At 37.2% G+C, this 288,358-nt stretch overlaps 4 protein-coding genes and 1 long non-coding RNA gene across 7 annotated transcripts; 2 read left to right on the top strand and 3 right to left on the bottom strand.

The window, feature by feature from the left end:
* Positions 1-53,019: 53,019 nt before the first annotated feature.
* On the bottom strand, positions 53,020-54,069 carry LOC134649713 (uncharacterized). The gene is made up of 2 exons (XM_063504543.1): positions 53,805-54,069; positions 53,020-53,339 (listed from the first exon to the last, which is right to left on the bottom strand). Exons 1-2 carry the CDS (start codon positions 54,067-54,069, stop codon positions 53,020-53,022), a joined length of 585 nt encoding a protein of 194 aa, XP_063360613.1.
* A 6,549-nt stretch (positions 54,070-60,618) lies between these two features.
* Positions 60,619-63,024, top strand: LOC134649794 (uncharacterized). Its single transcript, XM_063504622.1, has one exon. The coding sequence runs from the start codon at positions 60,619-60,621 to the stop codon at positions 61,864-61,866; it is 1,248 nt and encodes a 415-aa protein (XP_063360692.1). The 3' UTR covers positions 61,867-63,024.
* Positions 63,025-76,582: 13,558 nt separating this feature from the next.
* On the bottom strand, positions 76,583-285,512 carry LOC134649685 (uncharacterized). Its single transcript, XR_010096986.1, has 2 exons — positions 285,408-285,512; positions 76,583-76,869 (listed from the first exon to the last, which is right to left on the bottom strand). It is a non-coding gene; the product is annotated as an uncharacterized LOC134649685 (long non-coding RNA).
* On the top strand, positions 86,344-195,397 carry LOC134649576 (EGFR adapter protein-like). 2 transcript variants are annotated; one of them, XM_063504381.1, is made up of 11 exons: positions 86,351-86,563; positions 106,577-106,642; positions 140,427-140,501; positions 141,473-141,652; positions 173,291-173,371; positions 188,690-188,775; positions 189,986-190,192; positions 193,535-193,696; positions 194,114-194,264; positions 194,737-194,904; positions 195,179-195,394. In XM_063504381.1, exons 1-11 carry the CDS (start codon positions 86,540-86,542, stop codon positions 195,359-195,361), a joined length of 1,383 nt encoding a protein of 460 aa, XP_063360451.1. In that variant the 5' UTR covers positions 86,351-86,539; the 3' UTR covers positions 195,362-195,394. The 2 variants fall into 2 exon arrangements, with proteins under 2 accessions (XP_063360452.1, XP_063360451.1); XM_063504382.1 differs by lacking the exon at positions 193,535-193,696 and having other exon boundaries at positions 86,344-86,563; positions 195,179-195,397.
* Positions 247,597-249,505, bottom strand: LOC134649901 (facilitated trehalose transporter Tret1-like). Of its 2 annotated transcripts, XM_063504733.1 has the most exons (3): positions 249,440-249,505; positions 249,127-249,262; positions 247,597-248,890 (listed from the first exon to the last, which is right to left on the bottom strand). In XM_063504733.1, exons 1-3 carry the CDS (start codon positions 249,458-249,460, stop codon positions 247,617-247,619), a joined length of 1,431 nt encoding a protein of 476 aa, XP_063360803.1. In that variant the 5' UTR covers positions 249,461-249,505; the 3' UTR covers positions 247,597-247,616. The 2 variants fall into 2 exon arrangements, with proteins under 2 accessions (XP_063360803.1, XP_063360804.1); XM_063504734.1 differs by lacking the exon at positions 249,440-249,505 and having other exon boundaries at positions 249,131-249,234.
* Positions 285,513-288,358: the final 2,846 nt, after the last annotated feature.

Genomic DNA, 288,358 nt, shown 5'->3' with positions numbered 1-288,358 from the left:
AAGATGTTACCTCCCCCCCTCTAAGCTACACCTCCCCTCCCCCCACTTGTCGTGTGTCCCCACAGAATGTGTCCCACTTTACCAGCCCATAATACTTATGTTTAAGTGATAAGGGACTGGAATAGGCAGTGTATTGCGAAAACCACAGTGTTCATTGTTGTTTTGTGTAAGCCATTAAATTCAATTGTATGTAAACATTTTTCTATTGTGTATGATATCAACAAAGGAAAAGACTTATATTAAACTAAGAACGACTGTAAAATCAGAGTAGAAACAGCAACACTCTGACCTGTCCATCGGTGGACCGTATTACAAAAGGCATAAGGTCCATCGATCGAGCCTGGGCGATGGTGCAGGCACCTGTGAGTCTTATTGATAAAAACGGGGTCATAATGTACAATTCAATAATGACAGCAGTGCGGTAACAGCAACAACTCTATTTATAATAATAATAATTTCAGCCTATCCCACTACGTCCCACTGCTGGGCACAGGCCTCCTCTCATGCGTGAGAGGGCTTGGGCTATAGTCCCGACGCTAGCCCAATGCGGATTGGGGACTTCACATACACCTTTGAATTTCTTCGCAGATATATGCAGGTTACCTCACGATGTTTTTCTTGGCCGAAAAGCTTAGTGACAAATATCAAATAATATTAACTCTATTAACTCTATTTATCAAGGAGATTGTCAGCGGCATTACCTGCCCGTTTCCCACAACAGCAGCGTAACTTTTTACAGTACCGTTGGGATTAAGACTGCAAAAATATTACTGCTGCAGTATTGCAGTACCCGAACAGTAGGTACCTTTATAGTTCCAAATAACTTTATTTCAAGTCTTTCACTAAAGTAACGTGACATTATGTAGCCTATTTCTCATGAGAAAATACGAACCATGTCATCCTCATAGCTGAGTCATCCCAAATGTCTCCGAGACAGCGCGTTGCGGTAGTGTCGGCGTATGCAATGTCCATGAGGTTTCCTGCCACGTATCCTGCATTTAGCTGAAACTCATAACTGAAATGCTAACGCGAGGAACCAGGAGCCCGATTCAGATTTAACAAATTGTTACGGTTTTCATCTTGGTTTGATACGATCCCTCTCATACCTTTTATGTTAGCGGTAAGTACTTAAATAAATTACTGATTTCTAAAATATTTAACGATCCTGTACTGAAAATTTTGTAAATTACTTCGTCTAATAAATATTTCGCTCGACGGCGCACTTCTAAATAATAAGAGGTAGGGTGGTAAAAGATGACCCAGATTTTAAAAATAACGTGTCTGGTTGTGCCTAAAAATAATATTGACGAAACATTTTGGGTTAAACCTATTGCTTGGCATGCTGAAAGTTGTTGCTTTTACTTCCCGGCATTGGCTCCCAGCATTTTAATTATAAAAATCTATTATTGTTTTTTTATATGAATATTGTATTTAAATGTTATGTAAATCCCTACTTTAATGTTATCTATGTAAAAGTAACTCTGTCCGTCTGTGTGATATCTCGTCACATTTAAACCACCAACCATTTGTATTGGTATGTAGGTAGATAATTTGATAGGTACCCGAGAAAGGACATAGTACGGCCCGATTCGAACAAATTTATAAGATGTCACACCGTGACATTTTTCTTCAACCAAAATGTAACTTTTAACACTGATCGTATCGTATCGTATTGGTGTGTCATTTTATAAGCTTTTTTCGAATCGGGCCGATATGATAGTTTTTATCAATCGTCATGATCAGCATCCCACGCAGTGGAGTGGCGGGCAGACCTATAATTCTATAGTACCTACATTTGAATGAAATACCTATAGGTATTTGTTTGTTTGTTAGTTACCATTGTTACCAATAGAAGGCAACATAATAATTGTATGAATAAAATGATACACGTGCCATTATTTTACTCAATTTATATCGGCTCGATTTCATAAAAAGGAAATTACATTTCATTACAAAACCCTCGAAACATCTGCGATCTTTTTAATTTCTGTACCGGTTCGATAAAGTTTGCAACCCAAAAGTTAAATTTTTTCAACATTAACTTAGGTAATTGGGCGAATGGACGCCGTTTCAATAAAGTACGAGAGTTACAATAATTTTATTCATGTAACTTTAGCTCTATAGCCATGGCTGCATTTTTTGAGAAAAATACATGTTCAATTCAAATGTACTTAGATATTGTTAGTAATACGTCCCTATTTAACCATAGCTACCATTTACTTATTTTCTCTGGAATGTGCTTTTGATGCAGATATTAAAATAACATTAGAAAGGAATTGGTGGCGATTGCAAAGGCTTGCTCTCATTTTGATCGTCATATGACCCCATTACGATATCATTCCCAGTAGATATTGCTGGTAGGTACCTAGTTAGGTACCTATACACAGGGCGTCCCACGGCGATGCCACATGGAGGGAAAGTACCTTAAATATCATAGATAGCATATTTTGCTGAAAGAAGACTTCATTTTATTTTTAAAACTTAGTTAAATTGCATTCATACTTTTTTTTATAAATTTTATGGAAAAAAAATATCGCGTCATTGCAGGAAAAGTACCTTAATTGTTGTAAATGAACATCTTACTGAAAGAAGACATTATTTCAATTTAAAAAAATAAGTTGAATTGCATTTTAAATAATTTCATGTTTAAACCGGGAATCGAACCCGCTACACGAGAAAAAAAATACCCTGTAGCTAACACTATGTTATTTGGCAAAAAAATAATTCTCACATTGAATCGATCGGTATGACAAAGCTACAAGGTATTTTTTTTTCTCGTGTAGCGGGTTCGATTCCCGGTTTAACCATGAAATTATTTAAAATGCAAATCAACTTGTTTTTTTAAATCGAAATAATGTCTTCTTTCAGTAAGATGTTCATTTACAATAATTAAGGTACCTACTTTTCCTCCAATGACGCGATAAATTTTTTTCCATAAATTTTTTTTTTCAAAAAATTTAAAAAAGTATGAATGCAACTTTACTAAGTTTTAAAAATAAAATGAAGTCTTCTTTCAGCAAAATATGCTATCTATGATATTTAAGGTACTTTCCCTCCATGTGGCATCGCCGTGGGACGCCCTGTATATTATACTTATGTGAGTGAGATGTTATCCTCTAGCCCATACGTCAAACCTTGCCAAGTAAAATTAAATTTTATTTTGACAACACAAAGTTCAAATTAGAATGGAACAGGAGACCTTTTTATAGATCTCTGGGCAGCTAGAGGTTATATTAAATGTACATGAGCAATTTGAAGTGATTCATTGAACTGGTTTATATTACCATTGAAATTTTATTTCCGAACAAAGCTATTCAATTTCCAACTTGATATTAACCATGCGAAAATAGAACCTCATAAATATATGCATCGTAGCCGTAGCAGCCCGTAGCGCTCGTAGCGGCTCGTAGCGCACGTAGTAGCTCGTAGCGCTACGAGTGACGCCAATTTGGGTCACTTACCGCGATTTAAAGTTAATTACGACTAACGACACTCTCGGCGTTGACTGCGGAGCTGTGAGAAACGGAGCGTGTTTACTCAAATCGCACTTATTTGATCATGCACTTAAATTGTAAATAAACTAGCGACCCGCCCCGGCTTCGCACGGGTAAACCTTAACAAACTATTATTTAAAATGCGGTTATATATTATTGCCTACATTCAGCGAATCGTTACACTCAATCATTAATTTTATTCACCTGATTCGGCATGGCGATGGTTTAAAATTCAATTATAGTGAGATTAATGCAATTAAAGCCCCAATCGCCGGCCTCGGCCGGTAATTCGGTGCCCGCCCGATATTCGTTTATACTGCCCATTATGATACGTTCATGTTTGTTGTACCTGACTGCAGAGGGAGGGTTATGTTTCTTAAATGCATCTTGGTGTCTATGTATCTTATTTCTTTTATACACTTCTTCATCTACCTAGCGTTATCCCGGTCTTGGTTAGGATCCGCTGTCCTACTTGCCTTTCTCCACTTTGCGCGATTCTGGGCGTCCTTTCGTGTTTTATATACACTTTGAAATAAATAGTAGTAGGTATTAAGCGCAAAATGATATCTTGTCGTATTGATTGTCGTTTTGAAGTGATAATGTGATCAATTTTATGATGGGTCGGTTATGATTGTCAATGTCAAGAGCTGTCAAAAACAGCGTCGAATCGATCCTTAGTTGGCACTATTATGACACTAATCCTCAGTTCAGTTTGGCACTTAATCCATTGCCAGTTGGAATAAAATCCATTTTTATACGCGACTCTCTATTGACATGTTGATAAAATCCAACGATGCGACATTTAGCACTCTCTGCTATAATTGGCAGATCATCTTATTTCGGTAACGTAAATAAAAGGGCTCCTTAAAATGTTAAACATGATATAAGTCGCATTATAAAGCCGGCCGCGTCTCCGCAAAGAATCCGCATAAATAATGGAAATTTCAAAAGCTCCATTAACTCGTCGTTATATAAATCAAACAGGACTTTCAAACTCGTATTCATCTTGGAAATACCATTGGAAAACGTGCCTTTAGTCTTAATACTATGGTTGGAATTTGAATGAACGTAGTATTAAGATACGTGCTTGCGAAGCTGGCTAATCTAAGCGTCCCGTGTGTATTCTTTGTGCATACACACACATAAGTAGGGTATGTACACTACACACGTAAGTGGACAAAAGCCTTATCCTTACGAATACTTATACAAAGAGTTGAAGTGAGCTTCTGGGATTCTGTGGAGAAGGGGCTAAACAAACAAATTAAACTTGTTTGATTTGCTTTGTAATAATGCTTATACTATTTTGCGTTTTAGTTTTACATTTAAGAGTGCGAAATATGACTAAAACCAACTTTCGTTTACTAAAATGTTCCTCTCGCAGCCTTTGATTTTATTTTGAGACGACCTGGAAGATCCCGCACACTAATTGATACTTACATGTGAAAATGAAGTGAAGGTCGCGCATGAGATGCGCGTCAATTACCAAGACGATCGTCAAGGTCAGTTCATCCCATCAAAACCATAACAATCCGAATTCATGAGTGCACAAAATGATGTCACGTTTCTCTTGGTGACTTGTTTTATTTTTTAGATTACACACTTGACATTTTAACCTAATATTGTATTGTTTCAGGTACAGAGTAACTTCAAGTTGCAAATGGAGCAGTTTCAACGGATTAATAGGTGAAGGTCTAAAATATAGGGTAAGGTACGAAAGTGATCACAATATGATCACGTGACGTGTTGTGACCACGACCAAGCAGTGTATGTAACTGTAAATTAATAGGTATACAAACAAAAACTATACAAATAAAAACACTGATGGGCACGTGAGGTGAGGTGAGGCTATTATCTTATTCGCGTGTCGCTCGAGAGTCGCAGGCGACAGTCAGCCGCGCGGGGACACAGTGAGCCAAACATAACTTGACGTTGCTTTGGTTCTGTCGTGAGATATTTGTCTACTAGATTATTGCAAATTGTTGCAAAACAACTTTTAGTAAGATAAAAAACATCTTTAACTGGGAACGGCAGGAAATTAGAAATGAATAAAATATCTGGCTCGCCGGCGCCGGGTGAAACTTGCGACGGAAGATTTGGCGATCGCGCGAGTTTCAACGTTTTATCTCATTAATATGAAAGGATTAAATTACCTATATAGATGCAACCCTCTTCTCTTTTCATTTACAAAGAATTCCGTCGAGTCCAACTAATTCACCGGTGATTGTCGATCTAGTCGACTATCGACAATTGGGAGCTCCCAATGCGGCCAATACCGGTATGATCAGTTACAGAGTGATCTTGCAGGTTTGCTGTAGGGTTACCAATTGCACAATCTTTATACGGACAATTCCGGAATTATACTACAGTCGGGATTGACAAACGTTAGGATACGTTCATGTCTTTTCTGTATTATTTTATACAAATCTGCCCTATTCCAATAGGTACCTTTTAAAATGAAATGAGTTGAAAATGTTGAGATGAAAATGAGTATAGAAAGAACTTTCAATTTCATCTAGTTTTGACATTCTTTGCCTTCTTTAAAATATTTTAAAAGCAAAATACATATGACATTAAAATCTTACTTCAAACTTTTAACGGTCTTTATGGAGTCCCTACTTCGGCTTCCAATAATTGAAAAGCACGAGCCGTCAGAAAGATTCCGGATACGGTTCCAATTAACTGCTGCCAGCTTAATATCGCGCTCAGATCGGACGCGAGACGCGACGCCCAGATATTAAACATGCACAAAAAATTGCGAAAACATTTTCATTACAGACAAGTTTTTTGTATAGACTGTTAGTTTTGATGAAATGTCGTGTTTTTAATCATCGTCGCAAGTGACATGATGATTTATAACGGAAGTCTTGGTTTATATTTATGCATTTTGACATCTATACTTGGTGTAGTAAAGGTTCGGTACTTTCGGATTGCAACTGCAGCACCGTTACTGCTGGTACTTCTACAGCATAGCTTACTGCTACTAAAATTGTTACTGTTACGTCAGATGTCACTGTCAATTTCCTTGTTAAATTGCGTTGCTATCTTTTTGCCTTGCTATAGCGATTAGAATGTTCAATCCGTCACTCAAGGAGAGGAATAAAGCCAAGGAGAGACAATGCTGCTGCTGCAATGTGATTCATTGTTACCTTCATGCCATTGGGCAGGATAAAATGAGTCACTTTAGGTCTACCGTAAAGTAGCCTTCTAAAGCATCGCGTCATTTCTTTATCATCCACTTGATAAGTGGTAGACTTATAAATACTTAAGGTGAGAAATTCAAAGCTAAATCAGAAAATATCTAAGAGTCAGAAACCTTGCCGAGTGCCCTCCCCCCCATACGGTATGGTACTGATTACCAGGAAAGCAACTTCAAATGGAGGTGAACAGTCCTTAACTATTTTGTCTGTGATTCTCAAACTTGTTTTCGAATCTGGAGCGCGCTGAATGAAACATTCTCCTATTGTTGGAGATCGCGATAATTACTTAATGAAACATGCAAGTCTTTGCCTTCGCCGTAATTTATAAGAATACGTTAATTAAATTGTGCAGCCGCGAGCGCGTCATTTAATTAAGAATTTCCGTAAACAGAACCTACAGTTGCTTTATGTTTGGTACGACAGCCTTTGCCGTCTCAGATTCTCGAGTCCTTTGCTGGTTAAGACACATTATGCAAGAACGCAATTGACTAAAAGCTACGATTCTTGTTGGCCTCAGAACCAATTACAGGAACTCACAGATAGATGTGGTATAAAAAACCTACACCTAATTATTTAAGCAACACGCAATTTTATTGCTAGAGTCGCGGCTGTTGTGGCTTGGTGCAATTTGTTTCGAAATTCATAAGTAATGCAGGTTACAACTATTTGATGAACTTGCCGTACCTACATGCTCTCGATGCATCAAAGTGCATTTCCTCGTCACGCTGTATTTTGGGAAGCGTCGATGCAGCAAACAGACTTAGATAGCAGAGGTGGCATTCAACTTTAAATAATATGCTATTGATTTGAGACTACTCTTAGTTTATCTCGCATTCACGACATTGTAAGTGTGAGAGGCTTAGCGAGGGATCTCAAATTAAAATCAAATCAAGATATGGTTTTTCGTGAGAAGACCGCTCCTGATGTTAAATCCTTGCGCTGTTTAAACGTGACGCTTGTAATTACCGTTTCAATCACCGAGGAGCGAGCGCAAAGGTTGTGATCCAATTGTAACGCTGCCTAGCTTCCTACAACAGAAGGGGAATACCTAACCAGCTAATAAGGGATCAAGTGATACACACTTTAGAGCAGGGTTTCTCAAACTTATCGCATTTCGTTTATTTAGCATTAGAATGAACTCCGCAGGAGTAAGCTTGAGGTTCTAAATCAGGCACATTTTGCAAGAAAACTTTGAAGCAAATTATTTGTGAGTATTGACCAATTGACCATGCTACATTAGATAATTCCATTTTTATTAACAATAAAAGAGCCTGATAAAAACTACATGCTTACTTCTGTGGAGTTCTTTCGGTCAAGTGCAAAATACGGTTGATGGTATGCAGGTTAAAGAAATATTAATTTTAAATAATTTAAGTAGGTATGTGCTATCGTTTTTGCCGGGCCCGGCAGCTGTAATTAGCAGCTACTGGATTAAAGTTGTGTATAGATAAAAAGTTACATTCACAACAAACGACATGCTTACTCTAAACAAAACTGAAATCCTTTGTACTAAAATAAAATATGAGGGTGATAAATAAGTAATTTAAGTTGTAAAAGTGGCCCTCTCGGGGCGCCGTAGACGTATTTGTTCTAACAATATTTATCTCACTACTTAGTTGTAAGTTCTCAGTCGCAACTTATCCGCGACTTGCCAAAGACTTATTGCTTTACTATTGCACTTTAGACAAGTTGACGTAACTTTTCTTATCGCAAATGTTGTGAAGTTAATGACTAATTTATTTTATGTTTAATTGACTGAATTAAATTTGTTTGTAACTATGTAGTAATGGCAGGTAGCTGTATTCTTATTAAACTACACACTAAGCCGGACAATTTTTTTTATTAAATTAATTTTACGGTTGAACGAAAATATTTGTATTCACTTGTGCGACATGTTTCGGAGAGCCTAAATCAAAATATTCAAGCACCAAAAGTTCTGAGAATAACTATATTTTGATTATAAGTATAGATTGATTCAAATTTAACATGTTTTTATGGATTTGAACTGGTTCTGATACTTATGAGCTTGACCTATCGTTTCGGTGGCTGACGAGCATATCACACATGACTGACATACTTAATTTCGCTGTCACATCAGTGAGCTATCGTCAATGTTGTATAAAAAGAATTTGTTAAATTTGGATCTGAGTTTCGATTGATTGCTGGATGACCGGTTATATTGACTTTACTGACACATATAAATAAATAATATAAAAAGTTGTATTTGCAAAGCGGAGCTGTTTTATTGACATGCATATTTAGATACCAAGCATTCAATGGCGGTAACTTGAATTTGTAAATGAAAATAAGTTTAATAATTTATATCGGTCACAAATAATGTGACAACATTTTATATATAGGTAGGTACTCGTAGCGTAGATCGGTTAGGATTAATCAAAAATTTTGCTTAACATAATAACGACATAATAACGGCACTGTAAAAAATTAGTTGGAGCAGGAACTCGATTCAGATTTAACAAATTGTCACCGTGGTCGATGGTATGTGATCGAGGTGTTTCTCACGCAAGACCTTAAAGGCCATTCACGCTGATTGGTGCATGCAAAATGAAGTAAAAGTCGTAGGTGAGATACGCGCCAATCACCAGGACACAGGAAGATCGTCACGGTCGTATCAAAATCATAACTACAATTATAATCGACCTCATTACTACTACCTACTGCGCGGTTAACAACAGTAAAGGTAATTTATGATTCATGGCCTGACGATTGCAATCAGAGTGGAATTAGCGAACCAGTACTCCATCCTAAACTGTAACAAGCTTATTCTGTTATGTCATAACAGAAAAACATCCTAACAGCCCACAGTAGCTAGATATAACTACATAATAATGCCCTTTAGTAACTCAGGGCACTTTAATGCTGCCTTTGTGCGGTAACAAGGCTAAACACCAAAGGCATTTTTGCACTGGGCTCAGAGGCTAGTGAATATAGAAGTCTGACAGTCTTCGTACAATGCCTAGTGCTTCATCATTTTTGTAAGTGGCTCTGCTACGCTGCTGTTGTGTTTAGTCATTTAAGCGCCATCTTGTGACCTTTCTGAAAAGATTAAAATATGTTTTTTTTTGGCGTTTATACCACATCGGTGGCAAACAAGCATACCGGCCGCCTGATGGTAAGCAGTCACTACGGTGACTGCTACGGCATAGGCTACGGCCTATGGACGCCTGCAACTCCAGAGGTGTTACATGCGCGTTGCCGACCGTTTAAAAACCTGTACATTCCTTTTTTGAAGAACTCTATACTGTAGACCCGTATAATGATTCTATTGGAATTTTGGTGCCTGTGACGTTAGGCAAGTTTTCAGTTTCGAAGTTATAAATAGCTGCCTGGTACTGTGCATACTCACAAAGCTACGAGGGCTGTTTGATAAGTACCCGTTTATGAAAAAAATTATCAGTTGTTTTTGTTTATATGCATTTATTTTTCTTCATAGTCTCCTTTTAACTCTATACACTTGTTCCACCTATATTCAAGCTTCAATAAACCATCCAAAAAGTATGATTTCGGAAAGTCATTAAAATAGGCCTCTGTGGCGGCAATGACTTCGTCATTTGATCCAAATCGCTTACCACCGAGCCATTTTTTCAGGTTGGGAAACAAAAATAAATCATGGGGTCAAATCTGGAGAATACGGGGGGTGAGGCAATAGGGCGTAGCGTAATTGTGTTAATTTAGCCATCACAACTCTAGACGAATGAGCTGGTGCGTTGTCGTGATGAAACAGTAGTTTTTTATTTTTTAAATGGGGTCGTTTGTCCTTCAACACAGCGTCAAATTCATCTAATAAATTGGCATAGTACTGCCCTGTTATCGTTTTCCCCTTTTCTAAGAACTCAATATATATAATACCCTGCGAATCCCAAAAAACGGTCGCCATGACCTTTCCAGCCGATGGAACGATTTTTGCTATCTTTCGCGCAGGTTCACCCGGTAAAATCCACTGCTTCGACTGCCCTTTCATTTCCGGAGGGTAGTGGTGACCCACGTTTCGTTTACGGTCACGAAACGACGCAGAAACTCCTTCGGGTTACGTTTGAACACGGCCAAACACTGCTCCGAAGTAGTCAGTCGGTTCCGTTTTTGCTCCTCCGTGAGTAAACGCGGCACCCACCTCGCCGATACTGTCTTCATACCCAATTTATCTTCTAATATGTTTTGTACCCGCTCGATTGGAACATTTACAGCATCAACGATTTCTCAAAGTTCAATTCGGCGGTCGGCTAAAACGATATTTTCAATTTTCTTAACCATATCGTCTGTAGTCACCTCAATTGGGCGGCCTGGGCGATCCTCGTCAAAGACGGTTGTTCTCCCCCGCTTAAACTCGTTAAACCAGTATCTGACGGTTGTCATAGAAGGAGCACATTCATGGTAAACCGCTTGCATTCTTACTTTTATTTCATCACATGTTTTTCCTTCCAAAAACAAGAATCTAATTACAGACCGATACTGCTCTTTCTCCATTTTCACAATTTTAAGTTCACGCTTTCACTAAATCGCTGTCAAATGAGAAAAAAACAAAAGAATGCTGTTTTTTTTTTAAATTTTCCCACCTCTGAAAAATGGCTTAAAACGATTGTATACATATTTTCGGCCCGTGATATTAATACATTTGGAAAACGGGTACTTATCAAACAGCCCTCGTAAAATGCTTTACCTTGTAAGGCCACTTTGGGTAACATTCCATTTCTGACCGCAGCTGCACTACTGGTACTGAACGCGCCGCTGTTACTGTCAATTTCCATAGTAAAATTAACAGTAGTGCAGCTGCGGTTGGAAATGGACTATCACCTTTTTATGCATAACAATGTACACTCCGTTTCAATCTAAATAATAAGAACCTTTCATTTATAAACCAACTAGAATTTCTTTTGCTTCATTGTTGTCGTAACCAAACGAAATGTATCCCAGTTAATACAAGGTTCAAAAATCAAAGGTTTTTGAATCTTATTTGAACCGTAAGGATACGAGGATAAATAACCTACAAAATCAGGTAACCTGCAAGAACAAGAGGCCCGCGGTATTGTATGGAGGTTAACACTCTTGATTAATTCTACTCTCTGCTTGTATAAAAAGGGGGTTAAATTGAAATTGTAATAGGAGGCAGCGTAGGGAGATTGCGGCACCCTCGAGGGCCTCGAGCCATATTAAAATGCCAAGGAATGTGTAATTGTGTTATAAAGGTCTATCTTGGGGCTAATCTGCGTTAAACTTGTAACGGTGTAGGTACGTCGTGTAAAACATTATTACAAATAGCTTTCATAGTTATTTGTTGCACAAGCGAGCAAAGTTGTAACCCCTCGTGCCCCCGATATTGATAACCGAGCAAACAATACACCAAGATTCAGTCATGTGGACCGTTTATTGCAAATCAAAAAGAGCTTCATCTGTACATATTCCGTAGCTTTTACCTGTAAAACGATTTCCAGCACGGAGATTGTTTTTATGAAGTATAACTAAACTATAAGTCCATAATTGATAGTCGACCTCGGCCTGTCTGACCCCTTCACCTGCCTTCGTATTAATCATCCTTAGCCCCCCCCCCCACCCCCCACCGTTTCCTCACTGAACCCACTAACTTCCGTTAAGACACATTAATCACCATGTCATATACACCTAAGTGGTTATATTTCACTAGTTTTTATAGGAGGATTATATCCTGAGAAGCTTAGCTTTATGAAACACTAGGAGTCTACAGGATGTAACAAAATAGTCGAAGCTGAGACGAGGAAGATAATGTTTTTTGACTCCATTTTTTTAGTTTTGCTTATTTGGACAATCTGCTTCGTTAAGTATTATTTTTTCTCTAGTATTTGCTAGTACATACAGCAACACTCTATCTGTACATCGGTGGACCTTATTACAGAAGGCATAAGGTCCACCGATGTACAGTTAATAGTGTGGGCGACGGTATGATAACGATGTTGATATGAACCAACAGTATTTTTGTTATATCTTATTACGTTATGGAAGTTTTTGTCCTTAAGGAGCCCACTGATTATCAGTCCGCCGGACGATATCAGCCTGCCAGTTGTTCGGAACTGTCAACTTTTTGTTCTAACTGACAGGCTGATGTGGGCCCATTTAACAAGTTCCTTGCAGTAGGTATGAGTATTATCATTGTTTTAAGACTAACGTTTCAGGCTTTAATCCAGACCTCGATGTCTCGGGTTGAAATCTAACAAGGCACAAAAAAACGTAACGAAGCTTATATAAAAAAGCGGCCAAGTGCGAGTCGGACTCGCCCATGAAGGGTTCCGTATTTAGGCGATTTATGACGTATAAAAAAAAACTACTTACTAGATCTCGTTCAAACCAATTTTCGGTGGAAGTTTACATGGTAATGTACATCATATATTTTTTTTAGTTTTATCTTTCTCTTATTTTAGAAGTTACAGGGGGGGGGACACACATTTTACCACTTTGGAAGTGTCTCTCGCGCAAACTATTCAGTTTAGAAAAAAATGATATTAGAAACCTCAATATCATTTTTGAAGACCTATCCATAGATACCCCACACGTATGGGTTTAATGAAAAAAAAAATTTTGAGTTTCAGTTCAAAGTATGGGGAACCCCAAAAATTTATTGTTTTTTTTCTATTTTTGTGTGAAAATCTTAATGCGGTTCACAGAATACATCTACTTACCAAGTTTCAACAGTATAGTTCTTATAGTTTCGGAGAAAAGTGGCTGTGACATACGGACGGACAGACAGACGGACAGACGGACAGACAGACAGACAGACATGACGAATCTATAAGGGTTCCGTTTTTTGCCATTTGGCTACGGAACCCTAAAAAAGATACTACACTACTAAATATTACTAGCTCGATCTTTCTCGAATGAAAAGGTTCCTTCTATTAACTTTACTAGTCCTAATGACATGTCTGGCGTGTGTGCTGGGGCAATTTACAATAATAATCATATTCACAGCCTGTCTGAGCCCTTGGCGTCTAACAAGACTTATGCAAGGTCGTAACGAAGGTTATAAATATTTTTGAATCAGTCATACTTTTTTTTTGGAATAAAATAAAGTAAAATTAAGTCACATCGTGATAAATTAATCTGGATTTGTTATGGGTATGATGTGTCAGGGTCAAAAGTGATTTTTCTGCTTGAAGAAATACAATCAGAATGCCTGCTCTTGGTGGCCAAGTTTAAACGGGGTAACAGGGTTATGATTTTATAAATAATGATTGATGAATTTATAAAAGTATCTAGGTATATGAGTGGCTACGGTGGACAACATACCTAGTCCACCGTAGTGTTAAAACAACTTGTAATTCAGCAAATTTTCTGGGGCCAGTTTTTAACTTTTATAATTTGTTAGATGAATGTTCTAAGCAATTGCTTTTAAACTGAAACTAACCACCTATTGTAAAACTGAAAATCCATAAAATAGTTTATCAATTACTCGTTACAATATTGAATGTTACCGAGTACACCTCAGTTCACAAAGGAATTGGTTCTGAGTCAGGCGTTCTCGCGGGCGTCGCCAGTCAGCGAGAAATTGTTTCAAAGCGCGAATACCTGCCTGCTATTATTACTCGTATTGAGTTTTAAACGAACAGTGCGTAGATACTTGCAAAAGTTGTTTTAAAGATAACACGTTGATATTTACCGAAAACAAAAGTTAAACAAACTAAAAAGTTAGGTACATCTATGAATATTGTCTCCCCTACAAATACACCTATGCAGTACGTTCCACAGTTCATTAAAATCTCCCGAAAGCTTATAGTGTTCGAGTAAAATGGCTGAAATAGGGCAGACGGGCATTTCAAAACTGTAAGGGTTTTGCTTTTGACATTTTGGCTGCGGAACCCAATACATTTACGTGGTCAGCTATCTTCCATTATAAGGAATTCGATATAGAATCACCACATTTTCAAGTCAGGCAATGTTTAGCATGGTTGGCAATGTTGGGCAAGTTTACATGCAGTACTGAGATAAACTGCCTATTAAAATACTTGGTTGGACCTAATAAGTACCCTAAGTTAAATAATTGAAAGTACAGCAATTTGTCAGAGAGGTCAGAGTTATAATTATTAGACTGGGAGGCTAGCAGCATAAACCTGTGCAGCTTTGTAAATACTTTTGCACATTATTCGGTACAAGTAGGACTTGCCGTCGCGACGAAATTAAATTTTTGAACAAGTTAAACGAGGTCACAAAGTGATAGTCTTATGGACTTGATGAGAGAATTTTAATTTTAAGGAGGGCTTTTAGATAAAAGAATATGAAATATAACTGCGGTGAAGACGACCGACTTGAAATAAAAAAAATATGTAAATTTTAGCTTATTGCAATTTGTCTGTGCTTTTTCCTTTTATTACGTATATACCCAAACGTCGAGCGAAATACTTTGCGAGTAACAAACATATCAATAATAGATCAGTTGGAATACCGCTCTAGTATACATTCGTAAGATAAAAATACTAACGCATTTATTAATTGCCTATGATATAAAAAAACATTTGGATATTACCCGCATTTGGCTAAAAATTTAGACTAAAAAACGTTTTGGACTATTATATTAACAAATAGACACCGACAACCTGTTTCATAAAAAGCGCCCCATTTTCATAGCTCCTACCTAGATGTCATCTCGACAATGGTGTAATTGGGGCACTTGTGATTACCCCATTCACTCCATCGCACAGATGCATCTTCAAAGGACGCTGAATGCTCCGGTTATGTCCTTGCCAGCCACTGCCAGCCTATACATAACATAATTACGTACATTTACACGGTTTATAATTGACGCACGAACAGCATACAAACGAGTTCAAGCTAACGTGGTTATTTACTTTATAGAATGATAAATAGTCAGGTGACAATCAAAACTTTTTTGCGCTGTTACGCATCGTCCCCCTGGCCAGGGATCGGAACCGGTTTTTTGCAAAAACTTAGAAAACAAAAAATACCGGTATCCGATCCCTGCCTGGCTCCGAGGTGGGCCCATTATGGGGGGTATGTGGGACTCTCACCAACCAGCTCTTTTCAATTGTGAAAAGAGGGGAGGAGCCTACCCACTAAACCCACACCGGCGTTTCCTACAATATGCCATTTGGGGAGGCGTCCTGGGATCACGAACATTCTACCAGGACACCCCCCCGAAATGTGACAATCAAAACTTACCTATTCATTGAAAAAAAAAAAAAACTTGATGGTTACAATTACAACACAGGTTCATTATGACTTTGAACTTGTGGTAGTTATTTTACCGTTTTATTTAGAACCTCATGACTATGACCAGGGACTTTAAACTTAAGCCAAATAACGAATGACGGCACGCTCGTTTAGGATCTTTTTTTCGGTCTTGTACCTCATATCGAAAAAAAAGGTCACGTGAATTCCATTGGTACATATAAGTAGGAACCATATTCAAATAATTATATTATGCGAAACGTATGTGTCATAAATTAACCAAGTAGCACAAACCGCTCATAAACTTAATTAAAGTTAACCCGCGTTCTGAGTAATAAGTATCCGCTGTTTGCGAGATTTAATGTAATTTGCATAGTTACGCGCTACCCAAACGCTGAGGTTCAAACTTAAGGCATTCTGATTATAGATTACCTCCAAACAATACAGCATACTTAACGTCAATTCAAATTCAAACTTGCATTTTGATATCAGAACAATGTAAAATTGTTATTATTTAGCTATAATTTAGATAATAAGTAAGCTATAAGAAGACTTAATATTTGTACACCTATTATATGGTACTTAGTCGGCGCACCTGAAGGTCTATTTGAAGTTCAAATTAAGTTAAGTGGTTACATGTGAGTAGTTCAAATTTTGAACTACTCACATGTGACCACCTTAATCGTTTAAAAAATACAATTATATTAAAAACAATTTCACAAAGAACAATTGGAACTTCACATTAAATAATTATTTAAATCTCATTTTGATATATTTCTTAGCACATTCCGCTCAAGTTACTTTGATATAGTACAAGCGAGATGCACTATAAGTAATAAAATCAAATTATTGCCAATTTGAAAATTTCAGACAGGCAAGAAAACCTTATAAATTGTATGTAGCATTTCTGTACTTACTCACTTGAGCAATCGCATTCAGGAGCATTCTACATCATTCAACCTTACATACTATTACATTACGTTACTTTAGAGCTAAAATATTTGCAAATATGTTGTTCAGACAGGAAATTCTGCCTCTTAGCGATAAAGCTGTCTATTCTTATATCCTGTACCTAATAAACTCTTGTTTATTTTTCCATGCTTGTTGAGTTTGAATGTATGAACTCTACAATATATATTTGTTACAGTGAATGTAGTGATGCGAGGCATATCATTTTTTTAATAACATTCAAACACAATGCGAGATCTTGTTGGAGGAAATCTGTCCCGAAAGTTCACAAGAGCGCGGAGGAAAGAATGCTGCGATAACTATACAAGAACTTGGGCTCGTAAATATAATGAAAGTCGTAACTCTTTGCTATCTTTATAAAATGTTAGCGAAATTATAAAATACAGTAAACCGCTGTCGTGGAACCTCGGTCCTGGAAGGGAAGTGCGGTTTCGCGGTCTCACCGCTGCTCGGCCACCTACAAAACCGGTTAGAAATGTTAATTTTGATGTAGTTTCTTTTTTTTCTCGTGAGCGTGATTTATATTGAAAAACATGTTAGGTGTACGCTTTTGATGTCACTTTGATACGACCTTGAAGATCGATCACGGTGAGTGGTGCTATGCACGCAGTGAAAGTTAAGTCGCACCAATCACAAAGACAATCATCAAGATTGTATCAGTACCAGTTCAGAACCATAACAAATTGTTAAATTGGTGTCGATCTCGAGGTCAGAAATATTGATTTTGAAATAGTACCTTTTTCCCCTGTCTCTGATAAGTCTTATGCTACAAGTTTGCGAAAGTGCAGCGGAAGGGAAGAAAGTTGGACGTGGCCGGCAAAGGAAATGCTCAACGGGATTTAACAGCTTTTTTCCCGTACACTGGACTTGTATCATTCTAGCAGGAATTAATCCAATCAGTTAGAAACTGATTGGATTAATTCCTGCTTTGCTGTTTCTTCGTATTAGGTTTGCTGTGTCGTAGGAGTTTTTTTAATTAGCAAAAAAAGAAACCTAATATTAATCTCTTAGCAACAAAAAACATATTAATCTGTTAAAGTTTGACGTGGGCCAGTGAAAACAGATCACATTCTACGTGTCGATATGCCACTTGAGAAAACTTTCAGAACACTAGTGAAAACATGTTAGCTCGAGGCTATACGTATGGGGTTAGATTTGGTCGTGCAGCCCCACGTACGCAACCGTTTACTGGGCCGACGTGGGCCGATGAAAACATAGATTACATGCTACTAGCAGATATACCACTCGCGAACAAACGCGCTCATGAACCACTATTAGCTACCATTTTGTCTGGGCTCGAATGTCACACCGTGATCAAAAATTTCTGTTCTTATTGTGACGATGAAGTGACAAAAATATTTTTTTGATTGTTTGTTTATAAGGACCAACTTGATATAAAAAGAGCAATTAAATTACGTTAAGAATTATACTCGTACTTGAGTCCTAAGACAAGTACGTTTTTTCTTTCCTTCATGGCCAGTTAAGTGTAGATGTAAGTTTATGTATGTACCTACTTATTGTACTAACAGGGCTTAAATGCCCGAGAGTTTAAAAAAAATGATATGAAAAGAACTAAAGTTTTAGTCCGACATTTTTGGACATTGTGGAACAGATATTAAATAAATAAACAATCAATATTGGGTGCAATAATAACTCACTGATATTTGTGTTTGAAGTGTTTGAACGTTGCGTATCTGTTACTGTCTTACATAACATAATCTATATCGAATTGCTCTCGTCGGCAAAAATAAATAACCTGGCCCACCGGAGTGTGTGCTCTTAGAGCTCTAGCGTCCGCTGTCCGGCGTCCCGTCCGGTCCCAGCGCCCAGGCACGGTTGTGTTTGCCGGTGCTTTTTTCGCTGAGTCAATAATACGAGTATATTATCTTCGAAATAGAATAGAATAGAATAGAAATCATTTATAAGATACCCCTTTCGAGTATTTTGCTCTGAAAAACAAAAGGTGATCACAACTGTTCAGCGGGCGCTCGGTGATTTTATTTATGTTTTCCAAAATATTAAGAATATGAATTAAATTAAAGTAAAATATTATTTATTCAAGCAGGCCTTGTAACAAGCACTTTTGAATAGCCTTTTACAAAGATTTCATCATAAGCTAATCACAGCAATTTATTTATGTTTTTATTATTATTCTTTAAAAATGTAAAATTATTATACAGATGTCAAATTAGACGCAGATTAAAGGTACCTATGTTAAAATGAGATCGCAGACAATAGCTACATTAGGATATTAGAAGACATTTATCTTTTACAACGACAACTCCCTACAGTTCTTTATCAAATTATTTCTGGCGAAACTCTACCCAGACACGCAAGATGGCGTCAACAATACAACGACCCAATTCCAACTCATGCTTATTAACTGGCACAATGGCTACAAGGCTTATAATTATACTAATGAGAAATCTTCAAATAAACATGGATCCTAATGCCCAGGGAATTACAGAATTCTTGTTGGTTGCGAATTTTATAGGCGGCGAGGAAAATTATAAAGGAAATTCAGTAATGTTATAACCAGGGGTCGGACAAAAAGTGCGCATGACGTAAAAATGACGTAATCTTGCACACAGGATGATGTTTGAGTTTGTATTTAAACTTCCGTGTGACATGTAGTAACAAAGTAGTATTAATGAAGTAACAAAATAATCGTAAATAAATCCATGGAATTAATAATACAGGTGGTAGGGTGATGTAGTGAATGAAATAAATTTCACGAAACTTGTTACCATAAGGTATAATTATTTGAAATTAGTTAGAACACTTAGAACAAGTCTGTGGGATCCTCAGATAAATAGGTTTAATAGTCAAAAGTGGGAACAGTAGGTAAGATTAGTAAAAATAAAAAAAGATAATTTGATGTTATTATACTTTTATAGCTAAATTTTAGCTAAATATAATCGTGAAGATACAATAGCTAAACAATAACGAAGTCAATTTATTGTTCATCTGATTGACAATGTGTCAGTGAAAAACGTACTTACTCATTTCAAGTGGCGATATCGTTTAATAAAGAGGTTGATAAATGATAAGTGATAATTGTTTATGAAAATCAAAAATACTATTTGAAATCATCCTATAAGTGGTTTGACGTCATCCGCACTTTTTGTCCGACCCCTGGTTATAACAACAATGTCAATTGTTTCGAACGCCTCCAAGGGCGTCCGCGGGCTCGCGCGGTTGCACGGAGCGGGTGAGCGGGTTAGCGAAAAACGGAACGAGCAAGGCTAACAGGCGCGGACGCGTGCGACGGATTTTACCTACAATATGGCACCCGCGTGCGTGCGGTCGCTCCGTGCACCCGCGCCAGCTAGTGGACGCCCTAATATCTTTGGTCACATTTTTGGGGCATTTATTTTGTGATGAGCACAGATATTTGTTTGTGTAGCTATGTATTTGTGTATTATAATATATCGTTGTCTGAGTACCCACAGCACAAGCCTTCTTGGGCTTACAGTGGGACTTAGTCAATCTGTGTAAGAATGTCCTATAATATTTATTTTATTTTTGACGAAGTGTCGGATCTTTATGTCTTGATAATAATGTTTCCGGCTTTGTTGAGACCTCTATAAATCAAAAAACCAACATTTCATCAAAATTTTGAAAAAATCCTGAGAAGTGTGGCAAAAGAAATTAGAGGGACTAAAACACTATGCCGTCCTGACACTGATCCTGAGGTCTATTCGGCTAGTAATTTCTGGTTGAAGAAATGTCACCGTTGACAGCTAGATTAAGTACATAACGGTTTGATAACAAGAAATTACTATCTGAATATGCTTCCCGGCTGTAGTCGCCATCCGAATAAAAACTTTATGGGTCATACATATTTTAAAGTATAACTAACTGGTTCACGTCCTTCCTGTAGACATTGCAAAGTTAAGGCAATTTAAAGTATTTTTTTACGCTGCGCCCTTACCGGCGGGATACATTTTTCCAGTACTCGAGACTCAAGAAAGACGAGATATATATTTACATATATTATGCACCTACTAGAGTCGTATATTTTTATTGTATTGTACACGGAAGTGACCTTATTCTAAAATAAGTTGGTCTCTTATACCGTCCAGTCTTCAACACAGTCGTAAACTGTATCCTTGTACAGAAAAATGGGGTAATTATATGCCTCGGGCGTTCTCGATTCGACTTTACTTTCATAATTAAACCCCTGGAGAGGCCACTGTAAAGATGACGGATATTCGGTCAGAGCTCTGAGGGGTTTTTAAGAGGCTTTACGATTAAGCCTGCTATTAATAACGTTGATTAGTATTTTCAGAAAGAGAAAAATTAAAACATTAACATCATAACATAAAAAATACACAAACAAGTGTAGTTAAATGTGGTTTTCTACTGAATAATATATAATTATATAATTAATCTATACTCTGTAGGTATGTCTGTTACCTCTTCACGCTTAAACCGCTGAACTGATTTCGATAAAATTTGGTACGGAGATAGTTTTTAGGCCATATAATTTTTAGGTTTAAACGCTGGTGGACCGAACCAGTTTATCTGTATCGTACAGTCACCTGCAATAATATGTTACTCTTCGAAGGCCGCAAAAATATGCGACACGTTCTTATGGCTCTACAAATAAGATCGCTTCAAAAAATTTTGCGGCCTTCGTTGTGTAACTTATTATTGCAGGTGACTACGATCATCATCATCCTCGCGTTGTCCCGGCATTTTGCCACGGCTCATGGTAGCCTGGGGTCCGCTTGGCAACTAATCCCAGGAATTGGCGTGGGCACTAGTCTTTACGAAAGCGACTGCCATCTGACCTTCCAACCCAGAGGGTAAACTAGGCCCGTATTGGGATTAGTCCGGTTTCCTCACGATGTTTTCCTTCACCGAAAAGCCACTGGTAAATATCAAATGATATTTCGTACATAAGTTCCGAAAAACTCATTGGTACGAGCCGGGGTTTGAACCCGCGACCTCCGGATTGCAAGTCGCACGCTCTTACCGCTAGGCCGCTACGACTACAGGCAGGCAGGTGACTACGATACAGATAAATATTCTAGATAGATCCAATGACCCTTAATTTTTTGACAAAATCAACTAGCGATGGCTGTAGGTACACGCCGGCATATAAAACCACTCACGTCGCACTCGCCTCGGGCCCAAACATTTGTCCACTCAGCGTCCAATCCTGGACGCACCGATAGAACCGATGTGTTCACTCGGTCCGGGACAATCTAGAATAGGCATTGTGTTTTAGTACGTACTCGTACATACTCGTCGCGAAAACGAGTTTTATTCTACTGTGGTGTGGATATTGGTAACCATATATTATATTATATACTTAGGTATAAGTACAAATAGGTCTTAATCTAGTACCTAATCAAGAGTGTTAATAAAATATTCAGAAGTACTAGTTTAATGTAAATACAAAATCATACCACAAAAATTAACAAGTATTTACCTGTACAAATATGCCTATAAGGCCGAGAGCGGCAAAATATTTATGTACAGTAAGCAAAAAAGTTCCAGACTATGTTTTATTTCAGGGCATCCCTTACATCGGCCGCTGTTTGACAAGGCCGCAGCTGTTTGATTGCCATTCGATTGGCCTGGCTCCGCAAAACGCTAAAAAACCTGCAGGTTTGCAGTTTGTACCGCCGCCGTTCACTGACGATTTGTAAACCCTATTGTACAGACATAAGATCTATGTATGATCAGTTCAGAGATTTGTTGTTAGCACCTGCCCGAACGCAGATATATTATATTGGTATTTGATGCCGAAATCGATTTGTAAAACGCCAAAAGTGAACAATGGATTTGTAAAATGAAAGTTCTTCATTCCCATTATTATGCAGCATTACAAACATTGCACGGTACGTAAGTAAAAGAACTTTTCCTCGTGTTTTCTTTGCTACTGATAAATTTTCTTATATCTAATGTGATTAATTATTATAAGTAAGTTACAACATTAACCTTAAAAAGTAACATCGTTACTAACTACCCCTGAATCCGAAAACAGCTAGCTTGAGTTTTTTCCAGACCTGAAATTCAGTGGAGTGAGTAAATTAACAACAACTAATTGATATGCTAATTAGCGTAACTAAACGGTTCCGGCTGCGTTTTAGTGGAACTAATTAATAGAGTACCTACCTAGCATGTTTTGAGCGCTGATGTTGACGAGACTCGAGATTGACAAACGCGAACATGGCCGTTGTAGCGGCTACATAGTATGGTAGGTATTAACCAAAATTGGTAATTGTGCTCAGAGGCACCTGATTTGTGTGCTCTAAAATAATTGCAATTAATATTCACTTTGCAAGTAGGTACCTACTCTTACAAATTTGTGTGCTAAATTTATAATAGCAAAGCTTCAAGATACTTCCGATCCTGAAATGAAAGACAAAATTAACATTCCAGCTTTAAAGTTCAGACGCTGACAAAAATTACATTTATTAGAGAAAAATACGACTTAAAGTTGGTTTTATCTTATTATAAATATGCCCAGAACACTGACAGGGAGGAAAGATTAGAAGCGCAAGTTATTTGCGTAAGTAAGGAGTACTACTGAAGCTACTTATGTAGGTGGTACTGAAGTTGTAGGTATATTACACTGTACATAATCTTGGAGCGTCTTTTTGTACTTTTTTTCTTATGACTGTATCGACCGTCCAGTGGCGCCCACATTAGGGGGATATAAACGCAAAAAGTTGCCGTTTAGGTGATACGTCGGGAAATCAGTAGGACTACAATATTAATGTATGCTGGATTATACAAAAACGGATTGGTTTATTAGAAAACACATTCCCCTAATGACCAGAATCATTGCTAATACTGAGCGCCGAGGAGGTTTGAACTCACGACCTTCTCTGTTTTTTGTCGATTTAAGGGTTAACTGGTCAGTAAGAGCCTTTCGCCAGTAGCCCTCCCCCCCCCTCCCCCACTGTGGACCCTCCAGACTCCATCGGAACTTTTAAGTGGAATTCTTACATTCTGCGCGGATGCTACGAATCGCTGTCAGTTCAACTCGCTAAGATTTCCTTTATTATCTTTCACGGGCTTTTTATTAACTTCATTTCTATTAGGAAAAGTTTTTAATTAAAATAATAATATTGCTTTGCTATTAATCACCGATATAATAACAAACCCGTTAACCCGTTATACTAATGCGCATTTTTGTATGCATTTAATCCAATTGTGGAGGGATTGAAACCATTTCGGGCAGAGGTGTGTAGGGTTCGAGCCGGCGTAGCATTAAATATTTGACGTTCATAAGCGCATTGTAATACGTCTACTTGAAAAATAAACTCTTTAAATATATTTATGGTCTCACCCTTCCACGCGACAAGAAATATTTAAATTATTTACCTGTTTTGCAACAACACTTTAAATGACAATTTTTTTTTTCAAATGTAGCAAACCGCCACGAAAAGTACCTAGGTAGATACAAAAGTAAGTAAATGCCTGATTCCTGATTAATTAAATAATAATATACACTATTTATCTTATAAAAAATAACACATTTGTGGATATATTTTATTTGTGATGAATTTTATTTGTTTTGTTTTGTTACATTTTCATGAAATTGATTACTTAATCGAGTTGTGATATTCATGTTATTATACTTATTTAATGTACAATGTATATTTATAAATTCCTGAAAAAAAAATCCTTTTCGGTAATCATCATCAATCATCTCAGCATAAAACTCTAGATATTTTTAATTTACCAACAATACTTTATTTATAGTAAGAGAAGTGGACGAATGCGGGGTCCAGCGGCAAGGGAAAAGAAAAGATTGATTCAGTCACGAGCCATGGCCAGGGACAAATACACCCCATCAATCCGAGGGCCGCTATGTATCAGAGTGCCCCTGGAGGGCGCGTTATGGCGAGCCTCGTTGGTTCCTTTGATGTACAAGTAGTTATTTCTGTCAATGGGGTCGTAGGTTAAGTCAACCGTAGGCTTTTTTCCTTGAATCTTTACATGTTACTGGATGGATTATAATAATATGACAATGGCTATTTAGCTAAACGTAATGATGAAAGGTATTGTACATACATGTAGTATAATATGAGTGTTTCGGTTTTGTTTTATGTTTTTTTCTACTCCCGTACTTTTATTTATCATTTACTTATATTTGTAATTTAAAGGGTCGTACACACACCTTTAAACCCCATCTTATAGTTGTCAAGACAAGTCTTTGGTCTATTCCCCAAAAAAGTATTTGTGCATACACGCAGTATCTTTTTGGCACTTTTACGATACTTCGTGTAATCACCACTTAAAAAATATTGTATGAAATACATTGTTGCCAACCTAATTTTAATTGTCATCTCTGACAGATCAGTGAACCATAGACATGTTTTTTTTTATTTCATTCATCCTTTTCCCGCCCGTACCCTTCATTCTTTGCTACTTCTTGAATGAAAAATATTTGTTAAATTTACAATTTTATTTCAAAGTAAGTGCTTGGTCGTAGAAAAAGTATTTTTTCTACTCCCGTACTTTTATTTGTCATTTAAAAGGTCGTACACACACCTTTAAACCCCTATGTTATAGTTGTCAAGACAAGTCTTTAGTCTATTCCCCAAAAAAGTATTTGTGCATACACGCAGTATCTTTTTGGTACTTTTACGATACTTCGTGTAATCACCACTTAAAAAATATTGTATGAAATACATTGTTGCCAACCTAATTTTAATTGTCATCTCTGACAGATGAGTACTAACTAGTAGAAACAATAAAATTGCTTCAGAAGTCAGAAACGCGCATGTGACACCCGTAATATAGCAAGATCCATAGACTACGAACACCGCTTAGCGTTGCTTGTTAGTCTCCATAGGCTACTGTGGCGAAAATCGAGAAAAAAACTGTCCAAAATTGTAATTTAACTAAGAGCAAGTACCAGGGCCTCATGAGTTACAAGAAGGTGTCGCTGACCAACCGGCCGTGGGGCGCGGGGCGCGGTGGCCGGGTCGCGTATCTTAGCTGTCCTATATGATTCCACTTGTTTAAAGTATTATTTTTGTTGAAAAAAAAATATTTGTTAAATTTACAATTTTTTTTTCAAAGTAAGTGCTTGGTCGTAGAAAAAGTATTGTATGCAACGTTGTTTAACTGAGTCAAAAAATACTCGTGGCGCCTTTATTAACAATTTTCGGCTTCGCCTCAAATTGTTACCCACGCCACTCGCCTTTTTTGACCCCTCTTAAACAACGGTTGCATAAAATACTAGTATGCAACGTTGTTTAACTGAGTCAAAAAATACTCGTGGCGTCTTTATTAACAATTTTCGGCTTCGCCTCAAATTGTTACTCACACCACTCGCTTTTTTTGACCTCTCTTAAACAACGGTTGCCTAAAATACTATAAAAAACTCCGTAGATCAAGTTCAAGTGATGGCTAGTATTATGTTTTTAAGCACTGTACAAGTCGTTTTCACCTCTCACAACTTGAAAAACGCCTATCAAAATCTTTACCCTCCTTCTGAAGCAGTCGCGTAACAATCTATCTACACATTGATGCATTCTTTTTCTCTTAAGACATACCCAGGACTCATTTATTATATTAGTTTGTAAAATATCATGCCACTCGTACTACTGAAAATGAATTTAAATTTGACTCAAATGTGCAAAGCTTTGAGCTCCAAATATGTAAATCAGACACTCGCCCAATAATTTCTGAGTAAGATTCGTATAACAAGCGAGCTGTGTTCGTGCAGCTTGCGCTGTGTATCGCTGACTGAAGCAAAGGCAAAGTAACTCAGAAGCTGCTAAATTTACTTGAAAACTAGTTTAGTCTTTCAACAATAGTTTGCGTAGTCTTAACTCCCAATTTTATGGCAGGCAGCCGGCTGACACAAACCGATCTAGTCCCACAATAAGCTCAATAAAGTTTGTGACAGATTTTAAACTTTATTACCTAAATAATAACCTACACAATAACTGATTAAATTATATGTACAGTCAACAAAAGAAGTTACTAAGAGGTGATGTGTTTATAATTTTCTGAGCACCATGTATTATTTATCGTATAACTTTAAACGAGCAATTCTTGTTTATTTGTGTATTTATATATATATTTTAAGGATCTCGGAAACGGCTCTAACTATTTCGATAAAATTTGCTATGTGGGGGTTTCGGGGGGAAATAATCGATCTAGCTAGGTCTTATCTCTGGGAAAACGCGCATTTTTGAGTTTTTATATGTTTTCCGAGCAAAGCTCGATCTCCCAGATATTATGTATTTATGCGTTTTCAATTAGACAAATGGCGTTATATCAATCTATTTTTGTTTACACAGTAAAAAAGGCGGAAATATATTGTCGTATGTTCGTTTAGTTCCAGCTTGATTTTTCAATGGATTTTTCCCCCACAATCGTGGCTAAGCTGCAAATGCATCCGATCTGCGAACAAATTCATGCCTCAGTGGACAAAGCCTGTTCGAGTAACGATTACACCACACATAATCCTTCGTACGTCCAAATCCTTTACGTGCCCAGAATAGATCTACTCTTCCAACCCACTTTCAACCTTACTCCATACACGGACAGTTCTTTTTTTCAGATTTTTTGGATTTTGAGACGGACAGGCAGCCCCGCTCAATTCTATTAAAGGAAATCTGTCTTTGTTTCAATAAGGTCAAGGTTTAGTTTCGCTTGAGTGGTTTAGGTATCAGTCACAGGGTCAGTCGGTATTCGTTTCAGCCGACGCACCGTGCACTAGATATAGCGCCGCGGAACGTGACTTGCAACGTGGCAGTGCACTTAATGTAAGTGCACTGTTGCACTGTTAAATTCTACACTGTACGAGGTAGGGGTTTAGAAATCAAGTCTCTGTAATATCTCCTCAAAAGTTGTCTAGAAGAGATCGCTCTGTGGGGAAAAGATTGCATATTATTATGGAACCTCTACCTAAGTTTAATAATTTGTCTGATTTTTCTTTGTACCTGTGCCCATTTGAACTATCTAAAAAGTGCCATGTAACAGTTAGGTACTTATGGATGTATAATAGCTTATTTAAATTATCAAAATAAACGTATTGCTTATTTCCAACACTTTTTTTGCCACATCCATGATATGGAAAGCAATAGGTTCACCTACTTAAACTACTAAAGTGTGTTGAACTGAGTATAAAAGTTATTTTTTCTACTCCAGCACTTAAATGTGTCAATTAAATGACTGACAGTGATATCTAAAGCAATGTCATTTGAATGCTTTGTCTATAGGCTCATAAGATGACTGCTAGCAGTCATCTTATGAGTATAATACAACTGCTTTATTTTTTTTAAAGATACAAGTTCCGATCATCTTGATTGAAAGAGGTATGTTTTCATTTACAATAATAACTGTTTTTTTTTTAAATAGTAACTCAATTTTTTTTAAATAATAACTCTTTTTTTTAATAATAACTCTATAATAACTAATTTTTTTTTTTTTTTGCTGCAGCTGTCATAGAAAAAGTAATGTATGCAACAGCTCATAATTGGTTCTTAAAATTCTCGGGTCTTTTTTTACAAAACTCGACTACGTCTCGTTTTGTAACTTCGACCCTTGAATTTTAAGAACCCTTATTATATCACTGTTGCATAAACTACTATTTAAAATTTGTTTTTATATTTTAGAAAGGTTATTCTAAAATCAATGCTAAAATTATTCAGTCTGAGAAAGTATACAAACAAGCCAATGACTACAACGATTTTATCTTGTCTTAACTATAATACCATCTGGTTGAAGAAAATGAGATTTTACATACTTAACATGATAAAAAGATCAGGGGCAAAGATAAAATAGATTGTGTTCGTAGAATAGAGTTTTATATCTCTTCAATCTAATTGCTAACCTATATCGACAAGTGATGTTTTAGTCTTCCCGGTTGCATCCTAAAGAGTTCGGGGTCACATGACAAAATACAGGCTGTATAGAATTTTGGCCCCCATTACGCGTAAAGTTTAGGTAAACTGGCCCGCTTGGGCTAAGCGTTGTACGGTGGGTGAACGTGAATAGCCTAGAGTTTGCCGACGCGATTACGCAAAGTACAAAGGGCAGTCAGGTGCGCGAACTTGGCTTGTATGAGAACTATTCCAGACTCGCTATCTTGGGATAAGGTCGAGATCTCTTTTAGGAACGTGAGTCAGATAGTTTGGCTGATAACGCTGGAGTTTTAACTGGCTGAGGAACAGGGAGAGTAATGTTTCTTGAGTTTATTTTACTTTTTTTTTATTAGGTAAGGCCACTGACTTAATATAAAAGAAATAGACACACAAAGCAGAACAAAAACGTCAAGAAATGTGGATCCCAATGACGTTTCGCACCATTTGCATTGATGATAAAAACGCTTACGTAAATTTTGAGTCAAGATAAATGTTTCGTACAGAAAAGAGCTTAATGTCGTAAGCATTAAGTGTCAAATTTGCATACATAAGTACCAACACTGTTAAAAAATTTAGTCCGTTGGCACTAAACGTAACGTATTTACGTCAAGCAACGTCAAACGAGAATAATGATCGAATAGAGTCACTTTGGTACACTTGAATAGGTATTACTGTACAGAAAAACCAATTGAAGTAATAAATAAAACAAATTTAATTTAATCGGGAGTTTAAATAAAATTAATTCGTGGTTCAAATTCAAACAAATTAAATTTTTAATAAGTAAGTATACGTCTTTAAATACTAATTTCCTTGAAATAAATTCAACTTATTAAATAAAATAACTGTGTATTTTAGATCTACATTTACTCATCGCACGGGTGCACGGGGACATTTAGGTACTGATTGAATTTTTTTTAAAGTCCATACTTTATAAAAAAAATCGGGTTGTTCCCACTAGTTACCACCAAGTTGATATCAGTGGTAACTACTAGGATTTTTTTTCCTATCTTTTACCACTGGTAACTACTGGGAAAAATAATTCCCACTATATAGTTACCACCAAAGCGAGTTGGTGGAAATAACCCAAAAAAATCCTGTGGTTGTCACTGTGTTCAGACAGGTTTAGCATTTACAGTTAGTCGATATAAGCCCTTATTGGTTGTCGGAAACAGGGAAATGGGCCGATCACACAAGTGCCGTTTTGCTTTGTTTAAAACTGCATCACCCCTATCTCTTGCTATAATTAAATAACAGTCCACTTTGCACGTCGCATAGGTTTTCTTGGAAATCTTGAATTTAAACATAATATTATTCCTTACGAATTCCATATAAAAATAAAAATAAATATTGACCTCACATCGACTCATTAGATTTTTGTTCCTTGACATCCCTTCTTTGGTACTAACAAATTAATTTATTCAAAACTATAAAATTACCACCAGATTACATAAATTATGTAATGCTATCCAAAGAACTAACCGAAAGAAATACATTCCATCCTTTTTCCTTGTTTTATCATTGTTATTTTTACATATTTTAACGCCACATTTCGTAATTGTTGACAACTTCACATTTGAGCGTTTCAAACAAGACTAAACGAAAAAGTAACGCGTGATCTGTTTCAACGTTACTTTTGTGGGGCCATTTTTTGCGGCTGATTGGGTATCCAGTTTTTTATTCTATATCAATGGGTAAGGCCCATATTACAAATACGTTACAGACTAACATACCTACATATTTTTATATGTAAACTTAAAATTAAATACTGATTTGGCGACATAATGGCCTACCTATCTTAAAAGCCGCACATGTAACCTTATTTGAAGGTGGGCGACGGTAATTGATTACCTTACTTGCTCGTTTGCGTATGTAAGTATGAGAAAAAAATAGTTACCATGGTAGGTATAAATCTATTTTTCCTCACGATAGGTCACGACCTGAACCCGGATATTTTATAAACCATAACGCATGGGGCGGCGGGCGCCCGCATACCAAGTCCGGCCGGGTCGTGTCGCAGCATCCGATATTAAATGTTGACGCCCAACATGCTATAGTTGTTACCTGCTAACTACTTCTCGTGAAAAGGGAAGGCGCATGATTATGCTCCTAAATTAAGCACGTGACCAAAAGGCTCTTGATTTATATTAGGGCCTGTTTCCACATTGATCTGAATCGGGCTACAACATTTACGTAGTGAATAACATGAGAATTTTATAGAATAAGAATGAATGCTAACCATCAAAGTTAATTATCGCCTAAGAGGTTCATTGACGGCTCAAGGAGCGGTAATTCGTTACTGTAAGCAGAATTGATGCGGACCTCTCATGGACCCCTAATCTGGCGAATGAATGAGATGGCGAACGAATGGGCGCCGCGGGACTGCGCGGGAAGAATGAACGAAAGAACAAACTGAGATAAATAACTTAAATTCATATTTCTGCATTTATTGGTAAGGACATTTATTGCTGTAAAACACTTTGCAAAATTACTGTAAAATGTAACATTCACACACTATTGAGACACACACAACACAATTCAGGACTATTTAGGTCGCAGAGTATGAAGTTGAATGCAACATTTCACAAAATGTAATAAGTCAGTGCACAACACACGTATTGAAATCCAATTGCTCCGGAATCAAAAGCTGAAAACTTGTTATTCTTATCTGCATATCCATTCTATTTTCGCCGCGAACAAAGCGTGTTGTGCGAATTTCCGAGCGCTGTAAGTGTTTGCCTTCACTCAGGTTTCCATCACCGATTTTTCACCACAATATAAACGGCCAGCTCACGGATGCACCTGCGACCTAGTTACGTGTTTAAGAGCGATATTCAGATTTTTTAAAAAGTGGCAAGGTTTTGGTATAGATATCATATATGATACGATTGCTTACGATATTTGGTGCGCCGTGAGATGCACTGTGATAAGTATCAATGTCGTGTATTTCGGGGGCAAAAACGCTAGGTATATCAACTCTATATCGCTAGCAAGCATTTTCTTAATAATTTCAACACAAAACTAGTTTGGTTTACAATTTATTATGTGCAAACTCTATAAGTATAATAAATGTCATACGTAGATTGTATTTATAGGTAACTGAAGTTGTCTCGTCTGGTAACACTAGAAATTGTTAGTTTCTTAAATCCCATCTCATGCTTCAGTTTATATTATGATCATGGCATTGTGCACTAAAGCTTCTATAGTGTGTTTTATTAGGGTGTTTGACTTAATAGTCACTTTTTATTATCGACGGCGCGTATCGCAAATTGAACCGTGCGTGTCTCGGGGCCGCCGTAAATATCGCCGCTCCAGATAGTCTGATACGGCCCGTCACGGAATCTGGAGGCGTATTCTGGTGATACACCGGTTTTAAACGAAAAATTGTCACTATAACCACTATCATAAAGTTCCCGATATTTCGGGACAGTTGTACATGCCACTTTTACGGCATAACTGACTGTGTACCGTGCATAGCTAGCGAATCTTTAAGTGTATCTACTCTCGTGGCGTGGTGTGCTGTGAGAGTAGACCATAATTAAAACTCACAGCACTTGAATTACTCTGAGTTACTCATACCATGGAAGATTATATCAGGAGCCTAAGTGGCTTTAACCATAAAATTTTGATAAAATGCAGAAACATATTATGCGGAGAAGCATACGATGTTATACTCATATTAGCAAAATAATAACCACAGAAAGGTTGTCCAGAACTCGTCTTAACTATCTTCGGGAATATTTGACCACATATATCACACACAAATATGTCTTCCACTTTCTTAAATTCAATAAAAAAAGAATGAAACAGAAACTGATACAGCAAGGTGCACTTATAGGAAAAAGCTCGTTTCCTGTGTGTGGCACAATACCGGCCAGGAAGGAGCCGTCCGCGGGAAACAAACTCAAACCAGGTCGTTTAGCTATTCCCAATGGCTGTGCCCACGTGGGCTGGTCGAATTATAGCTTAAACCAGTATAGATAATAATTCATTGCCAGCGTACGCGCTAAGAGCGTAGCAGATTGCCTGGTTTATCCACTTTTAGCAAAAAGCGCCTACGAACAGAGAACCCGCCTAGCTGGTCGCTGGAAGTCACTGTGTTAAGACACCTAATGACATAAACATCATAGTTCTAGGTCTGTAACTGTCGAACAAAACTGATGTTTGACAGAGGTATCTTTTTTGGCTGCTAGACTGTGCCTAAATAACGGCTCAGAGAAGTCATGACCCGAGCTCGAGTAATAATAGATATAATTTCTGTGATCAGTGATCAACCTACTGGAATCTCTGTCCCGTCACAGTATTACAAACGGTAGGATGAAGATGATGACGATCCACCTATTGAAATCTATGCCATCTATGTATAAATGTTATTATTGACATTCAAAATAAATCCTTGCCACAAAATTGTCATATTTTAAAAAGAACATATACTAAACAACGGAAGTTTGATTTTTCACAATGTCTAGATTTATATCAATGGGAAGAAACACTTAAACACTTAATGCAATTGTCATATTTTAAAAAGAACATATACTAAACAACGGAAGTTTGATTTTTCACAATGTCTAGATTTATTTATTTATTTATTTATTTAAACTTTATTGCACAAAAGAAAAACTTATCGTACAAAAGGCGGACTTAATGCCAAAAGCATTCTCTACCAGTCAACCTTAAGGCAAAGCAGAGATATTGTGGGCGGTGCAACTGCTACTACTACTAACAAAATTTAATATAAACCGCAAAGCTAATTTAAAAAAATTTACACACATAATATACACGATACATATAATATAAATACATATACCTAACAATTTAAATATATACAATAAAATATATAAATTATATAACTAAAACTAGGAATCCTTCATTCTAGCAGCAAAGAAAGCACGTACCGATTTCTTAAAAGCGAACTTGTTTGGGGCATTTTTAATACTAAGGGGGAGTCGGTTCCAAAGGCACGCTACCTGCACGCAGAACGAATCTGACATGAAGCCAGTACGATGTGGAGGGATGGATAAAGACATATTGCCAGAAGAGCGAAGCTGACGGTCGCGAGAAACGCCGTAGTATTGAAAGAGGGACTTGAGGTATACAGGAGAGAGTGGATCGTTTAGGACAGAGTATAGAGTATAGTATAGAGTATAGAGACAAAGCATGCGAACACTGCGTCGTTGACGGATGGGAAGCCAGCCAAGCTGGGAGCGGTACGCAGAGACATGATCGTACTTACGCAGGCAAAAAATGAAACGAATGCAGTTATTGAGAAGGCGATCCAACTTATTGAGAAGTTCTTCAGATAGGTCCGGATAACACACATCACCATAATCAATTATAGGTAGAATTAGAGTGTTTATAAGGAGAATTTTAGTCTTAATGGGCAAAAAGTGCTTTAGCTTGTTTAGTGAATGAAGAGAACCCATAACTTTTCGGCTGACCTCAGAAACCTGCGCTCTCCAATCCAACGAACTGTCGAGCATAATGCATAGGTTTATATCAATGGGAAGAAACACTTAAACACTTAATGCGTAGGTAATTGCAGATCACTTTAATCTTTCAAAACTTATAAAAGTCGAAGTACCTATGTGCCGTGCCTCCTTGGCGCTCAATTTTATTGTCCTGATATAATATTAATTAGAAAAAATATACGAAAAAAGTTACAAGTATGTTGTCCTAATCTACATCACGTACTTATTAAAATGGTTAATTATGGTTGTTTGAGCATTTTTGCTTGACTCGTGCGCGCCAAGCTAAGTATAAGAACGACGTCCGGTTGTCTACACTCCCTTTGTCGGCGTACTTGTGTGTGGATGGCGCTATTGTTGCAGGGCGGAAGAAAAACACCACGAGCACCTGTAATACTGTCCGTCACTTACTTTAGTGCCCATTTTACTGGGATATCTATGAATTAAAGAATATCATGTATATTGTACTGCGTTTTAACTCAAATTAAAGCAGGTGCTTAATACAAGAGTGCTTTAAGACGTATTAAGTAGTTTTCTTAGTAATATGCGATTTGATAGGTTCAACTATAAAGTGGTAAATTCACTGGCGCCACAGTAATGTAAAAGTTTTCGGTCATTATATCCTTACGAATATATGTATATATTGATACAAATGCGACTGAAATTCATATCAAATCAATATAATAGCTTTAAAATTCTTTAAAAGCCTTCAGGAACCAGGCAACCAGAGTCAGTAGACTGCACCAATTTCAAGAAATATGACGACCTGTTTATTTTTGTTGAAAACTGATGGACTTACGCTCAAATTCCAGTAAGGGCATTTTTGTATGAACGAATAAGTATTTCTTCCTGAGTCATGAATGTGTTTTTCTATGCACCTGTATAAATTAAAGTTTTATTAAATAACATGTTACCTGTCCTGTTTATACATAACTTTAATACCTACAAATCTTATTCAACTTATTAATATGTTTTTTTTGTAGATTTGTCTTAGAAATATCTTACCAAAATGTATAATATTTCTGATTTTATATATTGGACACAAATTAAATAATTTTGATACTCTTATAGTTCGTTTTTTTTAGCATTAGAAAAAAGGTAAACAATCTTGATGTGTCTTTTAATTGAAAAACATGTTTTAAAAATAAGTTACGGCAAATATGTAACAATTATCTAATACGATCATTTATATTGTTCTGCTTTCATAAGTATAAGTTACTGATTTTTAAAAAGCGTTTTTCAATTAAAATACATCTCAAGATCGCTTACCTTCTTTCTAATGCTAAAAAAACGAACTATATATCACTGGCTTTAGTGGCCTTTTTACACTGCTGCTGCGTATTTTTAAGGGTTTAAGGTGCTAGTTAAATACATTCAACGGCTCGAGCCATGCTCATGCTCACCGGCTCCGTTCTGATATTGTTATGGAGCCAACTAGCCCGCTCAAGCGCGAGGCCATCAAAGCTGGCGTGAACTTGAACTCGCAACGTCAGAACTGTGCTACTCGTATTATTAAACGACCTAACAACTTTCTACCTATATTGTAATTAGGCCAAATATCCCGCATTTTTCAAATTACTTTTTACAAAAAAAAACTTATTCTGTAGTATCAATTCAAAAAATAACGAAGCTGTCTAAGAAGTATTCGGATATTTTTTTACAGCTCGAAGTCGGTTCAGATTCCCTAAGAATTGTACATTTATAATGTATAGGTACCTACTCTTTTATAATTGTAATGGTAATCTAAAGTGATATATAATAAAATGAGTCTTCTTTTATTTACTTAGAGTAGTGTAGCCTTCCATTCAATGCATTTTCACGTCATATAGGCCTAAATATAGTGGCCAGAGTGAACAACCCTATACAAGTTTCTGTGTTACAACTGTGATCGCTACTCAAATGTCACTTGAAGCGTATGCCAACTTTCCCAGACAAAGGCTAAGTGATCGAGCCTGTGATAGACACAAACAATTGAAAATATTCGTCTGACTAGACTTGAAAATGTGACGTGTTCATTCATTTAGAGATGTGTTGTCTGATTTACTTAAATTACAAATGCCAGACAGACCTTTTTGCTTATTGAACTATAAACGTACAAAGGTTTCGAGTTTTTTATTGGCACGGTTATATCCGAGTCTGTTTTGACAGTTTGATATGGTTTTCATTTTCATTTTCATAGGGAGCACCAATCAGCGTTAGTTAGACACTAACGCTGATTTATGCTAAGGAATTGCAATGAGGCATCTCGCTCACACCAGTCACACTTATTGAGGTGAAAACCATAATCGATTTGGTAAAAATAATCAATTTTGTGGATAACATGTCAAGTGTAATAACACCGGATAGTTTACGAGTACAGTCCCTTTAGACAACGATAACAAGTAAATGTTGGTTGCCCCATATATTTTTAAATACAACGCGTTGTGCATACAAATAACGTTAGCTTGTAACCCCTTTTATTTTCCTCTTCTTTGGTCAATCACTTACTGCCCTATATATTCTTGCTCAATATTAAAAGCACGTATGTGTCCAGGAAAAACACCCACTAAATGTCCTTTTAGAATAAACACTTAGGTAAATATTGGAGTACGGATTGTTTATCCGTTTGTTCCGACCATCGATGAACAAGCCTTTGTCTGAATATATACACCTACTTGTACACAGTCACGTTGAGTAACTGTGGTGGACCTTGTACGTAAATACGTTTGCTATTTTAATTGTTTTGGGATTCTGCTCAGATTTACATTTATTCTTGAAACATTATCGTGTTTACATATACATTGCTGTATTAGCAACTTGCTCTTCACTATTAGAGAGCTTTATATAGATTGCTTATGCGAGAGAAATAGCAAAAATGTTTTAGTCAGTCTTTCATTTCTCCAGGTATATTCACGTTCGAAATATTTTCTCTTTCATTTCACGGTTCGCTCCTATTCTAAAAATATTTAAAAAAAGAGACAATTAATAGTGTATTTAAGGCATTTGCTTCTCTAGACAAATATATTATAAAAGTAGCTAAATACTGATCAGTCTGATCACCACTTTTTCACTTGTCCTCATCTTCTCGCTATCTCGCGACCATCATTAGAAAAAGTCATACAAATGGCGAAGTATAATGTTTTTTGTTTTAGAAACCTGTTTATTTGTTTCGTAACCGATTGAAAGAATTGTCTTATTTTAGAAGTTGAGTGAAGCTTAGATTTTAGTTGAAATTTAGCAAAAAGGATCCATCCACAAAAATCTGTCATCTAAATTAATGACTTTTTTTATAGATAGTTCACATTTTATTGGCATTTTTTGTGGCTTGAATTCTTTTCCCAAAATGACGTCCAACTGAGGTCCCAAAATGACGTTCAACATAGTCATCAATATTATGCAGTGCGGTAAGTTAGGTGAGTGGCATACCTCTTGTGATAATCTTGAGAAAAACAATTAGTTTATTTATTTAGGTGATATTTCTCTAAATTATTAAATTGTACAACGGGACTTGATCGCGTATCTATGTTTTAAGATTTACCTCCGACGTTTCGAGGACGGCGTTGTCCCCGTGGTCTCGGAGAAGACTGGCTTAAGTTGACATCAGCATCTTCTAACCGCGCGAGTTTTTCGAACTCGCGTTAATAATGTGTAAAAATCGTGAAAGTTTCTCTAAATGTTCAGCAAGCCCGTACCCATATAATAATAATGGATAATGATATGAAGTTTTAAGAAAATGAATCAATATACCAAACTTAAGTTTTAGTTTGAAACGGCAAAAGTACTAAAAGATTTATGATCCAATCTTCTGATCCTTGAAAGTAATTCTATTCTGCAGTAGTGCATTGTACATGGAATTGATACGGTTCGTGAAAGCGTTCTCGATACGCGAAGAGATTCATTTGGAGTCCACATAATAGTCGGTGGAAGAATAGCTATTCGTTGCTGAATCTGTGGCCGCAAACCCGTGAGGGGGACAATGCAGGCGCAAATACACTATTGTGTCCGGCAGCTGCGGCGTAGTGAACGAGTAGTACAACTGAAACAACACAAGTTACTAGAAATGAGTTCATCAAGAGGGGGTAACGATAAATTGGATTTTTATGTTGAAATTTTACACAAAGTGTAATATTTACAAAGCTACGAAAAAAATCACTCGGGAACAAGACTACGGGCCCGATTCGGATTTTGAAATAGACATCTTCTAGATATTTTTTAGACATCACCAAGACACGATAACGATATGTTTAAGATCTAACCTGTCAATTTGACATTTCTGCGATTCTGGAGATACTCTTGAACGATTTCCACAAGATATGACTTGGAGATCCAATTCACATCTAATAGATATCTAACTCGCACTAACGTAAAAGTGACATTGGTTGCCCGAATTGCGCTGCAAAAGAGAACTAGTTGAAATCTAAACTATAACGTATCTAGAATGGATCTAGTACGTGATACTAGTCTCTTGTGAATATCTTGAAGTTCGAATACGGCAGTACATTTACAAGAGCACACTTTAAGCAAAACCGTAACCGTATGTTAAAATTGGCCCGATAGAAAAAAAACCATTGTATATCGTACCCTGCATACTATAGCAGTATAATTTAAGTATAAAATAGCCAGTGATATAGCCCAAGGATATAACTAACGAATTTTGAATCAGAAGTATACTTTCAGAGTTACCTATTAAGGTAAAAGCGGGCGTCTCGCTCGCACTAATACATGTACGGAGAAGTCAGAACGACACTCTAAGAATTTCGGTTATAGTTTTTATATTTTATTTCGGTTTATGTCAGAGCGAAATGAATGCGTGAATGACAGCTAACTAATATGATTCCAATATTATTCAAATATCGGTTTGATGCTATGGTTTGATTTGATGTTATACTACTGTGCACGTTCGTATTGGACTGTTAACTTTATAGCAGGAGAAGATAATATTTATGTACAAGAAGTATTTAACAAGCAAAATATCGACCCCAGCACATCATAATTATAATATTGATTATATTTCTTGTATTTAAATATATACCTTTCTCTCGGAACCACACGTTCGAAGTGTGTGTTACCTGAAGTTGTACTACTTTCTTTACAATATTATGTGTACGAGCTACGGCGCTACGAGAGCGCTACGAGGCGTAGCTATTGCTACGGCGTAGCGTAGCGGGCGCTGACCGGAACGGCAGATTGTTTCCTTTTAATAGCTCGCGGGCGCTTTGTCTTGCGATAAAGTTTTATTAAAACTACGAGTTCATTATGAGTTTTCGTTGTACTGGAAAATAGTAAACGTTTCATTTAGCGATGTAAATTCCTTAATTCTTTAGCGACTGAGAAATTTTTGGTAATCGTTATTGTACGATACAGGCCTAGCCTAGTGTAGGGGTCACAGGTAATTATTGTGTTCCATTTTTTGTATTGCGCAGTGTCAGTAATCATGTATATAAATATAACAAGTTATATTCAGTTGTCACCTGTGATAAGCACTGTTTATAAATAAAACATTTTTGATTTTTTTGATTTTTTTTTTGAAATACTATAAATAAAACTATTTTAAGGCATATTAGCGTCATTCCGGCAGGTATTTAGGTAAAAAACAATACTTATAGGTAGATATATATTAAAAAGCAGCAATTAGCAATTGGCTATGAAATTTTATCCTAGATCACATACCTACACCTACAGCCAACGACTAGAGGAAACTGCAGCGGGGTGTTATAAACATAGCGACTTAATGTGATCAGGAGGCCAATTTAACTTACATTTAGATGTCAAAATTATATCTTTTTGTTATCATTTGCCTATGCGTCTCGCTCACGCCAACACATGTTGTACGAACAAGTGCGAGCAACATGCATGTGTAAATGATAGCAAAATGACATCATTTTGATATCAAAAGCATGTTCGAATTGGCTTCCAGTGAGTATTGCTTAGATTCGTCATTTTGTTGAATGTCAAAATTATATCGTGTAGGAACTAATTTTTATCATAATATTTTATATTGGGTTATTATTCACACTTTTTACTCGGTTGCAGCTGTCCAACAACAATGCACCCTTTGTTATTGTGTACAATTTAGACGCTCTTATTTTCAAAGGCACTATCAAATAAATCTTGTTATTCTTTACACTTTCAGCGTTTAACGTATACTCAAAGCTTAAGTTGTACAAAAGCTTATTTTATTTTATGAAATAAATTTTCCGAGGACGTCTTAAATTCTTAGCGCCGAACTAGGGGAAATCTCGAGTATACTTCCGGAATTCTCATTTAGAAATGGTTCTCAAAACGACAGGACGGGTTGCGTATAATGGGAGTACATGTACAATTTTATGAAATAATATCTTGCACAACGAAGCGCGAATAAAATATATGACACGCTTATGGCTCTGCAAATTCCATTGTAGTTAATAGATATAGACAACTCAGACAGAGTTTCTAGTGCATTTTTTTTCGATAGCATGACGTGACGTACGCGTTTCCGTTAAGTCTCATTTTGTATGGAATTTTGAACAGCGCGCCAAGCGGGACGTTTTGGGAACTCAAAATTCCATACAAAATGACACTTAAAAAGGTACACTTGACAAGGGTATTCGTTGACTTTACATTAACAAGACGTGTCTAAGCTAGAAGTTTAATAATTGTACTTGTCAGTGCCAAGACACCTAAGTTTCAGATCCCAAGGATAACTACAACTTAGGGCCCGATTCGGATTTTGTAATAGACATCTATTAGATATCTCTTAGATATCGCCAAGATACGATAACGATATGTTTAAGATCTAACCTGTCAAATTTGACATTTCCGCGATTCTGGAGATACTCTTGAACGATTGCCACAAGATATTACTTAGAGATCTAATTCACATCTAATAGATATCTAACACGATCTATCGTAAAAGTGACATTGGTTGCCCGAATTGCACTGCAAAAGAGAACTAGTTGAAATCTAAACTATAACGTATCTAGAATGGATCTAGTACGTGTCGTCTCTTGTGAATATCTTGAAGTTCGAATACGGCAGTTTTGTCCTCTTAAAATGATCCCCGCTAGTGTGTCTTGGACGCCTTGGTAAAGTTTTGCGGACATCGCTAAGAGCAGAACAATACTTCTTCTTGTAAACCGTGCTGTCTGAGATGAAAAACTTCTGAGCAAAGAAAAATAAAGCTTTGTTTCATACCCATAAGACTTACTCTCGCCTGCGTGCTTCAAGCAAGTAAGATAAATGATATGAAATAGCGTTTACATGATATCGAGCGTGCATTATTTGCCAGGAGGCCGGTTCTGTTACCAATTTTTTATGGTTTTCATCTCATTTTAATACAACCTTTTGTCGTATAATCAGGCATCTCACTCGCACCAATAAGCACGAGCGAAATGGCTTACGAGACAACTCATGATTGAATATCGGTAGCACCAATCAGCGCGAGGCGTTAATGCTGATTGGCGCTCAAGGTCATAAAAAATAAGATGCAAAACAGGAGCTCGATTCAGATTTAACAATTTGTTATGGTATCGAATTGGTTTTTATACGAACTTGACGATCGTCTTGGCGATTAGCGCGCATCTCACGCACGACTACTTCAATTCGCATGTACCAATTAGAGTAAGGTCCCATCAAAACCATTTTGAAAATTTTCAAACACAAACTGCCTCTTGAAGCCGCTATGTATCCATAATATGTGCGAGTAAATAGCATAAATAAACAGTATGAAACCAATTTACTGGCCGCGGGTATCGCCATTAAATCTGTTTAAGCGGAAAATGCTGATGCAAGTATTACTTATCATTGATTTATTCGTTTGAACTGCGTTCGATCGGAATGACAATAAAAACGAACATACTAAATAACAAAAGAAGCGACTGTACAAAAGTCTGCCATCGTTTTATGGTTTTTATCAACAGTTCCACTTCATAAATAAAACATCGTTTTACGAGAGAAAATGCACAAGTTCATAATTCATTAAGGTAAAAAAACTTCTCGAGGAATTAAGAACCTCTTCCGTCAAAATACTCAAAATTTATTAAAACACTATACACCTTTATCTTAGGTAACATGTTACAGTGAGCACAGTGTTGAACTGTTGATATTAATTTTCAGCTCCACACCTTCCTCGAGCAACACGCATATTTCTATATCGCAACTTTGCCCATTACACAACTTCCATTAAACTTCATATTGATTAATTAAACATTCTTACGGAATATAATTCAGAATATAATGCGTCTTATTTTATGTTGTAAGTACTCTCAAGGTATAAGGATATATTTTGGATAAGGTATGGTATTAGAACTTCAACATTTGTCTAATTTTGACAGCTCATAATATATGTAGAGTCAGACCGAGAAAAGTCTGCAGCGATTTTGATAGCCCACGCAGTGCAAGTGTCATTTTAAACGTCAAACTTCTATGAATTTATGACGTGTAAATAACACTTGCACTGCGTGGGCTATCAAAATCGCTGCAGACTTTTCTTGGTCTAACTCTACAAGATTGTCAAGTGGCATTGGAAGTATTGACTTCAGTCAGAAAGTTATGATTGAAATAAAATTGTGCAGTCTAAATCCCTATCAATTTAGACGTAATTTTTTCAGTTCTATTTCATGTAACGAATTTCAGTTACTAAGTAACTTGGCCGGTTTGATTTGTAATAATGATAAATTCATGAGTTTTTCGCAAAGTAGATAAATATGTCCAAGTAATTTAATTTGCAATAATCCTTCAGAAAATCGCGCTCTTTCACAAAATGAATTGTCCGTTCATTTTACTCAAGTAATCCTCTAAGTAGCTTATTGCAAAATTATTTTCACATTCTGTCCTTTCGGGCTTTTATCAACTTTGCTTTTAATTATTCACTATCGTCTATCAACTCGTCATTGCGCTTTAGAAATTTGTCCCCGAGTATTTAGTGAACTATATAGTGGTTTCCGAAATTATTATAAAATGAACGTATGTCATGCTCCAGAGTTTTGCTTAAAGGTGACTGATTGACGCTTAAACCGCTCTAATTAGTCCCTGGTGTACACGATAAAAAAGGGCGATTTACGGCAAATGATGATGATGGAATTTCCTTTTGCAGAGTTGCTCCTTTTGACTCACAGATTGATTTAGGAAGGGGAGCCAATCGAATTTTTGATTCAAAATTTTGACTTAAGGTAAGGTAAGTTTTGCTATGTGGTCAAGTTTGGTATCATTTTCGTGTAACCCAAGGATACTAAATTCATTTCTGATATTTAATTTATATAGTTTTATATCAATAATTTGAAATAAACGAAAAATAAAAAAAACTATTTTATTTTTTTCCAAATAAATGCCATTTTTATTTTATTTTTATGTATATACGCGAACAATAAAACTTTCATGAAAAAAACCCACTAATATTCGTCGTTTTAAAAAGTATACACATGTCATATTAATTTCTTTTACACATGTCATATTAGATTTTGTTATAAAATTCAACATAAGTCATCATATGCCTATTGTCAACGTTCCCATTAGTATTTAAGTAAATAAATTCTCATGAATTACCAGTTAACCGTGTCATCGATTTCATCTACCGGCCGATATTACAAAAATGACTGAAATTCAGCTCTAGCAGTACTTACCAAACAACGTTTGTTCCTCTATGTGTTTACAGCAACCACGTCACATTTCAATAACTCAAACTACTTAGGTATTGACGCAGTTCAGCTCTTAGGTAATATAGAACAAAATCCTTTGAACGTTTTTAATTTCTGATTGAAATCGTAATTTCCCGGCCGGCACGGATGATTGATTCAAGCAAAGCGGCTTACGACGGCATCGACGCGTTTTAATTTCCCCCGGGATCGAACCCGGGACCGCGCCACATTGTCTCCGACTACACTCGATGATTGTGTCTTTGTCTCCTTATCTATTTATTTGTATAGATAGTGAAATCTTTAAACTCAAACCTCTTTTTCTAAAATGAAGAATCAGTGCGATTTGCATTTCTCAATACACAATTACATCATGTTCTTCTGTTTAGTATTAGGTACAGAAACAGAATGTGCTAACCGTTCGCGACTCGATCAAAAAGCGCAATAATCTAGTTCAGTCCTCGGCCTTCCATGCATCGGATGTCAAAAACCACAAAACTCCGTATACAATAAGCCAAAATGGATAAGATGGCCTAGTTCAAAATACAATCACCTTGATAACTGATTGTATTTTATCCATAGCTTCTGTAATACTCAGTTTAAACAGGCAGAGAAAGCCAACGAGCCGTCGCGAGACCCGCCACTATAAACTGGCAAATAGATGGGCCGGTAAAATCTATCGCTGGGTGTCGTTCTCATTGCTTGTCGATAACTGACGAGACAAAGACTCAGATTAGAATAAAGGCGGCCAGAAACCTTCTAGCGATCGATCATTTTGAAGCTGCCATTCCACTGAGGTGGAGATGAGAGGAGACGCGTAAGAATCGACCAATAGCATTGGTTGTAATCCAGCGGAGCGGAGCGGAGAAGAGAGTAGATTACATCCAATGTTATTATATCTCCGCTTATCTTTGCCTCAGTGAAAAGGCACCTAAAATTGATTTGTCGGTTAAATCGCCAGTGTTCGCCAACCAATAACTACACACCCTCATGTTTCTGCCCCGGATATTGGACGCATTGTTTACGTTTACACGCGTAAGCCGGCAACGGCTAAACTGAGCACGGATTTACGCTTTGGCCTTCTCATTGTTACCAAGAACGGGACGTTTCTCGGCGACTTGACCCTGTTTAGTCCAGTTGATAAGTCCGCACGCCAAGTGCTGTAACGACAATGGAAGTAACAATGTCTAGTCGAATTAATACGAGTAGTGTAATACATTATCGTGGTCAGCGTGGTCGCTTGCATTAGAGAACTAAAAGGTGATGTGTTAGGATGCGTACGGAAGGATGTGTTTGTTATTAAGAACCATTGTATTGTACATTTTGAATACCTCGACCGCTTGACAACTTCTGCATCACTGAGTGTGAGTGTACTCACGTGAACTTTCCTATAAATTCGGTATTCACCAATATTCAGTACAACTGCGCACTTCGTCCACATATTCCCCGTTCCCATGAGAATGCATTCTAGTTTAAAGCGTCTTCTTCCAAACTACGAGTATGAACTGTTTCAAACTTTTAGAGCAAGTTTTAATCTTGTTTATCAAGCATTTATTGTGTTTATAAAGCAACACCAATTTTAGTGGAATTCGTTTAGTAACTTAGCCGTAATTTAAAGGAAAGACAGGAATGGCTTATAATTCTTAGTAGCTTTATTTTACGTTCATAGAATAGAATAGAATAGTTTATTTGTGTAAAAAAGGGTATAAATTGATGTTACATAATATTGTTTCCAGTCCTTAATTTACCATAATACACGGCGTACAAATATTCTTAAATTACAATCTAATATTAAACTTCCATTAAAATGTCACGTTGAAAAATAATAAATTACAATTAATAATAAAATCATAAATTGACAATATCATTTAGAATTAAGAATTACAGTTTGTCTAGTATAAAAATGTACGTACAATCATTATATATAATAATATAATAATAATTTTCTTTATTCAGACAATATACAGTCCACATTTGTTACTCAGCTACTTATAACTAGGTTAATTGTACTTACATACTACACTAGAAATATACAGGTAATTATTTGTACTTGTTTTTAACCCTTTACCGCATACGAAGCCAATTATGGCGGATATAATATTCAACTCTATTGACAGCTATTAAAGTTCAAAATTACTGAATTAGTTTTACTTGCAGTACGGGGTTAATTTAAATAATAAACTTCCCCAGAATGGGGGTTTATTAGTGCGGACATCCAATGTCTTTGCAAAAGACTGTCTGGCCTATCCGCTAACATATTTAGAATGCTGTTGGGACTACCCTGGATTCTGCTTCTAATAGACACAATCTTTTTGCGCATTACAGCGTGGAAGTCCTCTACGTGGGCGTCAGCGAACATTCCAGATGCGCTGCAGAATCTAGGGAGTCCCATCAGGACCCTAAACATGTTATTATAGAGGACTCGTAAGGCGTTGAGTGCTCTCTGAGTATAACTAACCCACAGGCCGCTGGTGTAAAACGATTGACAGAAGGACTTGAACAGGGTTCTCTTTACTTCCCCTGTACAATGCGCGAACCTGCGAGCCAGCATATTCCCCCGAACAGCCAACGCCCTACGCTCCCTCTCAATATCACTGTCGTCCTTTAGGTCACTCGTGATAATGTGACCAAGATATTTGAACTGGTCAACCTTCTCCAGCTCTCTATCATGCAATTTGATGGGCGGCACATAGTCTACAGACCTGCCCCGCACCGCGAAAACCATAACCTGCGTTTTGAGACAGTTGTATTTCAGTCCATGTGAATCGGCATAAGGTAAACGCATCTATTAACGACCCCTCGAAAAACTGCAGGTATTACCGATCTATTTAGGTAATTAGATGTATTTTCGATACCAGAACCATTTCAGCGGTAGGTAGGTAGACTTCTACAAGCGTTTGTTCCTTGGGTATCGGGTAGGTTAACGTTATTTTGAGTGGTGGTTCTAAAAAAAGATAAATTACGTCAATTACGGCGCGGGTAGCGTGGACGCAGGTTATGTAGTACTGGCGCTTGTACTTTCAAGTAAGTACGTGACTTTTCTGCTTAAGACATTTATTGAAATAATTGACTACTGTACTTTACCTTTTATTACTAAATGTATCAATTCAATTATAAATTCTTGTTTTAACATCACAATGTATCTAAAAAATTACATTGAAAATCATAAAACTTTAAATTAAAATAGAACGGTGATAGCATCACCACTTTTAGTTGTAGCAGCTATCAACGATCCGTAAGTCGGTAACGGCCACAACGTAATGTTTAATTTTTGCGTTATTTTATATTATCATAACATACCATTGTGTATTTTTATGGACCCGAATAAACTCAAACAATTAGTCTTTTTAAAAATCTATTACCGACATACACTTCATCATCTAGTTTTCTTATTTTAACGCTGTAAAATTACTTATTTTATCACCGATTCAAAGGAATCGGTAATAGTAGTAACTATAAGAAGCTATTACCGATGTAGATATATAATTTAATTTTATACTTACTCTTGTGACACGATAGGTACCCATTATTATAAATACACACACTCAAACTGACACAGATCAATCTCCCCAAACTAAGCAATGCGTGAAAATTCCTAGAAATTTTCGTTCATATTGGAAATATAAAATATTTACCTTATAAAGTGTTAGAAATTTTTAAAATAATTCACTATGGAAACTATCACCTATCCTATCCTATTCACCACACCTGCCTAGGTATATACATATATGTATAAATATATATGAGTTTCACTGCTGGGCACATACTTTCTCTTATCAGCTTATCACGATCGGAAATAGCTGCTTAAAAATCGTTAATAGCTTCACAGCCATTATTATGGGTCGGCAATAGTAACAATCGACTCAGTAACTTTATAAATTAATTTTTACATCATAATCCTTTATTTAGGTACAGGTAGCTTTGTAATTACCTTTTATAAACATAATATTAGCATATAAAAATTGAAAAGTATACTTGAGAGCAACCTGTATACTTAAAAACTATGGTCGATTCTAAAATAGCCTTAAGGGGGGCGTTAATACCTGCATTTACCTTAGGTCTCGCACTTGCGCAGCAGGTCCCCAAGTGCACTGACTGACGGACTCAGCAACACCATATCGTCCGCGTAACTAATGTTATTGACCATTTGGCCATCTATAGAACATCCCGCATACGTGCTGCTGAGTCCGGCAATCAGCTCGTCGACATACAGACAGAAAAGCTTAGGTGAGGTTAGCCCCCCCTGCCTCACTCCGCATTCCAGTCTATATGTGTCGGACACCGCTCCAGCCCACCTTACACAATTTTCCTGCCGCTCGTACCAGTAACTGAACAAGTCAACCAGCTCTTTAGGCATGCCAGTGGCCCGCAACTTTCCCCACAGTATCCGATAGGAAACCATATCGAAGGCTTTGGATAAGTCCATAAAGCATCCATAAACTGGTGTCTGTCTTTGAGTATAGTATTTGACGGTCTCCTTTAAGGTGAAGATGGCGCTCTCCGTCGAGAGACCCGCTCGAAACCCGAACTGAGCGTCATGTAAATGCAAATAGTTATCGAGCTGCTTATTAAGAAGACCGTCAAGCACCTTTGCAGTCACTGTAGCCAGCGATATGGGTCTATAGTTATTCCTATCAGATACGTCTCCGGTTCTATTTTTTACAATGGGTACCACTAGCGTACGCATGAGACTTGCAGGTAAATAACTATGCCGGATACAGAGGTTGAATAACATACTAAGAACCCGTGGGAGATGTACGCCGGCATGTTGGAGATGCTCGATGCTGAGCCCATCATGCCCCGGTGACTTTCCGCGCTTCATATTTTTGATTAAGTCAGCAACTTCACGAGTTGAGAAATAGATCAGCGGCGAGTCACTCCTTGCTTGCTCAGCATCGAGCAACCCCACCCCCTGCCCCCCGCACTGCCCCACACGAACGCGCTCAGTGGCAGTGGCATGCGCAGACTGTATTCTAAACTGACGCATGAAAAGATTGGCAATGTCACTAGGATCACTTATCCCATCCACACTCGTAGGTAGACAAGGCTTTGAGTTCAGGCTCTGAGTGCTTTTCCAAAATGACTTGAAATCCTTCTTATCATGCTGCTTAGCAATAATGTCCATTTTGATTTGATTTTGATTTTTTAAACACCACCTTAACTTGCTTTTAAATGTTGCCCGAGATTTACGCATTTGATCAAAATAGTACCCACCTGACTGTTTACCATACAAAACCCACAACTCAAAGCATCGCCTAGCCTGCCTATGTGCTTCACTAACATGGAGATTCCAACCTGTTACTACCTTTTTCCTCTTTTTGTTTACCCTGCCGCTGTAGGTCAAGGTCGCGGTACGTATCATTACTTGAGTAATTTTTGAGTATAATTCATTTATTATCTGTCTATGAGAGTCACAATTACACATTTGATCCGCACATTGACTCAACTCAGATGGAAAGTCAATTTCCCGTAATTGGTTATTACACAATTTTGTATATAGTTCTATTTGTTGCACGTCTCTAGTACCCCATTTAACTTTATTATTAGTGAATTCTTGGTGTTGCAATTTAGACCTTATGACATTTAGATTACATTCCACAATTAGCGGAAAGTGATCTGACGAATAAACATTATAATCAATGTAAACATTTGTTATTGTTTGCCAAGCGGAACACGTGACAAGGCAGTGGTCAAGCCACCTCCTACTGTTATGAGCATCTATACATATAATAAAGCTGAAGAGGGTCGAAAGTCTGTACATGGAAGATATTCGAAAAAAAGTTGGTTGGGGATACTTAGAATCGATAACAGAACACGTTCCAACAGTTTTTAGAATTTTTGTCTGTTTGTCTGTTTATCTGTTTATCTGTTTATCTGTTTGTCTGTTTATTTGACCGCGCATCACGTGAAAACGGCTGAACGGATTTTGATGCAAACTTTACTAATCTGTCAAGAAACTCTCTGGCCCTATTTTAGGCTAGAAAAATTCAACCCCTAAAAGGGGGGGTGGCCACTACACTCAATTAAGTTATGTTTGCACCTGAATCTTATGGCGCTAACTTAAGAAAGTGGTGCACACTTTTTTTTTGTGAATGTACTTTGTAAAAAAAACAACATTTTTCTTAGTCAATGTCAAACGTCTTTGCAAATACATATTAAATCACATTTATAGACGGGTCTATCGCGGGTTTATTGACAATAATTAACATTATGTGAAGTGGGTGGTTTGAAAATATGATGTCTACCCCAAACTTTTTCATACACTTTTCGTCGGGTAGTTGCACAAATCTCTGTTTTGACATTTTGTTGGGACATCAGTTAGCCGCGACCATGACCAGTGAAACCTGTGTCGAAACGTCGGTAAATAAAGGTAATAAAATAAATTTCGAGATAGGCCCGTCTATAAATGTGAGTTAATATGTGTTCGAAACGCGAAAGTTTTTAAATAGGTATTAAGTAATTGTAAATGTCGAACAATTTGGGACTTGCATTTTAAACGCGTTACCATACCTATCCGAAAAAAACGAATTTTTCGCGAAATTCTCGCAACGTATTGAGGTTACAAGGTAGCACGGTCTCAGGAATCTGAGGAAGAATCGGAGACGTTCACGCAGTGCGAAGAACGGTTGACCGCTCAGCGGATTCGCACGACAGACGCGCTCGACGGTAAGTACTGCGGTGCATCAGCGGGTACTGGAGAGCCCAGCACAAACATTAACCTACATTAATACTATTGTTCTGTGTTTAAGCACTGACAGCCGGGACGCTTCGGGCCTTCCTCCCTACGCGGAGCTCGGCCTTCGGCCTTCGCACTTAGACAGTTATACTATTGTTCTGTGATTAAGCACTGACATCCAGGACGCTTCGGGCCTTCGGCCCTACGCGGAGCTTGGCCTTCGGCTTTCGCATTAGATATCCACACCAAAATTCAACCATTGCGGCGGTGTCCCTGACATAGCCTCTCTCAAAAAATTCGCGCTCGCTACGCTCGCGTTTTTAACTTTTAAGGTTAAGCCTACTTTGATAAAGGTGGCATTCTGGGCACCCTACCGAGCGACTACTACTACGACGGACACTTCGGGCCTTCGGCTCTAAGCGGAGCTCGGCCTTCGGCTTTCGCATTTAGACACTGATACCATTGTTCTGTGATTAAGCACTGACATCCTGGACGCTTCGGGCCTTCGGCCCTACATGGAGCTCGGCCTTCGGCTTTCGCATTAGATATCCACACCAAAATTTCACGTAAACCACTGCGACTATGTCCCTGACATAGCCTCTCTAATTTTTTTTCTATCAAAAAAAATTCGCGCTCGCTACGCTCGCGTTTTTAATACAATTTTAAAGGTTAGGCCTAATCTGATAAAGATGGCATTCTGGGCACCCTACCGAGCGACTACTACTACGTCTTAAGCACTGATATCCTGGACGCTTCGGGCCTTTGGCCCTACGCGGAGCTCGGCCTTCGGCCTTCGCATTTAGACACTGATACTATTGTTCTGTGCTTAAGTACTGACAGCCTGGACGCTTCGGGCCTTCGGCCCTACATGGAGCTTGGCCTTTGGCTTTCGCATTAGATATCCACACCAACGTTTCACGTAAACCATTGCGGCTGTGTCCCTGACAACATTACTCCCATCTCTCAATTTTTTTTCTATCCAAAAAAATTCGCGCTCGCTGCGCTCGCGTTTTTAATACGATTTTAAGGGTTAAGCCCTACTTTAATAAAGATGGCATTCTGGGCACCCTACCAAGCGACTACGACTTAGGCCAATTTATAATTAAACATTTTTTTACACTGTTAAAAGTAATCCCCGGTACATACATATATGTAGATATTTAGTTGTGCATACATAAACATAACTGTAAATAAAGTGTAAATACTCGGCCTCAAGTTTTTGATATTTATAATATTCTCCTTTCCTGTAATCTTACTTCTAACTAATATAATATTAGACCTAAATTCGAAAGTTTGTTAGGAAGTATGGATTTCTATGTGTATAAATCTTAATTTTTCATGCTCAGAATGATTTGACTGGAGGACAGAATTGGATGATATTTGCTATGGACATGTTTTGGATAGGTACACTCAAGAACGTAAAAATACAAAAGTAGTACTGTATTGTCCGTTATACACCTTTTTTTTTTTTTTAAGAGGGGAAATGCTTTAAGCATACCACCCGGCGCGGGGACGGGCCGGGATGGTTATGTGGGACTCCCTGTTGTGAGCTAATGAGACCCCAGGTTTACCCACTAAAACCCCTCTGTTGCCGCCTCGCTGCTATAAGGCGAGGTCCCAGGAACGCCGAAGTACTCTTCCGCAACCTCGCCAGCGGCCGTCCGGACTCGGACCCGACTCTTGGGGAAATCACCCCTTCACCTCATTGGGCGCGTTGGCTACACATCGCGCCCGCCCACGCAGGGGTCCGTTATACACCTACTATAACTCTGTGTCGTTTAAATCACGTCTAATATTGGAATAAGGGCGAAAAAAACTATTGGTTTTGGAGTGTAGTTTTGTTTAGTGGTAAGTACCTACCTAATTGTAAAATATTTTATCTGGACTTCAGTCCGCTAATCGTATCAATCTGTCAACTTTACTTCAAGTTCCGCCTCCAGGGGAGAGAAAGAGAAATTAGGGATGAATTAGCTTACTGACACAGACCGAATTCCACGCGGGCGGAGCCGCGGGCACAGCTAGTCACTTATAAATGTAAAATGTTGAGAGTTCACATCTAAATACTCATAGTCCGCGCACATCCACATCTGTTCAACTGAGAATGATAACATTTCCTTACCAAAAGTCTCCGTGTAGTGGGCATTGTAATCTCCAAACATGTAAACACATTCCGCATTACAACTTTCCACTATAGCACTCAACGAACCTAAACACTGCGTGAATAACGGTAAGTTAACATCACAATTTGTGGGCATATAGACGTTTATCACTACAAAAACACTGTCGTTCGTTTGCACTTTTATTGCAACTACACGGTTATTATCCGACGAAATTACGGAGACTTTTGGAAATACGGACTTGCGCCATAAAATTGCTACACCTCCATACGGCCGCCCGCGCAGTACTCCAGTTGAGACGTCAACAGCTGATTTTCCCGTGTAGGCAAAGTCTGAGTGTATGTTTCCTAAGTATGGAATTTCCGCTGGTAAAAGCCAATGCTCTTGAAGACATATCATATCTACCTTATCACACAGCATTCTGATTTCATTTACAGACGTTTTAACGTTCTTGCAATTATATGTGACTAATTTACACTTAGGGACCGTACTTTCCATTATTTATTTATATTTGCTGAGTCACCGGTCACAGCGTTGCCCTTGAAATATTCGAAACGTCTAAAACAAATATCTTCAGGCCATAATTGTGCATTTAGGAACAGGTGTACTTTATCTCTTGGTACCCATAACTTAAAAGAATTATAGCCTTTGTCTCGTTTCATGTTTATTTTAATCAAGTTGACTTTTACCTGGGTATTTTCTAAAATATATTCTAGAATATCACTTTCAGTAGTGTCCTTGTGCACGTTGTATATAAACAAGGGAACCTTTGTTTCCGCAGCTCTGAACTTACTTGCGTTCACATTTTGGGCTCTTCCTGTACACACCTCCAATCTTTTCCTACGAGAGTGATTACGTTTGCCTCCGTTTGCCAGTATCCATCCATCATCCTTCGGCTCTTTCCACTCTCGCCCCGATTTAAGCATATCTGCCATGGTTTTTGGTTCCCCACTTCCCGGACTTTGGGACGGTCTATCCTGTCGTGTATCTCATACTTGCTCTGTTGGCACACTGTTTCGGTCACTAAGGCATGGAGACACCAGGTTTATGTCGTTAATATCATTGGAACCTGCTTCCGTTGCCGCTGGCAACTTCATTTTTAAAGTGCAGTTGAGGGAACCGGGCTTAGCTATCTGATTTACAGATTCATTAACCGTGTGAGATAACCCATACGGACCACTGTCCATCAAAAATGATTGCGTTGATGCTCCACGTTTATTGTTTACATTCGAGACCCCACGGGCCGAGTTCATTACGGGGGAATGGATTGGCGGCGAGTCACCTCTATGCAACCCATCGACCTTATACTTATTTTCTAGCATATCTCTGGTCACATAATTATCTTTGATATCTTCGACCTCTCGTTTCAATATCAAGAGATCTTTAAGCACTCGCGTCGCGTCTAGGTGATCAAAACTTATTGGAGGTAGTTTGTGAAGATCGCGGGCCACAAATATAGGAATATTCTCCGGATCAGTTCCTCTAAAAACACTTATTATATCCGTTAAATTTCTCTGTATCCTTCCTTCATTCTTACGATTTATCATCTTCTTGTCTGTCTTAACGGCATCGAATAATAACGACTTCGCATTTAAAATATCACTTTCACAAAAACCCGTTTCACATATTCGAATTAAACTAGGATCATCCATGACTTTAAGCTTATTTTGTATAAACGCTAATACTTCGTTTATAACAATATTGCAACCGGAACATTTCACTGTACTCGCCATTTCATTTACATTATAAAAGTATTTTTATCGCAAACACGCGCGCGCTCACCGTCAGATAACGCACTCGACTGACATTATAAAACATAGTCAATGTATCGATAATCATTATAATCAAACAATATATCTGTAGCCTATAGTTTACATAATGTCAAAAACTCATCAATTGAATAATAACAGCTCTCTGTCAAATGGTCAAACAAGTGCTTCTTGAATAATTTTATTGGAAGGGCCTTAAAATCGTCAGTAAAAGTATTGAATAACTAGCTGTGCCCGCGGCTCCGCCCGCGTGGAATTCGGTCTGTGTCAGTAAGCTAATTCATCCCTAATTTCTCTTTCTCTCCCCTGGAGGCGGAACTTGAAGTAAAGTTGACAGATGGATACGATTAGCGGACTGAAGTCCAGATAAAATATTTTACAATTAGGTAGGTACTTACCACTAAACAAAACTACACTCCAAAACCAATAGTTTTTTTCGCCCTTATTCCAATATTAGACGTGATTTAAACGACACAGAGTTATAGTAGGTGTATAACGGACCCCTGCGTGGGCGGGCGCGATGTGTAGCCAACGCGCCCAATGAGGTGAAGGGGTGATTTCCCCAAGAGTCGGGTCCGAGTCCGGACGGCCGCTGGCGAGGTTGCGGAAGAGTACTTCGGCGTTCCTGGGACCTCGCCTTATAGCAGCGAGGCGGCAACAGAGGGGTTTTAGTGGGTAAACCTGGGGTCTCATTAGCTCACAACAGGGAGTCCCACATAACCATCCCGGCCCGTCCCCGCGCCGGGTGGTATGCTTAAAGCATTTCCCCTCTTAAAAAAAAAAAAAAGGTGTATAACGGACAATACAGTACTACTTTTGTATTTTTACGTTCTTGAGTGTACCTATCCAAAACATGTCCATAGCAAATATCATCCAATTCTGTCCTCCAGTCAAATCATTCTGAGCATGAAAAATTAAGATTTATACACATAGAAATCCATACTTCCTAACAAACTTTCGAATTTAGGTCTAATATTATATTAGTTAGAAGTAAGATTACAGGAAAGGAGAATATTATAAATATCAAAAACTTGAGGCCGAGTATTTACACTTTATTTACAGTTATGTTTATGTATGCACAACTAAATATCTACATATATGTATGTACCGGGGATTACTTTTAACAGTGTAAAAAAATGTTTAATTATAAATTGGCCTAAGTCGTAGTCGCTTGGTAGGGTGCCCAGAATGCCATCTTTATTAAAGTAGGGCTTAACCCTTAAAATCGTATTAAAAACGCGAGCGCAGCGAGCGCGAATTTTTTTGGATAGAAAAAAAATTGAGAGATGGGAGTAATGTTGTCAGGGACACAGCCGCAATGGTTTACGTGAAACGTTGGTGTGGATATCTAATGCGAAAGCCAAAGGCCAAGCTCCATGTAGGGCCGAAGGCCCGAAGCGTCCAGGCTGTCAGTACTTAAGCACAGAACAATAGTATCAGTGTCTAAATGCGAAGGCCGAAGGCCGAGCTCCGCGTAGGGCCAAAGGCCCGAAGCGTCCAGGATGTAAGTGTTTAAGTCGTAGTAGTAGTCGCTCGATAGGGTGCCCAGAATGCCACCTTTATCAAATTAGGCTTAACCTTTAAAATCGTATTAAAAACGCGAGCGTAGCGAGCGCGAATTTTTTTTGATAGAAAAAAAATTAGAGAGGCTATGTCAGGGACATAGCCGCAGTGGTTTACGTGAAATTTTGGTGTGGATATCTAATGCGAAAGCCGAAGGCCGAGCTCCGCGTAGGGCCAAAGGCCCGAAGCGTCCAGGATATCAGTGCTTAAGACGTAGTAGTAGTCGCTCGGTAGGGTGCCCAGAATGCCATCTTTATCAGATTAGGCCTAACCTTTAAAATTGTATTAAAAACGCGAGCGTAGCGAGCGCGAATTTTTTTTGATAGAAAAAAAATTAGAGAGGCTATGTCAGGGACATAGTCGCAGTGGTTTACGTGAAATTTTGGTGTGGATATCTAATGCGAAAGCCGAAGGCCGAGCTCCATGTAGGGCCGAAGGCCCGAAGCGTCCAGGATGTCAGTGCTTAATCACAGAACAATGGTATCAGTGTCTAAATGCGAAAGCCGAAGGCCGAGCTCCGCTTAGAGCCGAAGGCCCGAAGTGTCCGTCGTAGTAGTAGTCGCTCGGTAGGGTGCCCAGAATGCCACCTTTATCAAAGTAGGCTTAACCTTAAAAGTTAAAAACGCGAGCGTAGCGAGCGCGAATTTTTTGAGAGAGGCTATGTCAGGGACACCGCCGCAATGGTTGAATTTTGGTGTGGATATCTAATGCGAAAGCCGAAGGCCAAGCTCCGCGTAGGGCCGAAGGCCCGAAGCGTCCTGGATGTCAGTGCTTAATCACAGAACAATAGTATAACTGTCTAAGTGCGAAGGCCGAAGGCCGAGCTCCGCGTAGGGAGGAAGGCCCGAAGCGTCCCGGCTGTCAGTGCTTAAACACAGAACAATAGTATTAATGTAGGTTAATGTTTGTGCTGGGCTCTCCAGTACCCGCTGATGCACCGCAGTACTTACCGTCGAGCGCGTCTGTCGTGCGAATCCGCTGAGCGGTCAACCGTTCTTCGCACTGCGTGAACGTCTCCGATTCTTCCTCAGATTCCTGAGACCGTGCTACCTTGTAACCTCAATACGTTGCGAGAATTTCGCGAAAAATTCGTTTTTTTCGGATAGGTATGGTAACGCGTTTAAAATGCAAGTCCCAAATTGTTCGACATTTACAATTACTTAATACCTATTTAAAAACTTTCGCGTTTCGAACACATATTAACTCACATTTATAGACGGGCCTATCTCGAAATTTATTTTATTACCTTTATTTACCGACGTTTCGACACAGGTTTCACTGGTCATGGTCGCGGCTAACTGATGTCCCAACAAAATGTCAAAACAGAGATTTGTGCAACTACCCGACGAAAAGTGTATGAAAAAGTTTGGGGTAGACATCATATTTTCAAACCACCCACTTCACATAATGTTAATTATTGTCAATAAACCCGCGATAGACCCGTCTATAAATGTGATTTAATATGTATTTGCAAAGACGTTTGACATTGACTAAGAAAAATGTTGTTTTTTTTACAAAGTACATTCACAAAAAAAAAGTGTGCACCACTTTCTTAAGTTAGCGCCATAAGATTCAGGTGCAAACATAACTTAATTGAGTGTAGTGGCCACCCCCCCTTTTAGGGGTTGAATTTTTCTAGCCTAAAATAGGGCCAGAGAGTTTCTTGACAGATTAGTAAAGTTTGCATCAAAATCCGTTCAGCCGTTTTCACGTGATGCGCGGTCAAATAAACAGACAAACAGATAAACAGATAAACAGATAAACAGACAAACAGACAAAAATTCTAAAAACTGTTGGAACGTGTTCTGTTATCGATTCTAAGTATCCCCAACCAACTTTTTTTCGAATATCTTCCATGTACAGACTTTCGACCCTCTTCAGCTTTATTATATGTATAGATAGATTGTATTGCCATGCAATATACGTTTTTCCTGCTCAGTGAAAGGTTTGTCCTGGGCATGTACAGATTAAATCGATGTGTACCTCTTTGAGACCTCATGGTGATTGTTTTAAAACACGTGGAGTGCTTTTTGACAAAAGTACATATTTCAAAGATGTACATTGCGGGTAGTGTCAATATTTTATTCTGCCTAAATAAAGGTCTGCAGTGGTCTAAATACCAAGCCCCTGATAGAGACCTTACACATTTTTTTTGTACTTTAAATATGATATCAGCATCGACTGAGTTCCCCCATATTATCAAACCATATCTCAATAGGGATGACACGTACCCGTGATATGCCGAAAGAGCGGCTTCTTCCGAAACCACATTGCGAATACGATAGAGTACATAAACAAATCGATCCAATTTAGTGCCTAGGCTATCAATGTGGCTCTTCCAATTACAGAAGTGGTCAATGTTTATTCCAAGGAAAGATGCAGAATCTACTTCTTCAATTATTGAACCGTTGTACTTAATTTCTAAATCAATATGTTTACTTCGGTATGTCTGGAATTGTATCATTTTTGTTTTACTTATGTTAATTTTTAAATTATTGTTTTCTAGCCAGTCTATTACATTTACTAGAGCTTGGTTGATTTTATCATCAAATGCCGTATCGTCGTCATTTTTAATGAGCAGCGTTGTGTCATCCGCAAAGAGGATAGAATCATGGCTTACTACGTTTGGGAGATCATTAATATAAAGTAAAAATAGCAAGGGCCCCAGGATGCTGCCCTGCGGCACGCCGGTCGTGTTAGGTTTGTAGTTGGATTTATAAGCTATTTTGTCATTACCATCGATGCTGGTGATTTCAACACACTGGTGACGGCTTCTAAGGTAGCTAGCGATCCAGTCCCACGCTGGACCTCTTATACCATATCTGTTCAATTTATGAAGCAGAATTTCGTGGTCTACAAAATCGAAAGCCTTGCTCATATCTAAGAACACGGCAACAATTGGTGTTTGTTTATCAAGGCTTTCAATTACTTCTCTCTATGTAGTAACATAGATGATAACACGCTAGAGATGTCGAGCTATTCTTTCTAAATCCGAATTGATTATCAGCTAAAATTTTATTTTTTGTTATAAACTTTATAATCTTATCATACATTATTCTCTCAAACACTTTCGATATGACAGGAATAAGGGTAATTGGCCTATAGTTGTTTAGTTCTGTCTTGGGACCTTTCTTATGAATTGGCTTTACCACAGAATATTTTAAGCGTTCCGGAAATACGCCTTGTAAGAATGACAAGTTCATAATATGAGCCAGAGGGATAGCTAAGGCTTTGTCATTTAATTTCAGAACCTTAGTACATATGCCATCATAACCTGTGGAATTAGTATTATTCAGTTGTTTTATTGCTTTTTGAATGTCTGCTGAGTTTACTGAAAATAGGTAAAGGCTGTTTATATTTTGTTGGATATTATGATATGAATTTACATTATACCCTTTTTTTGTGTTAGTCAATTCTATAAAAAAGTTGTTAAATTTATCTGCCAAAGTTTTAGGGTCCATTTTATTAGCTTCAATTATTTCATTATTATTGGTATTAACAGCGCAATTGTTTTTTATTAATTGCCAAGAAGCTCTAGATACATTTTTAGAGTTCTTAATGAAACGGCAGTTAGCAATCTGCCTAGATTTGTGTAGACATCGTTTAAGTAATCTTGTGTATGTCTTGTATTGATTCATAAGTTCTTTATTTTCGGGATACCTAGCTGCATCTCTATGTAATTTTCTTTTATTAGCACAACAAATCTTAATTCCTTTTGTGAGCCATCTATTCATAATAGGTTTATTTTGATTTGTTTTTTTAATCAAGGGAAAACATAAGTTATAAAACAAAATTACAAGGTCATGAAATTCACTGAACGCTTTGTCTGTATCTGTTTCGTTAAGTATATCAGTAAATGATTCATAAGCGCATTGTTACATGAACTTGAACAAACTATCTTTTATATTTTTTCTACTCCCGTACTTTTATTTATCATTTAAAGGGTCGTGCACACACCTTTAAATTCCTTCCTTATAGTTGTCAAGACAAGTCTTTAGTATCTTTTTGGCACTTTTTCGACACTTCGTGTAATGACCACTTAAAAAATATTGAATGAAATACAATGTTGCCAACTTTATTTTAAATGTCATCTCTGACAAATAAGTGAACCATAGACTTGTTTTTATTTAAATTCCATTCATCCTTTTCCCGCCCGTAGGTAGAAGTCCACTAGATGACATGAAAAATATTTGTTAAATTTACAATTTTATTTCAAAGTAAGTGCTTGGTCGTAGAAAAAGTATTGTATGCAACGTTGTTTAACTGAGTCAAAAAATACTCATACCGTCTTTATTAACAATTTTCGGCTTCGCCTCAAATTGTTACACACGCCAATCGCCTTTTATGACCTCTCTTTAACAACGGTTGCATAAAATACTATATTTTATCTTTTATTCCTTTAAGGCATCAGGTGTATTATGTATAACTAAAACTGCCCTATATGCTTCTCCGAACTTGAATCTATATCCATGTAAAATTTTATTCAATACATTAGTTTAAGAATGAAGAGATAACAGACAGAAAGGTCACTTTCGCATTTATAATACTTTATATTTATAATACTTTTTTTTTTTTTTTTTTTTTTTTTTTCGTCAATGAGCCGTCAATGAGATCGGACGTGTTTATTAAAATAATTAATTATTCACGTGCATAATTTCGTGATTGTCTGCATTTCAATCGTGCATTATCTGGGTCATTAGTCATCTACCCCGACCTACGGCTACAGTATAATGTATAAGTGGAGTAAACAGGTGTAAGCGAAAAATGTCGGAGAATAGTCCATTTAACCGGAGTGGACTAACACGCCGCAGCCCGCCCTCAACGCCCACGCCGCAGCCCGGCCCGCCCGGGCCCGCACCAGCAAACATGCAGCAGGAAGAAGAGCCCCCGAAGGTAATTCCCACGAGTGACATCCAGACCTGGCTGAAAAAGATCGAACTGAACCTCCACGACGTATGCTCTACATCTGCAGAAGGTAAACTCAACACTGACCAGAAGCTCAGAATCAACAACCTGTGTCGCAGCGTGAACCACTTAGCCTCACAAATGGCTATTGAATACCAATCTCTAAAAAGCCACGCAGTCCAAGCATATCAGTCTCGCCAAGCGCATCAGGAAAAGATGGACCTCGTAAAACGCATCCAAGAACTAAAGGAATCAATTGAGGAATCCAGCCGACAAGTTTCGGGACCTGTATCGTTTGCCGACGCCCTTAAGAAAAATGGAACGAGGTACGTTCAACCATCTAACATTAGCTCAGTCGCAATCTATCCGGTCGACAAGTTAAAATCGAGTGAGGAGACAAAATCTCTCGTTCAAAAGATTATCCGGCCCGAAGAAATGAAGCTGCACGTGAGAGGGTTGCGCAAGATCAAAAACGGCGGTGTAGTGATAAGCACTGACTCAAAAGAAGACGTCATAAAACTGAAGCAATCGGCGCAGCTTACGACCTCTGGACTCACCGTTGACGAGCCACAAAAACGCAAGCCCAGAATTGTAGTCATTGGAGTTCCCGCGGACATGCAGGAAACTGAAGTCCTCAAGTGCATTTTCAATCAAAACTTAGCCGATAAATTACAAGATTGGTCGCTCGAAAAATTTATGTCTTCCACTAAGCTCAGTCACAAATCCGGAAAAAAGGACGCCGAGACCTGTAATTATATAATTGAAGTTTCTGGAGCGATACGCAAGGCCTTAATTACGAACGACAGAGTTTTTGTGAATTGGTCATCCTGCCCTGTTAGGGATTTCACCTTGGTGACGCGCTGTTTCAAATGTCAGCTTTACAATCATGCAGCGAAGACCTGCAAAATGGAGACCAACATCTGCGGCCACTGCGGCGAAGCGGGTCACTCATTCAAGGAATGCACAAAAAAGGACGAAGCACCAAAATGTGCAACATGCTCGCACTACAAGAAACCATGCAACCACCAAACAGGCGAAGCCGACTGCCCAGCTAGAAAAATGGCCGAAAAAAGGTATTTAAACTCTATAGATTATGAAGGCGCCTAGGAGCGCTAACTTTCTACATACTTATATAGCACTTCTTATTTCATTAGTTTAACTACCTATGAACAATATCATATTTTCTGACCTAGATAGTTTCTCTGTATCAGAGTCTAAAGCCTGCGATGTCGAAACCTGCAAACAACATGTTCGTCGCTGTCGAAGTCCATTATCAATTTTAACACAAAACATACGGAGTATCTGCAAAAACTTCGATAATTTTAATGTATTTCAACAAAGACTAGATATTACTTGTGACATCATTGTCTTGACTGAATGCTGGCTTAGTACTCATACCAATCTACCAAATATGCCCGGTTACATTTCGTATAGCACTAAGTATAATTATAACCAAAATGACGGGGTAGTAGTTTATGTAAAAAATAATTTAAATATCACAGTTGTGGAACCCCATATACTAGATTGCAATCGGCTCTTAATTAAAATCGGATCAGATACTGCAGTATTAGCCTTATATAGACCCCCCTCCTTTAGAGATACCAATAATTTTATCAAGTCCCTGGATGAAAATCTAAGTAAACTAACATCCTTCAAAAATATAGTATTGATAGGAGATATTAATATTAACATTCTATCTGAAAACAGCGAATCCTCGCTGACAGCCCAAAGCTATCTTAACCTGTGTTCTTTCCATGGCTTACTCCCAGCGCACACGCTTCCTACACATCAAAGCGGGTCATGCTTAGATCATATTATGGTAAAATCTAATTCTTCGGCGTTAGCACTTGTTACTAACTCTACAGTGACCGACCACAGAGCTGCCCTACTAACCTTCTATCGTAAATCACGTAGTACATGCACGCGCACGCAATTTGTCAATAAATTAAATATAAACAAACTTGGAGATGATTTACGCAATATTGACTTTGGCCCCGTTTATAATTCTGCTGATGCAGAAAATAGTATGCTGTACTTGACCAAAAATGTCCAGCAAGCAATTTTACGTAACACTAATAAGACACGTTTAAATAGCAAGAATTTTAACAAAAAACCATGGATAACCACGGGACTTCTTCGATCTATGAGACACAGGGATAAACTACACTTGAAAGCTAAAGCAAATCCAGACAATCTTATATTGCAACTGACGTATAAAAGATATCGTAACTTTTGTACCAACTTACTGAAAAACATAAAAACAAACTACGACAAAAAACAACTGGAAATTGCTGGAAAAAACAGTAAATTAGTTTGGAAACATCTTAAAAACGTAACACACACAGCAAAACAACGTGAATCATCCGCAAGTTTGCTGCAAGCAGGTCCGTCCGAATTGTTGGCTGCAAATAACACAAATGAGTTTTTCGTTAACATAGGCAAAAACCTGGCTGAAAAAGTCCAGGGATTTTCATCGCCACTCCCTTCAAGATTGCTATCCGAACCAAACAAATCTTCCAAATCTTTTGTGTTATTGAATACGGATGAAACTGAGGTTGACAGAATTATCATGAACTTAAAAGAGGATTCCGCGGTTGGTTGGGATGGCATCTCGAACAAAATAATAAAGACCTTCAGACACATCCTAGTTCCACCGCTAACACACATATTTCAAAAATGCATCTCTGAAGGAATTTTTCCGAAATGTTTGAAAAAATCCGTTGTAGTCCCTATCCACAAATCTGGTAGCAAAGCTCAAGTAACAAATTATAGACCGATTTCTCTGTTACCAGCGACATCCAAAATCCTAGAAAAAATTATTAATAACAGACTTGTACAATATCTCGAGAAGAATGCCTTTTTGGCAAAGACACAGTTTGGTTTTAGGCCAAAATTATCAACCGCAGATGCTGTACACGAATTGACTGACTATCTAGTTCAGGAATTAGACAAGGGTAACAAGACAATTGGCATCTTCCTGGACCTCGCAAAAGCATTTGACACTGTTTCTACTCCCATTTTACTGCACAAGCTCGAAACACTAGGTATTAGAGGAACACAGCATAGATTAATCGCGAGCTACCTAGACGGACGTACTCAATGCGTAAAAATAGATAACATCATAAGTTCCGATTTAGAAAACACTCCTTTTGGCTTGCCCCAAGGCAGCGTTTTGGCCTCGACCCTATTTTTGATTTATATTAATGACCTATGCAACCTAAAAATAGATAGTGGCAAAATCATTTCCTACGCAGATGACACTGCCCTACTTTTTTCCGCAAAGTCAACAAACGAGGCCTACGAGTACGCTCAACGCGGATTTGATGCTGTAACTAACTGGCTAAAACTGCATCTACTAACACTGAACTCCGACAAAACGAATTTTATAAGATTTTCCATGCGGAAAACAGATCCGGTCGCACATAACCTCAAACTTTACGCACATAACTGTAAGGAAAACTCGAATAATCTCTGCTCATGTCAATCTCTAGCTATTACTGACAAAATCAAGTATTTGGGAGTCATGATAGACGAAACCCTCTCTTTTAAATATCACATTGAAGCATTGTGCAATAGAGTTCGAAAGTTAATGTTTATATTTAAAAAACTTCGTTCAATCGCTGATTCAAATTTAATCAAACAAGTATACTTTGCGCTATGTCAATCGATACTAACTTACTGCATCTCGTCTTGGGGTGGCACAGCTAAAACCACACTACTAACCCTAGAAAGAGCTCAAAGAGCCTTATTAAAGGTAGCCACTTCCCGCCCATTCCTATACCCTACTGACCTCCTTTATAAATCATGTGAAGTACTAACTGTTCGTCAATTATATATATTAAGCACAGTACTAAAGCAGCACGCCAGAACTCCTTTCAACACTGATTATAGAAATAAAAGGCGCAAAGATATTATATGCATGCAAACCGTACAAAGAAAATACGTATTTTCATCTAGATTCTTTGTCTTTTTGGGCCCATTTTTGTACAACAGGTTAAATGCAACACTAGACTTATACCCACTTAGCTATGCTTGTTGCAAGAATACTCTACGACGCGCCTTTCAAAAAATGACGTACGATGATACAGAGAACTTACTAATAGTCGTAAAATGATTACCTACTGCCTACTGTATTCTGATATTTAATACTTAAGAACCTACTTTTTTGTTTAGGTAATAAGACTTATATTGTGTACTACTTATAGTTTATAATTAAGTGAATAATTAATAAATAGTTAATATTGTCCTTCGCTGCCTGAAACACAGGGAATCCTAGTTCAGGCATTTGTAAATCACTTGTCTTTATAAATTCTTAGTCTTTAAGAGCAACCACTGTACTATACTTTTCTCAATAAATTATTTGTATTTGTATTTGTATTTGTATTTGTAATACCTACATGTTATAGTATACCATAAGGATGGTAAATAATGAATTAGTATTTTTTCAAATCCTTGGCACTGCTTCTATGCGTTTGTACTTGGGCAGTACCGTCATCTAACATGAACCGTAACGGGCACCCGAATTGTCAAACATTCTAAAAGAGGAGACCCTCTCCTAAAATCTAAGTTATTTTATCTACCTGTTTACCGTTAAACCTCTTCCTTTTGCCGTAGGCAAGTGTCCCGTAGTTTTTGCATTATAACGCTCTTATTATGTTAAACTAAGGTTCCTTTTTGCTTCGATGTTTGTGTACCTGCGTAGAACTGCCCTATAAAATTTGATGGCCAGTAAAACTCAAGCGGCGCTTATATTATTTGAAACGAGTGGCGACGGACAAATATAAACAGAACGGTTACTATTTTATTCCGGACCCGAAAATATTGATGCAGAGATTGGGCGGCTCGTGAATAAAGTAGGAGTTTAACTACGAGTATAAATAACTCATGGTACGAGCTAAAGGTTAAATCGTTTTAGATTCCGCAGACGCAAACAGTTTACCATTTGACTGAGGCGAACGGTAAGAAGTCATTATAGCCAGCTACGGATTGGTTGAAGGCCTGGCTGCATGACGCTAATTTGCATTAAGTAAGTAAAAATATAGAAACTAGTTTTAGTCTTAGAATTAAGCTACCTTCTGCTACAAAATCATCATTCATCACACGCAACTTCTATAAGTGGCTAGTGGTTGACCTACTTATAACATGATATAGCGCTTGTTCTGTCATACTCGGCAAGCACTCGGCTGCTACCAGAATAAACTTTCAGAATATGACATGTAGAATTTGATCGCTGAAAATAATATTATATTATATAATATCATATATTTATTGTTGTTCAATTTTGTATTGTAGGAATCCTCTAAAAAGTATCCTAATATCCACCCATTGTTGATGAAACAAATAAAGCAAAACACTCAAACACGTGTTAACTCATGTTCACAAAACGGCAAACTTGTTCCAGAAGACCGAAACAGACGCAAAAACGATGTGAAAAGAAAACAGATGTTCATCCCACTTCCTTCTGTCTCCCTCCATAATGCCTTTGTCTCCCTCTACTATAAACTCTTTAACGTGTCATCTTTATTGCCTCCCGTATATTGCGGGACGAGGGACACCATTACGCGGGCGTTAAAATCGTTTGTCTTTTTTATTTCGTGGTGGCATGTAGGCGTACTGCCTGCTGTAAATGTTAGGCTACGAACTCTTTGTGCAAGAGGGAAGCGAATGGAAGGAGTTAATTTTAGCCATATACCCTAACAGAAGGAAAAAAAAAATTAAGCCGTAAAAATGGTTTGATGGAAAGAATCTAAACTCGAAGAATTCAAACGAAGTTACAAAATATAATAGCGATATCGAAAACGTCACCGTCCAACACCTTTTCGAGTCTAATCAGACCTTTTTAATATAAGATGGATGCACTGTGTTGGCTAAGAGGGGTCTGCGTTCCTGTTATGCTTAAAGAGTTCTGTTACAGGAAGAGATTGATATTTTTTACAATCTTCACTAGACAGCACGTAGCTTTGTTCTAGTATTTATATAAACCTATATGTTTCCGCTGTCCACACAATTATATTTCCCCATCGAGAAGCACCAACAGCGGTTCCTAGATATTGCGGTAATCCTAGCCCTCAATAAAGATTTCTATCTTACGATACGACGTAACCTCGTTGCACGTTATGACTGTTCTGACCCGAGATCTTAGAGGCAATTTTAGATTTGCTGCAGTTGAGGTGTAGGTAAAATCACTCACGATAATTTGTTGTTATTGTAATAAACCTCAAAATAGCTGAAATTCGATTTGTTTTTTCTGTGTCTACACGGCCATAAGTTGTCTCTTTATTTGAAACTGCCCGTACTACAGTCTGTAATAGGCCCAAAAACCATTCACGTGTCTGTCTTTCATTGATGAGTAGTGTAGGTATACTTGATTTAAACAATTCACGGCTTAAGTATGAGAATGTTACTATATTATGAAAAACTTAGTTACAAACTAACATTTGACGACACCGAATGTCTATGAGTATAGCAACACTACACCCATAACGTCCTCGCTACATTAGATGGCATTCTTTACTTGTAATATATGGGCCTGTTAGGTAGCATTCTTCTCAACACCGTTTCGCCGTCCATGTAATCCTCCGACGGCTGCAATGAAGCGAAACGGGGTTTGTAAGCATTCTAGGTTTAGACATGAGTAGCTAGACTAGGCAATAGTTTAGACACGTGACCTTCGGTTTTCAACTCGCCCGAGTTAGCGGCTAGGTTAATAAAAGTAATAAAGCTTAAACGCGAGCGCGGACCTATGAGTTTAGTAGACACTTGTTGGTACGGGCTATACGCATGCGTGAACAGCGCATTCGGTCCGATTCCAATGGTCCATCTGCGTATTCTGTGATTTGGAGGTTCATATAACTGCTAAACCTTTAAAACCTCTATTAATCTGGTTAGATCTAAGAATTATTAGACGCTGCGCAGCGCATCCCTCCCGTCCCTCTACATCTGTAGCGCTTCAAAGAGTGTATTAGGCAAAATTACTTCAGTTACTCGCCAAGAACGACATAGCGATGTTCTTTAATTTTGTTTATTTCTTTCTACATTTCCATAGTTATTATATTAGTTACCAGTAAAGTGCTAGTGGGCTCCGGCAAGGCCGGCTCCCCGCGGTCTTCGCTCATCATGGCGGCTGCCTTCTCACGTAACTCTAGCAGGCCTGGTTTGAAACATAATTAACATTATTGCAATAGAATATAATATAATTATTTTATTGTACCTATAACCGTGTACAGGTCTGGAATGTAAGTTCAAATAGCAATACTTTTAACTGATGAGAGACCTCAAGTTCTTTACAATAAGTTTTAAGGGTGAGATGTAAACCTTTACTCTCTTGTAAACTCTGTTATATTAAATTAAAATGCGAAAGTCTCCATATTAACACATATGTGTATACTCACATACCCAAATAGGTTAGGTACCCTAGTAGTATAAGATACAAGCGCTGGTGGCCTAACGGTAAGAGCGTGCGACTTGCAATCCGGAGGTCGCGGGTTCGAACCCCGGCTCGTACCAATGAGTTTTTCGGAACTTACGTACGAAATATCATTTGATATTTACCAGTCGCTTTTCGGTGAAGGAAAACATCGTGAGGGACTAGGTAATCCCAATAAGGGCCTAGTTTACCCTCTGGGTTGGAAGGTCGGATGGCAGTCGCTTTCGTAAAAACTAGTGCCCACGCCAATTCCTGGGATTAGTTGCCAAGCAGACCCCAGGCTCCCATAAGTCGTGGCAAAATGCCGGGACAACGCGAGGAAGATGACTCTAGTAGTATAATATTTTAGGTACTTTATGACAAACGAACGAGTACCGGATAATGTTGTTGGTTGAACTTAGCAGGCCAGCCATATCTCGAGAGGTTTCAGACGTGATACCTACTGTATGGCTCGGCATATTACCTGGGTCCACCAAGATCATCAGGTATACGAACCCAACGAACAGGCCCAGCAAGAAACACATCGCAAGCACACAGTTTATAACACATTTCATCTTCACTTCACTTTGTCGGTATAAACGAAACCGTATAGTATAGTTCTTTATGCTCTATGTTGCAGTCTACCTTTAAAATGTACTTGTAATTATTAAATTTTATACGGAGCACTTTTCTTATAAGAAACGAAAAGTCACTGAAAAACGTCATCAATGTTGGCATGTAGCTGATAGTTTTTTTTTAATTTTTAAGGTTTTTTCGTAAGAAATGCAAGTTATAATTTTAGGTTTAATTCAGTTTAATTATTGAAAAAATACAAGACATAGTGTGTCAAAGGTCTGTTTGATTTCAAACATAGACAGAGAGAATCATACTATCTTTGTCTTACACTAATACTACTAGTACTAGCACCCAAAAGAAAAGGATGAGTATAGTTTTTTTGTTCCTATTTACTGACAAGATTTGGTTGACCCAGTAATACCATACCTAGCAAATACAGACTATTCTGTTTATTCACCAATGTGTATTGTGCAAAAGTTTAAGTGTGAACATTTTTAATTATGAATGTTTTTTATTTCGTGTTGTTTTGTGCGTGTGATGTGTTGTTTAGTGTGATTCTGATTGTGAACATTTTGACTAATATCCGACGCTAACAAATTCACAAAACCAAATTTTATGCACGCAAAAACTCATATTTCATACAGATCGGTAAGAATTTAGGATGTAAAACATGCCGAAGTAAATCTTATCTCATCATCAACATCGTTCGCGTTATTAAGGCTTTTTGCCGCGGATAATAGGAGCCTGGGGTCCGCTTGGTAACTAATCCCGAGAATTTGCGTAGGCACTAGTTTTTACGAAACCGACTGCCATTTGATCTGACTGAGAATTAAATCTTATCTTACTACATAGTATATGTTTTATTATTATTTTAACAGTCAAGTAAAACTAACAGCAGTATTTATAAAATATAGATAACAGCATCTTGAAACTTCACTTAGGCTTCCAAATAAGCCTAAGACCTATTTCCGCACCCACCCGTGCCTATTTTCTCCGTCGCCTGTTTATGAGAAAATCCTTTCCCGTAAGCCTTTCCTCGACACGACATCGGCGCGACACGGCGCAACACGCTAATATCCCGCCATATTTGACGAACAGATCCGTTCCTCGATATTCACACGTTTATCCTCAGCTGCGCTGCTGAAAACCAGAATGATGTGAATTTTCAAAGACACATGTCATAGATGTGAATATTATTATTTCTAATCGATATTTTCTACACCTAGGAGGAACCTCCTTTAATATTCTCGGTCTCGTCCTTTGGGCAATTGATCAAGAAACAGTCTCACCTCTACAGCCGTCTTACGGCTGTTCAATTCGTGTTTTCGAGTAGAGAGAGGTAGGCACCTACTCTGTTATTGTATATTATAACTTCCAAATACGATCTACCTAACCATTTGGCCGTGTTCAGAGTCATATGAACGCACTCGATTCATCAATATAACACCAAATATGTATGCACTCCATGGCCCACTGGTAAACCCCGAATTCAAACTTCTAAGCTTCCTTCGATGACCAAGTCTGAGCATCATTGGTGAGACTAGGAAGTAAGTAGGTACATAGAGGTCAATTTATGCTAGTTTTAGACTGATAGGCGAGAAGATACTAAGCTTAAGAATAAGGTTGTTGAGCAGCTTATGCACCGCCATATTTTACTTCAGGACTTTGCATTTTCTGCGATGAAATACTATATTCGGATTTTATTCACTGCATTTTTTATATTAAAAGGTAATTTAACTCGCACGGGTTTTAAAGAAAATCCATTTTGAAAGTACTTTTTAAATATTATAAAAGAATTTTTCCTATTCTTGGTGCTGGCGGGTAAAAGAAATATAAGAAGGTAAAGGAGATAAGAATTTAATCTCCTTCTTTACGTACATACGCAAGTATTTATTTGTGCAAGTGTTTATTTTAATGTAGCAATTCTTTATACAGTAAACTGCACGGAAGAAAGAATGAGAGCGCCGCGCCAATATAAACTGTATCCATTGTTTATGAGTAACACCAATTCAATCTAAATTCACCAAGTATATTTACCTTTATTGTGTTAATTGTAAGTTTTGTAAATATTAAAACGTTTAAAATAATATAACTATTGGAGAGAGGTTGTTATTTCAACGGTCATTGGATATTATTCAATATTATAAAAATGGGTTCACACGTTTTGATAATGAAACTTGCTAGAAATAAAGTGGGACCTTATTATCTTTTCGACTGAACACACGGTTGCTCATCATCTTCCTCGCGTTATCCCGGCATTTTGCCACGGCTCATGGGAGCCTGGGATCCGCTTGGCAACTAATCCCAATAATTGGCGTGGGCACTAGTTTTTACGAAAGCGACTGCCATCTGACCTTCCAACCCAGAGGGTAAACTAGGCCCGTATTGGGATTAGTCCGGTTTCCTCACGATGTTATCCTTCACCGAAAAGCGACTGGTAAATATCAAATGATATTTCGTACATAAGTTCCGAAAAACTCATTGGTACGAGCCGGGGTTTGAACCCGCGACCCGGATTCCAAGTCGCACGCTTTTACCGCTATTACCAGCGCTTGCCGCTAGGCCACCAGCGCTTCCGCTAGGCCACCAGCGCTTCCGCTAGGCCACCAGCGCTTCCGCTAGGCCACCAGCGCTTCCGCTAGGCCACCAGCGCTTCCGCAAGGCCACCAGCGCTTCCGCTAGGCCACCAGCGCTTCCGCTAGGCCACCAGCGCTTCCGCTAGGCCACCAGCGCTTCCGCTAGGCCACCAGCGTTTCCGCAAGGCCACCAGCGCTTCCGCTAGGCCACCAGCGCTTCCGCAAGGCCACCAGCGCTTACGCTAGGCCACCAGCGCTTACACGCTTACACGGTTGCTGAATTGACTAATATAAACACTTAATAATAAAAAATGCACACCACACAATAAGTGTTTTAAAGTAAGTATTTGACTGTAGTTTTTTTGTTGAGTTAAGACACAGAATAAATAATAGTACTAAGTACAGAAGACTCACTCTCTAACAAAACGCGTCTGTTACGATCAGCACAGATATGGCCGCTAGGTGGCGACAGCGCCACGCGCGGCTTATGGCTTTCCCCAAAATTGGGGCCGAACGGATGTACTTTTAGCTACCTGTAGCAAAGCGACGAAATCGCGGAGTGAGACACGCCTGGTTAAGAGCTATTTCAGTGCTCGATCCGTTTAACTGTCATTATATCCTCTTTAAGCTCTCTGTTATACCTAAGTGGTGTAGTTACAGCTGTCTCGTCTCAGGTTGACCTATCTCTTTTGGAAAGCTGTATAGGTTTCCAATTTTAAGTACCTAAGAAGTTTTCGTCAAAAGAGGACTTTATAGGTATCGAGGAACAAGATCAGTACACATACTCAAAGCATAAAGGATGACTCACGTTAGACCGGTCCGTGTCCGGGCCGGATCTTCCGGCACTTCGTTCTCTATGGAAATCATCACGTGCTCACCCCTGTCATCTGTCATAGAAAAGTAAGCGCTTGAAGCTCCAGCCCGGACACCGCCCGGTCGGCCCGGTCTAACGTGAGTCATCCTTAATACAGTAACTCAACTAAGACATTTACTATTTTTTTTAAACAATTTAAATCAGACAAAATACCCTCGCGACGCAAGCCGAAAATGAGCCCGACCGTGAGATCCTTTTATGTCGCTTGCGTGGGTCGCGCTATTTTGAACATTCTATGTGCAGTTGAAGAACTGTGTGTTTACTTATTTATTGAAAATGGAAAAATAAACAAACATAGGTAATACTACTACTGTATGTCCAAGTTGGATGCAAAGCGTACAATATAGTTAATACCCAGTAACCCGCTAAAGTTCATAGCCTGTTTACAACTACCTACATAATTTTGCTAGAACGTTGGCTGTCTCCTAATACCGTCTATATTTTGTTTCAAAATTCGAAATTTGACAGGAAAATTAGCTTAATATTCCAGTCTTAGAAAATAAGGAGAATATTAACTGGAATTACTAGTATGGAGATATTAAAATGTGAGCAACAGTTTAAAGTTTTATACATGTCGATTTCAAGTTCTATGGATGCAGATAGTGGATCTATAGATGCAGATATCGTTAACCGTATCAACACTGGATGGGTGAAGTGGCGTGAGCTCACGGGCGTTCTTTGCGATAAACGAATGCCAGTTCGTATTAAGGGCAAAGTTTATAAGGCAGCTGTGCGCCCAGCAATGACATACGGCTCTGAGTGTTGGCCAGTCAAAAAAGACCAAGTCGCTAAACTGCATGCAGCGGAGATGAGGATGCTGAGATGGGCTGGCGGAGTAACGCTGTTAGATCATGTTAAGAATATCCACGTTAGAGGCAGTTTCAGAGTAAGGCCAATCGAAGAAAAACTCACCGAAAATCGACTCCGATGGTATGGCCACGTCATGAGGCGCCCACCAGACCACATGACGAGAAAGGTGCTAGAGATGAGTGAGAAGCCTAGGGGTCGCGGGAGGCCCAAGACAACATGGATAGGTCTTGTAAAAAAGAACCTTAAAGAAAAAAGAATACCACCAGAGACGACCCAGGACAGACGCTCCTGGCGACGCCATATAAGGAGAGCCGACCCCAAGTAAATGGGATAAGGCTAGGAAGAAGAAGAAGAAGAAGACATGTCGATTTCAAGTTCAGGTTAGATGTGCAAGTTACGGAAAGTTTCGAAAATGTTAGAAAAGTTCTCGAAAAATTCAGAAAAAATTGATTCAAAACTAAGGAAACTTTCAGTTTGCAAACGGAAAATCACGATCCCCGTACAAAAATTTTAGAAGTTACCTTTTTTTTTAACTTTCAGACGGCACATGAGTATGCCTTCAAGTAACGAATAGTAATTGGAAAAAAATAATACTGGACCAACATTTGTACAACTTAATTGGCTTAAAACAATTTCTATTTGTCCCATAAATCATTTATATCGTAAGACACAAAGGTCCAACTAGTCTTGAACTATGAACAGCCGGAAGCCAAACGTCAGAAGATGCCCCAGACTGCTCCAGACTGTGCACTAACTCTAAACACTAACCAGCCGAGATTAAACTGGACGAACTTTGACGTAAAGGCCACAGTGTAAGAACTAATGACAGTAAACTATCACAAAACTTTTAGGAATTTGAATTTAACGTTCAAATTAAATCTCGAACGCACTGATGCACCTAGTCGTGACCTTATGTGACGTGTATCATCACGACGCGTGTTGTTATAATTTGTGTTTAAAGTTAAGTTGTATTACTGTATATAAATCCTCTCTGTGGAGAGAGCTATTTACGTTCGCACTTATTGAAGGAAGTCCGTTTGAAAGGCTTTTATATAAGCCAGGACCGTTTCAAAATGTTAAGTATCGTAAATTGGTTACAAATTGTCGTTGTAATTTGGTAGTTAATTATTTATTATAAATATTTCTTAAAGGACAAAAAGGTCTGATGATTATAAGTAAAATGGTAGATGAAGCGTGAACTGCCTGATTGTGATCAAGCACTTGACTTCAGTAAGTATAGTCACCATCAAAATATATCGGAACGGTCAAGGTGTTCACAAACAAAGCTTTATTATCAAGACGTTAAAGTGAGTTGTTCAGCTATTTATGGCCTTGACGGCTGCAAAATGTCTTATGGTGACAGGCGAATGTACGTATATCCTTCAAGAAACCTGCATGTGAACAAAGCTTGAGATAATTTGTAGGTATCTAAAGAAAGTAAAGAAACCTTATTCTCCCTTGGCAGATACCCAGTAGCAGTTCCATTAAATCGAACAACTATTGTTATTTATTCGCAGTTGAATAGTTATTGTTATTTATTCACAGTTGAATAATTTAATTTGTTAAGTTCATAGGTAACGGCACTAAACTACTCTGTTGATGGCAATGGCAGCAGTTGCGTCTGACAAATAGTGCTGACTCGTAATGTTTCGTTGTTATAACATAGTTACTACTAATATAGTTTTGTTTTATGTCTGAAATAAATATTTTCATTTTCATTTTTATTTTTTTTATAAAACAGCACCTGTGTGAAGGGGAGTTCGGCGGCGCCTTCAGGCCCCTATTTCACCAAGCTGACAGGTACGACAATTGTCAAAAAAATGACAGACCTTTGTTTCACCACGCCGACATTTGTCAGTGACATATGTCGAGTGACAATTGTCAAGTGACAGGTGACAGATGACCATTTCGTAAATTGTTTTGTATAGAACTTCATATAAACATGACAGGTAGTTTAGTACAATTGTCCATCTTAAATTTAATGACAATTATTTTGTGAAACAAGGGTAATGTTTACTAGTCGACATATTTGTCAATTCTTCACAAGAGATCGTTAATTGCTTTCGATGTGCCGTGTTGTCATCACTAACATGATATTGATTGAGATCCCATCTGTGTCCCGACCCGACCCCATTTACTGCAGCGTATACCTACATTATATGATGAGAGAAACCTTGGATAAGTGGACAAGATACCTTGTACAGTGGTGCCCTAGATATAATAAAAGAAAGAGTGGCCCACAAAAGTTTAGATGGTCGAATGATTTAACAAGAATAGGAGGTAAATGGATGCAAACAGCAAAAGAAAGAAACAAATGGAAAGCTATGGAGGAGGCCTACGTCAAAGGACGAGTTGAAGCTAAAGTTGATAAATCAAATTAATATATGTTATGTACCAGCTTCAATAATAAAGGCTAATTACAATGTAATTACAATTACAATACCTACATTATTTGTTGACAAGGCGTCAAAGCATTATTTTTTTTGTTTGTTTTAAGTATTTTTTCTGCAAATGCAAAGTCAGTGACGTCAAAGTAGGAATCTATTCGTACTTTATATATTTCCTTGTATAAGAATATCACCACTATTGCTTTCGCGGAGATTCATTTTCTAACTAACCAAAACCCTAACTTTACTGTTAGTGCCCAACTTCGCCCAAGTAAATTATTAAAAAAACAATACCTATCTAAACATACCTAATTTCGCTACCGGTCCCCAACTTCGCATTATATATTTTTTTAATTATGAAAACTATACTGAGACTTATTCCAAATCCTAAATGTTGAATTACTAAACGCCTTCATAGGCAACAATTACAATTTATAATGGAATTATGATTTAATGCTAGTTAAGAAGAATTTAAAAGCGATTTAAAGCGATTTTTATTTGTACCCTAAAGGCGAATTTAGGGTACACAGTTTTGCGAACGTTTATTTTCAATGAACTGCAACGATGATAACGGGGTTTGCTAACAACGAAAACACTACAATTGTCACCCAAGCCTGACACAGCTCCGATCTCATGTCAAGAATTACCGACAAATTGACAAATATGTCGACTTATAAAAACTACTCTTGTTTCACCAAATCATTGTCAATTGGACAATTGTAACTAAATGACTGTCATGTTAATAAGCACTTCTATACAAAAACAGTTTACGAAGTTGTCACTTGTCACCTGTCACTTGACAATTGTCACCCGACATATGTCACTGACAAATGTCGACGTGGTGAAATTGGGGCCAGGAGTCCATATTGTAGGCGGGTTGGAGTTTGCGGCATTTTGAGGTGGCCGGCTGTTACTTGTGATAACGTAGTGTATGAATTTTTGGAATCCAATCACATAGGTGAACAAAAAGGAAATTGCTACACTTAACTTTTTACCCTCCTGAGCCTTCATAATGAGATTAAGCTAATGTAATTGTGTAATGATGTAAGTGTACGTGTTAATTGTGACTGACTGTTTAAAACAATAATATTACTTTGCTAATCCACAAAATAATAAGGATTGTGATGATAAAGGTAAATAAAAAGCGGCCAAGTGCGAGTCGGACTCGCCCATGAAGGGTTCCGTATTTAGGCGATTTATGACGTATTAAAAAAAAACTACTTACTAGATCTCGTTCAAACCAATTTTCGGTGGAAGTTTACATGGTAATGTACATCATATATTTTTTTTAGTTTTATCATTCTGTTATTTTAGAAGTTACAGGGGGGGGACTCACATTTTACCACTTTGGAAGTGTCTCTCGCGCAAACTATTCAGTTTAGAAAAAAATGATATTAGAAACCTCAATATCATTTTTGAAGACCTATCCATAAATACCCCACACGTATGGGTTTGATGAAAAAAAAATTTTGAGTTTCAGTTCTAAGTATGGGGAACCCCAAAAACTTATTGTTTTTTTTTTTCTATTTTTGTGTGAAAATCTTAATGCGGTCCACAGAATACATCTACTTACCAAGTTTCAACAGTATAGTTCTTATAGTTTCGGAGAAAAGTGACTGTGACATACGGACGGACAGACGGACAGACAGACAGACATGACGAATCTATAAGGGTTCCGTTTTTTGCCATTTGGCTACGGAACCCTAAAAATGTGAAAAAGTAATAAACTGTAGAGTTTTTATACTCGTACATACGGCGACACTTTTTAGACAAAATTTGCATATTTGCTTCAGCTGTGTCAGTGCTCCCACTCGCAGGGGGTGTATGCTTTTCTTTGTTGTTCGCACAAACGGATTTATAGTCAGATAAGTTTGCATTCTCATTATGCTCTGGACTGTTGTATATAAAAATGGATGTGTTAAAATTTCAAACATTAGATTTTATGATAAGTACAGCATTTGATAATAGACGTTATTCTGTACTTTCTTGGAGTTTTTCGGCATTTATTAAAAAACCACTTACCACGTTGTTACCCATTGCAGTGCAACCCTTACATGCACGAGTTATGGCACTTAATCGCAGTAACTTTACTGCTGTCTTAGAACACTTGCGTCGTTACACACGAGCTTTATGCGCTAGTTACTGCAGTAGGTACAACAATTACTTTTATCGTCTAAACGAGCAAGTGCCAGCCGGGTTTACATTTGTGTCATGTTAGCGTATCATCATTTTTTTAACAAGCAGATACGTCTGCGAGCGATATTCCAAATTATATATTAAAGGAAAAAATAGAAAAAGTTGCGCCTCCGGCAGGACTTGAACCCGCATCCTCCACAATCCGTGTGTTGCACAATCCGTGTAAAGGAAGGAATGGAAAGATTTGCGATGTCCTGGTAGGCTTCCGTAGCTCAATTGGTTAAGAGCTTTAATATAAAGTTTAGCGTATCATGATTTTGTAGGTACTTTTATACTTATCTGAACCTAGCGACCCGCCCCGGCTTTGCACGGGTTAACAAATTATACATAAACCTTCCTCTTGAATCACTCTATCAAAATCCGTTGCGTGGTTTTAAAGATATCTAAGCATACATAGGGACAGACAGACAGCGGGAAGCGACTTTATACTATATGTAGTAAAGAACCCCTTCACTTATTAAACTAGTCAGACTCAGATTCCGTCGAGTCTTTCTGAAGTTGAAATTATTCTCCAAAAACGCTTATGCATTTTGTCGTAAACGAAATTGCTCTTTAATCGTATATGAACAAGGTGCTAAATTGCCTCTATCAGTTCACGGGTTCGCACATGTCTATGCTAAACAATCGGAGATCGGAAACAGGTCTAAATCTGCAACGGAATGGTCGCTGATATGGACTATTTCCAGGAGGCTGTTCAGGAAGTTACAAAACACTCTTTGTTAAATTCTTGCATTTGTTTACCAAAACGCATTAAATCAATTATTTGAAATCAAAAATTATATTGTTTCATCATTATAAAAAATGAATAACAAGTGGAAAGAAAAGTATTAATAAAAAAAATCATCTAAGTAAGTAAAAATAAGTGTCAAATTACAATACATCAAACCTTATATCACAGCAAAATTTTAAATATAGAAAGGTCTATCCGTACCGTTAAGTTTATTCCATAATATTTCCCTATTTAGGGTTCAAATTAAACTAGACATGAAGGCAAATACGCGTAAAATGGGTTTAGTGAATAAAATTTAGGTTTGGGTTATGTGGATTCATATTTTAGACAGCAATCCCTACTTATGCAATATTCAAAATATACCCAATTTTAATACTTAGGTAGGTACATATATGTAGGTAGTTTGCAACTGAAATTAACCTACACCACCTACAGAATAGGTCACTACTAAATTGAGAACGAACTTCATGAAAATACTAAAGATAATTCCTTAATAAATTTCGATTTTACTAACAACCTTTACCAATTATTATTGGAACGTACCTATTCAGTACGAGTATAGTAATTATGGCTTAATGTAAAATGATCACTAATAATATTTTAAAACAGTACCTGCCTAAAATTTGGCTATATGTCTCATAAATACACAGAGTTGCAGATATACATTTTTGTATTTGCTTATACATTTCATGTGATGTGCTCTTTTCGATTGCGCCTTCAATTCCAAGACTAATCTAGTTTCAATACTATTTTAACTTACTTGGAGGCCGAATCTGTTTTATCAATTTGATATGGTTTTCATCTTGAAGTGGATTATGTATTATGTAATTATTTAAACACGTATTATCGTTGTTTCTTATTTATTAATAAAAAATACATGTTTTTGGTGCAAATCTAAATAGAAAAGTCACAATCTTTTAATATGTCAACGTTTAAATGTAGAAAATCAATATAACTAAAACGAAAAAGGTTTTAATACCGAACAATCTTATTTCGACACGACTTTGAATCTGCATGCTGTATCAGTCAGCATGAGCGACTAAAGCTGGTTGGCGCGAGTTGCAATGTGGAGTAATTTATTATTCATTACTAATGTAATCCAAAGTCCTCCTTGTATCCAAAGGTAATCCCAAGGCCCATTTCAAATGATTAGGTTTTGAGTTTGAGACTACTCCACATCGTCTCATAATGCTCGCGCCTATTGGTGTCTGTGAGAATGTGACGTGACTCAAGGTCATGTCAAAATAAGATCAAAACCTATTTAATCACTTGAAACAGGATGGGCCTCCTTGTATCCAAAGGTAATGCATAAACTGATACGATATGGGTGCCAAAGCTTGCACCGCGTTAGACTTCTACGAATGTAAATCTCGTGCACTGTTGATGGCGAACTCAAGTGCCAGTGTGGAATGGAAACGATGCTCGCTGTCGATCTACATGTAGAATAGAATTTTCCATTTTAATGACACAACATATTTTATTTATTGCGCTATGATAACCTCTTGAATGTATGTTGTAATTGTAGTACCGAATAAAGATTCTGGAAAAAGATAAGTAGGTTAAAGCAGAAATTAATTTAATATTTTTATAAAATAATTTGTACTTCTAGTCTCAAAATGCTTATTCGACCCAATTCGAACAATGCTTATAAGATGTCACACCAATACGACACCTCCAGCTTTGTAGGCAGGGTCACTACTTGAGTGCCTTTAGACTAGGATAAAATATAATAACAGTTTATAATCATTATTCAAGTTAATATTTTTTTGCAATTTACTGGTATGGCAATTAAAAGGTACTCACTTAACCCTACTTTCCCGAGGCGCCGTAACAACTCCACCCATAAAGTATCAGAAAAGTAACCGTTTATCCAATAATCCCGCCTTATTACTCCGTCGTCGCCGGCACCTGCTCCCGTCGCCGCGCCGTATCCATGATCTGCCGGCGGGAGCGAGGCGATCCTACGGCGAACCAGCGTAATGACGAATTGCGATCCGTGAGCTTAGTTGCTCTTATGAAGAAGGCATACAAAGACTTACAAAGGCATATCTCTGCCGTCTAATAGTAGGGAAAAAACACTGAGTGTGCTCGTACTTTGAGAAACGGTCCCAAGCGCGTTACAAATGTCGCAACATTGGAAAGCGGCAGAGGCAATCTAGGGAGCTAGAAAGGTCTTGCACTCCTGAACAGCCGCAGGCCGATCTTAGGAAATCGCAAAATCCACCCTGTTGTAGGTGTGCTAGAATATAGCTTAAGCTAATAGGTACGCCCAGTCAGCCAGGGGCAGTCGATCCGGGCTAGTCTGAGCAATGTGTATCGTACATTAAAGTTATCTCTGAATCTCCATCTTCACAGGTTGGTCCAATAATATACGACGCCCAAAAAAATTAAGAATATTTTTCTTACATAAACATATTTTACATTTAATTAAAAATTAAAATTATCTATATTTGTAAACGAATGTAAGGGCCACGTATATTACCGCCAAGATCACACTTTTCTGGTTTGGCTTGAGTTGAATGTTCAAAAGATGTTCAGAAGCGATAAGAATCACAGCTCTACTTGAAATACTTCCGAAATGGCAGGAGATGCCGCTGATTTATGCCCTGACTTGGTGCAATGGACCAAGTGAAGTGCGTAGTGCTCTGCTCACGTACTTAAGTACATCCGGACTAATGGTGCTTTAACTATCAACGGAGAAGTTTGCTCCCAGATAATAAAAATCTGATGAATCTGTGGCGCAGCCACACCACTGCTCAAAGGATTTTGACGAACCTTCAGCAAAATGTGTGAACAACGTAGGTACATCGCTGCTTCAAGTTCATATGTGGCCTGTCCTTAAACCATATTTTAAACGAATTTTGAGTCTCCTGTTTAAACTACGAAGAAACCTCACACTAGATGAAGTATTCGCAAGTTTGCGAGCAACTTGACCCGCAAGTTGCGACCGAGTTCCCCAAACCGCAAACATGGAGGATCCGCTGAATTAACTGCCCCGTGCCCCGTCGATGAGCGGTATCGACCCCGAAACTATGTAATTAGTACCTAATTATCTATCAACTTGTTCTGTGATCCGCTAATTTCGCTCTAGGTTTGCGACGGTGTGGTTCAAACTAATACAAGATCCTGAGGTTCCTTTTGATTTGACTTTAGAATTACCATCATTCTTGAAACGCAAAGAGCGGTATGAAATATTATAATGTTTTTTTTAGATGTAGAATCGTCTGAAAGGCTGTGAGGATCAAAGTCGTGAAGCTGTTAGTATTGGTTTTCCAAACATGACATTTTAATCTCACATCTATTTTACAGTCTCAGATACAGTAAGTATGCAGTAAGGGGATATTTCATATTCATATTCATATTCATATTTTATTGATAACGTTAATTACATGTCAGGAGTAAGTACATAAAATAAAATTACATTTCACTAAATGTAAACATACTTAACAAGTTTAACAACAAATAAAAGCAGAACAGAAATACATATATCGTGTCGATCATGATTATAAACTTAAAACTAAAATAATTCCATGTTTCGTTAAATAAATTTATAGGGGAATTATTTATCTGCGATCAAGAAGCTCAGACTATAGAGCACATCATTCGGCGTTGCCCTTTACACTCTTTCTCAGGCTCCCCGGAAGATCTGTTTAAGTTAACATCCGACGCAATCTCGTAGATCGGGTCCCTGAATGTGGACTTATAATTATAGTTAATGTAGCTATTTATTGTAAAAATGTTTATGTATATACGCAATACGATTAAATAAATAAATAGGGGAATTGGAATTATTTTAGTAAAATTACCAATTAAGATATGGCCTTTTAGATATAGCCTTTTAATTATAATAAAGGAGTAAGATCAAAATGTTGTTAAGCTTCGTTGTTATAAGTAGGCTGAAGAGCCCGCTGGCTGCCTTTGAGGCACTACGGCGAAGTTCGGAGGACACCGAGTCAGGCGCAGAAACTTATTGAGATTAATGTTGCAATTATATCCACTTCTCATGCTTATAAAGTTTGTCTTTATTGGTGAGTGTTGACTTTCAGTTACATCTATTTTGATTCAAAATAGGTGTGCTATAGCATAATACATGACATTAAAATATTTTAAAAACAAAACAAAGTAAAAATCGTTCCAGGTTCATCCTACACATGTTAGTTACTTAATTTAGTGAATAAAAGTAACTAAAAGGTACTGAGAGATCATAAGATCGTTACTTTTCGTGATGAGCACACATAATATCAGTTAATCTTCAGTCATTATTGAGGCTGTATATATTATATTTATTTACTGTCACGGCTCCCGTCCTCAAAATCGACTTTAACTTGGAACCTAAATCTTCTCGATTGAACCGTAATGTCCGAACATTTGCGGTGCTCGATGGAAGAGGACTGCCACTTCAAAACCAGGCTGGATACGAGCCAAGCACTCTTTCGATTCCGTTGAGTATTTAAATTCAATTTAACGACTACCAGCTGTTAAGAAGGTAATCTTTAAAACACTTTTAAACATCATTTTATCATAAGTACCAGGTATAGAGAATGTTGAATTTTCCGACCATTCAATACTAACTATAGGTAATTAATTATCAGTCTCCTGTAGGTAAAACTTTTCTTTTTCTTTTAATAATTTACACTCCCAAAAAGACCGCCAAGTTTAAATAAGTAATCCATACCCAACTAGCAAAAAAGTCTCAGATTGCGCACTTTATAAGAGTAGTGAGCTTATAGCGCTCTTATTTTTGTTTTGAACATATCATCGCTCTTATATTAGTCTTAGACAAGCTAATACGCACTTTAGTAAGTTTAGTCTTATTACCTAGTCTTATATATGTATATAAGAGCATTTTATAATACCATTATAAGCCTGTCGCTCTTACAATAACATTTACTAAGTCTCATTGAACTTGAGAGTACCTGGTTTTATATCCACATTCTCTAAGTTCATTTGATCTTATATTAGACTTTCTAAATGCTATTATAAGAATGTAAGACTAATATCAACATGGCATAATACTATTATGAGCCTCTCGCTCTTACAATAACATTTACTAAGTCTCAGTGAACTTGAGAATACCTGGTCTTATATCCACATTCTCTAAGTTCATTTGATCTTATATTAGACTTTCTAAATGCTATTATAAGAATGTAAGACTAATATCAACATGGCATAATACTATTACGAGCCTCTCGCTCTTACAATAACATTTACTAAATCTCATTGAACTTGAGAGTACCTGGTCTTATATCCACATTCTCTAAGCTAGTTCATTTGATCTTATATTAGACTTTCTAAATGATATTATAAGAATGTAAGAGTAATATCAGCATGGCATAATACTATTATGAGCCTCTCGCTCTTACAATAACATTTACTAAGTCTCATTGAACTTGAGAGTACCTGGTCTTATATCCACATTCTCTAAGTTCATTTGATCTTATATTAGACTTTCTAAATGATATTATAAGAATGTACGACTAATATCAGCATGGTATAATATTATTATGAGCCTCTTGCTCTTATAATAACATTTACGAAGTCTCATTGAACTTGAGAGTACCTGGTCTTATATCCCCATTCTCTAAGTTCATTTGATCTTATATTAGACTTTCTAAATGCTATTGTAAGAATGTAACACTAATATCAACGTGGCATAATACTATTTTAATCCTCTTGCTCTTACAACAACATTTACGAAGTCTCATTGAACTTGAGAGTACCTGGTCTTATATCCCCATTCTCTAAGTTCATTTAATTTTATATTAGATTTCTAAATGCTATTGTAAGAATGTAAGACTAATATCGGCATAGCATAAGAACACTGTAAGTACGTACTTTTCTGATCTTATTCAAAGCTATAATAAGATCAACAGCAGCACTTTAGTAAGATATTGGAGTGATATAGGATTAAGACACTTATATCACAAAAGTGAAGATCAATATAAGATGGTTTGATCTTAAATCGTTTTTGGGAACACTATTGTAAGTATAAGTAAAGCAAGGAACCCTAATTTATTCAACATGGCCATATCATTTGTATTCAGAATGCTTATAAGACTCTAATAGTGCACTTGAAAAATACAGCTACAGCAATGGCTGACTATCAATACAAAATAAAGAAATAAAATAATTATAAAAATATTCAAATGCCATATTTGATTAGGCGCATGAAGTTTGAAGTGTAAAACAGGGTCTACTTTACAGTAAATAAAATTTTCCCATGTGAATACTTACCATAACATAAACACACGATGATAAACAGCACGTTATTATAGTTAACATAATTCATAAACACTTACACTAATATATGTTTGTCACGTTGCAGTTAATTTCACCCGTATATTTTATACATCACAAATAGAATGTTTCAAATCTCTGTGTGAGACTGTGTGACCTTACAAACAAATCAATATAAGCCTATGTAGACTTACAAGATACTTACGTTCGACCAACTTAAGCCTATGTAGGCTTACAAGATACTTACGTTCGACCAATATAAGTCTACATATGTAGGCTTACAAGATACTTACGTTCGACCAATATAAGCCTATGTAGTTGTAGGCTTACAAGATACTTACGTAAAAGCGATATTAGCCTAAGGCAGCTTAATTTAGTTTTGAAAAAGATTACTGTGAGTGCAAACAACATTCAATTAGACTGATATTAGAACGATATTAAAATAAATACTCTTATAAGTTGAGCCCAAATCCGGGCTTAGACGATGATATAAAATCAATATAAGAGCGAAAAATTGTAGTCTAGAGACTGTTGTTAGAGCGCTTTTTGCTAGTTGGGTACTTAATATTATAAATGCGAAAGTGTGTCTGTCTCACACGCTTAAACCGCTGAAAGTGAGTCTGCGACCGCCAAGGAGTTCGTGAAACTGGTTGGCGAGGCCGAGAACGCGTACCAGACTGCGATATCCGATAATTACAAGACGATGAGCGACACGACGTTCAAGGCGCTGCGGCGACAGCTGCCCGTGACGCGCAGCAAGATCGACTGGGCTCGTCTCGTGTCCTATTCCATTGGTAAGGAGCTGAAGAGCCAATGATGTCTCGCCGCTGCGCTCTGAGCCGCAGCGGGCGCTCCGCGTCTCTGTACATATTCGCGTAAGAGTATCTTGTTCAAATGTTTACGGGCTCCGGTTCTCCGGTGCGTATTTATCTATGATTATATAGACAAACGCTATCGTAACTGTTAAATTTTATTGCTTTTTGTTACTGAAAGCAAGGTATCAGTGACAGTTTTGAGTGACTACAAGGTCGTATAGCGTCTTACTTTGGTAATTGTTGCAGAAAATTAAGTGTTATGGTACAAGGATGATTTAAATGTCAGTATTTTTTACAAAAGGCCTGTAGAAATCGTCCAGATGTAAACAAATCGTCCAGATGAACCGATTTAGTTGTAATTTGGTATGGAGATAGTTTGAATCCCGGGGAAGGACATAGGGTAGTTTTTATCCCAGAAATCACCATTTAAGGGGGTGAAAAGGAGGGGGTGAAAACTTGTATGGGAAATCGATAAAAAGCAGATTCGGTAAAAATAAGCTGCCCAAATTTCTAACTCCACGTAGACAAAGTCGCGGGCAAAAGCTAGTAAACAATAAATGAAAATTGACACTTGTTCACCGGCTTACATATTTGTTTTTGTACATACCGAATTTTAACTTAATCGGTCCAGTAGTTTCGGCTTCGAATTGGCTGTGATAGACGGACAGACAGACGCACGAGTGATCATATTAAGGTTCCGTTTCTTTCTAAAAACGATCAGCTACTAGGTTCGCCACTATATCGATATCGTTGTATAAGAATGTCTAGAAGTATAAATACCTAGTCCTAAAGCCCTTGCTACACGGTCGCCGACAAGCCCCTCAAACCGCGTGGCCTTGGTCTGGACGGACCGTGTAGACAGTTGTTTCCAACAAAATTTGACCAAAACTGACCAAGGTCAGACCAAGGACAGACGGTTAGAAGGCTTGTCGGCGACCGTGTAGCAAGGGCTTAATTCGTATAGCGTCGCCCACCTGACCGCCGCAGACGCCGGTCGGACCGGTTCCCAGCGCAGCGCGCCGGCCGCTGCGCAGTACCAATCCGCGCCTCGCAAAAACTAGTGTCCCGGTATTTTTGTGATTGTGTTGTGCCTTTGTGAACCTTGTTGGAATGTGATAGGGTTCGTAGATGGTCAGTGAGTGATTGTGTTGTGACAGTGCTGGGATGACGGAGTATGCTGGCTGTGCGCAATGCCGAGGTTGGTGTGGTTTTGGAGCATCTCTGATTAAATGTTGTAGATTGAAGTTACATTCCAATACCTTGTTCCAATTTCACTCCAAAGCCAAGAGTTTTGGCGTTGTCACCATTATGCATGTACATGTCTTTTTCAAAGTTATTCCATGCAAAGTGATCTATCTGTTAAATATGTTAGGGCTATAGTCTAACGCAGCTAAGAAGTCAATTTTGACAGTTATGAATTGACCCTTATACTCGTATATATGATCTAAAAAAAACCGACCAAGTGCGAGTCGGACACGCGCACGTAGGGTTCCGCACCATCAACAAAACAAGCAAAAAAGCGGCCAAGTGCGAGTCGGACTCGCCCATGAAGGGTTCCGTATTTAGGCGATTTATGACGTATTAAAAAAAAACTACTTGCTAGATCTCGTTCAAACCAATTTTCAGTAGAAGTTTACATGGTAATGTACATCATATATTTTTTTTAGTTTTATCATTCTCTTATTTTAGAAGTTAGGGGGGGGGGGGGGGGGACACACATTTTACCACTTTGGAAGTGTCTCTCGCGCAAACTATTCAGTTTAGAAAAAAATGATATTATGAACCTCAATATCATTTTTGAAGACCTATCCATAGATACCCCACACGTATGGGTTTGATGAAAAAAAAATTAGAGTTTCAGTTCGAAGTATGGGGAGCCCCAAAAATTAATTGTTTTTTTTCTATTTTTGTGTGAAAATCTTAATGCGGTTCACAGAATACATCTACTTACCAAGTTTCAACAGTATAGTTCTTATAGTTTCGGAGAAAAGTGGCTGTGACATACGGACGGACAGACAGACGGACAGACAGACGGACAGACAGACATGACGAATCTATAAGGGTTCCGTTTTTTGCCATTTGGCTACGGAACCCTAATAAGGGTTCCGTTTTTTGCCATTTGGCTACGGAACCCTAACAAGCAAAAAAACGGTCACCCATCCAAGTACTGACCCCGCCCGACGTTGCTTAACTTCGGTCAAAAATCACGTTAAGTGATAAGTCATAAGTCATAAGTTATTTATTTGCGAAAGATAGGGTATACATAGGATGTTACATTTCATAGTTAAGCTACCTTGTCACACAGCTTGTTTGTTGTATGGGAGCCCCACTTAAATCTTTATTTTATTCTGTTTTTAGTATTTGTTGTTTTAGCGGCAACAGAAATACATCATCTGTGAAAATTTCAATTTTCTAGCTATCACGGTTCGTGAGATACAGTCTGGTGACAGACGGACGGACGGACGGACGGACAGCGGAGTCTTAGTAATAGGGTCCCGTTTTTACCCTTTGGGTACGGAACCCTAAAAAGAGGAAAAATTTATTTCCAGCTTGGTGGGAATGAATTCCTCAAAACGCTATTTTTGGATCTAATTTGATTGGCCTAAAATGATTTTTTTTCCCAAAAACTTATTTAGTTATACACAAGATACGACCGTCAAACACTCTTGACTGTCCATTCGAGTTACTTAATATATCTTTGCAGTATCTAAGCTTTAAAGTATAGCTCATTTAACAATGTGGAGTGGACAATAGGAGGTGGGTGTAGCTAAATCATTAACTTAATAAACTAAAGCAATAATTCACTTGCACCTTGCAATATACTATTATTTACGAGTCCAGCGGGGGTCAACCCCTTCCCGAGCTCCATCGTCGCGGATGCAAATTTTGCACGTAACCGAAACTGATTAAACTAAGCGCAATCAATGTACTCATTGCTGTCGCGAGCGTGGGCAAAGCAAGTATTCAGGGAAAAAGTAAAAGGGGAATTTCATTAAACGATTAAACCCCTTTAGCTACGGTCGCGGGCACAATAAACATCGGGACTGAGACAGTTGAAGATCTAAATAGGTCTTCAATAAAGATCGACCTTTTTTCTGTTTTTACAAAGCAAGTTTGCGTGGGGGCTGCAGCCCGGGACGGGTTTTAGTAGTTACTAGTTAGTTATTTTTTATATATTTCGTTTGTACTTATATTTAAGTTTCTACAATAAATAAGTTGCATTTAAGTACCTACCTACCTATTCCATTCTTGCGTTACTATGTAGAAATGAACTAAGAATAATTGAGCTATAAACAACAGAAAACAAAAGAAATTAAAATAAAATTGCATTTCAATTTCAGCAGCAACAAGCATTAACATATTTAATCATTAAATAAGCTTTTGAAATAATATCCCCATCTGATTGCGGTATTGAGTGTATTTGCATAATTTATTTGAAGGATTTAAATATTGATGCGTGAAAGGTCAAGTGCGGTCAGCCGCGTCATCGTGAGTTCGTGAGCTTTTGCCGAATATTAAAAAGTTGAACGTTGCAAATGGGAGGCGCGTTCATATTTTATTAATGTGATTTTTATATTTATAACTATTTATTTTATAGATTACGTTCTATCTAGCGTTGTTCAGACGTTTTCAAACATAAGTACATATTATGTATCTATGTATGTAATGTATGTATGTAAGTGCCGCGAATAGTGAGAAGACTAGTCCTGAAAAGGCAGGCGCAGCGCATGAGTAGAATTTTAGGACATTTAATTATTTACCGACTATTTAATTTAAAAGGTCTGAGGTCTTTGCACCTCGCTGCATACTAATCAGAGATCGAACAGCGTGGGCGGACTACTTTGAATTTGCTAAACATTTTTTTAATAAGAATAAGAGTAACACATTTAAGTGTCTTTTTAGGGTTCCGTAGCCAAATGGCAAAAAACGGAACCCTTATAGATTCGTCATGTCTGTCTGTCTGTCTGTCTGTCTGTCCGTCTGTCCGTCTGTCCGTCTGTCTGTCCGTCCGTATGTCACAGCCACTTTTCTCCGAAACTATAAGAACTATACTGTTTAAACTTGGTATGTAGATGTATTCTGTGAACCGCATTAAGATTTTCACACAAAAATAGAAAAAAAACCAATAAATTTTTGGGGTTCCCCATACTTCGGACTGAAACTCATAATTTTTTTTTTCATCAAACCCATACGTGTGGGGTAACTATGGATAGGTCTTTAAAAATGATATTGAGGTTTCTAATATCATTTTTTTCTAAACTGAATAGTTTGCGCGAGAGACACTTCCAAAGTGGTAAAATGTGTGTCCCCCCCTGTAACTTCTAAAATAAGAGAATGATAAAACTAAAAAAAATATATGATGTACATTACCATGTAAACTTCCACCGAAAATTGGTTTGAACGAGATCTAGTAAGTAGTTTTTTTTTTATACGTCATAAATCGCCTAAATACGGAACCCTTCATGGGCGAGTCCGACTCGCACTTGGCCGCTTTTTACTGTAATATTACTCGTTTTTATTATTAAACTTAGAGTGGTGGGCGGCCGACCAAAGGTCGATCGAGCCAACCAAATTATGAAAATTGAATCTTCAAATCGGTACCAAAAATTACATAGGACTTAAACTCGAACTCTCTCTCAACATAAACTGGTTTACTTGTGATGAACAAAAAATAATTTATTAATTGATTACTACAATAACCAACAACAACACACTACAATAACTTTATTACAATTTCTTGTCTAAAATTGTGCATCCTTTGACCTAGTTAATTCTTTGTTTCTAACAAGTTACAGTGAAATACGAGAATTTATTCAGATAGTACCTATAATTCTGAAAACAGTTTATTTAAAAGTATTTCACTGCAGTATTTCTAAATAATATGCATAAAAATGTTGCAACAACTATTATAAATGCAAATGAAGTGTCTTGTTCTTGTACTCGGTAACCACGGGTCACAGCGCATAAAAACAGTCAGTTCACTTTACTATAACTTGACATAATTTTAATTCTCGTATTGATTTATTAAGAAAAGGAAATATACTATACTAAAATTAAATATAAACTAAATTAATTAAAAACTAAATTCACACATTCACAGGTTTTTTTACGACGTGTTTCTTCGTCGACACACTTCAAATGTGATTTTTGCGAGGCTACAAGAAACACAGAGGCATATTCATACTGTACAAATTCCTCAAATATATAGTGCAAGCGAGATTTAATTACGAATCGATACCAAATTTCGAATTAGCCTCTAGACTTTAATTACCGTAAGCCCACTCTGTAATAATAATATAGGTAATAGAACTGAATTTAACTTTGAATAACTTCACTGTAATTTGTAAGTTGTGTTGCCGGAAAGCAGGGTAATGAAGCTCGCCGCAAGCGCAACATGCGACCGCTGCTCCGCTCCTTAACGTGCTGTTATTCTGCTTCTAACCGTCTTTACAAAAGGGAGGTTGTCAATTTATGACATTTTTTTCCTATTTGAGAGTTGTTTATATTTCTATGATACGTCCGATGTATAAAACCATTTTTTTTTTGTAACTTTTTTCATTTTTTCCTTTAATATAAAATTTGGAATACGATGTATAGGTTAAAAACTAAATATCGTTCCTGTTATTCTGCCTATCCACATGAGGCTTTTTGGTTTTCTTGTTAGCAATACATACATAATATGTACTACGTAATATAAAAATAAAAACATGCCAAAACATTCCAAAATTTTATCACAATTTTTTGGAATTTTATCAAATTATGTATCATACAAATTACAGATATAAGTTGCCCAGTTAATGAGCTTCCTAACCAAAAAACACTTATCTTATTTAGGTATCTTCTTCGCCTAGCAGATTATATTCTATGTGAACACCTCTATGACAAATGCAAATACGAGTAGCAAATTAAAATAATCAAAATGTGAAAATCTAAACGACTTTCAATTTGACTCTTGCTTCCATCCTAAAATGAACTTTAACTCATTGTAAAAAGATTAATTATAGTCTGTGGGAGTAATTCGTCATGTAAGGCGGAAGTTCTTTGATTAAAACTTGTGCTGAACGGAACGAAGAGTTGAATGGAGCGGTGCGGCGCACTGCGAGCGGTTTTCGAATAAAGGTGACATTCGGATTGTGACTTATGACTACAGCAGCGTTTGTATAGTACAGCGCCGTTGTTTTCACCGGAAACGGACCATATTACGCGACAATATCTAGTTTTTTTATGTGGCTGCCGACTGTTACACTACACCCATGAAAATCTGACATCATCGCAAAGCACAGACAATTTTGTCCGATGAAAACAACGGACGTATACAAGCGATCAGACGGTTTTTGCGGCATTACTGACAAACATGACAATACAGCTGCAGGTTACACCTGAACGTCTCCTTAAACTTACTGCTGCTGCAGTTATAGCTGCAGCGAAGACGTTACAGAAAGTAACTTGCAATCTCTTCGATAAAATGAATGTTCTAACGCAACAGCATTGTAGTACGACATAAACCCAATTTATCAAGGAAATTGTCAGTAATGTCAACGCTGCAGCAGTAATGCTGCAACAACGTCATCATAGTTTGATTTGGTACACCGATATTCGTAGTGCATCTCATTACGATTGAAATGCACGCGCGAATGTAATGCACCAAATTATATTATTTTAATATTGAGATGCAGGTTCAAAATGGCCTCAAGGTTGCTGTTCGGGAGCAAAGATCCCTGTAGCAAGCTCTGGCGAAAAGTCGGAAAACGCTAGAAAGATGTTAATGTTTTGTCGCTATAACTGAGGCTCGCCAATAAAAGCACTATTAGAACATTTTAATGAAGTTTGTGGATCTGATGAGCACCGCCCGCTCATGAGGTATTGGTGCAGTTGTTACATTTCCTGATCGTTAAGAATCGTTTTTCCAATAAGTAATTAATTCCAGACCAGTAAATATTTTGCATATAAATTATAAGACGGGCTGGGAATGTCGCTATAACTAGAGCTTGCTCATAAAAACAAGATTTTAATGAAGTTTGTGGACCTGATCAGCACCGGCAGCTTTTGAGTCATCGACTGATGTACTTTATTACATTTCCTAATCGATAAGGACAATTATAATTAATTACTTCCAAATTGATATTTCACTTTTAATCCTGTTCCGGTATGTTGCCACGACTTACTTGCGGAGCTTGGGGTCCGCTCGGTAACTTTATCCCAAGAATTGGCATAGGCATTCGTTTTTACGCAAGCAAATGCCATCTGATTGTGAGCTTCCAACCCAGATGGTTAGTGGAAATGGTATCCTTACAATATTCATTAGCTTAAATGAAAAGCCGTAAATATAAAATTTTATATCTAAAATAAATTCCAGTAATCTCATTGGTACTATCTATTTTATATCAAGCGATGTAAAGTTATGTAATCAATTATCCTATCCATATAACAATGTCACTAGTTCACCCATTATTGTTTCAATTCCCAAGCCCTTACAAATGCTGTTATTATTCTAACAAACCCCAGAGCCTAGCAGATTAAGCCTAGGCTAGTTCTGAACAAACTACACTTCAATAACTTCGATTAGGAGCTGACAAAACAATAGCGGAGATATGAATCAAACCCTTGACAGTCCCAGTTGCGAGCTTGATTTGCATTCAACTCTGCCAAGCCCAAACCTGCTTTATCACCGGGTTTTAAGGTGGGATTTGCAAGTGTTAAGTCGAGGGAGTAAGTAGCTGGAACTCTGGGCCAGTTCCAATTTGGAACTGCGAGTTAAGTATGCCCTGGCTTATCGGATTGGACTGTAATTTGGACACTTTCGCAAGATGTCTGCGTTTTGTAATTTGTAGATAAGTAGTAGTTTAGTCGCCTACTTTGTTGCTTTGCTAAATGCTTATAAAATTCGTTTGCTCAATTTGTGAGTTGAATTGTCGTTTAACATCCTGTAAATATGATTTTTTTTTGGTGCTCAGTGGGTAATCAGAAGTCGTTTTAAATGAGTGAAAACCGTGTAAATATCGGTACTCAGTATAGGTTACTGAGTACCGATATTTACACGGTTATAGGTTACTGTTACTGTTAGGTATACTCAGTATACTGAATGAAACTTATCTGCTCTACAATACCTAATATTAGAATACCTACTTAGTAGCTACTGCTGATTGTACAGTCACCGAATGTTGAATTTCACTTCTGAAGTTGTTTTAGTGTGACAATGACTGCAAAAAAATTGGCTGTTTCAAGCCAATTTGCTTCTGATCTCGGGAGCGGCCCTAAAAAGTTGTTAAGTATTACCTAATCTATATGTCCACCTCATAATGTATGACGTATGACTTAACATTGTAACATCTTAGCTGTACAGTGTACAGCAAAACATGCGTATTTAATTTCGAGTCTGCGCCGGGCGCAGCGGAGCGCGATATGAGAACCGGAACCAACATCGTCAGTCAATCGGCGTCACCCGCACCCGGGAATCAATCATACTAGTGATGTGCCCCTGGGTTACCCTACCTGCACGGATATCATGGTTGAATTTGTATAAATGACTGTATGATAAAGACGGTGCCCGTCCCTTTTAGTTGCGTGGTGTTAAAAGTAAAAGGAGGCACGTATTTTATAACGTGGATAAATGCGTCCATCCATATTTTCAGCGGAATGTTTCGCTAGCAGTATTGCATGACGTAAGTAGTCTTCTATGAGGGGAAGTATCCCCACTTTACAGAAGACTACAGTCAGCACCTTGAATTAGCTGGTGTAGTACCTTGACCGTGTACGTCAGGTACCGGGAAAATACCCGTCTTGGGCAAAGGCACATCACTGATAACACCGTTACTCGCCAATATTTATTCACTACAGATTATGCACAACGGAATGTTGAATTTAATTTCTGAAGTAGTTTCTGGTTTAGTTAGTTTGAAAGTGATTGAGTATTCTAGTGGATTGAGCGTCAAATGCCGGTTAAAAGGAAATATTTTTTTAACTTTGGTGGTCGGTGTTTACTAAAACCTAGCACACCTTTTTTCTAACAAGCACAAATACCAAAATTACAGATGGTTAGGTTAGCCCATTTTCCATCGCCCATTATTAGTTTAAGAAAAGCCATGCTAATTTAAAAAGAAAAAGCTCCACAAGTTTAATAAGCTAAATACTCGTATTATACCGCAGGAAAATTCTTTCAGTAGAAAAGCTTTGAATAAAACTTGTGGCGTAATTAATTTGTGGAGCCCATGTCCGACGCACAACTTGTAACGCAATTTCAGTAAGTTCATGCTCAACACAGTGGCAGATAATAACAGTGGGATAGTTTTGAATAAAGTTGTTCCGTGTCCGACGTAACATGTAACGCAATTTCAGTGAGTTCAGGCTCAGGTTGGCTCAACAGTGGCAGATATTAACCGTAGGGGAAGGAGTAAAACTGATAGTTAATGAACTTAGAACGGACTGGTTGTGCCCGATTTTGTGCTTTGTTGATCACAAAATAAATTCATGTAGATTAGTTTAGCATAATTTATATTCCTATTATAAAAAGTATGATACAAAACATTATATCTTCAATCATACTGATCGCATACAGCATTATGTTTCATAGCTCTTTGACATTCACGATATTCACAATGGCTTCCCTAGAAAAGCCAAATGGCGATTTTCAAGATTGTCTAATTAATTAAAGATTGTGTAGGTACTGTTCTTCCAGTCTGCTGTGGTCGACGCGCGCGGGATGTTGCAACTATCCGCCTTTGAAGTGGCGCCGCCGCGGGCATACACTAATCTCATTAACTACTGGCCCGCGATTCCCTTCTTTACTGGGCTTAGGAAAACCAGTGTTAAAAGACCCTCCCCCCCTAAAGTTTTTTTAAAATGAAATTGTTGTCTTAAATTCTCCAATCTTTTGATATTTTCTTATAGAATAATTTCGGAAACTTCTCATATATTTCTATGGAAATCGAAATGTTCCATTTTCAAAACGTAGGTTTCCTTTATTTCTTGTAATTTATTTTTATTTATTTGTAATTTATTCCCTGGCGGATGGGACGGCCGCTTATCTGGGATGCAACTTGCGTGGATACTCTGGCGCCGACCCATTTAGCCGCTAGGTACTTCATTAAGGCCTGGCGGAGCGGCGGCAGCAGCTGAAGCTCTAAAGCGCCGCAAATATGCTGGACTATCAAGCAATCATTTATTTGCGGCGTTTGCGGTTGAGACTTTGGGACCTTGGTGTCAGGATGCGCTTAGTCTGTATAAAGATTTGAAGAAGATGCTCCTTGACACCACCAGAGATCCTAGGGCTGGCTCATTCCTTGGCCACAGAATCGGAGTTGCCGTTCAGCGGGGGAATGTAGCCAGCATTATGGGCACCCTTCCGCAGGGATCGGATCTGGGAGACTATTTGTGTTAAGTAGTTGTAATTTAGTTTTTATTTAATTGTAATTTATTTTATAAGGTGAATTTAACGATTAATGTGTTGAAATGTAATTGTTTCTGTATTTTGTGTTTTATATTGTATTAAATAAATAAAATGTTATTTATTTTTAATTTATAAGAACTTTTCCAACTTTTTGGAAACTCTCCGCATCATTATCTTTATGTGACTGAACATGAGTTTTTGTATGTTTTGTTCCTTCCCATGATTCCCACAAAATGAGCAGCTGTTAACAGCCGTCGATAAACTAATTTTAATTTTTGTACACCAGCACTTCAATTTGTCAGTGATATCTAAATCAAATTCATTAGAAGTGACGCGCGTGGGGCGAGCGGGGCTTATTTGTAGGATCATAATTGAACTGTTAAATTAGATTTACGAAGCGATTGTTAGGCAAGTAACGCGAATAGAAGCTAGTTCTCGCCACACTCCGGCTACTCGTCTACACAACAAAGGTCTTGTTGTGGTTACACCATGTGCACGCCCGTCGCACTTTGCTTATTCATATTATGATGAGTTAGTTAAGCAAGATAAGCAAGAAAATTAAATAACAAAATGATAATTTAGCGAAGCATTTTGACCAACGTAAACATGAAGGAGACAGTAAAAGGAAGGCATAAAAAAACTGGTGTACTCAGTACAGCGAGATGGATCTTGAGGGACCTTCAGTAAAAAGATCTTCACTATAAAATTCCTGTTTCTCCTATCACTACGTGCCTCTCACTCTTATGGAGATATAGCCACGGAAAAAAGAATGAGCGCCGCGCGAGACAGCTCATATTTGACCAACTGACTTTACAACAAATTTAATTATATTAAAATGTAATTTTGACAAAAAATTGTTTTAAAGCGGCTAGAGGTGGTGTTGTGAAAGGAATTAATATTTATTTTTAAAAGTCTTAAGGCTTTTTAACATAAACATGGATAAGGCAAAGGACACAAGTCACACTAACTCCGTGTGCACTAAACGTGACGACTTAAGATTCTTAGACTTAAAAGTCTAAATAAAATATCTAAACGATCGAATTAGATATGAACGTGAGGAAGAACCTCGGAAGAGTGCGGATAACTCGCTTAGTATTAAATTAAACGGAAGTCGGCTCGGAGGCTCGTGAGGCGCGCGAGGCATTTAATACTCTACCACCTCCTTCAGTTCACACCGACCGCACGGGATTTATTTATCTGAGAAAACATTTATCACCTAATATAGCCCTTTTAGCTAACCAGTACAATATGAAACCAGAATTGCTAACATAAATTCCGTAAAAACTGTGCGTAACAATTTTTTCGTGACTTCCTCTTTTGTTAACAGTCAGTTGAACTAAATAAGATAATCAGATATATCTACAGTCATTGGGATTGTCACCTGTTGACGTGTAATAACAGAGTCTTATTACGTACGAAATATCATTTGATATTTACAAGTTGCTTTTCGGTGAAGGAAAACATCGTGAGGAAACCGGACTGACCCCAATAAGGCCTAGTTTCCCCTCTGGGTTGGAAGGTCAGATGGCAGTCGCTTTCATAAAAACTAGAGCCTACGTCAATTCCAGGGATTAGTTGTCAAGCGGACCCCAGGCTCCCATGAGCCGTGGCAAAATGCCGGGACAACGCGAGGAAGATGAAGTTCTGTTTGGTTGTTGCAGACCCGGCCAAGAGATCGTAGACAGGCTCGGACGAAGGAATTCTTGCCCGTCACTGATTTTTATAATTACCTCTGAGGGTAGTTGCGTTCTTAGTGCGTTTAATTACTTAAATACCAGCTTAACGACGTAACTGACGTAAACACCAACTGACTTCCTTGCATACCAGCCCTACCTTTCAAAGTTAATCAAATTTTTGGTATAACCCGGAGTTTGAATCGAATTCACAGTTTCCGGTTTGCAAGCCGCACTTAGCAATAAGTCGCTGTAGTGAGCGTACAAGTAAAACAATCGGGCACTTAATGGAAAAATGGAAAGTTCTACAAGGCGTACCGAACTCGGCGACATCAAGTATCAAAGTTGCAAAAAACTTGAAAAACGCTCAAGTTCTGCTTCTAAAATTGAAACTTGTGAAGACTAAATAATAAAACGTAGCAGGTCTAATTTTAAAATTGCTACTAATAAATTACTAAGTTCAACAAAGAGAAAGTTTTAACTTTGTTTAACTTACGTACATACAGTAAAATTTCATTACGAGTACTCTTCAAGCACCGTAGCCTAGCGACATCTGTGAGAATTTTCCGGCACCTTGTTGAACTCTCGGTTAGTAACAAACACTGTTGCACGCGCGAGCTTCTCGTTTTCGTAGTTTAACCGCCACCCGATAGATGTCGTTGTAATGTCAAAGAGTATAATAATAAAATGTATAGTGTCGGGTTGCTAAATGATTCGAAATAAACCAAATTTCAAATTGTTTATTTAAAAAAAAATGTGAATAATCGTACTTGGAAAGTTAAATGCTCTAGTGCAGAAACCTATCTTTAGAATAGCGGTCGGCAACCTTTTAGCAGCCAAGGGCCACATAAGTAGTCATAGTCATAGTCATTTATTTATAATATTTTAAATATTACATGTTAATTTATTTAGGTATTAGGTTCCGTTGTTATATAATACTAAAAAGAATTAAATAATCAGCTTAATTAAGATATCAGGATAAGTACAATTACAATGTCAATTATTCAATTAAATTAGATACATTACATTATTATTAATAAATTACATTTACAAATTATAGTAGTTAACAGTAGTTAAAAAAGTTGACGTGGGCCGCACTTTGTGACTTCATCAGGCATTGTCGTTTGTCAATATTACATACAAAATAGCCAGGGAGGCTCGCAGGCCGCAAGTGAGAGGTTCGCGGGCCGCTTGTTGCCGACCGCTGCTTTAGATAGTTATGACCTTCTTTCAGAGCATAAGAAATGAAAAATGAAAATACAACTGTTACATTCACGTCTTATACAGACACGATTTCTGCTACATTCCAAATGCGACGAGCGTTTTCCCTTAGGTTTTAATCTGATCCTGACCATAGAGAAAAAAATACATAGAGTGCTCACTCCATACATCAGTTTTAGTACCAAAAAGACTATTAGCATCTAGCATCGAGTAGCGGAACTATCAGTACTGCTACTTGACAATAGATGTAGCACCGACCGGAAAGTCTTATCTCAACAGCATAAGAGTTTCCGGTCGGTGCTACCTCTATTGTCAAGTAGTAGTACTGATAGTTCCGCTACTCGATGCTAGATGTAGACACTGAAATTAATAGTCTGAACTGATGTATGGAGTGAGCACTCTTGTCTTTATTTCTCTATGTCCTGACGAACAAAGCGCCAATATCATCACTTATCAATGACTTGTTTTGGTGTGAATGTGCACTAACTAGCCCGTTTCTTAACAATAGCGTGGGTGTAACCGAACCGCGAACTTGCGGTCGCATTGTGGTGGCATTCGTATGTCATCCTACAAGCTCGGGCTTACTGATGCTACTTGAAATAGTTTAAGGAAAAGGAAAATATATATTTTCATTTGAGTATGGGAAAGGTCTTTGTATCTATGTATGTTGGTGTCATGTGTTCCACCGTTGTGAAACAACTAGTAGATAAGCTTATATTGATATATTGGTGAATGAGATGTCAATAACATTCGTTTTCATACCCTTGAGCCCCAAAGTAAAATCCTGTATGTCCTAGGACCCCTGGAACCCCTGCCAGGGTGTTTAATTTTTCGGAATGTTTCTATTCGCGTCTTAGAGCTGACTTTTCAGCTGACGCCATCTAGCGTCCGCGGAATTCGAGTGGTACATTTTAGCCAACTTTGAAAATAAGGATTTTTACGAAGAAAAATTAAATCATCATTCATACCTCCTGCAGCATAAGTGGCTTCTATTTACTTAAACTTGCAAGCTTAACATGTATTTTAAACACGTTTGACTAACCCCTCAAACTACACCCCTTGATTAAAATATACTCTTATCCTAAAGGAGAATTAAAGGGGCGAACAAAACAATTGTAATTTTAGCGACCATGTCCATTTAGATTATTTTAGATGGACCTTTAACCAATTTCGCCCTCACCTCAATCCAATTCAATTTTAGTTCCCTAGTGGGTTCCGTGAATGCTCGCAGTTAATTTTGTACACAATTACTATCAGTCCCTACGTCGCTAACTTATTGTGATAGCTTAAGAGTCGAACGGTAAAGGTTTTGGAAGCCAGTTTTAGCCGTATGCTGCAAACTACATCTCGTTATATAAATTGTTAGCTTGCTTGCTTTCCACCACAGTTCATCTTAAATGTTCATCAATCAGGAGGAGAGGAGGCTCTCCTCCTGATTGATGAATATACATAGGTCGTTGTAAAATAAAATGGTGTAGGTGGAATTACCACTTAAAATTTGTCCCGACATCGTTTATGGCTGTACTAACAATGTGGACACGTGATTCATTCACCAAGGTAAATATTTTTTGCACAAAAACAACACATAAGGATCTAAATAGTGTTTAACACTAATATTCGACTCGCTTGCACACTATAAACGTTTGTAAACAATTTTAACATAATTGTGGGGTAATATTCCCTCACAGAGGACAAGGTAGCCCTGTGGGTAGCCCTCATAGGGTAGCTTAATTAGTGGTTATTGTATGAAAGGCACGCGACGCGATCTCAGGGGCTGTCGATACCGATGCCGATTCGATACAGCTATTTGAACAGATGTTATTGTCATTCTTTGATGATGGTCAGCGAGCGTGATGGGCACTTTTGCATCGGGAGGGTCGCGGAGCGATTTTATCGGCTAAATTTAGTCTAAGTGTAATTTGTGTTTGATTTTTTAAGATTTATCTAGTTGATAATGAATAGTTTATAGTCCAATTGAAAAACTGTACTGTGTTAACTGTGTAAACAATGACAGGTCACACTCTGAACAACTTTTATAAGTTCACGAAGAAAATAGTGAACAAAAGTAGTTTTTCCGTAGAACACATATATAACACATCAGTTAACTATGTAATTAGCAATTTCGGGATTGATTCTAAATCTAAAATCAAAATCTATAGTAGTGTTCAGAATTATCTACAAATTCATCCTGCAGTTCGCAAAAAAAGGATGTGACGAACTGTCTAATAAAGGTCGAGAAACACGTACAGTCAAATAATTTAATTTCCTATCCGTATGTGACACAGTGACAATCAATATGAAAGTCGCTAGAGACCTCATAATAGAGAAAATGAACCTCATAATAGAGACCTCGCTAGATAAAATAAATTATTTGACTGTAGTACATACAGTAAACTAAACTAATATCGGCCTATTGATTGGCTTCTTCATTCTCATTTTAAGGTTGCAATAGTGATATGGGACATGCGTTCGCATCGACGGCCGGACGCAACTGAGGCGCGCGCAGGCGGCGCGCACGTATTTACGCAATGGTTGGAGCGAGATGGAAGACAGGACGTGCTACTCTCAAAATCAACATTCTCCGCGGTAGTTCTGAATTGCTGCATTTTCTACTACCCACTTCATGCAACCGGCGATTGTGAGCGGGATAGAAGATATGCCATCGCACTCGTGAGAGGCGCGATTTACGTCAAAGGGTAGATTATATTCTGCAGTTCTAAGATACCTATCTTTCTGTTTTTCGTAGGTTTAGGAATAGTATATAAGACGACGATGCATTTCAATAAATGTTCATTATTTAACTGATTATACCGCTGTTTGCACTGCTCCTCCTGCCTGGACTCCCATATCTGGTGACCCGGCGACGTTTAGAAGATGTCTGACACCGAAGATGGAGCTCAAGATCAGCGAAAAAAACACAAAGATAAGCCGCAAGAACCAAATACCGCATCGAATGCGCCACAGCTGCCGTCATCAAGCTACGATCTAGCCGGAATCTCCATCCAGTCCAAATTACTACCGTTTTGGCGCGAACATCCACGTTTATGGTTTGCGCAGTTTGAAGCTATCGTCGAACCTTTGAAGACAAGCGATGACCAGAAATTTCGATATGCACTCGGCGTTATGCAAGCAGCTGATATTCAACAAGTTAGCGACATCATTCTCAAGCCGCCATCCACTGGCAAGTACAACGCGCTGAAAACTCGTCTCCTTTCTGTTTACGAAAAGTCTGCCTCCAGGCAATTCCAGAAGCTCATCAGCGGTCTCGAGCTAGGGGAACAGAAGCCGACACAGCTTTTAAGGCGAATGCGAGAACTAGGCAAGAATATGGTACCAGAAGACGGTTTGAAGGTCATGTGGATGAACCAACTCCCAGTACAAGTACGCACAGTCCTTTCTGTCAACAACGAGTCATCACTAGACATTCTCGCCGCCATGGCCGACAAGATGTTAGAGCACACCGAGCCAGTCACCGTTGCTGCAGTCACACGAGCCACAGATTTTCAAACCCCGCAGTACAGCGAAAACACATTTTTCGAGAAGTTGTCCCAGAAGCTCGACAATCTGACACTCGAAATAGCAGCCTTTCGGTCCGGCGGCCGGCAACGCTATCGCCGTCCCTTTCGCTCTCGCAGCCGTTCCCGTTCGAGATCTATGTCAGCGCATGGAACTACATGCACTTCACGCAAGCCGGGTGATCCTGGGTGGCTCTGCAGATACCACTTCAGATTCGGAGACAAGGCACGAAGATGTGAATCGCCGTGCAGCAAGAAAACTAACTTACCGGAAAACTAATGCCTACACCGACTATGGCGGGCGTCGGTGTACCTTCAGTCAGCAACCGCCTATGTGTCATCGATCGCAACTCTCGAGAACGTTACCTCGTTGACACTGGCGCCGAAATATCTGTACTATCGTCGCATCATAGGAAGAACCAGATATTATCAAGCACCTACAAGCTTTACGCCGCAAACGACACGCCGATAAAAACCTATGGGGAAAAAACAATCACTCTCAACTTGGGGCTACGGCGCGACTACCGTTGGACGTTCATCGTGGCTGCCATCAAGACTTCAATCCTCGGAGCTGATTTCCTTCGGCACTACAAGCTGCTACCTGACCTAGATCAAAAGAAGCTCATCGATAAAACCACTGAACTGCAAGTCAACGCGTTAGAAGTCTCAAGCACTCAACAAACCGTCTATTTGATCAGCAGCAATCAAGTCTACTACGAGATCCTCAAACAGTATCCTAATGTACTGCGACCAATGTCCTTGAAAACGCCGGCCAAGCACAACGTACAGCATTTCATCGAGACTACCGGCCCTCCACTCTTCGCCAAGCCACGCCCACTGCCGCCCGACAAATATGCCGCGGCGAAGGCTGAATTCGAACGCTTGATGGAAATGGGCATCTGTCAACCCTCAAACAGCCCCTGGGCAAGTCCACTTCACGTCGTTAAGAAAAAGGATGGCACTCTACGTGTATGCGGCGATTATAGGCGTCTGAATGCCGTAACGCAACCCGATCGTTATCCGCTACCTCGAATTCAAGATTTTACGTACCAGTTGCACAATAAGAAGATTTTTTCGAAATTAGACCTGAAGATGGCGTATTTTTGGATACCCATGAATAAAGAAGACGCGCAGAAAACTTCAATAATCACACCGTTTGGGTTATTTCAATTTAACTCAATGACGTTCGGGCTCCGCAATTCAAGCCAAACATTCCAAAGATTCATGCACGACGTCCTGCGAGGCATAGATGGCTGTTTCTGTTACGTCGATGATCTTCTGCTGTCCTCTGAAAATGAAGAAGAGCACAAAACACTACTGCGACAAGTCCTAGAACGCCTAGATAGATACGGCGTAACTCTCAATGTCGATAAATGCGAGTTCGGACGAAGAAAAATCAACTTCCTCGGCTATGAAGTATCACCCGACGGCATCAGTCCCACTCAAGAGCGCATCGAAGCAATATCGAATTACCCAAAGCCGAAGACAGTCTGCGAGCTGAGAAGATTTCTAGGCATGTTAAATTTTTACCGTGACTGCCTACCACATCAAGCCGAACTCCAGTCTCAACTCAACAAGTATCTACACAACTCTAAGAAAAGCGGCCAAGTGCGAGTCGGACTCGCCCATGAAGGGTTCCGTATTTAGGCGATTTATGACGTATAAAAAAAAAACTACTTACTAGATCTCGTTCAAACCAATTTTCGGTGGAAGTTTACATGGTAATGTACATCATATATTTTTTTTAGTTTTGTCATTCTCTTATTTTAGAAGTTACGGGGGGGGGGGACACACATTTTACCACTTTGGAAGTGTCTCTCGCGCAAACTATTCAGTTTAGAAAAAAATGATATTAGAAACCTCAATATCATTTTTGAAGACCTATCCATAGATACCCCACACGTATGGGTTTGATGAAAAAAAAATTTTTGAGTTTCAGTTCGAAGTATGGGGAACCCCAAAAATTTATTGTTTTTTTTCTATTTTTGTGTGAAAATCTTAATGCGGTTCACAGAATACATCTACTTACCAAGTTTCAACAGTATAGTTCTTATAGTTTCGGAGAAAAGTGGCTGTGACATACGGACGGACAGACAGACGGACAGACGGACAGACGGACAGACGGACAGACGGACAGACAGACAGACATGACGAATCTATAAGGGTTCCGTTTTTTGCCATTTGGCTACGGAACCCTAAAAATGACAAGACTCCGATCGAATGGAACCCCGAATCAGATGAAGCTTTCAAGAAATGCCGCCAAAGCATATTGGAAGCTACTACGCTATCATATCCCGTTCACGGCGCTCCTCTATGTATCATGAGTGACGCATCAGACCACAGCGTGGGAGGATTAGTTCAACAAAAGGTTCATAATGTTTGGAAACCTCTGGCATTTTTCTCGAAGGCCCTGAGTCCGACGCAACGCCGCTACAGTGTGTATGATCGCGAACTCCTAGCGATTTACACAGCTGTAAAGCACTTCAGACGACTTATAGAAGGCAATGACGTCATCGTCTACACGGACCACAGACCACTTACCCATGCACTTACGCGAGCACCGAGCAACAGCGACACTCCGAGACCCGAGCGCCAACTGCACTTCATTAGCCAATTTTGTTCGAGTATCCAGTATATTCCAGGCGACAAAAACAATGTCGCTGACGCCTTATCACGAATCGAAGAAATACAATGTCCATCCGTCATCGATTTCGACAAGTTAGCCACCGACCAGCGCACCGATGAAGAATTAATAAAATTGAAAACTCAAGAAAATCTGAAGTTCACTGAAGTCACGTTACCAGCCATCAATAGACCAATCACGTGCGAGCACTCAACTGGGACACCACGACCGTACTTACCTATCGCTTATCGTTATGCTGCCTACAAAGCGCAACACGATATAAGTCACTCAGGTGTACGCGCAACCAGGAAACTTATGGCGTCTAAGTTCTTTTGGCCAGCAATGAACAGAGACGTCGCACTTTGGACCCGAGCGTGCATTGGATGTCAACGAGCCAAAATACATCGTCACGTGATTCCACCTATCGGCGAGTTCCCGCGATCTCAACGTTTCGAGCATCTGCATATCGATATCGTGGGACCCCTAAGAATATCAAATGATTATCGATATTGCGTCACAATGATCGACCGCTGCACGAAGTGGCCCGAGGCAATACCAGTACGCGACATAACAGCTGAAGTTGTCGCTAAAGTCTTGTACGAGCATTGGATTACGAGATTTGGATGTCCGCTACGCATAACGACAGATCAAGGCCGTTCCTTCGAGTCAAACCTTTTCAACGCTCTCCTGAAGAAACTTGGAACCACAAGAATACGTACCACTGCCTACCACCCTCAGGCGAATTCTCAAGTTGAAAGGCTCCACCGCACCTTGAAAGCCGCTCTTATGGCAAGGGGCGAAAGTTCAAGATGGTCCGAAGAGTTGCCTACAGTTTTATTTGGATTACGAGCCGCACTACGCAGCGATAATAACCTGAGTCCTGCATTGATGACGTATGGATCCCCACTACGCATGCCAGCTGATTTCTTCGTACCTACAAAGTCGACGATTGAAGATGCAGAGTTTGTACGACGTTTGTCAGAGATTATGTCATCACTTGTACCAGTAACCCGGACGCACGCCACGCAACTAAGACCTTTCGTGCATAAGGACCTTGCATCGTGCACCCACGTATTCGTGCGCAATGACACCGTGCGACCCCCGCTCACACCACCATATGACGGCCCGTTCGAAGTTCTCAAACGCTACGACAAGTATTTCAAGATACAAATGCCACAACGAACTACTGTCGTTACCATTGAGCGTCTGAAGCCAGCCTACATCTACAATGAAGACGTCACAAGCGTCAGCCAGCCTCCTGCAACTAGCCCAGACACACAGACGTACGTAACAAGATCGGGCAGAGTCACGAAACGTATTCGCTTCGCTTGAGAGGGAGTGCTATGGGACATGCGTTCGCATCGACGGCCGGACGCAACTGAGGCGCGCGCAGGCGGCGCGCACGTATTTACGCAATGGTTGGAGCGAGATGGAAGACAGGACGTGCTACTCTCAAAAGCAACATTCTCCGCGGTAGTTCTGAATTGCTGCATTTTCTACTACCCACTTCATGCAACCGGCGATTGTGAGCGGGATAGAAGATATGCCATCGCACTCGTGAGAGGCGCGATTTACGTCAAAGGGTAGATTATATTCTGCAGTTCTAACATACCTATCTTTCTGTTTTTCGTAGGTTTAGGAATAGTATATAAGACGACGATGCATTTCAATAAATGTTCATTATTTAACTGATTATACCGCTGTTTGCACTGCTCCTCCTGCCTGGACTCCCATAGTGATGTATAGGCCACAGTACTTGAATGCTACATATTTATATGTTGTTTTGTTTCAGTACCTGGGTTCATTCCCGGCGTGCGGCGGCGAGTGCGCGCTCTCCGACCAGCTGCTGCTCATGAAGGTATGTGCCTCCAAATAGGTAATCAAGATCTATGAGTAGGATTCCTGTCAATAAGATACCTACCAGATGGACCACAGAGTTACTACCTTTGCTTGCATAGACTTAACATTATTTGCAGTAACAAAGATGGTCGAATCGAATAATAAATACTTGACATAAAACGTGGCAAGTGACACACATCGGATCACACGCGACCCTAATACCCAATACGTAACAACTGAAAAGTAAAACATAAACCAATCGAATATGAACGGGGTCATTTGTAACAAAATGCAACAGTATCTAAAAATAGTGCTACGAGCGTAGGTTTTAGACGGCACTAGGTCAGGCGCCCTTCACATGTGGGGCGGCCTAATGAATGGGCCCTACGAGTGGCAACGCTTTGTGACCTGGAACTTTCGGAGCTTGGTGGACTTTTTTATGTCTGTGACGTTGCTGTGTTTTCCAGTTTGCTTTATTCGACAAATATGGGGGCTTAGCTAAGATGACAATCATACATCGTCAAACAAAAAGTTAAAATGTATCGGGACGACAGATGCTACGAAAAAACACAGGATTATTGCCATACACATGTACATAGTGCATAATTGTTTTCCATCGTATTTTCTCGGAAAAAACGTATTTGTCATGCTACTTCAGTCAACCTTAGTACTTTTTCTACCGATACTGACTGAAATAGCAAGACACGTTCGTTCGTTTCCGTGAATTCGATGATACGGAAAATAATTAAGCAGTACATCTGTACATTATTTAAGTTTTTCTTGGCGTTTTCTATCAACGATTGCCATCTTGGCTAGGTCCCCAGTTTTAATTTCTAACCCCAGTGTTCCTAAATTAGGGTGTCTTTGAAAAGAAAGGTAGGTAATTATAAACCACTTCAAAAAATAAGACCACTTAATTCCGTCTTCTTGAATTTGAAATTCAAAAGCTATTTCTGTCTAAAGTCTCGCATCGAAGCTTAAAATCTAGGGGACATACCCACCTGGGGCCACCTAGGTCTTATTATATACATTTAGTAAATAGGTACTTATACAATTGTGCCACAGTGCATTTACCTCTTAGATGGTGCATTTTGTGACGAGTCACTCTACTCACAGTCACGACACATTGGCGCTTTAGCTCAATTCAGTTTCTTCCTCACATACCAATGCAAATTCCAATAAAAAAAGTATATGTACTCGTAAGAATAAAAAAATAAGGGATGAAACAAAACGTGCCAAAAGTATCAGCTACCCTAAAATACTCTTCCAAATATAAATATAATCTCTAGAGTTAGCGTTTGAATGTATTTGGTACAATGGACCTACGCGATGAGCTCTCCGTCATCGACTTCCTTTCCACAGCGCGCTGACTTAGCTTATATGAATTATGGTGAATGTTTACTTATAAATTAAAACGCGCAAAAAAAAAACGCTTTACAATGCGGAGTCCATCAGACGTAGTTCATGGGACTTTCATTGCCTAGGCACCCTAAGTTATTCATCCCTCTCTGCGTCCCCTTTTTTCGGTATTCTTTGTGGCGGCGCCATTTCGCAGTAGGTACTTGGGGGGCAAAACTGCGTGAAATCACAAACAATGGTTTGATTGTACGTTTGTGCGTATTATGCGTATCATTTCATGATATTTTTAATTATAATTTAGAGCATAATGTGCTGAAAAGCGACTGGAAATTAACTAATTTAATATTTCATACGTAACCTAATTGGTTAATCTGAGGTCTGAAACCGCGTTTTGCAGTTTTGAAAGTCGCGCGCATCTTCAATAATTTCATTGCCAGCATAGAATTTTTTATTCGAAACGAATGCTTGACAAAATGAAAAATCGATACACATTTCCCTTATTTACATGTAACTAAAGTACCTGCCGACAGTGCCTATATAATCAAAGTAAATATTGGACGTGTTCTGTATTTCACGACAGCTATCTTTAATACCTATGCTATAAATAATCTACAACGTTAAGGTACTTAAGGCAACATGGTACCAGACATTTTGATATTTAATTTAGTCAATTAATTGATTTTGCCAAGAAAGTTTCCTGTCTGATCATTACACAACGTATCGCGCAAAAATATATACGAGTAGGTATGCCCTCTATATTATCTAGGTATTAGGTATGTAAATAACTGTTTTACGTATTTTGCGCATTTCAGTGCAAACCATTATTGCAAGTGACTTCGAGAGTTTTGGAGTGTATGAAAATTTACTAATAAGCACTATACAAGAGTAGCGCGAAGACTGGCGATAAATCAGACTGAAGAGTGTGGCTTTAATTTGCGCAGGCGGTGTGGTTGGGAGGCACGTTGTTACATAGAGCGGAATAGCGCTGTCACACCCTACTGTGAGAAACGCTCCTTGTTTCAATTACTTGCACCTTTTATTTCGGTTTTGTAATCGTGAAACACGTATTCATTGAATGCGTATTAATTAATAATAGCATCTGTAAATTGAAAGCGTAAACTTTAGTGTAGTTTCATTTATATTTGCGCCTGAACTTAGGCATATATTAGGCTCTGCGGTAAATCAGCGCTTTGTTGAGTTGGGATAATTTTATTTTGTTATGCACATTTACTTTTGTTGTTTATATACCCTGTATGTGTGTATGTGTAGGTATAAATGTTTAGGTGATCAGTTTTGCACTGTAAATTTGGTGTATATGATACATATATGACAAACCGAGTCTTAACTTAACTTATAAATTAATTTCAAATCTGAAGTTCCAACGGTTATTACGCTAGTGCACTCTCTGTCCTATAGTTATCAGCGCTGTGGAGCCTTAATCCGCAGCATGTCTCGCGTCCTTTCGATCCGATAATGACGTCACAAACTTCACGCCTGGAGTGTGCGAGTTGGACGGATACAAGTTTTAACAAGCTTGTTACTAATTAATTGTCACCTACTTAATTAGTAACATTACATCAAAGTTTGTTTGATTGATTGGATTTAATTAATATTTTTAGGACCGTTTCCGTTTTATGTAAAAGTTAATATTTTTGATAAAAATTGCGCAAGTTTGACCCTTATTTCGTTTTACCCCTTTTCGAAGAAGAGGGAAAAATAAGTTCAAAGGGGGTTTGATGCACACTTCGCGTTTTCGCCATGTTTTCGTTATTGTACCCCTATTCGAAGAAGAGGGATCTTTAGGCTTTACTAGGGTGTTCCAAATGATACTCAGCAAAGGGATGGGGTGGGAGTAGTATTTGTTGGTAATTTCACCAGCACGGCAATTTATGAATATTATTGTCATAAACATAAAAATAGTAGTAGAACATAGTAATTGAGGCCTAAACGTATAAGTAATAATTTTTTGAATTGAAGAAAAGTTAATTTTGAAAAGTGTCTAATAAGTAGAGCAAGCGTTCGGCTGTTTTTAATTTACCCAACTGACAAAGGGAAAGTAATGTTCTTTTCTAACGTTTACATTAAAGTAAGTCGGTATTAAGTTCACAGCGGCATATAAACATTCGCCAAGCAATTTAACTCGACTGTGAGCCGGTCTCTACTAACAATTAACATTAGTCTAACAAATATCCACATTAAGAACGTTGCTATAGCCAAAAACTACGTTGGTCATCCTAGGCGATAAAACCAGAAATTAGACTTCACCACTCCGGTTCAATCTATCGTTAAGTACGCTTTGTATCCTTAATACGACTTAACATTTTTTGTTTTTCTACGTATTTATGAACAGGTAACCATTCGGAATCAGGCTACACCAGTATTCCAGCAGTAGTAATACAGCGCGACATTACTGCTGCTTGCATAGCTGCGGCAAATGTCAAAAATACGAGCAGCCAATAATCGATATTGACATTTCCGGCAGCAATACAGGCGACAGTAACGTGACACTGCAATGTAGCCGGCAGCAATGCTTGAGTACTCTAAATCTGAACGGTTTCTTTATTGGTGTTTCAGTTGGTTTGGGATGTCGTGAATAGCTAACGCCAGGGACGCTCGGGGCTAGATCCAGATGAATTTCTCCTCGCTTCACACATAAACCGGCAGTATAGACATATACTACGTACGCAGGAAGTTGTCTATCTTCAAAACATGATATGTCTTATTGATATTTAAGTGTTATCGTTGTGGTTGATAGAGATTCGGTCAATGTTCACCATAAGTGGTTCACATTAAATTGGTTTGCCTTTAGCATTTTGTTAGCTTGACTCATCTCTCTTATTACGTAAGCCTAAACCGCCAGAATTCCAACCACAGTATTCGTATTGTCTCCAATCAGTGCGGGTTTGATTCCCGCGCGCGCCAGCACGCCCCCGGGACTACTTTGCTTACAGCTGTTCCAAGGATAGGATAGGGATGTAGCGATTGCGATAGTCTTGAGTTCAGAACGACAAAACCTTTAACCTGCCTGACCTTTCATGATCACAAATCACAATTGTCATTAGGCCCACAACAAATAGATGTTGTAGTGGAAAGTTTTATATTTTATTGTACTTAGGTACTCAATAATACCTACTATAATAATATATACTACATAATAATTATATTCTAAGAAACAAAGAACATTGTTAAATTATCTAAGTATAAATCAAATTACCAATACCTATTTAGGCTTAAAATTTTAGGGACTCAACTCAACAACTCTGGCGAACAGTCCGTCAATCAATATCCTTCAAAACGTCCCATCTCTAAAACCTCGCATTGCGTAACTTGTCGACTTACGTTTATATTTATTGCGCGCTGCTTAACGGTCTCTTAAATTGTTCTCTCATTAATTCGGTTCTAAATGCAGATTGTGTACAGACAGACAAACTGCTTTTACGGCCTGACCTTGTCACGACCTTGACGTTTTTGTTTATGTAACACGAGCATGAATAAAGTATATATCTTACTGTAAAAACGTGTGCGAATGTGCTTGGTATTTTATGTTTATCCGAAGGTTGAATTCTAATTGCAGCGACAAATACATTTCTTTCGGCAGTCGGCAATACAGATGGCAGCAAGTGTTGCGGCAAGGCAGTCACAATTGGAACTTAACCTTTACGGAATATGGTAAAAACTAATTAATGTCCAGTTGCACCATTCACTCTTGACAGACTGATCAACGGCAAATCACTTATTATGAAAGGTAGTATAGAGAAATATAGTATTACAATATATTACATATACAATATAGTAGAAAAATACACGTACAGGCTCTGTCCGGAGGCGCAATAATTATTAGGCTGTGTATATTTTGATAACCATACATAAGCTTAGCCCAAGCCTTGGTCGTCGCAGATTAACGACAAATGTTGACGACATTAACAACATTTAGCATTTACGACCTCCTTAACGACGTGTGCGAGGCGCCTAATTGGGTGCGTGCGAGCGAGGGGTGCTAACGAACTGTGGACCCATATTTTATTACTTTTTATCGAGTTAGGTAGAGTTAATGGACTAGTGGTGTGCTGTTTAGTAATATAATAAGGGGAGAAGGTAGTAGTCCATTTACTCATAGTCTAGCCATTTTTAATGATAAAAGAAGCAAGCGAGCAGACTAATCGCTCCTTGGTAAACAACATCCGTCGCCCATGGACAGCTGCAACACCAGAGAGGTTGCAAGTGAGTGGCCAGCATTTAAGATGGGAATCCGCTCTTTTCTTGAAGGTCAAACCTTCATCACAGGTCATATCAGTACATATATGCACTGCAGTCACAGTTCATTTCCTTTTACATTGCGAATATAAAAGTATCTATTAGAAGTTTTCTAATTTGCAACTTTTTTAATGACAATGCAATGAATTAATAACTTGTCGAGCTATGTGAGATTGCTGCCGATTGTTTCAATGTTTCCCTGAAAATCAATATCAACCAAATATATACTGTAGTATGCTTATTACTGTGCTGGTGCTACGCTATGTTTTTCTAGATAAATTATTTGTATTTGTATGTATCTAATATGATAAGATAGCCATACAATATATCGACACTCCTATTTATTTTGTGCCTCGCCAAGCAGTATTTTCTGAAACAGTAGTTAAGTAAGGTACCTAGATAGATAAGGTTGGCACTAATATTGGATGCCCGTGCCTTTGACACTATCTGCTAGATCTATTGAGCTACCGATATTGACCGAGCGAGTATTGATAGTACTTATACTCGAACAATATTGTACGCTATCATATGAGAAACAAGGTCCAAAATGTCATTTTAGATAAATTTGACTACTAGTTCGGGGGTTAGTGTATAGGCCAATTATTATCTTTTAGATCTTTTAATAACCTAATCCTATTTTTTTTGTATAAGTATCTTTCTTTTCAGTGTTTGTGCTTACGAATAAATTATTTTCTATTTCTATAACGTCTAATGAGAAACTCAGAACTGTGGAATCTAAAAGATCTTATGCGGTTACAGAGGATTTTTCTTTCGCGAACGCCCCGGCTCCGGCTATGGAATAAACTTCCTGACGAGGTTTTCTTAAAAAGGGTTCTTTAATAAGGAGTATTTTAAAAAGATTAACATGTCACACCCCTGTAGTTGCAAACGTGTAAACGCTTATTCAATTTTCTAGATGTATTCTTATTTGTCATATTAATTTATTACTTTGGGTACTATTCCTAATGAAAACCGCCTAGGTTTGTCTACACATACATCAGCGTCAAGTAATCATGCAAGAGTGCGCACACAGTGGTAAACTACACAATATAATACCTCGATCGTTACTCTCCATGAATCCTAAGCTCATCACCGCGCCGAGTTAAGCGCCTCGTAAAACTGGCAACCAACCTTACTGATTAATAATGATTAACTGAATAACTTAGGATGATTCTATGAGAACCACTGGATTTATTATCTAATATGTCGCTAAACTGTATTCATTAATGTAAAGTGGTTAATAAAGGTAAACACTTTTAGCTGTGTACCTCGCCATAAGCTTATAAATAAAATAAAAATACGGTTTAAGTCGTTGAATCTTCATCACAGCGAACACAATAGTTGCGACCAGTGCCATATGATCCTTATCATCATTATCATATCAGCCCTTCATCGCCCTCGCTGAGAATAGGCCTCTCTTCTAGTACGCCACTTGTCCCGGTCCTGAGCTAATCTCACTCAGAAGTGACCCGCAATCTTCCGGATGTTGTCCACCCAACGAGCCAACGGACGCCATGATAGATGCTACTGGCGCTTAAGTCTTTTATGCCAATTTCCGCCATTCTAAACAATTCTAACTACCGAACCTGCTCACACATTTTTACGAGAATCGGCTAAGATATGCGAACTGTAAAGGAAAACATGTGGATACGGACATTCGAAAGCATTTTTGCGCAATCTGAAACGCGGTTTACGCTAACGCTCGCGGTCAATTAATAATGTTGTTTATGAAATGAGTGACGTCAATTTATGTGGCAAATACCGCAGCGGCAAAAAGTGTGGCAACTGATGATTTTCATCTTTTATCTTAATTATGGCATTGTATTTCGACATCGCATAGTACGAGGAATATAAATGATTTTCTTAAATGCTTAAACATCCCAATCGCAGTCTAAATTGAATCCCGTGACGTCACTCATTTCCAACTGATCCGCGAGTGTTTGCTTGTTTGTTCGTGTCAACTCGTAACTCGATAGCGGTCTAATGGCGGCGTGGGCGCGTACAGAGGAAAACAGCGAAGATACTCGCTTAAATAATTTATTTGGTACGCAATATAATATTTAAAACTTTCGCGGTGTGAACACATATTAGACCCGTCTATAAATGTGAGTTAATATGTTATTTGGTACGGTTGAAGTAGAAATCATTATTCAACCGTATTATTCAGGCGACAGTTCATTCCTTAGTTTAGCTGAAGAATACCTACATTTAGATCGCGGTTGCAGCAGCTTTACCTACTAATCACCGTTACAGCTGCTTCAACGCTATGCTATTGCAGTCGCAATCTGCATACATATAACTTAGACGCTACTATTACCTACTGGCCCCACAGTAAGTTCAATAAGGTTTGTGCTGTGGGTACTAGACGACGATATATAAGTATATAATAGATGGATAAATACTTAAATACATAGAAAACATCCATAACTCAGGAACAAATATATGTAATGAACACAAATAAATGCTCTTACCAGGATTTGATCCCGGGACCTCTTGCTTCCGAGGCAGGATCACTACCGACTCGGTTAGGGGGCTGTACAGCATTGAAGGTACAGTAGTTAAATAGATATTTATGGTATAGAGTTATAGAAAACAAAATATGTACGGAAATATTGAGCTAACTGGTTTCGTTAATCTTTAGCAGCTAATTTCATTTAAACCGTGACGTTTGTACGCCCACACTCGCAATTGTTTTACATTATGTTGCGTTATGATGGCTCCACATGATTAATTCCTAGAACCGCTTTTGCATGAAACGGAAAAATTATACGCGTGGCTTCATATTTAGGAGTATTTATAGAAAGCAGCTGCGAGCAGGACAGGGCCAGACAAATACGCGATTAAAGTACTTATACAAGTAAAGTAGTACCGTATTAGTGTTAACCTTAAAAATAAAAATTATCCGCGACCACTCTATACTAGTCAAATGATACATTTCTATGTAGGTTTCTATAAAAAAATCGAAATGCTGGAATTACTTTAGCCATTTTCTAAGAAATAAGCAAAAGTAGCAGCTGCTCCAAACCGTACACAAACGTAATAAAATTCCCGGCTCCTGTTTCACTTTGAACAATATTTTTATGACTTCATATTTCTTGAAGTTTCCTGCAATTCTACTTCGGGCGTGTTACGAGAGATGTAAAGTGTTAAGTGTACAGACAGAATGATTCTTTCACTTTAAATGTATTAGCTGCAGCCTTTAAAGTATGTTTACAATAAAAATGTATTCAAACAAGAAATTTCTCCAAAAATATCCATTGAATTGAAGTTTATAAAAAACTACACATTATATTTCAATTTTGAATGAAATAAAATTTTCGTTTGTGAATAATCTCTTTTTCTTATAAACATAATAACTACCAAGACTACGCAAAATTCTGCCCTTTACAACAATATCTTGTAAACATAAAATAAATATAATTGTCCGAATAACAGTCAACTAAAGAAAAATTTCGAACTAGCGGAAACTTTAACAACATCGATGAACAGAAGTGGCCGTAAATGATTGAGGAACAAAGTCGGGCCGGCTCGAGTGCCCGAGAGCTCGAGTTGCTCGAGCTCGGGCGATTTAGAGCACTTTTCGCGCTCGGGGTTGGCGGCTTAGCCTTCCGGCGCAACTTTGGGGCTAAAGCGGGATTTACAGTTTGGAAGTTTTTGTGGCGATTTTAAACATCTTAGCTCATCTTAGTAGGGAGGGTAATGTTACCAACATTGCTTTTTTCGTAAGTTACGGTATGAAGTCAAATAACGTAAACTGTACTCCTTATATTTTCTTATCGTGACCATTGACATATCAATATTCGCGTGCTTTTTTTATCAAGAAAAAAAAAAAATTTAATGTGCGGAATGATTTTAATAGATTTTTTTTAGTTACTTGATAATACTATAAATATATTTATTTTACTTTTGTAACTCTATCTCGTTTCTTCTTACAACTTGTTTAGCTGGCGCGGTCGGTAGGATCCACACATCTTTAATGACTCGTTTATAGATCTGTAATGGGATCAGAATCTTAGCTTGCGACATAGGTAATCTACGTTTTATAACACTACATGTTCCTTGCTTAATTCCAGTCTCAACAAAATAGTTTTTGTATTTATTGCTATACAACAAATATTTATTTAGTTATTTATTCGTATGGCATAATTGTTCAGTGAGTTTATAAAGATATTCTAAGGTTCTGTTCTGTTCTGTATACAACAAATGGTAAATTGGACCATATATTATGGTATTTCCTTGCTGAATCGCGATACTTATTCTTACAAGTAATATTTAAAATCAATTTTCCGTATGCTTGCCCCACGCGCCCGACGTCCGTCCAGCCTGTTCTCAATAACTTCGATCCTTAACTCCGTTAAACTGCTACACAAGTGTATGGCCCACTTCAGACTTCTTTGTATTTTCTACAACTTCTATTTGTTAAGGAGTCTTCGATCTGAGGGCTTCTTACTGCTTTTCTATTATGCGTTTAGTTGTTCCTGCTGGGAATTGTGTCATAAAAGCTTGTAACTCGTAGTAGAAGCTTTCTTTTAAGTAGAAATTTAAAGAATCTTGTTTACAATTGTATTGAATTTATCGGTTTGAAGGATAAAATACCTAGTTTATTCAAATATAGAAGTGTTCTAGAACACCAACTTATTGCAATGCAATGTAATTGAATGTAATTACAGCGATTATTGCAGATTGCGTTAATGAATTTGTATACAAATTATTTAAGCTCGTCAGTTATACGTCGTACAAAAGTCTAACCATCTATATCTATAGGTAAAGGGTCAGATTAATGATTAACCAAGATCCATACGCCACGAGCCTAAGCCTCGGACGGAGGCTCCGCAATAGGCTCGTCTTAAGCCGTGTGTGTGGCCGCAGACGAGACGCGGATATAAAGCAAGAGCAAAGTGTCGGCTATGTGCCTATTACAGCATCAAATTTATTTAATATGACGAATTTAAGTTAAAAGTAAGGAAGATGATACTTACATTACTTTCAACTACGTAAAAATAATCAAGAACAAGAGCAATGCAAACAGTTTCTGTAGAATTCAATACCATCAAGTGGGGTAGCTGGGGCCAGATGGGATATTATTAGTCATTTTATTGGGTAATATGTTTTAATCTAGCTGGTTCAAATTGACCCTAGAAATGGTAAACCTGGGCACAGTTTCCATTGGCAATAAGTCTGAAATTGGCGAACATTTAGGTTAGAATTAAAGAAAGAAAAAATGACATTAATTTACTAAATTATATTTAGGTAAATACTTTTCTCAAATTTTCATTTCCATACAAAATGTTCGCTACGTCCGTATGCCACATCCACGATTAATCTAACTTTATATCTTTGTCTGCACGTACTCTATCCCAGACTATGTCTGACCTCTGTAGATGCATCAGATCCAATATGCCCCTTTGTTCAAGATATGTGGACGGCCATTGTTTGGACATCATAACTCTACCCCAGAGACGCTCAGATTATGTGAAATAGGAATTTACATTTTTAACTGCTGTTAAGAACGGGGTATTTTACCAAGTATGTTTGTTTTCGTGAGTTCCCAATATTTCAGCACTATTGTAAATGCCATCTTCAAGGAGCTAAATTTTGAAAAAAATCCACATCCATCCTCAGGACTTAAAATTTTCACATGCATATTGAAATACTTAAAAAGTCATAATTATAATTCTGTGGTGTGTTACTACACCAGACATAATGATATTTATTTTAACCTTAGTATGGGTGAGATATGATTGTATTTCGATTCTAACGCTTCAGATAACTCCGAGTTCGAACCATTAGCTTTGCAACCAGGACATTGAACTGGTCGATAAATACTGCCTGGATTGAAATTATAACACTTATCAAGATAACGGGCAAACACGTTTCATCCTACTGCACTATTATTTCCAAAGCAAACAAGCCCATCACCGCCATCAACTATAAAAGAGTCATGTCATTGAAAATCCTTGGCATTTACGACTTTTTAAGTATAGAGAATAAAACATTACTGGCTACGTTTTCCAATACTGCAAATTTGAATAATTGCAAGTGCGTTGCGAAGAGCAAATAGTTCCTGGAGTTAATAACAGGGTATTAAAGTAAAGCCTCCGTCGGTAAATGATGTTTGCAGGCGCTTGAACGCGGCTCGGACGAGGAAAACGAACGACACAGATAGATCACTAAATGAAGGGCTGCTTGATCAAATATTAAGGTTCTCTTTAATTTCTAATCTGTAGTATCACGACATCATTCTTAGAAATTGGCCCTGGTTGACCCTGATGCTTCAATAAGTTTATCTGAACTCGTGGCATGTTTGCCCAAGTAGGATCTTGTCAACACACAGCCTATGCTTAAATGTACAGGAATATTTTAAATAAATAGTGGTTGTGGGTTTAACTGCAGTAACTGCTGCTGTTGTGTCTGAGGAATTGTTTGGATTGGTCGGTGGAATTGTTTGCATTAACCCCTGCCGCGGCTTTCCGCCATATCTCAACTGTGTATTTCTCCAGAAACTTACTGCCTCGCAAATCTGTGGAATGAATTGTCATCCTTGATATTTCCGAACCGATAGGACTTGGCAACCGGCAACACACTTGAAACCCAGGTGTTGCAGATGCCCATGGGCGACGTTAATTGCTTACCATGAGGCGAGTCGAATGCTCTTTTCCTCCTATAGGGGAGAGCGGGTCACAGGGAGTCAAGGGTAACAGTGGCACAGTAAGGGTAAGCTGTGTACTGATCCTGGCGAGTGGACCTTTTTTATACACTGCACAATCCAGCCGGCGCTCGAATTTAATAACACTTGCCGTTTGTTTGACTCCTCCGCTGTTCTTGATAGTCTCCTACCGTTTAAACGACCGGTAACGATTTTTGTGTTGAACGTTTTAACGGTAAAATAACAGCCATACTCGAACTTTAAGATACGTCAAATATAAGATTTCGAAACGATATGGATCGGATATGTCAGAGTCAAACAAGTGTCAAAAGTGACGTATTTGTTTGAAGAAACGTCACATTTGACACTGACATATGCGATCCATATCTTTCAATATCTTATATTTGACATATCTTAAAGTTCGAATATGGCTGTAAGTTGTTATATGTAGATACATTTTGCTCTGCCAAAGTTTTGATTAGCTACAATTAGCGAAAATGCATGTTTTTAAATAATGTTGACCGGTGAAAGGAATTCAAACTGCTGCTGTATTTTAATCAACAACACTTTGATACCTAAATAATATTGAAAATAATTTGTTTCTTTTAGTATTTTTACCAAGAGCTTTGATGTGTATAAAGATTTTGGAAATAATTATACAACATTACTTTTTCTTTTAATACTACATAAAGGACTGATTTTAAGCGCAAAAGGGCGTCCGATGTTAGAATATTGTTTTTTTCCCAAGTCCTGAACAAGAAATGTGAATAACGACAGCTGTTGCGGGGAGCCATCCATCACCCTTTTTCGTTACTTATCACTTTTTCGTGCTTTTGCCAATGTTTGAATCAGTACCGTTTACTCTTATTAGGTACCTAATATGGAGACGGAATATGCCATGGACAGTTTTAACGTACGTATCGATAACAATTTTAAATTTACAAAGGGGCGTAGCCACCATGACGAGCGTACATCGACAGACGCCAAACGAAAAGTAAAAATGTACCGGGATGACAGTTGCTACGAAAAGTCACGTGACTATTTCCATACGTTATTTAAGTTTCGATTGGAGTTTTCTATCAACGATTGTAATCTTGACTAGAGCTCCTGTTTTTTGTATAATTGTATAAGTAGTAACAAAATATTTTGTTACGGTTATGCAAATATTTCTTTTAGTCCACATTTTCACATTATAGTTTGATTTAATCACGATGTTTCCTTCATCACAAAGTTCTTCTCAACAATACTTTAAAGAATAGTTTAAAAGAACACTTAACTAGCAGCCCAACATCTTGTTGAATCCTAATGAGGCCTGTGTTGCTCATTAAGCAAATGCAACTTTAATTGCATCTCAAGGCGGCCATTTTGATTCTACGAGTCCTGAGACTCAAGTCTGTTCCTCTGATGGGCGAGGATCTGCGACATTGTGCGACAACAATAGTTGAAGAGGAGTTTTGAGAATAAATGAGTTATAAGAAAAAAGATCTGCTGACAAGAATTTCTTTGTCGTTTCTTTAATGTAGATAAATTTAAAGACGAATGTAATTAGATACCCTATTACCTTATATGGAAGATATTCTCAGCAAATTGAGAAAATTATTAGATTAGAAAGTGAGCTGACAAGATAGTTAGTATCTAGTTAATAGAAACTATGGCTTACTCATTGTTTAAAAAATGCATTTTCATTTATGCGCTCTAAACGTCCCATTGTGCATCCACACCGCAGCGCAGTTAACTTTTTAACTGTGTGGATGCTCCTTAAAACCGCTTATTAAAAAATAAATCGTCAAATTCTTCTAGGTAACAATGACACACGCGATTGTAGGTACAAGAAACAGCAAAATTACACGCAAAAATATTTAAAATTTATTTGCAGCCTCTTAAACTCTAAACACAAGACAATAAGGTTTAGCTGATAATTATTTGTATGTTTGTATAGCAACATTCGTTGTTGACTGTACACTTTGCGTGTACGGGGACACTTAGTCGGGTATCAAAATAAAAAGCGGGCATTACGAGTAACGTCACGTTAGTGTCGGTAATAATACTGATGGGGATAGACAGCGAGGGAATATTAGACAGCTCTTAGTAGGTAAATTATAACCTCGAAAATGGTTTACATGACTGACATTTATCTGATACGACATGACATTATATACCCAGCCGTAGCGTGAAATATATAATAATTTCACGCTACACAAAAAAAAATTGATCACTAAAAGTTTTGATCGGCGAAAATAAAATTGTTAAGCTGCGCGCAGTACAGTTGAGTCTCCCGCTGCGCGGCACAATAAATTAACACAATACACGTGGGGTAATTTTTGAGCTCTAGTCAGGCTCCTATAGTTAGGTATTCTAGTTCGTTGGGGATGGATAACATCACATGAAACTTGTGTAACTCTTATGTACCATAAGCAGTATTCGAGAGTACAAAAATGGGATTAAAAATTATATAACCGCAGTCACCATCAAGTTTTTTTAGTTATTAAGTGAGTGAAGTATTAGTTTTGGTTCTTAACCTTTTGGACGCCAATGACCGATATATCCGCACCGTAGGTTCAACGCCAAAGACCGATTATCTTTTTTTTATCGGTCACAGACCACAGAGCAACATAAACCTACGTGCATAATAAAGTTCAATTTCAGTTTGGGCATTTCAATGACGTGGCGTCTGAGTGACAGCTTTTGTGTTTGACTCGGCGTCAAAAAGGTTAAGAAATAGATGCCTTTTTAGGGTTCCGTATTCTGCATTACTATTCTTTTCAGTAATACGAATGATACCAAATATTGCTACAAATAAAAAAAATAGAACGAGGTAACAACCAAGTTTATCTGAGTTGAACTAATCACGAAGCATTATAATTAAAATTCATAAAAAAGGGAAATTCTTTCAAATGTTTCCTTCTAACAATTTTCGAGGACTGTTAATTACCGCATTGATTATAATATTTTCCTTAATGAATAATGTATATTTTTTCGGTCTTGCTTGTTTACATGTAAATACATTTCCTCTTTTTAACATTTGTTTTGTTGTTCCTCCATGCCTGTTATTTCTATTTTCATCGTTTAGCGAGCATTCGCTATAGCGAAAAATACAGTCTGAGCACAGAGAGGTAACATTGGAAGAAAAAGACAAGCTACGTTGACTCCAAGGGAATGAGTAAGCGTAAGACTCATCAGACTCATGCAATTTTCAATAAGCATTACTTAGGTACTCACATTTACACACAGCCATTTTTAAGAATTTGAGTATTTTTGAATAACGCGCTTCTACCAAATAAATAGAGAACACATTTATAAGTACCTATAGTATTTTTCAAACTCGATGGGTAGGGTCACAGGGGTCATCTCCATATAGGTAAGTAACTTATAACCCCAAATCTCACAAAATTGTGTTGAAATCACACCGGTCAGCGTACCCATCGAGTTTTAAATATACTACATAAGTACATAACTGTTAAGGTTCTCTTTCAAATTATACTGGGTCGATATGGGTGGGCAAATATAGAGGCAAAGCACTTGGCAAGCAGTCGGAATAAGACCTTCTTAGGCCTAACATTAACATAATTTAGAGCTTTATGCTAACGCAATAAGGTTGCGATTTCTATATTTTCCATTTTGTTCAAAATTAAGAATACCATTTCTTTGTGTCTGAGGCTTTTGAGGAAGAATCGGGCGGTATTAAAGAATGTCTGGTCCACAGACAAGACATCCTCTAGACTAAGCATAGTAACGCTACCCCCTCTGCCACTTATACGGTAGTTTTACTCCATCTTCGAGTCAATCCCGTGCCGTGATTGGTCCGTGTCTTTGAACGGACCAATCACGGCACGGGATTCACTCACCTCGTTCCCCCGTACCCCCGTATTTTTGGCAGCATCAGTTTCATGAAATAATTGCTCTAAACTCAGTCTAGAGGATTCCTAGTCTATGGTCTGGTCTGAAAAGCAAAGTATGCTCGGATTTGGAGATATCTTATTTAATTATGACGCTTTCCTTCTTGATGGTCTCATTATGCGAATCTAGGTACATACAAACATTTGTGAAATTAAATTAAGATATATGTATATGTGTAGGTACCTATATCCTTCGTAGTTCATCAATAGTTCATTATACAAGGTCACTTAAACTACTAGGCGTCAATAGGCTACGGTGACTGTGTACCATCATTCGGGCCGTAAGCTTGATTGCCGCCGACGTGGTATATAAAAAAAAGCGGCCAAGTGCGAGTCGGACTCGCCCATGAAGGGTTCCGTATTTAGGCGATTTATGACGTATAAAAAAAAAACTACTTACTAGATCTCGTTCAAACCAATTTTCGGTGGAAGTTTACATGGTAATGTACATCATATATTTTTTTTAGTTTTATCATTTTCTTATTTTAGAAGTTACGGGGGGGGGGGACACACATTTTACCACTTTGGAAGTGTCTCTCGCGCAAACTATTCAGTTTAGAAAAAAATGATATTAGAAACCTCAATATCATTTTTGAAGACCTATCCATAGATACCCCACACGTATGGGTTTGATGAAAAAAAAAATTTTGAGTTTCAGTTCGAAGTATGGGGAACCCCAAAAATTTATTGTTTTTTTTCTATTTTTGTGTGAAAATCTTAATGCGGTTCACAGAATACATCTACTTACCAAGTTTCAACAGTATAGTTCTTATAGTTTCGGAGAAAAGTGGCTGTGACATACGGACGGACAGACAGACAGACAGACAGACAGACATGACGAATCTATAAGGGTTCCGTTTTTTGCCATTTGGCTACGGAACCCTAAAAATTGGATTGAACTAAACATAATCGTTTACGGACCTTTATCATTCCAGTCATATTGTGTAGTATTTGATTGGTTAAAATTTATGCTCAAAAATATGAATGACATTTTAAACCTTGTCACATGACAGATTTATCCCGCAAACAACATTAATCACGACAAATCGAGCGATAGCGACAAACAAATCAGCCGGCAATCCGTCTTGTGACTGTCGAAACAATATCCCCAAATGTTGATGAAAAATTACCTAGTGCGTTTGAGGGGCCGGGCACAGTGGGTGTATGTACGTAAAAACTGCTGCAGCTTACACTAAGGCCTGAGTGGACGCTCGAAGCGGAGCGTTCGGCGGGGCGTGCAGCGTGGCGTCGAGCTCCCAAGTGATTTGAGCAGCGTGCACTAAGGCCGCTACCATACGTTTGCATTTGTTTAACATGCACGCCGCACGCCCCGCCCCGCTGCACGCCCAACTCGAGCGTCCACTCAGGCCTTACACTTAGTCATACATAAATTTCTTACAAGTACGGTGATACCTGATAACCATAAGGTTATATACATGTACACATCGTTAATGGTTAGTTAACTTGCGAGTTTGCTAGTGATATTGTCACTTTTTCATACCAATTTTCGATAAAAGCGTACGAAAATACGGTAAACGATTAAATTATTTTTCAAATGGTTGTTACGGCAGTTATGCATTCAAATAAATCTGGCTCCATGACCTGGCAAAAATAAAACTGAATACCGTTTAAGAGAATCAGTATAATTTATATTTATATTCGTCTACATTTACAAATTAAATTAGATTATCATTAAATTTTAAATAATGTATTTATTTGATTTATTGATCACACAATAAAGAATACTCACCAAAACATGCGATTAAATTTATTGCAATCTTACTTTTCCTGAAACTACCCTTAACTTAATCAAATATTAACCTTATCACATTACCCTAAGGTCCAATATTCACTTGAGAGTAGGTATTCATAATATGACTGACACGCACGTCGTAGGGCTAGGGCGGGCGGATCAGTCGCGCTTAGCCCGCCGCCCAGAGCGCGCGTGTTTCGCCTGCCATTGGAATTACAACTTTACGTGTACGGACTAAAGTTCATACTTGTACGGGAGGGAAGTTAGTTTTTTGGTAAGTTGTTTTTAAATGTTCTTAAGTCTTTGAAAATGATGTTTAGGTTTCGTTTTAGTACTTTTCCAAAACAACAACATAATTATAATTATGAATCCATACGCATCTGATACGCATAGGGGAAACTGGGGAGGGTTGATCACCCCTTTTGTTTTTAGCATACATTTTCTTAACTATTTGTAGTATTGAAAAACTTTATAGACCATACGATTCAGAATTTATCTCTTCATTAATAGTTTGAATTAGAACAGATTTGTGCAATAAATTAGACCATTATTTAATGAAAACCCATACTGTTGACTTTTACCATGTGTCCCCTATGTAAGGGAGACTTGTTTACCCCTGGTCGGGAGCCTTGATCCTAGGGGGATCAAGTGACCCTGGTTCTTGGGACACATGGTAAACAGATTTTTACCATGTCTCCCCATACCAGATTCTCATTGATTATATAACTCGGATCGCTATTAGCAATGCATCTATAATTTGTAAAATACACAGCAAACATATATATATTGCATCTTCCATGCTTTTAAGTTGTATTTCCGGTAATCAGATGTCTAAGCCGAAGGGATCAAGTCTTCCAGATTTGGGGACACTTGGTAAAAAGATTTTAAGCGGCAATGTCATATTTCGAGGGTAGTATCTACATTAATTTATTCACTTTATCTACAGAAAATTAATATATGAAGATATCAAACACATATTAATCCATAATCTTATACTTTAAAAAAAAATTTAATCGTATTATCCATAAAACAACATAAAATAGGGAATCAATTTTTGAACCAAAAAAAAGTTAAAAAAAAAACAAAAATCTAAGTTTATTAACATAAAATTTCTTGTAACAAGCTAAATTTTTTAAAGATATTATGAAGGTATTTTTAGCGTCAGATACCTACAGCAATTTTAAATTTTTTACCCATCTCTGGTCGTTATTGTTTACTATAATAATTAAGTTTAGAAATTTACTGCTCACGTTTCGAGGACGGTGTTTGAGCTGCATAATCCTAAAATCCTTTCTATGGACCGTCGGTTCTATAGTACATAAGGTCGGAAAGCCATTGAAATAGCATTTCATCCATAAAAATAAATATCGCCGGTTGAAAACCAAATATCGTTATAAGTGTTGTTTGTCGACCGAGTAACATCCCCTGTGTGTAAAACGTTTAACTTGATAAACAAGACCAAGTGCGGGTAGTTCGTAAAATGTTGATGTCAACTTTAGTTAGTCTTTTCAAAGGCCACGGGGATAATTCCGTTTTCGGAGTTCGGAGTCGGTTGTATAATTAAAAACTGAATTATACGCCATTAAATCCCGTTTTAATAAACAATAATGAGTCAAAAACCTTGAAAGTTCAAATCAGTGTTTCTCTGGTCGTACTTTTGCGGCATGATTTACTAAAGAAAAGAAAATATTTATGATAGCTCTATGAATCATTTTGTAAGTAAATTTATTACAATGTATACTTGATCGCTTTGGGGGTGACATGATCCCGGAATCATATCTCCCCTGAAGAAAAAGACAAAGTCTCCCCATACATAGTAAGATTATAAAACGTGCCGTACTCGAAACGTGTGTTCGCGTATATCAATGTAATCTAAGTTAATCATCACTTCAATAAACAACAAATAAAATAAGCACACTCACTAACATCATTTCCATCTCATATTATAAAATAAATCCAGTTAAAGCTTACCGAAAATTTAATATAGTACGCAGAAAATCTTTCACCGTCCGCCATTTTTGAACCACTGACTTTTCCGATACAGTGCCATGACAGAACGTGAAGTTAGGAACGAATGAATGAGTGTTACCAGTGCAAAAAAATGTATCTCGTTTGGTTTGATTAAAAATGAAGTTTACCAAGTGTCCCCTAGGGATCGACCCTCCCCACCCTCACCTACATAATTATGTCAAAATCAGAATTAATATGTAGATTTTGTGTAAAAATATTTAGTATTTTTTATGAATCAATTATGTAAATCAGTTTCATTCCCTAATATTATGCAAAACACTTGCCTGAAAACTGTCACAATACAAAATGCTTTATTTATACAAATCTTACCTTTCTCAGCAAATCAGCAACTAATAACAAACTCATTTATTGCTGACTTGTAAATCACATTCGTTTTGTTCCAGTTTGTAAATAAGTATCCACCCAATAAAACATCATGAACCGACAAAAACACTCAAAGTTGTGTTTCCACCAAACAAGTGACCCCCAGTTATTAGAAACATCACAAACTCAGTTAACGGAACCGCCGTAAAACACACGCTCATATAAATCAGCCGGTTGACGGAAGAATAAAATATGCCGCAACTCACCAACTTCCAAAAACATTCCTTTACGACCATATAACGTTATCCCAAGGGCCATATCTGCTTGTACCGACGGAGCTTTAACATTGTATTTAGTGCGTAAAACTTGGAGTCAGTTATTGCGTAACTTTTCCCATTGTAACGTGTCACCTTGTCCCCTTTGGGGGGTGCCTCGCCCCTCTAACCCGTAGATTAACTCGGTAATGGCTGGCTTAGATATCTAACAGTTCAACTCTGAATAGATGACGCTTGTGTACGATAGATAATTATCACTAAGGGAACAAGTACCCATATGGAATTGTTTTAAAACCGAGACATATAATTGCGTACCTATTTGTCAGGTACTTAAGTATTTTATTCAACTTAATTTGTTCTCATTCTGGATTTTTAGAATAAAATTGACATCACTTTGCATATAGCTCGTACTTTATCAGCTTCATATACTCATTTGCGAGCACACTAAACATCAAGAAGACTAAATGCATGAACCTGTAACTGTAATCTCAAACACCTGTTGTTGTGCAGATGAAATCGAGATACTCATAATTTATATGCTGTTCAAGTGCGAGAAATCTAACACCATAGCACTAGAGGAAGCCTCGATCCTCATTAGAATCCATTACCGCTGCGCTACTAGATTCACTGGAGACCAACTAACGAGCGCCATCACAAGTTCCTTACGACGTGGTAACTTACACTAACACGTCTTTATTAAGACTACGAGTATTCGGAGGAAAGTAGACAGCCGTTTCTCCTCTGCATACAAACGAAGTCCCCATTTTTCTCTTTGGATATATATATTTATAGCCTATATTGTGTCCCACTGCTGGGCAAAGGCCTCCCCTGTCTTTCGCCACTCGTCACGGCTTTGTGCAAATGTCCCCGCCAGTCGCCACAGAATGAGTCCCGGTCGTTTCACCATCTCATTTTTGGTCTGCCTCTGCCTCGGGTATATACCCGACATATGTCCCGTCCAATCCCACGTGAGCTTTATTATTATATATTTATTACTAATTTAAAAATAAAAATGTGAAACGAAGGGGCATAGCTATTATTATATGGCGTTATTCATAAACGGCTGCTAACTTAATCAGTTGACGATCTGTCGTTATGTCATAGAGAGGGAGAATAAGGGGGTTAGTCTTTTACCCACATCAAATTGTGTAAAAAAAAAATTGAATTGAGAAGAAGCCCTTTCCTCTTAAGATGAACATGATATCGGTGAAAAGGTATACGACTGACTAGCAAAGGGTTTGTGTGCACGTGCAGGGTGTTTCATCTAAATAGAGTGGGGAGAAAATATCAGAAACTAATAGATATAACACAAATTAATATTATTAGGCAAAATGACTTATATTAATTTAGTAAATTACCAATGTTACGATACTTAGTTTGATTATGATTAATCCTGTCAATGTACCTATGAATAATTGTTAAAAAAATGATTAAGCATAAGTTGTCCGTAATAATTAATTATATGCGTTTTAAAAACTATACACAACTAAATAAGAAGTTCAAATATTTGCGCCCAAACGATAAAATAAAGGATGCGCCAAATTGCAGTCATAAACATGCGATCTGAGGATTTCTTTACTACTTACCGTCCGCGGTGTGAACCCAATTTAATGTGGCCAGGAAAAGCTATTTATGGCCTGGCGCCGATGTTGTATAAAATAAGCATTAATAAAATATCTACTACTTACCTTTTATTAACTATAGGTATGATTTGAAAGAGTATCTCGGATTAAACACTAAATTTGGCATGATGTTTGTTTCTTACTTGTCCTTGTCCATCTTTAAAAAGATTCCTGCAATAATAATTTAGCTAAAAATATATTTTAGTGGATGATGTGATTGCTAGTTGGCGCTGAATGACTAAACTTATAAACTAACCTTTCATTACTTTTTGGACCAGTCTAATTTCTAAAGCTCACAGAAATTGAAAATTCCAAAAGGTTAATCTTATTAATTAATTTGCACTAATTGTCGAAGTTGTCAAAATTTTGCAGCAAAACTTTTAAACTAATTGGAAACAAAATTGGGTCAATCCGAACGCAATCGCACGGAATAATCGTCAATCCTGAAAACTGGGGACGTGCGAATTCACAAAAATCGACTTTAATTTAAATCCAAAGCCAAAAGTGGTGACTTGATATTCCACAACTGTTCGGACGTGCACAACTGCGGATTGAAAATGCAATATGCAGGTCCGGTATTCCGATTGGTTGCGCGAGAATTGGCGAATCCAATTTCTTGGGAAGGCTTGGGTATGCAAACCAAACTCCTTTTGTCGTCTTTGATGAATATCGTGATTTCTCTTTCGTAAAGCAATAAGACGGAAGGTGTTTCCCTATTTCTTTTGTCTTTTAGGACTATGAAGTGCGTGCAACTACATAATTTTCCAATAATTACTACTAATGATACAATCCTCTGTCTTCTGATCGAAACACTTAGTATTCTTCTAAAATAGATGCTTGACAACGACCCGAAACAACTCCTGAAATATCAGTTCGACCGTGCTCAGTACAGCATGGGAATGACGTCCTAGGCGATTGCAGCAGACGCCTATTAAGTATTGAGGCGCTTTGGTTTTCAGAGCTTTTCGATGCTTCTCGATGCACTTAAACTACTATGTAGATGTATGCATTTATACAATATTTATGGTTATAGAAATTTTGTAAGGTAGAAGCATTATATATGAGTAAAAGTTAAGTAAATAAATGGATCATGAAAAAGGTATAATTATTAATTATTTACAAGTTTGACAACTTAACTTTTGTTGCACACCAGATATTATCAACCAGGACCTTGATATCATAGAACATTCGACCAACATAGTATGTAATAGATACTTATAAAGGAAAAAAGAAAAAGAAATACTTTGCAACTACACACATTTGATTATTAGGTATGTATTCAACTTCGCTAATACAAAGAGAAATACTCTATTCCTGAATTCTCCAGGGAAAACCAGAAGACTAATTTTGTAAATGCTTATAGCTTTTCTTCAGTAGTAAACATCGGTCCAAAAATACAGTTAATCATTTAAAAGGGCGTTATTGTGTCGCTATAACTCTCTAGATCCCTGTCCATAAGATGCGGCACAGTTTCGGAGCACCCTATCACCCTATCACCCTACACGAGTACAGACAATCCGCCATCGCCGTGAATGGCCCGGAACCTAGGGTAGGTACTCCGGGCTTAATGGAGTCGCACTTAGAGGGACAAGGTATGAGCTTGTTGCGAGGACTGGAAAAACGCAATACGTGAAAACTATTTACGGGAAAATATTTAGAGGGTTCAAACGACCACCGACTCAATTAATGAGAGGCCGTGAGCTACGTTCAATAAAAGTAAAATAAGATACAAGCTTGCATCGCTGACAGGCAACTTAATACTCATGGAGACAATTCTAACAAACCCGAACATAAATAAGGTTCCATTGTTTTATCACAGAGTTCCTTGTCGTGTTCATCCTCCAACCTCCTGTGTCCATCACCAGATCAGCACGATACTATCTTGCATTGTCTGGTACCCAAGCTTCAGCTCAATCGAATAATAGGAAGTGCGTCTAATTTATCTTGCAAGATTTGACCCCAACAAACATATTACAAACAAACATTTCAAGTTAAATAAAAACTTTCAAAAACAGTAACGCTCGCACTCCTCTGTAAATTCTATGCTTATTTACTCTAGGACTAGGGCTTGCAATTCGAATATTCGAATATTCGAATTTGTCGAATATTCGACCTGTTTTGATATTCGAATATTCGGCCGCTCAGGTTTCGAATATTCGAATATTTTTTATTACTATAAAAAATCTATGTCATCCGCTGTAGTTACAGTTTCTGTGTGTTTTACGGGTATTTACAGTGAGTGAGGAACGGTAGGTAGGTATTTGGGTACCCAAATACGAAGGAAATAATATTTTTACTGTATTCCTCTCGATAGACTTCGTGAATACAGTGAAACCTAACTCAATTTAAAAGAAACGAAATAAAAAAGTATGTAATTTTTACGGTGCGTAAGTTTTAAGTTAAAGGGTCATTCTGTTTATTCAGTACAAGCGTACGTTAAGCGAATTTTTGAAGTCTAAACCTTGCCACTTATCGCAATTCTCAAATTTAATCATACCAAACCTGCCCAACTTGGTAATCTAACCATGCACCTTTAGCTGACGAATAATCCACCCAGTACTCAACTAACTTTTTCCCTTAAATATTCCAATATTATATAATTAGCCGACCATTAGGAATAATAACTTGCCAAAACAAATAAAGTCAATAAAGATTCAAAATACAATGAAATTAAAGGCCTTTTTACAGGCCTCTGAGTGATTACAAGTTAATTTAAATCGGAAAATGATTACCTACTAAAAAAAATATCTTACATACCTAGGTGTTTGGATGGTTAAAGTTATATTATTTCACGCAACGACGCATTTATAATAAGTTTTATCTAGAAATATTAAATACGTCTAATTTTGGCGTTTTACTTGTTTTTATAAATGTGGGCATCTTATAAATAGTAGGATGATAAAATCTAGTCAATTAAGTGGATTTCTGCCAAATATCCTCAGTTTTAGCAATATGTGAAAAAAGCTTTTGAATAAAACGATAATAAACCGATTTCTCGTTCCTTTTCTTATTTTTTATAATATTCGAATAATTATTCGAATATTCGAATACGTCGTCAGAAAAAGTCGAATATTCGAATATCAGAAAGTTTCGAATATTTGCAAGCCCTATCTAGGACAAGATGACATTTTCTTCAGCAGTGTCGGTTATTTCGTAAGATTCTTAAATCTCGCTCCCGCCGCTCTCTTACACCTGCCCTTAATGCATCCTTCAGGAGTTCGGGTGCGCGCCGATGTACCGACACTTGGAGAACTGGCACACTCACCCCGCAGTTTCGGCTTAAGTTTAGCCTTTAGTTCAACTAAAACTATTATTTTTAAACAAAACTGTAAAATTATGCTTTCCTTAATTTTTTCTAGTTGCTACTTATAATAAGATAAGATAAGATAAAAGATAGTTTATGTCTGTGTCTAACTTTTTTTGTCTACATCACATTCTCTGTTTATTGTATATCCCATATATAAAAATGACAGATGGATTGTCCTATGGGGTGAATTTCAACAGGTCCAAAATTTACCTAATTTTGGTGGTATTTTTTATTTTTGTAGTTTATGTCTAAATTATGTATCGATAATACGTAACTAGTGACAATCGATATTGTATAGTAATGACCTTTCATTATACATAGTAGTTTTAGAGATATTATGATTTTAATAATTTGGTTGCCACCAAAATTAGATTTACTTACTGGCCACCATCCCTATTATAGTCTGTATCTTTAGGTATTTCAATAAAAGTAAACGAAATCTACCCTGAAATGGCTCCTTAAGCCAGTTGAGGGTAGATGAAAACATTATACGATCAAATAATGTAGGTTAAAGTCAGTGCAATTACAAAAAGTGAAATTTTGTTTCATTGTAAAGTATTTATTTTTTACTGGTAATCAATGCACTTAGTCATTAATGCTGTGAATACAAAATATAAATATATGACAGCAAATACAAAATTACTTAGTTATGGCTCATAAGTATCAATTTTGGTGGCATTAAGCAATTTTGGTGGTTTTCAAATTACCACCAAAACCACCAAAATTGATGCACCAAAATTAGAAACATTGCATAAAAGTATATTTAAAAGTAAACCGTATCACTCACTTCAGTTTCAAGTTTATATTTTAAAAAAGAAACTATAAACATGCTTTAAATACAGTTCACACAAAAACAACTACTTTTCGGTCATTAGTTAGATACACCACCAAAATTGCATTAAAAAGTATTTGAATACACCAAAATTAGATACTTGTCGCGTTTGTTGGACAGATCTAGCGTCATACGACTCATCATCATCGCTCAGTGCCGGAGCAGAACTGAATTAACAGGTTACTACACGTTTGTTAGCCTTGTTGCTTTTCGTTCGACCAAAAAAATCATTTTCAATATTTACCACCAAAATTTACTATTTTACCAGGACAACTATTAATGCTTAGTTTAGAGTATCAATTCATGTACTAATTTTCACTTTTATTTTCTTATAATATACGTAGACTAATAACGAGTAAAAGTTTGTGAAGTTTTAGTTAAATCAATGGATGTTATGGTTCTACTATAGAAATCATTCAAGAAAAATGGATTCGGGACACTACACCAAAATTAGAATTGCGGCGAAAAAATTTTTTTTTCATAAATAACAATAACTTTTATAACATTTTGCGATTTGGCTTAAGATAATAATTTGTGTAAGGTTTTCAGAAAAAAAATACCACTGTGAAACAATTAGTCCACACTGCCATTATCAGCTCCGCCGCAAAAAAAATTCGTTGAGATAATCACCCTATGACTACTATCATAAACATTCAAAAACGAATAAATTGGGTAGTTTAAACTGGGACATTTTAGTATCATTCATAGAAAAACTGGGATTACCGTATGCTTCCTTTAATTTTTGGTATAATTTTGGGTTTCATACCCGCATAATGCGCATATATTTCCAAACAAACTTTACCTTTTAGTTAAGATAAAAATTGCTATTCACTAAGCAAACCGAAATTTTCCTTTCATCCCCAGCACACTCGTAAATTCCCTGATCGTGTACTTGATAGAATTGGTTCAGCCTTCACCGAAATAATGAATTCTCAGTTCCATTTAGATTCCCGCAGTGGATCCCGCAATGCGTGATTGCGTGCGTCAAGACACACCAAATAAAGTCAGTTTTTTATCCAACAATTCCAACATTCACATGGAATTAAATAACAGGAAACGCCGCATGGCACTGAATGAATCAATGAAAACTTTATGTTGCGTTCTATGAATGACATACAGTCGCTGTTAATTATAGTATTAAAATTTCAATACCTACTGTTTTTTACCTTATGCAGTTATTATTCTTGTTGTATTTGTACACTGTCAAAAATAACATTTATTTATTTATAGATCACTGACGGATAATACAAGGATATAAATATACAAATATGTAGTAGTAGTAGTAATCACTTTATTGTAAACAATACAGGTTTACATAATATTTACAAAAATAAAGGTACAAAGGCGAACTTATCCCTGTAAGTACAAATATGTAGAGTAAATCTTAAAAGTATACTAAAAGTTATGCAGTTTTTAGGTAGCACTCGGTTAATGCAAAATTTATAATAACATACAACTTTGTACACGTATCAGTCGTTAAATATAGTAGGTTCGATAGCATACTCTAATATAAACGTTTAATTTTAGTAGGATTTAGGCTTTCTGATGTAAGACTAAAAATGTTCACAAAAGGATATATTTAAAACCATTTTCTTTGTAGGTAGGTACAGCTATAATTGGTACTTATTCCAAAATATTTTGATTAAATTTACATTATTGTATGCAAGAAAATTTTATCCAATATCCTCGTACCGATCTTCGATCCCTCGTAATGCATACTCTTCCTAAATCGCATCCCCTGTAATTGTGTTCCTTATTCTCTCCCTTATTCTGATATCCTTGAATTGGTCAAACACGCCTAAGATCATCCCTGCCAAAAACAACACTAAATGCGTAACAAAAGTAGGAGTGACATATAGGAAAATCAGTTTAAATTTTAAAAAATCACTCACATTAATTGAATGAGTTTTCGAATGTAATTTACAATTGTTATACGTGGTTACGTAGGATACCTGCATAACAGACAATTTTGTTTAAGAAGTCATAGCTGGTTTGTAAAAATTGTAATTGGTTTAGTTATTTTTATTTTAATGACATATTTTTGTCTATTATTTGAATTATTTTGTTTTAGTGTCAGAGGTCAAAAATTATTAATTGGTTAAATCTAAAGTTACAATATTGTTTATTGTTTATTTATTGTTTATTGACAAGTTAATTTTAACAAGTTAATGAATAAACTCCTTGCTTCCACCCCTCAAGCGGTGTCCCGTCCCGAGCAAAGGTAATAGTGCAAATTAAGCTCCCAGCATTTTCGTAGGAATTATGAATAATTCAAACTTCCTAACTAAGGTAATACACCTGATGAAAGTTCCAAGTACATTCGGAGCAAAAGTTGTGTTATCTAACGTTACTTTCATGCCCTTACATTCTCGGCATGAGGCTTTTATAAGGAACTTTGTTACTTGGCTTTAGCAAGTTAGCAAGAAGGAAAATAGAAAATCTCTTGATTTCATGAAATGTTGTTTAAGTAAACCTGTTTTGGTTTTTACTTTGTTTTGCGTAGACGAAAATTACCTGCTTTATTACTTACGTATAAAATATTGAATTTCTGCCAAACAAAATATAATCTGTAATTCTGATTTTTGCTAAATTTCGTTATTAACTAAACTTTATCGAATCTCTTTGATCATTAGTTGTTATTATTGTTTCAAATGTTTTCTTTTGTATTTTTTAACTTCAGCCCTTACTGAGGCATGTTTATATTTGAACGCATGTATGTATCTAGTTGTCTGACTGTCTCTATCATTTAAATGCAACTTAACAGTTGTTTGGATTTTGTCATTGAGTCTGAATGTTGACAAAAAATATCCTAAAACAAGTTAAACTGCTCAGCAATAGGAAAATTATCAGCGATTATATGAAGGTTTTACTTTTTTTGCTAGTCATAATAATGTCAAAAAATCGTTTATTATTTAACATAACTTGTGAACTGTTATTCAACGTACAAAATTCCAACCGGTTGTCAAATCCTGTCGACTCACTAGTCATTACTAGCATATTCACTATTCACACGCCTATCTCTCACGCTTCCCTGCTCGCCCCTGAATGAACGAATGGGTGAACGAGTCAATCGACTAATTAGGTGAGGAATCACTTTTCTTGTATCTGATAAGAGCGGCGGGATTGTATTGGTTACCAACAACGGATATAAATTGGATTATCTATAGATATAACAGATTTGCGTATATAGTTTTATAGAAAAAAATAAGCAGTAAAAATATATTAAGTCTAGGCTGAGAACTTTTATTGGTAAAAAAACGTATTGGCGCAAGTGTAAACTAGCAAGTCACATTTTTTATGTAATTTCAGTTTTTAGTTTGATTTCCTTGTAATTGACGACAACCTTTGTTTTTCATTCAAAATTTTTTTAGGCCTGGTTAAGCTTTTTGTACAGTTAAGAAACGTAAAGGGAAAATAATCCACAAAGGAGGGAAACCTCTGAATCCTCGCATTTAAATCGAGCAGAATGTAAGGCTGCTATTCTGTGCACCGCACATTCAATAGGTTTCAACCCGCGGAGGCTCGTATTGTCTTCCGTGTTACATTCCCTTCGGGAGTCCCGCAAGGTCGTATTTTCGGTCTCAGTTTCATTCTAATTACAACTTTATCGTGACTCGAGAAAGGTTTTTTCCTACTTCCTTTTACTTTACTCTGATTATTTTTGTAAAATTACTATTCGATTTTGTTTTTCCTTCGAAGAAACCGCGACGTAATCAAGTGAGCAAAAGGAAAATGTTTTGATAAGATTTCGACTGCTTAATGTAATGAACCCGATCGGGTTGTTTATAACATTCAGCTTTGAAATATCGAAGGTCAGGATAAAATTGGTTACATTCCGTCTGATTGTTTTCATTCGATCTGATCACGACCAAGATAGCATGAATTGCGAACGGAGAAAAGGTTTCTGCTTTTTGTCGTTTTTATTAAACTAAAAGGACTGTCTTGACTTTCCCGTGTCGCCTTTACATGTTTTATAGGCACTTCACTTCAGGTAGTCATATCTACCCCCCTCACAAGCTATTTTCCTTCCTCGTAAGGTCATTTTCCTTAAGTGCCTTATCCATTTGAGCTTTCACATCACATCGCAAATTATGCTCTCCGCAAGGTCGCAATATTGCCGCGAACACGCCAAATAATTCACCATTTGCATACAAACTGTCCTCCGCCCCTCATCACTGCACGCCGCGGCGATACCTCCCGACATCACGTTTTACAACTCCTGCGTATTGAGAACTACAATGAGTGTTTGCCCTTCGTACGCGTCAATGGATTATGATGTATCTAGAGTGTTCTAAGCATTTGAAACATCGTTGTTGTTACCTTGAGTGATGGAGTTTTTATGTTCATTTCCTTTTGAGTTTGGAAACTTGAGGCTCCTAACGTTCAGGCTGCAATTTGTGGCAGCTGCGCAAAACCACAGTCTTAAAACCAAATGAACGTATCAACGCATTGCGTTTTTCGAAGATACGCTCATCTCGTTGTAACCCGGTAAGTATGCCCGCTGGAGTGATGCCGACTTTATTAAATACACCCACAAGAGCGAACTTCACTTTGCTTAACAAAACTGCTTTCAATTTTGGCTTAAAAATGTTGGTCCTATTAAGAGCTGCTTTTGTGGTTGGAAATAAGCTTGGTATTCCTTTTTAAGAAAGCGTCGTAATAAAGTGGGGTTATAGTTGCTTCAGGGAATGGGAAGTGTGCTTTTGTTTAAATTAGTTCGACGCTGTAAAAAATTACCTGTGAATATATGTATTGAATTGACCTTTGTTGTGTACAGAAACTAATATATCACATTTATGAAGTTTTTATTATAAGAAGAAAATGTATTTTAATTAAGCTATAATGCTTTTCCAAACTTTGAAAATTTAAGTAAGTACATAATGTATGTATTGCAATTTTGTTTTATTTAGTCTAAACCATTATGTTAATAAATTATAATTATCCACTAATATATAAAACAAAAATAAGGTTGAAATGCTATCGATCAGTATCAAAATTATCTTGGGTCTGTAAAACTAGCACCAAAGTTTCAAGAGAAAAGTTTTATCTCCGAATTTCAAATCAGGCCAGCGAAGGCTCTCATTAGGCATTTTAATTAAGAGGGGCAGTCGGCTACGCCGCAGGTACTCGGAGTACCGCAGGGGAGAGTTTTTAACCCACATTTGTTTAAGACAATGGACTATAGTAGCGTCAGTTAGTTGGAGGATTTAATTAACAGGAAGGCAGTATATATGAACGGAAGTGTTAGTTTGATACGATTAATGAACTTGGTTGGTAAGAATTTCGAAATTGTTGATTAAAGTTAACTCCATTTGTAAGTAATAAATGAGATCGTAATGGACCGAAGTGTGACAACAAGGTTTTCGAATTTTCTGCCTCTTTCTAATTTTCTGGCTTTACGCTCCCTCTTCAGAACTCTTGTGTTTATCCAACCTATATGTTTCTCGTAAAGCGTAGCTGCTGGCAAGGAATATAAGTAATAACCCCCAGACGTAATATTAGCAGCGCAGCGTTACCAAAACTTTTGCGCGGCAAAAAACTGAAGGATTACCATTTTCATCAGCCCCATAATGGAGTCTTTGTAATCCTGTCTCAGCGGCGTGATTAAACCGGCACAATGGAGCGGCTGCCGTACAAATGTACAGTCAGTTCGTAAAAGTGACAATATGGACCGCTGGCGCTGGTTATGGTGATTTTTTTACATAAAATATTTATGTGATATAGTTAACTTCATGTTAAAATACGTGGGAAAATATGAATAACTCCATTCTTCTATCGTAATCGTATTACACATTTAGCACAACAACTGTCAGCGAATTTCCATAAATACAATGTAACTTAACTCCACTAATGTTATTAAAAGGGATTTACCTACTGCATATCATTATTGACTAATTCATTTTGTTCTAAGTTCTCTTACTAATTGTTAATGACGGAGAGGATTAGTTACAGTTTAAATAGGTACTTTTAATTACTGTATATTTCTTTGATTTATTGGTTTATTATCTTTTTGGAAATACTTTATTTTAATTTTTTTAATTTGATATCTTATATGATAGAACTACATTACGCTGTTATTGCGCCGGTATCTTCTCGGGACTGTGGTTTAGGGTTAGAAGCGGTAGGTAGTAGTTTTTGGCATTATAATAATATATAAGGGTATTGTAATATGCCTAAATTGTAGAAAAAGCGGCCAAGTGCGAGTCGGACTCGCCCATGAAGGGTTCCGTATTTAGGCGATTTATGACGTATTAAAAAAAAACTACTTGCTAGATCTCGTTCAAACGAATTTTCGGTGGAAGTTTACATGGTAATGTACATCATATATTTTTTTTAGTTTTATCATTCTCTTATTTTAAAAGTTAGGGGGGGGGGGACACACATTTTACCACTTTGGAAGTGTCTCTCGCGCAAACTATTCAGTTTAGAAAAAAATGATATTAGAAACCTCAATATCATTTTTGAAGACCTATCCCCCACACGTATGGGTTTGATGAAAAAAAATTTTGAGTTTCAGTTCGAAGTATGGGGAACCCCAAAAATTTATTGTTTTTTTTTCTATTTTTGTGTGAAAATCTTAATGCGGTTCACAGAATACATCTACTTACCAAGTTTCAACAGTATAGTTCTTATAGTTTCGGAGAAAAGTGGCTGTGACATACGGACGGACAGACAGACGGACAGACAGACAAACAGACAGACAGACATGACGAATCTATAAGGGTTCCGTTTTTTGCCATTTGGCTACGGAACCCTAAAAAGACATTCACATTCACTTTGGCGTACATTTCCAGTTTTATAATTATTTATAGTAGGTAGTTGGTATGGTGGCCGACGCTAGGCAGGCTCATAGCTCATATATACTTATATGCAAATAACCGACGCGTGCTTTAATAGTCCCCTTTGTCTCCATTTATTGCGACGCGACCTCTTGCCTTATTGTGCCGTTACTCACTTTCCGGCTTTTAATTATTTTTTATTGATATTGTTGCCATTTTTAATCACTCTTCAAAGTAAGTGAGAATGCTTTTGTTTTATGCAAGTTTTGTTTTTATTCTTTCGGCTTTAAATTATCTTTGTGCATACCTATATGAAACAAAGTACATTTCTTTACATGCTTTATAATACCGTTGACTAATATGTCATCATAAATATTATTCTGTTCGTATCTCTTCATTTTAACAGGGATATTAATGTCTTCATTCTAATCAGGATTGAATTTCAAGAGGCAGGTACTCATAAATAAACAGGGTATGTACATAAGTTGGTAAATTTTATTTACCTTTTTATATTTTATTTGGTACCTACATAATTTTATCTACCTACCAAAAACAATGAATACCTGACCGGTAGTGTAATTAATACCGATTGCAGCAATAAATACTTTACGATATTCGTGTTCCGTATTCGGTACCTACTCCTGAACTGTTGATCTTAATTGATCATAGCCCACATCTTCACAAAGAGAGACTTGGATTGTTTCATCAACTCCACATTATTAAAATCGTCTTTTGCTTTGTTGCAGGATAGCGAATGTGCGGTCCCGGTTCTGATCGTGGTCGCGCCTTCGGGGGTCAAAGTATGCGACCCAGAAGATCAGGTAAGTAGCCAATTTATTACTTTGGTTTTGGGGTAAAATAATCAACTTGTGCAGTAGTAGTAGTATACAGGGTGGTCCAAACCCTGACGTCCAAAAATTTTTTTTAGCTTCCTCACGTCGTGGGCTATCAGAATATATCCCATGTATGTTAGCCGATTTTTCGTAGTTTTCGAGTTATGATTTTTTAAACTTTTAACTTTTGTTATGAAATTCCGGGGTTCCCATACAGAGTGGCTAAAAAATAACTGCATTCCCGTTGCCAGGGAGGTTTTGGGATTATACTGAGCAACTTTTACTATGGGACCAACCCCAAAATCGCGAAAAAAATTTTACCCTTCCATAGAAAAATGGGCCAGCCAAAATGTATGAAACAGCCAATTTTTTTTTTCGCGATTTCGGGGTTGGTCCCATAGTAAAAGTTGCTCAGTATAATCCCAACACCTCCCTGGCAACGGGATTGTAGTTATTTTTTAGCGACTCTGTATGGGAACCCCGGAATTTCATAACAAAAGTTAAAATATTAAAAAATCATAACTCGAAAACTACGAAAAATCGGCTAACATACATGGGGTATATTCTGATAGCCCACGACGTGACGAATCTAAAAAAAAAATTATGGACGTCAAGGTTTGGACCACCCTGTATAATCACTTTATTGTACCAAAATAGGTTCACATAAAATTTACATAAACTGAGGTACAAAGGCGAACTAATCCCTGTAATAAGTGATCCATGTGAGGGAATAAACCGGATCGGAAAATATATTTCATAGATGAAACAAAAATTGCTTAGAACTGTTGTAGTCTTAAAAAATACTGAATGTATTGAATTGACCTTTAGAACATGTGCTTCATTTACTTAACTTGACATGGTGTTTGGCACACGGCACAATTTCACAGTGAAACTAAGTAAGAATGTAAGCTTCTCACACCAGAAAATTTATAATATCACAGATCAAACATGTTTTCCAGAGTGTGCGCATGTATCACGCGCTGCGCCGGATCTCGTTCGCGACGTGTGAGAGCGCGCGATCGCTGTTCGCGTTCGTGGCGCGCGAGCGCGCCGTGCCGCGCGCCGAACCGTTCGGCGAACACGCCGAGCCCGCGCCGAGGCACTACTGCCACGCCTTCAGGACTGAGACGCCCGAAAAGGTCAGTAGGGTACATAATTCCATATAATGTTTCTGCAGTGCTAAGCCAGAAAAGCGGATGTCAGTTCCCTCGCTGTTCGCGACTCTGTGATCTTATTACAACAACATAAGGTATACCAATATTCAGTGAAAAGTATACACCTCAGAATTCATTAAATATATTCTAAACGTTCCACTAGGTATCTCTAAACTGTAGCAAACTCCATGTTAATCGTAGTGAATACAAATGGGCCTTCCTAAACAGTTTGCTCGTGTATAAACTCGGAGGCCGATTCTGATTTAATAATGTAATATGGTTTTGATCTTGTTTTAATACCACCTTCAGTTGTTTCATCTGGCGTCTCACATACACCAATAAGTGCGATCGATGCCTTATGAGACGACTGATTGCATTTTGTCAGAAGTTCCGAAGCAATCAGCGTGAGCCGCCAACTCTGATTGGTTTTACCGGTCAAGGTCGTATCAATAGTATATAAACAATATAAAATAGTTTAGCTAGAATAGGCCACACGGTGCAGTTCTCGCGTATCCGTTTTATTCAAATTGGGTGCAGGTATTGCCCACTCCTGAACTGTAGTAAACCTGATTTAGGACTTGGAAGTACTAGTAAAGTTTGTACGGTAATGTAGAATAATATACCGAATACCTAATAAAGTATATTAATGTCGCACTCACACTAGCTTCTGCTCGTTGCTATATACCCACTGTAGAGGTTGTTCAGTTGTTTTTGTGTAAATTAAGCAATAAATATAATAATATTAGGTTTCCACAACAGCGGCATTCAAATTGAATTGAGAGCAAGTACAGTACTTATTAATCGTGAAATCCTTTAAAATTACACAACTTAAAGAACAAATCAAATTACATATATTATATTTTAATCAAATATTTTGATTTGTGTTTTTTAAGAAGGCACACTACTGTATATTAATTATTAACTGAAATAGAAAAGTGACGAAGCTCTCCAGAAGTGAAGGCCGGGTTCGAACCGGCGTTTGTAAGCTATCGCGCCTAACGCCTTGAACACTGCCTTAAACCCCTAGGCCACCTCACCACGGCGAAACCAGTCCCAAATTCTGGACTATATTCCATCTTAGAAAGACTGGGCGTTCCCTTAAAATTTGTCCACTACATAATACACATATCTAAGTTAAATTCAAATGAGATCCTATTTGAGATAACATCGCTCACCGTTAACCCAGTCATATTTCTCCCATCGCGATTGTTCCCAAGCAGAATTGATAAGGATTCTGAGACCTCGTATCGCTATTTTTCATGCCATTTCAAATACCACCTTAATTCCGGGTAAATAAAGCTTATAATTGAAGAACAAGCTTCAAGTTGATGGGAGATTAGAAACGTTATTAATGGGTGTAGCCTGGACTATCGTTAGGTAATTCAGGCAGAGCTGCAATGGGTGCATTTGCATGGCTTGGCTTGACCATGAGCTCGCTGCGGTAGGAACCCCGCTTTAAGTGACTTGAGTGGGAATGGTCTAAAGAAGAAGTTTTCAGGAAACTAGATAGATATTACCTCTCGCTTCGAATGATGGTCCCTATGACGGTTAATTTTATAGAAGGTAGTAGCTGTCACGTATTTTTTTTGAAGTTTAGCAATTAGCGTAATAATTTATTTAGAAATGTAACATTAAAAAAAATACGGTAAAAACATAATTATTTATTTAATCAACCAAAACAGACTAAGAAGGAACGTGCTGTCGTAGGGAGTGTAGGTAAAGGTGTTTACATGCTGTTTTTATAATTTAAATATTATTTATTTAGATTCTTATACTACTTATAATCTCTCGAAAATCGATAAAAAGACCAGCTATTAAAATGTATTTACCTTTTTCTTTCTCTACCACTTTCAATCCAGGTATAACGCTTGTTAAATGACCGCAAACCCTATTTCCACGGCCCAGTCCAGGTCCTGACAAATCGCCGGCATCCCTAATCACGCAGCTAATTCGGTGCTAAATTCATGCGGTTTTGGCGCAATCCAGCCCTAAATTCGCGCGGTTTTGGCAATTTGGCGCTGGACGGCGATAAATTTGAGTAAAAATCACGATAATTACCCGCAAGCATGCACAAATAATGGTATAAGGAAGTAGGTATACTGTTTTGAATTTGGGCGACTTATACGCGGTTGAAAATACATCCATTATGTTCTTTGTTAAATTCTGTAGCCACATTAATATAAAAAACAAAGAAAGGGGTAGTTTTAATTTGAGACAGGGGCCAAACTATAACAGTAATTAATTTCAGGTTAGTTTGAGTAATCACAGTGAACTGTAGATAGAGTCTAAAATCACGTGTTGCATTTCCTGTGTGAACATCCAGACGGCCAGCACGAGCTGACGTTATTATGCTAGTGAAAGCGGACAACATATATAGACTGAAAGGTCTTGTACTTATATGTATAAGGTCAGTAGTCACAATTACCTGTCAAGATTTACATTAACCTCTGTACATTGATCACAGGTTAAAGATAAGCAGGTTACAGTGAAAAATACATTCTTTTAACTCACGACTCACGATATTATCAATTTCGTGCATAATTGCTTTATATAATATAACATCTAAAGAAACGAACATCAATCGGTTAGGTTTGCGAAAGCTCTGTCGATTAATTTGACTGTTGACGTTAACTTTTAATTGCTACATTCTTGATACCAATATAGGAATGCCGTACTATTTATTCACGGACAACAAGTTTTTTTGATTCGTATGTGATTAAGTACCGTAGTGTAAAATTGTGCCTAATTTGGTTCAGAAATATAACATTATTAAAAAAATGATAGTGTGGTATGATATATGTATTAATGACGATAAAGTAGATCATCGCTACTATCATGTTGTCACACTTCAATTAGGTTGTGATTATGATATAGTTTTAATAAATGTTTAAAAACCATTGGAGCACAATTAGACAGTGGGGAGCAAATAAGGCGCATTTGACTGTATTACACAGTAGGTACTTACGGTACGGCAGTACTTGAAAATATTTTCAAGTTTAAACTTACGATTTAACTTGCAATAGGTACGTATTTATTAAATATGTACTTTGCTCGCTTGTTTAAATAAATCATAGTCTACAAGTACCATGAGTAAACTGATGTCATAACATAATAAACTCAAATTATTTAAAGAACATACATTTGGATTTACAAGACCTGCATTACAATTTGTATATTTAGATAGTTTAGGATCTTGCACACATTTTGATTGGCATTATTAGGTCTTGCTTGAGCAACTTTCACTTAGACCAGGCTTCAGTCAAACTGGCTATTGCGATAACGCACTTCTTATCACACATTCTCAGAATTCCGACGATTTGGAGGCGGAGGGTCAAATCGTGACTCGTTCCGAGACGCAAGCGCATCTAATGGATTGGTTATGTTGTCGCGTAGCCGTCAATTGCTGTTCATGCTTTGTGTGTTTTTTGTGATAATTGGTCTGTAAGTGTACTAACAATACAAATATTTTTTATTGATCACTTTTTTCACACAAGGGCATTTGAAGTTCAAATGCTGTGGGTGTGTGTGTGTTTAGTTAGTAGGTACGATTGATCGTATATGATACTTAAAATAATAAGGTTATATCCAAAAAATACTGTTTGATCTTTCGAAAGTCGCACGATAGCATCTTCCGTCCCTTATTTAGTATGTATTCCAATGTGAGTACTGTGGTTAGCAGTGGCGGCGCGCCAAAAATACAGGGAATCCGGCGTTAATAGATTTTCTGTTTTTTCATAACCTGTGTTAAAATACTGGCTGTTTGGCAAGCCTGTGAGAATCGAGTTCTAGGTACCCTACTCCATTATTGGATAGGTAGTCAATCTTGCGCGCGAGCGAAGCGCAGAAAGCTTTTTGATAGCCAGTTCCGTTCGCGAATTGCATCGGTATGCGACTTTCGTGTCGTTGCGCGTGACCTTGCGCGGTGCGCGGAGGAGGGGGGGCATTCTGAAGAAAGCTTGTAATAGAAGGCACATTTAGATTTTCAAAATATGATATTTATCTCAATCCGTCTCTCTTATGAGCCCACGAAATAGCTTCTTATAAATTCATTGATGAATATTATATGCCTTTCATTTATTTCGCGTTTGTAAGTACAAAACAGTATATGCACTTCATTCAAACCTCTTAAAATAAGTTGGAGAACAGTAAACACAGACGATGGTATTTTTGCCAGAATGCATTGTAAGAGATACTTAACCTTATAAACCTTTAAAGCACGTAAGCCTTTGTAAAATTTATGAACGCTGATGCAATAAAAATAAATTAGTTTTTTTCAAAGTTCCATAAGAAACTTGCAGCTTGCAAAAATTATACAGCTACAAAAATACCATCAAAGGTCACATTATATCATTTGTATATTCGCCAAGTTCATCGAACTTATAAATTAAAAAAAAATAGCAATACACAGGTGCTCGTGTTACCATTGTGCGCGAGCGCAAGCATGAAGGCTTCGGAACGAGTTTGCTGTCGCCTTGCTCAGTTTGCTTCCAACCGCCGGAGCGGACGGACGTGGCGTTTGTACTCACGCGCGACGCCAGTGCCAGTTACATAGGTGGTGTTTTGTTCAGTGATAAATGTAAAAGTGCTACCATGTTTACTTACCGTGGGAGCTAGCTCTGGTATGCGGCCTTTTGTGTGAGTGGGAATATTATGCTTACCCTTTTTAATAATGTATAATTTATTAATGGTTTTATCATATTCAGTTTGCGTGTTTTTTGCTTCGTCCATTCATGAATAAACGGAATTTGATAAACGAGTTCGGAGTGGAATGCTTTTGAGAATTCCGATATTTTTTTCTCCGATTCTCATCTCATTTCTACACAGTATTGTTTTTATACATCGGTAGGAAGCAATAAAGACTTGCATCCAACTTACCAAAAATTTCGTCAAATCTTCTAAAGATTCTACTGTATTAAAATAATCTACAGCCCTAAATATACAACTGTGGTATGTTTGAGGCCTGTGGCTAGGAACTCACCGGTTTGGTTAGAATTAAAACTTGCATTTACTATCCTGTTAGCATGACAAGAGCAGAATACAGCTATATGCTAGAATGAGAAAGTTATCTATAAAAGGTATTGCCATCTCATTCTGATAGATAGCTGTTTCCCGCTCTTGCAAGTCTCTGAATAAGTTCTAGGTTTAAGACCACAGCCGACAGAATGTTGTATTGTACCTATGCATTCTTAGAATGCTTTAAGTTGCATTGCAACAACTGGTCAAGTGGCAGAAACGTTGCTTATTCCACATCGAGAACTATTGTGTGGATTTATGTTGTATGAATATTAAAGAGAGAGAATTGAGTAATTAGGTATCCTATTCCATACAACTTTATACCAACATAAGCAAGAAATCAACCATAGATATATACTTAACTATGAACAAAACAATACATTCAAAGTCATTACAAACTATTTAGATCGAGGTTCACGAAAAAAGATTTCCCACAAAAGATTATGATCTATCTACTACCTACAACTCCAAAACTACAGAAGATTAAAGCCCCTTTTTAACACAAATCAATATCTCATTAGACCAATCGTTCACTGGTGAACCTTGGGTCTTAAAATTAAAAATGTTTCACCTATTGTGCTATCTCAAATGATGTTACATATTAACATAAAACCCATATTCTATGAAAGGAAGGAAAGAAAGAAAGAAAAGTATGTATTGTATATCATTTGCGAACATACATAAACATGCCAGCCAAAAGGCTCAAGCTAAGCTTGTGCTAAAGCTCGGAAGGTCTGAAACTTTCCTTACTTTCTTTCCAACATTAAAAACAAACTACTTGCGCCAAACCGCAAGGAGCTTTCGGAAAGGAAATAATTACAATACGTGACAAGCGTGACCCCCTTCACGTAAGTATATGGTTAATTTGTGTACGACCTATGCCACACGAAACTGCATTGAAAAATTACCTTTAAGTAAGTAATGTATGATGATGTAAGGATCATCAACTGAAATATATGGGAATTACAAATAGGGGGACATGGGTTTGCATTTGTTTTGTTAATTAATTTTAAAACAGGATATGGAAAGAAGAAACAATAATGAATTGCCAGATATTATTATGTTTGTGTATTAGCTAGTTAAAAGGCTGTAAAATAAAAAAAGGGATAGGTTCGGGTGGTCGAATCTACCTGATCCCACTGTTCCTTTTAATTACGGCTCACCCGACCCCTGGATTTGGCTTTTGTTTACTTTCGGCATATGTTTTTTTGGCTTTTATGAGCTGACAATGCTGCAATGATGCGCATTGTTCATTTAATGGTTTGAGTATTTGCAAAGATAGCTGGGCCAGATTAGTATACAATCTTTTAAAATAGGTATGTTTATTTTTAATGTAATGGGTCATGATCGGTCGTGGTACGTTGGCAGCATTCTTATGGAAAAAATTATATTTGCTTTTTTTACGTCCTTATTTATAATGAAACTTAGCAGCCTATTTCAGGCTTCTGTTAAATTTTGTTTCTCTCTAACAAACAGAAATGTCAAAATGACGGATAATGACAAACGATTTTCCTGCCATAATTATTGTAGTATAAAACACTAGAGTCAGACCAAGAAAAGTCTGCAGCGGGTTTGACAGCCCTCGCAGTGCCAGTGTTATTTTAAACGTCAAACTTCTATTAAATTATGACGTGAAAATAACACTTGCACTGCGTGGGCTATCAAATCGGCTGCAGACTTTTCTTAGTCTGACTCTATACGTATTCATTTTGCTAATTCATCTACTTCTAGAGTTCTTAGTTCTTAGCTAATTAAAAGGCACCTCATCCCTTTCAAAACAGCGCGTGGCATCTCTAAAGACAACCACCGTCATCCCCTGGTCCCTTGGTACAAAACCTATTGTCTCAAAACAATGAGGTCTGTCTGTCTGTCTCGTGGTCAGATGGACATTTCATTCATACCCTTTGTTTGAGGCTTTCGCGATATTGCTGTTCATTGACAGGGATTGAAACAATGACTTGTTTTGTTGATTATTTTGTGTTCATTGGCATACCACATTCACTTTTATTCTCCTGTAGCTAATTAAATCTTCCTTGTTTATCCTATACGTATCTATAACATATGTAAAAGATTGTAAATAAAAACATTAATGATAATATGACGAGATTTCTGACAGGACAGGTTGACAAGACAAAAGAAGGAAGATCACTGTTAGGGGAAGGGAATTACTACTTTAGTTGCAATCAGTACTTATAATACTTTTTTTTATAGATACAAACAGTGCGTCTTGGTAAGAACAAAACTATAATAAATATGCTGAGTAATATACAATGAGAATGATACAGGAGGAAAACAAGGCCACCATCAGAATAAGACAATAGCCTATAACTGTATTCAATGTCCAAAACCATAAACAATATCGACTAGAAGCAGCGGCGGCATGCAAACAAGCATTGAGTTCTCTTGGAAACTAAACCAGTATACACAAGAAGCTATTTATCAAACTGTTTCTAGTTGCACTTAGAAACAAAATAGCTATTAGGCTACATTTGAGGGAGTTGACGTTTCTTTGACGAAATCAGTGACGTCGATTTTGACCGTGATTACGCAAAACAAAATACAAGTATATAAACAAAAATTTTAGCGTCGGAGAACGACGGGTACTCGAATATTTTCACCAGACTTCGGCAAAAAAAACATAAACAGAGGAGGGAAGTTTTATAGTTTTAACAGTCAACGGGCGTGTAGTAAATGCTTGGTTCACATCTCGTGACGTCGCTGATTTAAAGACATTTGCAAACTGAGAAGCAGGACTCTTGACATTAAATAGAATGAGAAAGAGAGAGAAAGAATACCTTCCTGATAGCAAGCTTGCCATACATAATATCCTGGAGTAAACCGTTCAGGTTTCCTACCGCATACCTTGTTCAATTAAGTTCAGGCAGCCAAGCAGAAATAGTTCTCAGTTCTTTATGATAACGTTTACGGGTCTCATTACCCCATTAAATTACAACAAAAACAATCAGCTAAACCGACACTCGATGTCAATATGTCTACGATAAGAAACAGGAATAAAAATTTAGGAGTTTCCTGAATCTTTACCGCCTTTTTCTTCCAAATGGCAGTATTTATTAACAGTAAAACGGTTACTGTTATCTTAAAAGATCTTCGGCCTATACATCTCCCTTGATTTATTTGCTACAACCAGCCACGAAAATGCTACTAAAAACAAGTATCAATTACTTAGAGGAATATTGTATTGATGGTTTAATTTCCAGGTCAACTGTAAAACACCAGCAACGTCCTTCAGACTGACACATCTAGCTGGTTATTGTTAAACAATTTAGAGATTCCGCTAATTTGGTTGTTCATTAACACTATGGTATGTCCAATACCTACGTGCTTAACAATTACAGTGATTATACTTTATCCATAATTTACAATTTTGTCGGAAGGGAGCATATGCAGCAAGTATATGGCATACGTTCCTTTGGCTACCTGATATAGCGATAAAAACCGTTAATTGCAAACATCAAATCTAATTAATTCTTAACATTATCGCTGCGTAAAGTTTTATCATCGGTGTTGTATGAAGATCTGGTTAGGACAGAAAAATCGCCGCATCAGTAAAATTACAGCTAATTACGCTATAATGTTACACCGAAATGTGATAATCACTGCGATCGAGCAGGCCCGTTCCCCGAAAACAATCTCAGGCAATTAATGTGGAAAAAGTTATTCCGAATATGCGTCGGTAAAAGTTGGCGCGATTGTATCGGTTCTTACTCCAGTCGATGAAGGCGACAATGCACAAGAGAACATAAAAAAGGAATTGTCAGAGAGTATTTGGCATTGTTGAATGTTACATTGCTGGTGACACCAAAAGATATCTCACAAATGATGAAAGGTGAAGCTCATGAGATACTTTGCGTATGCTCTTGTTGTCTTGTTGTGTGGGTGTTGTTGTTGTCAATTTTTATGGGGGCATCTTATGAAAGGCGAGCATTGTTTGCCGAAATAAATCTTTTATCTTATACCTTTAAACGAGCAATTATTGTATATTTATTTATTTATATATATATATATTTCGGGGATCTCGGAAACGGCTCTAATGATTTCGATGAAATTTTCTGTATGGGGGTTTCCGAGGGCGAAAATTCGATCTAGCTAGATCTTATCCCTGGGAAAACGCGCATTTTTGAGTTTCTATATATGTTTTCCGAGCGAAGCTCGGTCTCCCAGATATTACTATTTATTTGCGGTAGAACTAGTTAGGCAGTTCATCACCACTATTAGTCCTATTCATTATGGCTGTTATTTGTCCAAGGTTCGTGCTATGGAAACAGCAAGATCAACATCCACCCACTCGATGTACTCCTTACAAGTTAAATTACACTACTTATCATAGTATACTATATTGTCTCATATGCCTGGAGAGATAAATAATCAATTCAATACAGTGTGTTTTGTAAACATCACTTACGCGCATCTTACCATCATCTAGGGTTAGTTGTTGATCAATGAAACACTAAAAGTTTAAGCCTTCCTATCTCTGGTGTTTTTAAAGTTATGAGTGTGATATTTCGTATGAAGATAAACAATTTATTTGTCTATCATATGGCGTTCTTGGTTTCTACTAATTTTTAACAGTTTCTGTATTATAAAGCTTTTTTTGAAAAATGAGTTTTGTTTCATTGTGTACTTGTGCATGTTTTCAATGAAACACTCTAATTTTTACAGTGAAACAGATGTAATATATATATAGTCTACCATGAAACATCCTTAATAAACATTGAAACGTTGTAATAAATATGTTACATTAATACATACATCCTTTCAATCAATTAATGAGAAAGGAAAGGAGAAAATAGTGGTAGGCTGAAATTTGTTATTTAAAAGGTTTCCAAAATATGGAATCGTTATAAGATTGCTGAAATATCTAAAAGCGAAAGACTTGTTTCATTGTACGCACACCTAAGTTTCATTGTGAATCGAAAATCTGGTCGGCACTTACGGCATGCTGCGAGAAAGGCGCCTTTTATGTCCGCGGAGCATGATTGCCAACTAGGTGGACGCGGGACATGCTTGATATCATACACTTTCTTGCAACATAGTGATTATAAACGACTGTTTCAATGTTAGACATGTGACCTTAACCTTGCCATCAATGAAACATTCAACATATAAACTATCCTATCTCAGCCATTTCTAAAGTTAAGTATCTTATATTTTGTCATATGATAGACAAATTATTATCAATTTTCATGGTATTTTAGTTTCACAAATTTCGCACATAGTCTTTAATTAATTAAAAAAATAATGAGTTTGTTTCATTGTGTACTAATATTGGTGTTCAGTGAACATCATGTTTCATTGTTTACTACATAAATATGTTTCATTGTGAGACTAGGGGGTGTTTTTTGAAACAATAAAAAAAACTGCACCAAAGAGTGAAAGAAATTTAAAAATATTTAGCTCCAAAGTAACTTTAATACACATAGAACACAACAAAAAATTAAATAACGCCAAACTAGACTCTATATCTTGGTAAAAAATTGCGAAACATAAATGAAAAATATTACTTTTTTTTTTTTTTTTACAATTACAAAAAAAAGGAAACAAAACAAAAAAAAACTTATAAGTATTAGGTTTGTATCAGTTTCATTTTGGATTGAGCCTCTGTTTCCTGAACTAGGACAAAGCCTGTGACTCAGGATTCAGCGATTCCTCCGAGGAAAGTGGTACAAGTTATTTTATAAACTTAAGTACTAAAGGAACATACTACTAAGATAGAAGGGGGAGTCTAGATGAATATATGTTCTAAACAAAAACAAAAACGGCTGACGTGTGTGTGTGTGTGTGTGTGTGTGTGTGTGTGTGTGTGTGTGTGTGTGTGTGTGTGTGTGTGTGTTGTAAGGTGAGTCAGTAGCCAGTATAAATGATGGGATGGTGATTTCTGTGTGTATGGGTGTGATTATATAAGACTTGCGCATTAACACTAGTTTTCCGGGAGAATAGTTATTAAGGTGACTATTTGATAGTGTTCAAAAGTGATTCGGATTTTGTCACACGAATTCACAATAACGCTCGTAGCAACGTGCTCCTTCTCCGAGGCGCGCTCGCATATTGGGGTGCTGGGGGTCCTTGAGCCTGCCCTTGCTTGACAGACGGCACTAGCTGATAACACCTAGTTTCCGAGATATCGCAAAGTTTCACTGTGTACGATTGTTTCAATGTTCGACAACTGACCCTACACTGTTAACTGACAATTCATAAATTTATCAAAATAATCCATTGATGGTTAGTTAAAAGTGTACACTCTTGTTATAAATTGCCCTTACTGTTGCAGTCCTCGTTGCAAATGCAAAGTTTTCGGGCAGTCAGAGCCGAGCGATATTTTTGGCGATCGGTATTCGTTGGAATGAATTAGCGGATTTTCGCAATCGTAAATAACACCCCGGACTTAAAAGTCTTCGAGGCCAAGTGGGTTACGAAATGGAAATAAATTTCAGTCAGATCCATGTTGGGATTTAAAAGTTAAATTTAAAAGGAGACAAGTATCAGTCATCATTTTCAAATCAGCATTTTATGTCCTGTTTTTATTAAAGTTTCTCTATAGAATAAGCCAAAAACCTTTTGGAAATATTTGCTGTACTTGTAGACAATGTTTTTTTACACTTTGCTAATGTTTTCATCATACAGCTTTTAAAAAGTAGGTTTAAACTTATATTACTCGACTTGGCGTTAACACTACTACAGTATTTACCCCTTCGATATTTACAAAATAAGTTCAACTTTATTTTAGTGTTATTACTTAGGTACTTGTCCCTCCTAGATATTTTAGACATGTCATATGAGATCAAGTGAGATAGAGTCAGTCGATACTAACTTTGCACCGACTGAAACTTGTTTATAAGTGTTTAGCAAGAAAATATGACTTTGAAGTGCATTGAATATACCTATGATGTCAATGGCATGTAAAGTTTTTGACCCGGATCTCACCAAAAGTTTTCTCTACAACCCTCACCTGGTACCGACCAGACCCACAAATCGCTTCCCAGCGTCCTCTGCTGACAGATACGAGTAGCCGCCATTTCTCTTCGAGGATTGAACGGTGGTCCCACCGGTCTGCTAATTGTGGCCAGGATGCTTGCAAGGTGAAAGGTTAGCAGAGATTGTGTGCACGTAATTTCCTTCAAAGTTGTAAAGTTTTTCGTTGTGAAGTACCGTTGTAAATTCCTAAACTCGTGCAAATGATAATACTATAGTATTATTTTTGGAAGTCAACCTCGTTTGTTGAACATACCGTTTGAGTTCTTGAATCGAGTATCTTGACATAAAATGTTTCACTGATTCTACGATAAACGTTTTAGTAAACATTAAATTACAAAGCAAGCAAAACAATGCATTTAATTTAAACTTCTATTTAAATTCCATTAAAATTCTGGCCGCAAACTATAGTAAAATTAAGCTACAAGCTCGTTAAATTCCGCGTTCGGGACAAGCGTTACAATATCGTGTTTATTTGTTTAGTTGAAGCTAAATAAATTTACTCGTTTTTGCACCTTGTACCGTCGTAATAAGACCTGAAATGCATACATATTTTTGACGTGGAGTGCACGCAGTAAACCGGATATTTACGCGGCAGTAAAGGGTATTTTTACCGTCTTTGATCCTGTTTTATTGATATCTTCCCGGCAATTACAGTGAAACCTGGATAAGTGAGACTTCAAGGGACGAGCAGATTTGTCTCACTTAAAGAGGTATTCCACTTACCCAGGTTCTCAGTTAGCCAGGTACAAATAAATTTCTGTCTCATTTACAGAGGGTCCCATTAATAGAGGTGAGAATAGAGGATATATTTCAGTTATAGAGGTGGTTAATAAGGTATTTTGTAATTATCTTTAAAAATAAATAAGGTAAAATAATCCTTGCCCCTAAATATTTTTTAAGTCTGTTAAAAATATTTATTTGAATTTATTTTGAATGATTCTCCAAAGGATAGATTTTTTTCAATTAAATTTGATACGGACTTCATTGCGTCTTAGAAATTTATTAAATGAATACATATTTGTTTATTCGTGTTACTTATCAAGATTTCAGCTTTCGTTTCGATAGTTTTAACTACATAAAGTAACTAAATGAAACTTGAAGTCGTTTAGACACAATTAAGCAAATGCGGAATTTGTGGATAGACTTAAGAGTTAGTAAGAATACGGAAATTGATCAATAAAGTCCAAGTTAGAGAGGTCATAGATTGACGTTATCTCAGATACAGAGGTCAATTCCTATAAAATTCTAAAAAAACAATTAGGAAAATGTAATCTTATAAATATAGTCTCAGTAAAAGAGGTAAAATACACTTTCAGTGTCAATTATAGAGGTAAATGTGACTATAAAATCACAACAACTAATCCCAGTTATAGAGGTTCGTTTTATCTCACTAACAGAGGTAAATCAGCGCTAAAGTGCCGGGACCGCACCATGAGTCCCAGCTATAGAGGTTTCTCACTTATCCAGGTCCCACTTAACCAGGTTTCACTGTATATGTGGACGCACCGGGTTGGGAGCCGATTACTGTTTGGTGATTGATACAGTTCGATTTCCTTTTCCTAGTGTTGGAGTTTTAATCATCCTACTATTTCCTAATGGAACATTTTTAACAGATTTGTACATACAATACTTTAACAAGGTATTTATGTAGTAAATATAAAAAGCCTTTATGGCAAGTTACATAATATTTCAATAATAGAATTTGGGTGGTAACTTTGCTGTTATATGTATAAAAAGGCATTTAGTTAGTACATTATTTAGTCTCTTATTATGTATTTTTACTATTTATAATATCTATGATTAATAGCTAAGATAACATTTGATACATTAAATCAGTAAATCATCTAAAATGACAATTTCTCAAACATTTCCCACCAAATACATCGACCGTCCCTCAAATTCGATTCCAAATTCCGCGATATATCCTCATCCCAAATACTTTTACGAGCACCCTTGTGCCCGGACCATCAAATCCTCGCCATTCTTTACCGACTTCCATCCAGATTCAAATAGGACAATGCGTTTAACGAAACGGCTGGGTTTCCTTACGACTGATAAAGACTGGATTGGGTCCTGCGAAATTGGGTTGCTAAGATAAGTGGGTCATACTGCACGGAATAGTTATTCGTTCAAATTTGGTTTTCTGTGCTCGAAAGTGGTCTCAACAATGTGTTGCTGTTGCAGCGTAAAGTTACCGTTCAGAAACATCAAAAGTCCGGGCAGCAACATCGATCGACATGCGGAATCAATGTAGTCGGCAGTAACGTCGCGCAGTAATGTACGTGTAAATAGGTATTAGTCCGAATCCGAACGGTTATTCCTTTACAGCTACAGCTGTCTCTTTGATAAAAAAAGTGAAGGGACGGATTTAACGTTCCATAATCGACATAATAATTCAACGCCGTTGCTGCAGTCGCTATAAAAATGTTACTTTAACACCGGCAACGGGTTGATTCGGCCCGACGCAGTAACTATGTTTAATTGCATTACAACAAATTGCCGTAGCGAAAGTGTTAATTAAACAAATTCCCACAACTTTGACACCGCCTAATCGAACCAGCGAACTAAGCTACCAGCAGCGCTCGATTGGACATCCATCAAGTCTTGTATTGTATGACGGAATTTCAACAAAGAACTACAACCACGTAAAAGGTCAATTCTCTGTGACCCGCTTTCCATTTATATGGACAGGAGTCTTTTATTGAAAACCCATCTTAATACTGCATCGCCTTTGTCCTCGGTCACCAGTGGGTTAGGCGCCGAGATCGCAAATATTTTATTATCTCCAATCGGGAGGCGCTTGGCATTCCAGTCCGCACCAGTTATAAATTTCGGTCGTGCCGCGGACGGCCGAGTAATATGGAAAGAGTTTGGGATTTTGTGGTTTAAAAGGCCTAAGTGCACGCAACATTGTATGAGCTACACGTCTTTTGATATGAGCTGGAGCGAGTCATTTCGGTTACACGTCGCGTATCTGAAGTTGTATTAGGCCTATATTCGACGTAGTACAAAGCGTAGAGCTTTATTGTCCATTTGTTTGATAAGTGTGATAAAATTAGATTAACCTTTTATGGCCACGCCTTGCGTGGGAAAAGTTAATCTTTTATTCTTTGAAGACGCTCAGTTACGCAATGGGTAAACTGTTTATTCAATATCGCCATGGAATTGGAAAATTCAAAATAAACGTTTTTTTTTACTGAATGTATTTGTTTTGTGAATTAGTCCTAGGCTCCTAGGTAGAGCCTAGGCCCTATAGGTCCTAACTTAGGTCAAAAATACCTAATAGTGATACATATTTACATTTATAACTTGCCTCGCAAGTATATTGACAGAGACAATAGTAGGTATGTTTCCAATTTACTGTTTATATAAATACTAATTTTAGTAGGTACTCTTAATTTAATAATTGAATACTCTTAGTTTTTGATATTTTGATGTTATTTCTACTTATTACATTTTAGGACACTTTTTTTTCTCCTATAAGGATCGAAAGAGCTCTTGATTCTGAGTAGAAATAATATAAAAAAAATCCCATATAAAAAACTGTAAGTAATGTAAAACTTTTAATAAAATGGCCGAAGTACTTACAGTATATACAGCCAGCTTTCTGCATCTCCATTTAAAAAATATGTCGTCGTCTCGCGCAAACTTTTTATTATTTATACTCCTTTCTCTGTAGTGTAGTCGTATGTTAATCGCGCTATTGATATATTGCCTGTATGCTGGATCGAGACAATGTGTTGTGTGTGACTTTAAAATTTAATGTCAACGACGTGACTTTGTTTTTGATGTTACAGCCAGCATCAAAAGTAACGGATCAGACTTCGCGTCAAAAGTATCTGTCATTCTCTCAACAGCGTATCAAAAAGAGATATGTCTCTATATATGTAGAATACTTACGGCGCAAGAGATTCTTTTTGACGTATCGTATGTAGGTGTATTTTTGAACGTCCGGATCACTTGCTGATGTAGGACTTCAATTAGTATCGTCATTTGAAACTTTTATTAAGACTCCTAGAGTCCTAAATTAATGTTACGTTGTTATTTAGCCAACTTCATCAAAAAAGCGGACGGTTATGATTTTAATAATCAATGTATGTGTGATGTTTATGCATGGGTTCTTATTAACTTAGCCCAGGAAACATTATTTTTGTATAATTTTGCTAAAGGATACGTCAATCGATTATTATTTATGGCAAGTTGACATACGCTAGATTTGACATCGAATTCTAAAACGGAGGTTGTTTTTCAAACGTTTCTTTTGTTATTCATTATATTAAAGCTGAACATTACTCTTTTTTTCAATAATGAAATTTTATTTCGGGCTTCAAGACAAACTAGGGCATTTAAAATAAATATCAATAATTCATTTTATAATACATCGTAATCCTAGGAATACCTATCACATAGGTACTCGGAGGAATAATCCAATATGGAGTGGTGACACGCACTAATTTCTATGTGAAAAATTCTGCCGTTTTCGGCGCGGGGGGCGAGGAACGCACACAAATAATGTAAACACTAATGCATTTTTTGCATGCGTCGCTACACACGCACACGACAAAATTATCAAACACTAGCATAAACTATATTCACACAAATACAAGAACAAACACAGACAACCCTGTCCGTGAACGAGATGATGTCAGTTTTAAGTAAACGTAAAAGTGCGAGGGACTTGTCGATAATATTGTCGATATTTTATTGACTGAATTTTAACTGTCTGCTTTAGTCAATTATAACCATCAAAAACATTACATGTGAAAACCGGCCAAGTGCGAGTCGGACTCGCGCACGGAGGGTTCCGCACCATCAACAAAAAATAGAGCAAAACAAGCAAAAAAACGGTCACCCATCCAAGTACTGACCCCGCCCGACGTTGCTTAACTTCGGTCAAAAATCACGTTTGTTGTATGGGAGCCCCACTTAAATCTTTATTTTATTCTGCTTTTAGTATTTGTTGTTATAGCGGCAACAGAAATACATCATCTGTGAAAATTTCAACTGTCTAGCTATCACGGTTCGTGAGATACAGCCTGGTGACAGACGGACGGACGGACGGACGGACAGCGGAGTCTTAGTAATAGGGTCCCGTTTTTACCCTTTTGGTACGGAACCCTAAAAGGTGCAAGTCTCGCAACGCTTCTACTACAAAAAAGTTTTGAGATGTAATGCTAATGTGAAACCAAGTCGGTTATCATCGTAGTGTACCTTTACCTACTATTTGTAGGAACTGCAACAGTAACTTTGTAATAGCATATATTTATATGGAATTACAAACTTACTTATGCAGTTCTTAGAACTTTAAAACGTGACTGATATTGCAATATTTTTAGGTTTTCGATGGCTTGGTAAGCTGAAAACTACTTATGTTTAAAATTTATTGCATCTTTTGGAAATCTAAAAAAATATATCAAAATAACAATATATTTATAATGTTCATATAGATTTTATCGATATTGGTTTTTATGGTGTCCCATCGCTAACTATGGTAGAGTGATACCAGAGTAATAAATTAAAAGTGCCTATTTATGGAAAATGACGGCAGTAAATACCTTAAAATAAATAAAATACAATACAAATATTGGACATGTAAAATAAAAAATATACGATAGAAACTAAGAGAAAAATGAATTTTCAAACAGTAGTAGGGTAGGTGCGTTAGTTTTCGTCCACTTGAAGAAATTGAATATAAATCTACATTGCTGCAAAAATTTGGACTTAAAGCAATCCTTAATGTCGAGACAATATACGAGTATCTATCTACATAAAAAATGTATTTGGCAAGTAGCAAATTAAATATCAAATATGTTATTTGCTGATTAGCAAATAACATATTTGATATTTAATTTGCTATTTTTTATTTATTTTGTCATGTGGACGAAAACTAGAGACTAGAGCATGGACGGAAACTAGCACAATGACCAGATCGGTAATATCACGTTACTTATGATTTATACTATTTATTTCTTTGAATGGATTATGTTGATATAAAAATAAGGTGTTATAGAAAAATAATGTGTTATATAAATTATATAATAATAAGCAACGCAAATTAGAAGTTAGGTATACCTAATGAATATTTAGAAAGTCTTCTTTAAATATTACCCTAAATTAGATCTAGTACCATGAAGTGGTATCACTTTCAGACTGACAATGTTTTTTAGTTTTTTGCTAAATTAGTGCACTATTTGATAATATTTACATGTAATAGTACTTACATATGAAAAGAAACGTGTTCTTTAAGTACGCTAGATGTGTCCGATCGGTTTTTACAGGAGAAAACGATACAATTCGGCATTTTCTGCTCCTAACATTCCGCTTAGACTGACGTTTGCTGAATGGCGTATGACGTATGGCAACTAGTTTTATATAACCTCCTTGACCGGCGGCCGCCTACTTTTGGCAGAGGGGAACGCCTGTTAATGGCGGTTCCTGTTGGTTTATTATTCCGAGCATAGGTAAGTATAACTCTCGACAAGTCCCACTCGCAGTTGTGACAGCAACTCAAAACTTCCAGTCGAAGTCGACCTATTCTGCATCTACCACAATAATATATGCATTGTTCCCTCAGTTTGTTGTTCCGAAACATTCGCTCATATTCTATTTCCGTCTGCCTCCATTTCCCGTCGTTCACCCCCCACCCCCTCACCCCCTCGCCCCAGCAGTAAACGCCAAAACAATAGCTCCTGTAGGACGTGGTTATTAGTAACTGGTGGATTTGCAGGCTTAACGAGCTATTCAGAGGGATTTTAAGAATCAAGAATCATTTATTCAGGATTTCATACTAGCGAAATTGATTTGTAGCTGGATTTTTTTTATTTTATCTCTATCGCGATAAATAAGTTTTCGAGAACGTATATGCATTTTGTTAAGGAATTATGCACGAACAAAACCCGAAATCCCCAAACCTATTGGCAAGTATAATATATGTGAAGTTGAAATCATCTAGGCAATTTTTTTGGTTGGAATCCCTACCAACCAATAGTTTTTTTTTTATTCGAAAAACTGTAGGTAAGCTTGACTTCCTAGATTGGAAACAACCAGAATTAAATAAATGTACGAACGAAGAAATACTGAAACTTTTTTATGGCATTCGTTTTGAAGCTTCACAATTATAAACTTTTTTAAAGGCAAGTTGATGTAAATGGTAATATAGGCTTTATTGTTAAAACTTTGTAATTTGCATAATGAACGCGAAAATTAATGTTGTTGTATTTAATGTTCCGAAAAGTTTAAATTACTCTTAAAAGCTACCATTGGAATTACCTTTACCTACATGAAACGATTACTGTTTTTGAACTGATCACTTTGTGATTCTATTTTTGACATAAAATGTAATGCACGTCAAGTAATAATATCGTCGCCCCCATGGAAAACTCACCTATCTGCAAAAAACACATTTTTGAGGGGAAGGATTTTAAGATGTAAAATTAGTTTAACTTTTTTTTTACAAGTCAATGTTGCGGTTGAACTGGTATTTTAAATACATAAGGGTTCCAAAATGTATGCATTATATTATCCATTTGTGAGATATACATTACGCTATTGTAATCAGAAGTAAACGCATTTTCGCAACTTTGTAACTCCATAGACAGTAAAAAAAGGTCAACTTATACACCGTGGTAAACTAATGAAAATGCCACTTTCGTAAGTAAAAAATACATTCCAAACATTTTGAACCAATGTAAAGTTACGGAAATGTCATTTTCGTAAGTTTCTTATGGTGCATGTGAAGTTGTGAATACGTTTTTATTCCTCTATATTTAGCTGTAAAGTTGCGAATGAGTAGGTATCTACTTTTGATCCCAGTAATATATTATATGCGATTGTATCACAGAATTCACAGAATACAAAAGCAGTATTTTATGACACTTTTAGTTAAATTATGTTTTTTTTTTATTTAAAATTTGCTATCACTTATTACATAGGCCAATTCGAACGTGCTCTGTCTGACATAAAACCGATATAAAAATGATATTGGAATCTTATCAGTTAGCTGTCATGCATTCTCACGGGCGTCTCGCTCTCACTGATATTTCTAATAGGTATCGGTTTCATGTCAGTGCACGACTGCACGTTTGAATAGGCCTGACAGTTAGGCCAATAAAAAACATTATAAAATATAGTGTAAGTATTTAATAAACAAAAGAAGTATGGAACAAGTGTTCATTACATAAAAAAAAAATCTTCTTCCTGATCGGGTTCCGGCAAACGATCTATTACTTCTTCAGAAACTGGAAGGTTTGCAAAATATGAGTGATAGTATTTAGGTATTTGATTATCACGGCATAGTTTCATGAGATCACCTTTTTTTGCTTTTGAAATAGACATTCTATTATCATAAGCAGGAATAGGTAATACTGTGGCACATTTTCCCCTTTTTGCTTTTAATTTTAACTCTGTGAAGTGTTTGTCATCATAATCACTTTTAATGAAAATTGATTTGGGACTTTCTTTACGATATTGAATCCATACTGCATCATAGAAATTAGTCATAACTTTTTATCCTGTTTCGTCCTGTGATCCATTCTCAATGGTTTCGTTATTTTTAGTTCTCTTCTTCTTTTTCTGTTGTTTCGAATTGGTATCCTTTGCAAATTGCACCTCATTACTGTTAAAGTCTAAAAACTCATCATGAACCAAGACGTTTACATTAAATGGACGGGGATTCGTTCTAGCCAATCTCATTATTTGAGTCCATCCATCTGGTGTATATACTGGTACGTTTTTAGCCTTTTGTTCAATTTTAGAGTGAACTGAATCACATTCCATGTGGCTGTGCTCGGATTCAAAGAAGACGTGATCTACTATTTCAATCGTTTCATGTGTCGAAACGAGGTGCAGAAGCATGCAACAGAAGTGGTAATTTTTCTGCTCCCCACCGCAATTGTCTGACATCATTCTGACATGTGTGATACCTTCTTTGTCTAAAATATATTTGTATACGCAGGTTGCGACTTCGACACTACCCCACTTACCTTCAGTTTCATCCCACGTATAACAGTCAACATCTTGATCATCAAACTTATAAAAAATTAAGTTATAGACAGCTAACTTCCGAAAATAAAAAAGGGCCCAGCTGCCCCTTTAGGTGTTTGGAGAACTGATTCTAAATCACAGTTGAATGCCAAAGTTTTCACATCATTCACTGCTGCTTGTCTGTCAGCGTCTCGACGCAAAAAAGCGTCATCTCTTCATTTTAGGTGCTGAAGATAATCACCCTCTTCACACTCTCCATTTCCATATGATACGCACTTTTTGCAAAGATCTTTTTTTGGCACATGAAATTTTAATTTATATGATATGTCTCTATACATGCTGGAATAGTGCCTTTTTCTGAACACTGTATTTAACAAGTTACATTCCTTACAAAACTTATTATCAGGGGTCGGACAAAAAGTGCGGATGACGTAAAAATGACGTAATCTTGCACACAGGATGATGTTTGAGTTTGTATTTAAACTTCCGTGTGACATGTAGTAACAAAGTAGTATTAATGAAGTAACAAAATAATCGTAAATAAATCCATGGAATTAATAATACAGGTGATAGGGTGATGTAGTGAATAAAATAAATTTCACGAAACTTGGCACAATATTCGAGTAGAGATGACATTTTAGAGCGTTTTCTTATACATTAGTAAATATAAATTTTAGCTAAATATAATCGTGAAGATACAATAGCTAAACAATAACGACGTCAATTTATTGTTCATCTGATTGACAATGTGTCAGTCAAAAACGTACTTACTCATTTCAAGTGGCGATATCGTTTAATAAAGAGGTCGATAAATGATAAGTGATAATTGTTTATGAAAATCAAAAATACTACTTGAAATCATCCTATAAGTGGTTTGACGTCATCCGCACTTTTTGTCCGACCCCTGCTTATTATATTATAACGATTATTCTAAATTTTTTACCTTAACTAAAATGCGATTCAAGTATATTCGCAAAAATGTGAAATGTGATTTCATTACTAAATTATAAATTACTACCATAAACTTGCCAAAATGCCTGATTCGCGTATTTACTTTGGATAACATTACGAACACAAACACACTTGCCACCATAACAGATTAACGAATTAGCCAGATTCGCAAATTTGCTGTAGGCTACTCATGTTCAAACTGACGAATATACCACATTCGCAAATATACTGCAGGCCAGTCATGTTGCTGGGTAATAATCACCACCATAGCAAAGTAACGAAACAACTAGATTCGTTTATTTGCTATAGGCTACTTTCTTCATATATATATAATATTTGACACAGTGAATATGCGAATTTGCCCGATCAGTAAGTTTACTATGGGACAAAATCTTTCATGATCCATATAATAGTCCACGGAAAAATATCTTAACTACAAGTTGTAAGTTTACCATGGGTGCAAACATATAAACATTCAGATTTGTACAAATGTAACTCTGGAACCATGAATGTTAGATCTATGAAAATTTGTGAGAAGGTGTATTCTCCTATTTGGTGCAGATTTATATCAAAAAGTCAATTTTGTAAAAATAGCAGATACGTGAGTTTTCCATGGGGGCGACGATATAGACGAAAGAGTTAGAGACTATATTATTATATGTATGGAGAAGATTTATACGAGATTTACTGTACTTATTTTAAAAGTTTGCTTTAGGGTTTCATCTTTTAATAGCCTATTTTAATATGATTTACTTTACATTGAAATTTTGGACCCCGCAACTAGACAAGGAAGTGAGATATTTTTTAAGCAGCCAACAAACATAAAGTAACTTCTAACCGGTACCGTACGTACATATCTCCAGCTCCTTAATAATATCTCTAATTTCCATACATGTAAAACACGTCCCGATGCATACAACATGAGCTCCTGCATCCATAAATACCGCATAAAGTCATAACCTCTCGCATCTGATTTATGGTTAAACTTCAACCCACTTATAAGGCATATTTTCTTCTGGTTCAAAATTTAAGATGGAAGATTCGGGGCACGAGTTATTTATTGTATGAAAATATATCTTTGCTGTGAAGTCAACTATTTTCTTGGACCTATTATGAGTCAGAGGACATTTTAAAATGACTATATACCTATAGTTATAAATGTCAATCTTTTCTAACGTCTGATCCCAAAGATGAATAACATGTACAACTACTCTTGTTTTCTCTCTTTCACACTTTTATTCAGGTATTCGCACGCACATCATTAATTCATACATACATACTCACATACATACGCACATAATTAAGTACATTCACACAAACTTACACATTGAATCTCTTTGTAAGCGTCGTGAAATCAGTGATCAAAAATTTCTTTACAAAATTTTAAATGGGTTAATTGATTCACCTAATCTCCTCTCAAGAATATCATATAGATGTCCAAATCGGCGTACTCGTTCTGTAGGCTTATTTGCTACCCCGTTATGTCGTACAGCGTATGCAAGGAATAGGTTCCTAATCAGAGCTTGTAAAAATTATAATGAAAAATACATTGATCATGATATAAATCACATGTCTTTTCAACAGTTTGTTACTGCGATTAATAAAAAAAAGAAAAAAAAAATAGTTAGTAGACATAAATTTTAAGGTTTTAGGATATTCTCTGTTTCTGTTATGTACATAATATAATATGAAACGCATTAATTTAAAAATAATATGCGTTGTTAATAATAATATGTGTAACCTAAAAGTTAACTCCTTTCTGAGCAAACATAAATGTTATTAGTTATAAGTGGAAACTGTTTTGGCTATGTATTGTCTAAATTAATTATCTTGTTGTACTATTTTGCCTGTTTGTTTCCCAAGTTTAAATAAAATAAAAATTACTTACACCTTTTTAACTTTCTGAGACTTTAGTTAGGATTTTTATTATTCGTTAATTTCTCTTAGATTCCCACAATACAGGCTGTGCCTAGTGTGGGAATCACTGCACTACTTTTATTTGGTGTCTGTATTTCCTGAAATAAATATATTATTATTATTAAAAGTCAACTATTTCGAATTGTTTTTTTATGGTTTGTAACAATGAAGGAACTGAATTTTGTAATATGAGTTACTATGTTTCGTTCTCCAACCATTTTCTGCACACTATGTTACTTATGTAGTTATCTTCTTTACGCAATTTTTATTATTATGTGTATAAAGTTCATATAAAACTAAGTAAAACGTAACATAGCATTAATATAATTTATGTGGCTATGTGAGTCAAACAACGTTTTTTTTATATAATCATTTTTCATTTTAATGTCCACATAAATAAAAGCAGTTATTTAAACTCAGTTAGAAGAATATTTTGGAGCATCCAATTTATGACGTTCCAAATATTTTTAATTTTTATAATATATCATGAGGAAATTAAATGAGAAGTTTAGTTCGTAGCTCATTAGAGCTATTAGCTATTTATAAAACTCAAAAATATATTAGAACTTTCGTAGGGTCACTTCCATATGCTGAATGTCTGTCTCGTCTATCAGACTCATCTGATTTTATATTAAGTACCTCGGTCTAAGGCTGCGTTTCCATCAGAAAAGTGCGGGAATGCTTAGAGAGCGATCTGTTTCTCAAGAACCAATAGTACCAAACACAAGTTTATAAAATATGTAACAATATTGAATATACAGAAAGCTCTGTTTCCACACAACTGGTCGTTTGATTTGCATGTATATTCCAACTGCGGCGCGCCAGTAATTCAATCGCGTGCGTGCCGATTGATAACTTAAAGCTGCATTCAAACTTTATAACGATTTGATACTGATTTGATATACTGTGTTTCGCGATCGTACTTATATCGGTACGAGTGAGGTAGATTGCGAGTATAGTATCAATTCAAGATCAGATTTTTAGGGTTTAAATGCAGCTCCTTGTAAGATAGACATTTTGAGGATAACGGGTTTTGCTCACGGGTTATTTCATGTGGGGTGAGGTTGTGTTTACGGAGGACGTTCTTTTCTTAGTCCATCCATAGGGGACCGGAATCAAAATAATAAGTTTGCGGTCTTATCACGTCGTGGTGGATATTATAATGAGCTAATATTGGTGTACAGTCGCCATCAGATATATCGGAGCGGCCAAGGTGTTCACAATATCTGAACTCGCACTCTAACACCCTGACAATAGAGGCGTGTTCAGATATTTGTGAGCGCCTTAGCCGCTCCGATCTATCGAATGGCGACTGTACAGTGCGATGTCAATTTAGGCGGATGGCCTGACTCATTATATTTGTAAACAACGGGCATTGGTCAAATAGATAATTTATATTTTAGGCACATAGGTATTAATCGAATACTTAAAACAGAAAAGTTGTTCCATTTTAATATTTTTAAACGAATACTTTCTAAATAAGATATGTAATGTCATTTACTTTAACTTTACTTTCATAATTTTCCTGAATTTTATAAAAACTTACACAAAAGGTAAATCTACTAACTTAACTAACTAGTCTACTAGTAGAATCTACTCTAGGCTCTGCCGTCTGTTCTAAAATCATTAATCATCATCATCATAAAGTCTACTTTAGCTGTAGGCTACCAGGAAGGCGTGACATGAAACAGATGGCCGACTGGGACGATAGCCTCTTTACGACTCGATTGTGGCTCCATCTGCGTCTGTTTCATTGTTTAGAGTTTCTCTGTATGTTAAGGCTACAGAGGTTTCGATCGTTAATAGGTACCAAAATCGTGTTCTGGGTATACCTAACCTATATAATTATACATACTACTTTGAACGTTATTAAGACGTTAGTGGATCATCAAGAAATTTTCTTCATACATACTTATTCCCCATTTTCCACCCTGAATATGAACTTAATAGAATATATTTTTGCGAAATTGATTGCTTATTAACCATAGCTTCCCTTCGTCTGTCTTTTTAGATTTAGTGTTTTTTTCAAACACATTTTAAAAGCTTCTAACACTTATAATAATTAAAATAAAATCAATAGACTTGGAACAGCTGTGGTTCATATACATCAAGTTGTGTAAAAATGTTTTTAATAATGTGTCTTAAATACGTGGGATTGTGAAGAAAGTAGGAAGTTTAACCCACTAATCCCCCATTTAGAAATCGAACATGTCTAAATTAAGAAAGGCATTTTATACCGTTAACCAACCATGTCATCTCGTCAACACTAATCTTTAATCAGAAATTGTTGAATCGTAACAAAGTTAATGAAGTCATCTGTAAAGCTCACAATACAGTGTCTCTGTCTGATTAGAACATTTAGAACAATGTGTATAATGTGTATGGTAATGAAATGAGCTGGCAGTTGGCAGATTGGTTGTTTATACGGTACGATTACGAGACGATTCTTTCGGTTTTGGGTACGTGTTTAATCCTTTTTTATGTTATTTGCTCAACTTTTAACAGTGTATTAATTATTATTATCACCACTTGACTACTCATTACAGTGAGGTTGTAATGTTCAAATTTATTAAATTAAATTGAATATAATAAGTAAAGTTATTACACTTGTACTTATGCCGTACTTACATAATTAATGAGGATTAAGTGAGGTTAAACCTGTTTAGTATATTTAAAGCAAGTGATAAGCAGAGATTAGAGAAAATAACTAAACAACAGGTGCTAAGCGCCAACTAACTGTATTCATAAATTTGTGTCTTAAAAATACGACAATACCTCACCTCGGCAGAATATAGGTACTAAAATATTTTATAATTTTATACGTTGTCGTAGTGTTTCTGTTGCTCGATTATACATATTTTGCATATAACAATGACCTAAGTACACGAATTGTAACTTTCTTCGTGTCGCATCGTGGTCGTGAACTCGTGACCTGTAAAACTGTAACTAAGTAACATGCGCTGTGCTAAATGGAAATAATGTTGAGGATAATTAAGTACGGATGCGAGTCTCGCGCGGGAGCGAGCGCTGATGGAAGAATAGGAATACTGCTGGGAAATCGTAAATATACGAGTAGGTATGTACTTATATGTGTCGTTTTCAAGCAAAAGATACCGCATTGTCGCTTGCCATAAGGAATGATCTGACAGGTTATTCTTATAAAGATACAAGCAAATATCGTCCTTATGTTACGCTCGTTTGCCTCCTATATCATTGCGCGTACAAAAATATCTGAACAAGGCGTAGAAATTATATAACTTTAGAACCCAGCTCTGACTTGCCCACTTAAAAGCTGTCCATAAACTCTTCTAAACAAGAAAAACATACCTACTTACATTTTTCTATAACCCATAGATACAACTCGAAGAGACAAAAATAGAACTAACTATCACAAAAATACTCCACGACTTGAGATATAAGTGGCGTCTTTAAATGATTACTTTACCACGCATATCTAGGGTTACCATGATAAAATGGAATAACCGGGCGGAAGTCCACACATTGGCCTGGTCCATCAGCATTTTCTTAAATGATAATTTGGTCTCTTTAATTAGACCTTCGTATCTCGAAGGTTTTTTTTTATATACTTTAACTTTATTAAACATTTTTTTTCGTATGGCTTTTTGTGTTACTCTAATTCAGAGATTTACACTTTTTAAGTACTGTACCGCTTCTATGGTTAAGGTGGTCAAATCTTCAACTTGCCCTTGGTATTTGGTTAGAGGACAGTCAAATACCGTGTGGTGTAGTGTACGGTCTGCTCGGTCTTACTCGTATTTGTTAAAAGAAAGTTACAAATGGGTATATTTTTGAACCTAAAATTGGTCTGAGGGCCGTTATTCCATTCGTGGTCTCTCTCTGGTTTATAAATACTACAGTATAGCCTTCTCTTTCCTCTGTCCAACACAAACCAACCTTAGCTAGCTTCTAATCGCTACTTAAGTTGAGGTCCCTAAAAAACCCTAACACTTTCCAAGTCCCCCGCATCCTGTCAAAGGACGGCCACCAACCCAAACCAGCCACCACCAACCCATGAGCAGCAGGAGCATTTAACGGAGCCACGCTGCCGTTTTGTAGCCTAAATAGTGTTTAAAGTTTACAAAATGCATTAAAATGTTATACGGTAAGGTATTTTGTAATATGGGCCTTGTTACCTGATGGAATAAAATAAATAAATAAGTAAAGGGCCTAAAATCCCGACATGTAAGGGGAAATCCTGGCTCATGGCAACTGTACGCGTATCTCGGTAACTCGCTCCCGACTGGTTCTTTACATGCTAAGTATACGTTTATTAGTGGTACAGATAATTGTAAAAACATGCTTGGTGATGTCGCCTTACCTGTAAGTACATTTTATTATATGTCATTAAAAAAAAATTGTCTTCAGGCGTATTCAGGCGCTTAAAATATATTTTTTCTACTCCCGTACTTTTATTTGTCATTTAAAAGGTCGTACACACACCTTTAAACCCCTATGTTATAGTTGTCAAGACAAGTCTTTAGTCTATTCTCCAAAAAAGTATTTGTGCATACACGCAGTATCTTTTTGGTACTTTTACGATACTTCGTGTAATCACCTCTTAAAAAATATTGTATGAAATACATTGTTGCCAACCTAATTTTAATTGTCATCTCTGACAGAGGAGTACTAACTAGTTGAAACAATAAAATTGCTTCAGAAGTCAGAAACGCGCATGTGACACCCGTAATATAGCAAGATCCACAGACTACGAACACCGCTTAGCGTTGCTTGTTAGTCTCCATTGGCTACTGTGGCCAAAATTGAGAAAAAACTGTCCAAAATTGTAATTTAACTAAGAGCAAGTACCAGGGCCTCATGAGTTACAAGAAGGTGTCGCTGACCAACCGGTCGTGGGGCGCGGGGCGCGGTGGCCGGGTCGCGTATCTTAGCTGTATACTTTTGGTTTGTTTACCTACTCCACTTGTTTAAAGTATTATTTTTGTTGAATGAAAAATATTTGTTAAAACAATTTTTTTTAAAGTAAGTGCTTGGTCGTAGAAAAAGTATTGTATGCAACGTTGTTTAACTGAGTCAAAAAATACTCGTGGCGTCTTTATTAACAATTTTCGGCTTCGCCTCAAATTGTTACTCACGCCACTCGCCTTTTTTGACTCCTCTTAAACAACGGTTGCATAAAATACTATAATAATGTCTACTGTGATAAAGTTCTTTAATAAAAACTATGTCTTTTAAGCTTTCACGTTTCACACCGAAAAATAAAAACACGTCATAAATTCACGCCTAAACAAAATCAACGATAGAAATTCCTTTTCGAAATAAGTCTACAGTGTGTCGAAATAAATTTATTATCTACATGTCATATGTAAACACAATTTACTACAATAACGAACACTAAAAACTCAATACACCTACAAGGCTATTTCCAACCGCTTACAAATGCAGCTCACGAACTGTATTTTTCTACACAAATTTATTACCAACAACTGCTAACATGAAGTCAAACAGACAACTACATTTTTCAACGGAATGTGTTACAAAAGCTAAGACAAACTATAGCTCTATAAACATTGCTCCATTAAGGAATCTCATTTATACCACACTTCCTTTACAATAAATTTATTCAATTTTGAACTTTATGTTCGTCGTTATAATAAACGTATAAACGCAGGAATGCGCTTAAAAAAGTTGCCACCAAAACAGAAAAAGCTAATCCTTATGCGTTGACGTATAAGGCTTATTCCACAAAAGGAAGCGTAGTCACCAAACCATTTGCAGCTAGCATCTGTAATTTGAACTTTATATGTATGAAGTTAAAGTTAAAAACAAGACAAGAGTATGTTGGTGATGTCGTGAGATATGCCCGCCCACGTGGTCGTGGGGTAGAAAGTGCAACGATTTGTTGTGACAGGATTGTGTTATGGCATATCTGGGACGCAAATCTTGAAAGAAGACTCGTAACTCGTAAGATACATAATTTTGTTGGACAACAGTGGATATGTATGTGTTACTTTTATACGAAATGTAACATTTATCATTTTGGCTCTGTGCACCGTTATATCGTACGTTTAAAAAGCTTCTTAAAAATAAAAAATCGTTAATCGCAATCTCGACTAATGGCCGAGAGATGGTGTTGCCGTGAAGAACATGTCAATGACAATCACAAGCCAGGGATACACTAGGCGACAAATTTAATGACCCACGACACGTGTCGGCAGCGATGTCGGGTAAGGTGGCGAGACGTGTCGCGGGATATTGCCAGATATGTCGAGCGAAGTCCAACAAAAAGAAAAAAGAGATACCTATTATACAATATGTCTCTATTTGTAGACTAATTAATTACAATGCAATAGATATTTTTTAGGTAATGCAAACTGCAGAGATTTATCACTCTTTGGAAAAGTTATCCAGGATGGCTGATACTTTTAACGCGTTGTTTCATCCGCTACTATTGATGCTGACTATATCTACTATATTATACAATACGAAAGCAACTATTATGAGCAATTCGTACATAATTTTCCCTACAAAATGTACCCGTAGTTATACTTTCTGAGTTGAGCATTATGTTTTGAATGAAACCGTAATTGCCGCATAGCATAATGCACTAGACTAGAGGGGTGATAAACATAGGAGTCCGTTGAACAGGCTGTGGCCTGGGATTAAGCGGACGCGATAGAGATTTAATACTCCTGTAGGTGTACTCCTGTTTTGAGTTTTACTAATAAAATCTCAAAAGTAAGCTACCTTACCATAAGTACTTCAACCAATCAGTACTCAGAAGTTGCTGCTGTGCTATGCTCATCATCTTTGTGACATTAATAATGCTATCACAGACTACAGATCTATGGTCCGTCCCTGTAGTTACTGGCACTTTGAGATGCACCATGGAAAAAATGAAGTTTGGCCACTTGAAGTGTTAATTTCATTAATTCATAATTCTCAAATTCAAGACAGGAGTTAACTTGGATTGTTTTTGGTAAGTCTGGTTAAGATTGCAATAAACTGTTGGACAGGAAAAATGCACCATCGGTAGTAGTAAAGATCCTTGGAGGAGGCGTCACTTAGAATGTAGAAGTCAACGAACTTCGGCTGATATGATAATAAATAATACATTATGTTATGATGCATTTTAATTTAAACTATTAAGATAAATTGACACAAGAAGCAGTCACTCGCTTTTAGTTCCGCTGCTGGTGTAGCTCCATCGCATTGCATTAAGGCAGCACTCAAACACGCTGTACCGAAACTACTCGATGCGACTTGAATCGCTGCGTTGAGTGCGTTTGCCATTTAGCAGCATTTTAATGCTCAAGTTGTAATTGTTCCGCAATTGTTTGATAAAACAGCGAAAAATGTAACAAAATAAAATGTAGGACGGGATGAAAGTCATCAATCACCATTTTATTTACGTCCCTGCTGGGCACAGCAGGGAATATAATATATGTAGGCTAGTGTGTGAACAACTTAAGCATCTATAGGTGACGTTCGTATCGTATGTCAACTGCAGCTGCAATACTGTTGTGATTTCGTTGTTGCCGCCTCTGTTTCCGTCAAATTCCTTGATAATATGAGATATGAGTTACATTCGCCGCCGTATTATTGCAGCTATTATGACTTTCATTCCGTTACTCATTTTACCAAAATCATGTACAGATACAGCGGGGATAACAACAACTCCGCAACAGCATGTAGCTGCAGTTGACGTCCAAATAGGTACCTATATATGTAAAATTGTTGATTTATTACTAGTGTGCTTTTACTGAATGTTTATTTGTTTGTCTGCAGGCAGAAGAACTGAACTCGCTGGTGGGAGATGCGTTCCGAATGGCGTTCGCGTCGCAGCTGCAGCCCTCCGCGCCGCTTTGGGTAAGATAACATAAGATAATATAAGATATCATATGATAATAAACAGAAGAACTGATCTTGCTGGTAGGAGATGCGTTCTGAATGGCGTTTGCGTCGCAGCTGCAGCCCTCCGCGCCGCTTTGGGTAAGATAACATAAGATAATATAAGATAATAAACAGAAGAACTGATCTTGCTGGTGGGAGATGCGTTCCGAATGGCGTTCGCGTCGCAGCTGTAGCCCTCCGCGCCGTTTTGGGTAAGATAACATAAGATAATATAAGATATCATAAGATAATAAACAGAAGAACTGATCTAGCTGGTGGGAGGTGCGTGCCGAATGGCGTTCGCGTCGCAGCTACAGTCCTCCGCGCTGCAGATACAGCCCTCCGCGCCGCTTTGGGTAAGATAACATAAGATAATATAAGATATCATAAGATATTAAACAGAAGAACTGATCTAGCTGGTGGGAGGTACGCGCCGAATGGCGTTCGCGTCGCAGCTGCAGCCCTCCGCGCTGCAGATACAGCCCTCCGCGCCGCTTTGGGTAAGATAACGTAAAATAACATAAGATAACATAATATAGCATAAGATAATAAACAGAAGAACTGACCTTACTGGTGGGAGGTGCGTGCCGAATGGCGTTCGCGTCGCAGGTAAAGCCCTCCGCGCCGCTTTGGCTAAGATAACATAAGATAACATAATATAGCATAAGATAATAAACAGAAGAACTGATCTTGCTGGTGGGAGGTGCATGCTGATTGGCGTTCGCGTCGCAGCTAAAGCCCTCTGCGCCGCTTTGGGTAAGATAACATAAGATAATATAAGATATCATAAGATAATAAACAGAAGAACTGAACTCGCTGGTGGGAGATGCGTTCCGAATGGCGTTCGCGTCGCAGCTGCAGCCCTTCGCGCCGCCTTGGGTAAGATAACATAAGATAATATAAGATATCATAAGATAATAAACAAAAGATCTGAACTCGCTGTTGGGAGATGCGTTCCGAATGGCGTCGCAGCTCCAGCCCTCCGCACTGCTTTGGGTAAGATAACATAACATAACATTATAAAACATTCAACGGCACCTTAGCCCAGTCGGTAGTGATTAGTGATCCTGCCTACGTTGGTTCTGGGTTTGTTAACAATTTGGATAACACATATATATTCCAAAATCCAAATATGTAATATGTAAATAAATGAATAAATAAATATTATAAAACAATTATACATAGATCAGCCTAATCCTATATAGTTGCATAGATTCGAAGCAGGGGCTTTGTAGGCAGGGTCACGACCGACGACCGACTAATAAATACGCTAGGATGCCGTCAAATATAAACCGTTTTATGTTTAAAATTAACCTAAATACCCAATCTTTTGTAGAAGGAAGCACTAGACGTTACTATTTAAACAACGACAATGCAATGTTAGCAAAGATTTAAGGGTGTTTTTTAGTAAAAGCGGCCTAAACGACACAACGTAATTTTTTTTTAATTAGAACCTTTTACCTGAAGCATAAATTCGTTTGTGGACGAAGGGTGTCGTACGAGGCGACTAAGTCCACAAACGAAGCAAGAAGGTATTTCGTTACAGGGGAGATGGTCGTCCTCTTAGCATTGGTTTGCAATCCATCTAGGAGAAGGATACTCCAAAATAAAACCCGGAATTGAGTTTCCGTAAGGCGCGAGTAGGGTCCAACCTGAAATAAGCGGCAGATTCCTGCAGCTGACCTGTCTCCACACGTATTGGCTCGCCTTTCCTGTGGGATAAGACAGTGAAGCCGAGAGGGTAATGCAGGTGCTGGGCATCCCTGCGTTTCCTTAATTTCGTCCCAGGCGGTGTAATAGGATATTTCTCCGGTTTTACACCAATAGCCGTTATTATTTTAATCGGTCCAAGAGTGTTATTCAAATCGTCTTGGAGTAGGCGAGGCGAACAGTTAAGGTATCGTTCGGATACAGACTACACCAACAACGACAGGCCCATACTATACAGACGGTTTTCACGTGATTATATGCGAAAGAAAATCTTCTCGATGATGGGCATGGGCAGGCTTAGTCTATAACTTGGGCTTTGTACAATTTAGAAAAGGGTTTTAGTTTACGCTGTATTGCGGCGTGATATTACTGCCGACTGTATTGCTGCTTAAAATGTCAAAATCCATGTCGATGCCCATATTTTAGGCATCATTGCAGTCGACCGTAATATAATATTATATTATTATTTACATTTATTAGATCAAATTAAAGATTCATACAGTAATCATTACTGAGTAATGCAATCGGCTACTTAACTTCAGCAGCGCGACATTCCATCTACCTACTGCATTGCTGCCGCAAATGTCAAAATCGATGTTGCTAACCGATGTTTCACATTTGCGGCAACAATGCACAGTCGACATTAATGTCGCGTTGCGGTAATAATGCTGATACAGGTACAGTCTGAATCCAAACGGTACCTTTATTTGCTCCTGTATCGTAATAATATGTTGTTGTTCCGCTATTAAGGCACGATTAGGTAATGGTAGGTTGGGAAGTGTGAGGTTTAGTTGTAATTTATTGAGGGATAATTTTATGGTTAACGAACTTAGAATGGTTGTACATGCAAATGTCGCGAAAACCAGCGAGCCTACCATGAAAATTGAAAAAAAAAAAAAAAAACATTATTATCATGTTGTTTCATACTTTCTTAAAAGTAGGATTAAAATAATAATAATAATAATAATAATGAGACTCTCGCTAGGTGGTTGGATCAAGGGTCAGATGCAGAAGGCGGTGATCTTGGACACGGCGCGGATAGTCCGCCGGTTCCTCTCTCTGCAGCCCTGACCACCGGCTGCTTGGGCCTTGCCCCGCTGCTGGCGGCACCCTAGGTTAGGTTTTTTATAATATGTTTATAAGTATTTTGTATTGTTTTTGTAAGTGTTTTTGTATTTTATTTTTATATCCATATTATAAAATAACCTAACTTAAGACCAAAAATAAATAAAGAGAATAATAATAAAATCATTTATTTCAGGCAAAGCCCATAAAAGTGTTAGTGTATATTTACAATTAAAGCATAACTTAAGACTATTGTTAATAAATAATACAGAGTCACAAAACACAGACAAACCGGATGAGCACACATTAACTAATACTGTCAATAAAATATTAAAACTACAATGGTACAATAAAATTCAGAAATAGGTAAAAAATAAAATTACATAATTACATAATTAAAGGGATTAGTGCGTGTGTTTAGAGGCATTTTCCATCAGATCATTTAGTTTCATTTCATTTATTTATTCTAGTATCTGCTAATACTTTGCGTTGGTGGTCTATGATTCAACAATACGTAACAGTACATTTCTTTTACATTTTTTTGTACTTACTTAAGGTTTATAATTTGAAATTATTAGTTAACAAGGTCGAATGAACGGTCCCACAACTAAGCTGTAATCTAAACAATAATAAACACACTCCAACAATAACTCATCTTACTTTGATTTACGGCCCCACATCGGCAGCCAATGATCTAAATCACTTACGGCGTGTTGATTAATACCCTAGCGCCACCATTAAGTTAAATACTCGTCGTTTTGACCAAAATATGGGGCAATTTGGATTCGAATCAACTGTTATAGGCGGTAGTTTGAACATTTGAATTCTTAAAAGTGATAACTTTAAAAGATAAAGTGCAGCAAAGGCACTTTATGCAAATCAAAACGCTCAACGTCCGTGCACTTTTTGATTGCAGTAATTTCTTTCGAATTCATAAAAAAACTCCAAATACCTACAAGTACGTATCTGTATCTGTGTTAAACTTGTTTTTTGAATATTTAATATTGTTTCATCTTGTTCAATAGTTTTGCTACACTTTTAAAACGACTTTTCAGAGTATTGTTTTTTAGTGTCAAACTATCAGACAATATAGCGAATATTACGAATGAATAACCCATTACGAGTGATTTGTTACACATAATGTATTGGTTAATTCGTAAGAAACAGCATGAGACCTACAATAATGGAGACATTTCTAGCACCGCCTACTCTGTAACAGAATGGCCCATTCTGGTCAAACTACATTATTGTATAATTTACACATTTTGAGGGTCGGACAAAAAAAAACTCTTTCAAACTCATTGATAAATCCAATCTTCGAAGGTCACTCTAAGTCCTAAAAAACAACCCAACAATCTACTTAAAATTTACTCACAAACGCAAGGGTCGGTCGTAGAACGCTCAAAACAAAATGGTTATAAAGTTTTATTGGAGTTAGAAACAGTTTTCCTTATCGCTGACAAAGGGACGTAAATTCGGTTCGTTATTGTGAGCAATGGGACCCCGCCCTAATTACTCAGTTCAACTGTTTTTAAAATCGGTTACGGGACTTATTGTTTGGAAATGTCAAATGAGCTTTTATTTTTTTGTAAGCGCGATGTTACTTGAATGAGTTTTACGAGAGTCGGACTTAATGTATGATAAAAATTGGTAATACATATTTACTTGTATGTAAGCTAACGAAGAATTAATAATAACGTGGTAAAAATATATTTTCTTGGCCAAAACGTGCAGGTGACATTTGTAGGTAAATAAAATAATATTAGCATATATGCCACTTTCTTTATGATGAACGAGATAAAACGAGCAGCCAAGACGCCTGTTGGTAAGCTAATTACCGTTGCCCATGGATACCTGCAACACCAGAGGGGTTGCAAGTGCATTTCCGGCCTTTAAGATGGGTGTACGCTCTTTTCTTAAAGGTTTACAGTTCGTTTCACAGTTTAGTTGTGCGGAGGAAGGAAGATACTTAATATTTAACTAAATTTAATAAGGATCGCATTCCTGCCAATACACGCACCCACAGTAAGCCAAAAGCTTGAAAAACACCGCGCTGTAACATAAGTACCATCGTACACATCTATGACCAGTTATAAACCTTAATACAAACGTATAAGGTCCACCGGTGATCAGTTAAGAGTTGCTTAGTATACCAGTTGTAATAGGAATTCCGTCCAACCTCACTTTCGCTTAAAACGGAACGCGTATATTGAACCCTGTGAGTGCGATAGAGATAGTTGCCGGGTACTGTCGTGCGAAGAGGCAATAACGCATAACTTAGGGTCCGGATTTAATTACGTCTGAAGGTTGAAAGTGTCTGGTTCCGTGAACGCGAGAGGTAAGCGAATGTGGAGCACTTTGTATTGATGTCGTAGTCAGATCGTATAATCCGCCGTATTACATTACGGCTAGCCGTTTTACAAAACAGGGGCGTTTTGAAATGCGGCGGTTCGACGATTAGCCGGATTGTCATTGCGATACGTTCTTCAATAAGGCGGCCTACGTTTAGCCGCATCGTATCTAGGTACTATTTAGATTGTAGAGTGACCAGTTCTTTCGGTCGTCTACGTAACCGGAGTTTGACAATGTTTGCAATTTAATTTATTTTTACCATGGTCCCACCGCAGTGACATGTGTTTCTTTTCCAAAACATTTCCTTCACAACTTAAATAGACGGAGCCCCGCAAGCGGGGCTCCTATTTCTGGGCGGTTTGCCCTTCGGGCATCTGAAGCTACCTAACGAACCTAACCTACTTACTATTTACCCACCTACGCTTTTTTCCCCAAAGTGTAATGTTTTCACGGACGTCTCACTAAATCAATAGGTAGGTAGGTTAGGTTCGTTAGGTAGCTTCAGATGCCCGAAGGGCAAACCGCTCAGAAATAGGAGCCCCGCGAAGCGGGGCTCCGTCTAGTTAAGTTGCGAAGGAAATGTTTTTTAAAAAGAAACAGTCCGACGAACTCCAGATTTGATGGACAACCCAGAGTTTGTTGTTGTTATGTCAGGCAGCGCCACGAGTGTTAAAAATGGGAACTAAAAACTGTCAAAGCGGCGGCTAATGACTCGCTGTATTACATTACGGCTAGCCGTGTTGAAGAACGTATGGCGCCGAATACATTCCGGCGGATTTTCATTCAGCCGCATTCAATCCGGCTAATCGTCGAACCGCCGCATTTCAAAACGCCCCTGTTTTGTAAAACGGCTAGCCGTAATGTAATACGGCGGATTATACAATCCGACTGCGACATTGACATAGACTTTTATTGCAACTGAGATGGACCAGAAATTGACTCTCTACAATCTCTCTCTTTCAAGCTATGTATGTATATGTCGCATGGTGGAGGGGTCAGCTTTTAGAATTTTTCTCCTCCACTTCGCCCTATCCGCCATTTCATATATTTTAGCACAAAGTATGTCTTTCCCCCTAATTGTTATTATTATATTGACTCCACCATAAATATTAAAAATCATTGTGGAATGCGTGGAATTCAGATTTGTAATGTTCTATTTTGACTTCAAACTGAATTGTTTGAACAATACTTACAACAATTTAATTATGCTTAATGAAAAGTAAACAAACAATAATTATCTGAACAAACAATTACAGTTATTGACTGTATGTTTGTCAATTATTTGTCGGGTACGTAATCTTTCTTTTACTATTGATATAACTTCGTTGAAGTTCAACTACAAACAATTAGGAATATAAATTTTTCGCTACTTAATTATTATTTATTATTGATAAAGTAAATAAACGCTTCTTTGTCCCAATTTGTGTAGAACCAATATTAAAGCTACGACGGTGCCTCGACGATCATAACGCTTAATTAAATACGCAATAACGTGCAATATTAAATTAATAGGTATCTAGCTCCGATAAAATAAAATAAATATTCATTATTAAACTAGCAAAATACGCTTCTAAAGTTTTGTTTATTATATGTAATGTTAATGTGAAAGTTTACCTTCATTACGAAAACGTTCACATATTCTCACGTAACCGTCTCACGTGGGGTAATGTCACTGTAAATCATAAATAATGGAACCGTTTACGTAAGTGAGGTCGGACCTCGGTAATGGAGGTACAAGGGTGACACGATGGTTATGGTTACAGTAAGGTGACATGTTACAGGTCTACAGGGTTCAGGGGTTAACATATCGGTGTCGATGGATCGTCATTAATTCATGGAAATAGATATCTGAGTTAGTTTATTTCATAGCTATTAGCAAATGTAATTTTATAGCCTAGATTGTAAATTGTACATCCTCCAACTTTACTAAGGTGACTAGAAAACCGATTGTTCCTGGCCTGCGTGACCTGACTTTACTTATTCACTGAAATTCAACTTTATAAAAAAAGTGTGTTAAAGCCGTAAAGTTGTGTTTGCGTTGTAAACTGGTATTATTTACGAGCCACGTGGAAGGACGTTTCGTGTGGAATGCGTATAAAACCGCCAAAAACTGAGCATTTGTTCTAATTCTCAATTAACTTACATGCGTAGGTACCTACATTCTTAAGCTTTCTAGGTTTACGCCCGAATTAATGTGGTGTACATTTATATACCTATTATGATCTGTAAATCAAGTCAGTTTAGTTTTGTTTGAAACCGGTTTTGTAGTTCAACTTTGACCGCCTACTATATTTAACCTTACTAGCGCATCCCTCAAAAAGAGGCTTAAAGCATTTACACACGTGGACAATAAGTCTGAAGGTCGCAGCGCCGCGTGTGAAGCGGCACTTAGGTTGAAGTTCGACGCCGACGATAAACGGCGTTTTGGGGCCGGTGGTGTAAGGGAGAAGCGAAGAGCGATAATTATGGTCATAAACCACCCTAATACAAACCTAAAGCAGACTTGAGGTTATAGTGCGGCATTTAAAGTTCGTCGACGACCATAAACGGCGTTCTGGGGCCGGCGGCGTGAGGCTGCTTTTCCACTATGGAACTTGCTATGTAAACAAACGGCCATATTAAAATTGTCTCTGAATGTCAATTTACTGGTGACTTTTGTTTACATAGTTAGCAAGTTCCATAGAATGACACTTTACCTTAGTAAGAGGTGTTCACATATAGGACGGTAGGTACGATTAGTCGATTACCTACTGTCGTACATAGTGGGAACGCGGCCTGAGGGAGATCAAGAGAGCGAATAAATGACCTTAAGAAACAGCCAGAGTTGATGGATTCTAAGTCAGTAGGTATTAAGTATGACACGCTAGAACGGTCCGGGTCCGGGTAGAGACATCCGATATTCATTTTCTTTAGAAATCATCACGTGATCACCGAGGTTTGGAAGTGGGTGTCTATCGTGTCTATAGAAAATGAAGTGCGTTAAATTTAAGGGCCATTACAGACGGACTGCAACCCAACTGCAATTTATATGGGAACTGCTGGCTGTACCGGCCTTAAAAAGCTGTCATAAGTAGTCATGTTTAATAAATATAATATTAATCATTTGAACTCGCACCATACCCCAAATTTCGCGCACCCTCCAGCAAAATAGAATCACAGTCTGATAGAAAACGTGCAGATTGCGACGGGCCCTCGGGGCCGATTGGGGCCCATCGGGGCCTATCGGGCCACAGTAGCCTAGCGTAATGGAGATTGCTCGATTGAAACTCTTGGAAATATTTACCGAATGACGAGACGGCCTTGCCTTTGGCAAGTAGAATATATTGTTGTAAATGTAAACACATATATTGTTTTGGGCTCAAGAAAAACTGTTTACGTATGGTAAATACTCGTAAAATAATAATGAAAAGTTCTAAGTATTTTTTTTTACAAAACTCAGCAGTTCTGATATTTAAATTGAAATTGAAATCATTTATTTCAGGAATAGAACCCATAGTGTTAGTACAAAATATACAATTTAACTACCTATGTATATCTATGTTAGTGTACAATATGGAAAAGAATAAATACCTAAAACTACTTAATACTATTTATTTTGATATTACGCCTTTTTTTTTGTAATTTCAAAATCTTGAATTCTCAAATCTTATACAATGTATACAATATATATTACGAGTACAATGCCACTTTGTTAATAAAACTCTAGGTTTTGAGTCAAACTTATATGTTCACGCTTATATTGATTTCAAATCGGCATGCGTAAGTACAAAGTTCAGAAAACCCATTCAAAGGTCGCCTCAAAATATTAGAAACTCGATCTAAGTGTAGATGATATAAATAACAGATACGAATCTGGCGTGACGCGCCCGCCGCGCCGTTACTGCCGCGCCGCACGCGACTGCCATTGTTTTCTATGCTAGAGTTTTATCGCACTTTTTCGCTATATACTGCTTATTTTAAGACCTCGTCTGTGGGATATTTCTTAGTCTGTAATAGTCGTAATTCTTCTTTAACATTGAAATATGAAGTAGACGCTGCAATATTTTACTTGTAACAGGAGCATTATTTAGTACCGTAACATTTGACCAGACCAGAAACATTGAATAGGTATTTGAACGAACTTTTAATATCCTGTCCTGTGATGATTTTAATATTACCTAATTAAAACTGCGCAAAAAGAAATCTTCGAACCCTTTTCAGCAAGCGGGTCGATTTTTTCCCTATTCACCGTGTGCTCTAAAAAACTTCCTTTCAGTTACAAAAACGTATGGGGGTTTTGTAACTCAACAAAAAATTACATAGTTAACTACGAGTACCAACATTTTTTTCTGGACAAATTGTTATGTATTTCGTTTATTTATAGAAGAAGCTTTTCGAACCAGCCAAAAATTACGACAAATAATACGCCAACAAAATAAAGATTGGCAAAGAATGACATTAAACTGTCTACTTATCTCGTTGCAGTAAGGTCTGCGAATGGTAAATTGTGTGAACGATGGTACCTAAACACTTCTTAGCAATAACAATAACAGTAATTCTGTGGGCGTGGTTAAGAACTGCAAGGCATCGTGACAGAAAAAAAAACTGCAAGCAATAGTGATCAGCAAAAAAAAACTCATTTAGTGAAGTGAAGCGTGATTAATGCGTTTTTCTAAAAAAAGTAATAACTTATCCAACCCAAAAATATAATTAAGTGACGTTTTTATATTTGCCCAGAGTGCTTTTAAGTACATTATTTTTGTTTGTTACTAGATCTAATGAATGAAGCATTGTATCTAATTTTAAGGACAATAAGTAAGTATGTATTCAAATAGAATAGATTATGTAGGTATACTTCGCGAGTTGAAAATTTAGGCCAAACTTTTCAAAAGTAATAGGTAACTAAATAATATAACTTCCAATTGTTGTTATAACCCTTATCTACTATACCAAGGATTAAAACGCCTTATTTTTCATTATTATGTTGTTTAAACCAAATTCAATCAATGAGGAAATAATAAATAATTATATCTGAAGTCAGCTGAAGTGCAGAAATTATCAAATGGTTTTAGCTGACGCTTAATGGTACCGTTCGGATTCAGTCGACTGCATTTTTTCTGCACGAATTTTTGACATTTGCTGCAGCAATGCAGTCGGCAGTAATTTTGCGCTGCGATACTGTTGCGGTAATGCTGGTGCAGTCTGCAAACGGTACCATTATTGTGCAAAACAATATTGTAAGACTGTAAGTACAGCAACGACACAGCAGCGACAGGTGTTACAGAGACAAACTATGAGCTAAGGGAGTTCCCGGCGCAGAGAAATTATCCCATCTTCTGTGCATTTTCTACATTGTCACGGCGCGGCGGTGCCAGGGGAAATTAGAAAACGTTTAAACTCCTTTATTTTACTGTTGCGTTTCCTTTTCAGTTCACTAACGAAATTTGCCTTTGATTTAGAAATGCCCAATGGAAAGTACCTAAATATTACCTACTGCATAAGTTTTTGTATTATTTCGAAGTTACTTAAATATTTATAATAGTTTTTATATTTTATTATGAAAGGGTGCACTTTCTTAATGCCGTGAGAAGTGAATTTTTTCCACAATAATCATTTGTTAACATCAGTGCGCATTGTTCAACTTGCATCTTTTTTAAGCGCATGCCTCAAACTAACGTAAAAAGCAAAACAGTCCGGCGAATTTAATTGTCATTTAGATCTCAAAATTGATATTAGATACCAAAACACGTAGGTAAAGTTATTAAACGGCGTACCGAAGTAAACAAAGGCAATAACTGAGCGTAATTATTCCTCCATTTAACGAGCCTGTAAAAGCTGTTATTGTGATTTAGATGGACATTAATAAGCTGGGTCATAAAATGAGCGCCGGGAAACGGTAGCTTTCTGGCTTGTCGGCTTGGTTGCACGTTTAGAAATAATAAAATCTGCAAAGGCATGTTACATGAAGGTTCGTAGTAATTTGTAAAAGAAGCAGCTAGAAGCCTCTTCCTAAACAAAGGAGTTTAAAAAGACTGCCGCTTGGCATTACAACAATCATTACAAACTGTTATGAAACATGGCCCAATCTTTCAATATTTTTTTAAACCAACTTTAAACCTAACAACAAGCAGTAGGTACGAACCAAATAATGTCACCAGAGCATTCTAATTAGATTAGATCAATACGCCACGTTTTTCCTTTTCCACATTATTATGCCTTACTTAGGAAACATCAAGTCATCAACATAATCATCAAATATGGCCTCTTCTGACTGAAACAGGCTAATAGGCTACAGTAACCGCATGCTTCAGGCGCATCTTTCGTTTTGTATTCTAAGAAACTAATTTGTGATATACAATATAATTAGAACACAGACAAAGTGGACTGAAGAATACACTGTTAGCATGAATGCTCCTAAACTCAATATATTAACCTATTTCTAAACTCAATGGGCGATCTGTCACAACAAGAATGTTGACAGGACAATAAAATCGAGTTTAACATTCCATTTCCTCCGGGAATGTTGGGACGATGTAATTTTATTGTTTCGTTTAATTTTAGTGTGAGGACCGGAAGTGGCATGTTTCTCGTCTCGCGGCGGAAACAGATGTACGTGATGCTCAGTTTGAGTAGTATTCCGGTGCTAGCTGTTTGGGCTAAGTAGGCATAAAATTTAGAGTAGGAAAAGTTATAAAAATAAATTAATATTGGTGCGAGTAGGTTTTTAATAGATCCATATATCATACAGATTGAAAAAGAAAGTCTCGCTCTCTTTTCTCAGTCAGTGTCTACTACGTTTAAATCCTTAGCCTCTGCGTCAGAGCTCAGAGTCCAATTTGCGACTTCTCCTCTACTCAATGTTCAGTATCCTCTTTTATCAGATGATCTATACATATAATAAAGCTGAAGAGGGTCGAAAGTCTGTACATGGAAGATATTCGAAAAAAAGTTGGTTGGGGATACTTAGAATCGATAACAGAACACGTTCCAACAGTTTTTAGAATTTTTGTCTGTTTGTCTGTTTATCTGTTTATCTGTTTATCTGTTTATCTGTTTGTCTGTTTATTTGACCGCGCATCACGTGAAAACGGCTGAACGGATTTTGATGCAAACTTTACTAATCTGTCAAGAAACTCTCTGGCCCTATTTTAGGCTAGAAAAATTCAACCCCTAAAAGGGGGGGTGGCCACTACACTCAATTAAGTTATGTTTGCACCTGAATCTTATGGCGCTAACTTAAGAAAGTGGTGCACACTTTTTTTTTGTGAATGTACTTTGTAAAAAAAACAACATTTTTCTTAGTCAATGTCAAACGTCTTTGCAAATACATATTAAATCACATTTATAGACGGGTCTATCGCGGGTTTATTGACAATAATTAACATTATGTGAAGTGGGTGGTTTGAAAATATGATGTCTACCCCAAACTTTTTCATACACTTTTCGTCGGGTAGTTGCACAAATCTCTGTTTTGACATTTTGTTGGGACATCAGTTAGCCGCGACCATGACCAGTGAAACCTGTGTCGAAACGTCGGTAAATAAAGGTAATAAAATAAATTTCGAGATAGGCCCGTCTATAAATGTGAGTTAATATGTGTTCGAAACGCGAAAGTTTTTAAATAGGTATTAAGTAATTGTAAATGTCGAACAATTTGGGACTTGCATTTTAAACGCGTTACCATACCTATCCGAAAAAAACGAATTTTTCGCGAAATTCTCGCAACGTATTGAGGTTACAAGGTAGCACGGTCTCAGGAATCTGAGGAAGAATCGGAGACGTTCACGCAGTGCGAAGAACGGTTGACCGCTCAGCGGATTCGCACGACAGACGCGCTCGACGGTAAGTACTGCGGTGCATCAGCGGGTACTGGAGAGCCCAGCACAAACATTAACCTACATTAATACTATTGTTCTGTGTTTAAGCACTGACAGCCGGGACGCTTCGGGCCTTCCTCCCTACGCGGAGCTCGGCCTTCGGCCTTCGCACTTAGACAGTTATACTATTGTTCTGTGATTAAGCACTGACATCCAGGACGCTTCGGGCCTTCGGCCCTACGCGGAGCTTGGCCTTCGGCTTTCGCATTAGATATCCACACCAAAATTCAACCATTGCGGCGGTGTCCCTGACATAGCCTCTCTCAAAAAATTCGCGCTCGCTACGCTCGCGTTTTTAACTTTTAAGGTTAAGCCTACTTTGATAAAGGTGGCATTCTGGGCACCCTACCGAGCGACTACTACTACGACGGACACTTCGGGCCTTCGGCTCTAAGCGGAGCTCGGCCTTCGGCTTTCGCATTTAGACACTGATACCATTGTTCTGTGATTAAGCACTGACATCCTGGACGCTTCGGGCCTTCGGCCCTACATGGAGCTCGGCCTTCGGCTTTCGCATTAGATATCCACACCAAAATTTCACGTAAACCACTGCGACTATGTCCCTGACATAGCCTCTCTAATTTTTTTTCTATCAAAAAAAATTCGCGCTCGCTACGCTCGCGTTTTTAATACAATTTTAAAGGTTAGGCCTAATCTGATAAAGATGGCATTCTGGGCACCCTACCGAGCGACTACTACTACGTCTTAAGCACTGATATCCTGGACGCTTCGGGCCTTTGGCCCTACGCGGAGCTCGGCCTTCGGCTTTCGCATTAGATATCCACACCAAAATTTCACGTAAACCACTGCGGCTATGTCCCTGACATAGCCTCTCTAATTTTTTTTCTATCAAAAAAAATTCGCGCTCGCTACGCTCGCGTTTTTAATACGATTTTAAAGGTTAAGCCTAATTTGATAAAGGTGGCATTCTGGGCACCCTATCGAGCGACTACTACTACGACTTAAACACTTACATCCTGGACGCTTCGGGCCTTTGGCCCTACGCGGAGCTCGGCCTTCGGCCTTCGCATTTAGACACTGATACTATTGTTCTGTGCTTAAGTACTGACAGCCTGGACGCTTCGGGCCTTCGGCCCTACATGGAGCTTGGCCTTTGGCTTTCGCATTAGATATCCACACCAACGTTTCACGTAAACCATTGCGGCTGTGTCCCTGACAACATTACTCCCATCTCTCAATTTTTTTTCTATCCAAAAAAATTCGCGCTCGCTGCGCTCGCGTTTTTAATACGATTTTAAGGGTTAAACCCTACTTTAATAAAGATGGCATTCTGGGCACCCTACCAAGCGACTACGACTTAGGCCAATTTATAATTAAACATTTTTTTACACTGTTAAAAGTAATCCCCGGTACATACATATATGTAGATATTTAGTTGTGCATACATAAACATAACTGTAAATAAAGTGTAAATACTCGGCCTCAAGTTTTTGATATTTATAATATTCTCCTTTCCTGTAATCTTACTTCTAACTAATATAATATTAGACCTAAATTCGAAAGTTTGTTAGGAAGTATGGATTTCTATGTGTATAAATCTTAATTTTTCATGCTCAGAATGATTTGACTGGAGGACAGAATTGGATGATATTTGCTATGGACATGTTTTGGATAGGTACACTCAAGAACGTAAAAATACAAAAGTAGTACTGTATTGTCCGTTATACACCTTTTTTTTTTTTTTTAAGAGGGGAAATGCTTTAAGCATACCACCCGGCGCGGGGACGGGCCGGGATGGTTATGTGGGACTCCCTGTTGTGAGCTAATGAGACCCCAGGTTTACCCACTAAAACCCCTCTGTTGCCGCCTCGCTGCTATAAGGCGAGGTCCCAGGAACGCCGAAGTACTCTTCCGCAACCTCGCCAGCGGCCGTCCGGACTCGGACCCGACTCTTGGGGAAATCACCCCTTCACCTCATTGGGCGCGTTGGCTACACATCGCGCCCGCCCACGCAGGGGTCCGTTATACACCTACTATAACTCTGTGTCGTTTAAATCACGTCTAATATTGGAATAAGGGCGAAAAAAACTATTGGTTTTGGAGTGTAGTTTTGTTTAGTGGTAAGTACCTACCTAATTGTAAAATATTTTATCTGGACTTCAGTCCGCTAATCGTATCCATCTGTCAACTTTACTTCAAGTTCCGCCTCCAGGGGAGAGAAAGAGAAATTAGGGATGAATTAGCTTACTGACACAGACCGAATTCCACGCGGGCGGAGCCGCGGGCACAGCTAGTCTAAAATAATCTAAAATAAATTCAAAATAATAACTGGCTATGTTTTTGTCTCCAGAGCGCGGAGCTGAGTGGCGGCGAGTGCGTGCGTGCACCTGACTCGCTGCCCGGCCTCACACACCACTACCCGCGCTCCAGAGACAGGTCCGAACCTAAACATAATTCGCAAACCTTCTCGCTAAACCTTTGCCCAGGATTGGAACACTTTATAACCGAACAAAGTCCTTTTATGTCTTGGCGGTAAGAAATCATTACTATACCTGATTAGCGACGTTCATCTGCGCCAATCAGAAGACATACTGTATTCCTGATTCCGCACCGGCTAGTCAGGGGAGGACCTAAGAATTCGTAAACCTTTTTCATTCCTTATCCATTTGATGAGTTGACGAGCCAATTTCTTCCACATTCCCTAATATTCCTGGTTAACCGCTGCTTAGCCAAAACTTAGCAATGAATAAGTAAAGTAAACTTAAGAAGAATCTGTACCTTATTAAGTTCCTAGTTATCTTCACGCCATAAAAATCTCACTCTTGTAGTAGTTGCAGAAAAGGCAAAATAACATATAAAATTAGTCAAAATAATTTTATACGTTGGCAGATGCGTATTGACTCCTTAGAGTTTGGTGAGGCGATATTATATTTGAAAGCTATGTAATTTATTTGGAAACTTGCATTTGCTATACGATTGCAACAAATTAAATATAATTCTTCAATCAGAAGTTAACAATCGACTAAAATGAATATACATACTTATAGTTAAGTAAATGTAACCCTTCCGGCGAAGTTATAAGTAATACAGTGTGTAAGTCCAATACGGGCAATAAATTAAACCAGATATAAGAATTTACCCGTCTAATCAGTAATTAAGAAGTTTTTTAAAGTTACACTTAATATGACTCCGTAATGAATTTTTTTCACATGTACCAAGCAGCAATGTACTGCAAACATTAAGAAACAGAAGATGACATGACATTACGAGATACGAGCTTTTTATTGTAACTGCTAACAAACGTTGACAGTTACTTTAAAAAGCTCGTATCCCGTAACGTGTGGTGTATTACATTGCGGGCCGAATTATTTTGTATGGTTAAAATTTTCATTGCATTTCTAAGTAAAATGTATCTCAATATACTTTTTAGGTCCTATGCTAACCACCGTTTAAATATTCGCCCGTATTGGATTTACACACTGTATATGTAATACTTGAAGGGCTTAAAATGAATAATGAAACGTTGGATAAATAAATCGAATCCAAAAAATATGAAAGGTACACGATGATAGTCAACGCTATCATAAAGATGTTTCGTTTTAGTGAAATTTTAAAATATTTTTAAATTTTTAATTATCATTTCCAGATCACCTTCGAAATGCGGCATAATGGGCATGCAGCACGAGGCCAGCCCCACCAGCTCGGAGGAGTCCAACTCCCCCACGGAGATCAACTGCTACCGCCGGCTGGGGGAGCGCGCGCCGCTCATGAAGAGACTCATGGGGCTGAGCGGAGCGCTGCTGCAGCCTTCGGATGATGACTCCACGCCACTGGTCGCTGACACTCCAACCACGTAAGTCTCATGTCATCAGGTTACTGTTCATAGCATGTTTCGTGGAAGTTTTATTTAACAGTGTGCTCGCTAAGTCTAAGGAATTATGAGCCGAGGAATTGGGGAGGGCTTGGAGTCAAGCGGGGCTACCTTACGATTCCTTGGACTTTGTGTAAGAACTATAAATGGGATGGAATTATAAATAATATTAGTAACAAAACTTGACGACTTTTTAAGAATACGATAGAAAGCCATGGGTGATGGGACTCTCCCTTTACTTGGATATTTTAATTGACAATCGTTGCTTTTGAGTGATAATAAAAAAGAATTAAAAAATTAAAAATAAACAAAAATAAAACCAAAATAAAATAACTTAATATAATATCTTTTTTTAAAAAAAAAGGGAACCGCCTTCAAAAAACCAACGCACTGAAAAGTACAAAATAATTTTTATATGGCACCCCTTTACGTGTCCAGTCCCTATCCCGTCGTAAAGCAAATTTTTGCCAAAAAGTAATTAATACCTAATAATAAGAAAATTAATAATCATCCGGGTAATTACTTAGTTTTTGAAGTCGGTGCCAAACCAAAATTTTTGAGAACCGATATTTTAGACAACGAAGAATGCTGCACTTACTTGCATTATAAAGACATACTTAGTTTACTCATTAATTTAGTTTTTGTAGGTACTACGTACTCGTATTTTTTTTCTGATTGGTAGTAAAGAATGTTTTTGTTGGTTTGGCACCGCCTTCAAAAACTAAGTAATTACCCGGATGATTATCATTTTTCTTATTATTAGGTATTAATTACTTTTTGGCAAAAATTTGCTTTACGACGGGATAGGGACTGGACACGTAAAGGGGTGCCATATAAAAATTATTTTGTACTTTTCAGTGCGTTGGTTTTTTGAAGGCGGTTCCCTTTTTTTTTTAAAAAAGATATTATATTAAGTTATTTTATTTTGGTTTTATTTTTGTTTATTTTTAATTTTTTAATTCTTTTTTATTTATTTTATTTTATTTTTTACTTTTTAGTGATAGGTAGGTACTTCATTTATTTTAGGTTTTGGGCTAAAATATGTTTGTTAGGCTCTCCATTTAATATTGGGCTAGTAACTACCTACTAATGTTGGTGATGGCCTAACTCGACGATAATCGCGACACAACATAATATGACGTTTTGGTGCTAAACGATTTGTATGTATATTCCTCCCACTCCCATTCCCAGTCCCAGTCCGAGTCCGCCTCCCACTCCCACTATTTTATCTAAATCGGTTTCAGCAACTTACATTTGTTGGTAGGTATACGGATAGCATGGCCACCTACGGGGTCCAATTGGTTTTTCAAACCATCCATGTACTGTACACTAAAACCTTCTGCAGAATGTAACACTTTTCTGAAAACCGCATCAAAATCGGTTCAGCCAAACGCAAGATAATCACGAACAAACATACATACATACATACATACGGGTCAAACTGAGAACGTCCTTTTTTTAAAGGCAGTTAGAAAAAAGTTTATCGACCCACCTAGTGGAACTCTGCAACATAGGCACACGACGACAAGTCGGTTAACCAAAACAAAGTGTGCCTATGATGCACCAAACCTGAGTTCCACTAGGTACAGCAAGGGTTCAGCGTCAGCTTTATCTTGGGTACTGCTCTCCCAAGTGCTCATCAAGATGTGACGGATGACCAAAATAGCGTGGGCCTATGTTGCACCAAACCTGAGTTCCACTAGGTACAGCAAGGGTTTAGCATCAGCTCTATCTTGGGTACTGCTCTCCCAAGTGCTCATCAAGATGTGACGGATGACCAAAATAGCGTGGGCCTATGTTGCACCAAACCTGAGTTCCACTAGGTACAGCCAGGGTTCAGCATCAGCTCTATTTCGGGTACTGCTCTCCCAAGTGCTCATCAAGATGTGACGGATGACCTAAATAGCGTGGGCCTATGTCCACCAAACCTGAGTTCCACTAGGTACAGCCAGGGTTCAGCATCAGCTCTATTTCGTGTACTGCTCTCCCAAGTGCTCATCAAGATGTGACGGATGGCCAAAATAGCATGGGCCTATGGTGCACCAAACCTGAGTTCCACTGGGTACAGCAAGGGTTCAGCATCAGCTCTGTCTTGGATACTGCTCTCCCAAGTGCTCATCAAGATGTGACGGATGACCAAAATCGCGTGGGCCTATGTTGCACCAAACCTGAGTTCCACTAGGTACAGCCAGGGTTCAGCATCAGCTCTATCTTGGGTACTGCTCTCCCAAGTGCTCATCAAGATGTGACGTATGACCAAAATCGCGTGGGCCTATGTTGCACCAAACCTGAGTTCCACTAGGTACAGCCAGGGTTCAGCATCAGCTCTATCTTGGGTACTGCTCTCCCAAGTGCTCATCAAGGCGTGTCGGATGACCAAAACAGCGTGAGCCTATGTTGCATCAAACCTGAGTTCCACTGGGTACAGCCAGGGTTCAGCATCAGCTCAGATCTATGTATACTAAAACCTTCTCCAGAATGTAAGAAACACTTTTCTGAAAACCGCATCAAAATCGGTTCAGCCAAACGCGAGATAATCGCGAACAAATATACATACATACATACATACGGGTCAAACTGAGAACCTCCTTTTTTTTTTTGAAGGCGGTTAAAAAGACCTTGGCATGATAAGCGTATTCGATTTGCCGTTATGATTTAAGGATGGAATCAATAGGTTTTAAATGTGCAGCAGTTATCATGGTGATGGTTAAATACTTATTTAATTGGCATTGAGTCGTGGATCGAGGTTTTATGTTTAAATTGAACTTGGTTATAAGAAGTATTACATTAAATGTTAAGGGTGGCTGTTGGTAGTCTGGCTATGGCTTCTTCACAATTATAAGCAGGTTAATGAGGGCTTGGATGACTGCTTGTACAGTTACAGTATGAAAATGTTTATTGTTTATGAACAATCCTAATTTTAAATTGCTCAATTTTCTTAAGCCATTTCTTTCAGACTTAGTCAAATTTCTAAAGTGTGCCTTTCGCTGCGTTAAAATGCTTAATGCAGAACCGATTTATGTAAACTAATACGTAATATACATACAATAACGTGGCATACAGGACACTGAAGGCCAATTCAAACTTACATTTTGACATCATAGTGATAATTTAATTATGCCAGTTGCGCGTGCATTTCGGGTACTTATTACATGTACTGGCGCGAGCGAGACGCACGGGTGACTGACATCGTTTAGATATAATTTTGGTGTTCAAATTTAAGTTTGAAATTATTCAATTGAAATTGAATTATCATATCGCGAATTTAACTAGACCCTAACATTTTCATAACTGTACCCTAACGCTTCCGGTTTCTGCTTGCAGGCCAACCAACCTGCCGCTATGCATGAACGGCTACGTGAATGAGGCCTCCGAGGCCGAGGCCCGCAGCCGCGACACGCGCGAGTCCAACCGGGAGCTCGAGCCAAGACATGATAGCCTGCAGAATCTTGAGGAGTTTACCAAGACTAATCATATCAAGAACGGGTAAGGTGCATGGGTTTTGTATTAGAGTTCTGGGAAGATTTTACACTAACTTCCAGCATGCTTAACTAACAACAAACAACAACAAGCAAGTACCAACTTCAATATTGACAATAACCATAACTTACTTTATTTTAATTAGGAAATTAAAAACTTGTTAATAAGTGCGATTTCTTGGATAACCGAAGGGAAATTTATGTCCTGTAAAACCCAATTTTTTTGTCATCTTTAGTTGTAAAAACCATTTATTTGGGGTAACAACACCTAAATAGTGTTTGGTGTTTTCCTAAATGTGCCATTTTCTTGTCGACTAGATGTCTATTACTGTGTACGTAGCTAAATGTTTCGATATTTTCAACTCTGACAAAAATATTGATCTGAGGCTTCGTACATTAAATATTTTATCCTAAATATTTTCAGGAGCGGTTCAGCGGGTTGCAGCGCAGCGACATCATCATCATCAGGAGCGTCGTCATGCGGTGGGTCACATGGGTCCGGGAACAACAACGTGCCAAGAGCGGAGCCTGAGCTGCGACATGCGCCGTGGTTCCAGGCAGGGATCCCAAGAGAGGTGGGTACTGTTTATCAACGGACGTTTCTAGGAGAGGCTTCGTGCGGTGGGTCACGGTGTTTCTGTGACAACAACCTACCTAGATTGGAGCCTAAGCAAAGACATGCGTTATGTGTTCAAGCAGGGATCCTGATGTCAGGTGTGGCGTGCGATGGATAACTTGGGTCCGACAACAACAACGCGCTAAAAGTAGCCTGACCCAGGACATCGCATACAAAGAGTTGTGAATTACGCGACTAAAATGACAGAGCGCTTACAACTAGACCCTTCCATTACATGATGTAATCACTGAGGTAAAGTGATTTTGTCGAAGATCTAGAATTCTAGATAAACAAGAGTTTTGCAAAATATACCTACAGCATCTATATTCTGTTCCGTTCAAATTTGACTGATTCAGTAACGCGAATTTAACACAAGTTGATTATACCTATGTAACCTACCAGAGATTAATAATAATTTCTATAATTTCCAGATAGCGCTAGAAGTACTAAGCAATCAGCCAGTAGGCGCGTTCATGGTGCGCTGCAGCACCACGCAGACCGGCTGCTTCGCGCTCTCCGTTCGAGTCCCCCGCGACTTTCAACCCTCCGGCATCGCGCACTACCTCATCCTTAGGACACCTAAAGGATACAAGATCAAGGTAACATCAACCAGCGCCATTCTTGGTGCGCTGTAGCACCATACAATCATCAGCTCGGCTACACATAATGTAGACTACAACCCACATTATTATGGCTATGAATATTTCACCTTAAGGTGACAGTCCATTTCCAACCGCAGCTGCACTACTGTTCATTTTACTATGGAAATAGACAGCAACAGCGACGCGTTCAGTACCAGTAGTGCAGCTGCGGTCAGAAATGGAATGTTACCCTTACATGTCAGATTTAATCCTATTATTATTTCGTTTCCAGGGCTTCACAAAAGAGTTCACCTCCCTATCAGCGCTAGTGACGCACCACAGCGTGATGCCGGAGCTGCTGCCGTGCCCGCTGCGGCTGGCGCGCCGCGCCGCGCCGCCGCGCGCGCCGCGCGACCTCGACGAGCCGCCGCACACGCCGCGACATCTACCGTTCCGGCCGCAACTTGACGTATAGCACACTGTCGACCTCCTAGCGAAGACGCTGGAGTATCTATAGAGGTGTGATCTGTCAAGGTTTGATGGACATGGAAACTCTCATGTGTTTGAACGATGTGAAGCGCGCTGAAGGTTATTTACACCGATCATTTTAACGCCACGTGGAGTCAGTGCTTCGTTGTGTGCGAATTGATTCTGTGGACAATATGGATATAGTGTTTGAGGGTACCGAAGGATTGGAACGATAGTCAGTTCGTCGAGTGAAATATTTGATCTCGGGCATCACAAATTTAAATTTCATTAATTGTAGCAGCTTGTGCAAATCGCTTCACGTTAAAAACATTAGTATGGTGCGTACGTGAGTGAATGGAAATAAAGTCCCAACAATAGTTGTATTTTTTTATGTGGAAACCGACTGATGTGATGATGATTTTGATCAAGTAGCCACTGTAGCCAGTGGCCAGTAGAAACTAGTATGAATTTGTGTTTTTGCCTTAAGTTTTCAAATTGTATCCTGTACCTATTTAAAAAAGAATACAAATAGATAGCTTCTCAGCTACAATTTGTAGAGACACTCCATACAAGTTTTGGCTGGAACGCTGTCCATCTGTGTCAAGCTTGAGCAACGGAAATATTTAATTAGTCATTTTAAAGTCATTAAATTATAACAATGGTGAGCTCTAGTAGCCTTTGAGAAATTGCAATAATTTATATTGTATGTGTTCAGGAATGAAGGCACTCTTTATACGATTACTACCTATACAATTACATTTAATTAATTAGTTAATAAATAATAATAATATATGTTTTAAAACTGTTTTAGCAATTCTATTCCAGTTTACACTTGTATTAGCTTGGTAAAGAAAAAAAGGACTTTTAATATTTAATTCAAATATTTCAAGCCATATTGAAATATTTACTGAGTTAAATAATGTATAAAGAGTGCCCCTCGTAAACTGACAAACTTTTAATAAAAAAAATGTGATAAATATCGTCATGTATGTGTAAAAATATGTAAAATATTGTGTATATGGAATGTAACTATAGTATCATGTGTCATATCTAATACCTAGACATAATATAGGAAGGAATTGAGTTTGCTTTTATAATTTTGTAATATCCTAGATTTCTAGTCTTAAAGTGTACCTATAGCCACTGGTTTAAGGACTCACGCCTTTATCAAAGTATAACACATGTAATTTGTAAAATATAGAATGTTATATTTGTCGAAATAAATAATCGGTTGAAGAATAAAAGAACGCAGTATATGACAAAAGTTTTACCATTTATACTTAGCAAATTCGTCAAAAGATGGCGCCACTTAAACATAATTATACATAGTTCTTAATCTATGAATGTTTGGCATGCCTAACTGTCTAAATCGATGAGTCCAAACGGTTTGAGAAAAAAATATCGGATGAATAATTATGAATAACGCATTACGAACTATCGTATCGTATCGTCTACATATTTGTTAAACATACTAATGTTTTATCTAGGATTTAATACTTTTTTGCCATTGATAAACACTGTTTCAACATTAATCCTTCTAAGGCCCAGGCCCACCAGACATACAAGGAAAAATTTTACAGTGAAATTTGAATTTACAGTGTAAGAAACAGAGTTGATTTAATTTGTGTTGTAAATTGAACGGAACGTAACAAATGCAACTCTGTTCCTACTGAAAATTATTTAAATTTCATCGAACTAAATAAGCCCTATTAAGTGGGACCGTGAGCCTTAAGAAGTGACAACATATTTGATAAAACTTTTGTGATATATCGATATAATATTTGTAACAAGATGCCTTTTAGTGAGTACCTTATATCTAAACATGGCTTGGCATAAGTGACATTCGGATCTCAAAATAAATAAGTAATATTGGGTAGGTATTATAATTTTTGCTTCCATACCAAAAATTGTTCAAATCATATAATCATGGATTCATAACCAACACGAAATTACTGTTATTAATATTATAAAACGAGAAAATATGTCGAATGTATTACTTACACTCCAAATGTTGAAGTGTTATCGTGACCAGAATTTGAGTTGTTTACTTTTAAAATGTTCTATTATCACTTATACCTACTATTTATTTTCGATGTAACCAAACCACCAAATTACCATACGAAATTCGGTTCTTACAAGACACGTATTTTTATTTGCTCTCATTTTCACAACCGAAGCATGAACTCACGATATTACTTATTATTAATTTGCTAATAAAAGTGTTACTAAAATCAGTTGACCTGTAGATCCGTCTGTCACGCTATTATTTAATTGTTACACTGCCTTACGAACGCGTTGTATATGAGTATATATAACGTTATCAACTATTATGTAGATCATAACATAGTGTCTGTTGATGTTTATCATATTTATTATCAACTACCTACATTATTCTGCGTACTTATTGAAGTACTGACAATGTATTTTATCTGTATAATACTTGTTTGATTTAATAATCTCTTAAGTTGCAAATTACATATTTATAAAAATTCGTTAAAACAGGAAGAAGTAAATTAATAAAGAGCTATGTATACAGGATGGCACAAAATACGTTGACAAATAATTTAGGAATATATTTTTACATGTCAATAAACATTAAAATTACAATAAAATATGAAAATAAAACAATACGCACCATCTTCAAAATATTCTCCTTTAGCTTTGATACACAAACGTAAATATTTGTTAAACTTATCAACAATATGCCGCAGTAAATATTGTTGTTAACGTATTTTTGGGTAATCCTGTAATCTCCGTACAAAGTACAATTGCGAACCATAGTTGTGCCTAGATGGCACCACTTTGGCCTAAAAGTAACATAGCAATCTATCCGCTCTGTGATGTGCTTTTGTTCTGATGTGAACACAAAAAAAGCTTGAAATTCAGAAAAATAAAGAAGAGCTTTCTTAACACATTTACGCCTACACTTTACACTTAATAAATTGTCCATCATTTTGTCGTTACAATACACTGAGCTGTACCTATCTAATTAAGTATTTTTTTACTTCTGCCTGCTTTAAAGTAGTAAATAAATAAAACATAGAATGGTCTCATTTTTATTGTAATAACTTTTCGGTTATAACGTTTAGTGTATATAAATAATAATAAATAACATTCATTGAAACTTAATACATATGCAAATATTACTTTCGGTACGCTATTTAAAAACGACAATTGACACTGGAAAAATAATTTACATTGTGTATGTTTTAATTTGTCCATTTTCTATCACTATGCCCTGATACCTACGTAATAGTAGCATCAACCTAAAACAATTAATTTATTCACTTATAAAATACATAATAAGAAAAAGAGAATTAGTTTGATTTATTATTTCCTTCCATACCTGTCAGAGATAACACACTAACAGCAACCTTATGTGTTTGTGAATAAAGTCCTTAGGTTTAAGAATTAACCGTTAACAGTATAGTGTGGATGAGGCGAGTACATAATTTAATTTCAGTACCATTTTGTACCTTGTCACAGTGACAATCAATATGAAAGTCGCTCGTATTATTATCACTATCGTAGTGTATGCGATTATGCGGTATATATACTAGTAGTTCGCCCCGAACTGAGAACTCGCGGTTCGTCAAAAAGATCAATTGAATGCAGTGCTACTTAGTCCGAGATGGGCATTTCGTAATTGAATCCTGATTCCACGATTACTTGAAATTACTTTTTAATGTGATTACCGATTCCCAGATTAGGTACTTTGTAATCTTGGATTCCAAAATAGTCATCATTTTCGAAATCTGAGCCCCCTATAACCTATAAAACGACATCCATGACGACTTTTATGACATACTGCATGGTCGCCATTTTGGAATCCAAAATGGTCAACATTTTCGAAATCTGCGCCCCCCCAAAACCTATAAAACGACATCCATGACGACTTTAGTGACATACTGCATGGCCGCCATTTTGGAATCCAAAATGGTCATCATTTTCGGAATCTGCGCCCCCTAATACCTATAAAACGACATCCATGACGGTTTTTATGACATACTGGATGGCCGCCATCTTGGAATCCAAAATGGTCATCATTTTCGAAATCTGCGCCTCCTAAAACCTATAAAACGATATCCATGACGACTTTTATGACATACTGCATGGAGTGCATGGCCGCCATTTTGGAATCCAAAATGATCATCATTTTCGAAATCTGCGCCCCCTAAAACCTATAAAATGATATCCATAACGATTTAATGACAGTGCATGGCCGCCATCTTGGATTCCAAAATTGTCATAATTTTCAAAAAAAATCTTTAAAAAAACAATATTATAAATGTGTAAACCGAGCACTTTCATTTGATACCAAACTCGACCATACTTTCTTGCAATTAAAATGACCAGAATAGCAAGACCCCTCACAAATGGCTTTTTAGCATTTTAAGCTCTTCTAGCTCAATAACCTCTTGTTCAAGCCAGCTCAAAATTTAATGACTAAAATATAATGCCCTCGACTATACGTTCACCCAATTTCATTTAAATTAGAACAAATTTACTTAAGTTATTGAGTATCAAACTATCCTCTGAAAGTTCAGCTTAAAAACATTGAAATGCCGGGACGTGCCCCTAGCCAGCCGTGTGTTCAAAGTCGAATGTAAGAACTTCGCTTCGCTTCGCTCGCTCGTTCGATAATATATGCGCTATATAGGTGATATATAATAACTAATTTAACAAACACTATAACTATTATCAGTGATAATTTATCACAGTGACAAGAATCACAAGATACAAAATTGTACTGAAATTAAATTCCTTGACACTTGTACTGTCCACACAATGTTAGGTTTTCATGCCAATGATCCCGTTTCATATTCAACAACTTAACAGGAAGGTTTTGAACTTAGAATAAATTTAAAAGTGGAAAAATTACCATCTTGGGTGAGACTTGAACTCACAGCCTCTGGATCGATATTCCAGCGCTCTGCCATCTGAGCCACCAAGACCTCATCCGTAGCCAGCAAATCTTTCCACCATATTTGGGTCTAGGGGACCCTAGCGACATCTACCGAAGAGCGTTACACTTCTTAAACGGCTACCGGAGTTCCAAGTCATATTTGCTGGCTATGGATGAGATCTTGGTGGCTCAGATGGCAGAGCGCCGGAATATCGATCCAGAGGCCGTAAGTTCAATCTCACCCAAGACAGTAATTTTTCCACTTTTAAATTTATTCTAAGCTAAATAGCATCGGTCGCAGACGTTTCTGCTTGTAAAAAATTAAATTAGCAAGGATTTGATCTTATTTTGATACGACCTTGAAGATCGCTCACGCTAATAGGTGCATGCGAAATGAAGTGAACGTCGCGCGTGAGATGCACGCCAATCACTAAGACGATCGTCAAGGTCATATCAGAACCATACCAAAAATTGTTTAATTAGAATTAACTTAGAAATTCAACTAGTAAAAAATACTTAATGCAAATGGAAAACTGAGTCTTACCTCGAAATATACCATGATTACTTAAAACTGAACTGCCTATCATTAAACAAAAAAAGGAACGTATTTTATTAAGTATAGTAAATAACACATAATACTCCATTACAGTCGGCTGAATATTTAATTACACAAAAGAGAAAAGTGTCAAATACCTATTTTATAACAGAATTATATGTTAAGCGCCATCTCTGTATACATCGGCAAACTTCTCATGCTCCAGAAGCACTGACGGAATTCCACTGCGTTCTCTGGTTTCATCTTCCTTTAGGGATTGTTAAGTTTTACAGTCAAGAGAAAGATGGCATTACTAATCATGTTGGAATTTTAGAGATGATATTTAGAGCGTTTTAATATAAAATATCTGGGAGACCGAGCTTTGCTCGGAAAACATAATTATACAAACTCAAAAATTTTCGTTTTCCCAGAGATAAGACCTAGCTAGATTGATTTATCGTCCTCGAAAACCCCCATATAGCAAATTTCATTTAAAATCGTTAGTGCCGTTTCCGAGATCTCCGAAATATATGTATAAAAAAATAAACAAGTTTTGCTCTAATGGGGGTGAAATAAAAATTGGGTAGAACGATATAATGGGAATATTTTACTATTGGCTTAAAATTACGAGTATAGTTAGGTTATTAGATAATGTCACTTTCAGGTCTAATTATTTTTTATAATTTTTCATTTTTGATAATTAAACGTGATTCATTCTGTTTCAGGTCTAATACGTTTAACATCGAAGATAAACACCCAACAAGATCACAAAACTATGATAACGTGCGGTAGATACCCACTCATATCCAACACGTCCTAAGTCTGAACCATGTTCAAAATAATTAGTCTTTTTGACAAGTAAGGTGATGTGCGAAGTAATCTAAGTGACGTCAATGCTGGTGCTGGTCTGACGGGAGCAATTAAATTTGATGTCTTGGTGGAGCTACGGTGATTTGAGTTTGATAGGTCCATTAAGTGCTGTATAATGTACTAGGCAGTATAATAATTATGATTAAATTGGGTTAGATCGCTTGTCATGTTCATCATTTGGTAGTGTATTCTGAATTCCATGTGTGTTTTACACAAAAAATATAATCCATACCACCATTTTTATTACTTACCGATAAATGCATGTATGCAGAGTGCCAGATTCGAAGTTTCTTAGAAAGTTAACTTAGGTCATCATTGGACATTTCATACCGTTAGTATTGACAACAAAATTAGCTTGAATCTTAGATGGATCATCAATTAAAGTCTGTGACCGTACATCAATTTCCACTTTCTGCCACGCACGACTCCAACACCTGATTTGAGAACGGTGAAAAGCAATCAACCTATAGATCCTCGTTCAAACCAGTTGAAATGGCTATGCAATATTGACTGCATCCAGCTATCCACAGACCATATTATGATGATGCCGCAAGCAGCCTCAATAGTACCTATGACAACCAAGCGTGTCGATATTTCATATCGACAATGACATCACGATTGATGAAGGATAACTAGGTAGGTTGCTCAGTAGTTTTAGGTAAACTTTGGTGGAATTCTACAAATGGCGTAGAAATAACAACTGCAGCAACATACATACCTATGAGAGTTTGAATGCCTTGATTGGGAGCGAACGTGGCTGAGCAGAGTTTAGCGCAATAAAATTAACGGTGTGCTGTGGTCACCTTCCACATGTTAATACCAAAAACTAAGACGCGCAACACGAGCATTTGCTACATCTACTTCAAAACATGGTCTATGCATCCGTGTTTACCTAATATTATCATATTTGCGTTCGACGTCGAGATCCGATAGAATCGGATTTGTTCCGGGCTCGCGGCAACAAGTTTTCAATTGGGAATGAAAATCTTTGCAAAAGGCGTGCCACACGGTTGGCGACGGCTTGTAAACCAATTCGTGAAAGTGCATTTCAATTTAAAAAATACGGAAATTGCGCATCCTGCTCGAAATTTTATTTTAGCGCAATAGCTATTTCCCATTGCTAAAGATCGTATCCGGTGTTAGAAGAAACTGTTGTATTTTTGCTTATGGATTTCCATGAGATTCTGTTTTCAGTAATTTATATATAATTTTTTATATGAATGTCATTACCCATCACGGAACAATGGTGTTCCGGACATTTGAAAGACGTGCGCGGAGCCGAAGCCAACACGTAGATTCCCTTTTGACACTTAAGGGGATATGGGACACAGCTCAGGCGGCACCAGCCAGGGTCATGTCGCTAATACTTTCTAATAAGACTCGGGTAAAAATTTAGCAAACAGGTTTAACAAATAGCAACGCACCTACAGCACATTATAAAATACATATTACATAACGTAACAATCACCACATAAGCGGAACTGACATTTAGGTACGTAATTTTTGTATAGGAACCTGTACGTTCGAGTTCACAAACATGTTTACAAGCCAACGTTCAAAAAATAAATACCTATTAACACGACCCTGTTTTCAGTGTCTTAGAGGCTTGTAAATATATTTTTGGAACGGGCTTGTAGAGATGTGTGTCAACTGAACTGTGCATCATGTGCGGTACGTTCAAGGGTTTTATATTATAACTTCAAGCAACTTTCCATATCAAAGGAAAAGGAGCTGCGAGCTGAGGAAGATGAATATGAAATTTATTTGTGTATCCATGTCAAAGTATAGAATTATGGTTATTTAAAATAAACCATATCAAAATGAATGTCAAAAAAAATCTTCGAGGTCACCGGGGACCGTAGGGCTGGCTCGTTCCTCGCCCAACGGATCGGCATAGCCATCCAAAGGGGGAACGCAGCCAGCCTTATGGGAACCCTCCCACAGGGATCGGACCTGGGTGATCTAGCCTAATATATACATATTGGGCTAGGTCACCCACATTATCTTTATTTATTTTTTAGGTATTAGTTTTAGTTTTGTAGGTAGTTTTAATTTTAGGTTAATTTTTATTTTAAGTTTGTTATTAATTATGTTTATGGTTTTAATAAAAATCCCCATTATCAAAATGCAAATGTTTCATCCAAGGAAGTAAATTTAAATGAAATCTTGAACATTCCGATTAATTTCACAAATAAATAATAATATACATAGTAAATGCAAATCGCCATTAACGATGCATGTGCGACTATCAACACCCTTTTAAATTTAAATAATAATATTGATACGTGTAGGCATTATTTTTATACGAATCTAATGGCATATATGTTCACTTCATACCTACTTTGGATTGTGTCAACTTACATACATAACAGTAAAATATAAATACAACTGAGATGTTCAATGGATCCGTTCGCACATGTATAGGCGAAAGCTTGGAGGATATAATCAAACGGAGACGCCATGTCTGTAATTTTCTGTACAAAACAGTCTGCCGATTTTTGCGGGGGAGGGGAACGTCAAATGTATGCGTAACGTAAAAATAGCCATGTCAGATAAACGTCAGTCCATACATTGTGTATGACCGTTGGCCGCCTATTTTCGACAGAGGGGAAAGCCTGTCAATGGCTACTCCGTTTAGTTGTATCCTCCAAGGGCGAAAGCGAGACATTATAAAAAAAGTTTAAATCAGTGTTACGTTACGTGTTACGTGAAAGAATATTTTAAAAAGGAAATGTACCGGTAATATGAACCATTTCTACTCAGTAGATTTCTGCAGGCCGCTTCGCTGATGATACCACGTGCCTCAATGCGCTGTAATGGCGCTGCTTGCTGCATTTGTTGTCAATACAGATACTTCTCAGAATTTCCTATATTATATTCAGTCATTACAACAGGCCTAAGGTGATATAAATAATTTGATTATTTTTACCTTATACCCTACGTTTCAACTGAGTTACACCAGCTGTGGATGAGCAAAACGTCAATGGAGATATGGCTAAATACCTAACACTGAACTACCTGAAATAGAGATGGGCCGTGGGTATTTACCCAATTTACCCACCCAGGTAAATACCCATCTACCCGGTATTTACCCGTATCTACCCAAATGGACGGGTAGATTCATTTCTTATTGCACATGTCGAGTTGTGTTAAAGTGGAGATATAAACCGAGTTAATGGTTGTAATTAATGTGTGTCATTTAAAATGAAAAGGTTTAGTGAAACCTGCAGTTGTAACTAGAGGATTTTTTTTGTACACTTTTGATAAATATTAAAAAAAGACCGTCATAAGAGTATTTTTTTTAGATTTTAGTAAATTATCATACTTATACGTTGATAATACACACTCGAACTTCAGTCGACGGGGGGTGTGATTGGGGGGAGGGGGTAAAAGTGAACTTTTTCATATTTCTTGGAATCTGTCATTAATATCGAAAAGTGTTGTATGTACAAACTAAAGTACACAGAATTTCCTACAAAAAAGGTTATATACATTTTTGTCCTAAAACTAACTGTATTTGACTTATGAGCTTCCCAAGTTGTGACACTGCACAATTTTTTTTTCTTATCATTCATAAGTAGTCTTTCTAATGTATATTAAAAGCGTTATAAAACATTTCCGGAAGCCAGGGAATGATTTTACACGATATTCATAATTTGACTTATATGTTAAAATCGAACTTCACCTCATAGCAACCTTTTCGTAATTAGTTTGAACATACATTTTATGTAACATTATAAAAAAATACTTAAATTAATCTTATTTATACTCACATACCATTAAACACATCAAAAGAAGAAAAACGAAAATACCCGCGTATTTACCCGCGGGTAGGTAAATATCGGGTATATACCGGGTAAATACCCGCTCTCGGGTATTTACCCGGGTAGTTACCCATCTCTAACCTGAAAATAGGAAAATAATGAAATTATATCGTGTTAGACCCGTGGCCGTGAGACAACAACACTTGTAGAGTCAGCAGCAGAAAAATAATCTTGACGCGACTTTATTGTTAAGAGAATAAGAGCGTGTCAAGGTAATTTTGAACAACTCGCCCGCTTAGCAACTTCTGCTGCTGACTAGATAGCGATTACACTGCAGTGTTCGTCACAAAGTACGTTGTATTTAATATGAGACTCACAGCCTGAAGTTCACCGCCCTATAGTGGAACCCTTTATTTAGCTCGGTTATAATTTCTTACCCAATGTTTACGAGCGCTCTCGTGGCTATAAATTTCGCAACAGCGAGGAGATAAATTATCTCCCCTGCTTCAGGTTAAGGCTGCATTCTTAACTTTGCATCCTATTTAAAAAAACATTCAATTGAGATAATAACGTGGGTAGTGAATTTTGCAAAGTTAACTAGTTACATTTCGGTCGGTCGTGCTACAGTATAGTTGCTAAGTTGGATTTTAAACTACTTGCTGGTATAGCAGTTTCGTTTTGGATATTACCTTCATTGTTCAATAAATTTAACCTCTTCACTGTTTATGATAAGAATCCGAATTTTAAACCATCTTTTTGCATTTTTCTCGCCTACGAATTGTGAGCAACCGAGGTTTGATTCACGATTTTTGACCATTAAACACATAAGGTTAAAACAAATCTTTTTCGCTTCACATAATGCGTGACCTTACCTAACCCTTCAGGTAAAGGTGTCCGTATATGATCTCTAAACTAATGAACCCGTTATTTGCGTCCTCCTTTGATTTGACCCTCCGATTAACTCATGGATAAATTAACTAAGCTGTAGGGGCTCGTTATTTTGCTTAATTAAGTTGCTTCTTACTTTTTGAATTTACGCTAACTTTGAACCGCACCGATTTGAACTGTGTAGCGGTTTTCCCGAATATTTTTTACATACAGTTAGCCACATTTTTGCCAGTTGATTTGACCAGTATATAAGGCCCCGTGGGTTCAGGTTCTTCTCTCACTCTCACTGAGCGTAAGCGTGAGAAAGACGGCTGTGAGTGCCCGGGATCGCAGATATCACGTTTTTGAATTGTTATGTTCAGTAAGTTTTAACAAATAAGTTCCTAATTCAATAATTTGATCAAAAATAAAATTGCGCATTTTTAGAAGCGGATATTTTTAGCATTCGTGCAAAAATGGTTACAATTTTTTAAGGTGCGTTTTAGACCTACGTTCGTTATTCTTTTATATAGAGCGAAAGTCGAGAAATCGGGTTTCGACTCGATGAAATTACTAGAGTAAGGCCTCAAAATTGTTATATTGTTTGGAAACCGTATTATGATCTAAAAAAGCGTACGATTTTTAACTCTGCTGGTATGCCTACTGTACCTTAGAGCAATGTAGTTCTGGATACTTTTCAGGTACTTCGCATTATTACCTAATTCTCGATTGAATTTAGCCTATTTGATACAAAAGTCTTCCACTTATCGGAATTGCATTATTTGCTATTCTAGTTCCGACGGGCAGCAGCAGAGGGCGACAAAAGCCTTTGTGTTTGCCTTTCTAGAACAAAATGACTTAACTCCTTACAGCAGAGTTAATGAAAAATAAGTAGTATCGCTTGTCTTCAAGCAAACTTTTCATACTTTATAATTGGAATATCGTAATACTATAAAATAATGAGACCTAGAAAATAAATGACATAGGTACCTTACGTTTTTAGCTCTTCGGTGTGCTCGAATAGTTGTTTGAAAAGCATACAGATACCGCACTATTTAAAGCTCATAAATAAATAAATAATAAATAGGTAAATATTATAGGACATTATTACACAAAATACACCTTCCCCTTCGCTTACATCTCGTCACGAAGGCTAACTACTCTTTTAACTTTCACCATAAACTCAAATTACCTTCTGGTTTTGAGAGACCCCGTGCAGCTAAACTTTTGTGCAACGATGATTATCTCCTTTATTGAATTAGTTCCTTTCAATGGCGAAACGAAACAAAAGAGTTATCCCCTTTAATAGCTGTGTTCTTTATTTTATTTACTGGATTTCGCCTTTGTTTTCGAGTGTAATAAATCAAGTTTGCTTTGTAGTGGAATTAGGTTACGTTTGTCTTTGCTCATACAAGTATTCTCTCTAAGTATACTAATATTAATAAGATAGTTCTTTAATAACAAATGTATAAGTAACAATAAAGTAAATTAGCTACCAATTCCTAACTAAATTATTATAAATCCTAATATGAATTTGAAAATAAAAATGCTTTCCAGGTTGCTTACATGAGTAATACGGCCCGATTCGAACTTTAAGATAAAACGTATCTTTCGTTTGAAGAAACGTCACTTTTGACACTGATATATATAATACATATCGTAGTTAGATGTAATATTTTACGTAGGTAAAATAAAGCTAAAGCTAGGCTTAAAGTTCGAATCGGGCCGATAGTGTAGACTGTGTAGTGTGTACCAAAAGTAACTAAGTATTCGGAAAACATAATCCGTTCTAGAGAAGAAAACGATACGATATATTATGTACTAGATACCTGGTAGTTTAGATTTCAACTAGATATCTTTTGCAGCTCAATTCGGTCAACCAATGTCACTTTTACGTTAAATTATCGTATTAAGATCGTTTCAAAATCGGTTTGAGATCTAAAAATACATAACGACACGTTTTAGACAATATGGAAATCGTTCAAGAGTATCTCCAGAATCGCGGAAATGTCAAATTTGACAGGCTAGATCTAAAAAATATCGTTGTGATGTCTAATAGATATCTAGTTCAAAATCCGAATCATAAGGGCCCCTTAGGTACTAAGGTTAAGTAAGGTCAGAAGCTCTACGATTTTCATTACCTAACCCATTGGCTTGAAGTACTTGTATCTGTATTATTCATACATCACAAAGGCATTTGCGATTCAATATTATTATCAGCAGAGCTGAGTAAACTTATTGATAATGATAAATTTCAAGTTCCAATAATGCTACAGTGTACCTAAGTGCTATCTCGTATGCATTATCATAGTATTGAGTTTCACATATTGTATTGAAATGCATTGTTGTGAGGAAAATGTAAAATAATTGTTGAGTTTATTTTATCATACAATAGGCAAGGCACAATAATAATGACATCATTTAGATATCAAAATGTACGTTCTAATTTACCTCCAGAACTATTAATACTCTCTGTTAATACGGATTATTGTATTTAGTTACAGTGTTCCTGGTAGTCGGTTCTCAGAAATCTATTATTAAACTTTAACAAATGTCATATCTATTTTAGTATAATTGTAATCTGCGCCGCAGTTTGAAGTACCTCAACAATTATGTGCTTATTTAGAACCAATTCCACGTGTAATTTCGCTCGTATTCGCGGTTCAAAAGAATTGAAATTAAGGATTTTGAAGCGTAGGCTTTCTTGTGTGTGGAAATTAAATAAGGAAATATTACTCAGCGAATGTGAGGAAAAGGAGAAAGATCCTGTTTTAGTAATTTTCACCTTATTTTGATACGACAAAAAGCACCAATCAACATTGGTGGATCATGAATGCTTATTGATGCTGACTAAAATGCGATCAGCGGTGGTAGCATTATCGAGTTTTTATTGCCTTTTACCAAGCCTGTCACGTTCTAACAAGTATGTAAGTGCAAAAGTGACGTATGATGCGACAGGCGATAAAACGCCATTTCGTTTGCACATATTGGTGCGCTTGAGAGACCTGTACTGTAGCTCGAGACATGTTATGAATCTAATCTTATATTCATATATGCCAAATGACACTGTTTTTCTTATGTGTAAAGAGTAATTGAGTTACAGTTTAGAAAAAAAAATAGTTAGCAGCTGGCTGACAGTACCTACCTACACTTCATTTTATTATGCTTAAAACTTCTTCACCACCACACCGCTGCCTGTCGCAATACTGCACCCATCACCAATCGTTACAACAGTAACGTACCATTTACCGTATTCTCAGGCAATACATTATGAGTTCAAAGCTATTTTCCGATGTCACTTATCGCAATCTGTCTTCAATCAAATTTGAATTATATTTCTCACCGCTAAGAAAGAAAGATCTAGAGGCCGATTCTTTTATAACAACTTGATATGAGCTGTATCAGCTCGTTTTGATAATGAGTCGTGTCATCGGGAGTTCCATTCTAATTTAATAATTTGTTATGGTTTTGAACCAGTTTTATGATTATGACGCACCTTGACGATCGTCTTTGTGAATGGCGCGTATCTCACGCACGACTTTCACTTCATTTCGCATGCACCTATCAGCGTGAGTGATCTACAAGGATACCTGAACCAAGGATCCTGTCACGTTCTAACAAGTATGTAAGTGCAAAAGTGACGTATGATGCGACAGGCGATAAAACGCCATTTCGTTTGCACATATTGGTGCGCTTGAGAGACCTGTACTGTAGCTCGAGACATGTTATGAATCTAATCTTATATATGAATATAAGATTAGATTCATAACATGTCTCGACTGTAGCTCTTTACACATAAGAAAAACAGTGTCATTTGGCATTCATAACTCATATTAAAGCATTCCTAACTTCTAACTACTTTCAAAATTAAACCTACGTCTAAAGTTCTCGTTAAAGGTAAAGTTTTCTCCGTCTAATTAGAGTATGACAATTATTTGAAGCTCGTGAAGACTACGTTTGTTTTAACAAGTTGTGAGTTCAGTAAGAATGACTAAGTTCTTTTGTTTCAAAGAAGCTGCAATTTCAACTCTTGCAGGTGTTTTTGTATAAGTAGCTTTTACAGTTAGACGAAATTAGCTATGCACGGTTGCACGGTTACATTTATAGTTACAGTACCATAAAATGCTTTTTTAACTCTAATATTGGTATGTACGTGTGCGTAGATTTACTGTAGGTATAATCCAAGGATTCACTCTTATCCTTTTCTGTAAAATTTGCAACGTGCATGTGATTCTCTTTAATATTGCAGGTGTCCATAGGTGTGTCTGTTGCTAATAAAAAAAACAAGTATGGGCGTTTGACATTTCATTTAGAGCCTGTAGAGTGCCTATCCTACTGCCACATTATTGCCACCGTTTAGGCTACCAGCGTTAGATGCGTGGTTTCTTGTCAGTCTGTCAATATAATTAAATTAAATAAAGTTCAGCACCGATGCTGACTTCTAAAAAAAAGACTATGACACTATTGCCACTCTGATAAGCCTCGATTACTCCACAAAGAGGAGACGTAAAAGCAAAATTCCCACTGTAACTTGAAGTAATGAATGCAGCCTGGACCAAGACGGATGCGTCCCCAGACAAGCTGCAAAGTACGTCGTTTGTCTGGTGTTCGGGAAGACACCTCTATCTGCACGCTCCTAATGGACAGCGTTGAAACATTTGTCCCCCGTTTACATTGTTAATTCGTAAACCTTAATGCAAGGGAATAGAGTCCAACAATGGTTAGGGTTTTGCTGTTAGGAGGAATAATTAAAAGGAATAAGTACTACTTATTAAGTAGTATAACTTATTAAGTAGTGTTACTTTATTTGCTTAAGCGCTTCTGAACGTATCCCTAACATGGCCATTTTTGAAGAGGACGCTGTGGTACTTTTGCCAAAATATGTTTTAAGACGACGTGACATGCACTAAAATGTTTTAGTCGAGGGAGGAGGAAATGTATTTTGAAGTTTATTTTAGAATATGAATTAAGCCGGAAAATAAATAGCACCCAAGGGGCAAAAAACGCCAAACTAATAACGTCACTGCGCTTGTAAGTTCCAACATGTGCTCGATTTTTAAAAACTAATCTTAAACCATGTATGTATATGCAGATAATTTTCTTTCTTGAAAATTTGTTAGATCATACAGCGGAATTTACAAGTGCAACGACGATAAACCAATATTTCTTTAGTGAAATCCATGACACCATGTTTAAATTTCAGCAAGCGTAGCTGGCTTTTTGTCGCAGCTCAAAATAATGGTATTTATTTTCAAACTAAAACAGCAAAAACCATTCCAGCATCCCGTAGCTACCACACACGCGTTTCTCTCTATTGTTTTCGTATTTTAAACCATTACGGCCGCTCGCTTAATTTTTATTCTCCCCGAACCGTAAAACGGCGCTTACGTCCCGGGATAAGAAATGGAACGGTTCATATTTACATAATTACGCGAGCGATACGTAAACCCACAGTGAGTCGGAACAGTAGGAAAGGTGGTAAATTTATGAGCAACCCGGTTTTTTATTAGGGCGAGCGAAGCGAGCCCTATCACTATTCGACAAACTATGCATTCTTGTGGTACACTTTACGGAAAAACTACTGCACTGTTAGGTTTGAGATTTAACATAGTAATTTAAATTCATGTCTAGATGTGTTATCAAACATAAAAATATCATTTTATAAGCCTAAAAAAATAAAATAAAGTAATAACACTTTGTATTACAACTAGTGCCATCTGTTGGCAAAATAATGAATTAACATTGGTGCTAATGTTAATTATTTATTTCTATAACAGATGGCGTTAGTAGTAAATAAATAAATATTAAACATTCTCATACAAATTGACTAAGCCCCACAGTAAGCTCAAGAAGGCTTGTGTTGTGGGTACTCAGACAACGATACCTATGTGGTGTTTTCAATTTCAATAATGTCGATGGCGCTTACGCCATTAACATCGATGAAATACAAAAGTGGGTTAAAATCGCTTCGCTTGGTTTGATTCCCAATTTAGCAATTAAGTTTCTGTGAATACCTACTAGAACAATCAATCTTGCTGTATATTCACTGCAGAGGTCAATTTACTCGTATGTTTTGTGACACTGATGAACTGATCAGTCATGTTGTATTAGCAAACTTAAATCGGGTATTTTCAGTTCGAGAAACAGTTTTGGCGCCATTCATTTATTACGTAAGACGATTTTGGGGTGGAGGGGGATCGAACAATATCTTATTTTTTCTTATAAGGGGGTGGGAGGGGGTTTTTATAGTTCTTACGTAAGATCACAAAGATGCGATTTTTTTTTAATTTCTATGAAGTTATAACGTTTTCAAATAATAATAATACTTCCACACTATGCTATCAAACACGGTGCAGAGTTAGCGTAAATGAGCTCAAGTACCTTTGTACAGGTACAAATAAACATTCATAAAAATATATTTTTGTAAAATAAACACTAAATCAAACCAAACGTGTACTCATTTTTTGGTCAGGGGTGAGAGGGGGAGGTGGTCATCCTATTCTTATTATTTCTTACATAGGGGAGGGAGGGGGTAAAAACTGGCAAAAATTGTCTTACATAATTAATGAATGGCGCCTTTAGTGTTACTATTGCTTGGAACTGCTAAAATTATAAATAACAGATAAGCATATTAATACAAAGTTAGTCGTTAAGTCGTTAGTTAAGTCGTGTATCGTATCGGCCCTAAGTCACTGAACATAGTTATAGTTCAGTGACTTAGGGCCGATACACGACTGCAACTTGTATGGAAACTGCACGCCGACTGCACGCCAATTGCAACGTCGGCGTGCAGTTCAACAAAATGACCCAGAACCCTGGCAGTTCCTAATGGAACTCAGGTTTGGTGCAACAAAGGCACATTATATTTTAGTCATCCGACTCATCTTGATGAGCACTTAGGAGAGTAGTACCCAAGATAGAGCTGATGCTGAAACCTGACAGTACCTAGTGGAGCTCGGGTTTGGTGCAACATATATAGACACACGCTGTTTTGGATATCCGACTCGTCATGTGATCACTGGGTATACCAGTACCCAAGATAGCTGATGCTGAATCCTGACAGTACCTAGTGGAGCTCGGGTTTTATACAACATAGGCACACGCTGTTTTGGTCATGCAACTTGTTGATGAGTACTCTTAAGAAAGTAGTACCCAAGATAGAGCTGATGCTGAACCTTGGCTGTACTTAGTGGAGCTCGGGTTTTATACAACATAGGCATACGTTGTTTTGGTCATGCAACTTGTTTTGATGAGTACTCTTAGGAAAGTAGTACCCAAGATAGAGCTGATGCTGAACCTTGGCTGTACCTAGTGGAGCTCGGGTTTTATACAACATAGGCACACGCTGTTTTGGTCATGCAACTCGTTTTGATGAGTACTCTTAGGAAAGTAGTACTTGGGTACTACTTGGGTGCTCTATCTTGGGATAGAGCTGATGCTGAACCTTGGCTGTACCTAGTGGAACTCAGGTTTGGTGCAACACAGGCACACGCTGTTTTAGCCAATCGACACGTCTTGATGAGCACTTGGAAGAGCAGTACAGAAGATAGAGCTAATGCTGAACCTTGGCTGTACCTAGTGGAACTCAGGTTTGATGCAACATAGACACACGCTGTTTTGGACATCCGACTCATCATGATGAGTACTTGGGATAGCAGTACCCAAGATAGAGCTGATGCTGAACCCAGGCTGTACCTAGTGGAACTCAGGTTTGGTGCAACATAGGCACACGCTGTTTTGGTGATCTGACACGTCTTAATGAACACTTAATAGAAGAGCAGTACCCAAGATAGAGCTGATGCTGAACCCTGGCTGTACCTAGTGGAACTGTGTTTATGTGCGGAGCAGCGTGATTACCGCCAGTAGGTGTCCAGACGGTTTTTCGGTCAATTTTGTGGTGTGGACGCAAAAATAAATTCAAGGACATTGGCTGGCTGACCCAACATTATGTAGGAAAGCCAGTTGGCTTCTTTACAAAAAGTAAGTACTGGGCGACCGTGTAGGATGTAATAAGCGCTTAAGAAATTGTATAATTACGTGTGGATGATTTTGTCGTCTGCACACATTTTTAATGGACAAAGTAAAAGCTGTAACAGACAGGCGTACCGGACAGCAACCGGGGCCCGGTTAGTATATTTCTTTCTTGTTCTCACTTATAGCTGCGTCCTTAACGGACTTATTACGTAGGTACCCACTCGATCGAACATGAAACAAGCCTTGGATTGGATCAAATTCGCGGTCCGGTACGTTTAGGTAACTCCGCGAGCCCTTACAAAGCTCTGCTTTTTGCTAGTTTATTTAAAACAGATGGTATGAAGACCAAAAAAATGGTATGAAGTATGATCTGGTAAATTTGATGCTACTCAAAGAGTAAATAGATTGAATAAAGTCGGTCATCGTTCAGCGCAACAAATGGATTCTTAGAATAACTAACTTAGTTATCTGATTCTTTCCATGGCAATCCATGAGCCTGATTTGATATTAGGTACTTCTAGTTACTTCTAGAGTACGCGTACTGACGTGACTCGCCTATCATATTTGTCTATGTAAATTGATAAGGACAGATCTCTAGCAGACACATATGTGTCTTAGGGCTCATTTAGACGATGCGAGAACTCGCATGCGAGTTTCATTACATTGCGGGTTTTGATTGGTCGGTTGAATTGGATGTAACCAACAGTCCGCAATGTAACTAATAAAATCGCATACGAGTTTGCGCGCCGTCTAAATTAGCCCTAATTCTCGCCATTCGTTCACAGTTTTGCCGGATAACTGTCCGCAGCAATAAGGATTACGTCAAATCAATATTAATTTATTTCAGATATGGACTTGTTATCGCTCATCGTAAAAAAATAAATAATCATCAATAAATATATCCCAACATTATAAAAATATTTGATTCCCAGAAACTTAATTTATTTTATTTTAAGTCCGAATTCATTGAAAACTTCATCCATTTTTATAATTAGTTTTTTATAATTCACCTCGGGCATCGGCAAATGCCGCTATATCGTCCGCTAAAGGTATGAAATGATTTTTTTCCCCATTTACGTTAACCGCTCCCAAGTCTGACTCTATTATAAATTTTATGGCTTAGCCTATCACATCTGTGTAAATTGATAAGGACAGATCTCTAACAGACACATATGTGTTTAATTCTCGCCATACTTTCACAGTTTTGCCGCCGGATAACTGTCCGCAGCAATCAGAATTACTTACGTTAAATCAATATTAATTTAGTTCAGATATGGGCTTGTTAAAAAATCAATCATCAATAAATATATCCCCACGTTATAAAAATATTTTATTCCCAGAAACGTAATGCATTGACCCAATCGCGATTCGCTCTTATTTGATTCATCAATATTAGTCAATCATAACCAACGTAATGTAAATACAGAATATACGCATGCACAAGACATGATTGACGAAACTACGAGAATGGCTGATTGGATCCATGAGATATCACTTTGTATGCAGCACTCGGATTTCGGTACGGCTTAGTTCAGGCAATGTAGGATATAACCTTGTAGCGCGAGCACGTTCAAATGGGGGATTACTGCAATGTTCTGCCGCCAGAGTGCAGCACTAGCGCCTGTCGTAAACCATAGATAGTAACTTAAAATACATAGTGTGCCTTAAACTCTTTTTAGGGTTCCGTACCCAAAGGGTAAAAACGGGACCCTATTACTAAGACTCCGCTGTCCGTCCGTCCGTCCGTCTGTCACCAGGCTGTATCTCACGAACCGTGATAGCTAGACAGTTGAAATTTTCACAGATGATGTATTTCTATTGCCGCTATAACAAAAAATACTAAAAACAGAATAAAATTAAGATTTAAGTGGGGCTCCCATACAACAAACGCGATTTTTGACCGAAGTTAAGCAACGTCGGGCGGGTTCAGTAGGTACTTGGATGGGTGACCGTTTTTTTGCTTGTTTTGCTCTATTTTTTGTTGATGGTGCGGAACCCTCCGAGCGCGAGTCCGACTCGCACTTGGCCGGTTTTTGACAAGTTTTCACAAATAATAAAATATAACATTGATGCATCAAGGCGGTTTGTTTACAAGGAAACGCGATAGTTGAATTTTGGTTATTTACCTCTTTTTCGCTCGAGTGATAGAGAGGTTTGATAGCGAAATTTCGATTTTCTTGTGTGGTAGTGGCACCACCTACGCAGAGTTTCGCGTAATTGGGAACCTTTGAATAACCAATAGAATTTAACTTGTAGATTTGTAAAAAGTGAGTGTGATTGGACTATTGGAGAGCGCTTTTATACTGGTTTGTCGGAGCAATCAAGTCGCTAGCGATGCTTGGAATAACAACATATAATTGCAATTTTGCTCTGTTTAACTAAACTTTGCACACCATTACATATGATTCTTGCAAGTTACACATGCATTCAGTTTACTCAGAATTACATACATATAGGGAAAGTTTAAATAGTGCTTTGAAATTATCACTTCTTATTCCGTGCTAACTAATGATTGCAGAGAAAGTGTTAAGATTTCTTTAAATAATGTGTGATTATCAAATATATTGCATGGCCGTTTTAGATGTAGTCAGTAGGTCATTTAATTTCCTATCACAACAGTATGAGCGCTATATTTTCTTATAAATTTTCATATTTAAAAAACTGAAAGACTAGCGAATATAAAAATAGTACTGTGGTTGCCCGCATTTATATAACACCGGTCGCAGCCAGCCGTGCGCGATCATCGCTAAATTATGTGCCTACCTCGCGAAAACAAGTTTTTCTTACACAGAGCCATTCTTCAAATTTAAATTATGATTCTATGGAGGCGAAAATAGGGTTGTCACGAACATGCTTTAGTTACAATTTCTGTAGATCATTAACAGTTTTTCTATTTTGCTGCTTTGCTTTGATAATAGTTAATTGTTTTAAAAGTTGTTGATCATTCAAAATCACAACTTAAAATTCAATTCCACCAGGTTCAAAAAACAACCCAAAATTATATCTAATTAATTTGCTACTTTTGTGGATAAAATGCAACTTTCACATCAGTGTTTGAAATATAAGAGAGCAAATACGAGCTGAGCAGTGAAAAATAAATTACTAAAATAGCCATAACTTACCATGAACTGTGTTCTAGTACTCTTGTTTAAAGATATATGCAGCATAAATAATATGGTTTGAGAAAACTAAAATTATGTTAGGATAATACCTACAATTGTAAACGATCCAAACGGTAACTAACAAAAAAATATAAAATGTTCAATTGAAATCTGCAACGATTGCAAAATACACACCGTCGCCAACCTTGGAGCGCAATTCGAACTTTTAAAATCTATTATTGATATATTCGTATGTTAGAGAATGGACACTAAGCACGAAGAATTTAGTACATTGACCCGCTATTTCCTATCTCTATCGCACGCGCAATATTATATTGCTGTCCCGCTCGCATAGTGGCATTGACAGCCAGTGTTAGGGGCGGGACAGCAATATAATTGCGCCCGTGCGATAGAGATAGAAAATGGCAAGTCAATGTGCTTAGCGACCTTACTTTATTCACAACGACTTTAGGTATAATTACGGCCAACATAAAGATAATAAACCGTTTTGTTAGGTACAACATTTTTTTTTCTGTGGAAATGTTATTATTGCGTAATAATATCGTCGATATCGATATAATAAACACATTCAAATTTCGATCATCTCTGAAAAATAAAGAAATTTGATTTGGTTAGTATCAGTCGAGATGACGTTTTATTTAGTACCTATTTGGTCAAATGCAGCAATGGTGATTGTAATAAGCGATTCCTGAACGCATCTCCTGAGCTTATAATATGTTTAGATAAAGCAGTGTTTGTAACTTGTAACTGCACATAATCAAGCATGACAGACAGACTAGGTATTGAGTAGTGAGGCATCAGACTATGGACATAGTCTGAAAATACAATGTATTTTATTGTATTCGCTGACGAGTATGACACTTATTTAATCAAATATCATCATTGACATCTTAATTAGTGAGGTGGAATCGGCTTCTTGTAATTTGCGCTGTTTAACGAATCCGAGTCGCCGCGTCGAGTGGCGAACTTTTCCATTTCGTTTATTTTTGTTTCGCTATTGGGATTTCCGATCTTTGTTCTGTGCAATGTTGTTTGCTAATTAAATCCTTTGTTACCGTGCCCGATAATTACTATCTGTGTTCCTAAATGAAACATACGGTCGTTATTAACCTACATTTAGGAGTTTAAGAAATTTAAAACAATTAATATATATTTCCATTTCGAGACCCCATGGGGTCCCGGTCCTTTGGTAGGCGCACGTGGGGTGGGATACTTTCTAAAAACAAGATATACCATCCTTGAGCGCACAACATGATACATCCGGAAATGGTCCCCGCCAGGTGCAAATACTATAATAGTATTGCAGTGCAGCACGAGGAGTGTGAATCTGCAGTAGGTTCTGCTCTTGTGGCTCCACTATGGCCAGTCAGTCAAGGCAAGCACAGAGGCGAGGGCCAGATAAGTGTGCCCTCTGTAATAGCGGTCCGCGTTGTCGCCACTCATCGTTATGTAAAACATTCAAATTTGGTATTGATCGAAAATTCAAATGATACCTCAATGTCTCATATACCTAATACAAACACGTGCCGGATTATTTTCTCTGAACTTGACAAAGCTTAATACTTAATCCAGCTTAATACGAAATAAATGTTTAAAAAGCTCCACGTCTCCACATCCCAATTCGATTGAAGGTGCCGTACGTACAGTTAAATGGATTTTTAAAAGAGCTTTCTGTATAAAAGAGTTCACTGAAAGCCTTATTGATTGGAAAGCTTTTCTTCATCGGTATTGGGAAAGTTTTGTAACAGCCGTTTGTTGTGGCCGTGTACTTTATATTTGACATTATCTAATTCAAAGTTGGGTTTTGATCCGACCGTCACATGTGGGAATTGTTTACTTGGGGACGATACTTTTGAGAAACTTTGTAGGGTAAGTAATCCGTAAACATTCCTATTATTTTTATACGAACTTCAGTCAGTAAGGTGTTCAATGTAATTGATAATTTATCAGAGAGAGAGAGAGAGAGAGAGAGAGAGAACATTATCAGAGCCATTTTACATTTTGATAGGAAGATCGTATAATTTTTTTCTGTATGTATTCGTTCTATTCGTGTCTTCTTAATATATTGAGAAACCTTGAAATGATCTTTACAACGTGTAAGATAGTAACATATTTTTTTTAAGGTATTGCTAAGCTCCATAAGGTTCGAATATTTTGTACTTACTTTTATATTTAAAAGCAGCGAGTTTGACCTCCGGCAGAGGTCGGGGCTGAGATAGGTAACAAATATTATTATACTATTCACGAAAATCCAGATACGTGGAAAGCTAATTTCACAAAATCTGAAGTATATAAAAGCTTTTACTTATTTTATGTCAAATCTTTTTATGAGCTAAGAGGCTTACTTTGAAATTAAATCTTATTATTGGTAGTATGTATCTCAGACTACTTTTATACAATTACCAAGTATCTGAAGCTGACGGCATTTACTTAAAAATATCTTGATAAATCAATTAGTTGAATAAATTATTTAAATTCCAAAACTTAAAGTGATTGCATTATATTCATCCAATTATCTTAGTCTGGCCAACTTTTAGTGTAAAACAAATACCTATTAAAGAACATTGAGTCTGGACCAAAAGCAGAACATTCTATTTAGCAAGGTTTATTTATTCTACTGTCAATTAATTGCTTAAACGATATTGTTTAATTGTCTCCTAGAGGCGTATTCAGAAATATGACATCAAATATCCAAATCGAATTTTAAAATATATAAAAAATATTGTACGTTATACATAATGATACATTTGATAATTTTAGACCTAAATTGTAAATTTCTTCTTACTGCTTACTATAATTGTAAGTTATATATTGTTGTGTTTATTCCGGCAGGTTTCTAGGCAAGTTAAGAGAAGGCAGGTATTAGGTAGTAGGGGTTAGTATTAGGACTAGCCTAACAACGAACGTATGGTCCTCGAAACAATTCTTGACAAAAAGTCTGGTTTGCTTTTATCGTCGCTGGAATAATTATGTCCCAAGAGAACGGACAGCGCAACTTGAAAAACAAAAATTGAAACTGACCGTTTGTTGTTCAGTGACAATGCGAGTGCGGGCGAAACGAGTTCTTGGTTGAACCAGTTTCCAGATTTCAGACTGTGGTAAAAGCTTAACAATATTAAGGAACTAGGATTTTTCATACACGCTTCAGCGACATCTAGTAGGTACAGCAGTGTCAAAAAAGCTGGGACAACGCGAGGAAGATGATGATGATGCAGGGGTAATTTAACAAATGAACTCGCAATTGCGATAGAGACAAGAACAGGCGGGTCAAAAAACGAATGAAACGTCTTTGTACTTAACGTCGTTACTTTAGTTCTCGTGAGCTTTCAAGCGATGGGAACTATTTAGCTAGAGCGAGCTAACTGCGAGTTAGTACACTTGGAGGTGCGCCAAACACGCCCGCTGACATCCGACTAAAAGTACTTCAAAGAGTAAAGGAATGGCTATATTGCGCATTAAAACTACAGATTTTCAGAACCTTTTAAGTGTTGATATAATTATACAGACTGACTCCAAAATGGTAATACTCGTACAAAACATTTGATTCTAGCTCGGAAATATTGTATGACATTAATATTATTTATGCATTTAAGCGATTTGTCATTTGGCTCAAGTTATTATTATTACTTGCTATTTCATCAAATAGCAAATAATTTTACAATCTGGGGGGCCAGTGCCCCCGCCAAGTCGAGCAAAACAAAGAGGCACGGCCGTACCATCCTTTTCTCGAAGCGATTCAGGCCATTTTCGACGTCCTGTAATTTTGTGCTGGCTGAAGCTAGAACCCTGAATTTTCAGTAATATATAGGGCTTAACATGCTTAAGATATATTCTTAAAAACATTCAATTCGAACTAGTAGTTTAAGAATTATTGTACGTCAAAGTTCCTTATTTTCGACACTGACACACTCACTTACTCACTCACTCACTCACCTACGATCATCACAATTCTAAGGTACTTCTAGTATACCCACAAGCTTCAAATTTTAAACATAAGTAGTTTTCAGCTTATCAAGTCATGGAAAACCTAAAAATATTGTAGTCACGTTTTAAAGATCTAAGAACTGCATAAGTAAGTTTGTAATCCCATATAAATATATGATATTACAAAGTTACTGTTGCAGTTCCTACAAATAGTAGGCAAAGTAAAGGTACACTACGATGTACGATGTGAGTATGAATAAAGATATGTTTAGTTATGATATGTGTATACATAGTATGGGTATCAGTACCCGAAAAGAAGGACTACCTACAAAAAGAGATGAGATCCCATCAAAAACATTACATGTAAAAAGGTGCAAGTCTCGCAACGCTTTTACTACAAAAAAGTATTGAGATGTAATGTGAAACCAAGTCGGTTATTTTAATCAGTGCCAGGGGGTGTTAAAATCGTATGAATAAGATATCTTTAATTTGTAATACATATAATGACTTGGCAATCGCACATAATGCTTTACTCGTACGTACTCGTAAATATGTGTAATGCTCAAACTGCAATTAGCGCTAGCGTTATGTTCAATTAGAATTATTTTTAATAGGTGACGATGATCCTTTTGTCATTATGCAGCCGTGCGATGGCCAAGTCATTATACGTATTACAAATTAAAGATATCTTATTGATACGGTTTTAACACCCCCTGGCACTGATTAAAATAACCGACTTGGTTTCACATTACATCTCAAAACTTTTTTGTAGTAAAAGCGTTGCGAGACTTGCACCTTTTTACATGTACTGTTTTTGATGTGATTTTATTTTACCTCTAGTTTCAAAGGGTGAATCAATGATTAAGTATGGGGATAAGAGATGTGATAATATTTACTGATAATAGGCGATCCAATTTTCACTGATAGGTACAATAGGGATGACGACACATGTTGAATTTTATAACAAAATCTAGTAAAATAGATAGCAAACGAGCAATTTATCACAATAATGTGGATATTAAACTAAAATATTGAAAAATTACAAAAATACAGGACCTGAAAGTTTTTTTTAACTTCCAAAAACAATAAAAGTAAGGGTACCATTCGATTCCTTAAATTTCACCCAAATAATATTGTATAGCAACTATATACATAAACGCAATATTTCACCGACAAAAACGCAATTTTCTTGTTTTGTCCATACTACAAGATGGGCGATGACGTTACGGCCCCTGGCCGTTTTGTATAGGGCGTTTCGCGAGTGAAGTGCGACTGTCGGCCTTTGACTACAATTTCTGACTTTTGTGTTACTTTAATGCAATGGGTCCCATATAGACATTTGATCCTAAAAACAAACCCGATCGATTGATACCATAAATGAAAATTAGTCATGTAGCCTATTATAAACCTGCTCCATCGTTTAGATGAAGGGTAGATATAACCGGATGCGTGTTTCTGGCTTGTACAGTAATAAAACTGAATGAATGAATGAATGATTCTTCCGGTCGATTTCGGAAATGGCGACCACTTCGACTCCTAGTTTGCTCGGCGCTCGTGCGCCCGAAGATGGCTGACGTAGCCGATCTTAGAGGTGAACCCCCGCGCACATTGAGGGCACGTGAGGACACCAGCCATGTAGTGGTAGTGAATGGGAGCAGGCTGCCGGGTTTTCAGTAATAAAACTAATAAATATATAAATACAAGATAATATTATAAGTAAGATTGTTTCTTCAAGTGTGTGCCCCGGCCTTTATCAGACAATGTTCGGTCACGTTCGAGTTCGGAACGATTGGAGACTCGGAATTGGTGAACGGAGTTTTAGCCCCGGCAATAAGAAAGTGTACGAGACGAGTGTGTTAATATTGTAGAGTGCAATGTACGTCTAATAGGAGATCTTTAAGAGCATTCCACGGTATTGAAACCTGATTTGTCGTTTGTTTGTTTGCCCGTGATTTTTTTTCTGGGCATATTTTTGACCATTTGTCACAGAAAAAGAAACTTCATATACCTGAAAATCTTTAGGGAATTCGCTGATGTACATTACAACAAAGACAATTATATGGAATTTTAAATGAAATTAAAGTTGTAACGATTGAAGATTTATACTGTATTGTTTGTGAAAAAGTATCTATAAAAATAAATTCACTAAAATTGACGCCGATCGATGAAAGCATCACGAATGTCCACGTTGCAACTGCAACTGCACAAACTAAACGCTGTAGCGATAGAGTCGTGATTCGCCTGGCGTTCCTATTGGCACAATAAGCACGAGGCACGTCTGTCCGCCCTTAATGATCCGGCTGCGATATGCATAACTTAAAATTTTGTCGTCTAAGTTATGCTAAGCTTATAGTATGAAAACCCCTCTCACCCCAAATACGAGGCACTACGGGGTGAGGAGGGTTTTCCTCTTTATCGTCAAAGTTATGAAATGGAACTACCCAAAATAAAATAAAAACTAAAATACAAACGTCCGGAACACTTATTATATACACCATTCGTTTTCATATGTAAAAATAAAATGTTATCGAGGTTTGAATTTCATTTTTGACCCTACTTACTCCATTTTACGGTAATAAACGATTTACCTGCTACTCATTTAGAGTATAATGCTAATTTGTTATCTGTCGTGATTGTTTAACCGGATGGTAATTGATAATTTTGTATTAAGCAGAAACGATACCACTGTATAATTACCTAATATTATGTTGTGTTTTTATTTATCGTATTGTTATGTTGTGTGAAATACAGCAATTGTTTATTTATCTTATACTCGTAAATAATTATGAATCATTGTCGTTTCTGGGAATAATTGTAATGTGATTCAAAGGTAAACAAACATTATCCCCCAAAAAACCTGGTAACAAAATTGTAATATTTCACCTTTTCCTTGCTATATATGTAGACGATATTTATCTCGGTACACGTGTACGAATATTAAAGTAGTAAGGCTTTTGTCTGGCGAAGATATTGTTAATGGAAAATACTTATTGGACTTTTCAATGGCTACCATCAAGATAATAATGCGTTCTCTATTTTAACATACAATTAATACTATATTACTCGACTACTAATAGAGGAAATACTAATACCGTATTAATTTTGATAGTTTACTATTGTAAAATTAAATTAATGCATGTCAAATTTATATTTTGGTTTCTTGAATGAACTTGAATTGAATTGTATTTATACAAATTCAATTCAAAAACATATTGTTGTATATATATTATGATATGATGTTTCGGCTATTCTGTCCGGTATGAACATTTTTGAGCGTTTCTAGAGATTGGTAATATAATACGATTGGTGGCATTGATTGTTGCATGTCATTAGGTCTCTTGCTCGCTCTTCGGCCCAATACAGATTTAACAACTTCTTATGGTCTTGAACTGGTTTTGATACGACCTTGAAGATCGTCTTGCATTTCACGCACAACTTTCACTTTATTTCGCATGCACCAAGCGATCTTCAATGTCGTTTCAAAATGAGATCAAAGCCGTAACCAGTTGTTCGATGGGAATCGGGTTCTGGGAGCCGAGTTGTTTTAATTTACATTATTTTCCTTTCATTTATTAACTTTTTGCATTAATGTATCCACTTTTAATATTAAGAGAGCTTAAATCCACCACAAACAAAAAAGTGAGTTTACTTTTAACTTGAGTAAAATTGGTAAAAGGGTGACTGAAAGTTTCTCGCATAAATAAAATAAAAATGAATGCGAAAAATTGAGGTGGATTAATTTAAAGGTGATTATTATTGTTACTGGAATAAATGTAAACATTTTGTTAACATGTCGGAATTGAAAGAAAGAACCAAATTAACTAGCACTCGCCTAACCTTTTCTGTGGCATTTGGATAAACCGTCACAGCCTTACATCACGTCTCTAAAAATTAATGGGGTAAAGCGGCCCGCCGGACCCGATAACACCAGTTCTTAACGCAAGATTAAACCGTACCCTTCCGTCCGCTAAACGGCTGATTTACCTTATTTCATCTATACTGTTTCCACTCGGAAGGTGCTAACACATAAAAATTTATTGTTATTTAAATAAATACGACATGAAACGACCAATGACGCTAGTTACGATTTATTGGAGTTTAAAATACCACTAGGTACTCGTACCCAGTTGGATCAAATAACAGTCAGTCACCGTTTACTTGATGAGTCGTGATTGGCGCACTTATCACGCAAGACTTTCACTTCATTTTGCATGCACCAATCAGCGTTAGCGATCTTTAAAACAAGACTATGGTAAAAAAAAACATAATTAATACAACAAAAACATAGTACATAAATTGAATATAATACTTTAGTTCATACTTTGCGTATATAGTTGGCATAAATATGAAATAATACAGGGTGGTCCAAACCTTGACGTCCAAAAATTTTTTTTAGATTCCTCACGTCGTGGGCTATCAGAATATAAGTATCTTTCGAGTTATGATTTTTTAAACATTTAATTTTTGTTATGAAATTCCGGGGTCCCATATAGGGTGGCTAAAAAATTACTGCATTCTCGTTGCCAGGGAGATTTTCGGATTATACTGAGCAAATTTTACTATGGGACCAACCCCGAAATCGCGAAAAAAATTTTTATCCTTCCATAGAAAATGGACCACAGCCAAAATGTATGAAAGCCAAATTTTTTTTTCGCGATTTCGGTTAAAAGTTAAAAGTTTAAAAAATCATAACTCGAAAACTACGAAAAATCGGCTAACATACATGGGGTATATTCTGATAGCCCACGACGTGAGGAATCTAAAAAAAATTTTTGGACGTCAAGGTTTGGACCACCCCACCCTGTATATTTACTCAATTCAAACTTCAAACTTTAACATATTATTCAGCAAATAGACCACAAGGGCACTTTTACACGTCAACATTGAATTTACATACAAGCAAAAAAAAATAATAATAATACATCAAAAATTATTAAATACAACTGCAACTACCAAATCAAACTAACGTAATACAATTACTTCGAGATTTATAAGGTGTCTTAATGTCGAATTACATAAAAAAACTATAATAATAATATTAAAATAAAAACAAAACAGATACATGGAAAAAAAATCTAAACTTATTTAGAGGTGTAAATGTCTCTAAGTGTCAGAACTAAAAAATAACATAGTTTATCAAATTATCCTTAGAGATGTATAAGGTCAATAATTAATAAATGTATCAAAGTAATTGAAATGCTAAAGAAAAAACATACTTGCCAATTTCTAGAACGCATGAATGCGTGTTGCGAACTGTCAAAGGAAAAATATTCCACTTATGCTACACGCAATGGATTAAATAAATACGCATATAAATACAGAATAAACTAAGATTAAATGAGATATTTTATTTTTATTTATTTATTTATTTATTGGTTCACCAACAATAGTTTACACTATATAAAGTACAACAACAAACGTTTTGAGTAATTATGCTAAGCGTAACAATTACTTATAGGTAAACACCACTTGCATTGACTAAGGTACTAAAATTACATATACTTAACATACCGTTTACAATAATAATGTAGGCATTAAACTAATAAAGGGGGCAGACATTATTACATTGAGTGGATATCACTAACTTATACTATTATTTTTGCTAAGCAGGCCCGAACAGATTTTTTAAAGTGATACGCAGAGTCAAAGTGTATATCCATTATATGGCTACAGCTATTTACTACCTTGCATAATCTAGGGACAGGTGAGTTGCTGCCGTGGACCGTCCTACGGAGCGGGGGGCACAGGGGTGTTATCGGGTTTCGAGGTATTCTCTTTGGAGCACGGAAGTGCAGAAGGCCAAGGAGTTGCGGACAGTCTATGTCATTATTCAATAATTTATACAAGAACATTGCATCCGCGATGCCTCTGCGTAGCGATAACGACTCAAATTTGAACAGTTTTAATCTTTGGGCATACGAAACGGCTGTTTTGGCTTTGCCCTCTGCAAAAGTCAGGTGCCGCAGGAACCGCTTTTGAACCCGCTCCAGTCTTAAAGAGTGAGTAGCGTAGTGTGGACGCCACACTACACTACAATATTCTAATATACTCCTCACAAGGCTGTTGAAAAGCAAAATCTTTGTATTACTGCGTCGAAACATCTTAACATTCCTTATAACAAACCCTAACATTTTGTAAGATTTCTTAGATATGTGTTCCACTTGAGGGATGAAAGTAAGTTTTTTATCAAAGACTACTCCTAAATCGCGTATTGTGTCAACTTCCTGAAGGGTATTGCCGCAAATACTATATTCTGACCGAATGATATTTTGTTTCCTCGTAAATTTGACATGAACACATTTTCCAGCATTTAAGATCATTTGGTTATTATTACACCAGTGGACTAGCCTGCCCAAGTCACTTCGTAGCAAATCAACATCGTCAGCTGAGTTTATAGTGCGTGCAAACTTTAGGTCGTCAGCATACATAAAAATTTTCGAGTGTCTAAAACAGTCGGGTATATCATTGATAAAGATATTGAACAGGATTGGCCCCAAATGAGACCCCTGCGGCACCCCTGATGTAATACTATGCGAAGGAGACTTAAAGCCGTTTACGACTACAAAGAACGATCTATTTTCTAAATAGGATTTAAACCAAGGCAGCAACGAATGGAAACCATATGCTGATAACTTTGTTAGCAGAATTTTGTGGCAGACTTTGTCGAAGGCCTTACTAAAATCTGTGTATATTACATCTGTCTGCTTGCCGGAGTCCATCGCATCAGACAGAAACTCTGTAAATGATATTAAATTAGAAGTAGTAGACCTACCGCTGACAAATCCATGTTGGAAATCGCTTATGTACATTCTGAAATGATTTTGAACATGTGGGCAGACAAGGGACTCAAAAATCTTCGCAAACGAACTAAGTATGGAGATAGGTCTATAGTTCGAAATTGTCGTGTCGTCACCAGACTTGTATACGGGAACCACCTTTGCTGTTTTCCATTGAGGCGGAAATACTCCTGTTGCTAGAGATTTATTGAATATTAATCTTAAGGGCCGTACTAGCGCTGCCGCACTTGAATGTATGAAAATAGGCGGAATTCCGTCTGGCCCTGCGCCTTTATTTCTATCAATTCCCTTTAGTTTTTTTAATAAACTATCATCAGTAAAGGTAGGAGCAACAAAGTGAAGGCTATTATTTTTAACATATCCTAGTGACTGTTGATCATCCTGACCTCCAGTTATAATATCATTTGCATACACAGTTGAAAAGTAAGACGCGAATAGTTCACATATTTCATTGCTATTTGAAGTAGAACTTGTCCCATTAGTCATAGCTGCTGGATATACACTTGAGCCTCCACGCTTACATTTCACATGTGTCCAGAACAACTTGGGATTTTCCCTTAGTCTTTCCTCAGTTTTATTAATGTAGTCATTATATCTTGTTTTTGATAATGTACTTAAGCGTTTACTAATTAATTTCAGTTCTAAAGCATCCAATGGATTTTTATATTTTTTATATCGCATTCTGATTTTATTCTTTTCATTTGACACTTTCCTTAACTTATTATCAAACCATGGAGGGAATGTTTGTTTCCTCAATTTAGTCAGTGGCACATGTTGTTTGATCACTCTACCTAGAACTTCATAGAAAATATCAAGCATTTCCTCCACATTAACATTTTCAAATAATTTGTCCCAGTCATAAGTTATTAGGTCCTCAGATATTACTTCATAATTAGCCTTATAGAAATTAGGTCTTAAATTTTCATTATTGTAAGGCAGTTTACATTCTTTAACAAACATAATTGTGATATCTAAGGGGGGGTGATATCGGTCAATGTTGCTTAAAGGACTTGTGCTTTCAACGACACTACATGTTTTTATTGTGGATATGACCAGGTCAAGAACACGACCAGAGCAGTTAGAAACACAGTTATACTGGCTTAGTTTGTTGACATGAATGAAGTCAATAAGTACATCACTAAAGTTGGGAGGAGTGTAATTACTATTTTCATCATTTGCTTGAATCCAATTTATGTTACCCAAGTTAAAATCACCCATTATACATATCTGAAGTGACATATCTTCAAGAAGTGAATTATAGTGGTCTAATAATTGCGTAAGGTTAGAACGCAGAACAGGTGGAGGCAAGTAAACCACACAGAGAGCAATCTGATGACGAGGACCAGCGACAGGAATATCTACAATAACCCACAGATCTTCAAAATCGCTTTCCCAATTAGAGATTCTTTGTGACACAAATTGTTTATGTACAGCTATAAGTACCCCACCTCCCTCTCTTCCGCTCTGAGAACTCACCTGCTCCCGGTCTCTCCTGTACACCATGTACCTGCCATCAAACAGCTCACTGTTTAGTACAGAGCTGTTTAGCCAAGTCTCTGTGAGTACAATGACATCAAAATCGTTGCATACTATACTACTATAAAAATCATGCGTTTTTGACCTCAAGCCGCGACTATTTTGATAATATATCTTAAGATCGAATTTGTAACAAGTTAGGTTTAAACAACATGCACTTTTTACCTAAAATTAAACTATAACTATAACTACACTATTTTCCTTAAACTATCAATGTTCCTAATGTAGATGTATTCAGAATCATCAGTTTTCCTAGCGTATATTTTGCCGTCTCGAACCCATACATACTTATAACCGTGTTCTTTGGCCTTCTTTCTGGCCGCTGCATGCAAGGTTTTATTGGCGGCAGACAGGTGCTCCACAAGATACACAGGAGTCTTTGCACCTGTAAGTCCAAGATGCGACGTATTTAATTTGTCTTGCGGATTGGATTTATTAAACGAGATAGTAGCGGCTAGCAGTTCATTTCGCACTCTTGGAGTAGCCAACTGTAATACAATCGCCCTTGGACGTGTACTGTCCGCATTCATTTTGGCTGTTCGCGTACATTTCATTATGTTGGATTCGTTCAGAGTGGATCCGACCGAGGACGCCAAGTTATTAACAATAGTAATAAGATTCTCTTGTTTGTGTTCAGGCACACACTGTAATTCTAAGTTGGTTGCTCGTACTTGTTGTTCAAAATTATTGAGACGCTGGTTTAATTCACTTAATTCGGTTCTCATTTTAAGGTTATCAGCCTGCAAGTCCTTCATATTTTTCTTCGCATCAGCCTGCTCTGCCTCAATGTCGTCAAATCTCAAGTTCATGAAATCCATTGATCCACGCATGCTTTCTAATGATTCCTTCAGCGGTTCAAGTTGTTTGTTGACTATAGCGACCATATTACTGTTCATCTGCTTGATCATTGCATTGAACTCCAACTTGAGAACGTCTTGCACTATGGCACGCACCTCTTCCGAGCTCACTGGGACGGGGCCTGATTCAGGCGAGGCCAGCGCCGGCCGCTTGCTGCCTCTTGACGCGACAACATTGCGTATCGGTGTATAATCATCCTTGGATAACTTAGGTGCACTATTGGTACACCGGGGGCATGTCCAAATCGACGGAAGAATTGAGTTTATATTCACATTTGCGCTTGACAGACATTCCAAATGGTAGCACTGGTTGCACTTGATGCAAGTGACGTATTGTTCATCCTTGTCCTCATCATTTTCACAGCACCCCCAGATAAGGGTATTCAATAATAAATCTTTTCCATTCGTCATGGTGCCGTTGCCGTATAAATCACAAGTATAAATATCACAAGTTACTTACCAAATAGGTAGATTTATTTCAATAGTAGGTACCTAATACGTCGTTCGAGAAATCTCTATTTTCATTATAAGACGTCGAAAAACCAACAAACTTATAAAACTTTATTTTGTACGGTTTTATCCCATGCCTTGTCCGAAACCGAATTTTTATAATTTTGCAGAAAATTAAATAAATGCTCGACTGATGCGTTTGTTTACTCTCATTTAATAAACTTTCTAGAAACGCCGAAGAATATTACGTTTGATAAATTATCTCGAATATTTGAAATACTCGTAATGAAGGGCACTTGGAGAAATTGGGCATCGCGGGGCCTTTGTAAATTAACTGTTTATTATAAGTAATTTACTGTTGAGACATAATAAAATCTAGTCAGTTGAAAATGTCAAGTTCTTTGTTAAGTATAAGAAAAACATTTGGTATTTATTACAAAATAATAGAAATTAAATACAAGCAAAACAAATGCAAGTTAATCCTCATACTCGGATACCTAATTGTACATTATGAATTAGAGCTAAGATAGTAACAAAATAAACCTAGAGGTGTCGATTCTAATTTAACAATTTGATATGGTTTATAACTGATTTGATGCGACTTTGACGATCGTCTTGGTGATAAACGTGTATCTCACGCACGACTTTCACTTCATTTCGCATGCGACATTCAGCATTTTAAGCGATCGTCAAGGTCAAAATAAGATCAATACCGTAACACGTTATTAAATCTGAATCGGCCTTATGGTCCAGCAAGAGGCCTATAGTTCAAATTCTCTTCGTTAAAGGTATGATGATTTATGAAACATTTTAATTCATATAAGTTTTTCTTTTAAACACAAACGATCCCCAACTCGTTACAAAACACGAACCACATCAAGTAATTAAGACAATTTCATTTCACAACGAAATGATAATAATACTCGTATTATTCCAAATTAATTTGTATTCTATTAAAATTAACTCAAGGTCTTAATGAATGTTCCGGAAGCTTTCCGGGAATAATTATCGTTATTCAAATAATTACATTGTAATTTTGGGAGCTGATAATTATGAGAGGGAATAAAGATGGCTCGGCAGGCCTTTTAACCGTAGCTAAAATATCTTCTTGCCAATAATTCGAGTCACTGTTCGCTTGGATACATTTGATAAAGGAACAACCATTTCGAATCAGATTTAACATTTTTTTACGGTTTTGAATTTATTTTTATAGAATCTTGACGATCGTCTTGGTGATTGGCGCCTATGATTTAGATATTTAGGGCTCATTTAGACGGCGTGCGAACTCGCATGCGATTTTAGTTAGATTGCGGACCATTGAGGTTACAACAATTCAGCCGACCGATCAAATAACGCAATGTAATGAAACTCGCATGCGAGTTCTCGCACCGTCTAAATAAGACCTTTTCTCATAATATAAAATTACAGTATAAATTATCCTAAACTAATTTATATTATGATCGCCACGCACATTTAACTTTCTCTCGCATGCACTAATCAACATGAGTGATTTTCAGGGTTGTATCAAAATAAGATCCAAACCCTAACAAATTGTTCAATCTGAATCTCGCTCCAAGATTGTTTTAAGGCTATATAGAGTAAAGTGATGTGGGGATTTCAGTATATAATTTTATTCAGAAATAATTTTGGGTGCATTTGGGTGCTAAAATGCATGCAGCATTACTGCAGAAAATGTACATCTTTGTACGAGGTAGGTACATGTGTAATAAACATCATGTAACAGATAAGGTAAGTATTTCATACATATCCTTATTTGCATCGACTTTACATACTCCACCCGCAGGAAGAGCGTCATTGTTAATGCGTACGTAAAACTCAGTGAAAGAGGATTACAGACCCGAGTGAGCCCCAATTGATTCACGCACCGTTGGCCGAACTCATTGATTGTGGTATCGCGAGCTAGGATGTTTCTGTTCACGGAAAACCAGTAGCATGTGACCGTGAACTGGAGTTATATTTCAACTTAGGGATGATGACGTGACGCATGTTGACTTACACAACTAAATTTAGTAAATTAGACAGAAAATCAGCAATTTATCACAATAATATTACACAAAATTATAAAAAAATACAAGACCTCAAAGATTCTAAATAGTAGTTTTTATTACTTCCAAAATGAAAAAAAAAACATACGATACCTAATGCATGTTCATTATAATATGTGTCCCGCTGAGTTTGTTGTCGGTCCCATATTGGGATACCCTCCTGCAAATTGAGTAGAGACTTAAATCTTCTCGGACAAAGATGCAATGAAAGACGAAAGATGGTTAAAGCCGGTGTAGCTTTATTTTACGTTCATAACCGCATTGTAATATGCCTACACGAAAAACAAGCTATTTTTATAAATAAAAAGGGTTTTTTAGAGCAATGGGATTGACCGCGGTCGAAGTATTTATAGCTTGCCCTGTCAATCCCTAGAAATGTGTATTTTTTTAAAATGCTTTGGATGCCAGCCCTTTAAGCCAAATCTCATAGAAAAAGGGGCAAGCTATGATGGCGCTATCTATACAATCCGTTGACAGTAGCCAACCCCATTATATTAATGCGTAAACGCAATAAAATACACCATCTAAATCGCAAGAGTAAGTGTCCGTTTAGTTCGAAGAACGATCATCTCGCCCGTCAACGCAAGTGACTGGAATCGGAATGACACACGCGGGTGAATGCGTTGCGATGATAAAATGGTGAATAATTGGGTATATATATTAAGACGTATTTTTGAGGGAAATGTAGCATTTGGTCACGTTTCAAGTAGGTACGAGCTTATAACGTTGCAAAAATAATCATAATATGGTTTAATTATTAGCCACCCTCCATTCTTCCAATAATGTCGATTAAGATATTTAAGATTATTTTGATTTATTAGATTTTTGTCACTGAAAATGTGTCGAAAATCAATCCTTACGGATTTAGTTTTTTAGGCAATGCTGAATCAGTGAAATTTCAAAAATAAAACACATCCTGAATCAAGTACATGAAACAAAGAGCTACTTTCAATGTGCTTCCGAATGTAGTTAGTTTTAACTCTGCGAAGATCAAAATCCAAATTTAATTTCAATGAACATTCACAGGCATGTCGAATGTTGCTGCAAGATGGCGGCCTAATTGCATTTTAAAGCTTCTGCGTTGCTGCAGTCTCGTCGAATTTAATCTGACAGCTTAGTGTGCCGCTGACGTGCGGCGTGATTGCCCCAATTGATGCTGAGTTTAGGAGATGAGACTGAAACATATTATACCTATAATAATATATTAATATTTTTACGTAATGGCAAACGAGCAAACGAGCCGCCTGATGGAACGCGGTCACCGTCGCCCATGGACATAAGCAACATCGAAGGAGCCAACTTAAGCGTTTCCGACTCTTGAGAACCATGAATACCCGCTTCTTGAAGAACCGCATGTCGTAGCGAAAAGGGAATCCTCAGGAGGTAACCAACTCTATTCGCCATTTCATATACCAATTGTTTTAGGTACCTACGTATTATTATTTCTATAGTGTTATAGCCAAATTATGTTAGATTTATAAGCAATCATAACTAAAAATCTAATAGAAGTGCTACCTAGCCACAAAAAGATACGGGATTTCCCCGTGTCAAAAAAGCACAGCTATTTGTTCTAGCGCCTCCCCACAACTACACGTGGAACAGCAATAAATAAGGACATTAGTGCCCTCACGTTTCCGTCGCACACCAAGTCGACCGTCTGATTTGGAGAAATGGGACCATGCATGCGTTAAAACTGCATGGCTGCATTGAGCGGAATTTCAAGACCGTGTACAGGGATAACAAACAATTCACTATTTTACCACAACATATCGCTATATGACTGCTTATCGCTATGTGTCTCCAATCTCGCTAGATTTGAGAAGTAGGGCCAGTTAAAATTGCTTTTACAGTTCACATGGCGCTAATTTACCGCCCTAGTGCGGTAACTAAATAGCACTATAGGTACGTGCGTATATCTAAAATTTAAAGGGCCATATGTGCTGTAAAACGTTATACAATACACGTGCGATAAGACTCCTTTCGGTCGTGTTTTAATATATTGCAACTCGTTGCGAATTTCCTACTCTTCGCACTTGTATCGTAATGTGGTACCTATTACATGACTACGCGAATGAGATAAAAGAGAGATGACCGACGTCCAGAAGGACAGTATGAAAGAATGTGGTCAGTCGACGATGCTAAACATCGGTATAGATGCGCCTCAAGATCACAGTGTGTAGTCTGAGCTTCCTGGTGGTATTAAGTTGGAGTTAAAAACCTCTCGGGCTGCGCGCGCCATTAGACAACTCTTGGTATATGCGGGCGAGTGTACCCGATGTATGCGGGCAACTGTACTTGCAAGGGCACTGGTAGTGCTTTCCGTAATTAAGAATATTATTCTATCCTATTAGGAATTTCTATGCGGGGCTTTATCTTGCAGTTAACTGCATTGCGGTTGAGTACAGATAATTGTTGTATTACATGAGATCATCCATGAAAGAGATTATGAAGAGCTTCTACCGTCACTAAAACGTAACATTGTTGACATATATGTACATATATATAGCTCCTAATGGGTTGTTTAATCTCGGTTGACTAATGGGTTGGCCATCGCCAAAATACTGCCGTATTCGAACTTCAAGATATTCACAAGAGACGACACGTACTAGATCCATTCTAGATACGGTATAGTTTAGATTTCAACTAGTTCTCTTTTGCAGCGCAATTCGGGCAACAAATGTCACTTTTACGTTAGATAGAGTTAGATATCTATTAGATGTGAATTGGATCTCTAAGCCATATCTTGTGAAAATCGTTTACGAGTATCTTCAGAATCGCGCAAATGTCAAATTTGACAGATTAGATCGTAAACATATCGTTATCGTATCTTGGTGATGTCTAAAAGATATCTAACAGATGTCTATTTCAAAATCCGAATCGGGCCCATAGTGTATATTTTCAATGAAATAACGTTATTGACAGAATAATATCGCTGTATCTACGTTAACCCACGATTAAACTAGCTAACTGCATGAAAGGAACCTACTCAAACGCTTCAAAGCAGCGTAAATATGAACCGAACCAACAAGCATAAAACAAACTCAATCACAAACTTCGATTCAGTTCCCACGGCGCTAGCTGGTTTAATTGGGCGCAGAAGTGAAGTTTTCACCCCTTTCTTACTATGTAGATTGCAAGATGCTTTACTAGGTGACATTCAAGATAAATTCAATCTTGATTTGAAGTTATAGGATTGAGATTTGAATGGCACGAATGCAGGCGTAAGTAATTTTTTTTTAACATAATGAAAGCGTTGTTGACCGTATTTGTTGATTGTATGCTTTAAATCTGTATTTTATTTATACTACAGAGCTGGAATTACTATCAACAGTTTTATATCAATACCCAACTACGTTTTAAAATTGGTTCAATAGTTATGCCGCTACTGTGAAACATACGGCATAAATATACCTACTTGCATACAAACTATGCGCTAAAATAATAACTCTTCACGCAGTTAAGTAAAAAGTCTCAACGAACATTTACTTAATGTATTTTTTAGGGTTCCGTACCCAAAGGGTAAAAACGGGACCCTATTACTAAGACTCCGCTGTCTGTCCGTCCGTCCGTCCGTCCGTCCGTCCGTCCGTCTGTCACCAGGCTGTATCTCACGAACCGTGATAGCTAGACAGTTGAAATTTTCACAGATGATGTATTTCTGTTGCCGCTACCGTATACCGTAAGAGTTTGATAAATACTAAAAACGGAATAAAATAAAGATTTAAGTGGGGCTCCCATACAACAAACGTGATTTTTGACCGAAGTTAAGCAACGTCGGGCGGGGTAAGTATCAGTACTTGGATGGGTGACCGTTTTTTGCTTGTTTTGCTCTATTTTTTGTTGATGGTGCGGAACCCTCCGTGCGCGAGTCCGACTCGCACTTGGCCGGTTTTTTATTTTCTTATAATTTATGTATCTCTAACTGTGCTATGAAGTGTGCAAATACTATTTTTCTTTGTTTCTTCTTATATAAACATCTGTAAACATCCAGTTCTTAACAACCACCTGAAACATGCTTTTACGTCTAGGGAAGATAAAGTTAATATGGAGCAGAAAGGTCAGCTGGGCAATAAACACATACCGACAGACGAATATGCGCATATTAGATATTAACCCCTTTTTATTACTGCTATCTCCGCAAAGAATAAATGCAAAGAAAGACAGATTGGACGACTTGTGCTCCCTTTGACCACTTATCAAGTTAAAAGTATACAGCGCATAAATTTGGTTTCAAGAGTTTGACAACAGTTATGTTTTACAAAACTAGCTTCTGCCCGGACTTCGTCTGCGTGGATAGATGATGACGATGATTGATAAAATTTCCTTTCCCGGTCCTCAAATCATACCAAACTGCATCTAAAGCAGTTCAGCAATTTAAGCGTGAAGAGTTACTTTCGCATTTATGATATTGCTATACTGATGCTAAGCAGACCAACTATATTACGATGCGAACTATATTTCTATAGCCCCTTAAAGTACAGACGGGTGGTCTTGCTTTAGTCGGAGGTTGCGGTGGCACCCTTTGTGCAATCGATCTCCGAGCTTCTCAGGCCGGGGACTTCATTGTCAAAGGTTTCTTTGTTTCTAAATTTAGTTTGTAACCTCCATCCATACCGGTTTTTTCCGATTTCGCTTTAAACTCCGTGAAACGAGAACGTTTTGAAAACTTTATCGTATTCATGGAAACTAACGGGTTAGTTTGGGCAAAACAAACAAAAACATGGTAGCCTGTTTAGGTGGCTTTCATTGTTCATAACCCGATTTTATAGCTAAAACACACTAAAATAAGAGAACCCCTTTACATAAAATTCCCCCTTCATTTCGCTTGGACTTGTCCGTACATGTATTAGGGCAAGCGGGATGCAGGGGATGAGAACAAAATGATATCATTCAGATATTGTTTTTATGTCTGGTGTATTGCATAAATTTGAATTAGCCTCTATATAATATCACTGGTATCAATAAATCTTTTATAGAAAACCGCAACCAAAATCGCTCGATCCGTTTTATTACACGTTTTGCAACATTTATTTGTGTGCACAAACATTCAAATACACACAGCCAACCAAAATGCATAAAGTTACATCGTCGGTGCCAATCATAACTCTACATTCGCCATCGTCGGGTGATAAAGTAGCCTATAAATACTCCCACGAAAACAATATTTTTTAATCCCGTTCCATATTTGCCAGAAACAACAGTGAAGGCAATAAACTGCGGTAGCTTTACGATTGTTCCAAGCAATCCACAACTTGTAAGAAATATAAACAGGCATACGAATATTTTATTCGGCGGAACGTTGCCAGTTTTACGAGTCGCCGTAAAAGTGATAAACATAAGCTTTCAGTTTTATCGCGTTTGTTTTGTAGCGCTTTCTTTACAAGTGTAATATGGCTTCGACCTTCGAAGACGATCAGTCCAACGCGTTATGTTTTAATGACGTCATGACACTCGTGACTTGACGGCTATGTGGAGTTTGTGAAAAATACTCTTTATGTTATTATGATTTTTGAAATTACGACTAATGATTATTAGGTAATTGGTCTTACAAAATAACGTCATTGGTCAAAAAAACGGAACTAAAATTGGATCTATTATGGAATAGGTAATTTGTAGTAATTGATAGGTACTAGTATTTCTGATAATCATATCCAAACATAAAAAATGAAACAAAAAACAACTACGACACCAGGGCAAACAATTCCTGCTTTATTACTTACGAAACAGTGTTTGCTATCCCTACAAGCCTAACTACAAGCTTATACACGAGTTATTTCCCATAGATGGAAAAATTTTGTCTTTCGTTTGGTGAGCTATATTATTTATCGTATGGCATATGTACATGTCACTGGATTACAATGTCAAAGTTAAGGTTGTACGAAAATCTTAGTTAGAATCTTAGTTAGAGTGGTGAGCTATGAATAACAATAATAATTTCAATAATAATAATAATTTGAATGCGAATGAAAACCATATTAAATCGAGCAGAAGCCACAAATTTCCGCGGCTACATTGATGAAAAACGTTTTCCTTTATACATAAACCAAAGTATGTAAAATTGGAAGTCACTGAATGCAGTTTGAATTAATAGAACCGTTAGAATTTGTATCAATAAATTGATATAATAAAATTTACGTATTAACTCACATTTATAGACGGGTATATCGCGAATTAATTTTATTACCTTTATTTACCGACGTTCCGACACAGGTTTGACTAGTCGTGCTGGTCGCGGCTAACTTTATTTAATGTTTTTTTTTTTTTACTGATGTCCCAGCAAAATGTCAAAACAGAGACCCGTCTATAAATGTGAGTTAATATAATATGCTCAAAACGCTAAAGTTTTAAATAATATATAATAAAATATAGTACATTCCTACTACTCCGATTGCGCGTTATCAACATTTCTGGGAATGGGAAATAACCCGGGAAATAATTCGGGAGAAAAATCTTTGAAATTGATAGAAATAAATTTCATTGTGAACAGGAGGAAAAATAGTCCTATGTTATTTTGAACTATAGTTTAGTGGTTTTAAGGGAATTTAAAACTGGCAATATTTTCATATTTACATAACATTAAAGTAAAGTAAAAGTTATTTATTTGCATAAATATGTAAATATATAAATAATATTACGGAAAACAACAAAGCCGACGCAATTTTTTTCCGTATATTATTCAAAAACATTGTCGACGTCTCATGTTTTTCCTTATAAAAGAAATATGTGAATAATATTACTGTGTACATTTAAAGACGCCCCCGCGGGCCCGAGCGATGATCCTTGAGGTAATCCTGTTTACAAATTGGGCATTCATGCCGAGATTCAGGCTTTGATTTCAATTAGGGGCGAAAATATGCCTAAGAAACATCATTTTGGGTAATCGCGACTTGTTTCTTAGCAAAGAAGTTGTTAAAGTAAGGTCTGGAATAACATGAATTAGGCTGCCTTTGTTTCATTAAAATTAAGGCCTGTATTGTTAGTCAGCCTGATTCAGATTTAACAACTTGAGACGGGTTTGAACTGGTTTTGACACGACCTTGACGAATGTCTTGGCGAACGGGGCCGCGAAAATTGAACTTCGCAAATTACGAGCATTTTTCTCTGACACTCTAATTACGTCTTCATTGGAGTTAAAGAGAAAGATCCTTGCAATTTGTGTAATTCGGTTTTCGCGGCAGCCCATCGGAGCAAATCTCACGCACGACTTTAACTTCATTTCGCATGCACCAATCACCGTGAGCGATCTTCAAGGTCGTATCAGGTTGTTTGATCTGAATCGGGCTCAGAGTCAATTGCGTCAGGGCGGCAATTATTTGCGTAATTTTCTTTAGTAGGGTGGAATAAATTAAATTTCTCTACATTGTTCATGGTCTAATTTCCCTGTCTGGGGGACTACTTAAGTCTTCATTTCAATATTCGGATAGAGATTGCAGAATTGTTAAAGTAACATTCAAATGGCAACTGTAAAGTAACATCACTGTTGCAGCGTCGTTATTGCCGATGTTATTCTGTCAATTTTATTGATAAAATTAGAGAAGGAATGAGCGAAGGCACTAATTTTTTACGTCTCGTTGCTGCAGTAGTCATCCGAAAGTCACCTTTAACATATTGGGTTGCATACTCAATTTGGTAGTTTAGCCGTGATGTCCACTTTAATCATATGATAAAAGTTCATATGATAGCAACACGTCACTTTCTCAATTTTCATTGCCTCAGAATTATACAGTAGTCAAAAACATGTTATTACACAATAAGTTGCAGTTGTTAAAATGTTTACACTTGCAAGCATGTACATTGTACGAACATCCTGTGTATATGCAATATTACAAGATAACCAAAGCAGAACTCGCATGTCGCCGTGAAATAAAAGTAACACTAAAAGTAATGTTCTGTTCCAATTCCGCGACCGGAAGTGTGGAAGACATTTTGTTTTCCCTTTGAGTCGTTTCCGGGCGGCCATTTTATTGTCTGTGTTATTGGATGTTAGTGTCGAGGTGACTTGGACGCCTTTTTACAAAGACATTATCGTTTTTATGAGCCAACTGGAACTTGTTCATGTGGGAATATTTCTAGAGATGGGTGGGAATTATATTCCACTCGAATCTTGAATGGCCCGATAAGTAAAGTTACAGAAAAATATAGGTAGCTTTATTAGTACACTACTGGTACCTGAATTGAGACTACGTACATCAGCTTTAATGCAGATTGCTGCAATGAAGTTGGTGGTTGTCGCGCTGCAATACTGCTGTAGTAATGCTGCCGCCTGCATTATATAATAAACTTTCTGACATTTCCTGTCGCAAGCAATGCAGTCGACTGCATCACTGGTAATGTTGTGCTGCAATACTGCTACACTAATGCTAGTGTAGTCTGCATCCGAACAGTATTTTTAAGGTTACAATGCGATGGCGACTACAGCAGTATTATTGGTGCAAAAGTTACTGCCGCAACGTTCACGCAGTTTTGACGTGTTGCATTTTGTCATTATAATATTAAATTTTTGAGAGTATAATATAATTATCAAAACGAACAAAATTTGACACAATTATAATACTATAACATCAGTAATTCACTCCCGCGGCACGTTTCACTCAGCGGAGTAATTAAGTTACCGGCAAGTGAATTAGTCAAGTTAGTGCCCTGGGACTCGCACTCGACTGACACCTACTCGTACCTAAGTGCCAAATTGCTCGAGATACTTACTGATCAAATTATGATTGTAATACTCGTATTTTAATAAATAAATTTGAACGACGATAATAAACCGCACATTTAAAAATGTAGCATAATATGTGTAGCTTAGGTTAGGTTGTATACCGTCAAGTAGAAATTTTACACGACGGACCAAATAAACTGAAATACCTACTTAAATGTCATAAATGGTGGAGAGCAATGACCACCACGCTCTGAGTTGTTGCCGATGTGCGGGAAGGTTCCCACGCCATCATGCTCTAAACGACATCATACGCAGAGCGCTAGTCTCGGCAAATGTGCCTTGCTTGCTTGAGCCCCCGGGCCTTAGCCGGTCTGATGGGAGGAGGCCGGATGGCATGACGTTGGTGTCTTGGCAGAAAGGGAAGTGCCTGCTTTGGGACGCTACATGCGTCAGCACTTTTGCTGCTTCGCACTTAAGTCGCACAGTAGGTCTAGCGGGGGCAGCTGCTGAGATAGCTGCTATTAGAAAGCAGGAAAAGTACGCGTGCCTGGGTGGTTATTTGTTTGTTCCGCTCGCGGTGGAGACCACTGGGTGTTGGTGCTCGGAGGCGCGGTCCTTCTTTAGAGAGCTCGGGAGTCGCTTGCGAGAGAGGGGACTTGATCCCCGCTCCGGGTCATTCCTGGTGCAAAGGTTCTCTATATTGCGATTCAACGCGGAAACGCAGCGAGCGTGTTGGGGAGTTTTGCGCCTGGAATGACTCGGGGTGGGTTATTTGATTAGTTACCTATTAGTACCTAGCTATTCGTTTTATGTTAAGTGACTTGTGTTAAATGTAGTAGGTTTTAAGGCTTTTATTATTATATTTTTTGACATGTTTGGAATATGACTGTATGTAAATTGTGACAGAATACATTTTTTACGAATGTCATCTACTAAAAAAATGATCAAACCCTTCGGTGGCAGAGGCCGGATACGATAACGATGATGGGATAGCTTAGAGGCTAGGATCTCCACCACTTTCTTTTTCAGTTTATAAATAATTTATTAACATAGTAGTGTGACTACTTAAAAAAAATCTAAATGTAGGTAATTCTGTTTGTTCCCAAAGTCCTTTTCAGTTATTATTCTCAGTTGTTTATTAAACACAATAGACCAGTTAAAGAAATGAAACCGTGGTAATCCACGTACAATAGGCCCCGTCTGGACCGCGCTCGTATTGTGCACAATACACTCTCTATTTTATGCCGCTATGTGTGTCATGCCACAATAGTTAGTTCATACTCGTATACTAAAGTTTAAATTAAAAAAGTTGCAGAGTTGGAGTTCGTATTTTTAATGGATTATTGGCAATGGGAGTATAAAGCTGTTAATTGTGAAAGTCGTTGTGGAGAAAATATTTCCTAGTGTTGATTCACCTACGAACTAGAGCCATTACATCAATGTTTTTTTATAAAATTGCTCATTTATTTATTCACTTAGTTATTTTTTCTTTATTTAGTTTGTCCTGACGTGTCACGTTGTTTTCGGATATAACAATAACTAAACAAAAAAAAAACTTTATGCTTTTAAATTCCGTTTCATTAATAGGTTACGTACTAACGCAAAATTTCGAACTGGCAGTAGCATGGTCCTTGGAACCAGATTTGAATTAAACCCCGAACAGGGTCCCGCACGACAGGGGCGTTGTTTTACTGTCAATGTTAACCGATATTTCACTTCACGCTGGCGACAATTTTACAAAATTGGACTTTAATGACACAGTAATAAGAGTCATTTTAATCTGTATGTGGAATAAATTAACTGTACGCAAGAACCTAAGTTTATTGAATGGCGAGTGTCAGTCATAGCGAGATAACGCTTACAGCAGAGCTGTATGTGGCAACTGTTGCAGCAAATTGAATAGGTAGATGAATTTATTGAATATCAGGGATGTTTATTTAAAATAGCTGTATGTACGTAAATAAAAAGGAAATTGTGTGAGTGCGATAATATGTGATGACGTCCTCAGAACATGACATTCTAAGAAAGTGGTAGACACTCTCATATTTGATGTTCTCGGAAAATTATATTTTATGAAAGTGACATAAAATAGTCTATCTTGTAGGTGACTAAAGTGACGTTGTAAGAAAGTTATCTACTTTGTGTACTATTTGTGCCTACTATGCTTTTCTACTTTCACGTACCTATAAAAACACAATTGACAGAAAAATACAGTTAAACTTATTAATTTTCCCAGAAATTACACAAACAACATGCTCAGAATAAAAACAAAACTTCAACCGAGCCCAAACAATAGTGAAGACACTGAGAGCAAGTACTCGTTGTGAACAACGAGAGCGAACTTTGTAAAAGTATTACATTTCTGGCCTTGGAGGATACAACTAAACGGAGTAGCCATTAACAGGCTTTCCCCTCTGTCGAAAATAGGCGGCTAACGGTCATACACAATTAGGGTTTGCAAGATCCGTCAATTTTTCGGATCCGGATATTTCGGATATTAAAATTTGACGGATCCGGATATCCGGATAATTCGGATAATACGGATCTGTATCAAGAAAGATGACGAAATTTACAACTTACATTCAAGGAACAGCCAGTAAAATGTAAAATGTTCATGTTTTAGTTAATTACAATTATTAATAATAATTATTATTATCTCAAAACGATATAACTATGTATAATAAGATATTCAGTGTAGTCTTAATTAGGTATTCCTATTAATAATATTATGCATTTTTTTTGGAGGCCGTAGTCCATTTGTAACCGAAAACGCCAAAAATGAAGTAATTAAAGCAAATTTATTTCTATATATCTGCTCAGAAGAATTAATTCTAAAGGTGCCTAAAAACACCGCTTTAACTTCGGCGTTTTTTCTTAAATTTGCCATTATAAGCTCACAAAATAGAAAATGGAGAAAAAGTTACATTTATGTACTTTTATTATTTTATACCGGTGTGGTGTGATATAATTTATACTATTAAAAAACGTACTTCCTTTATCTTGGTAAAATAGCTATACCTTCAGTCGTTCGACTGAGAAAAATGGCTTAGAAAAAGTATCTAACTCATTTATTCAGTCCCCATTACAACAATCTTCCATTATAGGTATATATAAATCCAGTTAATTACTGCAAAATAATGTAAAATTACTACAAAAGTTTCGGGAAATTAAGAAATTTGGGCTACAGCTTCTTAATAACGAGAGAAAAATATCAATATTAGTTACTCAGCAGCACATCAAGCACATGTTATTTATGTTAACAGAAGACTGGGAACCGACACGATAACACAAAAAAGTCACTGATAACAACACGCACAAGCACTAATGATGTTCCAGGTAGACGACCCAAAGGCGACTGAGCGAAAACCTGATAACAATTACTTTAAAACATACAAATATTTACCCTTATTCCAGTCAGGAGGCATGTAGGTAGCTCGTTTTAATACTGTTACTGTTACTACTGTTTAGTTTAAGCAATATTTGTATTTATTTTATGACGTTATTACGTACCAATAACGCGACCAATGCAATATTTAACGGATCCGTGAGATCCGAAATATCCGGATCCTATGAGACGTTGGATCCGGATCTTAGATTTGACGGATATCCGGATATTTCGGATATCCGGATATCCGGATCTCAAACCCTATACACAATGTATGGACTGACGTTTATCTGACATGGCTATTTTTACGTTACGCATACATTTGACGTTCCCCTCCCCCGCAAAAATCGGCAGACTGTTTTGTACAGAAAATTACAGACATGGCGTCTCCGTTTGATTATATCCTCCAAGTTTCTGGCTATAAAAGTGCTCGCTCGACGCGACGGCTCCCAACTTATTCGCTACTCGACTATTGAGACTGTGCCGCATTGTTCATTGTGCAGTTATAACTACTTCTTTAACATTTGCAGCATGTAATTGTACCTATACAAGATTTTATTTGGTATTTACCATGTTGCGAATTTTCAGTGGTACTCATTTATTTTACTGGTGGAGTCTATTTGACAACACACGTTGAAAGTCATCGAGTGTCACCGATGTAAACAAGAAGAAAAGATTTCGCAATTTTTAAACGATTTACTCCAAAAATGACAAAAATATTGCCAAAGACGCAAGACAAACTATTTTGATTACAATAAAACATTTAAATAAACTACAAAAAGCAGTACCTATCACTGTTTCCCATAAACCATTTTTAGGTGTTATTTATGAATTTCCTAACAAACCTAATAAAACTTGGGGATGAATTTTTATAACTGTCAACAAGATTTGTAGCTCAAAGAGATTGTTTCTCGAGCCCCATATTGAGTTAAGAAGGCCAATTCTGTTTTGTCAATTTGATATGGGTTTGATCTTATTTTGATACGACTTTGAGTCAGCTTGCGCCGCTGTACCGATCAGCATGAGCATTCATTTTCGTGAGGTATTCACGAAATGCAATCAGGCCCCGTAGACAACATGCCAATCACTGACGCTACTTAGCGAACGAAACGCAACTGTCACTATCGCACTAATAATAGTGATAGAAAGACATAAAGCGATTCTATGCCGAAGCGCAAGCGATCGTCACCTTGGTTAGGCCGCCAGATGCTGTCTCCTAAGCATACCTCGGGGTTTTGGTTGCAGATATGATTTCGTTAATTTATAACTTTGTTTTTATAATTATAAATGAGCTTAGAAATGTTAACTTATTTTAAAAAGTCATGCTTTTTTTAACCAATTTTTTGGCTAGTGTACAACATTCCCACACCGAAGACACCGGGGTACCTATGCTAATAAGGCATTTTGCTCGCACTTGTTGGTGGGCGTGAGATATCTGATTGCTTGATTCAAGGTCATATCCAAATAAGATGAAAACCATTTCAAATTGTCAAAATGGAGTCGGCCTTAAGGACGATTATTAATTCTCGCCTCGAATGCTGCGGATTGAATGACAACTTTTTTATTGCTTAGCTTAAATATTTGACAAGTTTAAAAGCTTTTTACTGTAGAGTCGATTTCCATTTCGATTACTGTTTTCAGATTAGCCTTTGGGTTTACAAGTTTAATAAACGTTTGAGTAAAACCCACGCTTCTTACTGTTTTTAGTTTTATATCTGGAAATAACTAGAGAAACAATTAATTTAATCAGGAACCCGGTCAGTTCGTTTATTTCCCTATAGATATTCTTATTACGTAGGTACCGTAAAATGGAGTGGTTAGTTTTATAACGGCTAGAAAAATTGCACAATTGATTATTTACTAGAACTTTTCATAGGTATAATTCATAGTTATAATTAGTTATTATTACTATGAATTCATGTTTACTTATTACAAAAAACCCCGCATATATAAAAAAATATTTCCGCTTAAAAACTGAAATTTCAATTAAAAGTCGCCCCTGCATTTCAAAGCTAAATATGTACCCCATTTTACATTTGCATGTTCAGTATAACACGTTATAAAAATACTAGCTTTTGCCCGCGACTTCGTCTGCGTGGAGTTAGTAATTTGGGTAGCTTATTTTTACCCAATCTGCTTTTTAACGATTCCCCATACAAACTTCCACCCCCATTTCACCCCCTTAAAGGGAGATTTTTGGGATAAAAACCCTATGTCCTTCCCCGGGACTCAACCTATCTCCATACCAAATTTCAACGAAATCGGTTCAGCGGTTATTGATTGCCCATACAAATTTCTACCGCCCTTTTCACCCCCTTAAGGGGTGAGTTCTGAGATAAAAAGTATCCTATGTCCTTCCCCGGGACTTAAACTATCTTCATACCATATTTTAACTAAATCGGTTCAGCGGTTTAAGCTTGAAGAGGTAACAGACAAACAGACAGACACACTTTCGCATTTATAATATTATTAGTATGGATTTAATTCATTCATCAACATTCGTCGTACATAATAAACTCCATTTTTTTTTGCAAAAAGTAAAAGTTGCTTTATTTATTTACTGTTTAACAACTTGTCTTCGGTATCATTTTTCAACGTAAGTGGAACACCATTAAAATGATGTTCTATTTCTTGCAGAGTTTTTCCTTCTGTTTCTGGCAAACATATGTACAAGTATACAAAAGATCCCGCCAGGCACAATGAATACACCAAAAACGTTCCATATACTTCCATACTCTTGATTAGTGCAGGTGTCACTTTCAATGCTACTAACACCGATAAGGAGAAAAATACTCCCGAAACTACAGTCCCGAAACCTTTATGCTCTAAAGGATATACCTCACCTAGTAAAGCCATAATTATTGGCGCAACACCAAGGCTGACAACGATATGATACGTAAGTAATAGTGTCAGTGGCAACCAGATGTTATCTTCAGGAGCTATGCCTTTAGCTTTTAAATACAAATATACACAAATAGATACTAACAAAACGCACGCTAACCCGCCAGCGGTAAATAATATTGTCCGACGGCGATATAATTTCACAATCAAGCAAGATAATATTCCAGAAATACAAACAACACCATCCACAGCAAGGACGTAATACAAAGTATTAGCATCATTAGTTGTAAAGGCAGACATAAATCGAACAGCGTAAGCTGAAAACGAGTGCCGACCGGAGGACTCCAGAATAACAAAAACAAACAAAACTATCAATGAAGGTCTTACAAAATCTTTCTTGCCAAGCTTTGACAGATTTTGTCTAAAGCTACTGATTTTAGATTTGCCTTTAACTTTACTCAATCTTCGATTCCTTTGTGTTTCCATTAAAAGTAACAATTCTTCTTTAGCCCTACAGCTGTCTCCTCTCAACTGTTGAAACGAGGCCTCGCAGGCTTCATATCTTCCTCTATAAGCCAACCATGCCGGACTTTCTGACCAACTTAATGTGTTTATTAGAGACAACACTGAGGGTATCAGTCCTATGAGGGCGGTCATTCTCCAGTCATAAAATATACCAACGAAATGCACCAAAAATACACCTAACGTGTAACTTGCTGATTTTGCATTGAGGAATACACCTCTGTACTCAGGACTCGAGTATTCTCCGATGATGATGGCAGCAACGATTATTGTTGACCCGAATGTGAATCCAGACGCCAAGCGGGCTATCACGAGCGCCGTAATGTCCTGAGCAAAATACAGGATCAGGCACGCGATGAGGTTTGGAAGAACGACTGATATGTGAGCTGATTTTCTTCCAAGTATTTGTAGGGTGGGCGCGACCATCAACCCCGATAGCAGAGAAGATATTGCTATCGCTGACACTGGAATAAAGATAAAATAAATTAGTTAAACAAGGCATCCGAATGAATCGGAACTGTTGAACGACCATAAACAAATTGTTGGAAAACAATAGAGTTACCACCAAGGGTAAATAAGTAGATAAATATAAACAGTGATTAAGTTCTAAAAGAATTAGAATATTACAATTACACTTACTAAGCGTTATGTGTCCAACGTATGTATTGTGAAATATTAAATAAGGTTGATATTAACTTACCCACCCATGACTCTGCTTCTAAGCTCAGCGGTATATCTGATCCAGGCGCCTTTAAATCCCGAAGAAGAATGGTAGTGTAGCCCAGATGATATCCAATAGTTATTAAATTCAAAATAATACCGCACATCACCCAATACTGAAAGAAAAGTATTCAAAAAACTTCAAGTACCTATATCAAATAAAAAGTGGTATTTTATTTGACTAATAGTAAGTCCAAAAATAACGTAGGTACGTATTATCCACAAAGATACTATAAAAGGAACCGATAAACAACGTATTGGTCCTGATATATAACAATAAGTCGAGGATTTACCTGTTTAAATGCAATTCCCATTTTTGAGCACTAGTTATAGCGATAAAATTTGTAACTTATTTTGAGAATTCTATTGTAATTAAAGATATAAAAATAAATCTAATAACGAAAACAACTAAACGGCTTGGACGGCATGAAGATAATAATAAATATTTACGTCAAAGTACATTCTTCTTCAGGTAAGTGTGACTAAAATCGTGACCGTGAGCTATAAATACTTATTTTATCTTCATGCCATATTAAAGCGTACTATTTATGTTAATTTTCGCTATGAATTGACAACCGCATTTTTAATTCTTAATTTGGCAGTTTCCGAAATACTGTACAAAGTCTTTGAACCTCGTTTTATATTTTTTCTTAACCAGAATAATTGATACTATTGAGGTCACCCTGTTGAGATCAACTAAGATGCCAGTGATGCGCGCGATTATTTATGTTTTAAGATTACCAGACATTAATTTGTCTAATTTATTTTTGGGTTGAGCCTAAATTTGTGTAGGTATAAATATTTGAATGACTACCGTTTTAATAAACCTAATGATAAACATAATAGAGGTACATAAATAGCAAAATATAAAATATCAATTTGCTATCTTCGCTTTAATTGTTTCCGTATAATGGCCAAATTGATTGTCATAGTCGCGTGAACGATAGGTAATTAATTATTATGGAATTAATTGCACATTTCGGTAATGCGATGTCACCGTTGGAACGTTAATTTAGTCCCCTAGTGCATTGATGTCCTAATAGCTTCGGAAGTGATAAAGCTTGGTTTTATTTATGAGCTCAGTAGCTAGTTGTCAATGAAATAATGTATAAATTGTCTAAATATGTATATAAAACAGTCACGATAACCACTGTCAGATAACGCATACGTACACTATTTAAAATAAAAGATTCTTTTGTTTTAACTTTGTAAACTAAAAAACATTTATTTTTAATTGAACAACTAAAGAAGAAAAAATTGGGATATAAGGTGTGAACGATTTTTACGCAGAACAAGTCGCAGGTGAATGCTATTAAAATGAAACAAACACTGTAATATAAAAATAACTACATACTTATAATTACTTATACTGTTCTTTTTATTCGTATCTTAGATTCTCCACTCCGCGAGTGCGGTCAGAAAGAGGTGACCACTGATCTGATCATATATTCCAACGCTGTCCCTTCAAGCTATACTCTGATTAAATTAAATTAATTAATTCGTATATGTATATTAAATTTATAGAAACATCAATAACTCAGGAACATATGCACAAATATATGCCCTTCCCAGAATTCGAACCTGGGATCTTCTTCTTTGTGGACAGGGTCACTAGTCACAACCAGATTCCGATTCAGATTTCTAAATTTATTTAATATTTTCTATACATACCTTAAAGTGTATATGGAACTTGCTATGTTAACAAATCGGTATATTGAAATTGTCTGTGAATGATGAATTTACTAGTGACTTTTGTTTACATAGTTAGCAAGATCCATAGAATGATACTTTACACCTTTCACCTTATTAGGTACTAAAATATTTTATAATTATAATGATTTTTATGCAAAATAACTTAGTTTTTCATTTTAAATTATCCTGAGTTTAATTCAGTTACATCACTCACTCACTAATAATATTGAAAAGATTTTTAAAAACTGGCTGATGGATCTTAAATTGATTATTGACTTATCTTATAATATTGAAAGGACTTTAAAAAACTTAGTAATGGAGTCTCTAAATTATAACTTTATGAATGTTATAAATTTGACGTTAACTTTCATTTATTTACAAAATATGGCATAAAATATTAACAACTATTATAGTAGGTAGGTATTTATAAGAATTACTATATAAACACTGTGGGTAATCGACAAAATTTTAAAAACTAAAACATGCTGTGTACGCAGTGTACGTTCAAATTGGCCTATTTGTCATTTGACCGAAAGACAAAAACCGGACAAGTGCGAGTCGGACTCGCCCATGAAGAGTTCCGTATTTAGGGGATTTATGACGTATTAAAAAAAAACTACTTACTAGATCTCGTTCAAACCAATTTTCGGTGGAAGTTTGCATGGTAATGTACATCATATATTTTTTTTAAGTTTTATAATTCTCTTATTTTAGAAGTTACAGGGGGGGGGGACACATTTTACCACTTTGGAAGTGTCTCTCGCGCAAACTATTCAGTTTAGAAAAAAATGGTATTAGAAACCTCAATATCATTTTTGAAGACCTATACATAGATACCCCACAAGTATGGGTTTGATGAAAAAAAATTTTTTGTGTTTCAGTTCTAAGTATGGGGAACCCCCAAAATTTTTTTTTTTCTATTTTTGTATGAAAATCTTAATGCGGTTCACAGAATACATCTACTTACCAAGTTTCAACAGTATAGTTCTTATAGTTTCGGAAAAAAGTGGCTGTGACATACGGACGGACAGACAGACATGACGAATCTATAAAGGTTCCGTTTTTTGCCATTTGGCTACGGAACCCTAAAAAAAAGGATCTTAATATTATTTAAAACGAGTGTTTTATTAAATAGATTGCTAAGAATTACTGTTCGACAGTGGAACTGTCAAAGGGTGTATTCAATAAGGCAGGGGCTCCCTGAGGGTGGCATGCGGGGCACGATTGCGCGATATACGATCACGTAGCGACACTCCCGAGCGCTGCTCACTGATTATTACTGGACGTTGCGAAACAACACAATGTTATACTTGAATTTCGCGGCATCGTAACTAAGAAGATTATGGAAAATAATGTACCTACTACAGAATTGTCAATACCTTAAAAAATGATATTTAAAAGCGGAAGGTAATGAATCAATATGTCAAGTGTTTTTTTCCCTTAAATAATAGTTAGGTATTAAATAAATAATGACTGCTCAGAGCAATAAAATTGTTAGTCGAACGCCCCCAAATTATTTACTGACATACCCAATGTACTTAGGTATACATATTAAAAATTATACAAAAGCACTAACTACCTATAAAGCCAATTATAGCATGATAGCATTATTTGTAATTTCATAATTCAAAATGTTAGCAATTAATTCACAAATATGGCTAGAACAAAAAACTATGACCTCTTTCAATCAGAATACGAGTATAGTGGGCAAAGCTAATTATTTTATAAACTTTATTAAACAAGAGCAAAGTTTCGAAGCAAATTTAACTTCTAACAATACGATAGATTATTTCAATAGGTATCGTAAAATCCCCGTCACTAGCATTCATTCAGACGTCCATTGTTAACATAAAAAACTATTAGTTTCACAAACAATTTAATCTCACTCAAACCAACTTTTTGAAGAGCTCGGTTTTATCATGCAGCAACATTTAAAACATTGCGCGCTTACAATTGTTGATTTGGATTTTTTTAATATACCTTTAACAGTTTAAAATTACAAAAACAACAGTTCTAAATCATTAAAGTACCTATAGCTAATTCACGAAAGTGATAATTCTCGAGAACAAAATGCATGAGTTAAAGAAAAGGTGTGCCTATAATTTAGAGAGTTGTCTTGTTTTTTAATGGTAAGATTGTGGTCAAATGCTTACCTTTTTATAATAAAAATATATATAAAAAGAACGATTTTTGTGTAGGTACTTATTACTTTATGTATGAGTTGAACAAATTAAAATTTTCCAAATTGGTCCAGGCGTGTTCGAGAAATCGGGAAAAATACATAAAACTACTTGAGAATGTTCTGCTTTTAAAAGTAAGTAATTAATTATTTAAGTATGTCGTTATTAAATTGTACACCGGGACTTAATCGCGTGTCTAAGTTTTAAGATTTACCTCCGACGTTTCGAGGACGGCGTTAATAATGTGTAAAAATCGTGAAAGTTTAAATCAGTGTTAAGTATGTAGTTTTAACCGATGTTTTGTCCGTATGTGTATGACGCATACACATACGTACATGTAGGTGCCAGAAAATTTGTTTTTAACTTAATATCTAATTTCGAGGCATAATAAAATTATAAACGTTTAAGCTTATAATAACGTTGTATAGTGACATAATCAGGCTTGTAATGCGTTTTATGAATAACGCCATTTATCTTTTGGGGTTATGTACCTAATATAAGTTTTTAGTCATAATAATAGAAGCATAGCTGTTGGCTTGTATATAACATACATATAACTGGAAATATAATAACACTTTTATTTCCGTGCTCCTCCGCGTAGGTAACCCCTAGTTTCGCGGGTCACTACTTGCCACATTAATCATTTGAAAACCTCCGTACGTAGTCGGTTAAAAATGACCCTCGTTGAAGACGGTTGGGACAGCTTAGTTAACAAGAGAAGGGTGCGAATGTGCGAAAAGTTTTCTAAGAAGAACAAATATAATCGTATGTCGAGGCATTTTAGTGGAACTTTATGGAACTAAAATATTGGCTAAATGTAGATAAAGAGGTTTGTTAAAGTTGTTGGAAAAAGACTGATCAAGCTAATCGTGTTACTTTTTACTAGAAAACAATTTCAAGGTGCATTGGGGTAACTTCGTAACGGGTTAAAGAAAATGATAAATATCTAAAACTCATAATTTCATATGAAAGATAGGTAAATCTTTAAATAAATTAAAATGTTTTGTAACCAGATATTCAAATACTTTTAAAAACATTGCGTTTTCCGCGGCAGTAAAAAGTTTCCTATTAAAATTCCGCTCAAGAAATAAATCTAAATTTCACTTAGCCTCATAAAGTAGCAAAAATGTCCCTCCCAAAGCCCCTGGAATTCGATTACGCATTGTCACGGCCAAGTTTGCGATTAACGAGACAAGTTAAATGAACTTGGACGACACGGGGAAACTTCCGCGCACGGTAATGAGGAGCTTGGTTTCCATGGTTAGTTCTACACGCACGGACTTGTTATTATCTTAATATAACTTGTTTTGGTACTGAGGGTGGGCGTTCAATACAAATAAGTATAACAAGTTCCCCAATTATACGATATTAGAACGTATCTAATTTAAACTATTGTGAGACATACGGCCTGATTCGAACTTTAAGATAAGTACGTCAAAAGCTATCGGATAAAGCTATCAGTGTCAAAAGTGACAGAGTGAGTTTTGTTTGAAGAAACTTCACTTTTGACACTGACATATCCGACAGATGTCGATCCTGTAGATGTCGTATCTTTGGCAAATTGTTGACGTATCTTAAAGTTCGAATCAAACCAATTTACGGTTTCACTCACGTGTTTTAGTCACTCGCGCGACATGTTGAGTCCGCCCGTCGTGACCGATACTCACTCATGCACTGTTAGTACTTGAAAATGGATACTTAGGCTCTCAGAAACATGAACCACAAATAAGAACTTACTCAAATACTTACTTAGACTTTTCATTTCACAAATATTAATTTAACTCCACCTACCTACCTCTTGTTTATGTGCAAAGTTACAACACAGGCCAGTAATTTCAGTTAATAATAGTAAATATTCCGCTAACAATAAACAACATAATAACCGCAAGATTTCACCAAAAACGGACAGTTTATGTCAGTTTAACGTCACACGGTGATACGTGGTGCTACATGGAGATAGGGTTGACGTATGAAAAATTGGAATATCCTGACAAAAGTCCGAACATCAGCCTACAACTCCTTGATATTTCCTGTACGGTCACATCTTCAAATATGTGCTATTTAAATCTATTATTTCCTCTATTATACTATTATTTCTAATCGGTATTTCCGGAATAATACGACCTTCAAACCTTCAAGAAAAGAGCGTACTCCTATCATCTTAAAGGCTGGCATCGCACTTACCATCCCTCTGCTGTACTGTCCATGGGGGACGGTAACGGTAACGGTTTGCCTCCTATACTATGAAAAAAAAAATCTTAGGGGAAATCCTGACGTATAGCAACCCTACGTGTAGATACGTGGTGATACGCGGTAATACGTGGCTGTACGTAGGCACGATACAGTGTAGTTTACGACGTACGGTAGTAAAGGAGAGGAATAAAGTTGGCCGCGTTGTAAACCCTGAGGTACACCACGCTCGCTAGCTAAATTAGAAATTGACAGTTACCGCGGCCGCCATCTTATCTAGTGTCTGTTTTGCTACTTAAAAAGCTTTTGTATTTGGTGAATGTCAAGATTTTATTCGTATTTTAATGCAACTACTTATACCTTAAGATATTTAAAAAATAATTGGAACACTAACTTTCAAAGCATTTGCTATTGTAAAAGTGCGTAAAAATTCAATATATGTACTATAAACTTCATTTCTGCGTAAGCCCCCTCTAAATTAAAATACCAGTGTGTCCCAAACTCTAAGTGCGTTTCATCCAGGACATTTTCATATTTCCCCGATATCACCGTTGGGCTGAATAAGAACTTTACGACGATGACGGCGTTTTCCAAAGGGGTTTAACTTTATACCCCTTTCACGCTGTATTGGGACAGTAAATACGGAGCATGTTATTTTGTCATCGGTGCGGTATAAAGGAACCTTTTTTTATATTATAAGTTCATTTGTATAAATAAAGAATGGGTAATTATAGTATTTTATGCAACCGTTGTTTAAGAGAGGTCAAAAAAGGCGAGTGGCGTGAGTAACAATTTGAGGCGAAGCGAAGCCGAAAATAGTTAAATGTATATTAATTAATTAATTAATGACATTATGCAGAAACTAATATACATAAAAAATAAATTAACACTAACATTAATATGATCAAATTCAAAAGATCAAATTTTTAGTTAGGATATCCACAATGCAGGCTTCGTCAGGTGGCCACAAATACAAATCCGCAACATGCTTAAAAATTGAAATTGAATTGAAGCCGAAAATTGTTAATAAAGACGTCACGAGTATTTTTTGACTCAGTTACAACGTTGCATACAATACTTTTTCTACGACCAAGCACTTACTTTGAAATAAAATTGTAAATTTACACAAATATGTTTAATTCAAGAAGTAGCAAAAATGGAGGGTACGGGCGGGAAAAGAATGAATGAATGAATGAAATTAAAAAAAAAAAAACATGTCTATGGTTCACTTATTTGTCAGAGATGACATTTAAATAAAGGTTGGCAACACTGTATTTCATTCAATATTTTTTAAGTGGTCATTACACGAAATTTCGTAAAATCGCCAAAAAATACTGCGTGTCATGCACAAATTCTTTATTGGGGCATAGACTAAAGACTTGTCTCGACAACTATAAGATAGGGTTTTAAAGGTCTGTGCACGACCCTTTAAATGACAAATAAAAGTACGGGAGTAGAAAAAATTACAAACTTACATAATATGTTTTCGCCCTTTATATGTAGGTAGGGCACAGTAAGATATTATAAGAAATAAATTGTAAGTAAATAGTTAACATTCTTTATTGCACCAGATACAAACCAAATTCAAAACAGATTTACAATATAAATAAAGGTAACAACAGGCGGTCTTATCTATGTAAGCGATCTCTTCCAGAAAACATTAGGGTAGCAGGATATAAAAAAACAAAAAAAAAATCAAACAGGTAGTGCACGAATAAATTAGAGGAGTAAGAAAATGACTAAGTAATACTTGTAAAAGGAAATATTGTAATATGGTTACAGAGAAATTGACGAAACTTCGTTAGTTTGAACATGAAAAAGGCCAATATTTGCGTTCTATTGAGTTTGGAAAAAATCTGCATTTGTGACCCGAAAATTCTTTTCAACAAAAAAAATATTGTTGACTGTACTTTTCTTTAAAAGACTTACGAGCTTCCCTAATTTGGGTCGAATTAAGGGTAAACAGAAAAAAGCGGCCAAGTGCGAGTCGGACTCGCCCATGAAGGGTTCCGTATTTAGGCGATTTATGACGTATAAAAAAAACTACTTACTAGATCTCGTTCAAACCAATTTTCGGTGGAAGTTTACATGGTAATGTACATCATATATTTTTTTTAGTTTTATCATTGTGTTATTTTAGAAGTTACGGGGGGGGGGGGGGACACACACATTTTACCACTTTGGAAGTGTCTCTCGCGCAAACTATTCAGTTTAGAAAAAAATGATATTAGAAACCTCAATATCATTTTTGAAGACCTATCCATAGATACCCCACACGTATGGGTTTGATGAAAAAAAAAATTTTGAGTTTCAGTTCGAAGTATGGGGAACCCCAAAAATTTATTGTTTTTTTTCTATTTTTGTGTGAAAATCTTAATGCGGTTCACAGAATACATCTACTTACCAAGTTTCAACAGTATAGTTCTTATAGTTTCGGAGAAAAGTGGCTGTGACATACGGACGGACAGACGGACAGACAGACAGACAGACAGACAGACAGACAGACAGACAGACAGACATGACGAATCTATAAGGGTTCCGTTTTTTGCCATTTGGCTACGGAACCCTAAAAAGAGAGAACAAATGTTATTTTTGTTAGATAAAGTTTCGTAATAGTCCCTTAACAACCTTATAAATGACACCATATAGACCGAGTTGTCTCGAAATAGGGTAATTGCGCGCGTAATCGTCATTAGGTCTGAATGGGCAGCATAAGGCCCAGTAACCCTCATTTGCGAATGAAATTAAATTACTCCTCAGTGATGATGATCTTGTGTTAATGACTTGAGGGATGGGAGTAAATATGTTTACTTGTATTAAATTAAAGTGCAGGTTCGACATGGTTTGAAAATTTGGGTACAGTCTGATGTCAGCATAATATTTATTATTCTGATCCCCTTATTCAGTCGTTCCCTCAATGCCGAGGATCACGATATCATGTTGAAGACTCGGTTCCTCCATAGGTTTCTGTTCCTCGCCAAGCGCATGGTCTCGTGCAGAGGGGCTACCGCGAAAACCGAATTTCGCAAATTGTGGGGATCTTTCTCTTTTACTCCAATGAAGGCGTAATTAGTGACAGAGAAAAATGCCCGCAATTTGTGAAATTCGGTTTTCGCGGTAGCCCCTCAGTTTTTTAGGGTTCCGTAGCCAAATGGCAAAAAACGGAACCCTTATAGATTCGTCATGTCTGTCTGTCTGTCTGTCCGTCTGTCCGTCTGTCTGTCCGTCCGTATGTCACAGCCACTTTTCTCCGAAACTATAAGAACTATACTGTTGAAACTTGGTAAGTAGATGTATTCTGTGAACCGCATTAAGATTTTCACACAAAAATAGAAAAAAAAAACAATAAATTTATGGGGTTCCCCATACTTCGAACTGAAACTCAAAAAAATTTTTTTCATCAAACCCATACGTGTGGGGTATCTATGGATAGGTCTTCAAAAATGATATTGAGGTTTCTAATATCATTTTTTTCTAAACTGAATAGTTTGCGCGAGAGACACTTCCAAAGTGGTAAAATGTGTCCCCCCCCCCCCTGTAACTTCTAAAATAAGAGAATGATAAAACTAAAAAAAATATATGATGTACATTACCATGTAAACTTCCACCGAAAATTGGTTTGAACGAGATCTAGTAAGTAGTTTTTTTTATACGTCATAAATCGCCTAAATACGGAACCCTTCATGGGCGAGTCCGACTCGCACTTGGCTGCTTTTTTATAAACTGACTGGTGATAGATCAACCCTAGTCACACCTAATGGAAGGTAAAGACAGATCCTAAGATGAAGATCACCGGTTAAGTAATAGCCTATTCACTCTTGCTTTAAAGATACCGTGGTCACATTTGTCAGGGAACACAGATACTGCAGCGCATTCCATTCCTTAGCAGTCCGCACATCGTTTTAATTGCATAGGTGCAATATGAGCATACCATCTAGCAGGGGAAGGGTCCTGAGTTCTCGTGCCTTCAACTTTGCCCGTCATTATAAATCCTTACAAAACTTCCGTGAGACACAGACATATTAAATATATTAAAAAGCGGCCAAGTGCGAGTCGGACTCGCCCATGAAGGGTTCCGTATTTAGGGGATTTATGACGTAAACGAAACGAAAAAAACTACTTACTAGATCTTGTTCAAACCAATTTTCGGTGGAAGTTTGCATGGTAATGTACATCATATATTTTTTTTAGTTTTATCATTCTCTTATTTTAGAAGTTACAGGGGGGGGGGGACACACATTTTACCACTTTGGAAGTGTCTCTCGCGCAAACTATTCAGTTTAGAATAAAATGATATTGAAACCTCGATATCATTTTTGAAGACCTATCCATAGATACCCCACACGTATGGGTTTGATGAAAAAAATTTTTTTGAGTTTCAGTTGGAAGTATGGGGAACCCCCAAAAAAAATTTTTTTTCTATTTTTGTATGAAAATCTTAATGCGGTTTACTGAATACATCTACTTACCAAGTTTCAACAGTATAGTTCTTATAGTTTCGGTATAGTTCTTATAGTGGCTGTGACATACGGACGGACAGACGGACAGACGGACAGACAGACATGACGAATCTATAAGGGTTCCGTTTGTTGCCATTTGGCTACGGAACCCTAATAAAAACGGGTCACTCACGTATTTTAAGTCGAAAAACGCTCGACATGTTTCACTCCGTACCGAGGATTATAAATCCTAAAATGAATCACAATTCCCACATCGTGCACCGGAACAGGTGACCCAACAACATGAAACTGTGTCCCTAAAATGATTTCTCTTTAGCTTTTGAGATTTTTACCTATTATTGTACTACGTAGGTTATTTTGTAAGGTATCTATGGGCCTAAGCCTCTAAAATCTCGCTCATATTATCGCTCTGCTATGCTTGAAAAAATCAAGCTATACTGGAAGGTCACACGTTTGTTGAAAGTTGTCTAATTCCATACATTAGACAGCTAACAAGCTCCGTTTTAAACTCGTGGCAGGTACAGACCCAATTAGGACCCTCGTCGCGGACAATTACTTCATGCTATTGACGGCCAAGGCCGAGAAGGGTTCGCGTGGATGGTGTTGTACAATATGTAGCTAGCAGTACTGATAGGCAGGTGTCCAACCGGTAGCGATCCGGAATTAGCGATAGACGAGTTTTTCTTTGCTGACGAGTGTTTCCTGTTTTGCGTGAATAGACAATACTTACATCTATGTATATCTTTTTTTCTCATCAGGTTCTTTCACTAGAATACAGTCGATCATTAGGTACTTACTTTGTCGCAGACAACGCTGGACATCTTGTGACTTAAATATGAACCTCACCCTGGTATTTGATTCAGTTGAAATTTGCAGCACTTACTTCCTTTATTCCGATGCCAATGCAATAATAGGTATACTAACATGGAGCTGATCTGCTGATGCAATCGGAGAGTAATAAACGGAACTCCTCGATGAAAATCACAAAAACATCGAGCTTAGGCTCATTAGAAAGATTTCGAGAAACATTTGATAGACTTGAAAATGAGAAGAAGTACAGTCAGCAATAAAAAAGTGTGTCACAAAACATTTATTGAGAGTTACCTACTTGTTTTTTGAACAGACATTTGTAAATAACAGTAACAATTAATAAAGTACTACACCGCACATACCACACAAGCAAACAAACAAACACCGTTCTCATTTCCTATCATTTACTCAACAATGTAAACAAACATTGTAAACAACGGTAATTATTTAAAATGTTGTGACCATAAATTTATTAATGTCTCATAATACATTAGTATAATCTTACAAGGAACATGCAAACATACTCTTCTAAACGTCGTATCAGACCTAGCCATCCATTGGAATTTGGCATGTATTCCCACCAAATAAAGTTATATTTTGAAATTCGAAATTTTAAGAGCGAATTGGGGAGTATGAATGTAAGTACGCTCATTTAACATAACTCGTTATCGCGTTACTCCAGCTAATGTTGAGGCTGAGCATGATTCCTGTTTGATCCGGGAGCGTGGGCATATCAGAGGCCCTGCCGCATACAACTAAATTAGAACTTTCGTTATCTGCCTCTCTAATCTCTCTAACAAGCGATAGAGAGACAAATAATGAAATTTTGTTTTTCGGTTTTCGTAGTAGACCCTCAATACCTACAGAGAAAAATGGCCGTTGAGCGTTTTCTGAGTCCTTAATATTATAAGGTACCTACCGTTTGTATATACTATACTAACATGACTGCTGCAGTAATGCAGTGGGCAGTAATGTCGCGCTGAAATACTGCTGCGTAACGCTGCCGGCTACATTCATACTACATTGTATTCCACCTTATTGTACACGGTAAACAATAAATGATTTCTATTCTATTCTATTCATTCATAAAAGGCTGGCTATAATTTGTTTGTCTTCCCTATACATTAGATGTAACATAACTTGACCGAATCACTACGTTGGTATGAGAAGACTTAACGTGACGGTCGTCCTCTTTCCTCCAAACGCCTGACTATTCGATTCTCCAGAATTCGGTAAGTAAATGGAACGACTACCCAAGTGACAAATGACGACGATCCGTGCGCGCTGGCAAACAAATGCCGCATCCATTGTGCGCCGAATAATCGTCACGCAATTCCGTTAAATAATAGCGCAGATTAACGGAGCAGAGGTGGCTCTGTTTTTCTTGGTATTAGTCGTTCACTACTTGACTAATTGGTTCACAGCGGTGATCAGACCCCGTTATCATTGTTGCAATTCATTGAAAATAAGGGTTGGCAGAACTATCTCCCGTACCCCCCCTAACTTCACCATTGGTGCTCAACTTCGCCCAAATAAAGTATTAATATAATAATTTTACCAAGAAAGAGATATAACAAAAAATAGCCAATTTAAGCTTGTAAACGTTTATGCATCCTTATGCATAAACGTTTAATAATCCACGTCCAATAATCATAACGTTAATTTTCCTTATTTATGGGTATGTCTCTACGAGTACATAACTCGTGTCTGACACGTCATAAATATTAGAAGTTCTAGGTTTACAAATAGACAAATAAAATGAAGATCGAAGTCCTAAATCAATATAAAACTATAACTTAAGTTGGTAACTGAATTGATGATTAGTTAATATATTTTTTCTACTCCCGTACGTTTATTTGTCATTTAAAGGGTCGTGCACACACCTTTAAACCCCTATCGTATAGTTGTCAAGACAAGTCTTTAGTCTATTCCCCAAAAAATATTTGTGCATACACGCAGTATCTTTTTGGCACTTTTACGATACTTCGTGTAATCACCACTTAAAAAAATAGGGGTCCCGTTCTTTCCCATAAAGTTTTAAGTCATAATGTATTGTTTGTCATATTATCATTAGTCATAAAACTGAAACCGTTAACATTTCAAGATTTTCGTTAGGTTATCCTATAGATAGGTTAGGTTAGGTTAGGTTTGTTTTATGGCAATCCTGAAAAGTGACGCGTTTCTGAACCAAATGGATTATGACTAACGAAAATTCGGGCAAACAATACATTATGGCTTAAAACTATTTGGGAAATATATAGAGACAATAGAGACCCAAAAAAATATTGTATGAAATACATTGTTGCCAACCTAATTTTAATTGTCATCTCTGACATATGAGGGAACAATAGACATGTTTTTTTTTTTTCATTCACTCTTTTCCCGCCCGTACCCACCATCTTTGTTACTTCTTGAATGAAAAATATTTGTTAAATTTACAATTTTATTTCAAAGTAAGTGCTTGGTCGTAATAGAAAAAGTATTGTATGCAACGTTGTTTAACTGAGTCACATAATACCCGTGGCGTCTTTATTAACAATTTTCAGCTTCGCCTCAAATTGTTACTCACACCACTCGCCTTTTTTGACCTCTCTTAAACAACGGTTGCATAAAATACTATAAATAATAAACAATGTTTACGACCATAGTTGTTGATTTGGGTTTAGATTGAGAAAAAGCACTTGACGTAATTGAAATATTTTTTGCTTAATTTTAATTTAAGGCAAGTTCGTTGCGGGTTTTACGATCAGCCGCCGACGTATAAAATATTAATTCTATATTTAAGTAAAAATATTCCCTTTCTTTTCTCTCATTAAAATAATTTAAATAGGTACCTACGAATGTAAAGGATCTTTACTCTGTAACTTGCAAACAATCCATCGGTTAACAAGAATTCTACATTTATTCTGGTAATTACGCAAACAACGAGCCTGTATTTACTTACCACGGTAGCTTACCTTTTTAATAAAGCTAAAACTTTAGCTTTATTAAATAGGCCTAAATAGCCTAATAAAGCTAAAGTTAAAATTCACAAGCTGAACTCTCTTTCTAACCCTATGTGTTAGAAAGAGACTTCCGCTTTATTAAAGTAAATTGTAGCTTTATTATTATTAAATAGCCTAATACTGTTCGGGACATAGAATTAGACTTTACTAATTACTTTGATTTAAATACACAGTTTCTGTAACCGTTTCACGAACAATAGAGAATTTAAGCTGTGTATTCCAGATGTTTTACAGTTTGGAACAAGTTTTATAATAATGAAGATTTTAATATTGTCTTCGGTTATCGAGATAGTTACTCATGAAATAAAACATTTAAAACGGATTATATCGCGTATATTGAATTTATACTACATCCCAGGATCATTTTCAGGATGTAGTATAAATTAAATATACGCGATATAATTAGTTTTAATAGTTTTATTTCATGAATAAAGATTTTGTGATCCAGATGATGATGATGATGTATTCCTGTTATCCCTCATCAGGGACTTAGGGCTCGCAGAAGAAACTTCCATTTGTCGAGATCTTGAGCGGCAACTTCCAGCTCTTTCCAGCCGAGACCAGTTGAGCCAGCCTCCTTCTCAACTGATGGCCTCCATGTAGTAGGTACGAGGCCTCCCCGACAGTCGTCTACTACCAGCCGACTGCCAGCGGTGATCGAGACTTGATCAAATTCAAAAGCGAAACGCTAAGCAGATTATGTTCGGAGTTTCGTCGAGACAGAGGCGGCACGTAGTAATAGCGATACTTATACCTGACGCTATTGAATAATAATGTCTAGACATGAACGGTAGGCGTACCTATAAATAGTAAATAAGACGCCTTTTCTTAAAAACACGTGTATGTATAACCTAATTTTCTTTTGTAAATCTAATAGTAACTGAATCTTGGCGTCATTTTAACGTAATGTTTCCCGGCCCTCAAGATACTTATATCCATATCAAATTTTGCCTAAATCGGTTAACGGTTTAAGCGTGAAGAGGTAACAGACAGACATACATACAGACAAAAGTAATGTCACATTTATAATATTAGTAGCTAGGGATTAGGAGAGAAAGAGTTTTACACCAATAAAGTACTGTTTCAAGCTGTAGAACCCGTACCATGAGTCACTGACAGTGTCAAAACTGACATATACGCTATCAAGAACGTAATTTACTTTCTATACCTACATCTCGTTCGCACTGATATGCGAGTACGAGCGAGATGTATAGAAAGTAAATTACGTTCTCGATAGCGTTTATGTCAGTGCCAATGATGGTAGCCGCACAAGTATTGCCTAAACGTTTAACCGTTTACCGCATAGGTACGAAGCCATACATGGCGAATATGATATTCAACTCTATTAAAAGCTATTAAAGTTCAAATTTAAACAAATATCTTTTTATTACATGCAGTTAGGGGCATATTTCGAATAAAAGCTTTATTCAAACCTCTCGTGTTGAAACTACGATTTAATTCTCAGGGGCGCTATCAGATCGCTTCGTGCCGATTCTTTCGGGAACTGTTGAGTTTAATAATATATCTACAATATAACTCCACGTTACTCGAAGCAAGATCTTTGCAGTAAACCTGGAGCCCAATTCAGATTTAACAACTTGTAACGGTTTGGATCTTATTTTGATATGACCTTAAAGATCACGATGATTGGTGCACACGAAATGAAGTGCAAGTCATGTGTGATATGCGCGCCATATCACCTAGACGATCATCCAAGTAGTATCAAAATCAGTTCAAAACCCATATTTAAACCTGAATCGAGCTCCGGGAACCAATTCGAACTTACTTTCCAATTTGAATTGCTACCCTGTAGTAGTAGAAGAGCTCGTTGACGCAAATACTTATCTTGAGCACTGTTCAACAACTTACTATGTCATATAAAGGCTCTAGACATAAGTCCAACTTAATTTCACAAGGAATAAAACTTTAACAGCTGTATAACTCCCATAACGACACAAAATAAACCACGAGAGAAATGAAGAATGAAGCAATAAAAGAGCAAGAAAGTCTCTTGCAAATACGGACATAACTCTGAATCCTTATTACCAGAGTGGGTCGTTAAAAAACCATAAATAAAATGTAAATTGTTGCATGCCGCTAAAACAGGCGTTATTACACAGATGCTAGAGGAACAGAGATACTACTACAGAGGCCTACAACATCTAATAGCATTGTATTATTGACCGTTAGCGAAGGTCTCCATTTCAGCTTGGGCAAAAGTACCTACTTTCGTATGTCCGGATGTTCTCCTCCGCATTTCTTAACCAATTCTCATGAGCAGGTTTTGTAAGCAGGTTCGGCAGATACACGTAGATAAAATTTTTCTGTCGTTTCGTTTTTTGGGAAATGTGCTAAATGGTGGAAACTGGCCTAAAGGAGCTAAGCGCCAGTAGGGCCTGTGGAACTTAAGATTGTTGTGTGTTGCTGTGATAATGATTCAACGAACTAAGTTGTTTTTTTATATTTTTTAAGCTTATTGCGAGGTTTACAGCTCGCAGAGCTACTATATTTCGTTGATTCTTGCTGGTTCTGAAACTTTTTTGGCTTTAAATATTTTTCTTAGAAAAAGTTATTTGTGTTGAGGAAAAAATATTGTAAATTCAGGAGCTTTTTCTTTCACAAACAATTATTTTACCAGTAATTGTAAAAGGCTTCAAGTTCGCCTTCTTCAAGGTCTACGGGATTCAATTTCGACAGACGCAATTGGTATTTATTTTAAGCCACAGAGGGGCTACCGTGAAAACCGAAATTCGCAAATTGCGAGGATCTTTCTCTTTTACTCCAATGAAGGCGTGATAAAGTGAAGCGCAATTGATAAAGATAATAAGATAAGATAATATTTTTATTCAATAAAACTTATGCTAGTTTGATTTTTACAATGGTAATTATGCAATATATACTTAAGTAATAGGACATTCATACATATTATTTTCTAATACACTTTAATAAAGTTAGAACTAAAATACCAACTATAATTTTATTTTCAATTGCTAAATATAATTTAATAAACATACCTAAACTAAGTAAACATTTACTTGTATCTTAGGTATGCAAATTTTGTAGGTCAATGAGTAAGTGGGGAAATGCTTAAGAGCCAACAGGAGTGGTCATTTCTCCATACAAACGTACTCGACTGTTTCCTCCGTGGGTTTTGAAGCTAGAGCAATGATTTTTTCAACACAGATTAATATTGTCAATATCTGTGTCGGACCGTTTTGTTTTTTTTTATATTTTTGTTTTTTAAGGCGCTAGAGCCCTTCAAAAATGGCCAAAATGGCTTAATTGACTATGCCGCAATGAGAGGCGTGCTATTCAAAACTGACATCAATTAGTCAAAAAAGCAAAACGGTCCGACACAGATAATATCATAATCATTTAGATTTCCAAATTTGGTTACGATTGGTTAAGTTTTGGAGGAGGAAATATTCGAGTACGAAACCTCGATTTTTGATATTTTTACGCAGGATTTTTCGCCTTGTCCTTATCGCACTAGTTTTAGGAGCCGCTTCCGGTAGCGAGACGGGTATATTTACCTAAAATATTTTAATCTTAGCTCCTGTTGGCTCTTAAGTTAACAAACATATTATTTATAATAACAATAAATTAAGTGACTATGTTCTACTATTAAAAATGTTAAGTCATAACATAACTATACAATTTGTACAAATAAGTCTATCCTAATTTTAAATTCAATGTAGCTCATCAACTAAGACGTTGTTTGCGTTATCTACCTTTGTTGATAAGTGCAGTAAATGGCATGATAAACTTCGATTTTCGCGGTTATAGCCCAGATCATTCGACCTGCGGCAGGGATATTCTGCTCAGATTAGTGTGATTACAAAAAATATAATTAGCATTCGCTAATGGGTCTGCTGGACCCAGTGGCCTTCTTTATGAACTCTAATTAGTTCGTTAGGTATTGCGCGATGATGCTGTTCCTAGTAAAGTCACGGACTTTTGTAGTGTGGAGTATGCTCCACACTACACCTCACATGGCAAGCAATTTAATTGCTGAATTGCTGCATTTGAATTGCTGCAATTAAATTGCTGAGCCATTTAGGGGATTTACTTTACTTTGGACCTATCCATCCATTTGGGAATTGGATTGCATTTGATTGGTCTTGGTTTACATCGTATTTCAATAATTATAAATAAATTCTCAATGATCTCTCTGTTTGAATGGTCTGCGCGCAGAGGCGCGGGTGCCGGGAATAGGGCCAGGCGCACTAAAAGCAGATAATATAAAATAAATTGTGCCGGCCCTGCGTCTCTAATTGTGCGCCTACCTTTTAATTATCGTCTTATATTTACTTAAGTAAAATTATTTTGTTTTGTCTTGGGATGTATGAAAAAGCATAAGTTAGACCAAACGGTACACCTATCTTCTTAAATATCATTATATTTCTTTTCAAGTTGTGAAAGTAGTATTTCAAATACTTCATCGAAAAGTTTATCATTTCTCATGCTCTGTAAGCGGCTTATATGAAGCTGGATGAAAGTGATTACTTTCCTTTCCTCGTATTCAACTACACAAACTATATGAACTATGACACAAATAATAGTCACACCTTAACGAAGATATAGTTCATTTTGGACCTTTTGGATTAGATAGATAGATAGATAGCGTTTATTGGTAAAAAGTAATATTTTACATGTCAACAGTTATACAGTTCATCAGTATTTACATATTGCGGTAAATTTAATTTCATTGTAATAATTTAAGTAAGTACTTTAATCAAGGAAAGTCACATACTAGTATACATTCAAGCAAATTAAATTATTAAAATAATATATGTCATATTTATAGTTTAATTAAGTATCTATTTGTCAGTTTACAATTTTTTACAGATGTTGGTTGTTCCCTGTGAGGAATTCATCGATAGTGTAGTAAGCTTTTTCTTGGAGCAGCATTTTTAAATTACGTGCAAATATTTGGTCGCTGGTGGAATCAACTATTGCCTTAGGTAGCGAATTATATAATTTGGGTCCCATGACACCGAGCGACTTTCGAAGCTTTGCTAGCCTATATCTCGGAACAAGTAGCTGGTTTTGTCGTCGAGTGCTTCTAACATCAGTCCGAGTGAGAGTTATGTAATTATGTAGATTTTCCCGTACATGCGTGCAGGCGATTTGTATATAAATACTTGGTAACGTGAGTATTTCATGCTTCCTGAACAATTCTTGTGCCGGGTAGTCTAATGGTTTGTTATCAATTAGGCGTAATGCGCGTTTTTGTAATTTAAACAGTCTTTCTCGGTCGGCTGCTGTTCCCCATAGGTCTACGCCCTGAATAAGTATGGAATGGAAGTAGCCATAGTAAGCCTTTTTCAGGTTTTCAGTAGATAGACTGTTTACAAGCCTGGAAAGTGCGTAATTGGCCGAGGCTAGTTTGTCGCAGCGCGCGTCAATGTGCGCACTCCACGTAAGGCCAGCGTCAATAATAAAGCCTAAGTACTTGACTTGACGTACTTGAGGGACCGTTACATTATTTATTTCTATATTTAACTCGTCAATAGCAGCAGTGCGTAGTTGAAAATGAATTAAATTGGTTTTTTCGATGCTTAAAAGCATGCCGTTGGCTGTGAACCATTTGGTTATTTCGAGCATTGCTTTGTTGACGTTATGTTTCAATGTTGTAAGATTTTCGGCATTAACAATGACGCAAGTGTCATCCGCAAACATGACATACTCAAGTTCGGGGCAGGCTGTTGTAATATCGTTTACTAGAATTAAAAAAAGATTATTCCCCATGGTAGATCCTTGAGGAACAGAGCAACCGCTGATGGTTTCGGGTTTCGATTTTGAGTTTAGGACGTAGGTTGATTGTTTCCGATTTGTTAAGAACGAAGCAATTGCGCCGTATATTTTACCTTTAAAACCGTAGCGTTCGAGCTTCCTAAGTAGCAGCGAGTGGTCGATCATCTCGAAGGCGCGCGAGAGGTCGCAGAATATCGCTGCGACCTGCCGCCCCCCCTCGAGGTGGGTAAGCACACGCTCCACCAGGTCTCGCGCCGCGTGCGTTGTTGAGCGCCCAGCTTGGTATGTAAACTGCTGTTTGTTCAATAAGTTGTTTGAAACAAAGTGTTTCATTATCTGAAGACTTAACATGTATTCAAAAACTTTTGAAATTATAGGTATTAACGATATTGGTCGAAAACATTTAGGCAGATGCATCTCACCTTTTTTCTTTGTAGATTTACGGTACTGATAAAACATTACAAGATTTTTTTAGATGACTGTCTAAAATAAAAACATGTTTATGTATATAACCAACCCAGTTTGAAGTATAGGTAAGTAAAGCAGTGAAAATCAGCTTCTGGTGATAATGCTAAGTATTATCGCATAAAATGCTATTCTTTTAAAATTCAAGCAATTTGTCACTCTCCTCGCAGAGCTTGAGAAAATTCCCTTTCAAGATAGTTGCGCAGTAATCTTCAAGATTAATAGTTATTCTGTTTTTGCATTCTCTGCTGTGCACGCGACTACACCCTCGTATATATTATACTACTCTTTGTTACACCTGTATGTATGCTTTGTAAATGGCATGTAAGGGGTAAAAATAATTTGCTTCGAGCGTAGTTTTGAGATCTCAGCTAATTTGAAAGCAACTGGACCAACATTTTTGCTAGTTAAAATATTTAGATCGTAGCATAAAGAAAAGAAACAGTTACGGCCACTGTACCTATCGGACAAGTAGGTAGTGTACATTTGTACACTACCTACTTGTATCCTCTTGAATCGTTTTTTCGCAGAGACAGGCAGACGAAGGTACGTCGCAAAATAATAAGTGTTCTTTGTTGCCTACCAGAACCCGTAAAAGTAAAATAAAAAATATTTTCTCATTTTTGCAACAAGCAAAAACAAACTAAATTGCAATCACTTCGAAAGATTAATGGCTCCTGCTGCAAGCTGATGCGAACTTACACGTTTAGTTAAAAATAAATCGTCAATTTTCACTATCGATCTAGGGACGTCATTAGGCTAGACGGGTGCTCGTGTGTCAGGCGGATTTAGATTGATGTTTGATAATGTTTCGATGGATATGTAGTGTCGTCGTTAGAATTAGCAGTTTGTAGGTATTGATGAAGCAATAAGTAAACTAAGGTCATCATTATTCATTATAATAAAGAGCTTATTAAACTTGCACGGTGGTTAAATAGATTTTTCCTTTTTTTGTGGGATGTACTTCCTGCCTCGCACAACTTATCTATGGAATGAACTGCGGTATTTCCGGATCGATACGACCTTTAAACGGAAAAGAGCGTACTCCATACTTATTATATGTCGGCAACGCACTTGCAGCCCCTTTCGTGTTTTTGTTAGCTTGTGCAAAAGCGAAGGTATCCGTTTCAACTTCGGCAAAAATTCTTTTTGGCAAATGTTCTCGTCCACATTAGAACACTACTTTCAACAGATTCCTGTAAAATTTGGCGAGCAGCGGGCTCAGCACGGTTCCATTTTTATCGACTATCACTATGCCCGTCACTTTCGCACTTACATACTTGTTAGAACGTGACAGGCATGGTGATAAATGATAAAAATGCGAGCCCTAGGGCTGGTTTGATAATAATGTAGTATTTATTTGTCGATTTAGTTAAAGGAAATTCAAAATGGCGGAGCTGGTGTTCAGCTCACAGAACCACTCAATAGCTTAGTTTCAGTTTTCGGCGCTTTAGTCTGGTTGAATGGAACCAAACACAGCAAAATTAAATTGCTGGATACCCAGGTCCAATATTTAATTTTATTTTATTGATTCCCGTATTTACGCATCCGAGTACCTACCTACAATATTTACTCATTTTATGGTTGCGTTGTTTACCCGCATACATTCCCTACATTTTTTTCGTCTTCGACATCGCTTAAACAGTATGTAAAATATAAATTATACAAAAACAAGGAACGCGCTTCCTGCTTATTTCTTTATATGTTCCTCAAACAGTATTTTAATAAAAAGCATACATATTTGCAACTGAGAGCTCTTGAAGTTCCGTCTTCTATACATATAATAAAGCTGAAGAGGGTCGAAAGTCTGTACATGGAAGATATTCGAAAAAAAGTTGGTTGGGGATACTTAGAATCGATAACAGAACACGTTCCAACAGTTTTTAGAATTTTTGTCTGTTTGTCTGTTTATCTGTTTATCTGTTTGTCTGTTTATTTGACCGCGCATCACGTGAAAACGGCTGAACGGATTTTGATGCAAACTTTACTAATCTGTCAAGAAACTCTCTGGCCCTATTTTAGGCTAGAAAAATTCAACCCCTAAAAGGGGGGGTGGCCACTACACTCAATTAAGGTGACGGTAGAGGTGGGTAAATTTTCAGATTCTGTCAATTTACCCCATTTCACACACAAGCGCACTTCACGCACACTACCTCACTTTACTGGGACAGGTCATTGACCCATCAAGTTTTTTTAAGATAGCGTTTTGAGTTTAGTGTTAACCACTGACCTCTTTTGAGGAACAGAAACTGTAAAACGTTCCATTGAAAGAAGAAAGAGAAACAATACATTAAATCTTGCTCTCCTTGTCTGTTCATGTCACACGTGACGTATTTAAATTCTAATTTAATTCATTTGATTGTTAACTATTTTCTGCATATTATGGCTTTGTCGAGATACGCGTTTTGTAAAGTTAAACCGAATAAACCCAGATGTCATTAAGTCAGATGTAAAATGTTATTTACTACTCTATACGGTTATTCATAAGGCGAAAAATCAATTCAATTAAAAATTTAAATAAATAAAGTTTCGGCAGGGTGGAAATTTAATTAAGGCCGACAAAATAAAATTTAATAATATATGTCGGCTGATGTACCCCTAAGATCTTTACAGATTTACTTGTACGAGTATCGTATATTCGCTATTTATTTTGCTATTAAATTTATAAAATTAAAATAAATAGGTAATTAAATATTATACTGGCATTCCACCGCTATTATTTCAGTGCTGAACTGATTATCTTCGATCGTAGCCTTGATGATGTAGTTGTACTTACACTTACGGCGGTAGGAGCGGCAATGAACCCCGCGCAGCGTAGAACGAGAGGTGCGTTGGGATAAGTGCATATACATATAATTCTTCGTGCGTCTGTCTGTCTGTCCGTCCGTCTGTCACAGTCTATTTTCTCCGAAACTACTGGACCAATTCAGTTGAAATTTGGCACACATATGTAAATTTGGCACACAAATGTAAATTTGTGACCCAAAGATGGACGTGTAACGTAAATAAAATGTATTTTAGAGAATTTGAAATACGGTAGCCATTTTTGGGGGGGGTAAATGAAAAAATTAAAAAATATGTTTTTTAAACTATATAGTGTTACATATCAAATAAAAGAGCTCATTGTAAGAATCTCAAAGATATATTTTTTTTATAATTTTAGGATTAATAGTTCAGCAGTTATTCATGAAAATAGGCAAAAAATGATCATTCTCCGCCCACTTTCTCCGAAACAACTGGATCTAAAATTTTGAAAAAAATACACAAAGTTGTTCTTTACCTATATATGTCAGGAAAATCTATAAGAAATGTGCAGTCAAGTGTGAGACGGACTTAATATACGGAACCCTTAGAATGCGAGTCCGACTCGCACTTGTTTTTGTTTAGCTCTTATTAGGTTTAAGGAGTTTTATGAGTGAAAAAAGAAGTTTTTTGTTTTATGTGCCCGCGTTATTGCCGATCGATTGTGTTTTAGACGATAATTAGACAAAAAAACTTGTTTTTCACCCAACGAATATAGATCCCCATGACACATCTTCCAAGTCGCCTTTGGATAGGCTTAATTTTAAAAATAATTGAAATAATGTTCTATATCATTCATACTTGCAAAAAAAGACTAAAAATAATTTACGTGACCAATGCTTATTATTAGTAAATATCTTACAATTTAATATCTGATATATCACACGATACAAAAAAATGGCCGCAAAGTTAAAAGTTTATTTATTTACGTTACTAGTCCATCTTTGGATCACCGACTCTTTGTCATATGTGAAAAATGTGTACCAAATTTCAATTGAATTAGTCTATTAGGGGCAGACACACGAGTGATCTTAAAAGGGATTTTTTTCTTGAATGATTTGTATGTACTTATCCCAACGCACCTCACGTTCCACGCGGCGCAGCGTAATCAGTAAGTACCTAATAATTAGTGTCCGACCGAAACACAAATTTCTGTATATATAAATATTGTTGTCCTACTTGCTCCCCAACTTTTGGTCTTTGTCACATAGTTTAGTTTCATAATACGAAGTACTATTTCGTATGTTTTGGCCAGGCCGAAAGATTCGGCCGTTTTTTGGCCGAAACCGAAACTACGGCCGAAACATGATTTTATGGCCGAAACCGAAACCGAATCTTCGGTCGGACACTACGAATAATCACAATGGTCTTAAGTACCACAGACCCTACTGTCGCTTAAGTCCTTTATGACAATCTCTGCCTATTAGAACTTATAAAAAAAAAAGAAACCGAGTAATTATATCCAACTACCGAACCTGCTTACAAATTTTCTCGAGATATTTGAGAAATGTGATATGCAAAGGAGAACATTCGAACAAACGAAAGTATTTTTGCCCAAGCTGTAACGGAGACCTTCGCCTACGCTCGGTCAGTGATGGTTTAGGTACAGTCAGCTGCAGGTCACCCCTGCATAGAAGATTGTATGCAGGGGTGGTACCTTTTCTCTGCAGCTGACTGTACACCTATAAAAAATTGTTGTACCTGCTGCAATTTTATACCGGTACCGTACTTTATATTTCAACAGGTATAGTACCTTCAAAACGAAGCGGTATTGATAAATAATAACGGTACCGTACCGCCTATAAATAATAATAATAATTCAGCCTATATACAGGGTGGTCCAAACCAGGGATGTTGCGGATGCAGATTTTTTGACATCCGCGGATGCGGATGCGGATGCGGATTTTTAAAGGCTCACATCCGCGGATGCGGATGCGGATGCGGATGTCAAGATTAGGTACTTAGAGAACGTCAAATATTACATTTTTAGTATTTTTTTATTAAAAAAACCAAACGTTCATATCTATTTGTTTTATGATATATATTGAGTATTTATTTATTTATTTAATTTAGGTTATATTTATATATGTACGCTTTATTTTTATTTATTTAAGTATTTCTATTTATGTTTATGTATATTATTTGTAACAATGTGTATTCAAAACTTGCATTTCATTAACTTTAGTGATTGTACACTATTGTGTTGTTTGTCATTCATCGTTACTTCTGTTTTGTTTTATTCGTTTCCTTAAAGGTTAACTGGAAGAGATCCCATACAGGGATAAGTTCGCCTTTGTTGTATTTAATTTACTCTGTAACTATGTTTCTCGTGTTTTTATTTCTATGTGCAATAAAGTATATACATACATACATACGTTTAGTATTTGAGCAAGAATATAGGTGCGTTATATTTAATAAACAGTAACTTCGCCGACTTTTCTGGATCTAGACGATTTCGTTATAGGTAATGACGAAATTACCTAGCACTTACGCCGCCGCTAAGACGTTCCTGTACCGACTTGTTCAACATCCGCATCCGCATAAGCTCCGCATCGATTTTATGCGGATGCGGATGCGGATGCGGATGTTGAAAATAATGCGGATGTTCCGCGGTTGCGGATGCGGATGCGGATGTTCGCAACATCCCTGGTCCAAACCTTGACGTCCAAAAATTTTTTTTTAGATTCCTCACGTCGTGGGCTATCAGAATATACCCCATGTATGTTAGCCGATTTTTCGTAGTTATCGAGTTATTTTTTTTTTTTTTACTTTTAACTTTTCATATGAAATTCCGGGGTTCCCATACAGAGTGGCTAAAAAATAACTGCATTTCCGTTGCCAGGGAGGTTTTGGGATTATACTGAGCAACTTTTACAATGGGGCCAACCCCGAAACCGCGAAAAAAATTACCCTTCCATAGAAAATGGACTAGCCAAAATGTATAAAAAGCCAATTTTTTTTTCGCGATTTCGGGGTTGGTCCCATAATAAAAGTTGCTCAGTATAATCCCAACACCTCCCTGGCAACGGAATGCAGTTATTTTTCAGCCACTCTGTATGGGAACCCCGGAATTTCATAGGAATAAGAATAAGAATAGAATAAGAATAAGAATTGTTTATTGCCACATACATGAACATAAAATAGAGTTAGAATTACTTACATAATAAAATAAAACAGTTGTTATCATATACAAAACAAAAGTGAGAAGATCTTTGTATTAGGCAAAGGGTTCCAGTCTCAGCGTGTGCCGGGCCTAGGTGCCCGGCGCTGGTTTTCAGACCGGTCCCAGACTAAGGACGGTCGGAGAATATTACCTACATAGGAAAAGTTAAAAGCTTAAAAAATCATAACTTGAAAACTACAAAAAATCGGCTAACATACATATGGGGTACATTATGATAGCCCACGATTTTTGGACGTCACGGTTTGGACCACCCTGTATAGACAATAATCTCAACGCTAGCCCAATGCGGATTGGGGACTTCACACACAGCTTTGAATTTCTTCGCAAATGTATGCACTACGAGTATGCAGGTTTCCTCACGATGTTTCCTCCTTCACCGAAAAGCTAGTGGTAAATATCAAATGATATTTCGTACATAAGTTCCGAAAAACTCATTGGTACGAGCCAGGATACCAATGAGTTTTTCCTTACCGCTTATACCGTAAAGAAATAATGCAGTCTCTGCTTTGCACGATTATTGTGTGGACATAATTCTTATAATCACCGAAACATACATACCTCTACGCACAGAATGTCATTGAAATAAAACATTGTTTTTTATAGTAAATTAATATAACATTCGATTTATACACATAACAATAAGCAGGCCAGGCCGCAGCGATATTGGCTTGTAAGCTTCATCTCGGTCTCCAAATGCTGGTCTTGCCGTTATTAATTATCTTGATTCTTGAAGATTATCAGAACAGCACGTTACGTAATCGCATACATAGACGGAACGAACGTCAACAAAGTAGGTGTAGACACTGCAAGTCTTTAGGTATTAAACGAATTACGCTTCGTATTAATAGATGAGTAATATTTAAATGAACATATAATATTCTCTAACATAAATACAAGATTACAATTAATTGACATCAAAAGTCATTGACGTACAGAAGTCATATACATTTTTATAATGACGCAAAATTGATACCAGCATAATGAAAATCAATCCCAATCAGTAAAACGAGTCTTTAAACTTTTTTCATTTTAAGCGGGTTTTGAAGGAACAAGTTACTTAAATTCGATTGTAATCGTATTGTTTTAGGATAATTTACTGCTGTTTTCGACCGTTACGACCCGTAAATAACAACAACTCACATTTAAAATTTGACTGGAGCTCGACGTGATTATATTTATTTACCCTATTTTATGAAATACAATTTATCTACTGGTATACATTTTCGTATGCGTATATGATGAAATGTCTTTATTAATGTCAAAAACGAGCTATGACGACGTACACGTCTGCTTCGATGCAAGGCCAACGGCCATCTGACTCGAAGAAGAGTTTTGAGTGATGTCGTCAATGTATGGAAATTATACGAAAGTTTACATTTGGGATTGAATTTCTGTGTTGTATTTGTGAGTAAAAATATAAGTAGATAATAATCTGGTAGTTTAGTTATCTAGCCTTCAAAATCCCACAACAACTCAATTACTGTCAAAGACAAAACTGTAATGCGTCTTGCTCAAACGGAACTCCACATTTTGATTTTTGGACACTTTTAGTGTCGATTTGTAGAGAATTACAGGAAATAAAAAAAAATATGGCGTGAAGAGCCGGTACACGGCTTCTTCGTGAACAGATTTACGTATAATTTAATGCAGTTATTAATCATTCATTGAACAAATTGATTGCATAAAGTGAGGTCTAAATCGAAAACGTCATATACCGTCCCCTTAAGTTATGTTTGCACCTGAATCTTATGGCGCTAACTTAAGAAAGTGGTGCACACTTTTTTTTTGTGAATGTACTTTGTAAAAAAAAACAACATTTTTCTTAGTCAATGTCAAACGTCTTTGCAAATACATATTAAATCACATTTATAGACGGGTCTATCGCGGGTTTATTGACAATAATTAACATTATGTGAAGTGGGTGGTTTGAAAATATGATGTCTACCCCAAACTTTTTCATACACTTTTCGTCGGGTAGTTGCACAAATCTCTGTTTTGACATTTTGTTGGGACATCAGTTAGCCGCGACCATGACCAGTGAAACCTGTGTCGAAACGTCGGTAAATAAAGGTAATAAAATAAATTTCGAGATAGGCCCGTCTATAAATGTGAGTTAATATGTGTTCGAAACGCGAAAGTTTTTAAATAGGTATTAAGTAATTGTAAATGTCGAACAATTTGGGACTTGCATTTTAAACGCGTTACCATACCTATCCGAAAAAAACGAATTTTTCGCGAAATTCTCGCAACGTATTGAGGTTACAAGGTAGCACGGTCTCAGGAATCTGAGGAAGAATCGGAGACGTTCACGCAGTGCGAAGAACGGTTGACCGCTCAGCGGATTCGCACGACAGACGCGCTCGACGGTAAGTACTGCGGTGCATCAGCGGGTACTGGAGAGCCCAGCACAAACATTAACCTACATTAATACTATTGTTCTGTGTTTAAGCACTGACAGCCGGGACGCTTCGGGCCTTCCTCCCTACGCGGAGCTCGGCCTTCGGCCTTCGCACTTAGACAGTTATACTATTGTTCTGTGATTAAGCACTGACATCCAGGACGCTTCGGGCCTTCGGCCCTACGCGGAGCTTGGCCTTCGGCTTTCGCATTAGATATCCACACCAAAATTCAACCATTGCGGCGGTGTCCCTGACATAGCCTCTCTCAAAAAATTCGCGCTCGCTACGCTCGCGTTTTTAACTTTTAAGGTTAAGCCTACTTTGATAAAGGTGGCATTCTGGGCACCCTACCGAGCGACTACTACTACGACGGACACTTCGGGCCTTCGGCTCTAAGCGGAGCTCGGCCTTCGGCTTTCGCATTTAGACACTGATACCATTGTTCTGTGATTAAGCACTGACATCCTGGACGCTTCGGGCCTTCGGCCCTACATGGAGCTCGGCCTTCGGCTTTCGCATTAGATATCCACACCAAAATTTCACGTAAACCACTGCGACTATGTCCCTAACATAGCCTCTCTAATTTTTTTTCTATCAAAAAAAATTCGCGCTCGCTACGCTCGCGTTTTTAATACAATTTTAAAGGTTAGGCCTAATCTGATAAAGATGGCATTCTGGGGACCCTACCGAGCGACTACTACTACGTCTTAAGCACTGACATCCTGGACGCTTCGGGCCTTTGGCCCTACGCGGAGCTCGGCCTTCGGCTTTCGCATTAGATATCCACACCAAAATTTCACGTAAACCACTGCGGCTATGTCCCCTCTCTAATTTTTTTTCTATCAAAAAAAATTCGCGCTCGCTACGCTCGCGTTTTTAATACGATTTTAAAGGTTAAGCCTTATTTGATAAAGGTGGCATTCTGGGCACCCTATCGAGCGACTACTACTACGACTTAAACACTTACATCCTGGACGCTTCGGGCCTTTGGCCCTACGCGGAGCTCGGCCTTCGGCCTTCGCATTTAGACACTGATACTATTGTTCTGTGCTTAAGTACTGACAGCCTGGACGCTTCGGGCCTTCGGCCCTACATGGAGCTTGGCCTTCGGCTTTCGCATTAGATATCCACACCAACGTTTCACGTAAATCATTGCGGCTGTGTCCCTGACAACATTACTCCCATCTCTCAATTTTTTTTCTATCAAAAAAAAATTCGCGCTCGCTGCGCTCGCGTTTTTAATACGATTTTAAGGGTTAAGCCCTACTTTAATAAAGATGGCATTCTGGGCACCCTACCAAGCGACTACGACTTAGGCCAATTTATAATTAAACATTTTTTTACACTGTTAAAAGTAATCCCCGGTACATACATATATGTAGATATTTAGTTGTGCATACATAAACATAACTGTAAATAAAGTGTAAATACTCGGCCTCAAGTTTTTGATATTTATAATATTCTCCTTTCCTGTAATCTTACTTCTAACTAATATAATATTAGACCTAAATTCGAAAGTTTGTTAGGAAGTATGGATTTCTATGTGTATAAATCTTAATTTTTCATGCTCAGAATGATTTGACTGGAGGACAGAATTGGATGATATTTGCTATGGACATGTTTTGGATAGGTACACTCAAGAACGTAAAAATACAAAAGTAGTACTGTATTGTCCGTTATACACCTTTTTTTTTTTTTTTTTTAAGAGGGGAAATGCTTTAAGCATACCACCCGGCGCGGGGACGGGCCGGGATGGTTATGTGGGACTCCCTGTTGTGAGCTAATGAGACCCCAGGTTTACCCACTAAAACCCCTCTGTTGCCGCCTCGCTGCTATAAGGCGAGGTCCCAGGAACGCCGAAGTACTCTTCCGCAACCTCGCCAGCGGCCGTCCGGACTCGGACCCGACTCTTGGGGAAATCACCCCTTCACCTCATTGAGCGCGTTGGCTACACATCGCGCCCGCCCACGCAGGGGTCCGTTATACACCTACTATAACTCTGTGTCGTTTAAATCACGTCTAATATTGGAATAAGGGCGAAAAAAACTATTGGTTTTGGAGTGTAGTTTTGTTTAGTGGTAAGTACCTACCTAATTGTAAAATATTTTATCTGGACTTCAGTCCGCTAATCGTATCCATCTGTCAACTTTACTTCAAGTTCCGCCTCCAGGGGAGAGAAAGAGAAATTAGGGATGAATTAGCTTACTGACACAGACCGAATTCCACGCGGGCGGAGCCGCGGGCACAGCTAGTTCATAATATATTGCTTCATGTGAAATTACATATTTCCCTCGAGGGAATAAAAATATTACAAAATCTAATATATAAAGCCTTTAGTAAAATGCTTGCTTTATGCACTTCCACTTATGACGTGCTGAAGTTAGACAGAGAGACGAATTCTTAATAGAAGGTATAGTGTGGCAAACCCACTTTGTCAATAGAAAAAGGCGCGAAATTTAAAGTTTCTATTGGAGAACAAACTTTCGTTCCTGCATTTTTTTAATAATAAATATTATAATAAAATAAATTTGCCGCCTTAATATACTGACGGAAATGGAAAGATTTTCATAACTTGAAAGTTACTTAGAGTATTTTAAAGACTTTAGACGCGGTAAGAATTTGATGATACGAAAATATCACAAAAGCCGACAGTTTCAAAGCAGTATTGTTTTTATTTTACCGAAGCAGGCTATATTATTCTTTATTGTCAACTAATACCTCAAAGGCAACCTGCCTAGTGGAATTTAATAAACGAAACGGTGGGCCACAGCAACTTACTAAACTGATCTTCGATAGACTTTATCTCGTTGCTTTAAGGTTCACGTATGGTCAAGAAACAGTGTTGACGGTAACGATACAAGGAAAATTTCATTTGAACAGTTCCGTTAGACGTTACGAGGTTTTGCGAGGTGCAAGCATGCGGAAGCGGAGAATCATTACTTCTTTGTTAAATCTCCGGCGAGATATTTTTACATTGTATTGTATTTTTATTTGCAGTAAGCATTCAGTCTATCATTTTTTAAAGTACATTCGGATTAAGCTGCCACATTTCATTTATTTTAACAACACTTCAGCCCGAAACCAGAACCAACAATTTTTTTTTTCATTATGAAACAAACCGCTTTAAAAATTAGCATGTTAGGTACACGCTAGGACGGCCCGGGTCAGACACTTCGTTTTATATGACGGGTGATCAGTCTTCACGTGATGCTGTCTATTGAAAGTAAAATGGAATCTACATTTTTGTACAGAAAGCACCAGTAAACCTTAAGCTAAGTCCTGACTTTAAAACACTGCAAGCTGACATCACACATACCGCAACGTGTACACTTACCCCCTTATTCTTAAACGCTCTACAAACCTCAATCAGCTAATAATCGTTTTTCCTTATGTCATTTTGACTTATGTATTTGTAAGAAAGGGATATAACATAATTTAACTAAATCAGGCCTGTAAAGTTTTATGAATAAGGGGGTTAATGTCTTCAATTAAAGACATTTTCTCAAAAATGGATGGCAAAGTCGACGTTGCCGGTTAAAAAATAGGTCGCGAAGTGCGTAGTTTATGGTCATTCAAAAAAATAAAAAGTTAAAAACATTGCAGTCTCGATTTCGGGACTGCAATGTTGCATACAAATCCCATTATTTAACGAGTTACAAACTTTGTAAAACTTTAAATGGCCATATCAAATGAAGGCATAGGTCCATTAAACAGCCAAACAGATGATCAGCACTTATTATTATAATGTTGGTACCGCGACTATTTAGGTGTCTCAAATACGTTGGCGTATTTTCAGCAGAAAAATACACTTCTTTGTTTTTTTTAAGGCGGGTAGCAAATCTTTTTAATGGTTTTACTTTTTTCTGTGAAAATTAGAACGTTGCTTCTGTAAAATATTTCTATTTCTTGCACCATTTTTGAGATAAGCACTATATATGACTCGGCTGGAAGGCTACTTGCTGGCTCCGGATTCAATTAAACGGACTCCCAAGGTCGTCCGTTTAAAACGAATCCTCAGCCTGCAAGTAGCTACTTCCGAACCTCGACAATAATGTACTATTTTAGTTCAAATCGCTCTCCATACACCTTCCCCTTAATCCAGCCCGGAACAACGAATATATTATACTCGTAGCCCACATTGTTTCCAAATACCACGCCTTCCAGTCGGGGAGCTGGCTCCGAAAAATGGTATATGATAATAAAAGCAACTAGACTTGACCGTTAGCTTCCTTATTGCTGGACCTTGGTATCTGATACCTTCAGGGGTGTAATTTATTAAGGGTAATTGTGTATAAGAGGTTTTATAGAGGCAGGTTAAGACCTGATCAATTATATAACTCATATTTCCGCAATAATGCGCAATGTTCTTTATTTTAATGATAAAATATAAGACCTGCCTTTATAAAACATCTTCGTCACAACACCTTTTTTTTTAACAAAAACCTGGCATGTCACTGTAACCTCCACCGATGAGCAGCTGCCAACGCCCAGATCTAGTACTAATAATAGTATAACAAACTAATTACCAGACCTAGCTCCTAGTGTATTTTTACCCCTAATATATTTCAATTTGACCGCCCACAGATAAGTGAGTTTGAAGCGACGGAGCCTTTAAGGCTAGTTTTATTGGTGTTTTGATGAGGCATGCGTAGGTCATGGTTCAAAAAGGATCGAACAATGTTGTATTTAGGGAGAAGAGCTCGGTTTTGAAAGTTTGCCGAGTTTAGACTATTTTAATTTCAGTGATTAGGGTAAATGTAACGAGTTTAGCTTTGCTGCGAGCAGGACCCATTCACGGTAAACACAACTGATGTATTATTATAATAATGAAACCGGTAGGTACTCTAACTTTTGAGAATTTAGGGCCCGTATCAACTTGGCAGTGTGTACCGTTCGGATTCAGAATGCATCAGCGTACTGCTATAGTATTATATACGGTGTAACATTACTGCTGACTGCATTGTTGCCGCAAATGTAAAAAAATCGAGGCAACAATACTGATTTTGATATATGCGGCAGCAATGCTGTTGCCCGTGGCACTTCACCCAACGTCGTTGGCGACACGCGTCGTGGGACAATTATTGTCCCTAGTCATAGAGAAATATATTAGTAAGACAAGAGTGCTCACTCCATACATCAGGTTAGACTATTAATTTCAGTGTCTACATCTAGCATCGAGTAGCGGAACTATCAGTACTGCTACTTGACAATAGATGTAGCACCGACCGGGAAGTCTTATCTCAACAGCATAAGACTTTCGGGTCGGTGCTACATCTATTGTCAAGTAGCAGTACTGATAGTTCCGCTACTCGATGCTAGATGCTAATAGTCTTTTTGGTACTAAAACTGATGTATGGTATGGAGTGAGCAATCTATGTATTTTTTTCTCTATGCCCTAGTCTATCTGTGGCTTAAGGGACCGGTACGACATTAATTTATCGGTAACCTGATTAGCGCTAATGCGGGTAGTGTGTCCCGCCCACGAATTAAAGCAATTTTCTTACCATTACAATTTACCATAAATACATTTTGTAAATGTTTTGCGTGGTAGAGCAGAATACTTCAAATCAATATCAAGCCATTTGCAATCTATTCAACATTAAACATTACCGGCATTTCGTAGGCATATCGTTTAAAAATCTCACCAATATGTTCGGTTCCCCGTATAAGGAAAAATCAAGTTGAATAGGCGTATGTGGTCGTCCCGATGAAAACTACCATGAATGAAAAAGGCAATCATACGCGGATCGATGAACCAGACGCACGAGAGCGGCCTGTTCACAAGGGGTTCTTACTCGACAGTTCACCAGCGACAGTGACAACCGACAGTTCACCAGCGACAGTGACAACCGACAGTTCACCAGCGACAGTGACAACCGACAGTTCCATTGGGTTATGTAATACCTACCTATCGAACCCCATGTCCGATGTAGTTGAAAAGGTATTAAGTGTTGTAAAGTGCGGTCTGAGGGACAGAAATGTGTAATGTAATTAAACTAGATTTCGTCGCTGCGAATAAAAAAATCGCTATGTGTTTTTTTTACGATTTTTTGATTTTGGCATATTCTAATTTCCCGTCGACCTATATCAATATTTTTTTTTTATATCTATATTAGTTATGAAAATAACTAACAAAATTTGTAATAATAGCTATGTGATTTTTTTTGCACATAACGCAATTAAATGCCTTGTTTTCCGTCGAGGGTGATGGCGATAATGTTGCACATGGCGATTTATTGACCCTAAAACCCGCTATGTATCATTTCTCGTGCAACTTTACTTTGGAAACAAATCGCTATGTGTAAACTTTACACATGACGATTTTAAGTGAACCAAAGGGTATAGCCGGGTAAGCATGGCCAAACTGCCCTTAGCGAAAAAAACAATTTCCTTTTACTGGATTATTAACCTATGTATATGTAGTGCTTTCACCAAATATTAAGCCTCAAATGCTTCAGATTTAAAAAAAAAATGCAAAAAAAGAAAAATCATTTTTATTTTATTACAGCCAAAGTACTAATCCGATTTCTTTGTAATTTGGGTATGTTGTATATACAATTAAGGCCGCTTTCTGAAAAAAATAATATTGAATTATCTCTTAAAATAATAGTAAAAAATTTAGATGAAAATTTTCAGAAAAATAAAAAAAATACATGCGAGATAGCGACAGTTATCAAATTTACATATTTCATGTAGAATTTAATAATGTTTGACATATATTTTTTTCAAAAATTAAAATTGGGATTAACAGTGTTAAAAACTCGAATTTGTAACATCCCATAATACCTTCTCTTCATACAAAATAACTTGTACGTTATACTAGAAAGTTATATTCCCAACGCAATTTGAATTTAGAACGCGACTTATTTCGCTGAGCGCGGACCTTAAACTCCTGTATATGTATGCAGCTAGGGCATGCTGTATGCGGCTAGGGCGAACGGCATTCAGAGATTAAAAGCGGCCAAGTGCGAGTCGGACTCGCCCATGAAGGGTTCCGTATTTAGGCGATTTATGACGTATAAAAAAAAAACTACTTACTAGATCTCGTTCAAACCAATTTTCGGTGGAAGTTTACATGGTAATGTACATCATATATTTTTTTAGTTTTATCATTCTCTTATTTTAGAAGTTACAGGGGGCCACACACATTTTACCACTTTGGAAGTGTCTCTCGCACAAACTATACAGTTTAGAAAAAAATGATATTAGAAACCTCAATATCATTTTTGAAGACCTATCCATAGATACCCCACACGTATGGGTTTGATGAAAAAAAAAATTTTGAGTTTCAGTTCGAAGTATGGGGAACCCCAAAACTTTATTGTTGTTTTTTTCTATTTTTGTGTGAAAATCTTAATGCGGTTCATAGAATACATCTACTTACCAAGTTTCAACAGTATAGTTCTTATAGTTTCGGAGAAAAGTGGCTGTGACATACGGACGGACAAACAGACGGACAGACGGACAGACAGACAGACATGACGAATCTATAAGGGTTCCGTTTTTTGCCATTTGGCTACGGAACCCTAAAAAAGCGCGGGAACAGGAAAATAGGCACGAATTTTATACAGAGCGTTAACGATTGAAAAATGTCTGTTCCTTTGATGAATAAAATACGTCACATTCTAAATTCAAATTCGTAAAGACTGCGTTCACAATATACTTCATTCGTTTATGACTACTTAGCTTTGCTTGTATGAAGAGAGAGTATTATGGGATGTTACAAATTCGAGTTTTTCACACTGTTAATCCCGATTTTAATTTTTGAAAAAAATATATGTTAAACAGTATTAAATTCTACATAAAATATGTAAATTTGGTAACTGTCGCTATCTCGCACGTATTTTTTTTATTTTTCTGAAAATTTTCATCTCAATTTTTTACTATTATTTTAAGAGATAATTCAATATTATTTTTTTCAGAAAGCGACCTTAATTGTATATACAACATACCCAAATTACAAAGAAATCGGATTAATACTTTGGCTGTAATAAAATAAAAATGATTTTTCTTTTTTTGCATTTTTTTTTTAAATCTGAAGCATTTCAGGCTTAATATTTGGTGAAAGCACTACATATACATAGGTTAATAATCCAGTAAAAGGAAATTGTTTTTTTTCGCTAAGGGCAGTTTGGCCATGCTTACCCGGCTATACCCTTTAAGTCGCTATGTAGCAAAATTCTGGTTAAAATAATTTATATTATAAAAATTTACGAATAAAACTGTTTATTTTCTGCATATTATTTTCTGCATAAGTATCATGTAAAAACCATTGATCTACCAGAAAAAAAATACAGGTGCAACAAATATATTACAAACAGGAAAATAAACAGTTTTTTTTGTCTCCTGTAAAGTAGCTAAAAAATACACGGCGATTTTTTTATTCGCACCGACGATTTGGCTGTTTACTTTCTATTAACTCTGTTAATTAAGGCTGTTTTTATGGGGCGGCATATTCGTTCACCCGAAAAAGCCCCTTAATAAAGAAAAAACAAACAACGTCCGTAACAAGACCTCAATAGTAATGCACCTGCAGTTGCCATAGGAATTTGACTTTAATGCTGCGGCATGGAAGCGGGCACTGTTAAGGTGAGGTTTGCACGGAGAGAAAAAATTTGTAGAATAGAATCAAGTAAAAAATATTAATCATTAGTAAAATTTTAGTGAATCCCATGACAAGTAGATTATACTAACGGTTATAAACCAGTTTTACTAATAGTATTTACTAAAACCAAAAAAAATTGTCCTTTTTGCAACAACAATTACTGTTTTTGTTGGATTTAAACTACAGTTGCATTACCTATTTACTGTTGCAGCGTCGTTGTTGCACACTTCCTTGTTAAAATTAGTGATATTCGTAGTCGCATTACTGCCGTGATTAGAACGTTCAGTCCGTCACTCATGTTAGATAGCAAAGAAATTGACAGATCACCGGCAACATCGACGCGGCCGTAGTAATTTCGCAACAGTAAAGTTGCCATTTACATGTCATATTTATTATCGTTTGCTTATTCTCAATTTGACATCCGTGTTAAAGCGGCTAACATTAACACTTGGTAATCATTTTTGTTCGTTTGTAAGCTTTGTGAATATTCCCGTCCGCACGAAGTGACGCGTAGTTAAGTGTAGGTGTAGAGTTTTTGTGCCAGTTTTTAGCGTTATTAGGGACGAGTAGCTCTCTGAAACGGTGGTGCGTGGATAGAATGTTGAAAGAGATCCTTACTAAAACAGACTGGCCAATTCGAGTTTTAGTTTTGCGATCTGATTCCGAGCAAGAGAATAATGGTCCGATTCGAATAATATGTACTTCTATAAAGTCATTTACAGATCGGTATCGTGTCGCTGTGTCGTCTTAGCGCCACTTGCACAATCCCACTAACCTGGGGTTAACCGGTTAAACCGTTAACCCAGTGTCAAATTGAACTGATAACCATGGTAACTACAGGTTTATCCGGTTAACCCCGGGTTAGTGAATGGTGTAAACGGTCCTTAGAACCATTATTCGAATCGGGATATTATTTTTTTAACCAAAGTTGTGCTCAGATAATTTTGAACACCTCTTCTGCTTAGATAGCAACGTCAGCTGCTGACTGTACCTACTAAGGTTAAGACAGGTTATAAATTTGATCTGCAACAAAATTGAAATTGATTAAGAAAAAACCGTCACTTTTGACACTAAAAGATCAATGTTTTCAGAACTGGATTATACAACCTTTAATTATTTTGAATGTTCAATTGTTCACACTTAGTAGATTACCCGTGACATCATCACTGTTCACAAAGGCTTATTTTATGATTAGCTGGTTACGAGTAGCCAATAAAAAAAGTCCGAACATTCCTCTTGGATTTTTTCTTATAAGCAAACGGATACCTTAAAAGCAATACGAGTATTCTCGCCAAGGACCATGATTAAAAATACATCAACCGGCATCCTTAAAAAGTTCAGGGAACAATTTTATGGCGTTCTAATAAAAAAACTTCGGGAACATCCCAGGAACATCGCGAAAAAAGTAATTTAATAAGGGGAAAGTTCACGGCAACAGAATCATGATTTCATTAAGCAATATTCGCACCTGTTCAAGATTTCGCCTATTTACCGGCCGCGCTTTCATTCACGTGCGGGCTGGTGGCACCGTTCTGAACGATGGCTAAACTTACATATTTTTTTAACGACCAGTCTGGCCTCAGGTATAGGTAGTGACCGTGACTATAAAGCCGAGGGTCCCTGGGTTCAAATCCCGGTAACAGCATTTATTTGGTTAGGTGAT

Source organism: Cydia amplana, chromosome 7, assembly GCF_948474715.1.
Source record: "Cydia amplana chromosome 7, ilCydAmpl1.1, whole genome shotgun sequence".
Classification (NCBI taxonomy): Eukaryota; Metazoa; Arthropoda; class Insecta; order Lepidoptera; family Tortricidae; genus Cydia; species Cydia amplana.
The sequence above is the reverse complement of the archived record's forward strand: the minus strand, read 5'-3'. Positions and strand labels throughout refer to the sequence as shown.

Coding starts and splice junctions, on each gene's coding strand:
- LOC134649713 (XM_063504543.1), bottom strand. CDS start 54,069: ATGATAAATCGTAAGAATGAAGGAAGGATACAGAGAAATTTAACGGAT. Junction 53,340..53,804: donor GGTCGATGGGTTGCATAGAG/GTGACTCGCCGC, acceptor AGGTGTGTACAG/GAAGAGCCCAAAATGTGAAC.
- LOC134649794 (XM_063504622.1), top strand. CDS start 60,619: ATGTCGGAGAATAGTCCATTTAACCGGAGTGGACTAACACGCCGCAGC.
- LOC134649576 (XM_063504381.1), top strand. CDS start 86,540: ATGCTGGCTGTGCGCAATGCCGAG. Junction 194,265..194,736: donor AGGCAGGGATCCCAAGAGAG/GTGGGTACTGTT, acceptor TATAATTTCCAG/ATAGCGCTAGAAGTACTAAG. Junction 194,905..195,178: donor CTAAAGGATACAAGATCAAG/GTAACATCAACC, acceptor TTTCGTTTCCAG/GGCTTCACAAAAGAGTTCAC.
- LOC134649901 (XM_063504733.1), bottom strand. CDS start 249,460: ATGGGAATTGCATTTAAACAG. Junction 249,263..249,439: donor TGGGAATTGCATTTAAACAG/GTAAATCCTCGA, acceptor CTTTTCTTTCAG/TATTGGGTGATGTGCGGTAT. Junction 248,891..249,126: donor AGAAGCAGAGTCATGGGTGG/GTAAGTTAATAT, acceptor TCTTTATTCCAG/TGTCAGCGATAGCAATATCT.